This window comes from Triturus cristatus, chromosome 3_1 (assembly GCF_964204655.1).
Source record: "Triturus cristatus chromosome 3_1, aTriCri1.1, whole genome shotgun sequence".
In the NCBI taxonomy this organism is placed as follows: Eukaryota; Metazoa; Chordata; class Amphibia; order Caudata; family Salamandridae; genus Triturus; species Triturus cristatus.
The window spans coordinates 815,626,432-815,914,789 of NC_140583.1; the positions used below are offsets into that span (position 1 = coordinate 815,626,432).

At 45.6% G+C, this 288,358-nt stretch overlaps 2 protein-coding genes across 2 annotated transcripts in view; one reads left to right on the forward strand and one right to left on the reverse strand.

Moving 5' to 3' along the window:
- The first annotated feature begins 33,230 nt into the window (after positions 1–33,230).
- Positions 33,231–203,377, forward strand: C3_1H21orf58 (chromosome 3_1 C21orf58 homolog). Its single transcript, XM_085645157.1, has 9 exons — positions 33,231–33,733; positions 74,734–74,794; positions 91,433–91,506; positions 92,097–92,258; positions 92,571–92,688; positions 137,809–137,948; positions 148,936–149,177; positions 192,614–192,679; positions 199,405–203,377. Exons 1-8 carry the CDS (start codon positions 33,674–33,676, stop codon positions 192,657–192,659), a joined length of 903 nt encoding a protein of 300 aa, XP_085501283.1. The 5' UTR covers positions 33,231–33,673; the 3' UTR covers positions 192,660–192,679; positions 199,405–203,377.
- Positions 203,378–236,299: 32,922 nt separating this feature from the next.
- YBEY (ybeY metalloendoribonuclease) overlaps positions 236,300–288,358 on the reverse strand; it is a 64,311-nt gene continuing 12,252 nt past the window's right edge. Inside the window, exons 2-6 of the mRNA XM_085645159.1 lie at positions 278,891–278,960; positions 277,679–277,922; positions 267,790–267,921; positions 238,702–238,770; positions 236,300–237,895 (exon numbers count right to left, since the gene is read on the reverse strand). Of these exons, the coding sequence (XP_085501285.1) occupies positions 237,809–237,895; positions 238,702–238,770; positions 267,790–267,921; positions 277,679–277,888 (498 nt within the window). The 5' untranslated portion in view covers positions 277,889–277,922; positions 278,891–278,960 and the 3' untranslated portion in view covers positions 236,300–237,808. The remainder of the gene's footprint in view (positions 237,896–238,701; positions 238,771–267,789; positions 267,922–277,678; positions 277,923–278,890; positions 278,961–288,358) is intronic.

A 288,358-nucleotide genomic window follows, 5' to 3' on the forward strand; every position in this document is an offset into this window, starting at 1 on the left:
ACAACTGTTCAGTTATTTAGGAAATCTTCTATAGTCAATGGAAGTCAATGGAAGACAGCTGTGGTTAAACCTTAATTGAAGAAGCCCACCTTTGATCCAGCTGATTGAAATAACTTTCATGTTTTCCTTACTGGTGAAAACTGTTTTTGTACATGTAAACCTACTTCATCCTCACCAGACCAGCTTTTGGGTGGGTGGAAGCACCGAACTAGGTGTTCTCTCTGTTGTTGTCGACATTGGTGGTAGTCTAAGAGATGACGAAACAGGGGCCCTACTGGATACCAACTCAAAAATAGGCATGGAAGCCCGCAGGTATATGAGTCAGCTATATAAAGAGGATATATCACCAGAGAAGGAGAACATAGAGGCCTGGCTGGGGAAGATCGAACTCCCTAATTTAAATGACGACCAAAACAGGGCCTTAATGGCCGAGATAACGGAGGATGAGGTCTGGCTTCAGCTGAGAAAGATGGTCAGAGGAAAGGCGGCCAGCCTAGAGGGTCTACCGGTTGAGATATATTCTAGCCTTCTTGATAGTATAGTATCAGTGCTGAAATGCCTATTCAACTCAAGATTGTTGGAAGTGGAAAAGCCCTGTTGTTTTGGGCGGAAGCTACAGTAACATTGATCCTGAAACCCAATAAAGATCCTTTGGCAGTAGACTCCTATAGGCCAATATCTCTTTTGAACACTGACTATAAGGTTTCTCAGGGATATTGGCCGCTAGGGTTGCTAGGATTATTAAATGGATTATTCATTAAGATCAGAGAGGATTTATCCTTGGGAGGCAGCTCAATGAGCTTATCTTCGGGATGCTTGGGGTTATTGATTTGGCGGAAGCCCATAATTTACCCGCTGCTAAGGCGTTTAATGAAGTTCACTGGCCCTACCTCTGGGAGGTTTTAAAGATCTTTGGGTTCCCAGAGAATATGTACGGGCAGTCCAAAATCTGTACTGTTTGCCTAGAGCCAGGGTATTGGTCAACAGGAAGCTATCAGATTCGTTCAATATTACTCGGGGAACCAGGCAGGGGTGCCCCCTGTCCCCGCTTTTATTTAATCTTTATATTGAGCCGTTTGCTTCCTTGATTAGAATGGACGATACTATCTCTCTGTTTAAGTTCGCAGGTTTAGTGGCAAAATTGGCCTTGTATGCGGACGATCTTATACTATATACAGTTAATCCTGAGGTGGCTATTTCTAATTTATGGCTAAGGCGGAATTCTTTGGGAAGATATCTGGTTATAAGGTAAACAGAGGAAAGACCGAAGTTATGGAATGGATTCAGCCTAGGCAAACCCCGGGGATTAAGTTACAAATGCACTATTTGGGTATTATAATCAAGTAGAAACTAGCGGAAGTGACTAGTGTTAACTGGAAGAAGATAAGTCAGGAGATCGGGAGATTGTTGGTTAGGTGGGCGAATTTACCCCATAACATATATGGCAGGGTTAACCTCATCAAAATTATTGTCCTCCCTAAGATTACGTTTCCAATTAACTCTATACCCTTACCTTTTGACAAAGGAGAGGTAGCTAAATTGCAGGGGAAGATAGGCAGCTTTATCTGGTCCTCAAAGGGATCACGGATATCCTGGAAAAAGATAAGGAGGAGATTGGAGAAGGGGGGGCTGGCTCTTCCTTATCTCATGACATTTTGGTATGCATTTCATTTTAAGAACTTTCGCATGTTGTTAAATAAAGTGGATGGGTCACCATTAGGAATACTTTTTGGGGCTATGCTGAGTGGACTGAGGGAAGGACAGGATCAGTTTTTGTTTAAATCTGGAGACCCGAAGTTTGTTTTAAAAGTGAGGTTGAAGATTTTGTTGGGGGCCTTGAGAATTTGGGTGTTTATTCGGAAAGAACTTGGAGTTCCGTACTATTCTTACAAGGCGCCGATTTGGGATTCACCAGGAACCCCTGAGAGTCTAAAGGATCAGCTTAGTCTTCCCTTGAAAGCTGCAGGGATGTCCCGGTGGGGGATCTCAAGTCGGAGTCATCTTTAGTCAGCTGGGAAACCGTAAGTCAATGCACTAGGGGTCAATTAACCAGATTTAAATACTATCAAGTTTCCTCCTGGTGGGTAAGACAAATGTTTGGGAGGAGGATGAAGAGGATTCATGGCTGGATCAGGCTATAAATACCTGTCCTATTAAAATGGAAGTTTCTTTGTGGCATCGTACTCTGTTAGAGGTGGATGACGATTCGGACACAGACATTTTAAAGCTTTGGGCAGAAGATCTAGTAAATCTAAACATTAGGGAGACTTGGCTTGACTCTTTTGCAATGCTCCGAGCGTTGGTAAAACCAGCCTTCCTTAATCGTAATCATCTCTTCACTATGTACAGTGTATATTGGTCTCCAGCAAGATTCACAGGAACTCAGTATGCATGCCCAAGATGTATGTACCCTCTGGCAGATGATATGCATATGTTTATGACATGTCCCAGGATCACCGACTATTGGATCGAGCTGTGTATGTTTTAGACGGAAGTAACTGGCATCCAAGTGAACGTAAGCCCTATGCTTATATTTTTTGGACTATGCCAGGACTGTCCTACTCGACTTAACACTGTTATTTGAAGGTTTCATTTTTTACACAATCTTATTGGGGAGATGGGAGATTTGCAGGTCCTGGAAATCAGGAGTCCCCCCCTTCCATCTGATTGTATTAAAAATATAATATCTACAAGTCAGTTTGACATAGCCTGTGATCCTAGTAGTCAGGAGAAAGTGTGGATAATGTTGGTCGATTGGAGTCAAAGTCCCAAGGGGTTCAATGATTAAGCCAAATAATCGCTGTCGGTCCCAGTCCCTACTTTGCTACGGGCACACTAGTGAAGGGTTGGAAGAGGAAACAGCTTTTTCTTGGATGGAATGGCCCTATCCCATGCTCTGGTATCTGGCAAATTGGAATAGGGTATCACCAACAAGAGAATTCTCAGAAAGAGGACAAAAAAAAAAGACATTGGTGGTACTTGACCTATCAGCAGCTTTTGACTCCATTCTGTGCTCCAGGCTCCAGGATATAGGGATTGGAAGGTATCACTCTAAAGTAGATTACATCTTACCTGTCCAACTTTTATCAATTAGTGACTTTACCTCCCTTCCAGTCATGACCCAAAGCTCTCAGCTGTGGTGTCCCACAAGGTTCCACTTTGTCTCCTTTACTTTAACATCTACATGCGCCTTTGGCTGAACTCTTGTGCTGTGTGGGTGCAAAATTTCACATGTGTGCAGATGATACAAAGTTGTTTTTAGGCTAAAACTGGAAACATCCTCCTCACCATTCTTGCATGACACTCTTGCACTTGATTTGTTGGTGGATGTCTAAAAACTTTCTGAAATTAAATTCTATGAAAATTGAACTTCTGGCCATTCCCTGTGATGCAGCCAGTGCACAAGAACTTTCATGGCCATCTTCAATGGCCCCATGCCCCCTCTGCAGTACTTATGGTACAGAGTTTAGGCATTCCCTTAGATTTTGTCATCATGCTAATAAACTAGCTAACACTTGCTTCTTCAACTCTGAAGACCATCTGTAACATCATTCCCTGTGTCATCATATAACCATAATCCATGCCATTGTTCAATCTTGCTTTGATTATGGCAACTCCATTTTTATCAGCATGTATGAAAAAACTGTTAAATACTTACAAATCATTCAAAACCTTATTTCCATCTTTTCGGATATTCTTTGAAGACATTTCTTTTTCCCTCATAATCTCTTGCTACACACTGTGCTGCAAACTGAATCCAAGTAAACAGCGCCAACAAACAACATTGTTCCTGTGCTAAACAAATACCCCATAATATTAATAATATTACATAAGATAAGAGTATGATATTGACTTTCATCTCACGAAAATGACAGGCATCTGTATTCCCAAATAAGACACTGGCGATGCACCCAGTGAATAGGGATGCAGGAACCACAGAACTTAGTGTTTAAACTATTGTTCTCTAGCAACGAAACAACCAAAGGTTTAACCTCAGCAGTGCTTAATTTGTGCCGGTGGTTCCGGTGCTCTGCTCCGGTACTTATTTCGTGGGGCTGGGTCTATACCACTTTTCTCCCCTGGCAATAGGCCTGGTAATTATTAAAAATAAATGTATGTTCTACTTCTGTGGTTGCCTGGTGTGTCCTCACAAAAAGGCCCATCCTGGTCCAGGTGTATCATGTCACGGAGACGACTGCGGATTAACATTGAGTTTCGGTTGGGAGCGGCTGGATTATTTTCAATGGTGGAAGAAGCCTTGCGTGACGTTACGGGAGTGGTTTATTTGAGCAACTGGAGTAGCGAGATGTCCCTTCTAACCAAGTGGCAGACGTTGCGGCGGAGGTGGGCCTGCTCAGGGCCGCATCTCTGGCCAGAGCAGAGATATGTATGTTGTTCATAAGCCAATGTACGTCTTGTTTGTTTTTTGCTTCCTACAGAATCACGCTTTTCTATGCATATGCACTATTTGGCTAACAACTGTCTGTTGCTCCATATGTGATGATGATGTAGCTAATTTTTATATAGTGTCAGTATGTATTTTAATGTACTCCACATGTATCTCTGTGTTAGGAAAAATCTTGGAATAAAAGGGCCTGCTGCACAGTTCCTAGTGTGTTCCAGGAGGATCCAGGCAGCAATAAAAATGTCAAGATAACGCTGCACATTGGTGATTAAATGTTATGCTCCTGCTGGAGAGAGAGATCGGAGTTTTGTCTAGTGGTAATTTTGACTGAAGTGCAGAGGGTTAATGTGCCTTCTACAAAGAACATGTACCATGCAGATTACAGAACTGCATTTATATGGATAGGTCAGTGGGTTTCTGTCTGTGTCACAGGGTTTCTTTTGTTACTCGCTGTTCATAAATTACAATCCTAATATAGCACAGACGGCAGACTCAGTTGAATTTTGTGCATTAATAGTTAAAATGTGTGCGGAAGCCCCTTTGAATGGAGGTGAATGTCTGACATATACATAAATAGGTGGCAGTGGGATTTAGTGACTTATAGCCCGATCATATGATAGAACTATTTGTTTGAAGCATGAGAGCCTGATTCTCAATCAAAGCTTAATCCCAATGGTATAACTGACACTTTATTATCTTTTATCAGGAATACCTATTGTGATGCCACAAAACATCGCTATTGTGTTTCTTGGACAGCACAGCCATGATTGATGAGACAGGCCAAGAATTATACAGCCGTCACCCCTCAACTTTACATAATTAATTACTGTATATTTAATAAAGCAGAGGTGTACTGTTTTCGTGCTCTCCCTCAGTATCTGCTTTTCTTCCTCCCCTTCATACCTCACTCTTTCCCTTGTCTCCAATATTCCTCCACTTTCTGCCCTACGTCCGCATTTTGCTGCCTCCCCTCATCAACTGCTTTTCATTTTTCACCTTCTCATCTTTCCCTATCACTCTCCTTTCACATGCTCCTTGCTGTCTGCTCTTCTTCCCTTGCCTTTCTCCTCTTTTCGCTTTTCATTCTCCTCATGATCCTCTCCAATCTTGCACTCCCAATCTCTGCTTTCCCCACTTATCTTCACATTCTTTGTCTACCGTATCTATCTTTGCCTTCAGACCTCTCCTCATTCCCCACTCTCCCTTTCATGTTTTTACTTCTTGTGCATATCTTTATATCCACTCCAGGAATCAGTGTTTGATCTCTGGATCATATATTTAAATCTTGGTGAGGCTACTCAGTCTTTCATCTTTCTGAGGTCAATAAAATGAGTGCCATTGAGCTGGATAACAAAATTTTTTATTTGGTGTCAAGCCCCCCTCTGCCGAATATGTGCTTTACAAACATATATTGTGTGTTAAGAACAAAGAAATGTATTTTAAGATTTTGTTTTGCAATATTAGACTGTAATTATTCCCTCTGTCCCTCCTTCACCCAGTACATTTCATACTCATATCCATTCCCCTGACCTCCTTTCTTTAGCTAGTCCCATCTTTTTCCTTTCCTTTTTTTCTCTTCCTTAGCACCTCCAGCCATGCCTCCTTTACTATGTCCATTTTTGCTTCCTTACATCTTAATTCATACCCCATCCTTCTTCCCTTGGTGCATTTCTTCTTTCTTTCTCCATGCGTTCCTTACTTTCTTTTCTTCCTGCTCCTTCCTTCGTCCCTTCATTAATTTTTTCATTTCTTATCATCGACCCTTCCTTCTGCTTTTCTTTCCTTTCTTCTTTCTATTCATCCATCACACATTATTCACTTCCTTTCTGACTCTATCCCTTCCTCTCTTCCTTTCACATTATTTTCTTATTTAATTCTTCTTTCATCCATTACTCATTTATTTCCTCACTCCAATACTCCCCTTCCTGCCTACATTTGTTGCTGCTTTCTTTAATGTATTCCATCCATTATCCCTTCCTTTCTTTTGAACAGCACAGTAGAAGCACATGCTCTTCAGTTAGCACAGCTGCCTCAAGTCTTCAAATGACCTTTCCTAAAACAGCATTTTGAGATTTACAGACATTCTCTCATTTGAGTTCACTTTTATGTTGTTGTCAAAGGCTTCAAGCCAGAAGGGTACAGAGTTCCTTATAGTGGTGTATTAAGCCACTAAATGTGTGTACTCTAGGTGGTAAGGAGGTGGAGAATACCTCCTTTCGGAATTAGGACCCTCACACACCCAGCAAGCTAGGTGTCATGCTTCATCATATGGGTCTGCTCCTCGTCGGGCCGGCGCTGCAATGCTCGACGGAAACCCATAACGGGGCTCTTTATCGGAGATCTTTTGTTCCTCGCCGTATTGGTGCCGTGGGTGTGTGGGGCCTAGTAGTGTGTAGATGTAGGAAGTGAATGTAAAACAGGTAAGGGAACCCTTTATGATAAATTTTATTCTGTTTAGGTTCCCACCCTGGTTAAAAAGATTAGAGGGGCGTCGACTATTTTGTTATAAGGTGACGAAAATTCCGCTCAATCCCCAGATGGTCTACATGTTTCTCGCCTCAATAAGTCACAGAAGTGATTAGGTGGCGATTCCTCAGGATCGTGTGAATAAAACAAACTATCTACAGTGAATGGTGTGGTGCAACGCTACCTACCATTTGTTCTACCTTAGGGTGATTACCCTGGAGAATGGGAGTCAACCTAGAGTACAAGGAAGAAATTGTAAACACTATAAAAACATGGTCAAGGTTGGGGGAGAAAGCGATTTCCCCTACTCAGTTCAGTTTGTTGTGTTAAGTTAGCACAATCATAATCCAAGCTTTCCTAATAAAAACAACCAGAGCTCTTGTAGGAGCCATTCATGCTCCATAGAGCACCCCGTATATACATGCATAAAAAAGTGGTGATACGGACCGTGGTGGTGGTGGGTAGTAGTGGGCTCACCTTAGTTCGGTTTATAGTCCTGCCACGTCAGTTGGCAGCAGAGTACAAGACACTCAGTGTAGTGTCTCTATCTATGAAAACATATAAGATCACCATATAAGATCAATTCAATGGCTGAGTGCAAATTTGGATCGTCGCTCACTTCTTGGCACTAGTGAAATGCTCGGAAGGAGCAGAAGGTGAAGGTCAGCGCAAGAAGTGATCTACCATCCTATTTTCTAAACCAAATTCGTCAGCAAGTTAGTGAAGCCCATGGCTGGCCGGTATGTCTGGAATGGGCGCAGCGCGCAGTGTCAGCAACTGGAGGAAGAAGGTGCCGAGCCAGTAGACCTGCACAGCGTGAGGATCCCCCGGGGCGGTCCTGGCTGCATGTAGTGCTGGTGACACATAGCTAGCGGTTTTAGCTTAGAGCAAAAGGTAGAATGCACCCCACGACTGTTCCTAATAACCTCTTACCTCGAGATATTTGCCGGTGTAAACTAAAGACACCCCATAGGATGCGTAGACTCAAAAGCTCCCGTTCTGAGCTGCACCTCCGACCTACCCAGTCCACTGCCGCCCAGAAGGTACATTTTCGCTGCTGGGCCAGTTTAAGTACTTTGCCGCCTAGACAGTGAAGCAGGCAAATCGGCCGTAGCTGGGGAACACCAAAATCACGCGGTAGTAGAGGCGTAATTTTGCTGTACACTAGACCGTGGCGGCCATCTTGAGATGTGTTAATTACAAAGTGAATATACACTGGTAAATAGGGGATCGGCTCTCTCCTAGAACCCATGTCGAAATTTTGCGACCATTACCTACAACCTTTGGTAAAACAGACCCCCTCGTACATCAGGGACACCACTGATATCCTACGAACTATTGGGGAATTGAAAAATGACACTGACATCGACCTCTTGGTAAGCCTAGATGTTGAGCAACTATACACCAATATCCCACAGAGAGAGACGCTGACGGTGATTGAAACTGCACTACCAGAGACTAACTGTGTGGCCCTACACCAATCTCCTTTATAATGCAACGTGCCACGTTAGCACTAACAGAAAACTTCTTTGAGTTTAACAACCAACTCTTCCACCAGTCTCAGGGTTCTTCTATGGGGAGTACCTTTGCTCCTAGCGTGGCATGTCTTTACATGGCGGCTTTCGAGCAGGAGGTCATTAGACATGCCAGCAACCCCTTTGGAGCTAACCTGAGACTGTGGAAGAGATATATAGATGACATACTCATCTTCTGGCAGGGGTACATTCAGACATGCAATTAATTTTGTGATGGATCAACACTAAGAACCAGTACCTAAGGTTCACTCACACCATCTCACCAACTGAAATTGCCTTCTTAGATTTTACTATCAGATTACAGGAGGGCAACTTGACCACCACACTGTTCAAAAAGCCGACTGACAGGAACAGCTTACTGTTATATAGAAGTTACCGCCCTCAGTCCCTGAAAAATAATCTACCCTTCAGCCAATTCCTACGAATCAGGAGGAATTGTAGTTCAGTAGATGACTACAAAACTGAAGCTGAAACATTATCAGACAATCTGCAAAAAAGACAATATCCCAGAAGACAAATCAAATCTTGCATGAAACGAGCAAGAAATAATCATCGAGAAAGCCTCCTAAAGGTACATGAAAAAGAACCTTCGAACACTGTAACATGTGTAACAACATTCACACCCAGATCTAACTTGATCAAGAAAGCTGTGAAAAAGCATTGGGAGATTCTGAACACAGGGACACACTCTATTCCCAAACCTAGATTTGCGTTTAAAAGGACTAGCAACTTAAAAGATATGTTGATACACACGAGACCCAGAAATAAGAACAGCTCTAATCAGAGACAATTGTGGGACCTCCCCCCTGTCATAGGACACTACCCTTGGGGATCCTGCAATGTTTGTCCTCAGACAAGACAAAGTAAGGAACTGGTTCTATCTGACACCTTTACATGGACCATCATGAAACACACAAATTGCAACACATCTCGTTGTGTGTATCTACTGACTTGTCCTTGCGAGAAAAGATACGTTGGAATGACCATGAGAGCAATCAAGACACGAATTACTGAACATAAAAGCAGTATTCGTTGCCTGAAAACAAACACTAAACTATCCACTCATTTTACGGAACTGAGACATCCCCCAGAAAGCCTACGATGGGTAGTCCTTGAGGCACACCAACAAATAACACACTGTACAGGGTTGAGCAAAGGTGGGTGTTTTGTCTGGATTCAGCCAATGGTGGCTTGAATGATGACATCCCATGGAGCGCCATCAATTAACCAACAAATGCTAACTACCCACTCCGTTCCTTGGTTGGGTTGGATACACTGCATATTACTCTAAACATGCTGTGATTCCTTCACCGGGATCCTGTGCAGCGTGCACACCTTTAGCATTCATACACCCATTGATCTTGAAAATTAGGGTTCTTTGAGACTACATACTCCATGATGGCCGCTATGTTTCTGGTCACAATGTCATCATGCCCTTTACCATCTTGTGAGCCCGGTTCTTGAAAGCCTTTTTTGACAACTATTAGGCACTACAAACGGAGGACCCGATTCACAGAACTAACTTAAGACAAAATCCTAAACTTACTACCATTTTCGTATTCACAGAAGGCACTTACTCATTTTGGTATTCACAGAAGACACTTACTCATTTCGGTATTCACAGAAGTTAGGAGTCCTAACTTTAGGACTCCTAAATGCCTTCTGTGAATACCGAAAGTCTTAAAATTTGGATTTTTCTCAGTTTAGGAGTCCTAAAGTTAGGACTCCTAACTTTACTACTACTAAACTGAGAAAAATCCTAATTTTAAGGCTTTCGGTTTTCACAGAAGGCATTTAGGAGTCCTAAAGTTAGGAGTCCTAACTTTACTACTACTAAATTGAGAAAAATCCTAATTTTTAGACTTTCGGTATTCACAGAAGGCATTTAGGAGTCCTAAAGTTAGGAGTCCTAACTATACTACTACTAAACTGAGAAAAATCCTAATTTTAAGACTTTCGGTATTCACAGAAGGCATTTAGGAGTCTTAAAGTTAGGACTCCTAACTTCTGTGAATACCGAAATGAGTAAGTGCCTTCTGTGAATACCAAAATGAGTAAGTGCCTTCTGTGAATACCAAAATGGTAGTAAGTTTAGGATTTTGTCTTAAGTTAGTTCTGTGAATCGGGCCCACATTTTTAAAGCACGCCCCACGGATACGGCGCTCATCGATGTGGCAAGTTTGACGCTCCTACACACTATTACACTGGCCTATACTAGTAGATTCCCCGTTCTTATAACACATCACAAGATGGCCACCATGGGTTATTCTACAGTGACATCACCTTGTTATATACCGCGTATATTCGAAGTGAAATGCATCTCTTATACACACACAGGCTACATTGATATCACGCTTTCACTACTGCGCGAAAATAAAAATGCCTTGGCAGATTCCTGCAACCTTTACACGCTATCTTACTCTATTTACCAGTGTATATTCACTTTGTGATTAACACACCTCAAGATGGCCACCACGGTCTAGTGTACAGCGAAATCACGCCTCCACTACCGCGTGATTTCCCCAGCTGCGGCCGATTTGCCTGCTTCATTGTCTACGCGGCAAAGTACTTAAACTGGTCCCCGCAGCGAAAATGTACCTTCTGGGCGGCTGCAGACTGAGTATGTGCAGCTCAGAACGGGAGCTGGTGAGTATACGCATCCTATGGGGAGGCTCTAGTTGACACCGGAAAATATCTCGAGGTAAGAGGTTATTAGGAACAGTCGTGGGGTGCATTCTACCTTTGTGCTCTGAGCTAAAACCGCTAGCTATGTGTTGCCAGCCCTACATGCGGCCAGGTCCTGCCTGGGGGGTCCTCACGCCATGCAGGTCTACTGGCTCGGCACCTTCTGCCTCCAGTTGCTGACACTGCGCGTTGCGCCCATTCCAGACATACCGGCCAGCCATGGGCTCCACTAACTTGCTGGCGAAAATTGGTTTAGAAAATATGATGGTAGATCACTTCTTGCACTGACCTTCACCTTCTGCTTCCTTCGAGCATTTCACTAGTGCCAAGAAGTGAGCGACGATCCATATTTGCACTCAGCCATTGAATTGATCTTATATGGTGATCTTATATGTTTTCATAAATAGAGACACTATACTGAGTGTCTTGTACTCCGCTGCCAACTGACGTGGCAGGACTATAAACCGAACTAAGGTGAGTCCACTACTACTCACCACCACCACGGTCCATATCACCACTTTTTTATGCATGTATACACGGGGGCTCTATGGAGCATGAATGGCTCCTACAAGAGCTCTAGTTGTTTTTATTAGGAAAGCTGGGATTATGATTGTGCTAACTTAACACAACAAACTGAACTGAGTAGGGGAAATCGCTTTCTCCCCCAACCTTGACCATGTTTTTTTAGTGTGTTTACAATTTCTTCCTTGTACTCTAGGTTGACTGCCATTCTCCAGGGTAATCACCCTAAGGTAGAACAAATGGTAGGTAGCGTTGCACCACACCATTCACTGTAGATAGTTTGTTTTATTCACACGGTCCTGAGGAATCGCCACCTAATCACTTCTGTGACTTATTGAGGCGAGAAACATGTTGACCATCTGGGGGTTGAGCGGAATTTTGACACCTTATAACAAAATAGTCGACGCCCCTCTAATCTTTTTAACCAGGGTGGGAACCTAAACAGAATAAAATTTATCATAAAGGGTTCTCTTACCTGTTTTACATTCACTTCCTACATCTACATACTACTAGGCCCCTCACACCCACGGCACCAATACGGAGAGGAACAAAAGATCTCCGATAAAGAGCCCCTTTATGGGTGCCCGTCGAGCATTGCAGCGCCGGCCCGACGAGCAGCAGACCCATATGATGAAGCATGACACCTAGCTTGCTGGGTGTGTGAGGGTCCTAGTTCCGAAAGGAGGTTTTCCCCACCTCCTTACCACCTAGAGTACACACATTTAGTGGCTTAATACACCACTACATGGAACTCCGTACCCTTCTGGCTTGTGGCTTATGTTTGGGCATGTACGTTGGATCTATATCAAGCCCTCCCTGTACCCTTCTTTGTTGATAGTTGTCAAAGGCTTCCCATATATTACCTTATGTTATGTTATAGTGATTTGCATAGCACACTAATCACCCGAGAGGGTATCCAGGCACTTGTTTGGTTGTGTAGGTGTGAGGTTCTCGAGGTGCTTATGTGAAGAGCCAGATCTTCAGCTTCTTGTCGAACTAAAGAAGTGAGTAGGTGGCTCTGATGTGTTGAGGCTAATGGATGTAGGTGGAGTAAATAAAGGAAGTGGGTGGAGCCACTGGAGGAAGTAAGTGGAGCCGGGGAAGTGGGTGTGGCCTCCTAATAAATGTGAGCATCTGCACTTAATATTTAACAAATCAAGCACGGCACCTTAGCCATTTATATACACTGAAAGCACTCCCAGAGATTTTTAAATGGCCTTTTATGGAGATCTGGGGACAGAAATAGCGCATGAGGAAATTATTACTAAATTATGGTGGAACAAACCAAAGACCTAGTGTAAAATGATGTTTGACTGGTATATAACATTGCAAAAAATATGATGTCTCTTTCCAAACACAGATGGGAATGTTGGAGACAACTGAATGACGAGGTATTTGTACTACATCTTTAGAGGGCATGCCTAAGGAGTACCTAGTTTTGGAAAAAAATATTGAGCCATTGGGCACTGGTCCTCCAATTCCATCTGATCCCATAACAGCTGTGCTGTGTGTTCCACCCAGGATCGGCGGAGAGCTCATGGGCAGGTGCTGGACTGTAATAGTACACATGCTTTTGGCAGCGAAATGGGAAATTGCAGTGAACTGGAAGAATACAAGGGCCCATGACGTGTAGCGAATTGAGCACGCAGTGTGTGAAAATTAATGGCAATGGAAATTACTATATAATACGAACAACGTGATGAACGCAAGAAGCTCAACCCTCTTGAAGCTGGTAATGGACTATTTACAAGAGGAAATACCTCATTTGAATTGTTCTGGAACATTGAGGGCTTTGTGATTTAATTGTTGAATCAGAGGGGAGACTGAGACTAGGCATAGGAAAGAAATAGAACTATGTTGGTAAAGTGCAAATTTTTGTTTTTGGTACTCTTGCCCATCAGAGAGGGGAGGAACAGTTGGGGGAGGGGGAGGATAATTGCTACACAGTGTAATTGGGACTGTAATCTGTAATATGAATATGAAATGTTATGCAAACTAGAAGAATGTAAAAAAATCTCCTGAATTGTGCCCATTTCTCTAGTTTGCCGCCAGAATAGAGTTAAGTATTTTTATATCCCAATTTCACTCTGCAAGCGAATTGGATCATTTTAGTCTTTCACTCATTTTGCAATTTAGCAAGTTGTTTTTCAGTGGGTCTAAATGAATCCTAGCTGTACTACTTAAGATCTCCGCCAGATTTCGATCAGTTCTCTACTTAGCACAATTCACTCATGCAAACTTTGCAGGAGAGGGAAAATCCACTTGAGTACATTGTGTAGCTCTATTATTTATTTTTTGTGTACGACTTCTCATACAGAATTAGCTACATGTATACAAAGTTTGAGCTTTGTGCTACAAATGATTTCTCTAGTGTCCATACATATTTGTCACATAATTGTCTTTTTTTAATTTTCCAGTATTTGCCACACGTTCCGTTAGCTGTCATCCAGTGAGGATTCTCCTGGTGGTAGCGTACAAATATTCCCTCTAAATTTGTTCCATCCTCCTCACACCTGCTCCCACTTATTGGGACACCCTCTATATATATATTCACTGCCTTTTCAGCCACCATTGCCCAATCCATGTCATTGCACCCCTCCCCATATGTTGGTGCATTTTGCGCCCCCCAGTGTTTGGCAATGTTGCGTTTTGCTATTGTCATGCCCAGTGTCACCCAGTCTTGGGCCTTGCGATTGAGGTCTGTGGCTTCCCATATGTCCAGGAGACATTGCTTGGTTTCTGGTGGTACGGGAGCCCCGCTGATTCGTGCTATTGTGCTCATGATTGCTTCCCAGTATGTTGTAATTTCTGGGCATTGCCATATTGTGTGATAGAACGAACCCACTGCACCACATTTCCACAACCAGAGCTGGTTATCAGCCCTCCCTATTTTGGACAAGGTTACCCTAGATAAATAGGTTCTGGGGGCACTTTAAGTTGGACTAATCGTAGTCTTGAGGGTATTGCCACCACTCGCGACGATTCTAGCGCTTCCTGCCAGTCAGTATCATCTACTTCCCCGATGTTGGCCTGCCATTTTTTGTGGAGGTTCTGTGTAGGGTCTGATTGATGATTGTTTATTTTCCGATAGTTTAGAGATATGGCATTTTTATCTATACGTTCCGTTATGAGCCTGTCCTCCAGTGGGGAGGCCCCTGGGAGGGTAGTGTCTGGTTGAATAGTGGTCTTGAGTGCATGTCTAATTTGAACATAGCGAAACAGTTCTGTGGGTGCCATATCATACTTGTCTTGAAGTTGGGCAAATGTAATAACTTTCTCCTTGATCCAGAGGTCACCTACCCTTGAGATTCCTATTAAATCCCATTGCTTTAATCCTTTGCAGCTGCTCAGTCTACCTAATTTTCCGGTCTCCCAGACTGGGGTACATTGTGTCAATGTGTTATCCCAGCCCAGTTTTCTAAGTACTGTGTACCATATTTCAACTGTATGTGCAGTGGGTCCCATGAGTCTGTCCTTCGAGTTTTGTTGTAGAGTGCCCTCATGATCCCTTCCTCTGCCAGGACATGTCTATCCATGCGGAATGCGGGTTCAGTCTGAGGCGAGTGAAGCCATTGGTTGAGCACAATAAGTTGGGAGGCCCAATAGTATATCTGTACGTTTGGGAGTGCAATGCCGCCATCGTATCAACCTCTAACAAGTTTGTTCATGGCTATTCGGGCTGGTTTCCCGTCACAAAGGAGGCTGCGTACTTCTGCTTCTATCGCCCTGAAATACGATGGAGGAACCGGAAATGGGGTATTCTGCAAGGCGTAAAGAAATCTGGGGAGTGCCATCATTATAAAGAGCACAGCTCTTCCTAGTAGAGTCAATGGTAGGGATTGCGAATGCTTGGTATCTCAATGTAATCCTTTTAGGGGTTTTAGGAGGTTTTTACTCATAAAATCGTCTGGGTTCATTGTAATGTGAATCCCCAGGTATTTAAAGCCATCCTCTACCACGCTCACCTCACATCCCCTAGGTATGACTGGCGGGGGCCACTCAATACATAGAGGATAGACTTGTTCCAATTGATAGTGTACCCCCATTGTACCTCCTGTACGTCTCGCAGATATTTAATAGTCTGGGTAACGAACGTCTTGGAGATGCCATTTATAACAGGACATCATCTGCATACAAGGATATCCGGTCCACCCATTCCTCTGTCCACCGGTGCCCACAGATAATAGGGTCTTATCTTATCCTGGCCGCCAATGGTTTCAGTACAAGGGCAAAGAGGAGCGGTGACAGAGGGCAACCCTGTCGTGTTCCACGTCCCAAGGGGAATTCACCCGAGATACTTCCGTTTAATACCACTTGTGCCAGTGGCTTTGAGTATAATAGCCATATCCAAGAGCAGAATTTGGGCCCAAACCCCATATGTTCAAGGACGGCGAAGAGGAATGGCCACTTGACCGTGTCAAAGGCCATACGCGCGTCGAGAGATAGGATGATGGCGTCTTCCTAAATAGTATGTCTACGGCCCATCACGCTGTGTAGGCGTCTTAGATTGAGCGCCGTATTCCTCCCCGGCATAAATCCAGATTGGTTTGGATGCACTAGTTTAGTGAGGTTGGGGGTCAATCTGTTGGCCAACGCTTTGGCCAGGATTTTGGCCTTTGCGTTGAGCAATGATATAAGGCAATAGGATGTGCAGTCTTGGGCTGACTTCCCCGGCTTGCGGATGGCCACTATAGTTGCCATGCATGGTCTTTCGGGAGCTCTCCCTCCTGCAGGCTGGTGTGGTACATAGACAGTAAGTGCGGAATTAATTTTGTTGCTTCTTTTTTATATAGCTCAATGGGGATGCCATTCGTCCCCAGGGCTTTCCCAGACGGTTACAGCTATTATGCTCTTTGTTACCTGATGATTCCTGTCTTACCCAGTATGTGGCCCTACCATTTATATACTTTCTTTACTTTTCTTTACTGCCTTTGTATAACTTATTCTTTCTTATCACGTCACTACGGCACCTTCTTGATCTGCTCGACACGGGTAAGGTACTATCCATCTTAGATGGGGGATGCCCCTCACTATACACTTTGGTGCTTTTCTTTCCACTTTTTTTTCTCATTTCTCTGACTTTTACATTGCTCCGTTATAATATATATTTATCATGGTACATTACAACTATTTCTTTATGTTTTGTTTGTCCGTACAGACTAATTTTATATGTATATTTATTGAGCCTCTTTTACTTAATATTGAGGAACAGTAACTGTATCCAGGATGGCTGCTGGCCACCACCCTACATATGTTCACAGTGCCCTGATGAAGGAATTGGCATAATATCTCTCACCTCCGAAACGTGCGTCGGAGCATTTCTTGTGTTTTTTGTGAATATTTGTATTGTATTTTTGTGTATGATATCATCGTCCCTTGTTTTGTGATTTTTTGTATGCACCTTATTCATTATATGTTTGTATTCTGTTTTGAAGTTTGTAATTATTCACTGCTTATTGGTCTACGTATTGTGATAATGGGGCTCCATAATTATTGATGTACATCCTTATGACCTTTATGATAATTTCAGCTTTTTATGTGTTATTTATATTTATGTCGTATGTTAGATCAGAAATTTAATAAACTTTACTTTCTAGATAATATCATTGGTCTTTGGGATATGTAATTTTGTGGATATACAACCCTTTGAAAATTATATATAGGGAAATTGTACTTGTTGTTGGCTACTTTCCCAGACTGTATGCTTCCTATGGCTGCCCCTTTTTCTTCTGACGGGAAATGAGTCTCTAATTGTAAGCGTGGGAACATGGATATCTCTAGGAAATTCTGTGACTTTCCCTGGTGTTGCCGTGGCCACAAGGGCATAAATCTTTTCGTAGTGAAGTGCCAATGCACCCACTATCTTTTGTGAGTCCATTGTAATCTCTCCGGTATTGAGCCAGAGTTCAGCCACCCACCGATCAGCCCGTTCTCATCTATCTAGCCAGGCAAGGAGCCTGCCGGCTTTATCCCCCACTTCATATATCGTGTGCCACGTGGTTGCTAGCTTGGCTTTTGCCTCCTTCCACATATGTCCTTTATATTCCTGTTTCTTTGTGTTCAGTCAAGTCGTGTTAATTTCGGAGGGATCTTGGGAGAATATGGTTTCTAGTTGGCATACTTCTTGCTCTAGGGCTTCCGCTACCCTTGTTTTTTCTTTCTTGTGACCTGAAATTAGGGAAATTGCTTGCCCCCTAAGGACTGGCTTATATGCCTCCCATAGGATAAGGGGAGAGGATACTGATAGTTCATTTTCTTTAAAATAATGTTGGGTGACCGTGATCAGTCCCTTCCAAATCTTGGGGCTCTTCAGGTATCCCGGGTATATTGGGAATATGAGGCGTTGGACTGGGGCATGCAAAGTGTATTTAATGAGGATAGGGGAGTGGTCCGAGATGCCTCTGGCCAGATGGCTCGCTTCACTAAATCTCCCCGCGCTGTCTGCCAGTGTAATCACGTAATCTATTCTGGAGAGGCTATTGTGTGCGCCCAAATAAAATGTATATTTCCGTGCCTGGGGAAATCGGGAGTGCCAAACGTCCACCAGGCCTAGTGCCTCCTAGTGCTTCCAGGAAATCCGCGAGTCTGGAGTGTGTTCGGTGTTGTTGACTGGGGGGCATCCGATCCACTGAGTCATTTAGTGTAGTATTGAGATCGCCTCGCACTTAGCGCCAGGAACGCTAATGAGTGGAGTGCTGGGGGGATGTATACTGTGACTATGTTAATTGTGCGTCCTTTCCATTGGCATGAAATGGCTGCGAACCGTCCCTGGTCGTCCGTCCATGTTTGTTTAATAATGAGTGGGAATTGTTTTCTAACCAGGATCCCCACCCCTGTAAGCCAGATGTAAACCCCAAGTGCACCGCTAAACAAAAGCCCCACCTGTCAAGGGTCTTACAAGTTGGTCCCATCAGGTGGGTCTCCTGAAGCAGGGCCACCGCTGGTGCCTGGCATTTGAGATACTGTAGGATAAGTCCCCTCTTCAATTTGTCCCTGAGGCCATTTACATTCCATGAAATAAGTGGTAGGTGTTGACCACCCAACAGTGTAGAGTGCCTGTTACGCATTCCCTGGTACCTCTGTGGGGGGAGCATTTCCAATATCCCCTCTTGTCCATCCCCATATCTCTAGTGCATTGGACTGGCAATGTTACAGGAAATTCTACAGCTATCTAGGGGTGCAGAAAACAGCAGAACCAATAAGACTGTACATTAGTCTGATGCTAGTCTCGTGCGGTTCCTGGCGCAATGTCAGGTTTTCGTAGGCGCCTGGATAATGATCGTTGCTTCTCAAGTGTGGCACTATTGTCACAGTCTTGTACTGTTTCCTCTTGTGGGGAAGTCCATTATGTCAGTGACTTGTCACTGCATTCCTCTGTCTTTTGAAAGAGGGGCCTTCACTCGTGAGTTTCCCAGGCCCGCTGCGCCGTTCGTTGAGGCTGTCTCTTTCGTTTCTGATTGTGCCTTTTCCGATGGTTGTCTGCCCTGCGTTGTCCCGGTCATCCAGGGATTTGTGACACGGCGCCATCCGTTGAGCCATTCTTGGGCCTCCTCTGGTGTTGTGAAGAACCATACCTTTCTCTCTGCCTCTACTCTCAGTTTTGCAGGGAATAACATAGAGTATTTAAGTTTGATGTTCCTCAGTTCTTTTTTTATGTCAAAGAAACTGCGCCTTTGCTTTGTTACTGCCCCTGTGTAATCCGGAAAGAAAGTTATTGTGCGGTGTTCGAAGCGCAACAGTGGAGCCGCACGGGCCGTCTGGAGAATGAGGTCACAGTCTCGGAAATTAAAGATGCGGGCCAGTATGGGCTTGGGGGGGGTCCCGGTCTAGGTCTGCGGCCAGGGACGCGGTGGGCCCTCTCCACTGAGAAATAGTGGGATAGACCTCGTGGTTGTAGGTGTTTCTTTATGAGGTCCTCCACAAACAGGTCCATTGTTTTCCCCCCTCCCCCCTCTGGCACACCAATAATTCTGACTTTGTTGCGCCTCGAGCGGCCTTCGTAATCGTCCAGTTTTGCTGCCATAACTTTGCTTTCAGTTTCTAGTTGTTTTACTTGACGCTTGAGAGCAGCAGAGTCTTCCCGAAGGGTCGATGTTGTGGTTTCCACCTCTGTCACTTTCGTGTTCATATGTTTAAGGTCGGCATGAATTAGCAAAATTTCCATGGAAATTGTGATTCTAAGGACATGTGCACCTTATTCAATGTGGCCATAATGTCCTGCAGTGTGACGTCCTTCGCTTCTTGCACTGTACGGTCTGCTGTTTGAGTGGTTGTTGGGTCCGTGCTATAATCTATTGTTGTTGTTTGTACATCTTCCTCATTGCTGTCCTGTTCCTTGCTGCTCAGCCATTGAGTGATGTCACTTGGAATGTTGAGTGTGGGGGACTGGAGGAGTTGGCAGTTGGAGGAGATGGGCTGAGCAGCAGGGAGGCTGCTCCTGGTGGGGCTTTACAGGGACTTTTCTGGGGCCTAGCTGAGGCCTTACATGAGATCTACATGGACTTTATGGCTAACCAATAAACCTACAATCTGTTCTAAGCCACCTGTCTACGAGACATCCTTCATTATTACACTGGCGACGAGGGTGCGACGAGGGTGCGACGAGACATCCTTCATTATTACAGTCCGCCATCCCCGACTGTTCCCTGGTGCATACAAACTTGTCTAATTTCGTTTGGTGCGTGGTACGTGGGCCTCTTCGCCCCGTCATTTTAGGCGTTATTCAATGCCGCACAATTTGAAGTGAATAAGTGGTAGAACTCAAAGCTGCCTACCTGTGTGGTGTGTTACCCCACACAGCCTTTCGGGTTTCCTACTCCTGGTTGGCGATGCACTCGCCTGTGTGTGGCAAAGGATGGTGGCTGAGAGTCTTGTGCCAGGCCCCAGTTGGTGGCCCGTCCTCAGTCCTGGACAGTCGTGTATCTCGCTCCTTTTGGTCAAGTGTAGCGTGGCCGAGGCAGGGCCGGATCTTGTCACTTTATATGGATGTTGCTGGGTGGTCTTCTGCAGTTCCTGCACCCCCCCCCCGAGAGTGTCACCGCGGTGTTGGCTTTTGTCCTTCTTGGTGTTGTATCCAATTGGGGTTTCACTGCAAATGTGCCTGCACTGTGGGCCGGATATATTGAGTGGGGCTCACAGCCCGGTCTTTGTTATGGCCCGCTGATAATCGGCGCTCTCTGAGCCAGCACATCACTTGCTGAGCCCCTCATGACAGGCAATGCTGCAGGGTCACCGCATGCTGACTACGCCCCCCGCTCCACAGCCCGCCAGCACCTAATGCTTGAATGCGGCCGACCATGCAGCATTGGGGGGCCCCCTCTGGTCACGGAACCCCCTGGGAAGTCACGCCGCGAATAATGGGGTCCGCTTCACGGCGGTCTCCGCGCCGGGCTCACCAGTTCTTTGGGCTCCTTCCGCTTTGTGTCGGCCAAGTTGGGGCGAGCTGCACCCGACTCAGGCCCCGACGAGGCTAAATCAGCGCGCGGTATCCCAGCTCCACAGTCAATCGAGGCCCCGGCTCTGCAGCGTCGTCTGGGTCGCACCCGCACGGGCGTTCTAAAGTGGAGAGTGGTTTTTTTTTTGCCGGGTGTCGGGTCCACTCACTAGTTGTTGCGGGGCTCAGTTATTCTGCCGCCGCCACCGACCACATTCGATCTCACCTCTTCATCATTCGAGGCCCCAGCTTCAGTCTGTCGTACAGGCCGCAGTCAATCTCGGCAATATATCTAATTACTCCGCCATCCTTTTCGGGCTGCAGTTAGTTTATTCTCGCCCCGACAGGGTCCGACGCCTTTCCCACCTCTCTTTTGGAATTTTGCCTGCAGATTAGTGCTCGGATTTTAGGGGAATGGTCTGGTGCGATATGGAGCTGCTTTATGCGGCGGCCATTTCCCTTGGCTGCCGGCCACGCCCCCTCCTTCTAGATCTGTTAATTTGATAACTTTGTATTCCCCTGGGGAGAACGCCCTTCCCTTCACCTGTTAAATATGTGGGTGTTACATTAAAAAAACTTCCCCCTGCCTATCACTATCACTAGGGTAAAATTGTGTGCATTTTCTGAGCGAGAAACTACCTTCAAGAAAGAGGCAGAAAGCCATAAATGTTTGTTTGTGGGTATTTACGCATTTCTATAGAGTAGCCCACACTGAAATTCCTCAAAACTTGTCCAGAACCTAAATTCACAACGTTGGAAAAGCTGTTAGGTATTGAATTTCCACATACCCACGTGCAATAAACCATTAGATAATTCCACAAATGCTGTCGTTTTTATGAAAGGAAATTCGTTTTTGCATACCTAAGTGCTTTTCAAATGTGCAAAAATGTTTTTGAAGGTATAGCTTGGAAATAAATCAGAGGCAGCAGTGAGGACGGTGTGTAAAAACAGGGCGGTCTCTCAAAGGGGATGGTCGATGTAATTAAGGGCGTGGCTTAAAACACTTAGGCTAAAAATCTGTGCTTAGCATATTGTGCCGCCTGACTGGTAATTTGCTGCTTCTGTCATTGCTTCCAGATATCTAATACGACAAGTATCATTACACCTACAATAAGTCAGGACTATTGCCTTTGTTAATGGTTGCTAGTTGCATAAGATAAATAGACAACAACTATGGCTTTGTTGTTTATAATATTGAAAATGTCTCAGTTCTTGCAGGACAGATTGTGGCTTAAGGGCCAGAGCTGCCAACTTTCGAGCTCTGAAACAGGTTCGAACCTCAGTGTCGGCTTAACTTTCTGCGATTCACAACATGAATATGTCATTGTGTAATGTAACTAGTACTCATGCAGAGCACTCCAATACCTTTGGGTCAAGTTAGCGCTACATAAAACTGAAACAGAAAAAGTTCTGAAATGACGAGATTGTGAAAGAACTATCAATCAATCAATCAGCATTTGTAAAGCGAAACACTGTCACCCCTAGGGGTATCTGGGCGCTGTGTCTTGTCGAAGAGAGAGTTCTTGAGTCTCTTTGTCAAGTCTGCCAGTGAGGGGGCTGTACGGAGTTGGAGGGGAAGGTCGTTCCAGGTCTTGGCGGTGATGTAGAAGGAGCTGCCACTGCTACAGCTGTGATGGATACAGGGTGTGTGTGTGAGGGCGAGTGAAGAGGAGCGCAGGTGTCTAGAGGGTGGTGGAAGTTCAGTCGATGGTTGATGTAGGCAGGTCCTAGGTCATGGAGGGTTTTATAGGCTTGTGTGAGGATCTTGAACTGGCATCGCTTTAGTATGGGGAGTCAGTGGAGGTCTCTCAAGTGAGGGGCGATGTGGGTTCATTTGGGGAGGTCCAGGATGAGTCTGGTTGCGGCGTTCTGAATGGTCTGGAGTCTTCTGAGGAGATAGGTGGAGATGCCGGTATGGAGGGCATTGCAGTAGTCGTGGCAGCTGGAGGCAGCTGGTGACGAGGGCCTGAGTGATTTTCTTTCTGGTGTTGGTTGGGATCCATCTGCAGATTCTGTGGTGCATGCAAAGTGTGCGGAAGAAGGAGGAGGTGACTGCGTTGAATTGTCGTTTCATGGTCAGTTGGCTGTCGAAGATGATGCCGAGGTTGCGTGCATGGGCAGTCGGTGTGTCTATCACGAGTCTCTTTGAAGTTACATTAAAAGCAGTGAATGGTGGTACTGCTGCAGAGTTAAGAGTTGTTAAGGGCAACAATGGAGGGCCCAATAGGGACCTGTCTCAGCACCTGCTTTTTAGAGCTACCGGTGCTGAGCACCAGCAGGACCCGGCCCACTTAAAGCCTTGTACAAAGCCTTGTATATAGAGAGAGAGTGTGTGTGTGTGTCTGTGTGTGTGCGTGCGGGTGCAGGTAACAGAGGGCCAGTGTGTCAGCAGAAAGGGGAAGGTGCAGGGATGTCAGTGTACGAGAAGAAGCAAGTTGCAGAGATTAAAAGAGTTCTCAAAGGAAGCGATGAGCAGAGGTCACGGAGCAGACGGGCAGTGTGGCCAGAGGCGGCAGTATGTGAACAGAAAGGGTAGGAAGAAGAGACGGCCGGGTATGGGCAGAGAGGGCAGTGGGTGAGAAGAAACGGCAGAAAGAGAGTACAATGTATGAGCATAGGGGAGGTGCATGAACAGAAGGCACAGTCAGTTTTAAGAGTAGACAGAGCAGAGGAAGATGGCAGCAGAAAGGGTAGTTCAGAGTGGGCAGTGAGTATTTGAGTAGAGGGAGCAGGGGGGTCAATAGGTGAGCCGAAGGAGCAGGCAGCAGAGGGCTGTGAGTGACTGCCGCTGCCCGCGTCCCACGCAGGGGGACATCAGCAGGGCAGCTCTCTAGTGGCCACCCGTCGGAGCCTACCCCCCCCCCTGTTCCTCCTCTCTCGAGAGGCCGCGCCTTGGGGAGGGGAGGCCCCAATGGGCATTGCTGGGGGAGGCGGGCCGCTGGGCTGGGCGGGGCCAAGCCCTATTTAAGCCCCCCGCCCCCGTAGATCACCCTCTGCTTCCTGCGTACACTCCTGGCCGCGCGAGATAGCCCACCTCGCCGTTACTTTAGTCGCAGCCTCGGACACCAGCGGTTAACGTCCTTGCCACGCGCTGCGATCCGGGCCCCTCCGTCGTCGTGCGATTTGCAAGAGCAACGAGCAATGGTGAGTCCTGCAAAACCCCTCCCACCCCGGCCCTGTCCCTGGGCAGTACCAGGTTGACGGGGCCCTGTGGCTCGGATGGCCACGGGTGGGGGGGGCTCAAGTGGGGTCCTGCGCCTCGGAAGGCCGCTGCGCTATCGTATTAGGCCAGTTTTGTGGCGGGAAGGAAGAGCGTTGGGGGCTTGCGGGGAAAAGCGCGATTGTGAGCGCTACTAGGCCGCAAGGCCGTCCGAAATGAGGGGATGGGATGTTTGCTTAGTGGGGGTATCGCCCCGGCAGCGCCTGCCACGTGGGGTTTGCTGGAGTCGCTCTACCGGGTTTGCACGTCTGGTAGTCGTGCTCGTGAGGTGGCGTCTCGCGTGCTGCGACCCCCCCCCCGGGCATCCCAGTTCTCGGCTTGGAAACAGCGGTAGTGGTTCCCGTCCCGTGCAAGGGTGGTCGTCCCGTCGCTTAGCATGTGGTTTTCGTGGCGATAACTGTTAGCGGGTTCGAGTGTTAACTGTAAGGTTGGTGGTTCGGATCCACCCGGAGACGGAGGGACGGGTACCTTCGACGGTGAGACTTCCACTCCTCCCCGGCACCGTGCCACTATAAAAGGTGTAATTGGTATAACACCGTCAGGGGTTGGGGGGGGGTGATATTTCGCCCCATGTGTACGGGCTGTCCGAGCCCTTGGTTGGAAGCGTACTGGTCGGTGCGGCTGATTTGGTAGCTTCGAGCCCCGGCATCCTCCCGACATCTTTTGTCTCCGGCCAAAGCACTTAATCTCCCCGTGCCTACGAAAAAGATCAAACCCCGATTGGGTCCTTGTGTTACGTGACTGGCGCTCAGGTAAAGCGCTGTAATGCGGACGGAGCGAGTTCCCGCAATCTCAAACCTGACAACACAAGCTTCGGGCATGAGTATAATGCACAGCATCAGGACGTACCTATGTGGGGGGTCCGCCACGGAGCTATCCCAGCAGTTGTGCGGTGAGAGCCGTTATGCGCGTGCGTGGGTCCTGGGCCTTCCCCCCTCCCACCCCCCACCAGCACTACAATGATAGGAGTTGCTTGGATCGTGGGGATGCTAACCCGGGGCGCTCTCGGGAGCATTGGGCTGCGCGTTCACGGCCAGCGAGTGCGTTGGCGTGGGGGGGATGAGGGGAGCGGGTCAGAATTGTGGGCGGTTCAACCTGCGAGCGGGACGCGGTTGGGGGATATGAGGTTCGGGCCCATAGGTCGCGCCCGGCATTTGCGAGTGCGGAGCCCGCGAGATCGGGACATTAGAGCATGTGAACGTTACACTTAAGCCCCCCGTGCCTCGATGCGTAATGTAAGACGTGATCGCCAGGAGCTATAGCTCAATGGTAAGTCTTGTGCCTGGGGTTATAAAGGACCTCACAGGACAAGGGTTCGAGTCCCGGAAACGCGGTCAAAGTGTCATAAGTAGGCAAAATTTCAAACTCTTCTTTAAGATCGGGGATATCCGAGCATGAGATGTGGTACCAAGCCCCCAGTGCCATTATGTGTGCTTTAAATACGGCGCTCACGCAAAGCGCTCCAAGGCCTTCTGGTCGAATTCACGCGATATAAACATGCAGCATGCCAAGCCCCCCGTGCCGTGATGTGGGATTTAAAAATGGCGCTCACGCAAAGCGCTCCTATACCTTTTGGTCGAATGCGCGCTATATAACATGTAGCATGCAAAGCCCCCCTGTGCCGTGATGTGTGATTTAAATACGGCGCTTACGCAAAGCACCCCAATAGCTTCTGGTCGAATGCGCGCTATATAACTTGCACCATGCTAAGCCCCCAGTGCCGTGATGTGTGACTTAAATACGGCGCTCACGTAAGCGCTCCAATACCTTCTGGTCAAATTCGCGCTATATAAACATGCAGCATGTAGTGGTTGGCTGCCTAGAAGGCCGATGATTGAGGCAGGGATTGCATTGTTCACGTCCTTGCTGCGAAGAGTGGGTGCCGAGTAGATTACAGAGTGCGCGTGACGCACGTGGGTCAGCGGGTTGCTGCTTTCTAAAGAGGCATCCTTTTGTTACTTGCAAAATTTTGATTTAAGGTCCTCAGATGCAACAGCGTGCTTCGAGCGTCATCTGTTAATGCATACACAACGCAGACAGCTTACATTGTTAGAATACTTACTATGTTGCAGAAGGGGTTAATTTGGCTAGAGATCGCCTCGTAGATGCTGATTATCCGATCGGTGGTTCCTTAGCCAGAGGGCCCCCCCTTGTTGAGATTTCTGCATGTGCTGCATCTGTTGGTTGACATACACCCCCAATTTTAGGTCCGAACATGCAACTGTGAGCTACGAGCGTTTGCTGACAAGATCGATGTGGGTTAAGGCATAGGAATACACAGGGTAAACTAGAGCTCTGGGTGGGGGCCACTGCACCGGGCTAACAACGTTTCTCTCTCTCCCAACAGATCGCCGGGGGGACAGCCTGCAAACATAAGGAGCGAGGGATCGCGGGAAAGGCGCAAAGGGGCACAAGTGCAAGCTGTGACCGCAAGGGTCGAGCACCCCGCACATGGATGATATCGGGACCCCGAGTCCACTTTTCTCCCAAGAAACATCGATTGACGAGACGCAGACGAGCGCGCCGCAAGACGGGATGTGGGCAGAATTCATGGCGATCGCTCGTGAGAAGGGGCCGGCGTGGGTGCAGGGTTTTATCGAAGCTCGCAGGCAGGACGACTCAGGCGTGGTTGTCGCATCCCCCCCCTGCCGAGGGTAACCCCGGCCTTTCGGGGGCGGAGCCCTGGAGGTACACCTGGGTACGCAAGCCCACAACCAAAGACATGCCTGAGGCCCCGCCAACAAAGAAACAGCAGGCGGCAGCACCACGTAGCACCATGCCGGCCGTTGTAACATCGGGGGTGCATGACTCCGCCACAGGCATCAAGGAAATGGCGCAAATGGGTAAGGCCATGGACCACATGCTGAGCCTCATGACTGTATTCCAGGGCCGTTTGGACGCTTTATCTGCCCCGCGACAGGTGACCCCAGCGGCGGTGACCGCGGCAGCACAAGCTCCTGTGCTCCAAGTTTGGGCAGGACAGAACGCGGCTTTGGAAACACTTACTGGTGAGCCAGGGGGGGTTTCGGTGCTGACACCCACAGGGAATGCTAGCCCCCCCGCAACTACTACACCGGTTGCACCTACGGGTGGAGCACCGGTTTCCACACCCACCCCACCTGCTAATGGTCCGGCCACCGCTAACGTTGCTCCCGACCCCAGCGCAGGGGGCGGGGCGGCGCCGCCGGCCCAGCCCGCCGTGGGCCCAGGGTCAGCTGTCCCAGTAGGGGAGGGCACAGGGGGGGTTCCTAGACCCCTTGTCACCCAGGCACCATTGGCATCTGGCCGTTGTTCCCTGGCATGGATGGTACCGCAGGCCGCGAAGGAGGGGATATGGAGGCGGGAGTACATAGATATCCTTACACTACTCATGCACGGTTCGGCAGGCATGGACACTAGAAAGATGGGTCGTAAGGAGGAGGAGAAATTCAGATACCAACGCTGGCCGGATAGGACAATTGAGAACTGGACGTCAGCATTCAACGTCTTAGCGGCAGTGGTTGTACAGAAATTCCCAGACCAGAGTGAGGCCCTCATGCAATATGCTACCACAATTCAGGAAGAGGCGAGGCGCTCTGGGGGGTTGGGGTGGTTTTATTATGATCAAGACTTCCGGAAGAGAATGGCCATATGCCCGGACCTGGGGTGGGACCAGAAAGAGATCCAACTATGGGTCCAACACATGTGCCGGTCCACCCAGGAGGGGAGGGATCAGTCGTACAAAGGGCAAGGGGAGTCAGATAACAGGAGAAAGTATCAGTTCCCTAGGTGCCCCTTCAAGCAGTCATTTCGGGGGGGCAGGGGGAGAGGGCAGAGGCAGGGCTCCAAGCGCTTCAATTCAGGCACGTGTCGGCTATACAACGGGGGCAATTGCACCTGGGGCAGGGCATGCAAATTTACACACAGCTGCAGCAAGTGTGGTGCACAACACCCTGCGAACGCCTGCACCTCCAGCCAGGGCGCCCCACAACCCACCCCACACAACAGGACAGATACGCAACGCCAATGAGGCCACAAGGGCCGGTCCCCCCCACCTCAATCGGACCTCACCATCACCCCACGCGCACCCGACCCCGCGCAGCGCCCCGGGCCCTCCAAGGGCCCATCCCCCATCATCATGGATAATTTCATCCCACTCATCAGGCGCTTTCCATTAGTGCAAGACAGGGCCCTGCTAGCTGGAGGGTTCCTCGATGGTTTTAAGATACCATACAAGGGGCCCCTGGTGTCCGGGGTCGCATTGAACTTAAAGTCAGCCAGGGACCTGCCCAAATACCAAAGGAGTTGTCAGCAGGGAGGGTGGCGGGGCCATTCAGCAGCCCTCCCCTCGAACACTTCTTGGTTTCACCGCTGGGGGTGGTACCAAAGAAACAGCAGGGCGCCTATCGGTTGATCCACCATCTATCATACCCCGAGGGCAATTCAGTGAACCACTGGTTAGATGAAGGGGCATGTTCAGTGTCGTACTGCTCACTGGACATGGCCATTGACATGATACGCAGAGCGGGAAAAGGGGCGTGGCTGGCCAAGGCGGACATTGAGTCTGCATTCCGCCTGCTGCCGGTTCACCCCGCAAGCCAGCACCTGCTGGGTTTCAAGTGGGCGGGGCAGTTCTTTTACGACTGCTGCATGCCGATGGGGTGCGCAGTCTCTTGTGCCTACTTCGAAGCCTTCAGCTTGTTCCTTCAGTGGGCATTGGGGGACCTCCATGGGATCACGCAGGTGACCCATTACCGAGACGATTTTTTGTTTTTTGGCCCTGCAGGGACAGGCGAGTGTGCGGCAGGGTTGAGGCGCTTTGAGGAGGTGGCTGAGTTCCTAGGGGTTCCCCTTGCCCCAGGTAAGACCGAGGGGCCGGCGCAGGTCCTGACCTTTTTGGGTGTGGAGCTGGACACGGTTAAAGGTGAATCGAGGCTTCCCGCTAATAAGGTTCAGGGCTTGCAGCAGGACATCCAGGCGCTGCTGGGCAAGGACAAAGTGACCCTAGGGGCTGTCCAGAGCCTGGTGGGCAAGTTGAACTTCGCAGCTAGGGTGATACCAGCTGGCAGGGTATTCTCGCGGAGGCTGGCGGGGGCCACGGCCAATGTACTACAGAAGCACCATTTTGTAAGGTTGAGTTCAGGCTTGAAGGCGGATCTAGCGATGTGGGCGGAATTCCTCATCGATTTCAATGGTACGGTGATTTGGAGGGCCCCGTGGATAGCTAGCCAGGAGCTTTGCCTGTTCTCAGACGCTTCAGGTAGGGAAGGTTTTGGCGTGATCCTGGGCGAAGAGTGGTGTGCGATGAGGTGGCCGAATGCATGGCGAAAAAAGAAAGTAACGAGCAATATTGCAGTGTTGGAACTCTTCCCCATCCTTGTAGCCCTGCACTTATGGCGGGCAACGCTGAGCGACAGGAAAGTGGTTTTCTGGTCGGACAACATGGCGGTGGTGCACGCCATAAACGGCCTTACCGCCTCTTGCCCGCTAGTTCTAAGCCTGCTTAGGGAGTTAGTGAAGGCAGGACTGCGCAACAACATTGAGTTTAGGGCGCGGCACATCGCGGGTGTCAAGAATGTGGCAGCTGACGCTCTTTCTCGCTTTCCGAGAGGCATGGCCGCGGGCAAGGGCGGAGATGACACCATTCCCAGTACCCCTTTGGCGCCTGCTACGGTGGGGGAACGACTGAGGAAGATGGGGGAGAGGTCCCTGGCGCCGGCGACACAGAAGAAGTACAGCTCCCAGCTAGCGACATTTAGAGCAGTAGTGGAGGCGCAGGGGGGGCAAGCCTCGGGGAGCGAGGAACAAGTGGAGAGCTTCGTAGTGTGGGCCAAAGAGAACGGCAAAAGCCACTCATGGACATGTGGTCACCTGGCTGCCATGTGCCACGATACCAGGCTAGATGGGGGTGTCGACCCAACGGGGTCGTTCAAGATCAGGGCGGCCCTGAAGGGCTGGGCCAGGGAGGAGATCAGACAACCGGACACGAGGGCGCCCATTGAATTCGTTGACCTGCAGCACATTCTAGACGCAGTACCCCTGGTTACCCACCCCCCGTTCGAAGCTAGGCTCTTCGCAACGGCATTCTGCCTGGCCTTCTTCGGGGCCTTTAGGGTTAGCGAACTGGTGGCGAAATCCAAGGTCGACGTGTCTGGCGCAGCGCTGGGAATAGCAGATGTCTGTCTCAATGTAGCACTGGAGCTCCGCATCCGGAAATCCAAGACGGACCAGGCGGGGAGGGGAACGACAGTAGTCTTACGGGCACTGGGGGACACCAGGTATTGCCCGGTCCATACAGTCAGAGAGTACCTGGCCATGCGCCCAGCGGCCCCGGGGCCCTTCCTGATACATGCGGATAGGGCCCCCCTCACCAGGTTTCAGTTTGATTGCATCTTGGGGGCCGCCCTTGCCAAGGGGGGTTTATCAGGGAGTGGGCGCAGATTCTCCTCCCACTCTTTCCGAATTGGCGCCGCCACCTCTGCGGCTAAGGCCGGCATGGGTCCTGAGGGCGTTAAGGGTGTGGGGCGCTGGAACTCCGACTGTTTTAAAAGATATGTCCGACCTTGAGGCCGCAGTATTCTGGCAGGTGTGGGGCGAAACATAGGTGCAAGTATATGTACATTTCAGAGTGTTCCTTAACGTGTATACCCCAAGAGGGTTGTGTGCAAATAAATATACGACTGCCTAAAGCTGCTTCATCGTTTCATTTGGCAGGCCACCAGGTATGGTTGATGGGACACTCTTACATCACAAGGCTGGAACGCTGGGCAGCGCACAGGAACTGGTCGGAGAGTTTCGTTAACACACAGTTCGCATAGTTGGGCTCCCCGGGGATGAAATGGAGTGAAGCACGGGGCACAATCGAACAGCGCCTGGCGGCCAGGGGGCCCAGCCGTCGGTCCTCATCTTGCACCTTGGGGGGAATTACCTTGTTGCCAGGGGAAGGGGCCCTGCTTCAGTCCATGCAAGTTGACTTGGCAGCTATCAGTCAGGCACTGGGTTCATGCGAACTGTGGTGGTCGTCCCCCGCAGGATTTGGAGGGGAGCCAGGTCTCCGGCTGCGGTAGATAGGTCGCGCAGGAGGGTCAATAGGTCCATGCAGAAATTCATAGAGCGCAGGGGCATGGGTTTCATCAGACATGCATTGATCCAAGAGAAGGTGGAGGGGTTCTATGAGGCTGATGGGGTGCACCTGTCCAGGGTAGGGATGGACATGTTCTTGCTGGATGTGCAAGAGGCGCTCGCAGGGGCAGGGCATCAGTAACAGCAAAGGAGGGAAAGGGGGGGGGGCTCTGGCAGCGACGGGAGCCTCCCCAGAGCTGTGGCGGAGTTACAGGGCGATCTGGAGGCAGAAGGGTACAGTAAGGGTACCTCTGCGACAGTCGGTACAGTAAGGGTACCCCTGTCCGGCACAGTAAGGGTGCCCGAGCCAAGGTCCGGGAGCCGAAGGAGGTTCTGGGAAGACCACGACGGCGCCCCGTTAGTCCTTCGGGCGGTTGGGGGGCCTGACCAACCGGGGGTGTGCCATAACATGCTCCGCCCCCGTAAAAAGGGGCGGGAGTATTAGACAGATCACGTGATCCAAAGGAGGATCTGAAAAGAATGTGCCGCACTGCCGGGCATCGACCCACCGTGCGTGCTGGCTCGCAAGGTGGGCGGAGCAGCGAGGGGCTGCTTGCCCTGGATCGCCCGTAAGATAACCCACTCTATCGTCATACTTATGTTGTATGAAATAAACCTGCAGCAGTTCTTCACCCATAACGAATGTGTCAGTGTAATCCTTGGGTGACGTCTGTGCATACGTGTTGAGTGGAGCGGATGACGGTGTGGTCACTATGCCGCTGCCCGCGTCCCACGCAGGGGGACATCAGCAGGGCAGCTCTCTAGTGGCCACCCGTCGGAGCCTCCCCCCCCCCTGTTCCACCTCTCTCTCGAGGCCGTGCCTTGGGGAGGGGAGGCCCCAATGGGCATTGCTGGGGGAGGCGGGCCGCTGGGCTGGGCGGGGCCAAGCCCTATTTAAGCCCCCTGCCCCCGTAGATCGCCCTCTGCTTCCTGCATACACTCCTGGCCGCGCGAGATCGCCCACCTCGCCGTTACTTTAGTCGCAGCCTCGGACACCAGCGGTTAACGTCCTTGCCACGCGCTGCGATCCGGGCCCCTCCGTCGTCGTGCGATTTGCAAGAGCAACGAGCAACGGTGAGTCTTGCAAAACCCCTCCCACCCCGGCCCTGTCCCTGGGCAGTACCAGGTTGACGGGGCCCTGTGGGATCGTGATCCAAAGGAGGATCTGAAAAGAATGTGCCGCACTGCCGGGCATCGACCCACCGTGCATGCTGGCTCGCAAGGCGGGCGGAGCAGCGAGGGGCTGCGTGCCCTGGATCGCCCGTATGATAACCCACTCTATCGTCATACTTATGTTGTATGAAATAAACCTGCAGCAGTTCTTCACCCATAACGAATGTGTCAGTGTAATCCTTGGGTGACGTCTGTGCATACGTGTTGAGTGGAGCGGATGACGGTGTGGTCACTATGTACAGCGAGCAGCTCTGCATGAGAAAGGGCAGGGAGCACAGAGGGAGAGGAAGTACATATTTGCACGTGAAGTTAACATCATTGTCCAGTTTAAGTATATCGAACTGTTTACGTTTCACAAACGAATAATCCCGCCTCACTTCTTCCCTACCTGCAATTACCCCCAATTTATATTCACAATTGGGGCGTGTGACCCGGGCCCCAACAATATTAGTGAACCCGGCCGCCCCTGGTCCTCACATCGCATTCCTCTTAATGGCCCAAACATGACCCTTTCTCCATGCCCCTTCATCTAACGATGCCTTCTTCGTTCTAGTAGCCCCTCTTTTAACGCACCCTTCGGTGGCGCTCCCTCTGTCTGACCCGCCTCTTCGCGTGCCGCCAGGCACTCATTCAGCTGCGGCTTTACTAGAGACCTGTGTCAGGTACTGCCGCGTCACGTGACCGCCTCCTGGAGATGAAGTTGTTAGCAGGGCGTGTGGCCGTAGCAACGAGATCAGGCAAAGGACAGGACAGAGACCGGCGTCGGGGACAGCAACATGTTCCTCGGAATTCATGCCCGACATATCGTCTGAAGCGCTTATCGGGGGACCCTGTGAGGAATCCTTGGACACGTAGCGCACGCACTCTGTTGTTTACCTTGTCGCACTTCCTTTAATAAACCAGCAAAAGAAAACCGTGTATAGCCTCACGATTGGGGGAAGAAGGAGAGATCAGATCGGAGACCGGACATCAGCAGTAGGACGTTGGTTACAGGAAATCAGTCACCCGCCAAGACCCAGCCATCAGTCAGTGGCTATCGGACACTAGCCTCTGGCTGCACCACACCAGCCACCAGACACTGCCCAGCAATCACCGGACTCCAGGAACTAGCGATCGGACACCCTACTGCGAGGATGGCAGACCCCTCCCTGGTCGACCAAATGACCAGGCTGAAGCTGAAACTCCTGGAGAAGGTGGGGGCAGCAATGGTGGGAGGACAGAGAAGGGCAAATGGTCTCTGCATTAACCTGTGGTGGGAAAGGGTCAATAAGGGCTCTGTGCAGTGGGGGTAAGGCGGGAGACAACAAGTGAGGGGGGTCTGTGTATGGAGCTAACATGGGTGATGGGCTATGATGGGTCCCTATAAAGGGCTAAGATGGGAGAGGGCAAGTGAGGAGACCCCGCGATACACAGTTGTGTAAGAGGGCCAAAAAAGGGCTCTGCAGCTTGCATGGGTGGACGATGGCGAGTGAGTGGTGACTCAACCAGGCCAAGGAGGGTTATTGCCCCCAGGTGAGAAGTCACTGCGAAGCGCCACGTGTAAAAAGGGCCACCAAGGAGTCCATGTGCCTGTAGAGTGCTGAGAGAGGGAGATAGCACAATGCAAAGAGCTCAGCAAGGAGTCTATGTGAAGTAGTAGAATTGCACAGCTGCGGTGAAGAGTCAGTGTGTTTGGATAAAGTGGGTGAAAATTCGGAGACCACTTTTAACTCTTTATCTAGACCTTTGACCTCTAAGTATATTCTGACGATCTTCAAACCCTCTGTATCCAAGCAAAGCGTCCTGACTTCAAGGGAGAAGCCAGAAAATTAAAATTCTCCCCACTTCGATTCTTACCTAGAATGCGTCAGGTGAGCGAAGCAAGTAATCTTTGCCCAGCCTAGATGAACTCCCCTCATCCCACCTTCCGTCCATCTATCTCGCCATCTTTTAAGACTTTCATGCATCCATCCATCTATCCATCCTTTCATGTTTCCATCCAAGCATCCTTTCACCATTTCCTCCATCATATACCATTTGGTCTATCCATTCTTCCATCAATCATTCTGTCCTTCCACTTCCACTTCCAGTCATTCATCCATCCTCCCATCCATACATCCATTCTTTTTCATCCATCATGTTACCCTCCTTTTATGAATTCACTCATCCATCCAGGCTCCCATTTGTTCATCCATCCATTGAACCAGCCTTTCATTATTCCAGTCATTATTTCATCCACTTATGCAAATATTATTTTCAACTATCAATAGTCCTTTCATACTTGCATGCATCTTTTCATGTGTATTGGCCTTCCTTCTAGTCAGTTTATTTCTTCTTTTTATATGCCATTCATTTCACTCGTCCATCTAGCTCTCTCTCTCGTAGCCAGTATATTGTGGGCGCTAGTGCAAGGAAAAAAATGCCCCCGGCTGGCATTTATTTCTTATAATACAGCAAATTCAGCATTCAGTGGACCTGTTAAGCCTCTTGGCCTCTGTGGCACTGCACCTGCTGCACCTATGAAAGTTATGCCCCTGCAAACTCTTTTTCTTTCTTCCCCTCTTTCTTTCACCTTTTGGGCCTCATTTTCTCTGATTGGATTTGCATCCTGGACCTCGGTTTCAGTTTCCTTTACACTGTGTTTTTGAGAGCATCTGTCTGCAGACAAACAAGGCTCGTGAATTATTATGTGTGAACACCACCCCCGCTGAAGCTGAGAAAGCGGAGGTTCACTATGCCACTGCCTGACTTTCTCGTAACTCGAGGCGTAGGATCCTAACAAATTCTGTATCCAGCACAACTGGAAAGCAAGGAATATGGCCTCTTACTTCCTTTTGGGTAAAAAAAAGACTGAATATCTGTTTTAATGACAAAACTGTGTTCTGTGAATAATGACATATAATGTTGTGATGTGTAAAATTGATTTATATAGCACACTAATCACCTGATGGGGAATACAGGCGCTTCGGTAGGTGTGTAGGTTTTTGATTCCGGGGAATGTGTGCAAGTGAAAGTGAGGTATACCGTAGATGTCAGGTCGGTTGGTGACAGTGTATGTGGCTGTTCAGGTATTCTGGTCCTGTGCTGTGTAGGGCTTTGGATGTGTGCAAGAGAAGTTTGAATTGGTTGCACTAGGGAAGCTTCCTGAGGTGCGGTGTGATGTGGGTGTGGTGTGGTGTGGGAGGTAGAGAATGAGTCTTGTAGAGGTGTTGTAGATGGTCTGGAGTCAATGTACGAGTTGTTGGAAGATTCTGGCATAGAAAGTGTTGCCTTAGTCCAGCCTGCTGGTGATTAGAGCTTGCGTGACGGTCTGCCTGGTGTTCTGATGCATCCATTTGAAGATTTTTCATAGCCTGTGTAGGATGTGGAAGCTGGAGGTGCACATTGTGTTGACTTGAATTGTCACGTTAAGCTTGTTGTCTAGAATGAGCCCTAGATTTTCAGTGTGGTCTGTGAGCTTGGGCGTTGGTCCTAGCTCTGACAGCCACCAGGTGGAGTCCATGGGGAGGTCTTGTTGCCCAAGACCAGTATTTCCGTCTTGTTTGAGTTGAGCTGCAGGCAGTTGGTTCACATCTAGTCTGCTGCAATGGTCATGCGATTGATGAAGTTGGTTCTGGCATTGGTTATTTGGTACATCAGGGAGAGGATGAGTTGGGTGTCATTGGTGTAGGAGATGATGTTGGCGAGTGGTGTCATGAATATGTTGAAAAGGATGGGGCTGAGGGACGATCCCTGTGGGCCTCTTCATGTCATTTTCTTAGTCTCTGATGTGAAGAGTGTCAGCCTGACCCTTTGGGCTCTTCCCGTGAGGAAGGAACAGATCCATTTGAGAGCAGATCCTTGTATGCCAATCTCGTGGAGTCTTCTGATTAGAGTGCTATGGAAAACAGTGTGAAAGGCCGCAGAGAGGTCAGGCAGGATAAAGGCTGCTGTTTCTCCTTGGTCCAGGATGATTCCAATGTCATTGGTGGCCTCGATGAATGCTGTTTCGGTGCTGTGGTTTTTTTTTAATCCCGATTGAGTGTTGTCTAGAAGATGGTGAAGTGCGAGGTGGTTTGGGAGTTGCTCACATATAATGCCAGTGAGTCGAATGGATACGGATATATGCTCAGAACTAAACAAAGCTGGTTCTATGTACGGCACATAATGAGCTCCAGATACTGGCATCTCATCCTCAGGTGCTGATGTCAACATGGGGTTTTATATAGGGTACATTCTGAACTACTTGATACGGGAATCACTGGCAAGTTCCTTTTGTTGGTTGTCTATATAACCTAATCCCCATCTTGATTTTCAAATAACCCCCCCCCCATGTTTTTCCTCCTAGGACATTGAGGGCTTTGATAAACCACCCTTTGAAATAGAAAGTCCATAAATATGATCCATGTTTTGGTCAATGGCACCAAGGGGCTGCCCCATTTTCTGATGAAATTCCTCTTTCCTACAATAAGACCTTGATTCACAAGGGATTTCTGGTACCTGTTTGGTCTGGAGCCCACAAAGTACCAAAGAGCATGGTTGAAGCCCTAATTTATAAGGTTCCTCCAATCACTGATTCCAACATACACTCCATAGTTGGAGCGCTATTTCCCCCTCCGACCCCTGTGCGTCAGTGTTATTGAGTTTGATGTAAAAATCAAAGCTGCAGACCTACTGCAAGAGTAGAAACTTAACACTATATTCAGACTGGCTACCATTATATCCTCTATATACAGAACGTTGGCTGTCATATTTCTTAGCCTAGAATCTTACGCACTGTAGCCACTATGGAACCTACACATCCTGTGAATCGAGAAACAGGTTCACAAACCTTCCACATCTATGCCCAATCGTTTTTGCCTTTATGTTCAGGACTGGGGCCCTCACAACCTTCACTGAAACCCTAACATTCTATTTTGTATACCATGTTAATTAAGCACTCATATACTTTGTAACCAACCTGATGCCAAGTAGCCTCTGAATCCAGGTGTGGGAGTCTCACTCCTTCTATACCCCTACCTGGGAACAACACATCCTCTTTAACCTGTCCTGGTACACTTATTTCCTCTGCATCCAGACATAGAAACCTCATCTTCACAATCACCAGGATTGGAAACGTAACACCCTCTCTAGCCAGCCTGGCACCCTTGCACCCTTTGCATCCAGCCTGACTCTCTAAAACCCTCTGTATCAAACCTGGGATCCTCACACAGCTCTATAGCTTGGGCCCCTTGTAAGCCACTGCATCTAGGCCTTGGACCTTTACTTCCTCTAAATCCAGCTCTGGGATCTTCACCCCTTCTGTGTCCTGGCTTCAAAATCAGGTTTGTAAGCCTTCCACCCTTTGTATCCAACCTGTGATCCTCAACACCCTCTACAATCGGGCCCAAGAGTCTTTGAGCCACTGTGTCCAACCTTCTTGGAGCCTTCCTACCCACATTACCCAGCTTAGGACCTGTGCAACTTTGTACGCAATCCTGAAAATCTAAATCTCACTCCCTCACAATCCAAGTTTCTATGTTTCACACCTTCCTCACAAATTCTGTATCCAGCCGGAGCCTTTCACTATGTGGGCTATATGGTATTCCATGGTCACAAATATCTGGTTACAGAGATCTTCAAATGTATTATCCCAGAATTACATCGAGAAAAATCTTGCAATTCATTTTAAAGTCTGTTAGGAAGAAGAAATCTGGCATGATGTTATGGGATGAAAAAAACAAATGTGGCATTCCACTCTGGATTGTCACGATCCAAACCTGCTTGTACTTTTGCTCTAAACCGAAAGTAAAAAGAGATGGCTGCCCATGGATAGAAGCTGTGAGATGACCCTAACAATGTGTGGGTGTCATGGCTGACTGGAGCGACCCCATAACATTAAAAGAAAGATCTCATTCAAAGACAATCCTTTTTTTAAAACAAAATGTTATTAATTTTTATTAAATAGATCAACAAATATCCTCTGTGGTACATATATAGCAACCATCATAGTCGTTTCAACACTGAATCATATTGCTCAACGATTTCAGTCATAAGCGCCATCCATCAACATTAAACACTTCTGAAAACTGCTGCTTAAGCTTTTAGAGGAGCGTGTAAGTACTGATTGAACGCATTGATTGAACAAATAAACACCCCCCTTTGGAACACCCCATCTATCTTCCCCCTCCCCCCGGATGGCAGGGGCGAGGGAGACAAGGGCAGCAAGCTGATCATGTAAGGGAGGCTGAAGGGGCAGTGGTAGCTCAACAGACTATGGGAGGCACGAGGGAAGTATCAAGGCCACGCCAACAGAGAGGAAAGGGGAGGAGGGTCTGGGGCAACAATCGGACCATGCATGGGAGGCAGAAGGAGATGGCATAGGGAAATGGAGAAATGGGCGGGAAGTGAGGGGAATTATAGATTATGTCTCGCTAGACGTAGTGGAAATGAGAAGTCGCAAGACCTGGCCCGGGCATGGATGGCACTCCTGGAACTGTTCCAGCGCTCGGCTGTGGAGGATGGGGTGATCCGGTGGAGGGTGATGGGACTCCGGTCCCGTGAGAGACCTGTGACGGGCTTCCCCTTATGCTCTTGAGGCTATGTCTGCTGTAGTATGTGGGAGGTGGATCCGACAAGTGGTACGAGAGGCTTTGTTATACACGTAGTTATGGTAGCTACTGGTGAAATGCTTGGGTGGGTGGTTAGGGTGGGGGGATATGTTGGGGGGGTTGCTGGGGGAAGGGGTGGGGGGCATATTGGTTACGTCACACACTGGTAGTGGATTAATCCTGTGGGTGGGCTACCTCACAGCACAGATGCTGATGGGGTGACTGCTGTACCGTTGTGGTTAGTTTGGTGGACTGGTCACTACCCTACGCATTGACTTGGCTGGAGGGCTGGGTAAGGGGATTGACTGTATTATGTTTTGCAACTCAATAAAAGTCTGTTTAAAAAAAATAAATGGGAGGCAGAAGGAGTAGTGGCAGCACAACAGACCATGCAGCGCAGGAAGAGGTGATAAGGAAGGGCATGGACTCTGACAACAGAGAGCAGGGGGAGGGGGGGGGGAAACAAGATGACCATGCAGTGGAGGCAGAAGAGGCAGTGGCAGCACAATGGACCATGGAGGGCAGGAAAGAGGGGATAGGGACATGTAGTCTGATAATGGAGAGCAGGGTGGAGTACGAGCAGGGGCAACAAGCTGGCCATGCAGAGCAAGCAGGAAGGGGCAGTAGCAGCACAACAAACTATCAGGGGCGGTGCGTCCATTAGGGCACTGGGGCATTGCCCCCCCCACCCGCAGCTCCCTCTGCATCTCTGAACTTAAGTAAACTCCCAGTTTACTTAAGTTCAAAGACGCCGAGGGAGAACTGACGATCATGTCCGTCAGCATGACGTAGGACCGCCCACCCCCTTCAGAGTCTGAAGGTGGTGGGCGGTCCTGCGTCATGTTGACTGACATGCATTGTCAGACCAGGGGCAGCAGGCAGCAGCACAAGTACGCATGAGTGGGGAAGGTGAGCGAATTTTCGTGCCGTGCCCAGTCATGCGCACTTGTGCCCGCTCTGGTTGGCGCATGCCCATTAGGAGAGCGAGGGTTGAGCAAAGGCTCAAACCTCGGTCTCCTAATGGGTAGGCGGGCGGAAAGTCACCGTGCCCTGAGTCAATCCTGGTGCTGCTCCAGCACCAGTATTGGCTGAGGACGGAGGGCGGGGTTGCCACTCCAGTGAAGGCACCAAGGGCCCAGAAGATGTGGCGCGGACCGGCGGTCAGGTAAGTTTTCTATCTTTTTATTTTTTATTTTTTTATTCCACCCCCCCCCCCCCCCCCGCGAGTATTAAGATGCAAGCCGCGATTGGTTTTGTGCTAAAACAAAAAATGAATTTTTGCGGGGGTGAACGATTCTGGCTCCCGCTTGGCATTTATTTATGCCTTTATGCACTGAAGTCCTAGAGATAGGGCTCTCTGAATGTGGAGGGCCAACGCTCACCAGGCAGGGGGGTGGGCCGCCTGCCACATAACAAAGAATACCCTTAGGACATGTAGATGTTGGTGAATGTGGGGTAAACCGCGATGACCTATCTTTGAGGCTCATGGTTCCCCGGCCCCTTTAGAGCTGGAGCAATCAGTCCGTTTCTGCCGGAGGAGCCTCACTTGGGGCCACCAGAGGAAACCCTGTCCGGCAGTCCACCTGCCACCGGGCCACCATGATGACAGTCCTCCTTTTGTATTTACGGTGGGGCGATCCTCAGTGGACCTCCCTGTCCCTGCTCAGGATTGCAGTGCGAGGATGGTGGACCTGGGCAGAGAAAACAACGACCATGGTGGCAGGGAGAATACTTCCTGTGTGACTGGGCCATGGAATGTTTTTTATGTTTCTGAAACAAACTCGCTTTGAGAGTTTTCGTTTTAGGAAAACAAAACAGTATGGTAAGCGGTGCCAAAAACAGTGACTTCTGCTTTGAGACTGGCGACGTTCGAATTTAGATACCCTGGACTCAAGTGAGGTAGGGGTGCGTTGAGGATGAGTGGTAATGAAAGTAAGAAAAGAAAAGAAATTCATCCCCTCCCTTTAAATACTGTTTTCTCGGCGAGCATGGCATGATCCATGTCCTTAGCCCAATCTGTCATTAGCGGTATGGTGTCAATTCCCCACCGCCGGGCAATGTTCCGCTTAGCTAATCACCACCCCACTGTGGACCATTCTTGCTCAAGCAGGTATCCGGCCTCGGGGCAGAGATCAGGCCGGCGCGGGAGATATAATTCCGGATATTACGGGAGTGGCGCTACGGAGTTAAACTACCGAGCGGCCATTCCCGTCGGCAGTTAGCCACGCCCCTAATTAATTTTCCTTTTTGAGCTGGTGTGTGATCGTCAAATTTAAAAGGAGTCACTGCGAAGTTTTCTTCTTTCTCCACAAAGTATTCTGAATTATTTCGTTCACGATATTTGCTTGGTAAATTAGAATACTGTTGACTCCCTTTGAAAACTGATGCTTTTGTTCGAGTATTTGCATTTTGGTTACCATAACAGAAAATGGAGTCTATTTCCGTCCCAGCAAAGGTCTCCAGTTTGTTTCTAACTGTTTCCAACACATCAGTCACAGATTAAAGAGGGGTGAAGAAACACGTCGCTCCAGCTCATCTTTTCTGTTTTGAGAATTTTGAAATGACAGGTTCAATTTATTGTTTGAGTTATTGACCACTTTTTTATTAATTTCCCATTTAAGCCTTGGTTTAGTAAGAGATTGTTTTATTTCTTTGCATGTTTGTTCACAAAGGCTGTTTAACTGCTCAATAATAACTGTTCCATGAACGGGGTGTTTATATTCTTCTAAATATTGTCTGTTGGTTACTTCTCTGCTTACGTTTCTGTTTATATCACTTTGAAATGCCATTGGGGATTTGTTATTTGAATTATTTCCCATTTTGTCGTTGATTTCCTTTCTTCACATGTGTTGAACAGAAGGTTGATTTGTTCCTTTGTCTCTAAAGAGGCTTTTAAGGGGATTTTACTGGAGTGATGTTGCGTCCGTAAATAGGCGGCTATGACTCATTTCTTTGAGGCATTTCAGAAAAGACTGTCCCAGGTTCTTTTTCAGACGTTTAACATTCCTGATTGTTTTTTTTTTAACCCTGTGTCCTCCTATTACCAGATTTATAGATACACCAAGGTGCTACTGTGCTCTTTCCCATCCAAAACCCGTGCTCTCACAGCCCAACACGTTTTACTCTGAGCATAAGAGACGCTTGTCTTTGGAGCAGCACGTGTTGTCAGTATAAAAGGTGCACACCTTTTATTCAGGCAATCTGCTGCACATGTGCTGGTTATATTGGGATTTGAAACAAGCGAAGTGGGGGTTATGAGGAGTAACGTTCAGATATGTGATGACTGGGTACAGGTGTGCGCCGTCACTGTTACTTTAAGAGGCAGGTAGCTTTCTGTGGGAAAGGTTGGGACAGAGCAGAAAGAGCTGCTTGCCAGGCCTGGCACACAACAGGTTTGTGTTCCTGTCGACGCACATTTAACAATAGAATGAAAAATAGATGTCACTATGGTACCTGTCGACGCACATTAAACAATAGAGTGAAAAAGAGATGTCTCTATGTTATCGCCAGCCCAAACTATCATCTGGACACGTCACAGGCAGAGGCCGGGGTGAGGAGGGGAGTGTCTTTGGTGCCACCCTGCATGCTGTGGTTGAGGAGAGGCTGCCTGGCAGTGCCCTGAACACGACTCGCTCTTGCTGACAACCTCCCACTCCTCATCCCTTCCATCGCCTCTTGCTGCACTCCCCCCTCCACCATAAAACAGCTACTTCTGACCCAGCCCATGCGTTCAATGGGCACTTTGGGCAGGGGTGGGGATCTCCCCTGAGAGAGTGTGACTACGGAAGACTGAGAGAGAACAAAGAGTGCTAGAGACAGTAGAGAGAAATCAAGAGACAGAGAGTGAAAGAGGGTGCAAAGAAGAGAAAGACAGACCTAAAGAAATATGGATGTAGATAGAGATAAAACGACAGAAAGAGATACAGGCCTAGAAAGAGAGAAAACAGATACTTGGAGATAAAGTCAATGGAAAGAAAAGAGAAAAGAGATACAGAACGCACCTGTAAACCAAAATGTCATGCCTGGTGTGTAATGGTACTAAACTGGATGTAATTGATAACATAAGAGAGAGAATAGATTGATAAAGCAAGAGAGATGAAGCGAAATTGAAAGAAAGATGAAGAGCCAGAATGAGAGGGAGGAGAGAGTGAGAGTGTGTGTGGGAGAGAGAAGCGATGGATTATTACTAGAGAGAACGAGAGAGAGGGGGTGGAACAGAGAGATGGAGCTAAGCAGAGCCAGAATGAGAGACAGGAGAGAGTGAGAGTGTGTGTGGGGTAGAGAGAAGCAATGGATTATTACTAGAGAGAACGAGAGAGAGGAGTGAAACAGAGAGATGGAGCTAAGCAGAGCCTGAATGAGAGAGTGTGGCAGAAATAGAGAGGGGTATAATGAGTATTCCTACTTACAAAACCTGTGTGGCTGTGTTATCTCTACTATAATCAGACACTGGAACAGACCATTGAATGTTGGAATGTAAAATCCTGTCCCGCTTTGTGGTAACTTAAAATTTTGTCTGCTACAGAAATTTATAAATATGAGAGAATGTTAATTTGCTTTGGCAAGTCATGCATTGTAGACTGCACTTAGCCCACATGAAATGAAACGTGGGACTGGAGGCCTGTTTGGCAGTGAATTGGATCTGGAATTTCTGAGTTTGAGTTGCATGGTCAATATTTATGTGTCACTTTCATAGTTATTTAGACTGTGTTTCTGTTTTATACTGTTTCTGCCAATATGTAACCTTTAGCCACAGTTTTGGTTTATTTTGATTGCAGTGGCTCAGTTTATTTGGTGATTCACAATTCCAATCATGGGTAAAACATGGTTTGTTAAACATAGAGGAGATGTACTTGCAAATTGTTGGATTGCGTATTGCATTTCAGGTTTTCAATTTGACCAATCTTTTGACTTCTTACCAACGAAATATGAGTGTCTTCCTGGTCAAGGACCACACTGCTTTTTCTCTTATCTGTCTTGTATCAAGACCCTGCTGGACTAAGGGGTGAAAGAAAGCTTCAATAAGCAGCTACCTATGTTATATGATATCTCTTTATTAATGTAATACCTGCACTTTCACAATTGCTTTATTAACCTTCCTGCTTTCTCAAATTTGCTTGAAAATGCACCATTTGTCCACTCTTTTTTCAAAATGTTCTCGGGGGGGGGAGAAACCCCCCGGAACCCTGCTTAGGTTGTTCGGGCTCACTCGCTACGCTCGCTCACTACGGTGCAGTATGACAATCATTTTACACCCACCACTTTCAAATGTCACCAGCCACCACTGCAAACTATTCAGGGCAGACAGGAGGTAGAGTGGCAGCACAACAGACCATGGATGGCAGGAGGGAAGTGGCAGGGACATGGACTCGAAGACAGATGTCGGGGAGGGGACAGTGGCAGCAAGCTGACCACACACGGCTGGCAGGAAGGGAAGCGTCAGCACAATGGACCACACAAGGCAGGCATGAGGGACAGTGGCAGCACAACTGACCATGGACAGCAGGAGGGAGGGGTCAGGTGTCTGCACATGGCAAGGGAGGGCAGAAAGGATGGGAGCAGGAGCAGCAAGATGACCATGGAGGGCAGGCGTGAGGGGAGCGGAAACATAACACACTATGGAGGGCAGGAGGAGGGTTCGGGACACACACACACAGACACTGTAGGGAAGGTGAGAGAGGTGAGGAGTGGGGGCAGCAAGCTGACCACGCAGGGCAGATGGGAGGGGCAGTGGCACCACAACAGACCACACAGGGCTGCAGTAAGGGAGCAGAGGCATGTACTCAGACAACCGAGGACAGGGGGAGGGGCCAGGGGAAGGGACAACAAACTAACCACAAAGGGCAAGTGTGAGGAGCAGTGGCAGCACATCGGATTGTGCAAGGCAGGAAGGGAGGGCGCATGAGCATGGACTCTGAGAAGAGATGCCAGGGAGGAGGGGGGTAGGGGCAGCAAACTAAGTACAGACAGCAAGCGAGAAGGGCAGTTGCAGCACAAAAGACCACACATGGCAGGAGTGAGAGGGCAGGGCACAGACTCGGACAACAGAGGGTTAGTACAGCCAACTGACCATAGAGGAAAGTCCTGAAGGGGCATAACAACATACCATGGATGGTAGTAGGGAGGGGGGACAGGAGCAGGGGCAGCAAGCTGACCATGAAGGGCAGGCCAGCAGGCACAGTAAGTTGTCCACAGAGGGCTGATTGTATGGGGCAGGGACAGGCAGTGGGTGAACAGAGGGCAGGCAGAAGAGAGGGAGCAATCTGACCACAGAGAGCAGACTAGCATATGCAGGGTCAGCATAATGGACCTTGGAGGGCTGGCAAGAGGGACAGAGGCACACACACTGAGACCGGAGGGCGGGACGGACGTGGGCAGAGGCAGCAAGCTGAGCAGAGAGGGCAGAAGAGAGGGGCCAAGGGCATGCAATCAGAGAACAGGGACAGGCAGGAGGGGGCCAGGGGCACTCAGATGGAGAATAGAAGGCAAGCAGGAAGGGGGCAGGGGCAGCAATCTGACCACAGAGGAACGACTGCGGTTGGTTGGCCATCAGCAGGGGCAGGGCCTGCCCTGCTGGGAATGGCCAAAGGCTGTGCGCAATATAGACATTGGCTGAATATGTTAAAAAATATTCTAGCGATTCACTGGAAAAAAACAAAAGATTAATAGAGGGTATAGTAAAGTATGGTTACATGAGCTACCCTAACATTAAAAAGCTCCAGAAATTCAGTGAAAAAAACAAAGGTTAAAGTACATTTCAGTTAGGTATGGTAATAAGATCTTAACTTACATTAAAAAAAACTAGAAATTTACTGAAAAAACAAAGGTTAAAGTAATTTTATAGTTAGGTGTTGAAATGAGTGAAAAACAAACACTAAAAAAACAAAAAACACAGAAATTCGGCAGTTATATTTCAGTGAGCTAACCATAACTTGCACCCCCGCCATGCACTGCTTTTGATCTCACATATTACATATGACATGTTAAATGACATAATTGATGACATCACTGATGACATCAGTGTTCACATCCTAATCATATACAGCATAGAGTTACTCAGTATACATGTGTGCGTTCATAGAATGGAAATAGCGTAAGTCCGGGGGACAGGTATAATTATGCATTTGAAAAGTTATCTGGTGCACCGTTCACAAATCACTGAAGTTTGGTTTGGAAAAAGTACTTCTATGTTAAACAAGGTAAAAGCGCACCTGATATGCGTTGCAGAGACATTTTGAAAGTAGGTTGTGGCTAGTTCTAAAAAAATCTATGAAAAAGGCCAAAGTTGCTGTTGACAATACATTAACCACCAGTGGATATCTAGACTTGTGCCCATGTATAACCTGTGCATGCTTATTTTCAGAATTTCACTAAAGATTTAGAGGCATTGTAGCTTATTGAATAATGTAGAATGTAGGAGTGTCTCACTTGGAGGTGGTTTATCTCATACATGTGTTGTAAGTAAAGCTCCAAGGCTGTATGCTATTATGCCCATCTCAGGAATGCATGTAGTATATTTTACTAAACCACGGAGCATTGTTCAAAGGGCCTGAAAGAAAGTGTCTTTACTGGTGCAAATGTATACCTGTAAACCTCTTGACTTAAAATTATGTGTCAATTGAAGTCTTTAAAAGGGTAATCCCTTTAAGATCAATAGAAAATTGTCCCCAGGTATAGTGTGTTGAATTACTTCAAGTCCACAAACCCTATAGAATGGTGTCAGAATGATTGTCTGATAGAAGCAGTGATACCATCCATGATCTCATTTGAGATGTCATCAGGGATGTCATCAATACTAGTGTCATTTAACATGTCATGATTGATGTAAATGCCGCCTCACAGATTGTTTGTTACAATTACTTTGCAGAGGGAAACAACTCTCCAATTAGTAACAATGTGTCTTCAATGTGATTTTACTATACTGTACAAGTTTAACTCCTTGCATCTTGGTTTTGATTAAAAATCTTTTGTTAAATATTCATCAAAAATGCCATGGCATAAACTATATATGCTGATGCACAGACAAAATAGGGATTCCTTCCCTCTCGGGAGTCATGGTACATTGGATAGTATCTGTACATCAAAGCAAATGTGCTGGAGCAACACAATCCAAATAAACTTGATTAAAAAAAATAAACATAAATGACCAGCTCTCCATAGTTATACAGAATAATAGTATGTCCTGTTTCCTGGATGCGAATAATCGTTAAAGCTGTAGTAAAACTCATACTCACTTAGTACAACTATGGATCTACATAACAATCAAGCCCCAGTGGGTATTATTTTGCATGAGCCTATAAGAATCGATACTTATCCACAAAGTTCATCTATCGAAAATAAATCAATACATAAACAACTCAGTCAAAACATAACTGCAAATTAATATAATGAACATTGCTCCACTGCTTTAAGAGTTCTTTTTGTACCAAACATTAAGCCCAAGTGGGTAATACTCCATTATATGAGCTCTTTTGGCCATTTCATATAAAAATTCATGGTATTTGTTCAAATCAGTCAGGGATGCTCACCAAGAAGACACATCTAAAACAGCTAAAAATATTTTAAACAAAGAAAACCTTAAAACACAAAACATCATCATTGCAAACAGTGAGATTACATTGCATTCTTGAAATAAACTCTGTATCATCTCTCAAATAAAAATGAAGAGGATTATAATGGAGCCAAAAGTCCTATGAATTCACAGGTGTACATGTAACTCTAAGGTCCCAATTTAAACCTCTGTGTTCCTTACTGTCCAACGCCAGAATATACTTTAACTCAAATATTTGCAGCTCTTTTTTCCTTGTTTCCTCTCTGTACCTTATTGTCTAATCCATCTATCACACTGTATCTCAATCCATTCTCATGTTCATTGTGCACTGCATGAAAGTGTCTAGCTACGGGATAGGAAGTATCTACATTCTTGATAACCTTCAGATGTAATGTAAGGTGGATTTGCAGAGCACTGCTTGTCACCCGTGAGGGTTTCCAGGCACTGAATTCTCATGTGGATAATGTGGTACTACCTACATAGGTCTTAGAATAGAGACATCTCAGTGTATATGCTACATATTCACTTCAACAATTAAAATGTACCCTGATCTTCTTTTTGCCTGTGCTGTTGATGTCTTTTGCACTCTTCCCATTTCTACAGGCTTTATACATGCTAAATTTTACGAAACCTTCCTTAGGTTTCAACCACAATTGCTTGTCCTTTCTGACATCACTTCTGACCAACAGTTCTTTCATAGATCTAGCCCTCCTAAACGCGATAAGGAATTTCATGGATATCACACTCCCAATTATGGGATCACTACTCAGTAAATGCCAATTTTTCCCCAATATAGCTCTCACTATCTTTTTTCTTGCATTTACCTACAACCTACAACTGTCACCTGTAGAATATTTCTTCTTTTTGTTTTTAAACCAAATTTCCTCTCTGTTACACTTCATCTCCTTGTTTTTTGCTGTATCTAATGTCATCTTACTGTAGCCCATGAGTTCACATCTCCTGATCATCTCCCTTTCAATTGTACCATGTTCTTCTTCATTGCCACAAATCTTTTTGGCTCTGAGGAGTTTTCTACTTGGAATACTCTCCTTTAGCACAATTATGTGAAAGCTATTGGTATGTATTGGCATGTAATGTGCTGTTACCAGCACTGGATTACCCGAATAAAATCGGTTGGGGAAACTACAGGATACTGCCTCACCAATGCTGTAAAAGTTCCTAGGGGTGACCCTAACTACTTTTGCAGTACTTCTTGGGTGTTTTATTGTAAACTATTCCACAGTGTCCCTCTCTACCTAAAGCCAACACAGCGGAACCTTTCTTTCTCTGTGTAGAGCTCCCTGTGCCCACCCTGAGGTGTGGCTATGATAATGGGAAAACATCCGTTTTGGTCACTTCAAACCAGTTCTGGGGAAGCTCTCTCTTTCACTGAGTTTGGAGGCAGACTGGCTATGAGGTCAAAGGGAGGCAGACTTAAGTGTGAGGTACATTTGCCAGTGACTGGGTAAGCTTCCTTTGAAACTTAGGAAGGGGACTGGGCACAGCCCTGCTTAGGGAAAAACATCTTCCCATACCCAACCCTTTTGTCCGCTGTCTAGGAGCAGTAAAGATCTCACCATAGGAGAGCCAACAACAGCCAGGTTACACTGAAAACTGGCAGAAAGGCAAATTTGACTCAGGCAGTAAAATGACAACTTTCTAAAAGTACCATTTTCAAAATAGTAATTTAAAACCTGACTTGACTATTAACTTGGATTTTAACTTACTATTAAAATGAGCCATTGAATCCTTTTTCTACATATTCCCAGACTAAAGTTATGCATTAAAAGGTGTTATAAAGTAACATAGTGGTTTTCTGTGAGAGAGCAGCTGTACCACATTGCCAGGGCATATAAAACATAAGTACACATGCCCTAAATTTTAAATACTATTCACTCTGGCAAATGAGCGTGTAGGTCCTCCTTTAGGGGGCAGATATAGGTATTAAAAAAGAAGGTTTAGGTCTGGAAAAATGTTTATTTTGCAAAGTCCAATTAGCAGTTTTAAACCTGCCTACCCAGGCTGCAAGGACAGGCCGTAGACACTGGGGCTCCCTGCCTGGAAGAGTGTGGGTTAACCGTGTTTATGCTATTCTGGGAAGGTACCACAACTTTGCTCCCATCCGGGCAGGCGCAGTGAAAAATGCTGCTTTTACCCGGGCCAGAGCAAAGTTAAAGACCTGTCTTCCACCAGCACCACAATGGGTGTTGGCTGCGGCAGCAGGGGCATTTGGGGCTCCCCCATGGATCCCAACAATTAAAGATGCTATGAGTGCCATGGAGGAACCCGGGCACCCACTAGGTAAAAAAAGGCGGTTACCACCCGAAATTAAAAAAATTATTGGACCCATTGGCCAAGGGAACTTATCTTGCATTGGCCACTCAGCACTCCAGCACATTGAAGGTACTGTGGTACCTTGCAATGTAATTGGCTGGCCTCAACAGTTTCAGAAAATGTTGACTCTGCCATTACAGGACTCAGAGACTTTGTCCACATGTCCTGAAAAGTTTATTTTGAAAAGAGGTATAAGGGGGCATTGTAGGGACACCCTGATGCCCAGGGCCCTCTGCGGGGTGGGGTGCCAAAGGGACTCACCCATCTGGTCCCACAATTAAAAAACTAAATACATTATTCCAGGTGCAGGTTCCTCGGTAGTCTCACGAGACCCAAGCTTCCCTCTCACGATATCATTGTGGCGTGCAAGCTTTCTTTGCTTGTACAGATGATTCTACTGTGGTACCAGTAGAAAAAAACGTGTACGCAACTGCAGAACCATGCCGGCGAAGCATGCAGCTTAGAAACCACAGTACAGAAAAGAAGAACACAATGTTGTTTGGGTCCTCAAGGCCAAAGGACTTGCGTAGCGTGGGTTAGTCATACATGGGGCTTTGGGCGCAGGGCCTGATCATAGACCAGACTCTGCTGCCAACCCCCGCAGGGCATGCACAGTGTGGGTTGCTTGCATGTGGCGGGTATGCTGCATGCAAAAGGTTGGCCATTGGTCCAATTTAGAATATGATTAAAAAAACTGAAATTCACTGAAAAACACCCAACAAAGATTAAAGAGACATTATAGTTATATTAGTGTCCAAGACCTTGATTTATGTTTAAAAAAAAGCCCAGAATTTCACTGAATTAAACAAAGGTTAAAGTGACATTATAGTTAGGTGTTGGTTCAAGAAAAGAATTTACATTTTTAAAAAAAGTACACCATTCATAGTTTATTTATCTAGCTATTACATGTGGCCCCGTCATGCACTGCTTATGACCTCAAACATTACATCACTTATGACAGGTTATTTTTTTTTTAAAGTGACAGAAATGTTGTTTGAGCATAGTGAGAAGGTAGATTATTATTTACGGTGGATGGTAGTCAACCACAAGTAATAATTACACTGTCCCTGTTAGCTCCAGTAAAGGTTTCAGTAATTTAAAACTGACAAAACCCCTGGTAGCTATTGCACAGAGCAGATAGGCTTAACTTAAGAAAATGTGTAAAGCATTTAGAAGAACCAAAACAGTTAAAAAGTTGAATAAACAACACAATATAAATCCCACTACAATTTATAAAAATAGAGAATATTTTAATGACTAATATGAGCCAAAAGTGACAAAATCACAATAAAGTCCTCTTTACAAATGTTAACTGACCCAGCCCTTGGGTGTCTCCTCACATGTCACAACAGCAGGCACAGTTCTTATTCTGTCTTCAAGAGGTCCAGAGGTGTTCTGAAGAGGATACCAGGGGTTCCCCATTTATGTCCACTGCAAGCCTGTCGGTGGGAAAAACGCATGGCCATTGCCTTACTAGTGGGGTAAAGTGTTCCAAGGTGTGACCTCACCCACTACTGCAGCACTTCCTGAGTGTTTTACTATAAACTATCCCACAGTGCTCCTCTCTACCTAAAACCAACATGGCAAAATCTTTCTTCCCCTGTGTAGAGCTCCCTGTGCCCATCCAGATGTGTGGCTATAATAATGGGCAAAACCTACCTTTTGGTCACTTCAAACCAGTTTTGGGGTAGTTTTCCCTTTCACTGAGTTTGGAGACAGGCTTGCTATGAGGGCAAAAGGGAGGCAAGCTTGAGTGTGAGCCACATCTGCCAGTGACAGGGTAGGCTTCCTTCGAAGCTTAGGAATGGGCTGGGCACAGCCCCCAGGCCATCATGCTTAGGGAGAAAAACATCTTCCCACAACCAAGCCTTTAGTGCACTGTCTAGGAGCAAGCAGTAAACATCTCACAACAGGAGAGCCATTAACAGTTAGGTTACGTTGAACACTGGCAGAAAGGCACATTTGGCTCAGACAGCAAAGTGACAACTTTCTAAAAGAGCCATTTTCAAAATAGTAATTTAAAATCCAACTTGACCATTACCGTGGAATTTAAATCTCTATTAATATGAGTTATTTAGCCCCTTTTCTACCTAGTCAATGACTAACGTTATGTGATATAATGTAACACAGTGGTTTTCTGTGAAAGAACCAGCCTTACCACATTGAAAAACGACTTTGGAGATTTCTCACTACCAGGACATATAAAACATAAGTTCACATGCTCTACCTTTTAAATACCATTTACCCTTCCCTATGGGCATGTAGGTTCTACTTTAGGGTGAGTTATAAGTATTAACATGCATTGGCAAAGCTGCTAAGTCTCAACTTTGGTACCTACTGGCTTTGTAAATGTTTTTTAACGATGTGTACAGCATCCCTCGTTCTGTGCAGCATGGTTAAATAAGAATTAGAAAAAGCTTATTACATGACCACCAGCGTAATTTTGCATTCATACGTACCATGCAGGCACACACCTACAAATTGGCACAGGCGTGTTTTTCTTTTTATTTAACCGATCCAGTTGTTTTTCTTTTTATTTAACCGATCCAAGGTAGATCAAATGAAGAAAAACTAGCAAAAGTGTGTGTTTTTCAGTTTTTTAAAACAGATGGGGAAATCAATATGAAGCAACAAGGGGAGGCGAGGGAGGGAGTGTAGCAACATGGGGTGGGGCGGGCATGTTGGTGAAAACACCATAGAGGGCACGGGTGGGAGGCAGAGAAAACCAAACAGGTGACAAATCAATGTGGAGCTGGGGGGAGAAGCACACGAGAGAGAGAGAGAGCGACACATTCGTGTAGAGAAAAGAAGCACAGTATAAAAATAAAGGCTGGAGCTGTGCCCGTTACATTGGATTAATAATTCATACAGCTCCAGGTGCCAGTTCGGCAGCTATTATGCACAAGACATTGTCTGGGATTTAAATTAATTCATGGCTGTCTTCACAGAACTGAAGGGAACATGTCTAAAGGTAGATGTGGAGACACTTTTAGAAAAGAAAAATAGTATTTTTTTGAATTTCTCATACCTCAATGTATTTTTCTTTCTTATTGTGCTGGGTTTTGTAACTCACCCTGGATTTCCCTTATGCATGCCCATGAAGACACAGATGCCTCAGCATCAGTGCCCAACACTTTTGGCTGGGTTTTGAAAGTCTTCGGAGCATGGTGAGTTCATAAGACCCCACTATACATGTGTCTTTGGTTAGCATGGCCTTGAAGGCAGGCCAGTCCAGGCACAGAAGCACAATGATGATGGCAATGGTTTATCACTCTTGGGCATTGAGAAGGTACTATAACTTCTCAGGTGGAGGTTTTGGATACCAAACGCAAGCCCTCTGTTGGACCTGGTCCAGTGTTTCTGCTACTATCAAGCACTGGTGGCTGCAGTTATGGGTGAAGAGGGAGCCTGACTGCATGGTAACAATGACTTCTTGAGAGTTCATGAGTAAATGGATGCTTCCAATTATGAAGCTAGTGCTGTAAGTCTAGTTAATCATTCCCAAGTTGTACCCGCAAGCAAGAGACAAAGGTCTTCTCTGCTGATATCTCAGCCTTTTTCTTTACAGGTTTCATGGGTTGTAGTGGAGAATTGGGTCCTACATGTCTCCATCTGCCCACCTGGGTGCAGATATATAGAGACTGATCTAACTGGGACATTCCACTGCACCCCTGGAGAAGAGATGAACCCCAAACAATTGCTGTGTCGTCCCAGCCTGAGAATCCCAAAGCGATATGAATGACACTCCCCCACAGAGTTAACAAACCTCTAGCTGCCCGTTTGCCTATTTATTCTGCCCAGGGTGAAGCAAAATTGAAGGACCTTTGTAGAGCTTCTGTCGTCCCTCTTTAAAAAAAACTGTGCAGGGATCCATGGTGGAGAAGTGTCTGAGAGTGTACATCTCAATCAAGTACCTAAGAGTGCAAAGGATTTCCACAACTTCTAATTCTAATGTCATGCCCTGAACCTGACACACTATTGGAGGCTTCTCTGGCATGCTCTGAAGGATATGGATCCAGGGCACACCCCATAGGCTGACTGTTCTTTAAGCTGGCAGACTGCACAGAGCTTTAAATAGAGCAGAGCGACAGGCCTGGAAGCACAGATGAGCCCAGAGTGAAGACAGTGAGATAGTACAGAAGGAGTTACAGCTATCAACGAGGACTGCTATTAAAGTGTGACCTAAAATCGGGGTCACTCAGCATTATTAAATTGGACTGTATATGTGTTCGCACAACACACTATGTAATGATGGGAGTAGAAAATAGTCCTGCAGCAATGCACTGCATTTTGGGCTCTCAGTTCAGGTAAAAAAGCACCAACAACTGGCATCAGACTCCATTCAACCATCGCCTAGGTGTACTTCTTAGGAGTGGAGTGGGACGCTGGAACATGTTGAAGGCACAAAAGAGTCCACATAAACTCCAGACCCTAATGTACACTTTTTTGCTACAGATGCACGGTTAAAAAAAATGCTTGTTATATTTGGCCGATTTATGATCTATTTACCCCAGGCCTCCTGCCTTTATCAAGGAACCATGAACAGACGGAAAATACATAGTCTTGACCTGTATCACTATTCCACACACTGGTCATTAGTATTTGTATCAATTTAACCTGGTCTACAGTGGCTGGTAACATGCTGCTATTACCGTTTGAGATCTTTTGAACTCAAAATAAACAATACATTTCTCTTGAAATGGTCTTGGTGTCTTCATTTCTTAGATCCTACCTTCTAAAGAGAACCAACAAGCTTACAAGGTGGAAAGGATGTTTTCAGCTCTGGAACAGGGATTCTGGCTTGTATATTGAGTTGCATTGAACTTCTTGGAAAGTGGCAGACAGCTGTGCAGAGAACATTTTGCCCAAAGTAGCTATGAGGGAATGTGGGAGATTGTCGACAGCCCGCAGAGTCTGATAGGCCGGTAGGGCTGGGATGGAATTGGACTCCATCTTTCTCAGTCCCCAGATGTCTCCATATGTCAGTGTGGCTATGCCCATTCCCCCTACTCAGAGAAACCCACTTCAAACGCATTGATTTTTTACCTCTGAGCAGAACAAGCATGGAACTGGCGCCCTCTGAAAACAGAGTCTGACATTTGATCTTGGTCTTTGAATGCTCAGCAAATGTGACAAGATAAGAACATGATTTACAGTCTTGTTTACAGAAAGGAGCTCCCTTTCTGACGTAATGCACTTAAAAAAATATTTCCGTGCAGAAACCAAAAACCGCTTTGTGTTTAGTGTGAGGATTTTCTCCTGAACAAGCAGCTGCTACAACAGTAATTATGCAAAGTCAGCTCTCATAGGGGGGGAAACTTATTAAGCAGATTTCCGGGCTGCTCGAGGAATGTTAACTAAGCAGCCATATACCAGTGAGGAAAGAAGACAGATGACCTGTAGATGGAGTGCTAGCTAATGAACAATAAAACCGAGATAAGAACAAGATTTACCCACCTGTTTTCAATCTATTGCGCACTCGAAATCGAAAGGCAGGGGGAGCAGCAGTGCGAATGGAGAGCCTTCCCATGCCTCCGAAGACACCTTGCAACAACACAAAGAGGAAGAAAATAGTACCTTCCTGAAACACATGCAGAAATAAAAGAAAAAAATAGAGCGCATAAACAAGCCTAAATGCACACAAGTGAAAGGCTACAAGTAATAGAGCCATGCTCCGTGGGAGGGAGCAACACATGAGAAGGAGGGATATAAAGGGAAGATTAACCACTTGAAAGCGAGGCATTTGAGAGGACACTTGAAGAAAGAAATGTAAAGCAGTGGGTGAGCTGTAAGCTTACAAAGTATATACAACCTGTCTCAAAAAGATAGGCTCAACCTAAAAAGGAAGGTTAAGGTCTGGCAAAATGTTTATTTTGCATGTCGAATTGGCAGTTTTAAAACTGCCTACTTAGGCTGCAAGGGCAGGCCTAGAGACATTCTTTGCATTGTCCCTTTAGTTGTGGTACAATATGTGCTGCAATCCATTAGTGACATTTAACTTTACGGCCCTGGATAGACTTGGGTACCATGTACTAGGGACTAATAGGTAAGTTAAATATGTCAATTAGGAGTGTTGCTAAGTTTGACATGTTTTTGGGGTCAGAGTAAATGCACTGGTACCTGGTTGGCAGTCCCTAGTGTGTAGAGATGAAAAACCAGCAGCATCAGTCCAGAAACAAACAGGGGTGAGAACACAAAAAGAGGCATTTTCCTATAAGTGTTTGCAGAGGGATGGGTGCAGGGCCCGGGCGGATGCCAGGACTAAAGCGTAACTCATGCAACACATGGCTGAAGTTGTACAAGAAAGTGTATGCATGGGGCAGAACACAGTGCTTGCTTGAAGGCTAGGCCCTACAGCTAACCATGGAGGGTTCGGCATGGGGCCTGGTTGAATGCAGTGGACAGTTGGTGTTGGCTGCACTAGGGGTGTTGGCAAAGGCCCAGCTCCGCGGCTTGACCCTGCTGCCATGTGCAACAGGGTTCGGGTGTTTGTTGAAAGATGGGTTCATGGTCTGTTTGAAAGTGCAACCATCAATTTACTTTGTTGTATTACTGCTGCCTTTTGAAAGCCTATAGCACACTGTGAGACTTTTTGAATGATCTAATTATTTTCTTTAACTCTCTTTATTAAGTTTTCAACATATTTAGTGTTCATAAATTTCAAATAAGTCATAATATGCTTGGCACAACCCATCTTCCTCCCCCATTGAATTGTAGATATATGAAAGGCAATGGTCACCAGCCAGTCATACATTGATGTTTGTGGAATCGCCACTCCAAGCACCCCAAACCTTATTATGCTTTTCAGGTCAACCACTTTATTTGTAGACATATTGCTCAGCTTTGGCGCAGTAGTCCATACCATTAGTCCAGACCTTCACAGATGGTGCCTGCTCTGCCTTCTAGTGCCATTGTATGTCTTTTTTGGTAAGAAGGAGGCCCAAAGCCTCCAACAGTCTGGTGCAGCTACTCCTCCAATTCATCCATCACACTCAGCAACATCATTTTAGGTTCCAGTATCACCGAACTCCCCACTACCAATGACAGGACATTGCATGCATTGCGCCAGTACCGGTGCACTACTGGGCAGTTCCATGCTGTGTGGAAAGATTTTCCTATGCCCGCTTTATACCGTAGGCAATGTGAGTCTAGGCCATGTTTCATTTGGCTCCATCATGGGGGGATGTAGTACACCCGATGTAGATATTTGAGTTGCATCGGCCCCAGTCTCATGGAGACACCTAATACTATCGGGCCATCTGGGCCTTTACCCAGTCCTCCTCCTCTAAGGCTCCACCTTCACACTCGCATCACTATCAATGCTGTCACAGGGTCTGTGTTATTATTTACTAGTGTATCTTTGAGATCTCCTTCCTCCCCAAGTGGGCCATTGTGATGTGCGCCTCTTTTGGATTGTGATCTGGTAGGACCTGTAGGCTCGGTGTTGCTCAAGTGCATGTTATATTTGTAGGTAACGATAAAATTGTGACCTATGCATTTCATACATATCCCTGAGATATTGAAATGAGCGTACTGAGCTGCCCTCCCATATGTCACCCGGCTTAAAAATTCCAATTGTCTCAGGTTCTAAGCCTTTTAAAGTCGCTGTGTGTTTCAGCCAGTTTCCAGTCCATTATGGTGTTTCCCCAGTTGACACACTGTGCCATTCAATCCTCCTCAGTGTCTGGTGCCGGCAGGTTAATGATGTTAGGGTCGCTGGGGGAAGGATAGCGTGTTTGAATAACCCATAGGGGAGATCAAATATATTCTGCTGTTCGAGGACCTGAGGTTCTGTGGCAGTTGCTGGATCTGCGCGGTGAGGGGTAAATTCATACCAAGATATTTAAAGTGCTGGTCTGCCCATTGGAGGTTCGTTGACATATGTATATCGCCCTGTGCTCCGGTTAAAGGGATGTATGTTGATTTGGAACAGTTTACTGTAAGACATGATACATCCACATAAACTTTTAGTATTAGCGTACCTCCTTGCTCAGGCTGACGTGGGCGGGCAAACAAGCAAGAGTGGGTTGAGCAGAATTGCAACTATTGTTCTACTGTGCGCAAGCACAGCATGCACATTACTGGCTACATGCACACATACTGCACATCGCTGTAGAATATGATAGCGTCAGTCCAGCCCCCGGTTACTTATGTATTGTAGCCGAGACAGAATATCCCGAGAGCTGAAATAAATCCAGTCTTCTGCACATCAATGGCGTGGTACAGGCTGGCGGAGAGAGCTTATAAACTCCCTACATGTGCACCAGCACTGCCCATGACACACCACCCACGAATAACTGTGACACAAGAAAAGAAAATGATTACATTACTAAAAGAAATGGGCCTCAGCGTCATGAGTGACATGTTTCCGCAAGGACAATTCATAGCATCAACTGACATCTCCCTAAGTACACATCGCACACCCTTGAAGATATTTGCGTACCTCCAATTGCGACTGGCAGTGAAAGAACTCTACCCTAAATTCCCAAATGAGCCACCAACACACTATGCGCTCCAAATTCTTTTAACATCACCAACACGCCAACGCTTAGTCACGCACCTCTATAATGCTGCCCAACGGGAGCAATACCGAGCGCAGGAAAAGACCCTACAGAGATGGGAAGAAACACTTGGTATCCCCGTTTTTAACCCCTTCAGCGTGGCGTGGATTTCCGCGCCACGCTGAAGGTTCCGTGCGCGGGCGGGGCCATGACGGAACGGTTCCGTCATGCGCACAGCGCAACCGACGTGCATGACGAAACCGTTCCGTCATGCGCGTCGAACGGGTTAAAGAAGACTGGGAGTACAGATGCGCCCAGACGCAAATGCTTACGTCCAATTATAATTTGCGCATCATACATTTCAAATTTATACAGCAAGCGTACTATACACCGGTGGAATTACACAAGTACGGTCTAAGAGAAGATGACAGATGTCATAGATGCAAAGCTCAAAGGGCAGATTTTTTGCATATGACATGGGCATGTCCAAGACTTCAACAATACTGGCAAGAGGTGACCACTATTGTCACCACCATGTTGACCGAACAGATACCTAATATACCTTTGGTCTGTCTATTAGAAATATACAAAATCAAGCAGGCCAGACGATGCAAACTCCTAGCAGTAGCATTACTATTAGCCAAAAGACGCATATCTCTGCGATGGGTGAGTAGACTATTACCACAAAGCAAGGACTGGATCACAGACATTACATATTTTAAGGACAGACTGGAAACCTATACGGAAGAAATACCACAGGCCTCTAGACCTAGGGATTTCTGGGACCCCTTGGTGCAGTACCTCAGATCCATGCAAACTGATGAATAAACGCACACTACAGTATATACAAAATGCTTGAAGTGCTAGGTCACCTGCATTGTATATGTTTATTTGATACTAATGTTTGAAATGCAAGATACGGCAGGCTAGGGACACCTGGGATACTAGTCTGTTCCCTACTTTATAAGGGTGCGTCAAGGTCAAACAACCATCGAGTCATGGATGTGTCCAGCAAAGGTCAGGATATGTAAAGAGCGATGTTTCAACATATGAATACAAGTATTTGTAAATTAACAGATGTAAAATAATAATGGTACAAAAGATGTGGAACTCTGTACACTGTGTCTGACCATAAATAAATAAAAATTTTAAAAAACATTTTTTTTAGTATTAGCATCAAACGGGGTGGAGAGGTTTCGGGGTTGTTAATGTAGACTAGGACATTGTATGCTTAGAGCAAGATCCTGTCCTTGTCTACCAGGCCAGTGGAAGCTGCTTAGTTGAGCATTCCCGGAAGCCGCCCACCTGCTGTGCTCCCGCGAGACCCGTATCCTGAGCCCGTCTTTGCGCGTCGGTGATTCGAATATGAGCGAGATTATCCTGATCTGCCACATCGTTATAATATCTTAAATAAAACACCGAGCGTACCCGGCTGACAGAATTTCTGACTGCACGTCTATCTGACGAAAGGAATCCCTTCCTTCATCCCTACTTGTCGAGGACCAACCTTTCCTCCCCCTGCTTCCTGGTGGATCGTCCCCTAGCAGAGCCACGGACACCGTACCGTCCAGTGTCTTCTTCCATTACTAGAAATATGCCACCCCTTTGAAGCAATGACCCATTTGTTTGGTTGGCGCAACTTCCCTTGACTGATAGGTGTGCCTGTCCCACCATTCCTGTTCTCCTTCGCCCTTATGAAGGTGCAGCCCCGGCTGGGGCTTGTACACCGAAACGCTCGTTGGCACTCTCTAGCCTAACTTGGCATTCGCTAGCCTAAAACGTGCTTATTGGCGTTTCTTAGCCCCTTTGGGCTGTTTAAAGTTTATCTCATTGATTATGAACTGTGGAACGACTATCCAATTCCATAATTGTTTTTATTAGTGTGCATTAATTTAATATGTTGTGTGATGTCGTTGCTGAATGAGAGTTAGTATGATTGTGTTGTTTTGAAGGAGTTCGTTGGGACTGTCAGCTATTTGTTATACAGGAATTGTATTATTGTGTTATTCAGCTTGGCTGTTGCTGTCAATATACACTTTTAAATTTTTGATTTTTTTTTTTTGTTATCCCATCTATCTAAAATGATGAAATAAAAAATAAGATAATTAAAAGATTCTTTATCCTTTTTGCTTTTTCCGTCATGGTTTGCCTATAGGTTGTGGTTATTAATTATCCGGACCCTTTTAGGGCCTTGTTCTTCATCGATTTGAGGCAGGTATTTTCTCTTTCTTATGGTAGTTGAGCATGCCGCCTGATTCATTCAGCCAGTGGGTCCATGACCGGGGCAAAGAGAAGTGGTGAGAGCGGGCATCCCTGCCTTATTCCTTGAACAATGGTGAACGCGGGGACAGTTATCCATTCACTTTAACCCATGGTTTGGATTAAGGTATAGCTATATATCGTCTAAAGTGAGGGCCAAATTCATGCATTCTAGGATGCAGAACGTGAAGTCCCATTGTACCTAGTTGAGAGCTTTCTCAAAGTCTATGGTCACCAAAAACCTGTGGTCCTTCATCTCGCCAGACAGAGCAATTGCTGTATGAAGTTGCCTTAAGCAGTGTTGGGTATTGTGTTCCGGCATAAAACCATTTTGATCCGGGTGTACCAGTGTTCTGATTACCTAAAGTAATCTATTTGCCAGAATTTTTGCAAGAAGCTTTGTCTCTAGGTTCAAGAGAGAGATAGGTCTGCACGACATACAGTGATTAGATGTTTTCCTAGGTTTCAGAAACACTGAGATAATAATTTGCCGTAAGTTATATGGTAGCTTGCTGGAATCTAGAGTTCGGTGTACAGTCTCATCAGCAGTGGCATCAAGTGTGATGCATAACAGTTCAAGGGGGTGCCCACTCGGGGGGGGGGGGTAGTTCCTGCAGGAAGTGATTGAACGGATTATGAGTTTCTCTTCAGTCAGTGATTCCTCTAGTCCCTGACGGTCTATATGAGAGAGATAGTTTAGGTATTATTAGATCATTCACAACTGGATGTTTGCTGTCAGTTGGAGTCGGGGATTGCTCTGCATAAAGGCGAGTGTAGTAGGACGCGAATTCTTGAGTTATCAGTATGGGGTCTGTTAATTTATTGTCTATGGATGAAGTTATACTAGCAATGATATGCAGCTCTAGGTCTCTGTTCGTAAGCCAATACAGTAGTTTTCCCTGCCTTGTACCCACCCGTCTTGTAAATCTTATATTGCATTGCTGCATGAGAGAGGATGTAGAGTCCAGCAGTTTCTGCTGGAGTGACAGCCACATCATTTCTCTCTTGTGCTCATCCCTAAGCCCAGTTCCTTCCCACTCAGTGTTGTGGATCACTTTTTCAAACTCTATGAGTTTACTATATTCTCTTTGTTTTGCTGCTATTTGAGAAGAAATTACCTGTCTTCTAAGTACTGCCTTCAGTACTTCCCAAATAACTGGGAGTTCACTGAGCCCTTATTAAGTTAAACATAGTCAGTGATCTGTTTGCTCCCTAAGGAACTTGGCGAAGGAGGCTTCTTGCAACCACTAGGCATTCATGTGGCATAGTCCAGATCGTCAAATCATAGGCGATGTTATTGTTATCATTTTAGGAGCATGGCCAGTTGGGACAGCATGGGGCAGGATTTCCGCCTGTACTACTGTGGTGGTGTGTCCATGATAGGTAGAAAGAAGTAGTCGATCATGGAGGAGAGTCTGTGTGAATGGGAGTAAAATGTATATTCTTTAATGCCAGGGTTGAGTGCGCAGCATACGCCTGTAAGGGCTATGGTGCTGACCCATGCACTTAAGAGAATGGATATGCAAGGCTGGGTGCTGTTTGTATTGAGGGTGGGGCTCATGACGAAGTTGAAATGCCCTCCCACCACTGTTAATCCTGTCGAGGACTGCAGCAGGATGCATGTGAGTGCCTGGAGTGGTGAGGGAGGCCATACACTGATGCAAAATTTCAATATCCGTCTCCTATACTTTCCTCTATTACTGTAAAAATGCCCAGGTCATCACAGTGTGTTTTTGTGACTTGCAGCGTGAAGTTTTGTTAGAGAATAGCAGTCCCTCTGGAGGCATTAGTGTAGCCGGTATTATATATTCTATTATAGCATCCACGGCAAAGGAATAGTCACCTATTGCCCATTAGGTGAGTCTCCTGTAGTTGTATAACAGGTAGTGAGTATCTTTTGAGATACTGAAAGACTGCACTCTTCTTAATTTTGTTGTTCAAGCCATTGACATTCCACAAAAGTATTCACAATGAGTCTTGTGTGTCTGTCAGTGTGTTTGATAATGTTTAAAAAGTAGGCAGAGATGCCTGAGATGGGTGGAAATAGGAGTGGACCTTAAACACATGCAATGGGATTACCCTCCACTGGTGCCTTATTGGGAGGAAGTCACGAAAATAGTAGCAGATGTTCTCTCCAGAGAGGTCCCTTGTACACCATCGCACTGCTTATTAAACTGGTTCCCACCTACTGCCAAAACAAAGGTTACGACCAGGTTTCAAGATCTAGCAACTATCCTAGCAAAACGAGAAATAACGAGGAACTGAAAAGTCCCTAGGGGACCACGAATTGCAGTGTGGTGGAAGGAGCTTGAGAAGCAGGCTGGGTATGAGGGAGAAGTGTTACTTAGAGAAGCGAGGAGGGAAATACGCTCTATTGAGGTAGCACGGGCTTGGGAGACACTAGTAGTCTCCTTGAAGGACCCAGACCCACATTCACGTGACCCAAAGCCAAAGGATTCACTGGTATGGACTCCCTCTCTGCACTGAGAAACTGTGTTACATACCATACACTCGATACCTCACATTGTACATGCTTCATCCCATGTTCCTTATGACACTATGACAGATCGGGAACAGGCGTCCAGCAATGTGATAGTCCTCTATGTATCTGCGTCACATAGCGGGTTTGACTCATGGGGTAGTGGGAGTTGGCAATATATTGGATCTTTGTAATAGGTTTATGATGGATTTTTGTAACTACAAACTGGCCACATGGGCAATGATGATGCAAATGGATATGAGATGTACTGTCGACAAAACCTTTAATAAAAGCTGTTTGAAAAATAAATATTCAGTGATGTCAACAATGATGTCATTTAACATGTCATGAGTGATGTAAAATTCGAGGTCATAAGCAGTGCATGATGGAAGCTCAAGTTATAGTTAGTTGACCAAACCACAACTGGTGTATTTCAGTGATTTTTGTTTTTTAGATGTAAGCTATTGTCTCAATTATTCCAGCGCCTAGCTATAACATCACTTCAACCTTTTTTTCAGTGATTTTTTTTTTAACGTAATTCAAGGTCCTAGCACCTAGCCTAGCTATGTGGCTTCAAACTTTGTTCTTTCCAGTGAATACAAAGCCACTAACATTGCTGTTCTTTCCCCAAAAATATTTTACGTTTTCATTCTATTATTCTTTCTTTTTCTCTTATTTCCTCCAATCATCATATCTAAGATAAACAGACACAGATTTGGTGGCCAGGAGCGTCAAGATGGTGGTTGCACTTTCGAAGTGCTCCGGACCCCTCCGTCATCCGCTCCTTCATCCACTGCCATCGGAGAGTACCTACCCTGCACTCGACTGCCTGGCTGTCCTAAACCCCGAGCCTTACCTGGAAGCGGTGTGGGTGGCATCCAAGTGCCACAGGCAGCCCTTGCTGGGAATCCTGCTTCGCAGCGATCCCAAGATGGCGGCTCAGTCGCGGCGATCTCCAGGCCCACTCTACGGCCTTGAGCTCTGGGATTCCTCCTAGTGTGACCCAGAGAGAGGAGGATCCTGGAGAGTGGTGTTTGCGGTGCCGCTTTCCCCCCATGGCAACGGATTGTGCCCCGCTGGACAGGAGGCGCTGGGGACGGCCTGAGGAGGCCCTGCCCATCATGCATCCTGAGGTGGACCTTGAGCTGCTGAGGTGCTGCGGTGCGCGATCGGCCGTCGACCGGGCGACAGAGAGAGGAGAGAAGAGCGATGCTTTCCCCGGTGCTCCCTTGCTGCTCTGCCCTGGTGAGGGCCTACGCAAGTTGCCGGGTCTAAGATCTGGGCCTGCGGCTGGCGGCCTGGTGTGGCCAGGCGGGTGCGTCGGCCGGGTGCTGAGGCATTGGTGGTGAGCTCTGGTGTCAGGCAGACAGTGGCGGGAGGGGTGCATGATCCCTTCCTTCCCCCCTCCCCCCGCATGCCATCATACGTGAGCCCGGATCAGCGCTGTAGGGGCAGGCACGGGCCCCCCTCCCGGGAGGTGACTGCCCGCCGGGAGTGGGTACAAGGCCTGGTGGCGGACTGCCGCATTGCCCAGCAGAGGGCTGACGAGGTGAGGAGCTGGAGTGTCCGCTTGATCCTGAGTGTTGGGGGTTCGGCTGTCGATCGGGCGGTGGGGGTCCGTATACTTACGCAAACCCCCCCCCTATTGTGTGTCCTGAGGTCCCCGGATGTACCGCTCCTCTGACTGGCAGCAGTGGCTCTAGACTGTAGACATTGACTGAAGCAGCCCTCTGACCCGAAACCCCCCCGGCACACTGGTGGTGTGTGAGGTGCGCCTCGGCTGCTGACTCGAGCAGCGGTGCTGTTCAGGGGGACTGCTTTCTTCTTGTAGGTCACTGCAGACCCAGCAGACGGAGCCTCTTGGGGGAGTATCGGTCACCACATCGGGTGGCGGGATGTGAGGAGTCTTCTCGTTTTCCACCCCACCCACTGGCTGCCCCTCTCCCTGCGCACCTTGAGAGCTGCGCCCTGTCCCTTCTTTTGTGCTGGCCTTGTGTCCCGACTCCAGCGTTGACCCTGGCCCACCTGTGAGACTCCGCACGCCTGAACTTATCCCGGGGACACGGGAGGGCCTACTGGAAGAGAGCATCGGCCGTCCGTCGGACGGCGAGGCGCAGAGCGGCAAGGCCCTCTCCCCTCATCCTCCTCCTCCACTCTTCCTTCTTCCCGCCCGAGCGCCAGAGTCCCGTATGGACCTCCTGCCTTGCTGGGCGACGGCCATAGGTAGAGACAGAGCATCGAAAACCCCCGCCACCCAGACCAAAATGGACCGATTCACTACCACGGACTCTGGGGCTGCTGGGGGAACTGCGGACAAAGACGCCCCCTCCTCTGCGGACCTGTCCACTATCCTCCAGGCTATCCATGCCTCTCAATCTTCAGTGGAGGGCAAGATTGCTGAAGTCCGGGTTGATATGACCCTTATCCGGCAGGATCTTCGCAATGCCACGGCCCGGATTAAAGAAACCGAATCCTGTATATCCACCGTGGAGGACGAGATCCAGCAACTTAAGGATCAGGTCGCCGCGTTCAGTCCCACACCCAGGAGCTTCACCAACGGGCCGAAGATGCCGAAAACAGGTCCCGTCGTAACAACCTTCGCTTGGTGAGATTTCCAGAAGGTGTGGAGCAAGGCCGAGCAGCGGACTTCGTGAAGCGCCGGTTGCGCTCATGGATGCACGAGGGCTCCCTCTCCCCATGGTTTGCGATCAAACGGGCGCACCGCTCACTTGCGCCCAAACCACCACCTGAAGCGCCCCACAGACCGATACTAATGCGGATCCTTAATTTCAAGGATCGAGACTCTGTACTGACCGAAGCCCGTAAGCAGCAACACCTCGGGTATGAAGGCCAGATGATCATGATTTTCCCCGACTATACTCGTGAGGCCCAGGGCCAACGCCGCTCGTTTGGGGAAGTCAAGCAGAAGCTGCGCGCTCTCAACATACAAAACAGGCTCCTCTTCCCGGCTCACCTAAGGGTCGTGTTTCAAAATGGAACCCTCTTCTTTGACTCCCCTGAAGAGGCATGGACATGGGTGACAGAGGAGCGCCCCTTAAGGCTCAATGCCAGGAATCCGTCTCCCATAACTGGTGCTGAAGGTGCCTGCCGAGACATCCCTGCCCCGCGGCCACAGCGCAACCGCTCACGCAGGCGGCGAGGTCAGAGACAGGCCTGTTCAGACTCACCATTGGGCCCCTCTAGTCAACCGATGCCCGGGGCGCTCTCCGGAGACCTCCTTGCCGTGTGGTGATCTGGTTCCTCGGGCCACTCAGATCTTGGGGGCGTCTCACCTCGCTCATCACCGTTGAATCTACCTGACAAAGATCTTTCTCGCAGCCCGACACTTCTCACAGGACCTGCTTGAACCCATCTTCATCTTTCGGATGCAACTAACTCCGCGGCCGGGTGTCGCACTTCTGTTTACTACCACTTCTATCTCCCGATGGACACAGTCATAAACATCCTACTTTAAGGAGGGGGCCTCCACGTTTCCCCATTCCCAAGCGTTTTAGTTTGGTTCTCTCTTGGTTATCCACTGTTAGGGTGACAGATGCTTCCGTTCCTGAAGTATAGGGAGGGCGCTGGTTTGGGTGGGGACTGTTGTCCCCATCTGTTTTTGTTGTTTCATTTGTTTATTGTACCAGCATACATTTCCAGCTACACGACAAGCGCGCAAGGCCCAACATTGTAGAACTGCACCCACTACCTCGCACAAATGCACCATTCTGCCCACACCGGCCTCTCGCACTGGTGTCCTTTCCTTCGCCCGCTTTCCCAACGTCTGACACCTATACAGAGAAGGCGTCGCTTCACATAATGTCTTGGAATGTTAACGGCTTGCTGGATAAGGTCAAGCGCACAGCGGTCCTGCGTTATGCCCAGCGTCACACTATAGACATACTGCTGCTCCAAGAGCCCCAGCTGGTAGGCAACCATTGCCCTTTCCTGGCACGCTATGGTTATGGCGGAGTCTGGCACTCCGGCTTTAACCGGGGATCATGAGGGGTGGCTATCCTGGTGCGACGTGGTCTTCCACTCGTGGTGAGGAAAGCAACCCATGATCCTACGAGCTGCTTTGTCATCTTGGAGGGGAGCCTTGGGGATCGGCTTCTGAACTTGCTCGCTGTGTACTCCCTCCCTCCCTAATTGACCTCCACACTTCAGCATCTCGCTACTCTGGTTGCCGCCCTGCCCCTGGGGATGACCATCATTGCGGGAGACTTTAACGCAGTTATGGACCCTGATCTTGTCACTGCTAAGGCCCCTTCCGCCTCCAGAGTCACTCAATCTAACCTCCTGTCGAATTGGGCTGCTACTTTAGGTCTCGGGGACGCCTGGAGACTATGGCATCCGACAACTTGACTCTACACCCACAGATCAGCTTCCGATCACACACATGCACGACTCGATTATGTTATCCTGCCGGCCCTGGATTGTCAAGCAATTCAAGATGTCACCATCCTCCCCAGAGGTTTATTGGACCACTCCCCAGTGGCAAAGCGGATGGGCAGCCTCCCTGAATCTTTGCACCCGATCTGGCGGCTGAACGCCTGGTTCCTCCAGGACAAGAACTTAAGGGACCAAGTGGGAGACGAGCTCCGCCATTACTTTACCACTAATCATGGGTCGGTTTCCTCTCCTGGCACCCTATGGTAAGCTGGGAAGGCAACCATCCGGGGATTTGCCAAAGGCCAACTCAAACTTAAGCGTGTGAAGCAGGACTCCTGCCTCACACTCCTGGAGGCCCAGGCTGTCCTAATTGAGGCTCAACCTCCAGAGGAGAGAACTAAAGCCCAAGATAGGAGACCAGCGTTTCTGAGGGACGCGATTAAGCAGACCTCCCTGGAGGCTGCCAAGCTGCTGTGGAGGTCCTCCGTGGCGTGAGTGTATGGGTGGGGAGACAAAAATGGGAATCTCCTTCACCATCTGGCCTCTTACCCGATGGCCAACCGTATCATCCCTAAGGTGACCGGCTCAGGTGGAGCGATCCAGCGAGCCCCCATTGCAGTGGCCCAATGCTTCGCCACCTACTACGCTACTCTTTACTCTGCACACCCTTCCACTCTCTCGCACCTGGAACTCCTCCAGCTCGAACAGTTTTCCCTCCCACGACTCAGTGACTCTGAGGCGGAGGCGCTAGACCTCCCTGTCACCCCAGAGGAGATCAATGAGACCATATCACGTATGGCTGAAGGTAAGACACCAGGGCCAGACGGACTCCTGCAGGAGTTCTATGCGTCCTACCAGGATACGCTGATTCCCCCCCTTCTAGAGGTGTATCAGGAGGCGTCTGATCAAGGCTCATTCCGTCCCGAGACGGATATGGGCACTATAGTGGTGATCCCTAAGTCTCAGCCTCCCTCGAAGCGCTGCCCTGATTACCGCCCCATCTCCCTCATTAACTCGGAGCTCAAAATTTTCGCCTCTGTCCTAGCCAATCGCATATGACCCTACCTGGCCAAACTGGTCCACCCCAAACAGTGCAGATTTATGCCCTCCCGGGGAACGGTGATGGATCAGACCCAGATTTGTTGACTGGGTGTGAGTGTTTGATTGGTTCTGATGCTCCGTCCATCACCATCCCCTTTTGTACCGCTTTGTTCGCCATAAGTTGCTCAGACGTGAGTCCCTTGCTCACTTTGCCACTGGATTCAAGCAAGCCTGGCTGAAGACAGCTGAAATGCCAGAAACCGGTCCTAGGAAGCTTGTTTTCGGTCCAGGGAAGGCATGGCTTGGCAGTTCGGGCTCGACTGTCCCCATGAGGCACAGGGTCAGACTGGTTTGCATATGACCATGTCTGAACTGGGGTGGCAGAGTGGGCTAAAGAACGGTGATGGATCAGACCCAGATTTGTTGACTGGGTGTGAATGTTTGATTGGTTCTGATGCTCCGTCCATCACCATCCCCTTTTGTACCGCTTTGTTCGCCATAAGTTGGCAGGGTATGCTCAGACGTGAGTCCCTTGCTCACTTTGCCACTGGATTCAAGCAAGCCTGGCTGAAGACAGCTGAAATGCCAGAAACCGGTCCTAGGAAGCTTGTTTTCGGTCCAGGGAAGGCATGGCTTGGCAGTTCGGGCTCGACTGTCCCCATGAGGCACAGGGTCAGACTGATTTGCATATGACCATGTCTGAACTGGGGTGGCAGAGTGGGCTAAAGAACGGTGATGGATCAGACCCAGATTTGTTGACTGGGTGTGAATGTTTGATTGGTTCTGATGCTCCGTCCATCACCATCCCCTTTTGTACCGCTTTGTTCGCCATAAGTTGCTCAGACGTGAGTCCCTTGCTCACTTTGCCACTGGATTCAAGCAAGCCTGGCTGAAGACAGCTGAAATGCCAGAAACCGGTCCTAGGAAGCTTGTTTTCGGTCCAGGGAAGGCATGGCTTGGCAGTTCGGGCTCGACTGTCCCCATGAGGCACAGGGTCAGACTGATTTGCATATGACCATGTCTGAACTGGGGTGGCAGAGTGGGCTAAAGAACGGTGATGGATCAGACCCAGATTTGTTGACTGGGTGTGAGTGTTTGATTGGTTCTGATGCTCCGTCCATCACCATCCCCTTTTGTACTGCTCCCGGGGAATCCGGCACTGCCTCAGACGTCTCCACCTCGCTTTAGCGAATCGACAACAGCTGACCCCCTACTTATCTCTCCTTCTCATAGATTTCAAGAAAGCATTCGACACGGTGGATTGGCGATATCTGCAGGTGGTATTGATTGAAATGGGTTTTGGAGCCCCTTTCTGCGGCCTGGTTAAGGCACTCTATTGCAAGCCAAGGACCCAGGTACTAGTCAACGGAGCCCTGTCACACCCCATCAGAAGAGGCATGAGGCAAGGATGCCCCCTCTCGCTCCTCCTATTCGCATTGGCGATGGAGCCCTTTGCCTGTCATGTCCGATCTGACCAGCTCCTCACGGTATGGAGATGGCCCAGATTGGAGGAAGATAAGATTGCCTTCTATGCTTGCTGACGATGTTCTGCTATTCTTAGCAGATCGAGCTCGGTCAGGACCCCGATGCCTCCAGGCGTTGAGTCTTTTAGAATGAACCTACGGCCTTTGATTGAACTCGGCCAAATCCGTTCTGGTCCCCCTTCACCTTTCGAGAGAGTGCTTTGATTGGCAATCGTCGATACCTCTTCGGCGACAGTCCTTCAAGTACTTGGGAATCTGGGTTGCCCTCCTCCCTGACCTTGCTTGGTCACTCAACGTAGTCCCGCTAGTGAAAAGGGTTTGGGCTGACCTCCTCAAGTGGTAAATCCTGCCACTGAACCCTAAGGGCAGAATAGCTCTATTTAAAATGATGATCCTGCCCAGATTCCTTTACATGCTTCAGAATACGGACCTCTCCTTCTCAAGTTCGTGGTTCCGGGAGCTGGACAGCATGGCCACCAAGGTCTTGTGGGGAGGGTGGAGGCCTAGACTGGCCCTCGTCCAGTGCCGGATCCCACCCTTTGATGGCGGCCTGGGATTGACAAATCTCTACCTTTACTATTTAGCGACTTGGCTCCTCACCATGCATGATTGGTTTAATGGTGGCTGGTCTGATCCAGCATACCGCTTGGAGCTACACTCCCTGGGCTTGTCTAACATTCAGGGGATGCTGTATGGGAGCACCATCTCCCAAACTCTACCTGAGGTCACGTGCGGGGTACTTTTGGCCTGACGGGCTTCTCTGCGTCACACCCAATGGTCAGATAAATTGGCCCAACATACCCCATTGTGGTGCAGCACATGGCTCGGGGAGGTTGCCAACCTCTCTGGTTTTAGAACGTGGGATCTCATTGGCGTTTCACTGCTGGGGGATGTCTGGGGTGGGAGCCACATACGCACTTTCCAAGAATTGCAGACTTGCTACTCCCTCTACTCCCTCTACGCTTCCCAGTTTTACCTTTAGCTGCAGATACGCCATGCCCTCCACTCTCACATCTCAGAAGGCACCTCCCTGCCTGAATATAGCCCGCCCGAAGCCCAGGCCATGACCAGTAACCTGGGAAGGGAGGGATCTCCCGTATCTATCGCTCCCTTACCAATAACACCCCCAACACACTATCACAACTCAGGGACAGATGGGAGGGTTGGCTCGGGTCACTGGATGACGCTGATTGAAGGGATGCATTGATGGCTCCCAAAACAGTCACAGCCTCATCAAGGCTTCGCCTAGTTCAAATATACTATCTTCACTCTGCCTATCTTACGCCGCTGCATCTCCACCGAGCTGGGCTCCGACCCGATGCATCCTGTCCCCGCTGCAGCCACCCACAAACTGAATATTATCACATGGTATGGCTTTGCTCCGCAATCACGCGCTACTGGGAGTCAGTAACAAGGGAACTCACTGAGGTTCTGGGCTGGGAGGTTCCCCTTAACCCAATGAATGTCCTTCTGAGTATCACCGAGGGGATGGATGGTTCCAGAGCTGAAAAACTCTTTCTAAACACAGCACTGATGATGGCCAAAAGGGACATTGCGGCCAATTGTCTGAGCTCGGCTGCCCCACCATGACGCGCTGGCGCAGAGCGGTGGATTGGTGCGCCGCACAGGAACGGCCCTTGTATGAGGCCAGAGGTTTGCAGAAGAAATTTCATAGACTGTGGGGCAAATGGGTCGGGGTGGTGGAAGACTAATACTCTTAATGAGTAATCGAGGACTGGAATTGGTGCACCACTGTTTTTGCCTTGTGTATCAGTTCATCTATGCTGGTGTGATGTCTTCTTGTATCTGCCTTGCACAACTAAATGTACGAACAGCTAGTATTGTTATCTCTTGTTGGTCTCTCACAAAATCAATAAAATTGGTTATAAAAAAAGACACAGATCTACAGTACAAATATGCGCAACAAAGAGACATAAGTTTGCCATTTTCAGTATAAACTTTATTGGCTTGACCCACTAGATGCCTTGCATGAATGATCAAATTATTGGTTACCTGCCTCTCTTGACACAGATGTAACATAGTTTTTTTGGATTGGCTGAAACAAATTCTCAGTGAATGTATTTAGTAGCAGATGGTGGTTTTCATTCTCAGTGTAGAAATCTTGGATGTCCCATAACCCTCTGAAAACGTTGATAATTAGCTATCTTTTCTAGTCTCTATCTTAGTCTCCTATGTGCCTAAAGTGGTGTTTTTTTGCCCTTCCTTTGCCTCTTAGCCGGCCTCTGCCACTATGCGCCCTTGTCTATATAACATGTTGTTCGCCCTGACTATGTATGCTCCTTGGGATTTTGGGTCCTAGGAGGATGTGTTCATCCATCCAATCCAATTGCCTTGTCCCATCATAACAGAGCCATGTGCTCTCTTTCCCGTTGCACATCCAGGTGATAATTATCCTTCCAGAGCTCTGTCCAAATCGTTTCACTGCAGGAACATGCCTCCAGGACGTTGAGCTGACGGGTATCCATCTGCTGACATATCTTACCATAAAGACTTGTTCTGCTTCACCCTCCCATAGAGTGATGGTTGAAGGGGCTGTGATCTGTTGGCTGTCTGACACATACACGGGTAAATGGATGGTAGCTAGTTGTAACTGATCAGCATTTATTGTTGTGTCCATGTGAGGCACCTATTACATCAAATCGGAGACATTTGCTATGGCATCACTCCTGCTCAAACTGATCCTCCTCTCTTTTGCAGTTCCCCAGGGTTACCATATGATGGCAGTTAATTTCTTTGCTAATTTTGGTACTATGCTGGCTGTGTGTTGCTGTAGCTGTATCTCTAGTGGTATTTCTATCTGTCATGTTGTCTGTTTCAGTTGTAGGTAGTTTACAGACAGCTGCCGTTCCTACTCCTTACCTACTCCTTGCACCAAAATATTTTACTCTGTGTGTTTAACAATGGTGATGGGTTTTGCATGCCATCAAATTGTATGGTCTTGATAACAATCACTTTATACTGAATTGTAAGTCTTTGTTCTTGAGGACTGTGATTAGGAAGAGAGTTATACCTATATTACTTACCTCTAATTATCTTTACACCACTCTTCCTTGTGACTCTCCCTCCCAAGCAAGGGGGAGTCAATTCATCTGTTACAGATACTGATGGTTCAGTGGTCCCAAATTGATATATGGTAGACTGCCCCTTTTATAAATGCAAGGTGGCTGTATAGTGGCGTGTCAGTGCAAAGGACTGTGAAAAGATAGAGCAGGACTCAATGGAAAAACGAATACCAATTAGCATCTGGGGCATCCTCTGTTGCCCCATCCTGTCCTAGAAGGTTGGCCAAGTGTGTGTCTGAGTGTGTGTCTGATTCCCCTTATCTCAATGATGGGATAATTTACTGTCCTTCCTGCTTTGGGAGTGCTTTGAAATATTTCTTCTGGCCCACCTTTTGTGAATGGCTGCAAAAGATTCTTAAGCCCCTCTGTTTAGGAAAGCTGTGAGAACACTTTCACCTGTTCCTGTAGTCCAGAAAGGCTCTAGAGCAACAACAACCCAAACGCAATGTTGCCAGGCACCATGGACATTGATCTCAGCATCTTTATAATGCTGCTGTCCAGAGCGACCTGTGGCTACTGGGTGACCTGCGTATCGTAAAGGGACAGCTGACCTGGAACTAATACATGTTGGAATGTGCTAGCGTTTTTCCTAAGCCCCATCAGCCTGTCCTCCAACCTCACTAGTCCCTTTTACCTAGTAACCTTCTCTTGCAGGTATATGGTTGGTAGGCATCTTGTTTTGTCCTGAGCCTTGCTTCTACACTCCTGATGCTCAGATGCGGGTGTCCACCTCCTGCTCGATCTAGAGGTGTGTTGCCCCCACACTCCTAGAGCACTGATTCCTGACACTTCATTGGGTCAAAAAAGTGGCTCAAATCCGCTGCTGCTATTTCTTCTTCTCCCACTTACTCTAGGCAGCTCTTTAAATGCCATTGGTGCTTGATTTCCCAGAGCTTTCTGAAAGTGTTAATTATAGTGCTTTTCCTATTGCACAAGACACACAGTTGATGGACGGAATGCAGAGCAAATCAAAACATTCTCCCCCAGTCAAGAGATCTGGGTTAAATCCATCATTCTTTTGCCCACCATGCCACCCCGGTTTAGACCTGGCCATATGCACCTGGACCGGAAACAAGCATCCTAGGACCGGTTGCACAACACTGCTGTTTACAAGGCCTGGCTGTGCTGTTGGGTCTTTCATGGGTCCTGAGTGTCATCTCTAGGTGGAGTGTTCCCATGTGAAGGGAACCACGGAGAGGATCAGGTGTTTTTTCTGCTCATCTGAAAACTCAACGTAAAATGATACATGCATCCTTCTCAAGACGTGTCCTCTACTTATCGCCAACTCCAGTCTGTATTGAACTCCAGATTTGTGGGATGGGCCAAGGTAATCACCATCCCTTAATTCAGTTTGTGTTGCGTGCTTTAAAGGTTCTGTATCCACCTAAATGAATCCAATATTTAACAAGCATGTAGAAGGGAAGGAATGATGTGTGCTAACAGAAACATACACCAGCTGCTGGTGCTTCCTTCCTCCTTCAAAGATAATACTCATAAAGTCCCATTTCCCTTTCTCTACAGAAACTGGAGAATAGGCGAGAGAATGCAGAGGAGAACAATTATTCACCGATGACAACAGCAAGTAAGAGTCTCCTAAAAGCTTTTACATTTTTGTTCACTGATCCTTGGGGCATTAATACGAATCTAGGGATCATGGTGTCTCTGTGATAAAGGGATCAGTAGAAGGTAGCACGCCAGGTGAACATGTATCTGATGTCGTCTTGTCAAAGGAGGTAGTTCAGATAAAGGAGGTGCGCCATAATACTATGTATTTGACAATAATATGTAGCGCACCGTACCTCTATGTTAGAAGGAATTTATATGCAAGTAAACTATGGCTGTTTGCTCAACTAGTTTCTAGGTACTTTAGTGTGACCCCCAAGAATGGTGTGCAAGTTCCTTCCCAAGAAGCTTGAGAGTTGCTTGAGTTACCTGAGCCTGATTCCAGGGAATTGAAGCTTGGGGGGGGAGGGGATGTGACTTAAAGGCTAGAGCGGCTGACCTTGAAGCTGTGGAATGAGGTTCAAGTCTGGCAGGAAGCTCAAACATCCTGTGACTCTGGACAAATCATGTAATCTCCCTGTGCCTAAAAAATGAATGTGTCCGTCTGATACCTTGGGGTCGACTTTGTGCTATATTAAACTGTAAAAAAAAGACTGACCATGTTGTCCTAATGTTAGGAGAGCTTTCATCTTTCACACTGATTTAAACGAGTGGCACACTCATGAAATACCTCCAGCAGAGACATGTTGGCAGGTACTCAGTGGAGACCTGTTGAGTTCACTCTTGTTTCCTTAGATCTCGCAACGCGTTACGGGGAATTCAACATTGAATGAAGTGGGCATTCTTCAGATTTTTAGGTTTTTGTGAGGACCTTAGGATTCTGCCATCAGGCTAGGAAATGCTAGCACATAATAACAGACGATGTAAGTGGAAGAATTAGAAATGTAATTGATAATTTTGATAGAGTAAATATTGATGAGCCTGCAGAGTCCATGATTATGAAGAATCAAAGTCTGATGGGTGGGAATTCGGTTGTGTGGGATTCAGGAATAGTTCCTGTGAAAGCATCCAGGATTAACTAGTGAGGCACACGACTACAGATAAGTGATGTAGAGGGTTGGCTTAATAAACCTTATAACAATTAAAGGCTCAACTTAAAAAATTATGAGACAGTACAAGAGGATACAAAACCATTTAGTCAATCAGGAATTAAAATGAGGTTCTTAGAAAATATTAAAGTATTTTGAGATGTGAGATGTTGAGAGGTTAACACCAGGTGCCTGCAGTGATGGCCTCTGTGGACGCTCAGGCATATTGGGTACTGGTTGACTACACTTCCAAAAGCGATCAGTCACAATATGTTCATATTACCTTGCTTGATGTGCTAGTCCGATAGGGCTTCTTTTGGCCTAAAGCTGCAAATATATTCAAAGGTTTTTATACATCCTGCAACTATGATTTGCTACACATGATTTCACTATTTAAAGTCATAGGTTTCTGTTAGACCTGGCATATCTTGGCATGATTATCCCTGACTTTTTGCCTCTACCACCTTTGCATTTAGATGCTTTGGGTACTTTGACACTGCTGATCAGTGTCAAAGTACAAGAGTTCCCTGTTTAAAATGTAATGGTGATTGGTTGGCCATGATTGGTATGTTTGCCTTACTAGTAAAAGTCCCTAGTGATGTGTACTGTGTGTGCAAGGGCTAGTAATGCAAGGTCGCGCAGAGAAGGGAACTCAGGCCTTCAGTGTAGGGCCTGCGCGCAGAATGCTAAGTTAGCATGTTGTCCTGACAAGTGCAACCACTTTTTAGACCTGACTTTCCCTTTTACATACACATTGGGCACCTTGGTGGTAGATCTAAGGTAACTCCTGGGCAGGGTGCAGTGTAGGTAAAAGGCAGAACATATACTGAGGTGTGTGCTGTCTCCATTTCGTTTTTCACTGCTGAAAGGCCATTCTGCCCATAGGACAGAATGGGGGAGGCTGGGTGTTGTGTTTGTTAGCCTAGTTTCTTGTCAGTTTATAATGGAGAGGTGAAGTTTAGTATGTATGAACTCACAGTGTTATAACACATCTTTCTGTGAAGGTAGTTTTATCGCTGTGTGTTCATAAACCACTGTTTTAGAACTTGGCAGAGTTTTGTGCTCTGAACATTTCTGTGTGTCTCTGAAATGTGGATTGTCTGTCTGGAACTGAAAGGTGAGAGGAGCTGGGAGAGGTCTTGACCCAGGGAGGGGTTGAGATGGCACCAGGCTGCCCTGCATCTGGAGAGTAGGGGGAGGAGAAGACCAGGAGGTGAAAAGGCCTGGGCTGGTGCTATGAACCAATTGACCCATCTCCTGCTGAGTGATTAAGGATCTAGGCCCCCAGTATCAAAGGGAGAGAGGTGACACTGGGAGGGAGACACCCAGAACTGATTTAGGGAGGGGTCAGCGACCCCAGAGCACATACGAACTTCAAAGACATTAAGGAGTATAACCAGGAGAGTTGAAACCCCTGAAAGGGGGAATGAAACAGATATGGATTGAGACTGTAAAGGCTTGGACCCATTCTGTGGTCAAGAGGAACCTCTGCTAAAGAAGGAGCAACTGAAGAGACTGCTGTGGATAGAGCAATCCTTCGTGATCTGGGGCTAGTCTGCAGTTTGCTGTTCTAACCAAGGGAGAGGCTGTTGGGACTGTGCTTTGTGCGCGGGGTCCCCCTGCTTGAAGAAGACTGTGCTTTGTGCTGTATCTTGTAACCCCCAAGGGCCCAAGGTGAGCTGGCTCCCTGTTTGGAAATACAGGATCATAAACGTTTCCGGAGAAGTCCCAAGCAACGCAGTGTGCGTGTGCTTTTGCAGCTTGAGACCCTCAGAAGTTGGGCCGTGTGATCGTGGGCAAGCAGGAGTAAACTAAGTCTCGAACGCGCTGGATGCGTGTCGAAGTGTAGGCGAAGGCGTTGGTGAGGAGCGCCTGGTCGTGGTGTGCACGGGGAGACAAGGTGAGGCTCGGACGCGCAGTGTGCATGTCGCAGTGGCGTAGCTAGGTTGGGGCGGTGGGGGTGGTCCGCCCAAGGCGGCACTATTTTGGGGGAGAACAAAGGCATTCAGATAAGGCTCGGCTTGCTTTCGTGGACATTCGGGGACGGGCAGAGAAGTAATAGGACTCGCCAATGTCCTCTTCTTTTTTGTGCTGGCAGCTGTACCCAATCTCTTCCTATTATTCCCTCTCTGTCTTGCTCCTCACTTACTGAAAACCGTGACTTGAAGAAACGGTTCACAACCTCTCTTTCCTTCTTTCATTTAGTTGCTTCCCTGTGAAACGGATCCAAAAAAGAAAAACACTCTTGCGAGAAATGCCCATTTTCTGACATTTTTCTATTCCAAAGTGCAGCGGGATGGAGAGAAATAGAAGGTTTTAAATATGAAAAATAAATACATAACTAAATAAAGCAAGACAGAGTGGTTGCAAAGTGGCCAGATTGGTTTTATTCAATTAGGAAAAGGTACCCCCTTGAAAATACTATTTTAGGTCAGGGATCAGGGGGAGAAAGGCACTATAAACAAAGACTGATAAGTATCCCTCTTGACCTCTATTTCTTTTGCTTGACAATTGATTTGTTGTGGGTTCACATGAAAAACAGACAATCACTTATGTTTAAGCATTTCAACTCATATGTTTATTTTTTTTGTTTTTTTTATATAAATTGTTTTTATAATATTTCCTTGTTCATATACATTTTTTTTAATTTACATACATTATCTACAGATGTCATCTTATTCCTAAACACACCTTGTACAATGATATATTCAATTACTGTGCTTGTTTCATATTCTCAACAAAGTGCTTGACGATATAAGCTAATACTCATTATAAAAAACCTCTCTCCTATAATTTTAAGAGAAATCCCCACAGCAATCACTCCTCTGTTCATACCACATGCATTTCACTATCATACAACACATTCACACTCCACCCCAGATGTGCACCATCGATGTTGCTGGACTAGCCAGAGTTGGGCTAATTACTCAACCCTTAGATTATGGTGCCAATTCCTAGGGTGTGACACTCTGTCTTGGTCGACGCATGTTTCGGTGGATCTAATTTCTTTTCTTGCCACCTTCTTCAGGACCTTTTTGTTTGCGAGTTTATCGCGGGCAAAAATGAGGGGATTAATGTTCTGTAAAACAATTGGAGAATATCCGCGATTAATTTCATACAATTATGTGTCCCACAGGAGAACGCTAGCTTCATTCTCCAAAAACTACAATTAAAAACCAAGAATTTTCACTTCTGTCAAGTTTGCCAACGTGCCTCTGGCTATGTAGCTCTCTACTAAATTGAAAGTAGTGTATAGTAAGGAATCAAAGAGTAGAAAGAATAGTTAAGAGTGATGTATACTACAGGTAAACGTCATTTTAAACAAGGAGTAATTTATCTCTCTCTATGGACCTGTATCCTCTATTACGAGTCTTACTATGGTCTCCATACTCTATTATGCACAATCATGAGAAAGTAACGGATTTGGAACTACCTGTATTCTGGTATTGCGCACGTAGTGAGAGTTTTCCCCACAAGCGATGTTGCTGGTGACGTTCTTTTCCTTTTTACAATGCAATCAATACTGCAAGAAGATATTATGTGATTATTATTTCATGTACTGTTACTTCTATAGGCCCTCTCCATTCAGCTTGTGAGTATTAGAGCTATTTTGTAAATACCTTAATGAGACCGTATTGCAATCCTAATAGTCAGTTGCACATTTCCTCATGTGTTTTTTCAGATCCTATACTCGAATTTGCTTTTTCCAAGCCTTTCTCGTAGTGCTGGTGGCTCACTAGCCCCTAGGGGCTGCTCATGGAGCTGTGAAAATTTGAATAGTGTTTAAATAACAATAATTAGCCATTTAGATCTTGTTGTTATACATGTTTCTTAATTATGGTTTTCTTGCGATTACCTCCACAGGCGTATTCTAAGGAAACAGCGTGGTATTGGTCTATTCCGTTTGTTTTTTTCGTTTGTTTTTTTCGCCGCGTAGTACGGTGACCCAGTTTACAATATCAATCTCAATCATACTACCAAGCCCCCCAACCTTTTTTAGGGAGAGGTCGTGGACGGAACAGATTCCGCTACACGAAGTCGGACAGGAGAGGATACCAGTCCATGGACCCTCAACCTCCTCAGATGTACATGAGGACGAGAAACCAGCAATACTGGAGGAATTGAAGGGTGGAATTGGAACAAACACTATACCTATTTTTAACATATCATCACATAAGTTGAAACCAGAAGAAACAGCTGTCCTAAGTAGAGGACTATCCTTCGTACCCAATACGAACTGCAACAGGTTTAAACTGATGCAAGACATTTTTTCCTTTTTTAGGAAGATTCGCCTTAAAAAGTTTTTCATGGGTAGAGAGGAAGGTGAGCCAGAAGGCAACCTCTCAGGATGCAAATTAAAATCTACCTTTACACCCACTCTGGAAATGGTGGGTGCAGAAGTATCCATTTTTGAGAGATCTGTCCTTAATGATATGAATAAAATTCTCAAATACAACTATCACAGTAAACCCAATCTGACAGCTGTTGAGAGTAAGGCGCTTATGGAACTTCATAACACACCGGAGTTGACCATAAAACCCTGTGATAAAGGGGGAGGCATAGTGCTCATGGACACTAAGAAATATGAAGAAAAAATCTATCAGATGCTGAATGTGACTGAGCACTATAGACCCATAAGATCAGGAGCAATTACAAAACTGAAAGAAACCATAGACCATGCAACCAGCAAGGCATATGAGGAAGATGCCATATGTGAAAAGGAATACTTGTTCTTAAACAAAACGAATGCAGTAATTCCAGCTCTCTACGGTGTGCCCAAAACACACAAGAACATCCAAGATCCACCTCTACGTCCCATAGTTTCCTCAATCAATTCCTCGACAGAACCATTGTCCAAGTATGTGGACAAGTTCTTATGTCCTCTCACCACCCAATATAAATCCTACATTAAAGATACAGGGGATATTATCAAAAAACTGGAAAATGTACCCTATGACCCCAAGAACGAAATTATGGTCACTCTAGACATCGAAGCACTGTATACAAATATACCGCAACAAGAGGCAATAGAGGCGGTTAAAACACTTTTAGAAAGATCACCAGGAGAAAGACCTAATGAGTTCATAATTGAATGCTTGGAAATAGTGCTAAAAAATAATTATTTTGAGTTCAGAGGGGACCTATATCAACAAACTAAAGGTACCAGCATGGGGGCATCATGTGCCCCTAGTGTGGCCAATATTTATATGGGGGAATACGAACTCAAACACATTTTCAATGAAATTGCCCCCTTCTACGAAAATGTCAGTCAATGGCACAGATTCATCGACGACATTTTCTTTATTTGGTGTGGAGACAAAGAAACTCTCGATATGTTCATCAACTGGCTTAATGCCAGTGATAAAAATCTAAAATTTACTAGTAACATCAGTACCACATCAGTTGAGTTTTTGGACATTACAATACAGGAAGAGGAGGGCAGGATCGCAGTCGGGTTTTTCAGAAAACCCACCTCCAAAAACACAATATTGTCACATACGAGTTACCATCCTAACTGTCAAAAGGACTCTATCCCGTTTGGAGAGTTTCTACGCATTAGGCGTAATTGCTCAAACATTAAGGACTTTGACAAACATGGAGAAGACCTTAAACAAAGACTGCTTGCACGAGGATACCCTAAGCGATTGATAAGAACAGCATACAAAAGGGCACGATATTACAATCGGGATGCCCTATTAGTAGGGAATCCCCGCTCAAAGAATGAAAAGTTGGTATGCGTTGTGAATCACTCGACCTTAAATTTTAAAATAAAAAAGGTCTTGAACAAGAATTGGCACATCTTAAACACTGCGGAGGAATCCGAAACTATCCAAAAACCAATTCTTGCATTCCGCAGAAACCGTAATCTGAAGGACAGCCTCGTGCATACCAGGCCTTTACGACAACAGACTAATTCACAAACTACCCTAGTAGGCCCACAGATCTTGGGAAACCACAAATGTGGCACATGTGTCGCATGTGACAGTGCAATTGTATCTGAATTTTGGCAGTACCAAGGCAAAAGGGGTAAACTGCGAGATTTCACCAACTGTAAAAGCCAGAACTTGGTATACCTCATACTATGTCCCTGCGCCCTAGGCTACGTAGGTGAAACGGGCCGTGAGTTCAGAACACGATACAGTGAGCACAGGTCTGCTATCAGAACCAAAAAACTACTAAGCCCAATGGTACAGCACTGCATGGAGTTCCAACACAACGAAAAAGAACTCAGATGGCTAATACTAGAAAAAGTCAAGCATATTGCAGGCAAAGACATCCAAGATGTCAGGAAGATACGTGAGACCTACTGGATCTATACTTTAGATACAGTTAAAACGGGCCTCAACGAGGAAATTTTGTGGCACACATGATAAGGCCAGTACAGACCTCCCTCTTTGTCCCCTGTATGACTGCCAAAAACCAAAAGAAAGTATCTCGGATAGCACGATCTACTACCCTGCCCACACTACATGAAATTTGACCACACTACTAACAGCACTACTCATAGTGCTTCCATCTATACGGGGTAAATAGAACAACAAAAAAGGAAAAAATCCCCCAAGAGATACACACAACAATGTACATTGGCAAAGTACATGGAGTCTTTTTCAAGCGGGATTAGACAAAAGGGTTTCTTGATCTATCTCCACACCGTTTGGACGACTTGCCACTTGGTATCAGGCACAGGGCCTTTCTAAGAACCATTACAGATGATCGACCCACATGAATAGAGATAGGTTACAAAGAAAAGACTAAATCGCACGTGTGGCAGAGAAGTCAACCACACCTTGTATACTAACTACTTATGCCTGCTCATGGCTAGACAGACCAACAGGCTAAACAGTAAGACAGGCCACGTGCCCAATAAGTGGTAGATCAGTGTTGGATTTCGTAAGTCCTATATATCTTTTTGAGAAATCTAGCATATAGTACAATAGATAATTTAGATCGACTCAATTTTTGGCTACGTTGGGAAATAGCCAAAATAATAGTTATCGACGGCATAAGAAACTGTCATCGAACAAAATACCCACACATGACCCGTTTCCAAAATATGGTGTCATATTGCGAGAATGTATCATTAGTAATAAGAAACACTATTCATTGGACCTGAATATGTTGGACCAACACTAATTAGAGAATAACTCTCGGGGGTACTAGCACGATCAAACAAATTTGGCTGCTGTATAACTGTGTAAGACCCAATCCAAAATGGCGGCTGAATTTTGTCAACAACAGATTACCATTCCCACTATATATTATTCGCCAACCACTGGTGTGGCAACATCCTAGAAACAGGATGACAAATCCCCGGGATTGTCGCAAATAATCTCAATGGCAAAACGGCCATAACAAATGTCTCATTCCACGTAAGAAAGCCCAGTGATTACCTTTCCAAGATGGAACCGATAGTAATGAAGGTATTTGGGGCAGGGCGCATGTTGGCGCGGCAGGAGACCATGTGATTTTACATCACAGCTGCCGGAAATTAGAAAGCCTGCACCGTTTTAAAAGGGAGGAACCTCACTGCTACCGTACTGGAAGCGGAAGTCTGCGATGCGAGTTGCTGAAGGAGATCATGAAATAACCGACAGGTAAAGAACCGAGTCAGAGAGAATATACGTCTAGCATCCTTGAGAGTTAGGTAGATTCAAGCTCGCTTTTGCTGACTGAGTATTCCAGTCAATCGCCGTGCATGTATTGTCAAATTCTAAGTGTAGGAAATTAATATCCAGTAAAGTACGCAGAGTTCATTATTTTATAGCGGAAAGCCTTAAGCGAACGCACAAGAGTGGCAGATATTAGTGAGATAAGAATATTTAAGGGGACCTCTATAACAATCGAGAGGACTAAAATGATAAAGAATAGGAAAAAGGTATTAGCGGTCATGTGAATATAGGCTACAGTCCATCAGTATGTATAAACTAAAAATATCCTGTTATCTAGTAGAGCACCAAAGAAGATAGATATCAGTAAACTGGGTCACCGTACTACGCGGCGAAAAAAACAAACGAAAAAAACAAACGGAATAGACCAATACCACGCTGTTTCCTTAGAATACGCCTGTGGAGGTAATCGCAAGAAAACCATAATTAAGAAACATGTATAACAACAAGATCTAAATGGCTAATTATTGTTATTTAAACACTATTCAAATTTTCACAGCTCCATGAGCAGCCCCTAGGGGCTAGTGAGCCACCAGCACTACGAGAAAGGCTTGGAAAAAGCAAATTCGAGTATAGGATCCGAAAAAACACATGAGGAAATGTGCAACTGACTATTAGGATTGCAATACGGTCTCATTAAGGTATTTACAAAATAGCTCTAATACTCACAAGCTGAATGGAGAGGGCCTATAGAAGTAACAGTACATGAAATAATAATCACATAATATCTTCTTGCAGTATTGATTGCATTGTAAAAAGGAAAAGAACGTCACCAGCAACATCGCTTGTGGGGAAAACTCTCACTACGTGCGCAATACCAGAATACAGGTAGTTCCAAATCCGTTACTTTCTCATGATTGTGCATAATAGAGTATGGAGACCATAGTAAGACTCGTAATAGAGGATACAGGTCCATAGAGAGAGATAAATTACTCCTTGTTTAAAATGACGTTTACCTGTAGTATACATCACTCTTAACTATTCTTTCTACTCTTTGATTCCTTACTATACACTACTTTCAATTTAGTAGACAGCTACATAGCCAGAGGCACGTTGGCAAACTTGACAGAAGTGAAAATTCTTGGTTTTTAATTGTAGTTTTTGGAGAATGAAGCTAGCGTTCTCCTGTGGGACACATAATTGTATGAAATTAATCGCGGATATTCTCCAATTGTTTTACAGAACATTAATCCCCTCATTTTTGCCCGCGATAAACTCGCAAACAAAAAGGTCCTGAAGAAGGTGGCAAGAAAAGAAATTAGATCCACCGAAACGTGCGTCGACCAAGACAGAGTGTCACACCCTAGGAATTGGCACCATAATCTAAGGGTTGAGTAATTAGCCCAGCTCTGGCTAGTCCAGCAACATCGATGGTGCACATCTGGGGTGGAGTGTGAATGTGTTGTATGATAGTGAAATGCATGTGGTATGAACAGAGGAGTGATTGCTGTGGGGATTTCTCTTAAAATTATAGGAGAGAGGTTTTTTATAATGAGTATTAGCTTATATCGTCAAGCACTTTGTTGAGAATATGAAACAAGCACAGTAATTGAATATATCATTGTACAAGGTGTGTTTAGGAATAAGATGACATCTGTAGATAATGTATGTAAATAAAAAAAATGTATATGAACAAGGAAATATTATAAAAACAATTTATATAAAAAAAAAAAAAAAAATAAACATATGAGTTGAAATGCTTAAACATAAGTGATTGTCTGTTTTTCATGTGAACCCACAACAAATCAATTGTCAAGCAAAAGAAATAGAGGTCAAGAGGGATACTTATCAGTCTTTGTTTACAGATTGGTTTTATTTACATCCAAATACATCAGCATCACTTTACAGAGTTTGCCAGTGAAGCGCTACTTTTGTTTTCTCGTCTTTCTTTGAACAGCGTTGTTGTTCCCAGGTGGGAAAATGTACCATTCCTGGAGGTACTGCAGTACCTGGTTGATGGGTGGATTGGAAAACAAAATGTGTACCATGGCTCTGTGTTTATGGATGTGGTCTTTTTAAACCATACTGCTTACGTTTTGTAAGGATATCAGCAATGGACATTGAAACGGTTCCCTTCAGGGCCCTCTAGTCATGTCCTTAACTTTTCAGGTAAAACCTCTCGCTGATTTCTGAATAGTGAGTGAGAGATCGTTAAGGTAACCATGTTGTTTCTGCTTACATTTCACATGCTTTACATAATCTTGCATTCCCTAGGAGTGATTGCTTTTACTTTTTTTTTTAGGGAGCATATTACACTTATCAAGTGCATAATTTGAATTGAGCCACATCCAAGTGTTTATAGAGGGCACAATTAGGTTATAGCTGAAGGCAGTGCGAGTTTCTCTCAGTGGGGAAGTATGGTGTTCAGTGGGGGAGAGGATGTGGCACTATGGCCAGAGCTGTCGAATTTGGAACTGGGGAACCGGGTTCAGCCTTCATGACCAGTCCACCAGACCACTCTACTGAGGGAGCACATTCCCATGCTAGACCTTAGAAGGCCCCACTAGACCTTAGAAGGCTTGATGTCTTAGCACAAGCAGGTGTACCCTAGTGGTGTCAATTGTGGGTTAACCTTGAAGGCCTGTCCGCCACAATCCATACTGAAGTTCATCTCCAGTCTTGCGGGCAGGCCTACAAAGCACCACACCCTAGAGCAACAGTGATCTAGTCGCTGTGACTCTGTCACTGAGGTCACATGAACCTTGAGCAGGTTAGGGCGATGCGAACGGTGTGACCGCACTGGGTACCTATTTTGGGTGGGTGTGTAGTGTTTGCAAGTATATTATGGTTTAAAAAAAACTTGCTGCCTCCTTCCTGGCCTCCAGCAATTTTCAGAAACAATAAAAATGTCCTGATAACTTTGGTGATTAATGTTCTTCCTAGAGAGAGATCGAAGTTTTGTCTAGTGGAAGGGTTGACTCCTGGAAAGGTAGCACAGAGGGTTATTGTGCCTGCTACAAAGAACATGTACCATGCAGATCACAGAGTGCACTGCTGTAATGGGGGGACCATGATGAATGGTCATTTAATGTCAGCTGTAGATGATGGATCCCTGAACAGTGTCATGCATGTGCATGTTTGCATTGTGCTGAGGGGATTACCAGGTAATTATTCACGCAGCTCTCTGATGGATGTCACATGCGGTTTTTCTGAGTCCCCAGATAGATCATACAGTCTGTGTGTTCTTTTTTGTACTGCCAGTCACTGGTGTATTCAACTGTGTAGCCTTGGCCCGTGTCATGTGTGTGCATGTAACTTGCATGATCAAGGTAACTATTAGCGGGGCGATCCTACGTGTCTCTCGGACCTCTTTCAAGTGCTCGCCGTCCTTTTTCCCCAGCAACCCCCCCTCCCCAGGGGCAGCAATCTGAGGGATAGCCCCGGGCACCACAAGCTCTAGCTACGCCTCTGCACACGCAAGCTACATTTCTGAATATAAAAGGAGAGCACACACCTCAAAGCAGAAGGGCGGCCTGTGTCTACTTTTTCCTGCGATGTACGAGTTGACATATATGTGGTTAGGGATGATTCCCCTCTTCCCCCTCTCCCTCTTCACAACAGGTCAGTTCTGTTCAATTGGATTCATCATGCATCCTGAAGAGACAAAGGACAGAAATGAAGAGCAAATCGTGAACATAACATTCAGTGTGTCTTTGATATTTTTAAGTAACTGGGTACAAATTAGTAATATAGTGATAATGGGACAGTGATGTGAAGTACATTTTCTGTTTCTATAGTTTGTGACCTTACAAAACTTAAAGAAGATAGTGAAAATATTCAGCCAGCATATGTAAACATGTTGCAAGAATTGTTAGACATGATCCAATGGGATGGACCATCTTTGTGGAATGTATTAGTAATTTGGCACAGATATGTCACAAACCAACTCTGTCACAGATGTTAAAATGAGTGTGAAACAATGTAACCAATATGGTGGCGCATCAAAGAGCCTCTTTAGAGATGGGCGGTAATGTGGCATCTGCCAAACATTGACGGACGCCCCACGTGTCCACCTTTGTGTTCTCCCCCTCATTTATACCAGTGTTGGGTTAGAGGGGCATGCAGTGTTTCAAATGATGGAGACACATCTGTACTGTTGGAGGCACAAAGGGTGCTGCACAACCGCCGTCTTGTATGGTGTAAGGTAGGCTTTCCCTTGCCATGTTGGGGCAGTGATTTCCTCTTCTGGAACACCATGATATGCATGGTTGTCCTGTACATGAAAAACAAATAATGTCCTCCACATGCTGGGAAAACTTCCTGGCAACTCAGGCACATTAATCTTTTATTTGCAACAAAAACTGCTTTGGATGTTTATGTTTGTAAAATGCTGTATCCCATCTTTTTTTGCCCATGATGTCATCCACAATGAGAAGCAAGCCATATACAAATCATCCCTGGTCCTGATCCAATGACAACAATCCATACTGAACTGCCAGGTGAAGTTTCCCTCGTGAAGGTGTATCAGCAACCCCAAATGAACTTCAGCCTAGTTAGACCTTGTAGTGAAGAGTAGCATCTGTTGTGTGGTACAATGATACAGGACCCATGTCTGGGCATCCCCTTCCCACTTAGGGCACCACACTGAAGAAAACAAAACAGTGGATGGTGAAATGCTTAAATTAATCTCAGTCGCTGATAATTACTCTAGCTGCTCCAGACTACATTGTTTTTTGTCCACTGTTGAGACCTGAGTAGGCCAAGTCTTGGCTTACATGTGTTCGCATCTAAGGAGGAGCAGCCTAGCGGTTCGAGCTGGGCTGTTCCTATTGCAGCAGGACCCTTGCTGATTTGCATGACTGGTCTTCATCTCGAGTCGCATAGTAGGTGAAAAATATTGGACTGTAATGTGGCCAGAGTGACCCATCACTTTGTTGTTTGATGCAGTAGGCGCCTTCATGGGGTTGCACAACACACAAGCTAGACCAGCCAGCACTGTCACTTTTTGCCTAAACTCCTCCAGCCACATTTGTAGAAACAGTTTTGGGTAAAAAAAAAGTCTCCAGAACTGAATACAGAGCACAATTTGATGGTCAGTCTGTGGCTGGGTTGCTGGGGGCTGTGACTGCTGCTTCTGTGCCGCCTGCCAAACTCTAAATGAAACTCAAAGGCTGGCCTCTCTTTATTGACACAGTGAAATTGTTTTATGTTTCTTTTAAATAGGATTGCAACTGAGATCATTTCCACGTCTGAATATATCGGTAAGATATAGAATCCCATGACTTTAAGCCGTGAAAACATTTTGAGAACTTAGCAGTTACATGATGTGGCAGACATGATTTCTTCTTGTACATGTAGGCAAGAAGAAGCACCAGCAAGAATAAACATGTCTTTCGCTTTTGCATTCTAACAAGCCAGTACCTACTGTTGTCCTGGTTTTAAATGACATACTACCAACTAAACCTTCAACAATGATATTGACTTTCAGAAATAAAAGTAACATGAAGCCTGGGAAAAGGCTTGCATTGAATTTGCTCTAGGAATGTGGCATCGTTTTGCATGTTTGAACTATCAGCTGTCCATCTCGTGCAGTATTTTAGATGGGCCTTGGGTGCTATTTTTTTTTTTTATAAAAGACGTATACAAACAGAGAAGGGTCAAAGAACAGCAGTGATGTCTCTATTGTTAGCCCTAGTTTGAGGTAGGTTAGATTAGAAGATTATCAGCCTCATAGGATGGCAGCTCCTGATAACTACCCAAATGTCATTCTACTGACTTTCAGATGATGGGGGGCATTTATAATTTCCTCACTGTGTTTAGACATAGCTTCCCTGCTGACATATCTAGTTCTTGGTTGAGGGCTGCAATCGTCCGTATCTACAAAAGGAGTGATTTGCTGCCTTGTCAATTTACCACATCATATCTCTTTAGGATTTTGGTAAGATTTACACAACACTGATTTACTAATATTTAGGAGGACGGACTTAACAACAAGAAACGATTCCTCAATCATAGGCAGGCTTTGTAGCAGGACTGTCACCAATGATCAGATGTATGCTCCAAGTGAGCATGGATCTTTACTACCTTCATTGCCATGTGTGCTGATTTTGACATTGTAGACAAGTCCACCCTGTACAGTAAGCTACAGAAACTCAACGCTGATTCTGGTTTAATCACTGTTTCCCAACCACGTCATATGGAAACATTGTGACAGATGTGGCTTGACGGGGATGATATATGTATATGGTAGACCTGTATCAATAAAAGCTCAAGCCTACGTTTTATGCTCTGTTCATACTTTCCCTTGCTAATACACCTGATTTACTGCCACAGAATTTGCCTTGTCTGATGTAAGCACATTTCAGTGCAACCAAACAAGGCAAAGCTTCAGTGGTAGTTTACTGAAATGTGAAGCTGGCTGCTGAAGGTTAGTCCTTGGGCGAGGATAGCCTACCCCAAATGTGTCAAGTAGTTTAGCGCTCATCTCACTTGCCATTGAAAAGCATAGGGCATATTTAAAGTTAAAGCTTTTCCACTATGTGGGTTTATCAAAGACCACCAGGGAGTTACAGGGACCCTTTTGTTCCCCATATTTTGCCCATTAGATGCTTAAGGGTGACAGTATAGGCTGTTGGGTCAGAGGAGCATGAGCTAAAGAGAGGTTGGGGAAACATTTGACAGATAAGCCCTTTACATTTGTCTGTCATTCGTCCCATGAGAAGCTAGGAAATCAAGCCCCCAGCTCAGGAAATGAGCCATGTCTAATTTCAGCTCCAGTGCCAGACTTTAGGTGGACATGTATGAATACAAGATTGTGGATATTTACGTATATTATGATAATATGTTTGGCTACACCTGAGATAATAGCACCTGTGTGTCTGTGCGATAAAGCAAAAGGATTTTTTTTCCATGGGCTTTCATGCAAAGGTGCCCTGGCTGTTCCAGAAGCAAGGCTGTAGGAGAGCCAAGTGAACTGCACTAGTAAGGCTGTAGTTGACTAGATGTTCTAGTGGTTACTTCTCGATGGGCTTGAATCGGAATGACTTTTTGGAAGGTTTACTCATAGTTTTTCTGGGGAATTCCTAAAACTGTGGAAATCGTTTTACTTTTTTGGAAGTTGAAATACTTCTATGCATATCGCTTTGGGCGAAAATGACTTATTGAACATAAGTAAGTAAATATATACTATGCAAGGCACAACCCTCCTGCCCTATGTTTTTTATCCTGAAAGCAAAATAGATGGAATGGAACCAGTGGCGTGTCCAAGACTTTCCGTTCAAGGGAACCCAGAAAGAGGTTAAGAAGCCATCTCGCTCAACAAGTTGCATTCAGAGAGTGTGAGCATATGGTCAGTTTTTCTACTGTCAAAAGCAATTTCTGCTTCATTTACGTCTATAAAACGCAGGCCCTCCACAGGAAGGAAAGGGATATCTGGAGAAGGACTTTGTGATGTGATGTAAGGGGCTGGAGTTTCAGTATTCATATTTCATTACTGGGCCAAGTAGCAGCAAAGAGGGAACAGGACATGCAGTGTCAATCCGACCCACCGTCAGGCAAATCTTTATCAGATTCTGCAGTGCAGGCTTTAGATGAACAGATGTATTGCCGGAGGCCAAAAATTATCTTCTGCCATTATCCTTAACTAGTGATCACTGGCTACATAAAACGTCTTTTAGAGTTTCTGGTAATTCACTCAAAATCTGAGATATCCATAATAACAGTAACCCGCTCTTCAGCTTTGTGTGGATGTTAACATATATTTGCCACGCAGCACTGGAAGTTATATTGGAAACTGGCGCATTGATTTTGCGACCTTACGAACCAGGCAGCTTTCTGGAGGCTCAGAAAGTAAATCCTTCAGTGCCATAGGTATAATGGAAGGCAGACCACGGCTTTACCTGTGTATGAGTTGTCTAAGTGGTATTATTGGTGATTTGTTGATATGGGAACAGCCAAAGGCCGCTTTCTATGGTACCTATTTATATAGTCTCTAAATGATGTCACAATTCTTTCCCGGTGCAGGGAGCTATGATGGGCAGGAGGACGCACTACAAAGCGCCTTGCTTCGAAGGAAAGATCTTCTACAGAAACTACGAGTAAGTAATGGTATGCATGCCAAGAGGACATTCGAGTCGAAGACGTGTTTCTTACGTGGAAATAGCAAATATTGTTCTTATTATTATATGCAAGAAAGTGCTTTGACTTTTGGACCTCACGCTCAAGAGAGTTTAATCCATTTTGGAAAGATTTCTCCTTCTTCCTGTCATGCTTTGTCTCTTGCTCTCTTGAGTTTGGTCTCAGACATTAGTTTTTTCAAATCCATGAATGTTTTCTCTCCCACGCCTAGCAGGGATGACACTCTCATACTCAGAAGAGTTACTGTTCTTACTGGTCAGAGAATCTTCCCTCTCATACTTAGAAGAGTCTCTGTCACTCATGAGGGCACTCCCTTTAACACCAGAGAGATTCCTATTTAATACTCAGTAGAGTTGCCTGACTCACACTAAAGTCCTTTCTGTCACGCATGTGGATAGTTTGCACGAAAAAGTGTTTTCCCATGTCACTCTTGAGAGATCTAATATTTAGGATTGCTCATGTCACACTTCCGCAACATTGCAAGTCAGTTAATAATTGAAAAGTCTGAGAATAAGCAAGAGGAAATGGTCTCATTCTTCTTCTTCTATAGGAACAACATATGCTGGAAGAGCTCTCCAGGCCACACACTTGGGAGGGACCCCGGCGGAAAAACTATCGCATGGATCCCGTTGTGCGGGCTCCCCCAATCCAAGTCTATCATACGCCACCACCACCACCGCCTGCAGAGCCCCCCAGAATCATACAGCAGCAAGTGAGTCAATGCTTGGAGAATACCTATGAGGGACAGGAACACGTTTGTGTGTTTGTGAGCATGAAGTTTAGTACTCCATGTTAAGGAAGAGGACTTGTTGTGTAAGCATACAAAAACTAAATGTGTATGTCGATTACCTTTATGTTGACTAAATGTGTGTGTGTCGTAGCCGGTGGCTCTGGTCTGTGAGTGACTGACTTTATGTGAACCTGACTAAACTACTCTTTGAATACATGATAAAGACAAATTAGTGTGGAACCAACAAGAGTGATATTACCCACATCCTGTATGTTGTCCCCTTGTGTCTTGTAGTGGCCACCACAGCAACCAGCCACCATTATCCAACAGCTTCCTCCACAACAGCCACTCATCACACAGATTCCTGCTCCACAAGCATTTCCGCAACAGCGCTCTGGGAGCATCAAAGAAGGTCAGTGCACCGATGTGATATTTTTTTTCTTAGTATCTTAGTACCACTAGTACTCCCATTGTGTACCCTATAAACAACAAGGTAGGTGAGACCTTCAGTGGGCCTGTTGACTCTCCCATATATCACCATCCTTGTTCTACCCTGCTCCAGGAGCATAAGGGACGTGAGTGCTGCAGATGGCCATTCCACTTTTCACATACCACCTGCTCTGGAGGCATTTCTGTGTTTTTTAACTTGCTATTTTTTTTTTTTTTAAATGAACAACATAGACAGTGGCCTTATACAAACATAGTGCTCAGACAGTGGCAGAGAAAGTAGATACACAGTCAGCAATTTCAACCTAACCTACAATTAAAATACCTCAATCTAGCACAGTGCCCAATAAATGGAAGGTAGCAGGTCAACCCCTTTCATAACATTTATAAACTCAGTAATGACATCCCATTTCTATTCATCCATCAGATTGCTTCCCTCCCTCAGATTGGCAATGTTCTCGCATTTCTATGTCTGCATCTTTACTCTGTATCCCTTCCCTCTTCATTCAGTCCTTAAGGCAAGTTGCTGTTAAATAAGACCAGAGCGGACCCTAATTGTATGTCCCTTGGTTGTGATGTCATGGGAAGTAGCATTGCATGCTTCTATCCTATCATTATTATACACCATGCCTTTATGCCAGTCTACAGTGGTGAGTAGAGGGCCTCATCCACAGCATATGACAATCCTTCTCCTGGCAGTAGCAACGCCATGGCAACAGATGCAGGCAGTTCTTTAACATATCACAGAAGTGCCATCACCGACTTTGGCTCGTCTCTTCCATTAGTCATGCTGATATGGCATTACAGATCTGCTACCAGTGTTCCTGAATTCCCGGGTATGCCCTTGCCAGATGCAGGAAATCTGCATTGTCTTGGCGACATGCAGCACACTATGGGCCTTATTTACAAGATTTTGTCGTAGGGCTATGGCAAATTAAAAGGGCAGGTATGTGGCGTATCTCTCATATACAGCACATGCCTATCCTTTACCCCTGCGCTGGCGCACAACAGGCTGCCAACGCAGGCACTGTGGCACTATGGTTCAAGGGTGCCTGCATTGCAGAGATGATTGCTTTGTCCTGGAATGGAAACCTTCCTACACAAAAATCAATCACAAAAGGCTTTCCCTTTTTTAATGAGTGCTGCAGAAAGGGGAGGCGTACGTTTTTGGCGCTGCCTCAGAGTTACGATTCCTCATAAATCTTGGGGCAGTGTCAAAAAGCCATGGGTGCTGCTGGGAACGCATACAGCAATACCCATTGCACGCCCCTTTAGCGGAGAAAACTGCGTTAAAAGAAACGACATTTACAAGGCCGCATTAAGCCACGCAAAGTGGCCTAGTGCTTACTGGTAAATATGGAGCAGACCCCTGCGCCACCAGAGCATCGCAAAATGTGATGCTCCGGTGGCACAGCCTCATTGTAAATAAGGCCCTTTGTGTCCATCTCCAGGCCAAACAGTTTTGATTTGCCCATTATATAATACAGTCTATGCAGGTATTTATAGTGTATCTAGCAGTGTCTATTGTTCAATGGTATATATGTTTGGTTTGTAAGCAACAATATTGCCATTGGGTGGTGGCCAGCACTGTCTCCGGGTCCACGTCCCACTGTCACCTAGTGGAGACATCCTTCAACTCTCTAAGATCATGGTACTGTATAAGCGAGATATGATGTGTCTTGGTGTTGCTAACATCATGATAAGCTCCAGAACACTAAATGCATTGGTTCCTGTGGAAAGAAAAACGTTTCCCCCAAAACTAGCCATACATCTATAATAAAAACGTGTCTAGTGTTGTGGTGTCACACAGCAATTTGAACTGGTAAAGTGTCAAAACATGCCATCTAGGTATAAACAACAAGAAACCGGGGGGGGGGGGGGGTGATATCTAGTCAAGTGGTCGAGTCAGGGGACACTTCAACACCATCTTTCGAGGGCAATGCATTGCCACCCTTGTCTGCACCGCTACTTGTAACACATATGTTGCTGCATGATACCTATAGTATGCAAACTGCGCCTTTGCTATCCAGAAGTCCATCTCTATGTTAGGGATCACATCTCCTTTACTGTATGTCAGTGTCATTATGTCCCAGATCTGCCCCTGCTGTCCGTCCACCCATATCAGTTTCCTTAGTATCACACATATTTTTCCCAAAAATAATCTGGTCAAGGATTTCGGGATGTTAACAAACCAACTGAGCAGTTTGGGCAGGAGCACCATTGTTATAAGAACAACCCTACTGGTTAGCAATAGGGTGCGGTTTATTCACCTGTTAACTGTAACCTGCTTTCTAGAGACTACTGGCCCATAATGACCCCAAAGTACTGTGTTTCCATCTCTGTTTAGTTGCACCCACAAGAAGCACATTGAGTTTTCTTGCCATGGGAATGGATATTCAAAGTCTGGCTTATTGGTATCTGGGGTCGTTGAAATTGTCTTCGATTTATCCCAGTTTATGCTCAAGCCAGACAAACCACCTAACTAAGCAATCAGTTTAACAATGGAGGAGAGGTTGTGGTCCAGCTGCCATACGTGCAACGACATACCATAAGTGTACACTGATATTAAACATCACCAACTTCCCATCTGTAATTTAGGGATTTGTTCATTTCCATTATTTGCTTATAAATAGAGGTTCTCGAGCGCAGAATCTCACAAGAAATAGACTGGGTAAGAAGGTCATCATTGGGCCCTATGGCCCATGTTAGAACCCCAGAAAATAGATCTGGTCTTCCAAATAACCATAGTATAGACCCGGCAACATGTCCTATCCCAGCCATTAATTTCACCAATCCCGAGTTTACTACTGAGGCCCCGAGTTACCTTGAGGACATGAGCCTTATGGCCCTACCCACCACGCAAATCCCCCAGCTTACATCTATAGAGAACACTGAGACAGCTAAAGTTGCAGGAACTAACCTAGACAGCAACAGGGGTACCAGGGAAGGGGCTGTTCCTAAAAAGAAGCAGGGCCTCCAAAATAAAGTAGATCATAGGACTAAAACTTCGAAATCTAAGCAAGCCAGAGGCAAAAGGGAGATAGGTGCTTCCTCCGAGCACACTGGGAAAACATTAGGACCGCCATCTCCCCTTAGAACGAGTAAGTTAACTTCACTACCACAACCTATTAGCAACGCACCATCAGACACCATTTCAGATGACATTACTTTAGAAGATATAGGCACCTTAGTTAGGTCTCTGTTGAGCCCTCTTGAGGCAAGACTGATTAAGATGGAAGCCAGACTAGTTAGTATTGAAAAGGCTACCGTGCAACTCGTAGACTCAAGGAAAACTGTCAACAGTGGGACCAAAATATTTAGCGAGGGATCAGGTTCAAAACTTACCAAAGGCAACTTCCCTCCCACACCAACTACTAATAAATCCCCGCAAATTAATCCCAAACCCCCACAACCTGTACCAATTAACGCTCCGGCACCATTGGTTGTAAATAAGGCCCCCACTCCCCCACTCCCAAAATCAACCCTCCCGCCGAAAGACAATAATACCCAGCCTCCGGCCAAAGCTAAGAGTGACCCTCCTACTACTGGAGAGAAACCTGACATTACTTCTAAACCTAAATTCATAAACCTCCCCCCAGAAGTAGCACCTTACACTCTGGTTCTGGTGGGGGTCCCTGAATTAAATTCTACTACATCTGAATCCACCATCTCACTAATAAATAAAGTAATCAATTGGCTCTCCGTAAACAGACCGCTACCGAGAGGTACTACTAGCGATATAACCATGGCTAGGAGGGCAACGTGGGTGGGCTACACTAAGAAATCCATCGGTGGCGACTGCATTCTGGTCACCTTCAGAGATCCGAATGCAGCCGCATATATTTGCACCCGTGCTGCTGATGGGGATTTTGCGAGCACCATCCAACCATTACCCCTCTCATTCTTTTACCCCTCAAATTTTTACAACCTGGAGGATCACAGGTGGAGGCATCACCAGGAGCTGTTGGAGGGTTGGGAAAATAGACGGAGGAAGAACAACAACTATCCGTCATACAGGGAAAGACCAACAGAGCAGTTCCCTACTTATGGGGGTGAGGCCGGCTGGGAAACTGTTGCAAGAAGGAGGGGGGGAGGCGGTGGACAGAGGAGGGGAATTCCAGGGCCGCATAGAATACACTACCCCGCCCATCTATCCACCCATAACCGCTTTAGTAGCCTTGAGATGGTAGACTGACATGCGGTTGATGAGGGGAGCGCAATTCAAATATCTCACATAAATGGGCTCAAATTTGACCTGGTTGCTGATATTCATCCTTCAGCATTTGGCACAGCTGATCCTGCACATGTCCCAAGTGTCGTGCCCTCCCCTCCCCTCCATGATAATAACCCCAAGGGCACGTCCTTCGTCCTCACAAACCTTCGGCGGCCCCACGAGTGCACCACCACCACTTTGTCTCATATGGGCACGGCCTCCACCCAACCACTAGAAATAATAGTGATTTCATGGAATGTGGCTGGCCTTGCTAGCAAGATAGATTGCACAGAATGGGGTACATATATCAGTTCGAAGGATATAATTCTATTACAAGAAACTTGGGCGCGTGAAGAAATAGCATTTCCGGGTTTTGCCTCCTTCTTCAAAGCAGCTAAATGGGGGGGTAGGGGCAGGCCATCTGGGGGACTAACTACATGGGTAGCCACGGATTTAGGATGCCAAGCTACTTATCTAGAGACCGCTTCTGATGATTTACTGGCTGTCTCACTCGAGTGGCCAGACTCATCGAAGTTGATAGTAATTAATATCTATTCAAGGCCGGTTCCAATGCATAAAGAATCTGGCACAGTGGATGAGCTAGCCAAGCTCCTAGAAGGTATCCCAAGTGAACTGGCTTGCCTGGTAGGAGGCGATTTTAATGCTCAATATGAACCACTGCGGGGCTACGTGATGGTCCTTCTCTGGAAGAAGACTCATATTGGCTCATACCTGAGACGGTGGCACCTTCCCCATGGGCTTGGACTCCACTAGCCCTACAGATAACCGCCCTCACCCTCAATCTTGGTCTAAGGGCATGCAACGGTCGCACTAAATCAGACACGCCAAGTATCCATACTTTTAATAAACCCGGCAGCGAATCCAGATTGGATTACATAATGGTTAAACTGTTCATGTGGTCAGCAATAGTGGACTTTAAAGTTACCCCAAGACTAGACAGTGACCACAACTCCCTGGAATTGACCTACTGTCTACCTGGGAGAGACCCAAGAATCAATGGGTTGGTTAATGATAAAACGGGCCTCCTACTTGAAAATAACCGTAGGAAGGTCAAGTGGGACAAACTGGCCAGCAACCCAGAACGAATATCCTGCCTATATGAAAGGATAATTCCATTACTGGAGGATGCCTTCCAGCTAGGATCTAGGGTTTTAGACGACGTTATGCGAGGAGATTTGCACAAATACATGCAGGCATCCTCACTACCCTAGAGCAGGATCTTTTTTCATCTTCAAGGCAAAGGAATGGCCTTAAACCAAAGACATCTTGGTACAATGCTGCTTGCAGGGAAGCCAAGGCCAACTTGCTACTTGCCATAAAGGAACATCACAACAAAGATGAAATTCGCGCCAGGAGAAGATCCTATAAAATCCTCCTGGAGAATGCAAGGGCAGAATGGGACCACGATTACTGGGAAAATCTCACTAATGCATTAACAACCAGAGATTCCCGTAAATTTTGGCGTGTAGTGGCGAATGGCACGGAGGATTTATCTTCCGCAATAGAGCCCAATATAGCCCCCACGGTATGGCAGACCCATTTTGAAGCCCTGTACGCAGAGGGTGGGGGTGAACAGAACAGAGATGGTCCCACAATTTCATTCTGCCCGATCGGGGTTGCTTTCACTGAAAAAGAAGTGAGGGAAGCCATTAAAGGGTTAGCTGCTGGAAAAGCCCCTGGTCTCGATGGGGTGCCCGGTGACCTGTTTAAGCAGGAACCCGGGATATGGGCACCCTATCTCACACTAATTTTTAATGCCATTGCCGGGGGACTGGAGGTGCCTGATACTTGGAGGGGAGCAGAGGTGGTCCCAATCTTCAAAAAGGGATCCCCCTTGCTCCCCTCCAACTATCGTCCTATCAGTTTAATCGATATATCCCAAAAATTGTTCGGTAGACTGATTTTGAATCGATTGCAGGCCTGGATCGAAGAAATGGAAATCTTGTCCCCTTACCAGGCAGGATTCAGGGAGGGCGTGTCAACCATAGACCAAATCTTCAGGTTAAATCTCCTCTACTGGAGAACAGCCATAATCGAGGGCGGCAGTCTATACACCATCTTTGTAGACTTACGTGCCGCCTTTGATTTGGTTCCCAGAGCGAGGCTATGGAGAGTTATGGAAGAGTTGGACGTACCTACTGACATCCTGACAATCCTGATGAGACTTCACCACAATAACTACGCTCGCGTAAGGTGTGGCAAAGGTGGCAAACTAACCGAAAGGTTCCCCGTTCGCAGAGGCGTGAGACAGGGTTGTGTGCTCGCACCGACCCTGTTCTGCATCTTTGTGAACGGGGTAGTTGCCCACCTAAACAGGATTCACAACTCGGATGCTCCAAAATTAACCGTCAGCAGGGTGCCTGCAATTATGTTTGCAGATGACACCCTGCTGCTGTCTAAATCCCCTATGGGGATCCAGCGCATCTTGGATGGTTTTCTAGATTTTTGTAACGATCGGGGACTGGAAATCAACCCTCAAAAAACTAAGTTCATGATTCTGAACCCCAAGCCCCAGAATCGTGCCCCACCCAGGCTCGGCACAACACAATTGGAACGTGTGCACAATATTGAATATTTGGGGATCACGTTAAACGAACATCTATCGTGGACGTCTCATCAGGCCAAAGCGACCATCAAACTGGCACAGTTGGCGGGTGGCACTTTGCACTTGGCGAACAAATCTTTCTACCGTCCACTGACCCCAATTATTCATATATATAAAACCCAAGCAAGGGCGGGTGTTACATATGAGGGTGAAATCTGGGGTCACACTCATGTCCCAAAGTTACAGTCCACCGAAAACAAATTCCTGAGACAGGTAACTGCACTTCCTCAAAGCACTCCATTACTCCCCCTTAGATTAGACCTGGGAGTAAGACCAATATCAGAGGAGCTAGGTCTTAAACCCCTAACCTTTTGGAGGCGTTTGTGGTGTAGCTCCGATCTCTTAATTTACAGAGAGGAACTTCAGGAATTCTTACAGCTGCGGAACGCCTTGAGGATTCCGTGGCTGACCTATGTCAAGGGTAGGTTTGAGGATCTGGGCTATCCGGAACTATGGACCGATCCTTCCAAATCCTGTGCAAAGATTTCAAAGAAGGCACTCGCAAGAGTATACTACAATTTGATGCTCACAAGAGCCATCAACGAGAGCCGTGAAGGATCCTTGACCCACTTATTCCTGAAAGCAAAAGACTCCTACTGCCTTGAAAGCACTCTTGATGCGATCTCCCCTCTGCTAACGAGGAAATTATTCTTTCAATGGAGATATGGATGCCTTCCTCTAGCTTTTTTCACAGCGTCTTGGTCTCCATGCTCCACCACAGCAACCTGCCCTGTTTGTGCTCATCCGAAAGAAGACGAAGTTCACGCCGTTTTTTTCTGCAAGGGCTACAAGAGGAGCAGGAAACGCTGGTTAGTCCCGCTACTTAGGAATTTGGGCTTCAGATCCTTCCAACCAGCCTATAGGGTTTTAAAGTCAGACCTTTCTCCCATTGTCGTTTTTGCAGTTGCGAAATTCTTAACTTCTATGTGGTTTACCCGTAGCAGCGTCCTGAAAAGACTTGTATAAATTGACTTATTGTTAGATTTTAGCACAGTATACCATACTTCCTTTTTTCCCTTAATGCATTTTAATGTCTTAATTCATTGGATCACATCATGTTTAATACTTTTTTAATTGTCCTTATTTTGCTACGTATCTTTTATGATCTGTGATCGAAATAAAGATTTCTGAAACGAAACGAACGAGCTTATGCGAAATTACACAAATTTCAGGAAAATTATATGAGATTACGCATAATCACATGAAATGCAAATAGTGGTTTTAGTGCAAAATTTTAGCGCAAAATATATCCTTGTGACCATTTTGAATATGAGGGCACACTTTGTGCTAAAAAAAGGGGGCAAAAAACACAAGTACTGCAAACAAGAAGCTTGCATTTTGGTCACTGGTATTTTTTAAGTGCAATAATGTTTGCTTTATGTGTTTTGGCATATTGGTGTAATTTGGGGAATTTTGCATAACAAATGTAACACAGAATTCCCGACATTATATTGGTTTCGCTGCAATTTGACCTGAGCCTACTGTAAACCCCTCTGTGAATGGTTTTCCCACAGGATGCACACCAGTGGCTCCACAGCTAAAGCAAATACAAGTAAAGACAGCTGGCAGCTCTGCCTTATGCCCTTTGTAAACTCTGTTTGGGGCGAGAGCACTCCATTGATCTGCACTCGGTCTCTTGGAGCCATGTATAGTAGAGCGATCCACCCTATCCCACACCTATTTTGCTTAATGTCGTAAACATGAAAGTCCATTCCAGCTAATCAAATCCTTTCTCCTCATCCAATGGGGACCGACTGCCATAAGTGCAGGGTCAGTCTGGTTAAGTAGCTTGAAATATGTACTGAGGTTATTAACATTCAGGTATGAAACTGGCTTGATGCGGTAGAGCCAGTCTAGTCGTTTAAGGCTGCAGTATCAGGGCAATTATTTTGGCTAATATTTTGGTGTCCATATTTATAAGCAAAAGACACACAATTGATGGACGGAATGCAGAACAAATCAAAACATTCACCCCCAGTCAAGAGATCTGGGTTAAATCCATCATTCTTTTGCTCACCATGCCACCCCAGTTTGGACCTGGCCATATGCAAATCAGTCTTGACCCTGTGCCTCATGGGAATGGGCATACCTGGCGCACTTAGGGCGAGAAACCAAAAGACACACAATTGATGGACAGAATCTGGGCATACTTGGCGCACTTAGGGCGAAAAAGCAAAAGACACACAGTTGATGGACGGAACAGGGTCAAGACTGATTTGCATATGGCTGGGTTCAAACTGGAACGGCATGGTGAGCAAAAAAACGATGGATTTAGGCCCAGATCTCTGTACTGGGGTGAATGTATGACATTACTCTGAATTCTGTCCATCAACTGTTGTTTTTGCATATTTATAAGCAGCCATGGGCAATATGAGAAGTTTTTAGTTAGCTCTTCACCTGGTTTTAATATTCTTTAATCATCACTTCACTTAACGTGGGCAACAAAATTTCCCTCCTTGTCAACCATAAGACACTGTACTCTTCATAAATTCCCCTCCCCGTTGGAGACGTACACCCTGCCATAGATTTGATTGCCTTCCTTACCTTAGCCTCGGTGATGGGCCGCATTAACAGGTCCCACCCGTGGTCCTCCAGCTACGTTATTGAGGCTTTCGCTAGGTAGTTATTAATTGCATCCTCATTCGTCTGCACCTGAGGTGTGTAGAGTTTCGTATAATAGCCAGCGAAAATCACTGTGATGGTTGAAGTGCACCGATGTACTCCCCCATTTTCTCCTTCTATTTCTAGTATCTCCTGAGAGGCCTGGGTCAGGCGTATATCACACTAGGTAGTGTTCCGTGGTGTCTCACTCCCCCCATACTGCCAAGCCGTCACATATTTAGTTATAAAGTTAATTCCTCTATCCGCTTCTTCCCGAAAATCAAGAAGTGTCTAATTCAATTTTCCCAATAATTCCTTCTTCAGTGTCCCATGTTCCTTCTTCAGTCTGCCTAGTGTGGTTCGGATAGCCCTAAATCCTCCTGCTTTTTTCACTGCACAATGTGGCCCTGATTTAAGCCTTGAAGCCCTTCCAGACAGTGCATCATTAGGAAAGCACTAGTACAACCAGTGAGTGGTCTGATGGTGTCTGCAGTCTAATCTCATTCTCTCCCACCCATGTTCAAGCATCCCGCACGAGGAGCAAATAGTCTGTGTTGGATTCGGCGTCAATTAGTTTATCTTATTTCTTGGCCTCTACGCTTTAACTCTGTGGACCATGTTTAAGTCCTCCAAAACCATGGTATATAGAGTCCATTCCCATACTTTTATTGATTATCACTTTGCAGTACCTTGAGATGTCTATATTGGGATCATAAGGATTACCTGCTTGCTGTGTAAGATCCCCTGTACAATAAAATTTATGCCATTAGCATCAGTTTCATTTTGGGTAGTCAAAATCCCACATCTTACTTAATCAGCATTATCATAGAACGTAATTTGCATCAGTAATAATTCCTATGTATCCCCCAGCTCCTTGAAAATTGTTCTCTGTTTCAGTTGTCAAATTTGTTTCCTGAACTCTGTCTGGATAGTCTCATAGGCAGTAGACCAGCTGGAAGACAGAAGGTGTACAGTAAGTATATTATATCAGCTAGGTCGATGGCAAGAACAATTAACAGTGGAAACCAAGCCTTACCTGTTTCAGCAGCGAATACTGCTATGATCAGCTGGGAACTGACCTGGAATTCGATCCAGGCACCTGGACGCTGCTGAACACTCAAAGGTACGTTAAATGGGACAAGGACAGCACAACCAACAATGAAGAAAGGGATGAGACTAGGGGAATGGTAAAGGAAAAAACAGCAAACACTGAAGGGACGCCAAAATGGGGGCATACTAAAGTCAGAATTGGAACGCCAATGAACCGCATAACACCTTGCCAAGCATAGGACTGGAATGAGTAAATAGGGCTCTACCTTCCATTACCTGGAAATAACCTCAACCCAGGAAGTATGGACATGAAAATCACTTACAGTGTTCTAATGCAATTTCTCGGGCTCTATCAACCTGTTCTCCAGCACCTCCAGCCAGTGGCGGCTCCTCCTTAAGGCAGAGGAGCGTCGCCCCACTTCTGCTATGGAACAGTAAAAGAAAGGAAAAATAAAATGATAATAACGCGATGTTATTGTCATTTTATTCTTCCTTTTTTGCATTGATACCTCCTTACCCTTTCATCCACCTTCCCCAGCACCCCAGATTCATGCTGGCCGCCACTGCCTCCAGCCCGCGGATCTGTTGTTTTACTTCAGTCCTAAAACGTACCAGTGTCAATGTCTACAGTCTCTCCTCAATGCATCCCCCTCCTATGTCTCATAAGGAGGCAGTGTCTGCTGCAAAGCTTCTCTTTTTTTTGATAATCAATTTTATTGGTTTTGAACAAAAAGTACCAGCCATAATCAAGCACAGTATATTACAGTAGTTATAAGACATCTACACCCTACATAAACCGGGGGATGAGTTTACAATGCATGACCCCTCAGAGTCCCATGTGGTGCACACAGTTCCTAGAATAAAATTAATTTATTCTATCTGCCCCAGCCATTTGCCCCAAACCTTACGGTGTTTATCCGGACACCCTCTGGCCTCGAACATCATCTTCTCTTGTGCTGCACACCAGTCTACACCTCTGCGCCATTTCGCTAAGCCAGGCGATATCGGATTTATCCAATTAGCAGCAATGTCTCGCTTGGCCACCATTATGGCAGTAGTAAGGGATTGTTTGTCGGCTCAGGAGCCATCTAAACCATCTGTAATTCCCAGGAGTATATTTAGGGAGTTGTGTGGGACTTCCCAGTCCAGGACTTCAGTGAGCTCCTTTTCTATGGAATCCCAATATCGTACAATAACAGGGGAGGCCCATACCATGTGAAAAAAGTCTGCTTGGTCGTGATCGCAGCGCGCGCATGATGCAGTTGGTTTCATACCTGCGCTAAACAGGTGCTTGGGTGTTGGGTAGGCAGCGTGTAAATAATATAGTTGGACCAGACGGAGCCTGGCTGAGGTGGTGACTGTTTTGGGTGCCATCAATACGTCTCTCCAATCTTCCTCTTCAAGAGATCCTATCCATTGCGCCCATTGGTTTCTTAACCGGTCTAGTGTGTTTGGAGTGTTATTAGTTAGGGAGCGATAAATACAAGTGACACCTCTCTTTCCCAGGTTACCTGTCATAGTTTTCACCTCAGGGGGACTGTACTCTGGGAGCGATGTGCCATTTGATACATGCATGTGGAGGGCGTGACGTAGCTGCAGATACCTATAGAATTGTGAGGGGTGCAGGGAATAACAGGTTTGCAGGTCTTGGAAAGTGCCCATATCGTCGCTCGTCCACACATCCCCAAACTGTGAGATACCAATGAGGTTCCGTGTCCGAAACCCCTACAATCTGCTGACTTCCCGAAGCCAAGGCCCCTGCCAACGTGGTTATATTGGGTCAACTTATTCATCCATTGGGTATGGCCAGGGAGGTGCGCCTGGCTAGGAGAACCACTTGCGTCACAGTTAGTAAGGTTCTGGGGATAAATCCCTTGTACATCATTGCCTGGATCTTGGGCAGGCGCAGGTCGCTCAGTTCCACTCTAAATGCTGGGTCTGACCAACCACCATTAAACCAGTCATGCAGCATGAGTAAGCGGGTTCCCAGGTAGTAGAGATATAGATCGGTCATGCCCATGCTTCCATCAAAGGATGGAGTCCGGCATTGGGACAGGAGCATGCGAGGTCTCCGCCCGCCCCAAAGGAATTTAGTGGTCAGACTGTCGAGCTCTTTAAACCAGGTTTGTGGAAAGTAAAATGGAGTGTTTAGAATCATGTAGAGCATGAGTACTCACAAACTTTCTGTCGGGGGCCAAAATTACAGTGTGATTTGTGGCCGAGGGCCGCACCGGTAGGAGTGGGGCTCAGTTGGGGGGCGGAGTCAGTGGGAGGGGTGGGGCTAAAGTTAAAAAAAATCAAACCCGTTTCAAAACAGACAATGCGACAATGCTGTATTTTAGAGCACATTATGATAATACATTTGTATCAGCAGACAATAGCAATCTTAATAGGCATTGCATAGCTTCATACACACCTTGACTCCAATTCCATCACAGTCTCTCTCTCTTTCAGTCAGTCAGTCTCTCTGTCAGTCAGTCTCTCTCAGTCAGTCAGTCTCTCTCAGTCAGTCAGTCTCTCTCTCTCTCTGTCAGTCAGTCCCTCTCTGTCAGTCAGTCTCAGTCAGTCAGTCTCTCTCAGTCAGTCAGTGTCTCAGTCAGTCAGTGTCTCAGTCAGTCTCTCTCATTCAGTCAGGCTCTCTCTCTCGCTCGCTCAGTCACTCTCTCTGAGTCAGTCTCTCTCTCTCTGTCAGTCTCTCCCTCTCTCAGTCAGTCGCTCTCTCTCTGTCAGTCTCTTTTTCATCCAGTCTCTCAGTCAGTCAGTCTCTCTCTGTCATTCAGTCTCAGTCAGTCAGTCTCTCTCTCAGTCAGTCAGTCAATCAGTCTCTCAGTAAGTCAGTTTCTCTCTCTTTCTGTCAGTCAGTCTCTCTCCCAGTCAGTCAGTCTCTCTCTCTGTTAGTCTCTCTCTCAGTCAGTCAGTCAGTCTGTCTCGCAGTCAGTCTCTCTCTAGGTCAGCCAGTCTCTCTCTCTCTCTTTCTCTCCCTCTCTCTCTCTCTCTCTGTCAGTCAGTCTCTCTCCCCGTCAGTCGGTAAGTCAGTCAGTCTCTCTCTGTCGGTCTCTCTCTCTCTCAGCCAGTCAGTCTCTCTCTTAGTCACAGTCTCTCTCTCTCCTAGTCAGTCTCAGTCAGTCTCTCAGTCAGTCAGTCTCTCTCTCTCCATTAGTCAGTCAGTCTCTCTCTCTCTCTCTCTCTCTCTCTCAGTCAGTCTCTCTCCTTCTGTCAATTAGTCTCCCTCCCAGTCAGTCAGTCTCTCTCAGTCAGTCAGTGTCTCGCTCTCTTTGTCAGTCTCTCAGTCAGTCTCTCTCTCTATGTCAGTCAGTCTCTCTGACATCTCTCACTCTGTCAGTCAGTCTCTCTCTGTCAGTCAGTCTCCCTGTCAGTCTCTCTGTCAGTCTCTCGCTCTGTCAGTCTCTCACTCTTTCAGCCTCTCTGTCTCTCTCTCTCTCTGTCAGTCTCTCTCTCTCTGTCAGTCAGTTTCTCTTACTCAGTCATTCAGTCTGTCAGTCTCTCTCTAACTCAGTCAGTCAGTCTCTCTCTAACTCAGTCCATCAGTCTCCCTCTACCTCAGTCAGTCAGTCTCTACCTCAGTCAGTCTCTCACTCAGTCAGTCAGTCAGTCTCACTCTCAGTTGGTCAGTCTCTCTCTTATTCAGTCTCTCTCTGTCAGTCAGTTTTTCTCTCAGTCAGTCAGTCAGCCAGTCTCTCTGTCAGTCAGTCTCTCAGTCAGTCAGTCTCTCTCTCTGCCAGTCAGTCAGGCTCTCTCTCTTTCTCTCTCTCAGTCAGTATCTCAGTCAGTCAGTCTCTCTCTCTACTCTCTCTCCACTCCCTCTCTCCACACTCTCTCTCTCTCTCTCTTTCTCTCTCTCTCTCCACTCCCTCTGTCTCTCTACTCTTCCTCTCTCCACTCTCTCTCCACTCTCTCTCTCCACATTCTATCCTCTCTCTCTCTCTCTCTCTGGGGGGCCATGCGTACTGAAAGGTCCGCGGGCCGCCAAGGAAGGCGTGCCCGGGAGCTGGTGGCCCGCTGGCCGTCCTATGAGCACCACAGTACTACACTGAACTCCACATCCATCTGCCTTGACAATATGTATATGTGGAGTTCAGTATATGTATTTTGTCAAGGTACTTACCCATATATAATTAACCCCACAATATTCTAGGAGTGTATATTTAGGGTGCAATATTTTTGCACAATAATATTTCTTTTTAATATTCTGGTACTATATCCTGAGCTTAATTTGCAAAGGAATAAGTGCCGGGGCCCAAAGGTTATTTAAGAAGGCCACTGCCCGCATTATCAGAGGTCGGGGTGCACAATACCAAGGCTTCAAAATTCCACCTCGTGCCTCTTTAATCTACCCCAGACAGTCCCTGCCGCTTTATCTCACTCTTGTAGGTTTTATTTCTATTGCTGCTTCCTCCATCAGCTACTATTTTACGTCTTTTTCTTCCTCCTCTTTCTCTCCTTTTGTGCGTTTCTCTCTTGTTTGCATCAAAATCTGTTAAGGGAAAAGAAGTGTGGGTCCCAAAAATGAATGCCGGTGGGCCCCACCTGCAACCACCGGCTTAAATTAAGCACTAAATTCCTCCCTAAGGAGCGTCTCATCAAACACCGCCAGGAGCCTCCCTGTTCTTGGCTTTCCTGGGCTAAGGTTTCTCCTAACCATACAGACAGTATCCAATGACCCGCAACCATACATAACATTTTTTTTGTTGCAGAATTATATAGCGCAAACTCGACCCAAAGGTATTGGAGCGCTTTACATGAGCACCGGTTACGTTACACAAGGACACAAAAAGAGGGGGCGCCTGTTTACTCATTCCACAGCATGAAGTCTAAGGATTGTTTTACAAGGAACATTTTTTAAAACAAAATGGAAATTAACAGGATTTATTTTTAAAAAAAGTATGTCCCTCCTAATTGCGAGACGTTGCTTATCTGAACATGTTAGTTACCAATTCTATTTCAAATGCCTCCGAAAATGACGCACAGGAAGTGAATGGGGGCTGCGGGTTAATCGCAATACACACAACAAAATAAACAAACAATAGACCATCTCTGACGCCAGCACTGGTGCAGTCACTGGGTGCTGCGAAGGGTTGATGTTATTTTCAGAATTCAAAAGAGCGTGGCACGTCATCACCTTCTACAGCCCATTTGCTGGCAGGCACCACAGGGCGGCCCCTCTCTGTCCTGCCACCTGCTGCACACACCACAGGGGGCGGGCGATCAGGGGCAGCTTCTGGAAGAGTCCAAATGGGAAGGGGGCGGGTGGTCAAAAGAGGGATTTCATTAACAGCAGCAGCCTGGATCTGAGTCCGCGCTGCTGCAACTGGCGGTGTTTGCTGACACTAAAAAACCACAGGTACAATGTCTGCAAAGTCCGCGGGCCACCAAGGAAGGCTTGCCGGGCCGCTGGCGTCCCGCGGGTCGTACTACGAGTACCCGTGATGTAGAGGAATCTGGGGAGTATCATCATTTTAAAGAGGGCAATTCTTCCCAGGGGATTTAGCGGTATTTAGCGGTAAGGTCTGCCACTTCTGGAGGTCATCTCGGGCTTTCTTCATCGGCGGGGTGACGTTGAGTGACCAGGCGAGATCCGGGAGCAAGGCCACCCAGATTCCCAGATACTGGGATGATGAGTGCCTTCTGATAGGTATCCTGGATTGCCAATCACAGCAGGCCCTTGATAAATGGAGAGGGACTAGGATGGATTTGCTAGGGTTTAGTTTCAGACCAGAGATTTGTCCAAAGAGGTGCAGTGTCCAGAGGCAGTGGGGACCGGACTGGGCCGCTTTCGGCCCAAAAAAGCAAGACACCATCTGCTTATAAGGTGATTTTGTCTTCTTCAGAGTTTGGCCATCTCCAACCCTGAATACGATTGTCTGATCGTACAAGACATGCCAAGGGCTCAATCGCCAGGGAGAACAGGAGCAGTGAGAGGGGGTAGCCTTGCCTCGTGCCCCTTTCAATGGAAAATAATTCCCAGAGTGCCCCTTTGACTAACACTCATGCTTGTGGCCGAGAGCATAACACTTTAACCAAGTTACAGAAGTGTTGGCCCATGCCGATCTCAGGACATCTTCTAGATACCGCCAGTCTGCAGAGTCAAACGCCTTTTCAAAATCAATAAGAAGAAACGCTAAATAAGGGGTCAGTGATTGGCGATTTTCTAAGGCTAGGTGGAGACGTCTAAGACAGTGTCTGGTCCCACGAGACGGCATGAATCCACATTGATCGGGGTGGAGCAGTTTGGATTTGGAAAGATGCGGCTTCAGTCGGTGGGCTGGGATTGAGGCGAATATTTTAAACTCTGTGTTTATGAGGGAGATTGGGTGATATTCGGCACAATTTGAGGAGGGGGGTTGCGTTTTGGGGATTACCACTATGGTGGCGGTGTCTGTTTCAGGTAGAAATGAGCCGGTCTCGGACGCTTCAGCGTATATGTCTGTGGTCTTTCCCTCGTGGGGAGTTTCCTCACCCTCTACCTCCCTCCTTCGGACAAGTACTATTCACGCAAGTAAGTTGCTGGTTTGGCGTTCTTTTATTTCTTAGGGTCCATATGTTAACATCACATAGGTAGATAACTCCGCAGGGTCTCCTTGACACTAGATTCCCTCTGGCTGGTTCTGTCACTCGGGCCTCTTCCTGGTTCCCCAGTATCTTCACACAGATGCTCGTGGGTTTAGGCACGTAACGGGAGGGATAAAAGAAAGAAAAGAAACCAGGCTTTAGACTAAAGCATAGTCTGGATAATGCTTTAAAGAAAAAGGGGGTGGAGGGAGAAGGTAGTGCCGCCCGTCACCAGGGCCCTGTTGCCAGTGTTTAGGTGCCTAAGGTGAAGGGATAGTAGGTGACTGTTCGTGGGTGCCCCTCATGCGTCCCCACAGCCCACTAAAGAATCCCGAATACCCGCTCGGCACTTGCCTGCTGCCACGACCCTCCCCCGGGGCCGTGGTGATGGGAGACCCAGTCTCCTTACGTCCTGGGAGAGCAGCGGTCTCAGGGGCAGTGCTCCTCGAGCTGTTGTCGTCCTTCTTCTCCTTCCCGCCGTTCGCTCTCCACTTTTCTTCCCCTTCAACGCTCTGTCCCGGGTTTCCACTCTCCTCGCCGCTCGCCCTCCACTCTTCCTCCTGGTCGCCGTTCGCTCTCCACTCTTCTTCCTGGTCGCCGTTCGCTCTCCACTCTTCTTCCGCCTCGAGTCTCGATTCCTCCACCTCTCGACTTCTCGTCCACTCCAGCCGGTCACTTATAGCGGAAACACCCGCCTCTTCCGGAGAGGCAACTAGTCCACTGCCTGTACTTCCGGGATCGTTGACGGCGGCCATGTTGGGCCGGTCGTCGCCGTTGTTGTGATGGTCAGGGGGTCGCTCTCCATCACAATGTCCAACAGGTGCGGAACAAGTATCTCTCAGTAGGCAGCGTAGTACTCCTGTGGGAGACCATCGGGACCTGTGCAAAGCCACTCTTATGTTGTTTGCCAGTGTCTGCCGCTATGATCTCATACCTCTGTTCTACGGGTCTTTTCCACTAGCTGTGAGGTGGGTGCTAGTTTCAGATGGAGGGGCCCAACACTCACTCCTCCTGCGGCTCACAAAATACGAATGTCTACTACAAAATCACTTATGTTTTGCTTGTCAATCTCTGATGCTATAGTCTCTCACCTCTGGTAGCTGCATCTATTCTACCAGCTGTATAACGTGTATATAGCAGCTCCTCTTCCATCCTAGCTCTGTTGATGTTGTCTATTCCTTTTTTCCCCTCGTCGACCTATGGTTTCCTTTTCTGAGCTCTGCTGCCCTCTTTGTCTACAGATGCTGGCCTGGTGCCTGTCTCCTCCGTTATTCTTAGTTTCCCATGGGGGGTGTCAATGCTTATACATCAGGTCTTTGTGAATCATAACAGTGTTAGCAGCTGGCTTATTCTTTTTATCTCCACAGTTGCCTCTGCAGGGCAAACACTATGTTCAGCCACCAGGGCCCATCCAACATGGCGTAGGCCGCTTGCCTTCCCCACGGTCCCCTCTGATACCTCCTCTGCCTCGGTCGTTCTTGCAAATATATGAGAGTGCTTCGTCTCACATCTTTTCAGATCCTGCCTCTGACAGGGCCATAATACAGCAGATTTTGTTGGATGATGTACGATTCTAACCCTCGGCGTAGTTCTCGTAGTAGCGCTACGCTTAGCTACGCGAAGTGCACTTCGCACTACGTGAGATACGCGTAGCACTACGCGAACTGCGTAGTGCGCTGTTCGTGATGATTTCACAGTGCCAGATGCTTGTCCGCACTGTGCAATCCTTAAAAACGGCATTTTGCACAGTGCGAGCTGTCGTTTTCTGCCGCTCTAGTTGATTTTTGCTCGAGCGGCAGCTTTCTCAACGCGGACTGTTAGTTTCTCATCGTGAGCGGTCGCGAGCATACGCGACCACTCGCAATGAGTAACCTGACCTCCCTGCGTTGAGAATCTCGCCGGGTGGTTTATTTTCCACGCTCGCGATCAGCAACTTGATGTTGCTGATCGCGAACGAGGAAAAAGTCTCGCCAACTTGACGTTGAGGACCGCGAGCGAGAAAAAAATGCCAACTGCGCTACGCTACGCGATTTTGCACTGTGCTACGTGCAATGCACGTAGCGCAAAGTAGCACAAACTACGCAAACTTCGCGAGCGTAGTGTAGATGTCCGCCCAGGGTTACTTTCGAGTCTTTCGGTGGACCAGCCATTTTGGTTGCTGGCTCTCTGGTGGCCCCTCCGTAGGCATTTCTGCCTCATGACTCTGGGTGCATCAAGTATGCCAAATATATAATTCGGCCCTTTGGAGCCCCACACTGTCCCCTTTTACTCTGACGCAAGTGGCACTTTGCAGTGTAAGCAGGACGACAATGGTTCCCGATGGAGTCACGAAGAATTGTGATTGAAGGTTTGATTCTCTCACGCCTTGACTACGGCAACTCACTTTACCTGGGCAGTCCAGTATCGGTCATTAACAAACTCCAAGTCATTCAGAACGCTGCCGCTTGAATATTGTTAGACATTCGTAAAACGGTGTCAGCTCTTGCAGGGCTGAAAAGTCTCCCTTGGCTACCCATAAGTTGTAGAGTACAATTCAAGGTGTTATGCATCACACTTCGGACAAAACATAAAGTGGACCCACATGTTCTCCATGAGCTGGTCGTCTCCCTCCGGACCAACAGGGCTCTCAGGTCTAGCAATCTTGAGTTTCTTGCTGTTCCCAGAGTTAAGAGAGCTAGAAGTGGAGGTCTTTCCTTCACATGTTTACCACCCAAACTCTGGAATGCCTTGTGTATTAGCCTGAGAATGGATGACAACTTTATCAGTTTTAGAAAGAAACTAAAAACGTATCTGTTCCCCTAATCACCTTTAATTAATTTACCCTCACTCCAGCCAGCACTAATAGCGCTGGAAAGCCTTTTGTCAGATAGCCATGTGCTGTATAAAACAGGTGAATCGGATAGAATAGAACAGACAGTGTGTGTGAGCGGACGAGTTAGTCTTTGAGAGAACCACTGTAGGGGAACTGTATTTACACATTTAAAGCTACTAACCCATTAATAGCTACCAACTGGCCTCAGATCATGTGTGGAACCTTCTGCTAGTGCTCTTATTTGATTTCAGAATCAGCTGAAGTTGACAGACATGAAATGGGGCGTCATGGCAGCAGTGTACGTCAACAACTGTTTATAGTAAGGCAGGCATGACTTGGAATGAGAAAAGCAACATTGTTTGTGGATGTAGCTGGCTGTTGTGGACCAGTGTGCTCATGTGTCAATAGCCTAACCCAGATGTGTTCTTTTGATTGAGTGAAAGTGGGATTTAATTTGATAGCAACAATAATGCATTGAACAGTACTATTATATAAACGTGTGATTTTCCCATAACACTTGCATAAATAAAACAAATATACAGGTATCATCATGAGAGCGCAGCCAACACAAAAGAATTCTCCTACCTCACTTCAACGCTTGATGGTTTTCACAACAGTTCGGGCCATGCAGCCATGTGATCTATACCACATGCGAAATCTCATTGATGTCAAGTGTTAAAGTTCAGCCTTTTAGAGCTTTTAAGTTGCCAATCATTCTCATTGATCCAATGTGTAAGCTCTGGCTCCAAACTTTGGTGATGTGGCTGTGTAACAGTTTGACTCAGATGGTCAGCATCCATTGATGGCTGTCGCATAGCCCAGTGCATTCTCCTCTTGTCCTGTGGAACCTGTTTAGTGTTCTTCTGCCCTTGTCATTGATGTATGTCTAGGTCATGTCAAGGTGCTATGTCACCCCATGAAATGATCCTGAACTTTGATGGACTATCTATGAGAGAGAAAATTATTGCAATGTGTATTGATTGCTTCCAAAACCCGTGGCAGGGAATTTTCTAGCACAAATGACACATTAAAAACGGTCTCAGGAAAAGCAGCACATTTCAAGTTTGCGCACACATTAAGAAAACTAAGTTAACCCTTGCGTAACATTGAGAGTCTTGCACAAGCAGAGCCATTTGTCCTACACACTGGCACAGCCAAGTTGAAAACATGTCCATTTAGTTCCTTTTAGGGTTGCAACTGGAAAGAGTAGGTTCAGTTGTCTTTTAGTGAACTCCATTCCAAGATGGCCTTCAAACACAGACCCCATTCCAAGATGTCTATCAAACATTTAGCACTGTCTTCTCTCCTCCTTGGTAATGAATGTCAAGACATCAATGTAGCCCTAGGAAAATTTGAGTCAAAGGTTACAATGGCTTTTGACAAGATCACCCCTAGTAAAACAACCACAATCTACGAGTGATTGAGTCCAGCACCCTGGTATTCGTTCAGCCTAAAGCTGGAGAAAGCTGCTTGCAGGGTTAAGGAGCGAAAATGGAGAAAAACTAAAACTGATGTAGACAGACTGGCCTATAACTCAGCACATAGGCTGTACCTCAAAAACTGTAACACAGCAAGAAGAACGTTACTAGCCAATCGTATTGAGGAGGCAAAGGGCTCATCGAAAGAACTCTTCAGGATTCTTAAGGAATTCACTACCCCCAGAGTAGCAGCTCCCACTTGCCCCTCCTCACAGGAATGTTGCGATAATCTAGCCATGCATTTTAAAAATAAAATAGATACCATATATGACTCTTTTGAGCAGGGATCAGTCAACGGGGAAAGAATCTCTATCACAGTAAATCCCTCTATAGTAAAGATGGAGACTTTCGCACTGATCACTAGGGAGCAGGTGCTACCACTTTTGAAATGTGTCAAGTCAGGCTCCCCGTCTGACATAGCTCCCCCATATGTGCTGTCGGAGTTAGCAACGGAACTAGTGGATCCCATCACGGAAATATGTAATCTATCCCTAGCTACCTCCTCTTTTCCGGCAAGTTGGAAAAAGGCCTTCATTAAACCCCTACAGAAACCAATGGCAGATAGTGCCGACCTACAGAACTATAGACCGATCTCGCTCCTCCCAGGCTGCTCTAAAATCATGGAAACTCTGATTAATCGCCAACTGTCAGATCATCTGGAGCCGCATGACCTCTTGGATCCCTCGCAGTCGGGTTTCTGTGCACAGAGTCCGCTCTGGTAGAGGTAACTGATACCATCAGAATGCTGCTTGACGAAGGGACCCCGGTGGTGCTGGTCCTTCTTGATTTGTCAGCAGCCTTTGACACCATCTCCCACAGAATTCTGTTGGACAGACTGCGAGAGATTGGTGTCACTGGAAGGGCATTAGAGTGGCTGCAGAGCTTCCTATCGGATAGATCGCAATGTGTTCAACTGGACTCATTTGTCTCGCAGACCTTGGCTGTGGATAAGGGGGTTCCTCAGGGCTCTATTTTAAGCCCCATCCTGTTCAACATCTATGTGTCGTCTCTGGCCACCATCATAAAATCCTGTGGGTTCCAAACCATCTCCTATGCCGATGACACTCAGGTGATCATTCCCATAGAGAAGGACCCATGGTGACCAGAGACAGATATAAGAGCTGCATGATGAAAATACCCACATGGATGAAAAACAACTATCTGCAGCTGAATTCCAACAAATCAGAGATCTTATTGTTTGGCAAAGCAGCAGAGACATGGACAGATGAGTGGTGGCCGGAGGAATTAGGATCATCTCCCCTCCCCAAAAAAGGGGTAAAAAACCTAGGTATCCTAATGGACAACAATCTATCCATGGAAGAACAGGTTGAAACCCTATTGGGTAAATGTTTTGGACTGATGCGTATGTTAAGGAAGGTTTTCTCGTGGATTCCTATCTCCGCCAGAAGGGCTCTGATTCAGGCTTTTCTGGTAAGCAGACTGGATTATGGGAATGCTCTCCTGGTGGGGTTGAGGGAAGACCTACTGTCTAGGCTACAAGTCGTGCAAAACACGGCCGCCTGCTTAGCCTTAAACAAACCCCCGCGGACGACATCCTTGCCACTACTAAAAAAGCTTCATTGGTTGCCCATTAGAAAAAGGCCACTTTTCAAACTTCTGTGCCTTGTTTTCAAGGCACTCTATGGACAGGGACCTAAATACCTCTTGGATAAGTTGGAACGGTATATCCCATCGCGACTCTTAAGGTCTAGCAGCCGAAAGCTTCTCCTAGTGCCGAAAATTTAAAAAGTGAAGATAGAGGGCCGTGCCTTTTCCTATCTGGCCCCTAAACATTGGAATTCGCTACCTCTAGAACTGCGCTCCTGCCCCTCGTTAACTATTTTTAAGAAGCACTTAAAAACCTGGCTACTCAACTGATACATCTTTGCTGCAGAAACCCACCTCCCAGGCGCCGAGAGATCCCCTTGGTGATGATTCGTGCGCCATACAAATAAAAATAATAAATAATAATAACAAACACAAATCCAAGATAGCCACCAATCACTGACCCAATTCCACATTATTTGAGTATATCCTTTTCTCACCAGCCCTTCCTGTCAGGTGATTCATGTTCTTCCTAGGTATAAAGGGCGTCTGATTCTTGTGAGCTACACAACTCCCCTAGCTTACTCCTGCTGCTGGAGTGCTTTTGATAGAGATCAGGGTGTGTACAATATTCCCACTACCACGGATAAAGTAATCTCACAGTTACACGCACATGCATACATCATACGCTAGGGCCCATTTCACTAACATACGCTCAAATACTCTATCAGCAATAAACCTGTGGAAGGAAAACACTCCTGAACACCCTGCATCTATATCGAGGTCGATAAGACCTGGTTTTTGTGACTGTCCCTAAGCATAATCTATACAATATATACAACAATAATCAATAATGCAAACCCAATAATTGACAAGAAAGAATATCCAACACCATGTTTAAAATTATATTGCTTTATCTAAAATTAGTCAAAGGAAATCAATCAGAGTAAATCATTTCTCATAGTTACCTATTCTAGCTAAATGTCAGAACGGGTCAGGACAAGTCTCTCGGTAAATGTCTCTCAAGACGAAGTCCCTTCAGCATCAATCCTCAGCAACGCAGATTCGGTACGCGGCAAAGGCAAAATGGCAAGTGGCAAAAGACCCTCTCTAGACTAACATCTTATAGTTTCTAAACAATAGAAAGATACATTGGGAACATAGAAAAAACTATAATGTCCGCCGGGCTTGCTGAGCAGAGCGAGAAGGAAAGGATGTAACATTGCTACATTTGAGAATCTCCGCTCAGGAAAAATACACATAACGAAAACTACGGAACAGGAACCAAGAAAATAAAACATGTATCACAATTATCCTGCTTCTCCTCGGCCATCGAGCCATTCTCTCTAAGGCTCCTTTGTTTCCCAAGGCTGCCAAGGACACTTTCACTTCTCTTGGAGACTTCCCAAAAACTGCTGCTGTCCTCATGGAAAGTTTTTCGACAAGGACCATGGTCAGTTAGCTTCAGGACCATTTCCAGCAGGGGTCTCCCTCGTCACAGTTTTCATATTATAATCACAGCCAGGCTCACTATTCGGCCATCTTTTCTTAGGCCAACATAGGCCTTAATAGACCATCTTAATTAAAGAGACAAAAACAACGTTACTACAGCATAGTGATTAAACAGTGTTAACCCCACTAATACCCTTATGTGTATGCATTTATCTAGCACTTGCAACATGGAAAAGCATTAATTCGGAAAGCGTTTTGTGCTAAAAAATAAACAGCACATAGCAACGTTTAAACATGAAAACACATTTAACGCGCGTGTTATTATCAGTCAGCACATTTATGCAAACCCACATATAATTTTCTCTTGTTAAAACAAACAGATTGATTAATATAAACGCACTTGCACAAGACAAATAATTAATTATTAATTATTAATAAATTAATACAACGAATAGACATGCCAGAGCTTCAAAAAGCCCCAGAATTTTCAAACTGAAAACTCTGCTCCAGCAATCCCCCCTTTGGTGATTTTATCACCAAATAAACCCAAAAAAAAAAAAAAATTTAGTGAAAATTTAGTCCCATTTTAGGAGAAATCGGAAATGTCTTTTCCCCTTTACACAACATTAAACACCAGTCACTCTTTCATCATCCCTTTTTGTCTCTAAGTAAACACTCTCCCTCAATTCTTCTAGTTCAATTTCTTGAGGTTCTCTCTTCAACCTCTTGTTTTTCTTTTCTTTATTCAATTTCTTCCTCCCTCCCCTGTTTTTACAACACACACACACCAATCTTATTATCAATAAAGCAACAATTATACAAGTTAAGGGAAACAGTATTCTACCTATAATAGTACTACCTATCTTTGCAATAAAATCCTTAACAGCTATCATTCTATTAGCTATTTTAGTCCATAAACTCTCAGCTTCAAGTGGTACTAATTCTTCATGCAAATCAGTAATATTTTTGATATAGACCTTTAGGTCTTTGCTTTCATCTGGAATGTAAGTGCAACAATGTTGAACTTTCAGCATTCCACAGACTCCACCCTCCTTGGCCAATAGAATATCAAGGGCAAGTCGATTTTGCATAGACATGGCACGTACGGCACTTAATTCCGTATTCACCAAAAGAAACCCTCCAGCGGTATTTGTCGATAAGCGATCAACCACTGTGGACAGTTTCCGAATTCCATAAGCATTCAAAGAAATTCCCACTGCTGGAATCAAAACCCCAAAAATATCACCCACTATTTCAGACCAAGTTTCTCTCTTAAAACGCATTAGTAAATTAATATGTTCTACATCAGTTACTTTATCTATATGAAAAATCTTTGGAAAAACTAGGCCCACATAACATGTGCCATACCAATGGTCAGGCAACTTGTAATAAGCCTTATTCCCACAAACATAATATACTCCTGGAAAAATTGTATCTTCTCCACCTCTGAAACCCCAACCTGTTGCAATGAAGTATGTATCATGGCACTCACTAGTCCCGACAAAATATGTATCATATTGGGATTTCCTTCTTGTAATACAAAGTTTACCCTTCTGTGGTGCATCTAGAGCTAAAGTTGGACTAGCCCCATTCTTCAACTCTTTTCCCATCTCAATGTCCCAAATTGTCTCACTCACTTTATATTTCCCTGCTTCTTCATGCATGTTCAATCTCCTTTCTTCTACCATATCCAGGAAAGCTTTCTCCTCTCCTTTCAAACTGCAAGTTAAATTATTCTTAAAAATGTAATCTAATGTTAATCCTTTTTCTTCAATAAAAATCTCACCAAGAGTGTTAGCTTCTTTAGCTGGATTCAGCTCTTTGTTCATTGGCAAATGCCCAAAAATACTATCTCTGTTAGACATCTTATAATCTACTTTCCCTAACAAATAAAAAACACTACTTAAAATACTACAGGAAATACCATATGTAGCTGGTAAATGATGATAAGTAACACCCTCTGAAACGGATGCAGGTAATTGCATACAGACGTAGCAATCCCTTACTTCCATTGTCTTCACATATTCATATAACAGTTTCGAAAAAACATTACTAGAAAAGTTATTAATTGACCTATCTTTGTGTATGTAAGTATTACTAATTCTATTTGGAAGTACTTTTTGTGAATTCTTCTCTACATTTGTCACATTCTCTGTATGCATTTCAAACTCTACTTTAAAAGTAACTAATAAAACTAAAACTCCCCATAGAAGCATTAATAATCCAGTACAGCAGCAGCACATCCTACACCACCTCTTAAAGAAGGCACATCTATTTCTATTATCCTCTATGTTAGCCATTTTAGTTTAGCCTCTACTACTCCACTACTGTTTGAACTTTTCAATTTCAATTCTCCAGCAATTCTTCAGCTTTCAGTTTATCCAAATGATCTCTTTGTTCACTTAATCCAAGTGAATCCTTCTTTTACTCAGTTTGGATACTTGTCATTCTTCACTTCAATTTCTTCAACATCAAATTGTATTAGATCTCCAACATCAAAATCTTCAGTACTCGACTCTTCTCCAATGTCAGTCAAGAGTACTTTCAGAATTTCACCAGTATCTTCCTCAACCACTTCTCTCAAGATCCCTTCCGGATTATCTCGCGTCACTGCTTCTTCTTTTCCTCCTTCAGACAGTGCCACATAAGACCATTCCGGTGATCTGTACTTTTGGTTGGGTTTTCTTACTCTTTTTATTTCCACTGGTTCGTTTGACTCCTTTGATTCTTCTCCTTCAGCTTTTGAACTTTGACTCGAAACTTCATTCACTTGTTCAGCTTTCGATGTATTTGCTCTTATTATTTTGTATCTCAGCCTCTTAACTCTGTTGTTAGGCCAACGGTCTCCTCTTAACACCTTTTTCGGCTTTATTTCTTTATTACTTCTTTCTCCAATCCAAGTTCTCTTTCTCAGAACTCGACCCTCTGTTTGTTCATCTTCATCATCTGTTTCAAGTGCCTCTTGTTTCCGTTTTCCAGCAGCTCTCTTCTTTTCCACAGATTTTTTCACCACTATTTGAGACTTCCCTACTCCTGTCCCTCCTCGGGTCTCCGACACGCAATCTTCTTGCTGTCTACTTGTCCCTTCACCTGGCTCATCAAGAATGTTCCCTACACCTCCTCGGGGGTCTTCCGCAATCTGTCCCTCTCTATCTTCTTCTGACCCTACTTCTTCAAGTATAATCTCAAGTGGTTTTTCAATCTCCTCCTCTTCTGATTCAGGAGTAGTCTCTGTGTGATTTCTCTTTTCTTTTCTTTTTCCTTCACTGCTGTTTGAAACTCCGGGCTCTTTTACAGAATTTGATCTCTTCTCTGATACTCGCAGTGGTTCATTCGAAGCTCTTCCTACTTCTTTCCCCACTGATTCTGTATCTTCATCATCGCTGGAATCTGACTCTTCAAAATACTCTTTACCAGTCCCTTCTTTCGGGTTTGGAACTCTCAGAGTATGACTTGCATGTACCCAGTGCTTCACTCCAGCACACTTTACTGCAGTCGTCGTAGTCAGAATAACTTGTCTCGGCCTTCCCCACCTTGGAATCAAGCAATTTCTTCTTCTGTGAACTTTTATCCTCACCCAGTCTCCTGGACTCAGATCATGGGCTTGCTTCTTCTCAAGTGTGGTAGCTTCTTCTCCAACCTGGTGAAACACAGAATGAACTGCGTCAGCCAGGCCTTTACAGTAATCCAAAATCATGTCATCAGTTATTGTCACCAATTTATTGACAGGCACGAATGCATGGCGCATAGCACGTCCCATGATTATCTCGTGCGGACTCAAACCAGTAGTCCTATCTGGAGTAGATCTCATAGTCATCAGAACTAGAGGCAAAACATCTGGCCATTTCATGCCAGTGGCTAAGCACATTTTTCCAATTCTATTCTTGATTGTGCCATTAATCTGCTCAACCACACCAGAAGCCTCTGGTCGGTATGCACAATGTAGCTTCTGCTGTATTTTCAATGCTTCACAAATCAAACCCATGAGCTCATTTTGAAAGTGTCCACCTCTATCAGACTCAACTGTTACTGGAAACCCGTACCTAGGAATCAACTCCCTTAACAGTAACTTTGCCACTGTTAATCCATCATTTCTTCTAGTCAGGTAAGCTTCCACCCACCTTGAAAACAAACAGACTACCACTAGAACATACCTCAGTCTGTTTACTTGGGGCATTTCAATGAAATCAATCTGCATTCTTGTAAAAGGACCTCCTTCTCTGCCTATTGTTCCCAGACTCACCACTGTCTTTTTCCCAGTGTTAAATTGCTGACAAACTAAACACCTCTGACAGATGCTTTCTGCAATTGTCCTGAACTTTGCATTGTACCAGGTCTGCTTGAACGACCTAACCATCGCGTCCCTCCCCAAATGTCCCTGGCCATGATACATCCTTGCCATTGACGACAAAATGGAGTTGGGCATCACTGGTCTGCCATCTCTGTAGACCCAAACATGGTCTGTTTCTCTTGGAGCACATCCTGCCTTAATCCAATCTTTTTTCTCTTCCTCTCCTGCCTCATCTTGCAACTGTTTCACTTCATCCCAGGTCTCTAGGACATTAGTAAACATCACAGAGAGTAAAGACATTTCCCCTTCTCTGTCCCTGTTGATGGACTGATTTGTTTTTGCACAATACTGTGCAACATCGTTAGCATATCTGTTTCCGACCGTTATAAAATCCTCCCCTAGTCCATGGGCAGCACATTTTACAACTGCTAACTCCTTAGGCAGCTGTATCGCCTCAAGCAATTTACCAATCATTTCAGCATTCTTTATTGGAGTTCCACTCGATGTCAAGAAACCTCTTTGTAGCCAAAGTTGGCCAAAATCATGCACCACTCCAAATCCATACTGACTATCAGTCAACACAGTCGTCCTCAAATCTTTCCCAATTTCGCAAGCTTTTGTCAATGCTATCAATTCAGCAACTTGCGCAGACTTCACTCCTTTCAATGGTGATGCTTCCATGACCTCCGAAACTTTGCATACCGCATATGCTGCACATAGCACACCATCATCATTTCTCAGGCATGATCCATCCACAAACAACACATGATCACTCTCATTCAAGGGTAGATCTCTTATGTCTGGTATTGGTTTTGTACAGTACTCAAGCACATCCAAACAGTCATGATCATCTTCCATTTTCACACCCACATTTTCAATGTCTGTGTCAAGAATTCCTGTCATACAAGGGAAACACGCCCTTATGTAAACAGGAGAGCTGTTACATAACTCAAGGAAAACACGCCCTTATGTAAACAGGAGAGCTGTTACATAACTCAAGGGAAACACGCCCTTATGTAAACAGGAGAGCTGTTACATAACTCAAGGGAAACACGCCCTTATGTAAACAGGAGAGCTGTTACATAACTCAAGGAAACACGCCCTTATGTAAACAGGAGAGCTGTTACATAACTCAAGGAAAACACGCCCTATAAAGGGAGGAACCGGGAGGTGCAACGCTGTCGGATATTGTGTTCACACCGACGTACCTGCTTCGTGAAGAGCAGTGTTCCGGAGTGGTGCTCCAGTAAGGCAAGAACGGAGGTAGGTCGAGTCGTTACTCCCTGGGCCGTGTCTTGCCCCATCGTCACCTGTGAAGGACCCGGAAGCTCTACCGGTCAACCATTGAGCTTCGCTTTTTGACTCGGCTGAGTCCAAGCGCAGTGGCGCTTTTGCTGGTTGGAGTCGTAACTCCCAGCCCGACCAGAGACACAGGGACTGCCAGCTGTAACGCACACCAGGAGGTGTTTGCCGCGTTACAGACTCGGAAGTCCACAGGATCGATCGAGCGGCTGCTCTCGGTTCAGTCTTCTTGCTTGTGATTGGGGTATCGGTGACGCATCACCAGGAGGTGACTCCGCGTCCCGGTGCAGTCTGAGGAAGAGGTTGAGCGGCTGCTCCCTTCAGGTAGAGACCCCGGCTGGGTGTTTCCCTGACTCCTCGATTCTCCCCAACACTCTTCGTGCCCCTCACAGCCTACCGATTGGCATTGTCGGCCATTTCATTTCTGCCCTCTGTTGGCATACGCCGGGACCGGCGTATATGCAGAGGACGGTTAGGACCATCCGTGCTGTGGGCTGGTAACGTACTTAGCCTGGAGGATTCCAGTGACTATAACTTGTTTATTCTTTGTATTATATTTGCCTTCATTAAAACAACTAACCCTTCACTAGTGGTTGCGTCCTCATTGTCGTGTCTGTTAAACGATCCTGAGACGTTCAGGGCGTTACAAAATATCCGACCTTAATAACACTAACTGTCTCCCGGTCGATAACAGACATGGCAACACTTGATGATGTGCTGGCTGCTTTAGCGGCCATGCAAGTTGAAGTGGCTGCCTCTAGGCAAGAAACAGCCGATGTAAAAGCCAGACTGGATGCTATCCAATTGGACCCGCTCACGCCCAGCACCTCCCTCACGAATCAGACCCCTGCGGTAGTAGTGGAAATGCCGGTAGCCATCCCCTTGGCGACACCAGAGAGGTACAGTGGGGATCCTAACACAGTGCAGGTATTCCTCACACAAGTGGCGCTACATTTATCGTGCAAACCAAAGGCGTTCCCCACGAGTCAGGCTCGTGTGGCTTTCCTTATATCCTATTTGGCTGGAAACGCGGCACAATGGGCCGTACCTCTGGTGAGCAGGGACGACCCCCTCTTATGTGATTGGGGTGCTTTTCGCGAGGAATTCCTGAAGGTATTCGACAGAAGGGCTGACTCGTACACGGCGGACCGTGAAATGCTTGAGTTGAGACAGGGATCCAACGACCTGGTGCAGTATCTCAACGCGTTCCGAAGGCTGGTTGCGGAAACCAAGTGGCCTGTTGCTAAACAGACGGCGCTCTTCCATCAAGGGCTGTGCGATGAGCTCAAGGACGCCGTGGCTCATATTGACCCTCAACCCAAGACATGTGAGGGCCTTATCAACCTGGTATTACGGCTGGAACATAGGCTAAGTGAAAGAAAGGGGGATCATGGGAGAAAAGGAAAATCCCTTCCATCCTATGTGACGGTGGGAAGTCCTGAAACTTCCACCGCATCCAAGGGAGAACCCATGGACATCGGCGCAATACGAGCGAGCCTCACAGCCACGGAGAAAGAGTCACGCCGTAAACAAGGATTGTGCCTATATTGTGGCAAAAAAGGCCACTACGTACGTGAATGCCCTGCCAAACCGAAGACGTCACGTTATCGGGCCAACCGGTCGGTAACAGCCGTGGTGGACATACCGGCGGAAAACTAGAGGACTCCAAGACCAGAGAAGGGACATCTCGGAGTCACTCATCCATCCCTTCACTTTCCAACTCGGTCACTAAGGGACAACGACACCTGTTTATCACGGTGCACGTGGGAGTGCATGACCAGTGGATACCCGTTGTGGCCATGGTGGATTCAGGGGCCACTGGCATGTTTATGGACCACAACGAGGCATGCAGGCTAGGGCTAGTGCTTCTTCCCAAAGCTGTACCCGAAGACGTCTATGCTGTAGACGGAAGGCGATTGGTGACGGGGCCCATCGGGCAGCACACGGGGGTCCTTCCGATGAGATATGGGTGGAACCATTTGGAACAAATCGATTTTAACATCATCCGAGCGCCCCAATATGGCGTCATATTGGGATTGCCGTGGCTACAGAAACACAACCCCTTTGTGGATTGGCCAACACATCGCATCGAAATGACGTCACCGTATTGCATCCTGCATTGTGGAATAAGAACGGAATCCCTTGACGCAGATGAGAGCGGGAGTCAGACGGTGGCTACAGCGGCAGAAAAAGATGTGGCTCTCCCCCAGGCTTATCACAGTTTTGAGGATGTATTTGATGAGGTGAAGGCGGAAGTGCTACCACCACATAGACAGTTTGACTGCCAGATCGACCTGGTGCCAGGGGCCAGCGTTCCCAGCGGCAGGCTGTATGCCCTGACGGAGCCTGAAAACGTGCATCTCCGGGGGTACCTGGATAAACTCCTCAAGCTAGGATTCATCCGCCCGTCCAAGTCTCCGGCCGCCTCGCCACTCTTCTTCATCCCGAAGGCTAATGGGGAGCTGAGAGCCTGTGTGGACTTTAGGGCATTGAATGCGATAACCATAAAAAATCGGTACCCCTTGCCTCTCATCAGTGTACTTCTGGAACAGGTCAAGAAAGCTCGTATCTACACCAAGTTGGATTTGAAAGGGGCATACCATCTGGTGCGCATGAGGGACGGAGACGAGTGGAAGACCGCCTTTAAGACCAGGTTCGGCCTTTTTGAGTACCTCGTCATGCCGTTCGGTCTGTGCAACGCCCCGGCAGCCTTTCAGTACTTTTTGAATGAGGTATTCAGAGAGGAGTTGGATATCTACGTGGTCGTATATATCGACGACATCCTCATCTATTCGTCCAGTGTGGAGGAGCAAGTACACCACGTCAAAGCTGTGCTCCAAAAGCTGAGGGAAAACATGCTGTTTTGTAAACTCAGCAAGTGTGACTTCCACGTCACATCCGTGGAATTCCTCGGAGTGATGCTGAGTCCAGAGGGACAGGAGATGGCAGAACGAAAGATCAAGGCGGTGAAAGAATGGCCGGTGCCCCAAAGCGTGAAGGACGTCCAAAGTTTCATTGGCTTCGCCAACTTTTACAGGTGGTTCATAGATGGATTTTCAGGAGTGGTGGCCCCAATCACACAGCTACTGAGGAAGTCCAAGGAGTTTGTCTGGTCCCCTGAAGCGAACAAAGCCTTTGAGGCCCTGAAAAGCGCCTTTGGTAAGGCGCCGGTGTTGGCTCACCCCGATCCGGATCTCCCCTACGTGGTGGAAGCGGACGCGTCGGATGTGGCGCTGGGGGCTATCTTGTCCCAACGCAACCACGACACAGGGGTGCTTCATCCCGTTGCGTACATGTCCCGCAAACTCAACGACGCCGAACGCAACTACCATATTGCGGAGAAGGAGCTTCTCGCAATCAAGGACGCCTTCACCGAATGGAGGAATTGGTTGATGGGGGCAAGACATGTGGTATCGGTGTACACGGACCATCGGAACCTACAGTTCATGACTGCCACTAGACACCTTTCTCCCAGGCAGCTGCGGTGGATGATCTTCTTTGCGGGGTTCAACTTCCGCATCACATATCGGCCGGGGACGGAAAACCGAAAGGCGGACGCCCTGTCCCGTCAATCTGCAGTTAAGGAACCATTGCCTGCGACCGAGCGTTCCATCATTTCCCCGAGGATGGTATTGGGGGTTATCCAACCGGATACTTTCCTGAGGGGAATAAAGAGAGGGATCAGGTCATTCGCATGGCGGAGGTGGCTCCTCAGTCACAGAGAATGGCAGCTGAAGGACGGGATACCCCTGAAGGGCAGGTGCCTATTGATACCCACGCCTAGGCTAAGGAAACAAGCATTCATCTGGTGCCATGACTCTCCATGCGCAGGTCATTTGGGCTTTGAAAAAACGGTGGCTAGCATGGGATGGCATTTCTGGTGGCCAACCATGAGAGTGGATGTCAGGAGGTGGGGACAGGAGTGTCCTACGTGTGCTACCATGAAGGCCGACCATGGCCGAACCCAAGGGCTCTTACATCCACTTCCAACCCCGGATAGACCATGGGATAGCATATCACTGGACTTCGTGGTGGGCCTACCGGTAGACCAGGGGATGACGGCAATACTGGTGGTGGTGGATTACTTGACGAAAATGGGGCACTTCATCCCCTGCAAGAGAGTCCCTACGGCCGGGGAATTGGCGTCACTACTCCTAAAGAATGTGGTACGACTGCATGGATTACCTGGAGTGATCGTGTCGGACCGGGGGTCGCAGTTTACTGCGCAATTCTGGAAGACTTGGTGCACTGCGCTGCATGTTAAGACCGCCCTGTCCACCAGCTACCACCCTCAAACGGACGGCCAAACCGAGCGCCTGAACCAAACGCTCAAACAGTATCTGCGATGTTTTGTGGACCAGGGCAGGGAAGAATGGGTCGACTTGCTATGGGTTGCAGAGATAGCCTATAACAACGCCACTCACAGCTCCACACAGTCATCTCCGTTCTATAGCAACTATGGCCAACATCCCAGGTTCTTGCCATTTCTACATCCGTTCAGAGAGGACAGGATTCCCGCCACAGCGGACAGGGTGGCACACATAAAAGACACATTGATGCGCTCAAGGGCTGTCCTAATAGAGGCCAAGAGAAGATACAAGGCTGCGGCAGATAGGAAGAGAAGGCCCGGGCCACTGTACCGCACTGGAGACTACGTCTGGATATCCACAAGAAACATGAGGTTTCGAAAGAACAGTGTGTTCCATCCCAAGTACATGGGCCCCTATCGAATTACCAAGTGTATGGGTCCCGTGAACGTGAAGGTGTGCTTGCCCCAGTCATTGCGGATACACCCTGTCTTTCATGTATCATTGCTCAAACCAGCACCCTCCAAGCCGTCTGGGACACCTCGGCCGGTATGCGTGGAGTCGGAGGTGGAGTATGAAGTGTCGGGCATACGGGCGTCCAAATGGCGCAGGGGGAAGCTGTGGTACCTGGTTGCGTGGAAAGGCTATGGCCCGGAGGAGCATTCATGGGAACCGGCTGAAGGGGTTCATGCTCCGCGCTTGGTCTCCTTGTTCCATCGGCGTTTTCCTGCCAGCGCTGGACCCGTGGGGAGCCGCTGAGAGGGAGGATGTACTGTCAAGAATTCCTGTCATACAAGGGAAACACGCCCTTATGTAAACAGGAGAGCTGTTACATAACTCAAGGAAAACACGCCCTTATGTAAACAGGAGAGCTGTTACATAACTCAAGGGAAACACGCCCTTATGTAAACAGGAGAGCTGTTACATAACTCAAGGGAAACACGCCCTTATGTAAACAGGAGAGCTGTTACATAACTCAAGGAAACACGCCCTTATGTAAACAGGAGAGCTGTTACATAACTCAAGGAAAACACGCCCTATAAAGGGAGGAACCGGGAGGTACAACGCTGTCGGATATTGTGTTCACACCGACGTACCTGCTTCGTGAAGAGCAGTGTTCCGGAGTGGTGCTCCAGTAAGGCAAGAACGGAGGTAGGTCGAGTCGTTACTCCCTGGGCCGTGTCTTGCCCCATCGTCACCTGTGAAGGACCCGGAAGCTCTACCGGTCAACCATTGAGCTTCGCTTTTTGACTCGGCTGAGTCCAAGCGCAGTGGCGCTTTTGCTGGTTGGAGTCGTAACTCCCAGCCCGACCAGAGACACAGGGACTGCCAGCTGTAACGCACACCAGGAGGTGTTTGCCGCGTTACAGACTCGGAAGTCCACAGGATCGATCGAGCGGCTGCTCTCGGTTCAGTCTTCTTGCTTGTGATTGGGGTATCGGTGACGCATCACCAGGAGGTGACTCCGCGTCCCGGTGCAGTCTGAGGAAGAGGTTGAGCGGCTGCTCCCTTCAGGTAGAGACCCCGGCTGGGTGTTTCCCTGACTCCTCGATTCTCCCCAACACTCTTCGTGCCCCTCACAGCCTACCGATTGGCATTGTCGGCCATTTCATTTCTGCCCTCTGTTGGCATACGCCGGGACCGGCGTATATGCAGAGGACGGTTAGGACCATCCGTGCTGTGGGCTGGTAACGTACTTAGCCTGGAGGATTCCAGTGACTATAACTTGTTTATTCTTTGTATTATATTTGCCTTCATTAAAACAACTAACCCTTCACTAGTGGTTGCGTCCTCATTGTCGTGTCTGTTAAACGATCCTGAGACGTTCAGGGCGTTACAGTCTGGCAAAAGCGTCGCTGGATTCACATTCACACATCTCTCGAGAGTCACATTTGATGCTCCCAGTATCACTTTTTCATATTTAGTCAATCGACTATGTGACATGTACTGAGTTCTGCTTCTCGTCAAAAGAATTGCCACATTGTGAGGTACGAATACCCTTACAGGATATCCCATTATGATTCCCTCACTCTGTTCCAGGCTTCTGCATGTTGCAGCCACAGATTTCAGACAACCTGGTAAACCCACAGCTACAGGGTCAAGTGTCGATGAGAAGTACGCAATAGGCCTTCTCAGTAATCCATGTTTCTGAATTAACACTGAAAGTGCACACCCATTTCTTTCACTGCAGTACAGCTCAAATTTTTTCTCATAGTCAGGCATACCCAAAGCTGGAGCCTCACACATTTTACTTTTAAGCTCTTCAAATGCTGCCATTTGTTCTGCATCTAGATCCAATGGATCCGTCATTTCACTTTTTGTCAGTTTAATCAGTGGCTTTGCTATCAAGGAAAAATTAATTATCCACTGACGACAATAACCCACTATACCCAGGAACATTCTCACTTCTCTCTGGGTTTTTGGAGCTTTCATTTCTCTGATTATTCTGATCCTGTCAGTAGTCACTTTTCTCAGACCCTTTTCAATATTGTGTCCAAGATAATGCACTTCTTTCTTGCAAAACTGTAATTTGGCTGGAGATACCTTTAACCCTCCATCTGCCAGATGATTCAGTAAAGCTATGGTATCTACTTCACAAGCTTCACGTGTCTTTGATGCCACCAGTAGGTCATCAATGTACTGCACTAGCACTGAACTCTTAGGCATGATCAAGCTTTCCAACGATTTCTTCAATAACTGATTGAATATCGAAGGACTCTCCGTATATCCCTGTGGGATTCGACACCATGCTAAGATACGCTGGCCAAACCTAAATGCAAAAATCGGCTGGCTATCATGATGCAATGGAATTGAAAAGAACGCATGACACAAATCAATCACTGTATACCACTCAGCATCATGTGGAATTTGATACAGGATCACTGATGGATTTGGCACAATAGGACAACATGCCACCACAATTTGATTAACTTTTCTCAAATCCTGTACGATCCTAAATTTCCCATTGGGCTTTTTTAGTCCCATTATCGGTGAATTACACGGACTACTCAGTAGTTCTCTCAGGACTCCTTGCTGAATCATTTTCTCAATTATAGGAGTTATCCCTTCAATTATTTCTGGTGTCATTTTGTATTGAGGAATGTTAGGATATGTGATTCCCTCTTTTACTGCAATTTTCACTGGATCTACATTATTCATCAATCCCACATCCTCTCCAGTAAAATCCCAAACTGTCCTTTTCACTGTGTCTCTCAGCTCTTGAGGCAAATCCTCCGGATTAAATACAGCAAATGCACCAATTAACTCACTTTCTCTATTTTCTAGAGTCACTCGGTACAAAGCATCTTCATCTGGTGTCTCAAAGGCTATTCCATCCGGTGTACAAAAAATTGTGCAGTTCATCTTGCACAACAAGTCCCTACCCAATAGGTTCACTGGACTCGTGTCACAGACAATGAATCTGTGCATGTCTGAAAATTTCCCTATCTGTACTCTTACAGGTTCAGTAAGACGTGTTTTGATTTGTGTATTGGCTACACCAACTACTTGGATTGCTTCATCCGAGAGAGGAAGATTTCTAACATCTGTTGACCTGACAGTTGATCTTGTCGCACCTGTGTCTACCAAAAAAGTAACACTCTCCTCATTTATTTTCCCATCCACAAATGGTCCTGCCTGGTCTATTTCTAGAGTTGCACCAAGTATGCACTCTTCTTCCTCTCCTCGGCACCGTCAATAATCACCCTCAGACTCACTCCCTTCACTCTTTAACAAGTACTGCTGTACTTTGTTAGAACGTCTTGGTTTGTTTACCTGCTCATCATTGTAGAATCCTGAATCCTGATTATACTTTTGTAACCCTCTATTCTGCGGCAAGGGCGGTTTTGGCTCTTGACTCTGCTGTCTCACAACTTTCTGTTGTTGCTGCTGTTGATTATTTCCTTCGTTCTGCACCTGTTGATTTAAATTTTTATTTTCATTACTCACTAATGGTGGATTAGGACACTCCGATCTCCAATGCCCCAATTGGCCACAGTTGTGACAAGGGAACTTTTTCTTCGCTTCCTCAAGACTTCCTTTTCCTTTCCCTGCATATCTGGGTCTATTCCCTGCATTATTTCCTGGATTATTCGCCTGTTCCACTAACTGTGCTTCCTGTCTCTCCGCAACTTTCACTTGTGCCCACATTGCTTTCTCTTTCAGCTTTCTTTGTTTTGCTTCAATTTAATCACTGAAGTATTTTGCATGTCTCAGGATCTCATCTACTTTCTTACTCTGCCAATCCACTGTGTGCTCACGAATTCTCTCACCAATTTCAGGTCTAAGGCCATATACAAATCTGTATACAAAATGACTCAAATCTTTGTCACCCAGGTGTTCATCTCCACTGAATTGTTTAAATGCCAGTATCAGCCTCTCGTAAAAAGCATGAACTGATTCTTTCGCTTCCTGTTGTGTTCGATCTATCTTTACCCAGTCTGTCTCTTTTGCAGGTACTTTACTCTTCAGGTATACCATCACCTGATCATACTTCCTCATTACCTCTGGATCTGGTGCCCCTGTTCTTGGGTCTCTTGGGTATTCCTCAGTAGGCCAACTCACAACTATTTTACACTCAGTCCACAAGTCTGCTGGAACAATTATATCAAACAGACTATTCAGGTCAACCCACAGCACTTTTGACAATTTCACAAACCTATCTACCTGCCTATACCACTCGACGGGCTTTTCTCTCAATCGAGGGAAATCATTCGTAAATGATAAAATATCCTGTCTGGTCCATGGAACATGTACATATCCTCCTCCAGGTATTTCTCTCATAGGATAATTATCCACTGGTTTCTCCTTTTCTCTCACTGGAAATGCTGAATAAGTTGTTCTATCTTCAGTCTCATCTCTTTTCTTGTACCACCTATCCTTCCACTTTTCAACATCACCCCATCTTCGCAATAATGCTACCATCTCCTTAATCTGTCCTGTTCTACCAGTAGCATTCAAATTTTCAATGTCCTTCTCTGTAAAATCCATCCTGTAAGTTCTTTGTAAAGCTTTCACTTTATCAATGTCAACTCCCTGTTCATTTGCTATTGCTCTTAGCCTGTCATGTGTATTCCTTGCTCTCCAGGTAACACTCTTACACATAAACATTAGTTCACCATCATGATGACTCTTCAGAATCTCTGTTGGAACTGTCCCTGTGACAAGCTCTTCTAGTTCTACACGTAACTTAGCTACATCAATTACTTGTGAATCTTTATCCTTTTTCTGTAGAACCTTCATCCAATCATTCAAATCATCAACTGTTATTTCAGCAGTTTTTCTCACTGGAACCACTCTCTTTTGCGGTTCTAAAATCGGCATCCCTGAACAACTAGCTTCACTAGCATCCAATATTTCACTACATGTGTCATGTCTTGATTGTCTCAGGTCATTTCTTTCTGCTCTTTTGCCTGAATCTCCTGAAGGACCAACTGAATTTGTCAGATTATTCCCAACATATGGAATCACCAGTCCATTCTCACCTGTCCTCTGTTTGTCAAACACAGGCATAACTGGACCTATTGTTACAGGCACCGTAACAGCTTCTAGATTCTTCGTTAACTCCCTAATCTTCTCAGTCAACTCTGTTGTAGTTCTGGCTAATTTTCTGGCATTCTCATCAAGGTAATGATCACTTCTCACTTCAGGTGTTTCATTTTCCATCTCACTAACACAAACTGTATCTCTTATCGGAGAAACAACTGGTGTACTTTTGTCCGGTTCTGGTCTATATGGAGGTGGTCTTTTGTAAATCATGTCATTTAAGACCTCATCCTCATACTCATTAACTCCATATTTTCTTATTTCTGACTCAGGAACCCTTTCTGCTCCTCCTTCAATTGTTCTCATCGGATATAATCCCTCTGACATACTAACATCTCGCCACCTTTTCATTCGATCATGATGAGTCTCACGATCATGTCTCCTCCCAAACATGTACCTATAATACCCTCCAGATCTTTGTTTCTCTCTCTCATGTACTTCCTCTTCCCATTCCACTAAAGCCTCGAACTGTGTAGGTCTCGGTTTCGGGTCAAGACATAGCATCTTTTCCCGTAAATTTCTCAACACGGCCAGATTAAATGAACCATGTTCTGGAAATGCTAGAACACCATCTTCTTTAGTATACCTAACCCAATTCTCCAACCATATACAGGTATGAAACCCATGGCTTGCAGCCATGAAGGATGCAGGTGTTTTCGGTGGAGGTAACAATTCGCCCTCTCTTGTCTTAACATCTTTATCCTTGCTAAACCACTTTTTAACTTTACCAAAAAATGTTTTCTTCTTTTTCTCTTCTTGGTAATACATTTTAGCGTTTACAAAGAACTCTCTACTCTTTCCGTATTATAAATATACAATACGAATTTTCAACCAATTGCAGCGCGACTCACACTAACGCACCAATCCTGGAACGTCTACGTCACTAAATAGCTCTTACAATCCTTGCGCGGCTCACACTAACGCACCAATCCTAGCGCGAGCACTATTCTGATCTACCATCCAATCAGAGCGCGGTCTTTCTGACGTCAACAGTCGCTGCAGTTTGTCTCTTGTCTTCTGTCACTCGTCTACCCCTCTTTTACAAAATCTTTTCAGTAGACTTCGTGTCAAAATTTCTACAAAATCTATTAGTTACAACATAAAAACATCTCCATTGTCTGCTTCGCTAACCACAGAATAGTAAAAGAGAGTCTATTTCATAAGAAACCTTTCATTGACACAGTAGCACTTCTTCTACTCTGCCCTACTATCATACATTCATTAACTGTTTCCTCTAGGACTTGTCCAAAGAGTCTTACAATCAACTAAATGTACAAACATTCACGCACATTCATACAAAGGAAATATAGTACATACACACAGAATCCTGCTTCCCGAGAACAGAAAATCTGCTCCACTACAGAATTATAACACATTAACTAAGCAAGCTTTCTTTGCCCAGTTCTTCAAATAAGCTCAGAGAATACCTATTACTCTTCCCGCGATAAGCTTTAACGGAAATCCTTACGGATCCCTGGGACTTAAGACCAGAGTTTCACAGATAACCTTCACTATCATACACACTCCTTATATACCAGAAATATCTAATAGTAACATACGACGATGTCACTAATTCCGAACCCAGACAATGTGACGCGCAACTTCAATTGTCACACGTTATTCCTTACAATTCCGTCTTTCCCGAGAGCAGCATTTACTTCCCTCTGCCCTACTACGGAACTGCTACAGCTTCCAAGTTCCAGAAGCACTACATATAACTCAACATTACGACTCCAACATATAGTATTAGTACATATACCAACATGAACCAATAATCAATAATCAATAAAAACAATCTTATCTAATCAAGACAATCATCAAAAACCATCAATCTCTGCTACCAGGAAATTGATAGAGATCAGGGTGTGTACAATATTCCCACTACCACGGATAAAGTAATCTCACAGTTACACGCACATGCATACATCATACGCTAGGGCCCATTTCACTAACATACGCTCAAATACTCTATCAGCAATAAACCTGTGGAAGGAAAACACTCCTGAACTCCCTGCATCTATATCGAGGTCGATAAGACCTGGTTTTTGTGACTGTCCCTAAGCATAATCTATACAATATATACAACAATAATCAATAATGCAAACCCAATAATTGACAAGAAAGAATATCCAACACCATGTTTAAAATTATATTGCTTTATCTAAAATTAGTCAAAGGAAATCAATCAGAGTAAATCATTTCTCATAGTTACCTATTCTAGCTAAATGTCAGAACGGGTCAGGACAAGTCTCTCGGTAAATGTCTCTCAAGACGAAGTCCCTTCAGCATCAATCCTCAGCAACGCAGATTCGGTACGCGGCAAAGGCAAAATGGCAAGTGGCAAAAGACCCTCTCTAGACTAACATCTTATAGTTTCTAAACTAAATGGCAAGTATAGCATCTCAAAGATCTCAAGCTGTCTCATGTCAGATGTGAGTAGCCTATGCAGTTCCGATTTTATTGTGCTATGTAATGGGTATTTGTATAGTGCAGACCTGCCAAAAATATGACCAGGTGCCCCCTGCAAATAGAAGTAGGGCGCCTCTTAGTCGCTGCACAGGCAGGAGTGAGCCAAGGCGGGGAGTGATTCAGGAGAGGGGCGGCGCTTGAGATGTCATCTAGATGCACCTCAGTGCTGCACGGTATAAGGCATCCCAAGGTCAGGGGTGGGCTTCTTTTCTCTCCACCGCACACCCTGCCAACATGCCTCAGCAACCACCCACCCACTTCTGGAGGAAGGAGGAATTCATGGAATTTCTTGCAGCAGAAAAAGGGGGCTACCCAAAATTTGAACTGATTTACTGAACTTACATCTTGGAGGGCATTGGGCAGGCAGAAGGTGGGACTGACCTGCTGGTGGTCCTGGACCTTCTTGCCCTACCCGGGGTTGCCTGGAGTTGAATGTTTTGGAGGGTTTTACCTGGTGACAGGTACCCTGGCAGGGACAGAGCGCTATGCAGTGCTCTGATGTCTGTGGAACTGCGGGTATTGCCCATCCCTCGGAGTTATGGAGGGGAAGTTGACACTAAGTTATGCCCCGGATGCCCGTGGTTGATGGCGTGGTTTTGGATATGGAAAAGGGGACTTCTGCCACTTTTGCATTCCAAAGTGTTGTGCTGTAATGGGTGGAAACAACTATGGTATTGCTTGCACAATATTTGAGCTGGTTTTCTGATCTTACGACCTGTATTTTCATAACAATGTCTTTGGCTGATCTTCGGCTTGTGGACTTATAACAATAATGTATGCTTAACTATGGTTATCAATCCTCACTGATGCAATGTGACTATGTGAATAAAAGGCTACGCCCATGGTTATACCACACTAATTGCATTTGCCTATCTCTTTAGAGTCTTTTCAGTGGAGGGCAGCAAGTTGTATGTGTGAGCGCACTATATCCTATTAGTGACGCAAAATTTCCAGAATGTGCATTGCAACAAGGCTCCCAAGATGTGTAGAACGTGTGTTGCTGCATAGCACTGGTCTTTTTGAAACGTGTGTTGCCACACATCTTTGAATTGTCTGGACTGTACATAAATACACCGTTCTGGGCTTCCTGGAATATTTTTTGCTGCATGGCTCTGGGACATAGACCAGTGCCTGTGTGAGTGAGCATTATTATGGGATGGCTGAGGAGTGTTAGGATAGTGATGTTGTATGCGCTGTATCTGTCTTTTATGTGTGTGTTTGCTTGATGTTCGTGTCTCAATGACTTGTCCTCTTGGTACATTAGACTTTAAATATAGTATACACCTTGGTGAAAGGTGTTGGGTCATACATGTTTGTTGAAAGTGATTGCTTGTGCAGTGTGTTGCGTCAAGGGTTTAATAGTTTGGTGTAGGGTGGTTGCAAATAGCAATCACCCGGGTGATGGTGAAAAGAGAACCAATCACTATGAAGGGACAGGAAGTCGAATAGGAGACAGGAAAGGAGTCGGTGAGAATGAAACTGAAGATGGTGGGAAACAAGTGTGACGCAGGCTGGGGACAGCGGAGGCAAGGACAGGGGCTAAGGGAGCCAAACAGATATCTTGCAGGGGGTGGGAAAAGGGTAAAAGTGAGCCACACTCAATTATCATTGCCTTGTTATTGTGCAGTCTCTACCCAAACCCTAAAACAGCAGACAGCAGACAATCACCAATTTATAAAATTTTGATCCGCACTCAAATGCAAAACACAAGTCCATCCAATTTGTATATTTTTAAAGTGTTCTTTATTTTTATATTCTTCCTTCTAGTAGCCTTCCTAATAGCCAACGCGTTTCGTCCTGTTTAGGGACTTCTTCAGGGCTACAACATAAATAATAACTATTGTTAAAAACCATTAGCCATAAAAACTTTTTTTTCCTTTTTTTTATAAATACAGTCAGGTTTATAGTTACATATCGATACATTTTTTAATTCCTAAAGGTTCATAGATCTATTCCACCAGGCACATAATCCATCATAGCAGTATTAAAAAAGATACCACGTATATCAGTATGGAAATCAGACAGTATGGGAAACTCATAGAGTACTGTCTAACGATTAATAAACAAGCCATACTGAAACAAAGCAGATTCCATTTTTTCGTTTTGTTACATTAAAATCATATGCTCGTGCATCTTTCTCACCACATGCTATTCTACCAGTGAGAGCATTAATAATGTCAATCATTGCTATGAGAGCTTTAGTTCTTTACAAATATAGCAACTGAATATCTTCTAACTATACCCTCTCCGGTGGAATTAAGTAACACGAGTGTTGTGATGGGCCATTCCTTTTTCCTGGCAGATGTACTCAAGGGGTAACCATACTCTTTTCCAGGGACAGAGGGCAACTGGTGTATTTGTCTGACCTATATCATCTTTTCACAGCCCTCCAGTTACATTCACCTCCTCCAAAGGAGGAAATCTTTTTTCCATGATGGCTTTTTGTGTTTGTCTTGTGTTTCTTTGTATCTCACTAATGAAGACTGTTCCCTTTATCTCATTGTGCTGTGTGCATTGCTTATGCTGATGGGTAGCCTCAGTATTACTGATTGATATACTCATGGAAAATCATGGATGTTCACTGTATTTTCTTTCAATGTTTTTGGTAACAAGAAGCCCTCTTTTCCGTACTATTCATTGAAGAATATCTTAATTATCTGACCTGTGTGCTGATTTCTGACACTGGTTGTTTTCTCAATCAATAATTGATGTGTTCCTACGTCTTACATTACTGGAGACTTTGAGGATGATGGTTTTGGTTTCCAGTGTTTCTGCCCAATAAATAAGTTCCTGGCGAATTCAATTGCTTTCCTATTTGTTAACAGATATGGTTGAGATGATGTTAATGCAGAACGCCCAGATGCACCAGATTATAATGCAGAACATGATGTTGAAAGCTTTACCACCAATGGCTTTCTCGCCGGCTGCTGCTCCGGGGTCACCTTCCCCCCAGCACACTCAGCAGGTATGAGGTTAGACTGCAGGGGCAGCTGTGAGTGTGCTTGAGCAGGATATCATTCAGATTTTCAAGCAAAGTGTATTAGAAAAGTGATTCTGATGGATACATCTTGCTGCAAATTCTTCACCTTGTGAATAGTCACTCCAGGCTTCAGACTGTTCTGGGAAACGTTTTCCCCAGTAATGTCTTCCCAGCGTTTCTAGGTGGCATCACATACTGTAACATCTTCCCTATATGTGATGGCATCGGAGCATATTAGGCGCTGCTGTGCGCTCTGACGTCAATTCCTGTTCTCCCTCACCTCATCAAAGATTCCGGAGCTCTCTCTTACTGTATGACTGACACATTCCTCAGCTTTCGAGCATCGTCGGCTGCTATGGCATTTAAGTGGTGGCAAGCGTAGGGGGGAACGGGGGAGTGGATGGGCAGCACAGCATGGGGGCACTGCAGGGGGGAAACGGGGGGGGATTAATTACAAAAAATAATGCTTATCTGCAATCTCCAGCGTTGGTGCTCTTCTGGCCTCTGCTCTTCGGCCTCAACGTCCGACATGCCACAGGGTCCCCTATGCCAATTCAGATGCTGCTCTCATGCTGGCATTATGCAGCATGAGAGCAGAGCCATGATTGGTGTGAGCGCCCTAGTTAGGCACCCACTAAAGGTCTATGACCCTCTGCTTGTTCTCCACCCTGCTGGAAAGCACAGCTCGGGTGGAGAGATCGAAGTGCTCATGAGTGTTTGGCCGGCCTTTCATAGCCGGCCAAACTGTCATGCACACTTGAAGCAAGCAGTCCTGCGGCTGTGTCAATGTGCCGAAATGGGCAGCCCCGCCCTCGGCTCAGCTGCAGGAAGTAAGGGAGAAGGGAGGAAAAATAAAATGATAATAAACTTTATTATTATCATTTTATTTGTCATTTTTCACTGTTCAAAAGCAGTTGGGTGACGCTCCTCCTCCTTAATAATTAATTAGACAGGGAGATCACCGAACAGGAAGTTCAGGAAGCAATCAAAGAGATGACAAGGGGTAAGGTGCCCAACCTGGATGGGTTTCCAATAGAATTTTACGAGGGCTGGTCAATGGATCTCGTGTCTAGACTAGCAGCGCTTTTCAGTGACTCTCTGCAGCGTGGACAACTCCTGCCCTTGTTGCTGGAAACTGCGGTTGTGTCACTCCATAAGAAAGATAAGGACCATCTTCTTCTTAATTCTTACTGCCCCCTGTCTTTGCTAGATGCACACTACAAAATCTTCAGTAAAATCTTGGTGACTTGGTTGCTCTCTCATATGTGTATCTTAATTTATCTGGATCAAACAAACTTCCTTCCAGAGCGTAGCACTATGCCAAACATCTTACAATTATTCCTAGCATTAGAGTACCTCCCCCTGAGGTATTAGTTCTCTCGATGGACATTAGCAAGGCATTTGACTCGCGCTGTTGGAACTTCCCATATACAACTATGCTTAACATGGACATGGGTCTACCCTTCGCCAAGTGGACAAAGTTTCTTTACACTGGCCCTTTGGCAAGGATCCATACTGGTGCTCTCATATCAGATGCTTTCGTGGTTGAGGGGGTACTCAGCAGGGTTGCCCCCTTTACCCTTACATTTTTTGTGTTGGCCTTGAAGCCCTTTGCCAGCATGGTTTTCCGGGAGTTCCATTATCAGGCCCTGAGCATTGCCTGTTACTTCATATATTTCTCTCTATATGTGTCAGGTGTGTGTCCTCAGGGTTGGAGTGATGCTGAGATTGGGTCCACCCCCTGATCTACCCAAGACCAGAATGCCGTTAAAGCCATCGTCTAAAGGAGGATCAAGTGAGGGAAGGATAGGAAGGGGACTGCAGGGAAAAAGGACCTGAAATGACAAAGCACATCGGATATAACACTCTCTTTCCCCTAGACTCTCACCCTCTCGTCAGAAACCAGTAACATTAATATACCTGCAGTGCAAAGTATAAACACAGGACAGAAGATTCTTCTCTTCTATGACCCCAAACTAACGTTGCCTCTCGGAGTGACAGTCTACCTGTGATGCAGAGAAACACGGTTTAGTAAAATCCTATCGCTACCTTGACTGGCCAATACATAGTTTACAGGAACCACAGTACCTTGGTTTATGGTGTGCGATTGTACTCTGGTCGTTGGTTTGGTGAGGCGTTGCTGACTCCTCCGATGGAAGGCACAAGAAATCCGTGAAGTGAGTGGGAAAACCGTCCTCCGCACGAGCCGCAAGACGCAGGCTCACCAACGGAGGACACGTGAAGGGAGAGTGTAGAAGGGTAAAAGCAAGAAAACCGTCCCCCGCACGAGCCGCAAGACGCTAGCTCACCAACGAGGGCGCGGTATCTGTGGTGAGGCCGGTTAAGGAAAGAACCGGAAACAAAACGTCCTCCGCACGGGCCGCCAGACGCGTGCTCACCAACGGAGGACCCAGGTAATAATTCAGGAGCACCGCTCCCCTTGTAGCTCCCAAACACGTCCTCCGCACGAGCCGCAAGACGCAGGCTCACCAATGGAGGACACAGAACGTTGGGACCAGGGACAAAACGTCCTCCGCATTAGCCGCAATACGCGTGATCTCCAACGGAGGACCAAGATAATACTCCTCAACTGAGGACATGATAGATGGAATCTGGGTGCACAACGAGTTAACGGCCCCTGCCGGTGTGCTGAGCTCCGGGGACCGGGGATTGGTAACAAGGGTATCAGAGCGAGGTCCCTGAGCGTCAGCAAAGCTCAGCTTGGATATCTCGCAACTCACCCTCCGGGGACGATGTACGGCAATCCAGCTGGAAGCTGCTCCGTACGCAGTGTTCGGCAAGCTTCTGACTTCCGGGTCAGAATATCCGACGCCGGGGAAGGGATCTTGGCGGTCTTTATCGTCTCTCCTCCCTCGTTACGTCGCAGGGCTTCCTGGGTGATGTAGTCCGTCAAAACTCCCGCAACTCGCGTGAGGCGCGAAACGGAATCATGACAGTACATCCCCCCTCACCGGGAGCACCTCAAGGGCCCAGGCTTCAGTGGGAACTCCTCATGGAACAAGGTCACCAGCCGTGGCGCATGGACACCCGACGACGGTACCCAAGAGTCCTCCTCCAGGCCATACCCCTTCCACGCCACTAGGTATTGCAGCCCGCGGCCCCAAAAGCGGGAGTCCACCACGCGAGCCACCTCGTATTCCATCTCCCCCTGCACCAACAGAGGTGGAGGCAACCTCCGTAGTGCAGAGCGTGACGGCTTCAGCAGGGACACATGGAACACGGGGTGAGTCCAGAGATGCGTAGGCAGCTTCAGCTTCATCGCCACCGGGCTCACGCACTTCACAATAGGATAAGGTCCAAGGAACCGAGGATTGAACACACTATGCCTCCGAAACCGAATGTTCCGGGTTGACAACCAGACCAGATCCCCCACCTTGTAGAGGGGCCCCTGACGCCTGTGCTTGTCTGCCGAGGTTTTGTATGCGGACTTGGCGGCCTCCAGGGCTATGCGAGCAGCCCCCAACGTCTCCTTGATGTGTGCCACTCTGTTCGCCGCCTCAGGGATCTTATCCCCCCCGCTGGTTGTAGGAAAGGGAGAAACCGTGGGTGCCTCCCATAGTTGCAATAGAACGGGGAAACCCAAGTGGAGCTATGAGCGGCGTTGTTATACGCGATATCCGCAATCCATAGATAGTCCACCCAGTTGTTCCGGCTATGGTCCACATAGCAGTGTAGGTATTGCTTCAGTGTTTGGTTGAGGCGCTCCATCTGCCCATCGGTTTGCGGGTGGAAGCTTGTTGACAGGGCAGCAGTGGCATGGAGAGACGAACACCACGCCTTCCAGAACTGTGCGGTGAACTGGGAACCCTGGTCCGACACTATAACTGCTGGCAACCCATGCAGTCGTACCACATGCTCCATCAGCATCTGTGCTGTTTTCCCCACCGTGGGTACCTGGGGACACGCCACAAAGTGCTCCATCTTGGTCAGGTAGTCTACGACCACAAGAATCGCGGTGTACCCCTTGTTTCGGGGGAGACCCACCACGAAGTCCAGTGATATGCGCTCCCACGGGCAAGAAGGGGTAGGCAATGGCCTGAGCAGACCAGGAGGTTTCCGACGGTCTGTCTTGGCTGCTTCGCATACCGCGCACTTCGCCACCCACTCTGCGATGTCAGCCCGCAGTGAGGGCCACCAACACTGCCTGGCTATCTTTTCCGCTGTCTTCTCCACCCCCATGTGCCCCGCACTCGGGGATTCATGGCACCACCGGTACACCTGTCGCCTTAAGGCAATCGTAGGAAGCAGTAGTCTTCCGTTGTTCAACGGGTAGCCGTCCTTCAGGCTCCATTCCCCATGGTTCCTGAGCCATGTTTTCCATCCAGCGTTTTTCACCCCCTCACGAATCCCCCTCAAGAACGCGTCTGGCTGTATAATACACACTGCCTTGGCGGGATGAATGATTGCTTCTTCCGTCGTCTCTATAGGAATGAGGGTGGACGTCTGGCGTGTCAGGGCGTCGGCCTTTCTATTGTCCACTCCGGGTCTGTAGGTAATTACGAAGTGGAATTCCGAAAAGAAGAGCATCCACCTGAGTTGTCTGGGAGAGAGGTGTCTGGCTGCTGTCATGAACTGCAGATTTCTGTGGTCCGTGTACACAGTGACCACGTGTCTGGCCCCCATGAGGAAGTGCCTCCATTCAGTGAAAGCCGCCTTGATAGCCAGGAGTTCTTTTTCTGCCACATGGTAGTTTAGTTCGGCCTCATTCAGTTTCCTGGACATGTAGGCGATGGGATGCAGCTGTCCGGTGACTTCGTTCCTTTGGGACAGGATGGCTCCCACTGCCACGTTGGACGCATCGGCTTCCACTACATAGGGTTTATCCGGATCGGGGTGTGCTAATATAGATGCAGACACAAAGGCCTCCTTCAAATCCTGAAATGCCCCCTGGGCTTCTGCAGTCCAGACGAACGGTTGCGACTTCCGTAGCAGATGCGTGATAGGGGCAACGACCTGGGAGAACCTCCGGATAAAACGCCTATAAAAATTGGCGAAGCCGATGAAGCACTGGATGTCCCTGACGTTCTGTGGTTCTGGCCAGTCGCGAACAGCACACACCTTGCGCTCAGCCATTTCTTGTCCTTGAGGACTGAGCATAACCCCCAGGAACTCCACTGATGTTACGTGGAAGTCGCATTTGCTCAGTTTGCAGAATAGGTTATGGTCTTGCAGGAGACCAAGCACGGTCTTCACATGGTGTGTTTCTGAGTCTGAATAAATGAGTATATCATCTATATATACCACTACGTAGTGGTCCAACAATTCCCTCAACACGTCGTTGAGAAAGTATTGGAACGCCGCAGGGGCATTACAGAGCCCGAACGGCATAACCAAATACTCAAACAACCCGTATCGGGTCTTGAAAGCGGTCTTCCACTCATCTCCCCTCCTCATCCTCACCAGATGGTAAGCCCCCTTCAGATCTAGCTTTGTGTAGACCTTGGCACTCTTCGCTTGTTCCAGCAAAACGCTTATCAGGGGCAGGGGGTATCGGTTCTTTACCGTTACAGCGTTGAGTGCCCTGAAGTCCACACAAGCCCGAAGTTGGGGATGAAGAAAAGAGGGGAGGCCGCAGGGGATTTGGAGGGTCTGATGAATCCTATCTCCAGGAGTTTATGTAGGTACTGCCTTAGATGGGTGTTCTCTGGCTCAGTCAGAGCATAAAGGCGCCCGCTTGGTACCACGGCCCCCGGGACGAGGTCGATTTGGCAGTCATACTGTCGGTGGGGGGGCAGTGCCTCGGCATGGACCTCATCAAACACCCCCTTATATTCCGAGTAGACAGGAGGTAGCAGCACCTCTTTTTCAGCGGCTGTGGCAATGTGCGTTTGAGTGGCCAAAGCAGAAACCGGTTGGGCCAGTTCCCTCCGATAGTGCTGCTCACACATAGGTGAATTCAATGTGACGGTGCCTGCTCCCCAGTCTATCTCCGGATTGTGCTTTCTTAACCAGGGTATGCCCAGAATCACCCCATAATGAGGAGCCTTGATCACACTCAGTTGGAGGGTTTCCGTGTGATTCCCTACTCTCATTTCTACGTCCCCTGTGTGATACCCTACTGGACCCGTATCCACTCTCCTCCCGTCTACGGCATAGACTTCCTCCTGGATCCTACGGGTGACCAGGGGAACCCCTATCCGGTGTGCTTCGTCTAGGTCAATGAACAGGCCTGTAGCCCCTGAATCTACCATGGCGTGCATCGGTACCCACTCATGTCCTACCTTTAAGGAACCCTCGAGATACAAATGAGTAGGACCGGTTGTCGCCTGGCAGGACAGTGAAGGGATAGCCATCCGACTCCAAGGGACCCCTTCGTCATCCCGGGAGTCCTCTAGTTTTCCTGCGGTGTATCAAGCGCGGCAGAGGTCGCCCTGTTGGCCCGAAACCTGTTTAGCTTGGGTTTGTTTGGGCATTCACGGACATAATGCCCTTTCTTACCGCAATAGAGGCAAAGCCCCTGCTTGTGGCGTGCGTCCTTTTCTGCCCCCGACAGGGAGGCCCTAATGGCTCCTATGTCCATAGGTTCGGGCGTAGGAGCCGTCCCCTTCTCTGGGGACTTTGTGTGCCCAACCGCAGGTGTGGGTTTCCCTTTTCCTCGGTGGTCCCACTTGCGTTCGCGCAGTCTATGGTCGAGGCGTAAAGCCAGGTTTATCAAGTCTTCACAAGACGCGGGTTGGGGGTCTATCTGAGCTATGATATCCTTCATGTCTTCCTGCAACCCCTGGTGAAACAGAGAAGCCTGCTTGGACTCGGGCCATTTGGTCTCTGTTACTAACTGCCTAAATGAGTTTAGGTAGGTAAGAAGGTCTTGGCTACCTTGCCTTAATTCCAATAGTTCCCGGTCGGCGGTGTACGAGTCGGCCCGTCGATCGCACACCTTGATAAATTCTGCCTTGAAGGCCTCCCAATCATGAATGAGTGGGTCATCACGATGTACAAGGGGCACCACCCACTGTGCTGCATCCCCCGACAAATACGAAACTAGAAAGGCCACCTTGGCCTGCTTTGTGGGAAACGCCCGGGGTTTGCATGAAAAATGCATCATCACCTGCGTGAGGAAGACCTGTATCATTCTGGATTCGCCCTTGAATCTCTCTGGGTTGGCCAAAGGGATGGACACCGGCAGCTCCACTACCACCGTACTAGGAGGAGGAGCCCCTGCATTGAAGGGATTCCTGTGCATGCCATCCATACGAGTACGGAGATCCGCGGCTTCTTGCCGGGACGCCGCAAGCTCGACCTGCACAGCCGCCAGGACTGTCAGGACGTCCTCAAGGGTGGCCATCACTCACGCTACCCGACCGGGAGACACTATGTCGTGGGTCGGATATTCTGTCAGGTGTGTGTCCTCAGGGTCGGAGTGATGCTGAGATTGGGTCCACCCCCTGATCTACCCAAGACCAGAATGCCGTAAAAGCCGTGGTCTAAAGGAGGATCAAGTGAGGGAAGGATAGGAAGGGGACTGCAGGGAAAAAGGACCTGAAATGACAAAGCACATCGGATATAACACTCTCTTTCCCCTAGACTCTCACCCTCTCGTCAGAAACCAGTAACATTAATATACCTGCAGTGCAAAATATAAACACAGGACAGAAGATTCATCTCTTCTATGACCCCAAACTAACGTTGCCTCTCGGAGTGACAGTCTACCTGTGATGCAGAGAAACACGGTTTAGTAAAATCCTATCGCTACCTTGACTGGCCAATACATAGTTTACAGGAGCCACAGTACCTTGGTTTATGGTGTGCGATTGTACTCTGGTCGTTGGTTTGGTGAGGCGTTGCTGACTCCTCCGACGGAAGGCAAAAGGAATCCGTGAAGTGAGTGGAAAAACCGTCCTCCGCACCAGCCGCAAGACGCAGGCTCACCAACGGAGGACACGTGAAGGGAGAGTGTAGAAGGGTAAAAGCAAGAAAACCGTGCCCCGCACGAGCCGCAAGACGCTAGCTCACCAATGAGGGCGCGGTATCTGTGGTGAGGCCGGTTAAGGAAAGAACCGGAAACAAAACGTCCTCCGCACACGCCGCCAGGCGCGTGCTCACCAACGGAGGACCCAGGTAATAATTCAGGAGCACCGCTCCCCTCGTAGCTCCTAAACACGTCCTCCGCACGAGCCGCAAGACGCAGGCTCACCAACGGAGGACACGGAATGTTGGGACCAGGGACAAAACGTCCTCCGCACGAGCCGCAATACGCGTGCTCTCCAACGGAGGACCAAGATAATACTCCTCAACTGAGGACGTGATAGATGGAATCCGGGTGCACAACGAGTTAACGGCCCCTGCCGGTGTGCTGAGCTCCGGGGACCGGGGATTGGTAACAAGGGTATCAGAGCGAGGTCACTGAGCGTCAGCAAAGCTCAGCTTGGATATCTCACAACTCACCCTCCGGGGACGATGTACGGCAATCCAGCTGGAAGCTGCTCCGTACGCAGTGTTCGGCAAGCTTCTGACTTCCGGGTCAGAATATCCGACGCCGGGGAAGGGATCTTGGCGGTCTTTATCGTCTCTCCTCCCTCGTTGCGTCGCAGGGCTTCCTGGGTGATGTAGTCCGTCAAACCTCCCGCAACTCGCGTGAGGCGCGAAACGGAATCGTGACAATATGCAGATGACATGTTGAGGTCCCTTAGGGGGAAGGACATTGACCTCATGGGTGCAGTACTGGCATTATCAGATTTCAGGACTCACTCTAGACTTGCGGTTAGTTGTGACAAGTCATGCGTCTACCGCTTGAGGGGAGATGGCTGTGAGCGAGGTCCTATCCCTTTTGCGCCGACATTGCGGTGGGAGCGAGATACATTGCGGTACCTTGGAGTGGCTGTTTACCGCTACCCAGACTTTCTGTATGAAGGAAACTTCGGGCGGGTGTTGATTGTACAGCATCACTCATATTGCCATGCCTACTTTACTGTTTGTGGCACTCCTGTTGGAAATGTCCCAAAGATTCTTTCAGGACCTCGATGGACTGCTGCTCTTGCTTTGATGGGGCACTTCACGTCATTGGGTTGCTCTCTGGAAGTTGTGTTTGTCTGTGGCTGAGGGTGGCCCAGAAGCTCCCCACTTTATACTACTTGGAGGCACAACTACAGTGGGTGGTGTTCTGGTGGGCCTTTCTCTGGGAGGGTGTGGGGACTACCGAGTGTGGTTCTCCTTCCAGTGATTGCCTTCTGGGATCGTACTGAGACCAAAGCCTGCTTCTAGAGTACCGACCTTGAATATCCAGATTAGGACTGCACGCTATGTTTGGGCCCGTGCTTTACAGTGGACTCATACGCCGACCACGTACTCTTGTGAGCTTCGTCTTTAGGCGATTAGGCCTTGGAGTGGCCCAGGGGACTGGCCGGGTCTCCGTGAGTGTGCGGCTGCCCGGATTGATGTCTTGGGTGATCTTTTTTTGGGAGGTGGGATTGTGTCCATTGTCAGAGCTCCAGGAGTCTTATGATATCCCTATATCCCGGCGGGCCTCTTCCTACTCCATGGCGCCCTCATATGCAAGATACAGGGGTGTGGTGCCGGGGTTGCACAACCTCCGGGACATGACTGCCTGTGCCATCTCTTATCTCGGGTCAAACGAAGGCAGTCACATTGTTTTATGGAGCTTTATTGGAGGGGGTGTAGCAGACACTCACGATCCTCCGGTTATGCTGGAAGATGTCTTTCGTGATGCTTTCTCAGATTCCTCTTGCAGAAAGATACTGGAAACTAGTTTCAGGATGTCTACAAATGCCCACTTCAAATTGATCCAATTCTTTTACTTACATCGGGCCTATTTGACCCCCAGACATATCCATGCCATATTCCCGGACACGACCTAGGAATGCCCCCGCTGCACTGATGAAGATGGTGTTTGTTTCCACATGGTTTGGTCTTGCAAGCTTTTAACAACCTATTGGACGACAGTCCTCCACATGGAGCGGGGGGGACCTCGAATAGAGAATTTGCTTTTGGTCCCTCACTGTGCTTGCTGGGCCTGCATAAACACTTGGCGGGCAAGAAGATTACTGATAGGTTTCTGGTTCTGGACTTCATACTTGCTATCAGGCAATTGACAATGAATTGGAGGTCTTCTCAGGGTCCTGATGTCTACTGTTGGTGGCTGGAGTTTATGAAGTGGGCAAACTGCGAGGGAGGTGATTTGCAGAGAGGACAACTGCGTGGGGGTTGGGGCGTGGGGTGGAGAAGGTTGAAGGGTGCCTATACTACCAGCAATGGAAGCCATTTTACCTGCCTGCGTGTAGTGGCACTTGCTTCTCTTTGCCCCCCCTGCTCTCCTTACCCACCCCTGCTGTGAGTGAGAATCACTGAGATGTGTGAATGATGCGTGTACGGGGGTTGGTCTGACCAGGCTGCTCTTATTATTTACATGTTTCTCTCTTGTGGGCTCTCCCGACCCTCTAATTCGGGGGTATCTCCCTTCCGCTGGGTATGTTGTAGCTGTTCTTGCTGTTCACTGTACCTTTTTCTATACTATAACAAGTTATCCGATTTTCACTGCCTTGTCTCTGCATTCAGCCTGCCGCCTACTATGTTCTTCCATGCATTGATTTGTTTAGATGTGTTGCAAAATTTAATACAAATATTTGCAAACAAAACCAAACTGGTGCTGCTTAAATGTAGTGATGGGACGCTTCATGTACAGCATGGAGCTCCTTCTGTGGTCCTACAGTTATAGGGCCTCCTCTTAACCAAACACGATTCCTATTTCACAGTGCTAGGGCTTCTCCTTTGCAACAATAGATTCTCCTTATGAAGTACCAGCGGACCTTCTTTGCAGGAGAGGTGCTTCTGCTTCCAGAATCATATTAGGTCCTGTCCTGTTTATTGCCAGGGCCTATCATGTGGTTATAAGGCTATTTGATGGGTAGCATTAGGGTCTCTCCAGTCCACTAATATGCCTTGGAATGACCAGTCCTCTAAAGCCCTTTTCTGATATTTATCTTGTATTTCTTAGGATGCCAACTATGCAGCTCCAGTAGTAGTGAGAGCAGAGAAACCACGGCCGTTATCTGTTCACCACCACCACCACTACACCCCTCCTGGGGCTCCACCAGGTCATGCTGCAATGCCTTCCTTTGGTGGCTACCCCATGTGGCCTTCAATGATGGCTTCAAATCCTATGGTACAGACTGGAGGATTCCCACCCAACATACATCACATGACAGGACCCACCACCACGATTCCAGCAATGCACACGTGAGTACCCTGCAGGAGATACAAAACTATACAGTGAGCTTTCACATCGAGCACAGAATATGGTCATGAGGTCCATACAGCTATACTGTCTGGCACTGCAAGTAGGAGTATAGTATCAGAGAGGGAAGTATGTTACAATAACCCCAACCTCTACATCACCTCCCAATACTCTTCCTCCAACTACTCATCAACTGACATTGTTTCAGCAGAAGCCTCTCTTTTTGCTAGAGAAAGGTGTTGGGTGAGAGGCAGCTGTGCTAGTCCATCTTCTGGTTTGACGTCTCACATGGATTTGTAGAAGCCTTCAGTTTACCCAGTGGCGAAACGAAACTTGAGGGGGCCCCCCTGCAAAGCACATGGAGGGGCCCCACCTCCCCCGGCGGCGCGGCGCAGCCCACCATCTACCACTTTGCTCTAGCGTATTTTGATTTGAAACCTCCAACATTTAAATGAAATGCCTCTATATTGTCTTTCTCTAAGTTCTAATGAGAAAGTGGGAAACACTCTTAACATACAAGCTACGCCATTTGTAACAATACTGTCAAAAGCAGATTATTTAACTGAGGCAGCAATCAGAACAATGCCAAGGAGCGATCCTATTGTCTCAGGAACTGCCTATGGCTGAAGAACAAAGAACAACTATGAAGGGTCTGAAATAGAATTGACAATACCTTGAAACTTTGAAAGGCCAACCCAAACCTGCAATTCCATAAAAACTCGACTGACAATATACATGAGAAGTACACGCGCTATAACTCAGTATCCTGTGAAAGTCAAGAGAAATAGACTGGTGAATTATATGCATGCCACACACTAGCGACGGTCAAGGATTGTGCATGATAATAACGTGAACTGTGGAAGCTTCAATTTCTACAATCAATGTCTTTATTAGTAAGCACTGCAAAACAGGCAGGCAAACAAGGCTGAGGAAGAAAACTGTTTGGATGCTTCAGAACATTGATGCAGATGTTTGTCTGTTTTAATTTAGCATTTCTGTAGTGTAAACAATGCTAAATACAAGATTTAAGGTACACGTATTACAGACAAGTGCAAGCAACACCATAAATAACACTGCATGTAGAATAAAAACAAACCATATCAGCAAGTACCTAATGACAATTTTACAATTTACAATTTAGTAAGAGTATAGACACGCCTGCTAAATTACAGATTCACCATTGCCTCCAAATGGCTCTATCATCACGTGTGACACCGCCAGCCAGGCCTGGATTTTAAGCCAACAGCGCCTTGCATTCTGGGAGTTGTGCTGTGACCATCTAAGTAAGGGGTTAAACATTCCAGCATGCAAAGTGTTGTTGGATAAAAGCTACGAATGGACACGACATGGTGCCAATGTCACTTGGCAGCTATGTTTTATACAAGCACAAGGGTATGTTTAATTTCCTCAACACAAGCTGCAGAAGTCTGGCATCAAATAGCAAACACGTTGTGCGGAGAACCCAGAAACGTGCTGTGTTTAGCCCATGTGTATGGACCTGAGGTGTCATTCTCTAAGAGACCCAGTGGTAAAAGCCCACAGTTGTCTCTAATGCATGTTAGTGCCAGGCAGTGGTCGAAGTGGGGGGAAAAAAGTAGGGGAACTGTGGGAGGAGAATCAGAGGGCGGGAATAACCAATGGATTGGGTCAGTGGGCGGAGTGAGAGGTGTGGCAGAAAGAGCAAAATATCTCAATTTTTAGTATTCCTTTCCATTTCACTAACCAGTTACAGCTTATTACATTATTTAATTTAACCAATAGATACACATGTTTATTTAAATATGTGTTATTGACATTAGAATCCATTCACAAAGTGGGATACGTTTCCAATCACAGAATGTCCCAAATATCCTTCAAAGTGGAATCGCAAGCCATTTGTCTCCCAGCCATGGAGTTTCTGTCATCAGCACTTCTCCTCCCTTTTTCCACAAGAGCAGTTCAAACATGAATGGCAAAATATCCTGGTTTGCAAATGTTTTTCACATAACTACGGCTTTGCCATATTTGCCACATAATACATCATCTGCTGCATAATCTGACGGTTTTAACTAATAAATTGTTTATAGCTCAAACACATCAAAAGTTACTAAAAAATGTGACTTGTGCTGCTGTGAAGTGGAAGGCCCTTTGCAAAGGTTGACTGGTCACCTTTCTCTTTGCTGCAGTTGTATGTTCCACTAGTACTAATAAGGAAAAATCTTTGCAGAGACTGTTAGCATGTGTAAAAAATTTAAAATAATAAAGTATCAGAACATTTACAGCACCACTAATACCAGTGTAGGGTGTCAGAGCACTTTACATCACACATATTACACAGAGACAATCATTCATATGTGTGTAAATCACTATGTAGGAAATGTTACATAAGACAAAGGACTACAAGGTGTAGGAGTCACATGACAACCATACTAGTAGGCAGCATAGTTTAATAGTGATTGGTCTGCAGAAACACAAACTCAGAATTAAAAACATAATACCATGGTTGGGGGTTCTCTTTAATAATCAGAATTGATTTCTACTCAAATGAACCTTTTTTTGCAACATTAGGATAATCGAAGACTGGGGAAAAAAACATAACGCTCTTATTTATACCTTGGAGTTTGCATGCAGCTCTTACACGACAGTTAATAGCTCACGGTTCTATGTTAGGATTTTAACTTATTAACTGCAAGTAACAATAGGGTCTCTCTGACAAAAGCAGTAACCCACTGACCTATTTACATTATGTGCACTTTGTGATCTGCATGGCACATGTTCTTAGTAGCATGCACATTACACCTCTGCCATTCCTTTTCATGAGTCAAACCTTCCACTAGACAAAACACCACCTCTCTCTACTAAGAACATTAATCCCTGGAATTATCAAGACATTTTTATTTTTGCCCAAAAATGTTGGAGGCCAGGAAGGAGGCAGCAAGTGCTTTTAAAACCATATTATACTTACAAACACGAGGCCCCCACCTGCAGTTAGCGCCCGGTGCGGTCGCACTGCCCTGGAGCCACCCTGCTCAAGGGTCCTGTGATCTCAGTGACAGAGTCACTGCCACTCTTTGGTGTGCTGCTTCATAGGTCTGTCCCCAAGACTGGAGGTGAACTTCATGGATAGTGGTGGACAGGCCTTCAAGGTTAATCAACTCTTGCCACCGCTAGGGTCCACCTGCTGGTGCTAAGACACCAGGGCTTTTAAGATTTTGCGGCACCTTGTAAGGTCTAGCACGGGAATGTGCTCCCTCAGGAGAGTGGTCTGGGAGCCTGGTCATTAAGGCTGAACCTGGTTCACCAGTTCCACTTCAACAGCTCTGACCATAGCGCCACATCCTCTCCCCCACTGAACACCATACTGCCCAACTGAGAGAAACTTGCACTGCACTGATCCGCTGTAAACATCTGGATGTGACTCAATTCTAATTACGCACTTGACAAGAGCAATATGCTGCCTAAAAAAAATTTACATCCTAGAAAAATCAAAACTCATAGGGAATGCAAGATTAAGTAAAGCATGTGAAATGTAAGCAGTGAGTGCTTTCGCATGAAAAGGTAAGGCCATGAATACAAGGCCCGGAAAGGACCCGTTTCAGTGCCCATTGCTTATATCCTTTCAAAACATAGGCAGTATGGTTTAAAAAGACCACATTCGTAAACACACATTTTGTTTTCCAATTCACCCATCCAGCAGGTATTTCAGTACCTCCATGCAAGGTGCACTTTCCCACACAGGGAAAACAATGTTGTTCAAAGAGGGGAGAAAACAAAAGTATCACTTCACTGGCAAACATTGTAAAGTGGCGCTAATGTGTTTAGGTGTAAATAAATCAATCTGGCCACCTTGCAACCACCCTGTCTTGCTTTAATTAGTTATTTATTTTTTACATGTGGATGTTTTATTTCTCTCCACCCCGAGGCTGCACTGGTGTCAGAAAAAGACAACGTTTCCAACAAAAATGTTTTCTTTTTTGGATCCATTTCACAGGGGAGCAAATAAACGAAAGGAGGAAAGAGAAGGTAATACCTGTTTCCTGAAGTCTTGGTTTTCACTAACTGAGGAGCGAGACAGAAAGAGAGGGAAGACTCGGAGGCTTAGAGGCCGTCACCGGGGCATGAGCTCACAGTTTAATTTATGGGGGCTTGGGGAGGCCGTGCGCGCAGGCGCACCATTTTATAAGAGGTTTGCTTGCAGGCGCAGCCGCCCTCCGCTGAGAGTGAGGGGGCCCCTGGAGCGTGCCCCCCCCCCCGCACCGCGGGGGGCTGCGGGGGCCTGTGTTACGCCCCTGAGTTCACCCTCTATGTCTATCATAGGGACTATTTAAATGCTTTATCAATGTGGATTCAGCTCTTAGCTGGCTTCTCACAAACCCAGCTAAGTGTATGTGTGAGGTTTCATACAAGACTTGATACAAACAAGTCACTGCTCCTCATCAGCGTCTGCCAATTGGAGCGCGTCTCTGGCAAAGGAATATGGTGGGCAGAGTACGCTCTGTTTTGTTAGCATCCATTAAAAACTGTGTTGTTGATAACACACCCCAAGATAATTATTCCTCCCCAGAAGCTGTGTCCTGAGGTTGAATTATTTAGATTTCTATGTTGCGGATGCATCAGTTGAATTTACTCCAGCAGTGAATTTACTCCAGCAGCTACGCCACTCTTCATATGCCACCCTACATCTCAACTGGCGACTGAAACAATGTAGCCTCCATTTATCAGCATGTGATAGTTGTGATAAGCCGAGGAGCTATGGAATGGCGTTGAGGGGGCATAGAAGGCAGCAAGAGGCAAACCATGGTAACTCAGAAGTGCTGTGGAATTTGGAGGGGCTGCTGTGGTGTTCACAAAGAATACGAAAAGAGCTCAGCTACTTGAGCTTGAGCTCAGCCTTGACATTTTTTAAAAGGAGATGAAGATCCGAGATTGGAAGGTGCAGCGATGGAGTAGGGGAGAAAATGGGACCCTAGAACCCAAAGTTTTTTAAGAACCAAATAAGACCCACCACTTAGTATCCAGCATTTGAAAATTGCGAGGGCTCGGGTGAATTAAATGGTTGCATTTTAGTCACCTACAGGTGAACTACCACATGGTTAAACTGCAGTAATGTCCTGATGCTTCCCCATTTGGTAGCTCGCTTGTAGGTACTGCTGGAGAGAATGACATGAGCACAAAATGCTTTATCGGGCCTGATCAGAGGATGTGTTGAAAGGATATGCTTGGGAGAGCTAAGGCGCTCTAGATGCAGCTGGTGATTTTATTCCCACAAAGAAGCCAGCAGCGTGTAGCACTCCCTCCTCACACTACCCATCCATTCCTCCTTCATTTTCTACCTGACATCTGAACCACTGAAACATCTTAATAGGAGGAAAAGTAGGGAAGTTGCAGAGGTGGCTGGTGTGTTATTTCATTTTGGAAGTCTGCAGCTCTCCCACACCATCCTGTAATCAACAGTTGATATCTTCTCTTCTACAATACTTGCAGTAGTTTTTGGGGGGCGCCAGAGAGCCTGGCCACAAGATGGCCACCACCTGGTGAGACTCAGGGGAACAGGGCGCTTATTTAGCGTTTATCTGGGGCCATCGTGAGGTTCAGAGGTAGCAGAGGAAAGGGAGGCTGCCTCTATTGCAAGTGAAGACGGATGAGGCAGTTAGTGGAGCATGTGGAGCCCAGAGGATGGCACGACTGATGTCTTGAGTATCGCAGGCTGTTACCCGGTGGAGTTGGGAGCTAGACCGCCTGCGAGGACCTGCAGGACTCCAGGGACAATACAGCGCGGCTGGCCGAAATAGAGGCAGTTGCCGTGGAAGGAGGAGGCCCACTGAGGAGGCAGAGCCCACTGAGGCAGCGGGCAATTTGCCGAGTGACACCTGGGAGCGGCGACGATGTGCTCTGTGAAGAATTGCTGTGGGCACTGGGCCTAGAAGGCGTTGCGACCGGCGTTGTAGGAGCCAGGACTGTGCCTGGAGGAGGGCAGAGCTGGGCCGCCTGTGGGGCCTTGTGGTGCGCAGTGCATAGTGCGGTGCTGCTGGGCTCCACAGGGGCTGCCGTTGTGTGCTGCGGGGGCCCTGATGGTGAGTGGAGACTGGGGCCCGTTTGCGCGCTGACCGGGAATGACAGTGAGCTGTTTGCTATCAGTGGAGACATGTGGTGACTGCTGTGTGGGCCTGGCCATGGCTGGTGAGGGCGGATCCTTTGTGGATGGCTCCCTCTGAAGCCCATTGATGAGTGGGGACTGCTTGTAAGTGTCACTGGTGTGGCGGGCTGCCTGGAGATGCTGAGGAGTTAGGGGCCTAAGTGCTGGGTCCACAGAGGACTGGTTTTCTTGGCTTGCAAGTGGTGTGTTCTCCCCCTGGGCCCTGAATTCGATCTAATGTGGGTAGAGACCCTGGGCTGGAGAGAAATATTTACTGGAGCCCAAGGTGGCACATAATGATGTTGGAAGACAGTTGAGGCCTGAAAGTCTACATCCTGAGGGAGCTTGGTATGGAGAGACAGGCGGGTTCACTCTGGAGTGCCTACTAGCTGGGGAGAGAGCCAGCCACGGTGTGAAGACTGCCCCCAGGCATGGATTTTGGTGACCCTTCAAGGGCTGGTGCGGATTTCGGCCCACTGCTTGGGCTTTGCTCCTGTGGGTAGTTGGTTGTCTCCTGGATGGCCTTCTTACACTGTACCAATATGGGTAAAACGGATGCCAGACAGACTAAATTGCCTTTCGAGCAGCATAGACCCCCTCGGGGAACTGAGATCATGAGGGAAGAGTTGCAAGCGGACTCTGCAGCGGGAGTAGATCCTTTGCCGGAGCCTGACATAAGGGCCATGTTTAGAGACCTCAACCTTTCCGTTACAGCCTTTGACAACAAAATAGACTCTCTATCTGATAGACTTGACCGCCTGAAGAAGGCGTCCACTCAGGAGGAGCAAATCGGCCAACTGGAACAACCCACGTCCACAGTAGAAGATGATGGCAACAATACGAGAGAGAAGCTGCTTTACATGTAGAAAATACTGGAACTTATTCACAATAAAAATGCAGAGTTAGAGGCCAGATCGAGGAGAAATAACATTAGAATGATGGGGTTTCTGGAGTCTACGGCTATGCAGCAAAATGAGGACTATGTGGAGGAGATGCTGCGGTCTCTGTTTGGGGAGTCGCTGTCCACAGTGTGCATAGCTGAGCGGGCATACAGATCACTGGGATCGAGGCCTCCTCCTGGAGCCCCTTCACGCCTCATCATTGCCCAGCTCCTGAATTATAGGGATAGGGACATGATCCTCAGGCTTGCCAGACAGCATCACTTTATGCCCTATCAAGGGAATACTATATCTTTTATTCCAGATTTCACGCCCCAGACAATGCTGAAACTGGCCGCACAAGTGATAATGACTAAATATAATAGTTGAAATGTTCATGATCTGTGGCGATTCTGGGGCACATCACGCTCCACCGGACGGATGTGGTGGGAGATTCTCCTTATGGTACTGGTCTAGGGGATCTCCCGGATGCATCCTACAATGGGGAGCTTCTGATTGGCTTCTACTCAATGGCTGTGAAATTTTTACCTGTTCCCGTCACCCAGTCTTCATTGGCTGGGAAGCACTGGGTGACTGGTGTTCCCCCTCAGGATGATTCCCTTATTGTTCCAGCTTATTAGCCTTCAGGGGCTATGGCTGGAGTGGGTGGTTAATACTCAGCCTGAATGGGGGGCTGTAGTGGGCGGGGGGAGAGGCTGTTGAGGAAGTTTCACATGTTGCTTTTTTCCCTTGATCTTTGTCCTTCTTCCTTGCTCTGCTATTCTTCTTGGCTGCATTATAAGGTTTCAGTCTGGGTGGGAGGGTTGTATGGCGCTTGTGATACAGGGGCATCACTTCGAAAATTATTACCTGGAACACATAAGGCATAAATGATAGAGGCAAGGCAAGGCTGGTTTTGGCATACTTGAGGTGGCATGGCGCAGATATTTGCTTCCTTCAGGAGGTGCACTTGACCAAGCACACTACTGTGCACCTGCGGGTGGGATGGATTGGTGAGGAGTATGTGGCGTTACTCTAATTATGCGAGAGGGGTTGCTATTCTTATAAGAAAGGGACTGCACTGGCATACGCAAATTGCTAAATATGACCAACAGGTGAGATTTGTGATGGTGGCAGGTTCATTGGAGGGGCGCCCTCTTAGGCTTGTGTCTATGTATGATCCAAGAACATTCTCGGATCACTCCCCATTACTACTTGAGCTCACAATACCAGAATGCGCTGGTCATGCTTTCACTTGGTGGCTCCCTCCTGAAGCCTTGAGAGAACAGTTATTTCGCAAGGCTATTCAAGCTGCACTGGTTGACTTTTTTAGCCAGAATTTGGGTACTATGGAATCCTCGTCGGTGCTTTGGGGAAACTGCAAATCGGTGATAAGGGGAAAATGCAAAGCTAAGCAGGCTGGAATTTTAATGGAGCTCTGTGGCGACTTACAATGATTAGAGGACAATATACGTGCCCTTGGGGATGAATATTTTACTACTTGGTGCCCGGAGGTGTTGTGTACCATACGCAGTAAAATTGATGACTTTGAGGAGGGCATGCTGCGTGAGACACACTACCTGGGCAGGGAGGCGAGGATGAGTAAATATGGGGAGGGGAAAAGAGCAGGCAAGATACTTGCTGGCCTACCACGGAAGCCTTGGGGTAATGATTATATGGCTGAGCTATTAGGTAAGAGGCAGTGCAGAAGGAAATGGTGGCGTTTTAAACTTCTCTGTATAGTACCGCATAGAGTCGTTCCCCCCGCTCCAGATCGCTCATCATTTTTTGACTCGATTCAGCTACTGTGGCACAAAGGGAACATCACTGTTTTCTTGATGATCCTTTTACGGCGGAAGAAGTCATTCAGGTCATCAAGGAACTTCCGGCATATAAAGCTGTAGCCCTGGATGGCCTGTTGGCTGCGTTCTATAAGGAGTATGCTTCCCTTTTCACTGCTCTTTTCCTAAACATGTATAGTGAGACTTTAGAGAAGGGCGAATTACCCCGTTGCTTAGAGAAGCATTAATTGTCACCATCTTGAAAACGGATAAGGACCCACAGCGATGTGAGTCGTATAGGCTCTTGTACATGATCAATGTGGATAATAAAATCTTTGCCAAACTAATTGCATTGCGGCTCCTTCCGCTACTTCCCACTTGTGAGGACGAGCAGAGCCAAAACATGGGCAACATCATTACCCCTATTGGGGAAACAGAGAGCGTTCTAGTTCTCCGATGAAAAGCGGCGTATGAACGACCACGCCCCTTTTCACGGAGGAAGTGCCAGGAGAGACGCGAGCACAGAGGAAGGGCTGGATCGGAGCAGCGAGGGCAAGGACGTGAAGCAAAAGACGAGGGGAGCAGACGACCAAGGATGCGCAGCTCGAACAGAAGAACCGGAAGAAGGGGCGGCTTGGCTTGCGGGGAAGACCGGAGCAGAGGATCCCAAGAAAGGACTGAGCCACAACATTGCCTGCGGTACCAGTGAACCCAAGAGTGAGAGCACTGCCACAGTCCCATTCACCACGACCCAGGAGGCGGGTCGTGGTTCAAGGCAAGTACCTCCACCTAAAATGTACTTTTGGTGGGGGTCCGCAACATAGGAGGCACTCTGGTGACGTATGACCTGGAAGAGTTACAGGGGAAAGACTTTGTCACTCTGCACAGTCTTTTTTACCCTACCTACACACAAAACCCCTGTTTTTTGGTGATGGTAGCATGTAAACCTTCTTTTTAATGGGAAGCCCATAACTCATCATTTGTTTTTGGATCTTTGTTTCTTTTTCCTCTGTTGCCACGTATGAGGAGCGCCACTTCCTGAAGAAGACAAGGAGTAAGAGCCCCGTGTGCAGTCAAGAAACCCTTGAGACTGGTGCCATTTGATAACTTTGGTTCTTTTTGTGTAATAAACGGAATACCCCTACAAAAACAGGCTGTCTCCTACCTCTGCTTGTTCTGTTCCTCTCAACCATAACCCCTACTCCACCATAGTGTGCCCAGATAAATTGGGTTTTGTTTCGAGCAGAGCCACCACGCATAATTTGCACAGCTTTTTTGCAATCCTCCAGGAGATAGAGCCCTCGATTGAAGCTGCAGCAATTTTCTTTGATACCACCAAGGCTTTTGGTTCTCTCAAGTGGCTGTATTTGTTAGCCTTGTTGGAGCGATTAGGATGCAGCCCCAAGTTTCTCCGACTGATTGGTCTTCTGTACGCGAACCCTACAGCACAACTTTGAATCAATGGAGTGGTTGTCCCCCAGTTCGAGTTTCTAGGGGAACGCGACAGGGGTGCCTGCTCTCCCCTTTACTTTTTGCCATCACCATGGAGCCTTTGGCTGCACGGCTAAGACAGCATCATGCTCAGCATGGTCTCGCCTTCACCAACGCATTGTGTTAGTCTCCATGTATGCTGACAATGTCACTCTTTATGTCAAGCATCCGGCTAGAAATTTGGACCCACTGATCAGGGAGTTCACTCGCTTAGGGGAGCTTTCTGGAATCTCTATTAATTGGGCCAAGTCAGTGGTGTTTCCGCTTACAGAGGCAACCAAGGAGTTCTCCTTGGAGTTTCCCCTCTGCTGGGCGGCAGAACCAATTAAATATTTGGGCATCTGGCTAAATCGGGATGTGAATGTTTTATAGCAGTCCAATTATGGACACTTGATGTGGCTGGAGAACAGGGTGGCCGTATGGTCACGCCTCCCACTGTCCATGGCGGGGCGGCTGATGATTGCCAAAATTATTATTCTGCCTAATTTTATTTATTTATTTATTAATCTCCCACTCCCACTCAAGGGTAATTTTAGGCAGGAAATGAGGTTGTGCTTTTTGACATTGGCATAGGCTGGCAAGTAGCCCAGAATAGCATGGGAGATTATTACCCTACCTGTTGAGCAAGGTGATCTCGGCGCACCAGATCTAGATCTATATTACAGATGCGTACAGGCGCAATTCGCGTTTTATTGGTTGTATTTCACTCAATTCATGGCGCACACCGTGCTGGAATTTAACAACGCTGCACCTCATCCCCTTCATATAGCATTATACAGACCGCAGACTAGGCTTCGAGTGACTTTTGCTTCGATAAATTGCACTGTTTGGGCTTGGCAAACAGTGCAATTTATCTGTGTCAACTCGCTCGCTTGGATGTCCTGTTTGCCCCCTCGGTGCAGTTGGCTAGACACCCCGCACTTCGCTTCACCCAGGATGCAGGCGCATGTGATCATCTCAGGAGACTCCAGCTTACCACTATGGATGCAGCTTTTCCTGATAGGTTATTCATATCCCCACACCGGGCCTTAGAGGAGGGTGAGACAACATTGCTGGATCGGTTCACGTATCATCAGCTTAGGGCTTCATTGCACGCCTTTTATCCTTCGTTTCCAGCGGTGCCCCCCACATTGCAGGCACTTGAGACCTTTCTTGGGAATCCTTCCCCACCCAAGATAATTACTGGACTATATTCTGAGAAGCAGCGCACGGCCCCTGTTTGGGTTCATAAAGCTCGCCTGGATTGGGAGGCCGTGCTTGGGGAGTCTATCCCGGAAGATAAGTGGAATTTTTGCTGCATACAAGCAAGAGCGTTATCACCCAATTACAGTTTGAGGCTGATTCAATTTTTGCATAGTCTGTATCGTACGCTGGAGTGGCTGTGCAGGCGGGGGCAGGTGGAGGAGGCGCATTGTATCCGATGCTCAGCTCCCTGCGCAGATATTCTCCATTTATCATGGGAAAGCCTGGTTTTTAAGCGATATTGAGAGGCCATTATGGATGCTATAGATGTGATGATGGAGTTGCATTTAGAACACACTCTTCTTATGGCCCTACTGGGATATGTTAAGGATGTCCCCCCGGAGATCCGTAAGCTAGTTGCGCTGCTGTTGCTACTAGGTAAGCCGAGAATAGTGATGTGTTGGGGTTGCTGTTCTAGTCCCCGTCTGGATGACTGGTTAAAAGATGCCGTGTACTGTCAGAGCCATTGTGGCTTACTGGGATTTAATACCTCCTTTATCCTGTTCCAGGGACGCCTGGAAACCATTTCAAGCCTATATGTGCTTCTGTGAATCATGCCAAAATACAGCTATTTAGATTCAATATGTGGAGCAGGATGGCTGGCGAGTAGCGATTACTGCATTTGGACATAAGATAACTTTCCTGTTAGCTGTTGCCATGCAAAGGCAAGCCCGTCTACGCCCGTCCACGCCTGGACCGCGCCCAGCGCCAGAACCCCTGGACCCCGCCGGAGCCAGCCAACCCGTCAGAGATACGACGACGCCACCCTGCACGCACTCAACACCGGCCGACAGCCAGCCTGCTACCAAGCCAACCCGAAACGCACCCACGGAGCATTCACCTGCCATGCCTGCAACTTCACCTGTACCCGATCCTGCACCGCACCCACCAAGCCAGGCTCCAGCAACGACCACCTCAAGTGCATCTTGCTCAACACCCGCTCCATCCACAGGCACGGCGTCGAACTCTGGAACCTTCTCGACACAACATCACCAGACGTCGTCTTCCTCACAGAAACATGGATGAACGCCTCCTCAGCTCCCGACATCGCCATAGCCATCCCGGATGGCTACAAGATCGCCCGGAAGGACCGCGTCAACCAAGCCGGAGGAGGCATCGCCATCGTCCACAGAAACACCATCCGAATCATGACCAACTCCGACGACACCCTCACCGCCGCCGAACACCTTCACTTCCAGATACACACCGACCCCAAGACCACCCTCAGAGGCACCCTCGTCTACAGACCCCCGGGACCACGCACACAATTCAGCGAAGCCATCGCAGACTTCCTCAGCCCGCACGCCCTTACCTCCTCAGACTACATCCTCCTAGGAGACCTCAACTTCCACCTGGAGAACAACAATGACAGCAACACCGCCACCCTGCTGGACAACCTCGCCAACCTCGGACTCAAGCAACTGGTGAACATCCCCCACCCACATCGCCAGCCACACGCTTGACCCCATCTTCTCCTCCAGCAAGCACATCTCCTTCAGCCACTCCACCGGACTGCACTGGACAGACCACAGCTGCGTCCACTTCAACTTCAGGAGAACCACGACCCACAACCACCCTCTACAGGTTCCCCGCAGAAGCTGGAGCAAGATCACCGCCGACCAGCTCACCACCTCCCTCAGCCAGAACCCCCCCCACCGACACGACGGACCCCAATAAAGCAGCCCGCAACCTCACACAGTGGCTCACCAACTGCGCCGATGACCTCGCACCACTGAAGAACCCCCCCAGCAGACACGGCAGCAAAAAAGCCTCCTGGTTCACCAACGACCTCAAAAACTCCAAGAAAACCTGCCATACCCTTGAGAAAGCCTGGCGCCACGACCAGACTACAGAAAACATGACAGCCCTCAAGAACGCCACCCGCAAACACCACCAACTGATCCCCACCACCAAAAGGACCACATTCAAAGAACGACTGGACAACAACTCCCACAACAGCAAGGAACTCTTCAGCATCGTCAAAGAGCTCTCCAGCCCCAGCGCCTGCAACAACGACATCACACCCTCGCAGGACCTCTGCGACTCACTCGCCTCGTTCTTTCACCGCAAGATTGCCGACATACACAACAGTTTCGGCGCACAGACCGCGCACCCTACCACCGATCCGGCGCCCCCCACCACCACCCTCCGCACCTGGACAATGGTCAGCACCGAAGATACCACCCACACGATGAACACTATCCACTCCGGCTCCCCAACCGACCCCTGACCACACCACATCTTCAACAAAGCCGACTCCATCATCGCACCCCAACTCCGGAACATCATCAACAGCTCCTTCACATCCGCCACCTTCCCAGAGAGCTGGAAACACGCCGAGCTCAGCGCCCTCCTGAAGAAACCCACCGCGGACCCCACGGACTTCAAGAACTTCCGCACCATCTCGCTCCTCCCCTTTCCGGCCAAAGTCATCGAGAAGATCGTCAACAAACATCTCTCCGCCTTCCTCGAGACCAACGGATCCCTCGACCCCTCGCAGTCCGGCTTCCGAGCAAACCACAGCACCGAGACCGCCCTCATCGCAGCCACCGACGACATCAGGTCCCTGCTCGACAACGGGGAAACAGCTGCCCTCATCCTCCTGGACCTCTGGACAGCCTTCGACACCGTATGCCACCGCACCCTGATACAGCGCCTCAGCAACATCGGAATCCAAGGAAAGGCCTTGGAATGGATCATCTCGTTCCTCGCCGGCAGAACCCAGAGAGTCCGCCTTCCCCCGTTCCGGTCCGTGGCCACCGAAGTCATCTGCGGCGTCCCGCAAGGATCCTCGCTCAGCCCCACCCTCTTCAACGTCTACATGAGCCCCCACGCAGCCATCGCACGCCAACACAACCTCAACATCATCTCCTACGCCGACGACACCCAGCTGATCCTCTCCCTCACCAACGACCCCTCCACAGCCAGAGCCAACCTCCAGGAAGGAATGAAAGACGTCGCGGAATGGATGAAGCTCAGCCGGCCGAAACTGAACTCAGATAAGACGGAAGTCCTCATCCTGGGAACATCCCCCTCCGCCTGGGACGACTCCTGGTGGCCCCCTGCCCTGGGCTCCGCTCCAAAGCCAACGGACCATGCTCGCAACCTGGGCTTCATCCTGGACTCCTCCCTCACGATGACCAAGCAAGTCAACGCCGTCTCGTCATCCTGCTTCAACACCCTGCGCATGCTCCAAAAGATCTTCCGGTGGATCCCCACCGACACCAGGAAGACGGTCACCCAGGCCCTCGTCACCAGCCGACTGGACTACGGAAACACCCTCTACGCTGGAACCACAGCCAAACTACAGAAAAGACTCCAGCGCATACAGAACGCCTCTGCACGACTTATCCTGGACACCCCCCGCTTCAGCCACATCTCTCCCCAGCCGAGAGACCTGCACTGGCTCCCCATCAGCAAGAGGATCACGTTCAGACTCCTCACCCACGCACACAAGGCTCTCCACGGCATGGGACCCACATACCTCAACAACCGCCTCACATTCTACACACCCACCCGCCACCTCCGCTCCGCCAGCCTCGCCCTCGCCACCGTCCCGCGCATCCGCAAGACCACCGCCGGAGGAAGATCCTCCTCCTACCTGGCGGCCAAGACATGGAACTCCCTTCCCTCCCACCTACGACTGACCCAGAACCATCTCTCCTTCAGGAAACAGCTTAAGACCTGGCTCTTTGAGCAGTAGCGGATCCCCTCCCCCCAGCGCTTTGAGACCCTACGGGTGAGTGGCGCGCTTTACAAATTCATTGATTGATTTATTGATTGAATAGTCCTGCTGCCTGACCCTCCCTGGTTGAGATTTTCAGATGCTTTTATGCTAGCATGTCAGATTTTCTTCTCCTCCTTTCTTTCTCTTTGGCCCATGTCCGCATTTCACAATTGTTCTTTTCTCTAGCTTAGGGGCTTATTTGCACTGTGTAGGCATCCCAAGCCTATGTAAGATGTACTTGAGTTGCATTGTCTTGGAGCTTTTACGGGATATGACTTGGTTCACTCCTGATGTATGCACGTCTATGCCTTGGTTTGCCAACTTGTATGAACCTTGGATCGTTGTGTTATATAACCAATAAACAGATTTATTTTTCAAAACAATACTTGCAGTAGTTCCACGAGCAGTAATTCTAAATGTTATGTGCGTGTTGACGGAGAATGCTTTAGGCTAGAAGTTCCGCTGAGGGTTTGAGTCCTTGGGATTAGACTAACAGATGATTTCTGAAGTAGTCAGTGCTCTCTAAACGTTCAGACACTTGCTGGGCTTGGGAAGAACAAAACATAATTTGAGAGTCATCCTTTGTTAAGATAGTGCTTAAGAAGTTCATAGCCTGCTCTGTTATAACACCTGAGCAAAAACGAAAATTGGCTGTTATTGGAAGAAGACACTGATAAATTATGTTTTATGAGTTCAGAGCACTACATTATCTTGCATGGTTTCTGCCTAGCTGTTTCACTACTATCAAAGGTTTTAGACATTATTTTGTTTAAAATTGGGGAAGCCTTGAGAAATCAATTGTTTCGATCTCCAATATGATTTTTCACTGAGTTTAGGTTTTAGGTTTTTAGACCTTTCCAGCCAGCAACTCACATCTCTATAAAGTGGAGTTGAGACATTGTTTGAGCCAACAAGGAAATAATTTTCCTCTGATTTCATGCAACACATCCTGATGCTTTTGACAGAGCAATTGGCCATCTGTGTCCATGGTGATGTTTAGAACCACTGTCCAAAACACAATACTTTGGGTATTTTAGGGTGCTACACCAAGCGTTGGATGACTTTTCTGTTCTGAAGAAGACCCTAGTATCTTTTGGCAATTGGATCGAAACAAAGACCGTCATCTAAACTGCAAACACTGGCCACTGTTCGGACCATGGACTAGATATCTCAATTTTATCTACCAATTCCCGAAATACTTTACAGCCAGGCTTTATGATTATTAAAGAGCTGATCACTGTTTATTATCATTTCCCATGTTTTCCACATTTTGGGTGCTTTACCATAATTTATTCACATTGGCAACTCATATCTTGGTAGATGCGTTAGATAATTGAATGTACCATGAGTTTAATGGTCCAGTCTTTATTTTATAGTTTTAGTTTAATTAACAAATGGAGCGATTTCAACGTTATCTCATACTATATGGTTACATACTTCCTGTCATTGAAGAGACCCCCCCATTCTTTGCAGAAAACTAGCAATTGAATCTTTAGTTGGCAGATGTTTACAATCTTTGAATAGATTCTTTGGGACTGGGAATATTGTAGAACTGTTTTTTATTCAACAACATCCTATTAGTTTTCAGACATTGAGAAATTAGCAGCATGGACTCTCCAACATGGCATAATGGAGACACTTCCAACAGTAAGTCTGACCGTTCACCCCCTCCTCCCACAGGAGAACTCACAGGGTATGACAGCAGTATTTACTGAAAATCAATGTTTGGGTAGATGACACCATTTCTAGCACTTGTAATGTCAGGCAGATGATTAGCAGTGGGCAGTACAATATGTGCTTGTTTATGATGTAAGCTAACACAAGGAGCTGATGGACGAGCACTGGAACTTTTCAGACACCCACGCCCAGTCACAGATCTGGGTTGAATCCATCATCATTCTTTAGCTCACTTTGCCACCCCTGTTCAGACCCAGCCATCTGCAAATCAGTCTTGACCCTGTTCCTTATGGGAACAGTCCAGTTTTTGATGAAAGGCACAGAGATCTCAATTACTTGGGACATCTATATTCAAAGTCCATTCCTTGTAAGCACTGTACCAAGGGTGCCCACATCACATCATACTTGTGCCCCATGTCAAGCAGCCCCCTGGTCAGTATCTCAATTGCCAGTAGCATCCAAAGTTTCTCCGCCTATTCGGGCATTGATGGTATATGAGTTGATTTGCAGAACATGCTCACTGACTATCCCCCCTGAGTCATATTCGTGATCAGTCTCCAGTTTTTAATCTCAGGTTGCTTTTGTTGATCACTATCATCACTGGGCCAGGTTGCAAAGGATAGCCAATTACCCCCCCCCCCCATACGACTAACAATTTCCTTCCGAAAGAGTCTGAGCTCGGGACACGTCCACCATACATGTATCATACCCCCACTTGACAAAATCCCCGCAAGCAAAGGCCAGCAACATTTTCAGACATATATTTAACCTTTGCCGCATGATATAATATCCCATTATTATCTTGTATAAAACTTTTCTATTTTGTAGACTTTAGCAGAGTGAGGGGATATCCGTCCACAGTTTCTGCCATTGAGCTAGGTAAATTTGTAGACCGAAGGCTTTCTGCTATTGCTTCATACAAGACCACCCTGGCTTTTCCCCTACAGTCGACTAGATTGCATATATATTTGATATGAGATTGCATATATATTTGATATGAGACCCTTAGGGCCATTTAGCAAAATGTTTTCCTCAGATCGCCAGTGGTCTAAATGCTACAACTTTGTTGTCAGGGGGTAAGGCCCAATGTTGCAGATGAAAATAATGGAGGCGGTCTACTTCCTTTCATTTTAATTCTTGCCGGCACTGAGGGAAGGATTTAATGTCCGCCCCCTGAAACAGGATCTGTAGCATCCTACACCCCCCATCTGTCCAGCGTTTGAAACCCCCCTTGACGATGCACATTGTGTAAATCCATATTACTCATCAACATGTTATCGATCACACAGCTCTTCTGAATTGACTATTGAAACTTGCTGGGGTCACCATAAAGGTCCTAATGTGGTGTGCCTCTTTTCTGTCTTAATGCACCAAGTACCAAAACATTAGTCCTCCTGGATACACTCTATAGAACTGTAGTACGACAACCACAGAGGCTCCAGTCTCTCCTCTCTCCAACATTAACCTTGAATGTCTGTCGCAGTCACCACCAAATCTACAACTAGGTGTATGTTGATGCACCAGGCAGTATGACAATGTAATTTCTCGCTTCGTTGAGGACATTTATGCCTGCACAAAACACGGCAGACTGACCTTAAACAAGGATCACGCTGAGACCCTACTTGTGCTTTTCTTCCCAGCTTCCTCTGTCTACCATAGGTTCTTCCCTCACCATGACCAAGACACAGAGTCTAAGTGTACTTGAACGAGAAGATCCCTTCCATAGCCAGATTAGTGAGATTGCTAAAACTTGCATTTGCCAGCTGCAGCTTGCTTATAACATCAGATTGTGACGGAAAATAGGCCCAGGCACCAAAATAAAAGTGGCCACCATTAGTGAATTGGGAAGCTAAAAATGTGGCCCAAGTTTGCTAATGGTGGTTTTTTTGAACTGGGCAAGACACAGTGTGTAAGTATTTTGAAAGTTTTGGAAGACTGCATGGATTTGACATTGTTGATGGCAATATTTCTTTCAATGCCTGGAAAATAAACAGTCAGTCTGTGGAAATATGGATTTCTCTGATCAGTTATGTCCCCTATCTTGGACCCCAACGGTTTCATGTATGAATCACAAGTACATGTATGTTCCCTCCAGTTCCAGTTATGAAGACGCAAACACATGTGCGTCCACCGTCAACACGTCCTCTTTCAGATCCGCCATGAATAGGCCGGATATTCCATTCCTAAGTATGAAAGGCCACCGGCTTTATATGGTTCACTTATGCCATTTTACAGTCCAGACAAGTAGGCCCTGATTCTGCCATCAAGCTTTTCTTGCCTTCTGCCTCTGAAAGCTCCAGTCTGAGCCTGCATCTGTGACCATGAACTTTGTCTCATTTCCTGCGCGGCTCACGGTGCCTGACATCAGCCTGTTGCCTGCCAAAAACTGTATTTCACCTTCGAAATTATCTGCTCCGCTCCCTGCCCAATGCATTCCTGTCTAGTAGTTTAAGTAAACATTCTTCCAGCTACCGAGAAGAGGCCCGGCTACTCTGTCTTTATGCAAGTAATTCATAGCCCTATTATTATGGAAGACTTCTGCCCTCGCATCTAGTGTAGACACTTAGACGCTTGTACACGCACTAACAGTCAGTATAGTCAGTATAGAATAAGATTCTACTCTAAGAGACCTCTCTTTTGGATAACATAGTTCTTTAAACATAGGATGTTAGATATGATTTGGGATTAGGTTGACTTGACCCTCCAGACATCTGTCGCCACATGTAGAGTTAAATGTCAAATCCCCTTCGCCCCCTAGTTGCACGTCAATCATACGTCATGCTGCTGCTCGCGCATTTCTGCCAAGTATTTCTGCTGACATTGCAAAATTCCTTCATGGAACCACCCTATTATGACATCATACCTGATGACGTTCTTTAGTTACACCCAGTTACGCCCACTTTTGCTACGCATGTATGTTTTATCTTTACTATCAATTGTTACGCCTCCTGCATTTGCTTCACTGTAATGCCTATTGTATAAAAGTGATTACTTATCAATAAAGTATGTACTTCACTTCCTGAACCTCCGTGGTGATGGAACCTGGAGTCCACGATTCGAATCGTCCATTGGAATAAAGCCCATTCTGAACCTCTAATATCACGGATTTTGCCTCTTATTTTACTGAGCTATTTTTATTATTTTTCTGTATCAAATTAAGTCCCGGTAATTAAATTATTTACCACATGAATGGCGCCCGAATAGGGACACTTTCTCATCTCACGCGCCGGCGGTGTGTTGCAGGCCCGGTCTCCTGCCACAGCTGGACGGACAACAACGCGTACCAGCAGGATTTCCTGTATCTCCCTCCGGTCAAGCGGGGGCGACTGAGGCTGCGATCAACACCCAGACGAGGCGGTGAGAAGTGCGAAGTATCCCGACCAGAGCCTAGCTGAGAGAGCAAGATCCGAGGTATACAGAGGCCCACCAAGTTCCGAAGTTCCGAAGTTCCGAGGTTTCCGATGTTCCGAAGTTTCCGAAGTTTTCGAGTCCAGTCCAGTCCAGTTCAGTTCAGTTCCGTTCCGAGGCCTTCCGTTCCGAGCTACCGGGTGAGTACCATTACTGGGGAGGCGTTCTGACGTGCACATAGGTTGTGCCGGTCCAGACGGGTTTGGGTACACAAATCCGGTCTGCACTGTTTTAGCAGTGTATCTGTACTGTTTAGCAGTATATCTAGTATATCAAGTATATAAATTCAGAATAATTCAGTTAATGCTGAGGATTATGTTTAGTGATTAAGTTTTCTCAGATCGTCATCATCATTGTTGCTCATTTGAACGTTAAATGTTAAATGTGTTAATACGTCCTGCATATTGTGGTGTGAATGACTGTTCATTATTGTGTTTATTGTATTAAGTTTGTTCAAGATCAAGTATCAGATCAGTTCTCAATATGCCGCTCTTTTCGAAACTAAGACAGATCACAACTAGAAAAGGGGTACTCGAAGAAGCTGTTCCTATTCCCCCTAGGGACACTCCAGGGTACTTCATGTATCATAAACACGGCTTAGACGCTATATTATTTCTTGATTTATGGGTAGACTACACCAAGGAATTACCAGAAAGTCAGAGGTGGCCCGCAGCTGGGACCTGGGATGCAGAGTGCATCATGAAAGTAGAGGAAGAGTTATGGAAAAGGAAAGCCAGACAGTCACAGAAAGACGCCGTTGAGTTATGGCGTAAAGAATCTCATAGACGTACAGAAAAAGCACTCAGACAAGAGGAGAAAAATAAGGAGAATTCAAATAAAGTCCGAGAAAATCTATTAATTGAAGAAGGTACACGAGTGAAATCAGAACAAGTAGACAGACAAAGAAATGCCCTTATGAATGGTATGTATCCCCTTCTGGCCGAGGGATTACCTAAGGCTACTCCGGAGATACCAAAAGACTTGCCACCCCATTGTTCCCAATAAAAATGCATCCTAAGGGGCATCCTAGAACAGCAGAAGATGTTTTTCTTTCCTCATATTTAGATGACGCAGCTCCCGAGTATGCTAACTCCGCCCCACATAGACCGTCTGCCGGGGAGGTTCAACGCCAAGATCCTGTATCTGTATCCCTACAGCATCAAATCCTGACACAAGTTCCGGCAAGCACATCTGTTTCCACATCTGTTCCTACAGCTGCCTCTACAGCTGTGTCCACACCTATAGTTGCTGTATCGCGTTCAACGAATCCTTTCACGCCCGATACCCCAGACGGGGCTACCGGAGGTGCTACCAACATTTTTTCTACGCCACCCAGAATAAATAAACTTACTTTTCAAGAATCAGCGCATCCACGTACGCCCAAACTCATAAATTCCCGCACGCTTAAGGAACTTCTTGTAGATTGTAGATATGACCCTGTGCCCGGCAAAGAGGACGAAATGATCCTGGCATCATTACGTATCAGACGAGCTGCGGTGTATTTAGGGAAGCTACCAGGAATGACTATGCATCTAGATAATATATATCATTTTGTCCAAACAGGGCGAGATTCTGAATGTATTAACAGAGCTATGGAATACCAGAAAGTGGAGATACAGGGGGAACTGTTACGTTTCCTCATAAACTGTGTGATCAGAAATCAAGACCGACCGGGGGTAGATCCGGAAATAATGCAAACTCTTACCAGATGGAGCCAGAATATATCAGAGGGGAGACATGATAGGCAAAAATGTATAATAGCCATGTGCCGAAAGATCCGTAAAGAAATAGAACGCCTACACGAAGAGAGATTAGCGGTAGACCAGTTTGAACAAAACGAGGAGGAGGAAGGATCCGGACTGCCCACAGGACAGTCAGAGACCATAGCCTATGTAGGTAGAGGAAGATCTTGTAATAGTACTAGATGTTTCACTGACCCGATACGTCCGATATGTCCGGATAATAACAGAAATTTCCAAACACCTATAATAAATATAAGGTCCCCCGAGCATTCGTTCCAAGCCGCTGACATATTACTCCGAGAACGAAGGGGTTATCATTTACTCGATTCTATGGATGAACAAGAATTAGCCAGGTCAGCCGTTCATTGGGTTGACAGTCCCGGAAAATATGGTGATGATACAGTAGCACACACATTTTTGAACCTCACCCCAGATGAACAGCGTTTAGCTGGGATTTATATGATTCAACAACTTCTTATACTATATAAAAGCCAACATTCAGATCCTGGTCCTTTACCTGATATATTGACTGAATTACTCACGAATAGATGGAGAGGTTCAGGTACTAAGTTAATTAGAGATATACTAGAATCAAGAAAGCAGTACATTCTTTTTGTATGCCCAGAACATGTCTCACTGCCCATCAAGGAAAGAACGACGTATTACATGGACAGACAGAATCCCTTACGAGAAGTACACCCAATAAAGGGCGAGGACAATCAGTTTAAACGTGTATTTGTATATACGCCTATATCGAAAATAGAATTGTTAGAAATGAAGAAAGTGGTACCCAGTCATGACAAAGACCCAGCGGGTTTTCACCGAGAAATTAAAGACATGTTACTCATGGGAGAGTATACCTATCCCGACATTATGACAATATTAAAGGTATTAATGCCTGCTGGCATTTATGAAAAACTCAAGGAAAAAGAGTGGGAGGTGGGAGACCAAAAGATAGACTGGACAGCATTAGAAAATGAAGAAAAGGCCCGAGGTCCAGGTTCGGGGCTTGGGGATAAAACTAAAGCACTACCAGGTTTACTAGTACAGGTACTGCCACGTTTATTAACTACGAAAAAGGAAGACTGGGGTGCAATCTCAGCCTGTAAACAAAAGCAAGATGAAGACACTAGTGATTTCTATGCCCGATTCGAAAAATGTTTTGGTATAAATAGTGGCATAAAAGCAAGTAGCGAATCATACCCACATCTGTTTGTGACAAAATTAGTTGAAAATTCCTTGCCCCAAGTGAAGAATAGAGTATTAAAATTCGAGAGTACCTGGCAAGGTAATACCCCATCACAAATGTTACAAATGTTACAGTACCATTACAATAGAATTAGAGAGGAACAAGAACATGAACAGAGACGCATGAAAGACACAAAAATGAAAATGCTAGTCTCCCAGACAGTTCCAGCTGAAGGTCATAAAAAGGGTACGACACAGTCCGGTGATTCAGCAGGACCTGTAAAAGGGACATGCAACTATTGCAAACAACCAGGTCATTACATACACGATTGCCCAGTCCTGAAGCGTAATATCGCCACAGGTAAAACACAAGAAAGACCACGGCCACCTAGACAGGATCAGAATGAACAAGGTGTCCCCTTCTAAGCTGCAATTCTGTGTCCAGCGAGTTGTTTACCTTGGTCACTCGCTGTCCAAGGAGGGAAGGCAGCTTACACCCGACCGCATTCAGCTAATAGCTAACATGCCAATACCCAAGACACAAAAGGAGGTGCGGGCGTTCATAGGCCTCACTTCATATTGTAGGCAGTGGATCCCTCAGTATGCATTTCTAGCAAAACCACTCATTCAATTGACAACACAGGAGGCAGCCACATCGACTGTTCTCCCTTGGACTCAGGAACATGCACAAGCTTTTGAAAGCCTAAAGAAATCCTTATGCCAAGCACCTGTTCTAGCAACACCATGCTACAATAAACAGTTTACACTCTTTGTTACAGAACGCGAAGGTACTGCCTTGTCAGTACTCACACAGGAACAAGCAGGATCACACAAACCATGTGCTTATTTTTCTAGTACATTAGATCCCGTAGCTCAGGCTTTGCCTGCATGCCTAAAATCAGTGGCAGCAACAGCTTTAGCAATCAGACAAAGCGATGCCATAGTATTAGGACATCCATTGACAGTACAAGTACCACATGCAGTAGAGGTTCTCTTGAACCGCACACAAACACAACACTTGACTATAGCACGACTCACTGGTTACGAATTAACATTGTTCCAGCCACATATAGAAATCAGACGTTGTAGTACATTGAATCCTGCCACACTGTTACCTGTAAATGGAACAGACCCACTTGCACATGATTGTATTGAAGTTATTACAATCACGACGAAACCCAGACAAGACTTGACAGATGTCCCATTGTCAGACCCAGACCTGACATTGTATGTAGATGGTTCATGTATGAGAACAGGTACAGGAGAGTTAGTGGCCGCTTATGCAGTCACAACAGACACTGAAATCATTGAAACAAATTGTATAAATACCTTGTCCGCTCAAGCAGCAGAGCTCATCGCTCTGACACAAGCCTGTATTCAAGCCACAAATAAAAAAGTCAACATATACACTGATTCACGTTATGCATTCGGAGTTGTACATGACTTCGGCGTGCTGTGGCGAGAGAGAGGTTATTTAACTTCTCACGGTGCCCACATTCAGCACGGACCCCTCATTCATGCCTTATTAGATGCAATACATCTACCCACTGCAATATCAATTATGAAATGTAAAGCTCATACGAAAGTTACTGATATCATTTCTCAAGGCAATGATCTAGCTGACAGAACAGCTAAACAGACTGCTCAAACTCAAACATCCGACATGACAAAGACAATAGTCCCGACACCAACACATTGCATGATGGTTAAGGATCCCGCTCTTGACGTAATTGACATACAGACACATGCTACTCCAGACGAAATAAAGAAATGGACTGAATTAGGAGGGATCCAAACGGATCAAGGATGGATGACGAAGGAAAAATCTGTGTGGTTCCTTCCTGATTCAATGGTCCAAGTCGTTATTAACACTGTACATAGTCCAGCACATCTAGGAGAAAAAGCTATGCTAGACAGCATCCAACACATTTGGTTCAACAAACATTTACGAGCAGCAGCTAAACAAAAAGTCCGTACCTGTATGATCTGTTGTCAGTTTAACCCAGGAAAAAGCATTCCCGTAGAACAGGGTGGATTTCAGCCTCCTGATCACCCTTTTGAAGTCCTCCAGATGGATTATATCCAGATGGAACGACGTCGAGGATTCAAATATGTCCTCGTAGTTGTCTGTGCTCTTTCCCGTTGGACAGAGGCATACCCAGTTTCAGATTACACTGCCCCGACTACTGCCAAACAGTTAGTTCGAGAATTCTTCCCACGGTACGGTTTACCACGTGTTGTCTACTCAGATAACGGCCAGCCGTTCTCATCCAAACTAATGAAACACGTTTCACTTTTGTTAGGTTATCAGTGGAAGTTTCACTGTGTCCGACACCCCGAGGCAGCAGGTCTCGTGGAAAGACATAATCAGACCCTGAAAATTAGATTGTCCAAAATTTGTAGAGAGAAAGGTGTCGACTGGGTAGTAGCTTTACCCGTTGCACTCTTTTACATGAGAATGGTAGCACACTCTCGAACAGGGCTATCCCCTTATGAGGTGATCTTCGGTAGACCACCAAATATGTGGGGGACGCCTATACCACGCAAAATAACTGATATTGACTGTAATATGCTGACAGATTACTTGGCTTCCTTGATGTCTGCACTACAATCTTGTCGTTCACAGGTAGCTGCAGCTTTTCCCGACAACACTGAGGTGAAACCCCATGACGTAATTCCAGGAGATTTGGTCTTAGTGAGGAACTTTGATCGGAAGTCTCAGCTGGATCCTAGGTGGAGGTCGCCTCAGTTCGTATTGCTAACGACGAGGACAGCCGTAAAGATCGAAGGTCGAAAAGGCTGGATACATTCAAGTCATATCAAGAAATTTCATGGACTGTCGTCAGACGTAAACGACACACCTTGCGTGTCTTCCTCGATTGACTCAAAACTTCCTTTGGTTGAACTGAGTAACCACGAACAGTACAAACTAAAACTTAGGTCTAACCAGTGAGGCAATTTGATTGTTTAAGTCCTCTCCAAGGTGAATCGGTCGAATTTGTCTCTGACATGTATCACTTAGACCTGTATAGAGAAAGAAACAGAAGGATAAAACTGAAACGACAGGCGTACTGTAAATCACTGCGTAGTCATTGCACAGTGACGTTATTAATTTTGTTTTTCTTAAGTCTTTTAATAATTACTGCAAGTATATTGTTGCACATATATTATCCTATTTCTAGACATGTTTATAAGGTTACTGCTGAACATTCTTTTAGTGAATTACCTCTGCATGAGTTGTCTTATAGATTTGCGCTGCGCAATAACACGTTTATTAGTATGTTACATCATTCTCATCAGGTTAGCAATGCTACAAATTGTTGGATATGTGGCCGACTCCCTCCCTATCAGAATTATAAAGGAATTCTACCTCTCTTTCCATACCCGTTCACACACAACGGCTCCTGTGGAGCATGGTTTAGTTTAATAAATTCCCTAGATTCGAATTCTGCAGTTTATCAAGACAACTGGGTATGGGGAAATTTGAACTTAGTTTTACTTAAAGTCTGCTACCCTAACAAGGAGGGACTTCCCAAAAGAACAGGAACCGATCTAGAAAACGAAGTGTATGGATTAGGTAATTTTACGCTTAATCTTATGATCCTAAATGTCGAATACGAAGCTACTCCAATTTTGCCCGCCATGTCAGTATTTCCAGTAAAAGGTGAATTATGTGTAAGAAAGAATGGTTCCATACATATGGGCCATAGTAGATGCACCACTATAATAGAATTTAGTGATCAAGGCAAGTCTACATTTAGAGCTTCCCGCCATTCCTACTTCATATGTGGTCAGACAGCATACATACGTTTGCCACTAGATTGGGATGGTACCTGTTACATCGGATTCCTTTTGCCACCTGTTTTTCTAGCTCCTCCTGATTATCACAGAAATACTCATTTAGTACACAATAGAGAAAGGAGAGATCTCCCAATAGTCGATTACACTGAAACAGCATGGGAAAAATACACAGATTTCAATAAAGGTCTCTTTCCCTATATAGGTACCGTTACTAATAGTAAGCTGATACGTAGATTAACTAGAACCCTTGAAGCAGTAGTGAACGAAACTATTTCCGCCTTAGGCAATTTAACAGAAGAGCAGTCCGCTATGCTAGACAGCATCCAACACATTTGGTTCAACAAACATTTACGAGCAGCAGCTAAACAAAAAGTCCGTACCTGTATGATCTGTTGTCAGTTTAACCCAGGAAAAAGCATTCCCGTAGAACAGGGTGGATTTCAGCCTCCTGATCACCCTTTTGAAGTCCTCCAGATGGATTATATCCAGATGGAACGATGTCGAGGATTCAAATATGTTCTCGTAGTTGTCTGTGCTCTTTCCCGTTAGACAGAGGCATACCCGGTTTCAGATTACACTGCCCCGACTACTGCCAAACAGTTAGTTCGAGAATTCTTCCCACGGTACGGTTTACCACGTGTTGTCTACTCAGATAACGGCCAGCCGTTCTCATCCGAACTAATGAAACACGTTTCACTTTTGTTAGGTTATCAGTGGAAGTTTCACTGTGTCCGACACCCCGAGGCAGCAGGTCTCATGGAAAGACATAATCAGACCCTGAAAATTAGATTGTCCAAAATTTGTAGAGAGAAAGGTGTCGACTGGGTAGTAGCGTTACCAGTTGCACTCTTTTACATGAGAATGGTAGCACACTCTCGAACAGGGCTATCCCCGTATGAGGTGATCTTTGGCAGACCACCAAATATGTGGGGGACGCCTATACCATGCAAAATAACTGATATTGACTGTAATATGCTGACAGATTACTTGGCTTCCTTGATGTCTGCACTACAATCTTGTCGTTCACAGGTAGCTGCAGCTTTTCCCGACAACACTGAGGTGAAACCCCATGACGTAATTCCAGGAGATTTGGTCTTAGTGAGGAACTTTGATCGGAAGTCTCAGCTGGATCCTAGGTGGAGGTCGCCTCAGCTCGTATTGCTAACGACGAGGACAGCCGTAAAGATCGAAGGTCGAAAAGGCTGGATACATTCAAGTCATATCAAGAAATTTCATGGACTGTCGTCAGACGTAAACGACACACCTTGCGTGTCTTCCTCGATTGACTCAAAACTTCCTTTGGTTGAACTGAGTAACCACGAACAGTACAAACTAAAACTTAGGTCTAACCAGTCAGGCAATTTGATTGTTTAAGTCCTCTCCAAGGTGAATCGGTCGAATTTGTCTCTGACATGTATCACTTAGACCTGTATAGAGAAAGAAACAGAAGGATAAAACTGAAACGACAGGCGTACTGTAAATCACTGCGTAGTCATTGCACAGTGACGTTATTAATTTTGTTTTTCTTAAGTCTTTTAATAATTACTGCAAGTATACTGTTGCACATATATTATCCTATTTCTAGACATGTTTATAAGGTTACTGCTGAACATTCTTTTAGTGAATTACCTCTGCATGAGTTGTCTTATAGATTTGCGCTGCGCAATAACACGTTTATTAGTATGTTACATCATTCCCATCAGGTTAGCAATGCTACTAATTGTTGGATATGTGGCCGACTCCCTCCCTATCAGAATTATAAAGGAATTTTACCTCTCTTTCCATACCCGTTCACACACAACGGCTCCTGTGGAGCATGGTTTAGTTTAATCAATTCCCTAGATTCGAATTCTGCAGTTTATCAAGACAACTGGGTATGGGGAAATTTGAACTTAGTTTTACTTAAAGTCTGCTACCCTAACAAGGAGGGACTTCCCAAAAGAACAGGAACCGATCTAGAAAACGAAGTGTATGGATTAGGTAATTTTACGCTTAATCTTATGATCCTAAATGTCGAATCCGAAGCTACTCCAATTTTGCCCGCCATGTCAGTATTTCCAGTAGAAGGTGAATTATGTGTAAGAAAGAATGGTTCCATACATATGGGCCATAGTAGATGCACCACTGTAATAGAATTTAGTGATCAAGGCAAGTCGACATTTAGAGCTTCCCGCCATTCCTATTTTATATGTGGTCGGACGGCATATATACGTCTGCCTCTAGATTGGGATGGTACCTGCTACATCGGATTCCTTTTGCCACCTGTTTTCCTAGCTCCTCCTGATTATCACAGAAATACTCATTTAGTACACAATAGAGAAAGGAGAGATCTCCCAATAGTCGATTACACTGAAACAGCATGGGAAAAATACACAGATTTCAATAAAGGTCTCTTTCCCTATATAGGTACCGTTACTAATAGTAAGCTGATACGTAGATTAACTAGAACCCTTGAAGCATTAGTGAACGAAACTATTTCCGCCTTAGGCAATTTAACAGAAGAGCAGTCTGCTATGCGGATTGTTGTGCTTCAAAATCGTCTTGTCCTTGACGTCATCCTGGCCGATAGGGGCGGAGCTTGTAGGGTCATCGGATCAAGTTGTTGCATTTTCATACCAGAAAATTCGCCATCTGTATATAAAGCCATAACTCGCCTTCATAAGATTGTAAGCCAGATACATCAGAATCCAGGCACCTGGACTTGGTCCGGTTGGTTTTGGAGTGTATTATCTACCTTTGGATGGAAGGTCCTATCCTTCCTAGGTATTGGCTTTCTCATACTATTCAGTTGCTGTCTATGTCTACAATGTGGACCAGCGATCTGTGGTCTGTGTGCCACATCGTGTATTCCACCACCAAGATTTCATTCATCCCAGAAGAAAAAAGAAGAACAAATGATGCTATATGAACAGATCAACGGATTGATGAAGATTGATATCTCTTAACGGGCAAGTGGGGGACAAGGAGGGAATGTGGAAATATGGATTTCTCTGATCAGTTATGTCCCCTATCTTGGACCCCAACGGTTTCATGTATGAATCACAAGTACATGTATGTTCCCTCCAGTTCCAGTTATGAAGACGCAAACACATGTGCGTCCACCGTCAACACGTCCTCTTTCAGATCCGCCATGAATAGGCCGGATATTCCATTCCTAAGTATGAAAGGCCACCGGCTTTATATGGTTCACTTATGCCATTTTACAGTCCAGACAAGTAGGCCCTGATTCTGCCATCAAGCTTTTCTTGCCTTCTGCCTCTGAAAGCTCCAGTCTGAGCCTGCATCTGTGACCATGAACTTTGTCTCATTTCCTGCGCGGCTCACGGTGCCTGACATCAGCCTGTTGCCTGCCAAAAACTGTATTTCACCTTCGAAATTATCTGCTCCGCTCCCTGCCCAATGCATTCCTGTCTAGTAGTTTAAGTAAACATTCTTCCAGCTACCGAGCAGAGGCCCGGCTTCTCTGTCTTTATGCAAGTAATTCATAGCCCTATTATTATGGAAGACTTCTGCCCTCGCATCTAGTGTAGACACTTAGACGCTTGTACACGCACTAACAGTCAGTATAGTCAGTATAGAATAAGATTCTACTCTAAGAGACCTCTCTTTTGGATAACATAGTTCTTTAAACATAGGATGTTAGATATGATTTGGGATTAGGTTGACTTGACCCTCCAGACATCTGTCGCCACATGTAGAGTTAAATGTCAAATCCCCTTCGCCCCCTAGTTGCACGTCAATCATACGTCATGCTGCTGCGCGCGCATTTCTGCCAAGTATTTCTGCTGACATTGCAAAATTCCTTCATGGAACCACCCTATTATGACATCATACCTGATGACGTTCTTTAGTTACACCCAGTTACGCCCACTTTTGCTACGCATGTATGTTTTATCTTTACTATCAATTGTTACGCCTCCTGCATTTGCTTCACTGTAATGCCTATTGTATAAAAGTGATTACTTATCAATAAAGTATGTACTTCACTTCCTGAACCTCCGTGGTGATGGAACCCGGAGTCCACGATTCGAATCGTCCATTGGAATAAAGCCCATTCTGAACCTCTAATATCACGGATTTTGCCTCTTATTTTACTGAGCTATTTTTATTATTTTTCTGTATCAAATTAAGTCCCGGTAATTAAATTATTTACCACATGACAGTCAGAATAAGCTTTATTCGATAATTAAAAAAGAATCACAAAAGCACAAAGCAGCAAATATAAAACTTTCTATGTAATTAAACCAGAAAACAATTTGAAGGAATCGCAAAACAAATATTAAAAGTAAAATAGTCAGCCATCCAAACATAAAAGTTAAAAAACCATACTTTTTCTAGCAGCAATAGATTTTAAAATAAACGTGGCAGTAAAAAAACATATATCTATCTCATTTAAAGTGAACAACAGGTTCAAAGCAGATTTCAAAGTTCGAGACCCGTATTTTTTAAAAAGTGGTTTCAGATAGACAATGCGCAAATGCGTATATAAATCACATGTAAGGAGAAAATGAACAACACTCTGTTTAGTGACTCCATCACATGGACAAGGAACAGTGGGGTATTTTTTTATAGAAGGAAAGGCCACCAAATTGTGGACAATACCTAATCTCAATCGGGTCAATACGAACCAATGCGAGGTTCTGGTAACCTTAGATAGGTATTGTTGGAACCCTATAATATGCTCCTGTGAATAATAAAAAGCCACAGTTGCTAACTGCATATTCTTAAGATGACGACGTTGAGCATTTTCCCTCAAAAAGATTTGTTTGAATTCTGACTTAGGGAAATCAGACGCATAATTCGGATTTTCCAAAATATTCGCCTGGAAAAAATCCTTAAAAGTAGAAACCACGTATTTTAACCAGGGGATTTGTAGGCATTTGTCCAGACAGAGGCAGTCCTTTATAATGCTTCTATTAAACCCAGTCTCTTTCTTCATCCAGATCGATCTCCATAGCATTAGGGGCCTCAGCCCTATCAGATCAGTCAAATAGTTCAGCCCCACCTCATTATGAATTAATACGGTAGGGGCGGATGAAGGTAAGCATAATAACTTTTTTAGAAAAACATTTTCCTCAACCTGTAGCTCTCCATGAGGGCAATAGCCCCAGACCCCTGCTCCATAGAGCGCAACCTAAACACATTTATTTCTATAAATGTGTAACATATCAAATATGCGACGATCCCCCAATTTAATTGCAAATTTAAAAACGCCATAGGCGCATTTGGCCATTTTGGCCTTAGCATTTAAAATCTCTTCATACCACATGCCGTTACTCGAAAACATGATGCCAATGTAACAAAACGTATTCACTAAAGAAATTTTATGGTTCTCAATATGGAAAGATCTCAAATTCCTTATTTTACGTCCACACGGTAAAATAAAAGTCTTAGAGTTGTTGAGTTTTAATTTCCTTTCTTTTATAAAATCAGAGAACCTATTCATTAGTTTTGTAAACCAATGGGAGTTCTTGAGAGGAGTACCGTGTCATCAGCATAAAGCAGCACAGGTACTTCCTGTCCCTCAATTTGCGGGGCGTCACATTTAACCTTTTTAAGATCGGCTTCTATGGCATTAATAAATAGAGAAAAAAGAAGGGGTGCCAACACACAGCCTTGCCTAATGCCAAGGCTCACCGTGATTTGGCTTGTACATTCTCCTGCTTGGCCATAGCGTATTCTTGCAGATAACTTAGCAGAGAGTCGTGCCAGAAAGAAAATAATAGCCTGGGGGGCACCTAGGTCCAAAAGGGTTGACCATAGTAGACCATGATCTACCAGGTCAAACGCGCTACTAAGATCAGCAAAGCAGAGAAAAAGAGAGCCCTGCTTTGCTCGCGTATACTTCCCAATAATAGGATCTAGATTTATACATTGTTCCAGGGTCCCCCGACCTTTCCTGAACCCATATTGGGATTGAGCCAAAATCCCATTATCCTCCGCCCATTCTTCTAATCTAGACAGTAGGACCCGGCTCATAGTCTTTAATGATGAGTCTAAAAGAGATATAGGGCGATAGTTCTTGGCTTCAGATCTAAGGCCCTTTTTATAAATTGGAATTATTATAGACTCCCCCTAAGTCGGCGGAATCTTTTCCTCTACGGCCGCATTAAAAACATTAGGTAAAACGGCCCCATATTGTTATGTCAGCTTTATAAAGGTCGATTGGCACTCCATCTGGGCCAGGGGCCTTTCCACCTTTACTGCATCTTAAAGCAATTACTACTTCAGAAGGTGTAATATTAAGGGGAATAATAGGCCACTCAACAGTAGATAAGCTATACATGCAAGAAATATCGCTACAATTAAAAATAGATGAAAAATGAAGGACCCAGCTTTCCTTACTGACTTGAGAGGTAATTATAGGCGCATCATCGTTCCTTAAAAAAGGACTATTGACAGTATCCGAGAAGAGCTCACTGTTAGATAGCTCCACCGCGGCTGTCAATTTATCCCACGCTTCAGCCTGAAGTTCACGTTTCCTAGAGTTTAGCTGTTCCTTGTAGGCTATTCTAAGATTGGTAATAATAGACCTATTCCGAGGACTGCGCGAAAGAGCTTTCTTTAACTTCTGTAGGGCCTTGGTACAAGCTTTGTCGAACCATCCACTATTCTGTTTGTCGCTTTACATTAGAGGTGGTCAAAACTTTATTGATATTTTCGTTAATTTTACTGAAACATTGTAAGATACCTAAGTGACCAACGTTGGCATCTAGACACATGCTTATCTCGGGTAAACAGAGAGTGACAATTCTGTTCAAGTACGTGTCTGAGTTAGTAACAGTCCACTTAATCCTGTGACCATTAGGTCTGCTTAAAACAACATCATTTACAATGATTTCAGTCACCTGCTTCTTGTTGCCCCATATGGACAGACATGAAATAATACAATTATGATCACTGACGGATAGGTCCAGAATCACCGGGGATCCACAGAAGACATTAATATTCACAGAGATAACCAACTGATCAATTACAGTGCTAGCACCCCTACCAGTAAATGTAGGAACAACATTGCCCTGGTCATCTTTTACACTCAGTAATACTTCTAAGTCATATTTAGCCATGGCAGAGTTCAACATCTCTCCATAAGAGTTATGTGGGAAATGAACCTCCGCCTCATCGCTGTCAGTAGTATACCCACAAGCCTCGGTTAGGGATAGAGAACAGAGAGGGGTATTGAAATCACCCGCCCAAATAAAATCAAAATTAATAAAATTGTCGGAGCACAATTTGTCAAGGGCACCCTTTAGTTCCTTGACCGCAAGTGATCGTGTCCGATTAAATAAATTTTTATAATAATTAATAATCAAGACATTGTGGCCATTCTCGTGCTGTTACCATAACACTTGAGAGTGGTGTCCAATCATTTCATATGCCTTAACGACCACAGGCAGTTTAATTGACAATAATATTAGAAGACCACCCTTTGCACGACCCGACAGAGATTCCTGGGCTGGGAGATTAAAGGAAACAAACCCATCAAGATTGATTTGTTCCTTGCACCAGGTCTCCTGCATACAAAATAAATCACAGCAAGCAACGAACTCCCTCCAACCCAGAATATCCACCTTGCGTTGCCACCCGGCAATATTCCAGGTGGCTAAGTAATAACCTAAACAGGTGGGAGTTGCTTGGGGGTCAGAACAATCATATGGTATCTGGGACAATTGTCCTGAAGGCATAAATACATTCTCAATAAAAGTAGGACTTATTGGCAAACTGGGGCACATATCTTCAACTACGTCCGATGGTATAGCCACCACTCCCCGGGCGGGTAAATCAATATAAATGGCGGCATTCTCTAAGGAATTCCCCTCTGTCATCGTGACAGGTTTACCAATACACCCATCCGGGGACATAATGTTATTCATATCATTTAACTCTCCAGGGGGGGTTTCATCTTGTAAAGCAATGAACCGTCAATCACAGTCTTCCAAACCCGACAGACCTTCAAAACGGTTGAACAAAGGAATTCCCACGCCCAACCTTTCAGCAGGAATACCAGGTATAAACGAACGCGGGGGACTCCTATTATATTGCAAAGGCGGATAAAAGAATGTAAGTGGTAAAGAACTAATATGAGAGGCCAAACTATTTACGGGCCAAGCGCAAATATGCTCCACGGCCCTTCTGTCTCTAAAATGTAGGACAATACAGTCTCCCTTTACCAATTTAGCTTGGGGACCTACCCAATCCACCCGACGTGCAAAGATGATTTCTGCTGAAACTGACACTGGTAATGGCCTATGTTAGTTTAGCCAGTGAATGCATTTATGTTTTAGGTCCAAATACTCCTCCCGCTTCCTATCAATTAGTGCTGGAACTCCCGTGAGGACAACAACATAAGGGGTCGATTTGGGCGGGAGATTTAAAAATTGCCTTCGGTCTACTGGGCCAGAGGATTGAAAACCCTGTTGTCCTGTGGGTTTAGTAGTAACTACATTACCTCCAGACCCATGACCATTCCCGCCCTTCTCTCCAGATAAATTAGGTTGCACCCTAGTGGCCGTTAAACTAGAAGATACAACCGGGGATGTTGAAATTACTTGTAGAGGAGGGGCTACCCCTGCGATAACCTGCAGTCCCTCTTGATTATAAGATGTTGATCTCGACACACTCTTGTTGTGTGCATTTCCGTTAATGGCACTACCCCGTAGATCATGTCTAGTTTGAGATGAAGCAAAGGCCAATTCAAGACAAGATAGCCTATTTTCAATGCAATCTAGCCTGTCTTGGATCGGTGAAACAGATTGTTTTAACATCGATTCCAGTCTAGGCCAAAAGTCATCACCCAGTTTAATAGGCATATTATCTGCCGGAGCCGAGAGGGTAGGCGGATCTTCATGTAAATCCTTCCCTTGGCCTCGATTTGCAGGGGCTACTAAATTATTTTTAGGGGGGCCAAGTTTGCGACTTTTAGGCAACGTTCCTTTATCATTTTCCATCCCCCTTCTCCTTTTAGAACTTATACCCTTCGGGGCAGTGGCAGAAGATAACTTAAATGAACCCTGCTTAATAACAGAAGTAGATCTAGTTCGGACTGGGGACGATGGGATAGAGGAAACTAGAGGATTTGAACAAATAGATCGGCATGGGATCTTACTACTAGACAAGCCTTCTCCTCAGAGATTGGGTAACACCTTTGCCTGATTTCCAGCATTTTCTCCAGCGGGGACGAAGAACTCCTACTGCCTATCATAGTACCATCAAGTGTACCCAATATAATTGTGTGAGAGGGAGGAGGAGATTTGGCATGTATAATAGAGCCCAATGAAGAGCGTTTATCGGCAACTGTATCCAACGACAATCTCCTTTCCGTGAGTTCAATTTCATGGGCTAGTAAGGATGAAGCTCTTATAATGAATTTATCTAAAGTCCCTGCAACTGAACCCTTAAAAGGGGACTTGTTAACAGAATTCATACTTACAATGCAATATAACAAATAAGCCACTGGCAGGGACTATCGCACAATATATCACACATGTATCTTCCCCTGAAGAAAACGTTAGAGACAGAGCCTGTCCCGTCCTCTACCGTCCTCGAACGGCCACAAACGGTCCCGCCCTTGTCCCGGGCTTCTCCCGGCGCGCGACCGCGCGCGACCGCGCTGCGGGTGTATTAGTTCAATAAATACAGCCTCAGGCAGCGGGGGCGGGAAGAGGACACAGCTGATCGAGATTACGGGGCTGCTGGTCCTCGCAGTACCGTCCACCAAATCCTCCCGCTATCAGTACACAGCAGATTCCAAAGTCACCTCCAGAGCGTGTGTTCACATAGAGATAAACAGCCAGGATTTGCAACACACTGCACTCCCTCTGCGAACGGCTCCCGCGAAGCGGGGGCCGTGAGGTGTTATAAGCCTCAGGCAGCAGGGGCGGGAAGAGGACACATTTGATCGAGATTACGGGGCTGCTGGTCCTCGCAGTCCCGTCCACCAAATCCTCCCGCTATCAGTACACAGCAGATTCCAAAGTCACCTCCAGAGCGTGTGTTCACAAAGAAATAAACAGCCAGGATTTGCAACACACTGGACTCCCTCTGCGAACGGCACCGACACTCAAAAAGTATTTCAACCTTGTACTCTCTCCGCCCACTTAACGGTGTTCTGCAGCTCCGAACACAGCCACTCCAAAAAATCAACCTCAAAAACCGGTCCAGCAGAGCATAAAACAGGCCTACAAACAGCCACAAAACCAGCCCACGCATCACCTTTGGGCATTGCCCGATTGCCCTATAGGCCAGTCTGACCCTGATAATATCGCCTGCTTTCTCTCCACCACACACACAAAGCTTGGCTCACTAGAGAAATCATGCTGTCATCACAAGACTACATCAATGCCCTTTACTCTAGAATCCCCTCATTACTGTTTATAGAAATCTGTACAAAAACTGGGCTGCTAGGGTCATTCTTAACCTTACGTCCTGAGACCATATACTGCCAACCCTCATATTCAGCCACTGTATCCATGGTTCAGATCGCATCAATTTCATAACTACATCATCCATGATGAACTTTGGGAAAAGGGCCCCTTGTACTAAGCTCTAATGTCTAAAGATATCACTCAGCTGGGCCACTCAGATCCAGAAGGCCAAATCTTATCTTCACTCCCACAAAAAAAAACAAGCTTGGTAGTGGAGGAATTTCTGTGCTGACCCAAAAGCTGAATTCTTTAACAACCTGGATCACAGACACTGAATATCTCTCCACCTTCATGAAAGGACTATGACCGTACTATTTTACAGCTCTTCAATCTGGAACCATAACAGCCATTCATCACTTCCATAAATTGATTACCCCTTAACTGTCTCCTAAGTTCCTTCAAGACAAAATAAGGTAATTGGCCACTTGGATCCCACCTGCTTTGAAGAAACTATCCACCAGTTTGAAACTATCTATATGAAACCTATACATACATAACTAACATACATCTGTGTCCACTCCCAAAAACATTTGTACAGGTGATGAGACTAAACATTGAGACACTGGGAAGCAGTAGACTCCCTGGGTTGGTGCACAAAGTATACAAAAGGCAGATACATGTTGATGGGACTACCCTTTCAGCTGCCTTCCCAGTGGGAGATCTTGCTGGAACGATACGTCACAGATGGGTATGGGAATGGGGACAGAGAAACCCTTGATTACCAGAATTCAGATTTACAAAACTGGTTCTTTAGTTTTTTGCTGTTCTATTCACACAGAAGTTCAATTTCTTATGAATGAATGCAGAAAGAAATGCAGTGAAATCCCCCAAAATACGGAAAATGGTTTTCCTTTACCTGATACGAATTCAAGTTTGACATCTTCCATGCATTTTAAACTAAAAGGCAGATATCTTAAACTGATGCATCTCAGCAAAGTAACCCACTACATTTGTGAAACACTTCATCACTGCCGCTGCCTTGATGTAGCAATTACAAAGACGATCACTACAAATTGCAACTACATTGGTTACGGTAAGGAAAATTATCTTTACAGCATGTGCTCCAATAAGCCAATGCTGTGCACATTCCTGCTAAATGTTGCAGGTTCCTTTTGTTCAAGGTAGGGATTTTGGTTTTGAGGAGACTTGTGATACTTCCCCTGAAACAATACATCAAGACATAGACTCCACCTAAGATTGTTTTTGTCCACCATTGGGTTTGAACATGGTTCAACTGCTCCATTATCAATGTGCAACAATAACAAACTCCGATACTGGAGGACCAGGACACCGGTGTATCATAACCGTAATGATATAATGTCTTTACAGATGCTTCGGGCCGGTTGTGGTGAAGATTGCATGAAAATGATATGTGGTATGGAGAACACACCAATTCAATGTTGCCCCTCATGCAACAGTAGGTTTCCATGGTCAGACCAACATCTAATCTGTAACCTCTTTCTTGCACGGCATGCAACAACTCATGTTCAAAGAAAACCCTTCAGTATCAAAAATACAGAAGCTGAGCTCATAGTTAAGCAAGGCAGAGGTAGGACTCTACTGAGCCCACTCCTGCCTCAGCCACTGAAGAAGTCGAAAGGGTTGACTCTGACATTGAGTGGGTAGGGTCTTACAGTATACCAGAGATACTTTAGGAGCAGAGCCCTATTTATGTATGCTCCCATAACTCCAACTCCAGGGATCAAGAATCTACAGGCCCTCCACACTCATACTCAGGACAAAGACTACATCTCTGGTTTCAGTCCCCGACACTGAGGACTGGATGCAAAATCCTCGGCCTTGAGCAAACACTGAGGATCGTCCCTCTGAAAATTAACCTTAAAAATAGCATTGAGGATTTTCTCTCTGGGAATCAACCTAGGAAACAGCTTTGAACTCACAGCAAGGAAAGGTCCCTAGTGCACCGTGCCTTGCAAACTTAGCTTTCCCCAAAGGCCAGGCACTTGCTCCACCCAGAGTGGTCGAGATTGTAGGTAAGTGGGTTTCTGTTGCCCACTATTTGCCTGATTTCTAATGCACTTTGACTAAATGTGCACTGGGTTCCTGCTAATCAAGTTCCCAGTGCCTGTGTTTTTTCCCAAAACTGTACCATTGTTTCCACAATTTGCACACCTCTGGCACACATATAGAATCCTTGTAAAAGGTACCAATGGTACCAAGGTCCTTGTGACCAGAGAGGGTCACTAAGGGCTGCAGCATGTATGTGCCACCCTCAGACACTCCTTGCCAAGGACATACACACTGCCATTGCAGACTGTGTGTCTGGTGCAGCTAAAACTGATGAGTCAACATGGCATACCTCCCCGTGTGCCATGCCTACAAAACACTGCCCGTGGCACAGCTAAGTCACCCCTCCAGCAGGTTTTACAGCCCTAAGGCAGGGTACACTATAACCCAGGTGAGGGCATAGCTAAATGAGCAGTATGTCCCTACAGTGTCTAAGTCCACTCTCAGACATTGTAAGTGCAGTGTAGCCATATTCAGTAAATGGTCTGGAGGGGGGTGGCTTTACTGAATGCTAGGAAATAGGTATCAAACATCTCAGCATATTAATCCCACAATGATGCTGCCTGTGTTGGATTTATTGTAAAATGCAATCAGAGGGTACCACAGGGATGCCCCCTGAAAATGTACCCAACCGCTAGTGTGTAGTTGACTGGTCTGCACCAGCCTGCCACTCTGAGACATGTTTCTGACCCCCTGAGGTGGGAACCTTGTTCTCTCGAGGGTCAGAAACAAAGCCTGCTGTGGGTGGACTGCTTATCACCTACCCCCAAGCAGAAACAGCATTCAGGGCAGTGAGCCTCAAAGACTTCCTGCCCTTTGTTATTCTAGCCAGGGTCTCTCCAGCTATGGGAGATGCCTTCCCGTGCTCCCTAACCAAGCCCAACTTTTGGCTGAAAGCTCAGCAGGAAAATTTGTCAGCTCTACCAGCCAGGACCACCCCTAAGGTGTCCCAGGCTGAAGTGACCCCCTCCTCAGAAATTCCTCCATGTTAGATGGAAGTATACTAGCTAATAGGATAAGGGGATTTCCCCTCCCCAAAGGGAGGAGAAATACAAAGGGTGTAGTCACCCAAAAGGTACATAGCCCATTGACTACTACCTGCCAGTACCTATAACTCTAAATTGAGCATTTAAGGGCACCCCTGAACCTTCTTCCTTAGTTCCATAGCGACCTAATAAAGAAGAAAGACCCTAAACTGTGCAGCAGTGATGACTCCAGACGACAACTGACTTGGCCCCAGCCCCACAGGCTTGTCTGCAGCTTTGAGACCCAGATCCAAGAAGACGACTCGTCCTGCAGGCCAAGCAACCTCTAAATTCCTCAGAGGTCTGCCTGCCTTCCCTAAAGATCAAGGACTCCTGAGGACAGCGGCCCTGTCCACAAAGAAACCAACACCAAGGACTCCTTTGCCCTTTGGAACTGCAAGACCTGCCCGCTCTGCACCCAACACCCACAGCCCGAGTCTGAGTGGCCCACCGCGCCAGTGAAGTCTCCCTAGCGATCCTGACCTCGAATCCATCTGTGGCTGACCTCTCCTGGACTCGCCAAAGAAACCTGCAGTCTCAGCCCGCAGGCCAACAGTGCCTCTGCGTCCAATGTCATCTCAACTTACCTGTCGAGTTTTTGGTCACCTTCGTCCAGCCTCCTGGTCCGAGTCTGCAGCTTCTATGTGAAACCTAGTTTCCCCATTCACTTTCATTGTGCTCCTGAAGCTGTATTTGCACCCTGCAACCGGCAGCCCCAGTGCCATTGGTGGTGTATGCTTGGTGCTGCCTGTGGCTCCACCTTTGCTTGTCTAAATCATCAGGACCTGTGTCCTGAAACCATGGGTACTCACCTACAAACCATGCCTCTCCAAACACCTCCAGTCTCCGTAGACTAACATTGGGCCCTCTACAGCAACTTTGACCTCTGCGTCCGGCTGCCCCATGCCGTGCAACCTTGGTGTCCACTTGAACCTTGCCCTGTGTTGGTTCAAACCTTCGAAGACGTGGGTAGTAAGTCATGTTCTTATCTGATAATGTGTATAACTGTTTTCCTTCCATAAGATTGCATTGTATTTCTTACTATTTGCACTGTGTCTATTTTCAACATTGTTAAGTTACTGCTACTGATGATTGACACCACAGAGTATTTTGAGTACTACTGTAAAGTATTCCTATTGCTATTTGAAACACATTCCTACTGAACTTGAAAGTATTGTTAAGTATATACTAAATTGGTACTGACCTGTGACTGAGTTCTCCTTGGTTCTAAAATAAAAGTAACAAAGTAAACATTTTTATACAAACATTGAACTTGGAGTTAGTCATTGAGTGTGTGCCTCATTTCTGTATGTGTATAACAAATGCTTAACACAGCCCTCTGATAAGCCTACCTGCTCAACCACACTGCCACAAAAGTGAGTAAGATATTTTCTACTTCAGCCTTTATAAAGCCTCTGGGGATCCACTGGACTCTGTGCACACCATACCTCGCTTTGGTATAGTATATACAGAGCCAGCTTCCTACAGAAATCATTCAATGCTGAAAGTCACCCTTGATACTGGGAGACTCTCAAAGCTAAGGTACCAAGCCTTGAAATCAAGAGGACACTGACCAGCCCTTGAGGTCGAAGTCAATACCAAGTTCACCCTCGACTCCATCCACAAACCAATACTAGGCAAATTACAATTTACATTGACCTAGTTACTGGGCCTATTGTCACCCAACTCCATTCCACCACAAAGTCACCCTCTCCCTACAGGGTATTGGGTGCCATCTTGGTGTCCCTTGATCCTTCAGAGTGAAGCAGGCTGCCTGTTAGTGTTAGATATGTATGTCTGTTCACCTACCATTCATTCTCTAGCATTTAGCCAAGCCCCTACCCCTATAAAATGTAAACCACCGTTTAGGGAGATTGGCCACTTTAATCCTTGTAACTGAGGCTTCACATTTCCAGTCCCCGGCTTACTTTTAGCTATTCTAATGCATTCTGCAAGTCATAAGTTTGTTTAATTTCTGTTGAACCAATCGGATTAACTGCCCGGAAAAGGATTTCTGATATGAAAATTGGAAATGAGGTGTCTGATATAGCGCCAATTTTTCACACTATCGGTAATAGTTTTTTAAAGGATTTGGGTAATTGGTTCCCCCACATATCCAATAGAAGTATCCTAATGTAAATAGCCACCCCTCTGTATCTTTCTAGGTGGTACACACAACCCGTGAACCAGAGTATCTAGCAGCAGGACCTGAAACTCTTTATTTTATCATCATCACACACCTGCACCAAATGACGTGTGTGCCGGCTTGTTTTTCCTGCAAAAAGAAGAATTGGTGGACAGAATGCAGAACAATGTCATGCATTCACCCCAGTACAGAGATCTGGGCCTAAATCTATCGTTTTTTTCTCACCATGCCATTCCAGTTTGGACCCAGCCATATGCAAATCAGTCTTGACACGGCATCCAATGGGAACAGTCCAGCCCGAACTGCCAGGCCAGGTCCTCCCTGGACTGGAAACAACGATCCTAGAACCGGTTTCCGGGTTTCACCCCTCATCAGCCAGGATAGCTTGACTCCAGTGGTATGGAGAGCATTTCTCCAGGGCTGACAGCATTTCTACAGGGCTTGTCACACTATAGGAGAATAGCTGAAGGAAGCACATAAAATACAAAGTTAATGACATATGAAAGGTACATGGGCAGCTGGGGAACCTTAAACCCTAGTGCAAACCATAAACATGATTAGAGGGAGAGCTGCTGTGGCTAATTCTGTCTGGGATGGATGCAATACAATTTATGGAAGTCAATATTGGCTTCATGAATGATGTAGCTTGAAATCTACTAATGGTGATCATTGACTAAGTAGTCAAGGCTCAGATATGGTGTGCTAAATGGGATTCTTGAGAGGTGGGAGCTTAACTTTCTTTCTTCTCTTTCTCTTTTTTCCAAGTTTCACAACGGAGGAGCAGCACCCCAGTGCTCCCATGGGTCTGTGACCCTTTGATGCTCGCAACAGGTAATGCATTTCATTTTGAGCAGGTTTGTAAAGATGTTTGGTAGAAAAAAATGCCTCCTCAATAATATCCTTTTACACTCTGCTGTCCCAGTGCTGGGATTTGCACAATAGAACTCTCTTTGGGGTCGCATTGGAATTCTACACTCACTTTGATTCCTATATTGAGATACTATTTCTAACCCTGAAATAAGTGAGGTCTCTAAGCTCTTTACCCAGCCTGTTTACTCAGGAAGAGACATCTAAGCCTTTCACTGTGTGCTCTTTCCAAGGGTTCCTAAACTCATGTATCTTGTGTTCTCCTCCAGAGCAAGGGCTTCATCCTCCAATAGAAAATACCTCCAAATGCAATATACCTGTGCTTTCCTTAAGTTGTTATCCCCAGGCACCAATACGTTCCTTTAGGCGGAGATATCCTAGCCACTCACCTCTGTCTTTCCCATTAGGAAGGGCAAAGATATTTAAGACCCTCAATTATGTGCTTGTCTAAAAGAATGGTCTCCAATCCTTCTCCACCTCCCTGTGCTCAGTTAGCAGAATGATCTTGAAGCTCCTTGCCCGTGATCTTTATGAGGAAAGGCCTCTAACCTCTGCCCACACCCCTGTACTCCTCTTAAGAAATGGTCTCCAAGCTCTCCACCAATATTCCTGCCGAGGAAGCATCTCCAAGGTCCTCATGCTGTGCTCCTCCCACGGAAGGGTCTTCAAGCCCCTTTTCTTTATGCTCGCCTGGGAAGGACTGGGACATTTTGATGATCATTTTGCAAAAAGCATATGCGAATCCTAGAGAAAATGTGCCTTTTTGGAAGGATTCTCATCTGCTTACCATACTTGAAACAAGCACTGGCAAAGTCAAAAGGTCTGGCGTTGGCTGCTAATATTCTGCCAATTCTGTTTTTTTTGTCATGGTATTTGCAAAATGTAATTGTTTTGGAATATGGCCGACCCCTCATCAATCTAAAAGAAAACGTACATTACCTTAGTATTCCCTAGCATTGAAGGGAACGTCTTTGTCTGTGGATGTGTTCCTTGTGAAAGGGCAGCATGGTGTAACACGTAGTGAAGTCAGCCAATGGCTTAAATGGGCCTGTGCTTTGGCCCTTAATGCGTGCTGGAGTAGGTGGATGAAAAATGTGAATGACACCAAACACAAACTAATGAAAGGAAGAAAGGAAGGAAGGAAAGAAATAGAAAGGAAAACAGAAAACAAAAGAAAAAAGGGAAATCGAAAGAAAGAAGGTAAGCAAAGTAAGTAAAAGAAGAAAAAGGGAAGGCATGAAAGGATGAAAGGAAGTGAAAGAAGGCAAGAAAGAAAAAAGGAAGATGAAAGAAGGCAAGAAAGGAAGAAGAAAAGAGAAAGGAGAAAGAAGGAAAGGAAATTAAGGTAAGTGAAAGAAGGAAATAGAAACAAGGAAAGCAAAAGAATGATAAAGAAAGCCACAGAAGGAAAGAGAGAAACACAAAAAGTAAAAAGAGTATAACTTGATACAGAACAGTTTCAAATGGATACAATGTGGTATGCTAGGAAATAGCAGCAGTCAGAAAAGCAAGACACTCAAAAAGGAATTTACAATAGCACTGGCAGGAGATGGGCTCTAATAAAGATGGGAAGTGTCTTGTGTTGCATCAGAAGTGCACTACATTCACATCAGGCGCTAAACACCATGGCAACACTAAAGTAAATATAAAGTAAATGCACAAACACTGGCACTGAAGGGAACTAGCTGGTGTGCGAATGTGCTCTTTGTGAAAGAGCAAAATGCAATCACTCAAAGTGAACTTAACCAGTGGCTTATGTATGCTGACCCACTGCCCTATTCTGTATGCTGTAGTGGGTGGAAGCAAAATATGAATGACACAACAGACCAGTGGATGAAGAGAGGTGGCAGAAAGCTCCTATTTGTAAGAATATGATGAATATATTAGTAAAATCAAAAGGTCCTGGCTAACGCCAGACCTAAAAAGAGAACTGCAGGTGAAGAACATGTTACTTACCTTCAGTAACTCATTATCTGGTAGAGACAATATCTAGCTGCAGATTCCTTACCTTTGAATTTCCCAGGCATCAGACTAGATCTGGAAACGTTTGCTTGAGCAGTACCTCTGCCTGCTGTTGGTTGGCTTTGTTCAGTTCTGCGCCGCATCTTTGGAGCACGAAGTGATGTCGCAGTCACCTATATAGGCACCACCCAGGCATGCGGACATCAGTTACCTTTCATGGCTTTCCACAGAGCCATGAATTCAACTGACTAGTGTGTGTTGAAACTAGGGCCTTGTAAGGGGAACAACCCTAGCACTAGAAATATTTCTTCAGAGCAGGGAGGCATGGGTGGGTCTGTAAGGAATCTGCAGATAGATATTGCCGCTACCAGATAACGCGCCAAAGGTAAGTAACTTGTTAATCTGATAGAGACTTCTAGCTGCAGATTCCTTACCTTTTGAATAGATACCCAAGTCATACCATCCTGGTGGTGGGCTGCGTACAAATTGACTATACTAAGAAGTCCTGCAGGACCAAATAGGTGAAATGCTGTTCCTTGCGGACCTGGCTATCCAGGCAGTAGTGTTTAGCAAACATGTGCAGGGACGTTGCTGCCCGGCAGATGTCCAGTAATGGAACCCCATGAGCTAACGCAGTGGTCGGAGCTATTTCCCTGGTGGTTGGCTCTTAAACCCTCAGGAGGCTGCTTTTTAGCCAGGGCATAGCAGACCTTGATACAGAGAATAACCCAATGCGTTATGGTCCATTTCTGAACTGCCCGACTTTTTCTCACTCCTACATAACCCACAAAGAGTTGGTCGTCAGCCCAAAACTCTTTTGTTCGGTCAAGGTAGAACAACAATACTCTTTTTGGGTTCAGGTGGTGGAGTCGCTCCTCGTCTTTAGTGGATGTGGAGGAGCATGAAAGATAGGTAGGGTTACAAATTGTCCCAAATAGAATGAGGTCACCACATTAGGTAGGAAAGAGACCCAGGTGCGAAGCACAGCCTTGTCCAGCAATACCGTAAGAAAGGGAGGCTTGGATGATAAAGCCCACAGCTCACTCACCCTGCGGGCTGATGATATTGCCACTAGAAAAACTATCTTGTTGGTAAGCAGCCGGAGGGGACGATTGTGTAGCGGCTCAAAGGAGCACACAAGAGGTAAGTGAGAATCAGGTTCAGATCCCACTGAGGCATGATGAAGGCCAAAGGGGGAAACATATATACAAACTCTTGCAGAAACATATGTACAATAGGGTACTTTAGCAAAGAGGGCTGGTCAGGCGGCAGCAGGAAAGTGGACAGAGCAGAGAGATAACCCTTAAGAGTGCCCAGAGCAGAGCCCTGCTGGGTAAGGGTAATAATGAAGAGAAGAATATCAGAAAGAGAGGCAGAAAGAGGGTCAATAGACTTTTTTCTACAATATTTTACCAACTGCAGGTGTATACCGTTTTGGCAGAGGGCCCCCTGGCTGCCAAGATAACTTAACAGACTTTGCGAGGAAGGTCAAAAGCTATCAGCTGTCGCCGCTCAACCTCCACGCAAGATGGCAGAGTTGACAGGTTTAGGCGGAGGACCCTCCCATGCTGCGGCAACAGAAGATCCTCCCGCAGGGGCAGCCTGATCGGAGAATCAATGTTCATTTGAAGACGCTCGGAATACCAAACTCCTAGTACCCAGTCCAGAGCCACAAGAATGACTTGGATCTGGTCATTCTTGAATTTCTTGAGAACTCTGAGCAGAAGCGGTATGGGCGTAAAAGCGCACAAGTGGCCTGAGCTCCACTCACACGAAAAGTGTATCCGAGCGATAGCACACAATACTGCTGACATTGCGCGTTCTCTTCGGAGGCAAACAGATCTAACCAAGGCTCTTCCCACTGCTAAAAAGAGTCCTTGTGCCATCTCCGAATGGAGACACCACTCTTGATCCGATAGGCATTGACAGCGGAGTTTGTTTTGCGAAGTGTGCGCAGGATGGTGGCTAGGATATTGTTAACGCGATGGCACACCCCTTCTATAGCCACGAAAGGGGCAAAAGGCAGACTGGGACTGAGGTGTCACTGAGAGGCAAAAGGACTTGACCGCAGCACGCGAGTCCTTGAAGTGCTCCAGCACGAGTCTGTCTTGTCTCCAAAGAGATGAGTCCCATCGAAGGGCATGTCCATGAGGTTGGACTGGAAACCCCCCGAAAAGCCAAATGTTCGAAGCCAGGCATAGCGCAATGAGGCTACCACTCTGCCCAGCGAGTCAGTCGTATCCAGACCACACCTAATAAACTTTGCTACATCCCACCCATCTTTCACTGCTTGGGAGAGGATGGCACGGGCCTGCTCCAGGACCTGTAACAGCACTTGCGCAACCGTTTTCCATATTGTATGGGAGAAATATTTTAAAAGGCACGTGGTGTTCACCAACTGCAATTCCAGGTGTGTCCAGTCTATTGGATTCCCTGTTTGGGGGAGCGGCAGGGAAGGTGCCATGGGAAGATGAGGCATGGATTACCCAGCTTCCAGGGGTGGGGTGTTGGCTGAGAAAACTAGGATCACCCCGGATAGAGCATTGGTGGTGGGCAATTGTCCTGTTCACAGGAGCCCCTGTGCGAATATAGCACGTAACAACACATGCTTTTACCACTCGGTACATAACAATGCGGTCGTTACAACGACCGCGTTGTTACCGTGCGTGCCTTTACATCGCAAGACGTTTGAACGACTTGCGCTAGGTGGCGCGCTGAATTTAGGAATAGTATAAATTACTATTCCTACACCAGTTAGCACAACAGCAGGGAAGGTGTTGAATTTAAAATCCAACACATTCCCTGGTGTTGCACGCCACCTAGCACAAGTCGTTGAAACATCTTGCAATGTAAAGGCACACGTGGTAAAAACGCGGTCGAGTAACGACCGCATTTTTATGTACCTGCGTGGTATTGTCATCATTGTAAACGCTGTTTTCCCCCTGTGCTAGGCTGGGACCAAGTCTTAGAAGGACATCAGTCAGTGCTCTGTTAAAGGGCAATAGAGGTTCATATGAGGAAGCCCCAGACCGAAGCACTTTGGTCAAGAGGTTAGTCTTGACCACCACAGAGGGAAGCTTGCCCTCTTCACCACCGTTGCATGAGACGCTCCCTCCTCTGTAGCCACGGTAGGTGTAGGGAACAAATCAGTATCTGGAGAGGTGTCCAGTCCACTGGCCTCTTCTAGTTCGTCATACCAGTCCAAAGTTTCAACAATGGTGTACAACTGGTGTTCTAAAGGGTCCAGTGACCCCTCCCACTCTTCCCCGATGGCTGTATGCTCCACAGAAGGCTCAGGCAACGACCTAGAGTCATCAATGGGCTCTGTCAATGCCAGACTCAGCATTGATCAATGCCGTTCTGACTCCTAGTCATTGGGGATAAGAATGGGGCTGGTGCCACCGGTAGGCGCCAGTGGCATTGTGATCATCAACATCAGGACCGGCGCCAGAGAAGGTCGTGTTGACACGACCAGCGCCGATCTGGATCGGATCCATGAGACCCCATTGGAGCAGTCAGCATGGAACTTGATGGGGTCTCCCCTTGACCCTGTGTGTCCGAAGACGCTCTGGAGGAGGCCGCCCGCTCAAATCCTCAGCGCATGGCCTTGTAAAACTCCTTTATTTGAGTGGGGGTTGCTCCGGCTCTTGGAAACGAGGGTAGGCGTGGAGTTGGACCTGGCAACGGCTCCGCAGACCAGTGCCTGGAACGCTGATGTTCCACACTCGTCTCTCCAGCTTTCGATGGACGAGGTGAAGTCGAAGTCCATTTAGACCTCTTCTTCTTTCTGTGCCTCTTCCCCGAGTGCCCGAGGACATTGAGTGCAAGAAGATGACTTAGGGCTTTTGGATCAGTCCTGCGACTTTATCAATTAGAAGCTGGACCTCCTAGGAGTTGCGCCAGATGGTGTTGGGGTCTGGGCTGGAAGCAACTTTAGGGACCGTTCTCTCAAAGTGTTCGGCGCCATGACCCGGCAGTCTGAACTCGACTGAGTCGTGAGGCCTGGCAGTCCAAGCACAACTCGAAACACCATAAGCAAACAAGGTGTGGGTCAGTAACCTACATGGCACAACGACAGGCGCCACACAGCTTAAACCCTACCTTCCTGGAGGACACACAAGAAAAAATATTCGACAAAAAGCTGAGACAGAGGAGTAGCTCTTCTCCAGCTCAGTGCTAAGAAAGAAAAGAACTGAAGCTCCCATGTCTGGATGGCGCCTATATAGGTGACCGCGACATCACTTCTGGTGCCGTCGACACTGCATGGAACTGAACAAAGCCACTGTATGGTGCGCAGGGGTACTGTTCACGCAAATGTTTCTGTATCCAGTCTGGCGCATTGGAAATTCAAAGGTAAGGAATCTGCAGCTAGATATCTCTATCAGATATGCCACTGCAATTATATTTCTCTTGGTTTGCAGCTCTTGCTCTTGGCTCTCTGTCTGTAGTTGCCTGGCCTCTTTACTAAGGGCCTCTGCAGTGCTCCCTGGCACCTGCTGTCAAGGGTTCTGCAGGTTTGTATTAAGCAGCTTCAAAAGCCACCCCAGCAGCAACCTCTGCAGAAGTGATTTGCCACAGTCTCCAGTGGAAACAACTATTATTAAAGCCCAGTGGGGGTAGGTGGTTCAGTGGATCTCTACTGTGCCTATAGCTTTCATTCTAGTACTTTCATCCCACCGTTTACCCCAGCCAGAGAATGACAGTAACATTTTTCTGTTCTCTTCTAGGTTTGAATTTGAGACTCAACACAAGTGGCACGGTGATGGTACTCTTTAGTGACATTCTCCACAAAGGCTCTGTTGACAGACGATGCAAGATTTGACAGAAAAACAAAAGCTAATTTATTTGTACATTAAAATTTAAGGGGCAGAGTCTTGTGCCAGTGTATGGCAAGTCTGTCATCGCAGAGCCGGCTGTGGAGTTGGAGAAGGACAATGCCTCCAGCTGTCCAGTGTCTCTACGAAGCTATAACAGACAAGAACATACCGGCATATAGAGTTGTGGATGCCTCACTTCTACTCTGCTGTATTGGCGACTAACTACACAGATCCTTAATGCTCTCCAAATTGACAACTGCATTCTCTCAAGTGACGTTTTCTGGTGCCTAATGTAGTAAATCTATATTTGTTTTAATCCAGGTACTTTTCCCGGATTACTCCAGTTCTACACTTTCTGTAAAGAAATGGATAGTCCTCCAATAAATATGATAGCTAATGGCAAACCCTAGTTTTCACTGTCATAAACTTGACTGGCATGCCTTTTCATGTGAGGAACATCAATATCTGTTTTCAGACTAAGAAAACAATTTCTGAGGACAGCATGTCTCATAGTTTGTTGTAAATACCAACATCATATTTCGGTACGTGTGTTGTCCAGGACTCTACACACACTTCCCTATCATTCTGGCCTTGGCATGCAGAACTGGGCACTTGCATTATTATTCTGAACCAGCCCCCAGTGGACATATTCATCCACATTCAAGTAATGTTACTTTCAGAACTGAGCACATCTTTATTACAACAGGAATGTGATATCCGAAATTGACGAGTGCATACTTTCTGTTCTGACTACTTACTGCAGGCAAAGGCTGGACAGATACATTCTCGTCGCTCTAGGTCAGGCCTACAGAAATGTTCACATACATGCTTGTCATTCATGACAGGGGCTCAAGCTGAACGTGTCTTTCCGGAGATGGACTCTGTACAAGCTTATACTGTTTCACTCCTTCCCAAAGCGATGGCCATTGCACACTCACTCCTGCTCCCACAGCACAAACATGTGGCTCAATATAATTTTGACACGGGCACTATAGAATTCTCTGTTCTGCATGTTATTTTACCAGCAACTGCAGTAAATACAGACTTGCATGTGCAAAGCAATGGGTCTCGCATTGGTAAAATTTAGAACTATTAGTGTTGCAAATGATAATGTTTTTTTGGGGGTGAAATATCCCAGCAGTAGCCTAAGTCTTGAAATAAAATCCTCGAGGAAAGAAAAGGGTGCAGTACCACAGGCTGTTACTGGGTGTACCTGTGGAGTTGTAAAGGGACCTCTATTCGCCAGATAACGTACTGCACTCACAATTAATAAAATGAAATGATTAGAAGCAACGCTTGGGAAGCACGGCAAAAGATAATGCTGCAAAATGTAAAAGAGGTTTTTTGCAGTTAAAGTGCCTTAAAGTATTTCCTGTGAGGATCTTTTTAAATCCTTATTGTCTTGTGCCAAAAGTAACAATCCACCCGTTTTGCCTGGAGTAGGTGTTTGGATTGCATTTTTTGTCTTTAAAATCAGTTAGCTGCATGATGAGACCGTAAAGTACCCTGAATAGGGGTAAGCATGACAGTGGAACGCGCCCATGGTGCGTAGCAGTATGGAAATTACTTGTGCTAGGTATTGGGACAGTAGGAAAAACAAAACAGGAGTAAACCCGTTAACCCAGTTGAGACCGGGCAAATATGATAACAGAAGAACAATGTCTCAACTGGTCAATCATGTAGAAAAGACCATTAGAAAATTGCATAACAAACAGGACAAGGGAGACCAAGAAGAGATTAAAGGTTGTTATTTGTAGATAGAAGTACAGAAATACAACTAAATTACAGTAACCATAACAACCATGTGAACACTGGGAGTGAAGTGTTGAGTGAAAACGGCGCAGTGGCACAAAGGTGCAGGAGCAACGTGAGGCGGCGCAGGATAAATGAACAATGAGGGTCAGGCACAATATTTACAAAACATTGATCATTGCAACATCATTTTCATGATTAGGGCATGACCTTTTTCACAGCCGCAAATAACGTTGTGGAGTCGACGGCGTTTCGAACTCGTTAACTTGAGTTCATCATCAGGACTAAGGTTACATATGCATCAATAGGTACTTCTAAAAGGTAAGAGGAAAAGGAAAGGTATTGGGACAGTGGCACCCATGTGTATAATGTTGTGTGAGCCACTGCACCAAAGAAAAAGATGGCGGGGGTTATTATTGAATATCAAGTGCAGTGTGCCGTGCTTGTTTTAAAAACATATTTAAAAATAGAGTTGGGCCTGCTGGCCAAAATAAAAGCAAGTCACGCGTTTTGCCATAAAGATCAAGCGAGGCATGCCGTACTGCATAAAAAAATAGGAGTTAAAAAAATTATTTTGTCAAGCCACACTATATGAAAGGCGCACGGTCACCATTGTTCAACATCAAATGGTGAATGGCAGTCTGCTTACAAAAGTTTGTCGAGCCGCGCTTGAGAAAACTAAGAACACGTGGCGGCCAAAGTTAAAGGTGAAGCACAGCGTTACATGCTGCTTTGCTCCAATAAAGTAATTTTAAAAATTGTGCTAACTAAGAACATATGTAACAGGGGCAGTCTTTATGAGAGGGTACTACAGGAGAAAAGGCGGCACTAAGGGGGAACTAGCAAAGATATTAACCAAAGAAACAAAAGCATTTGGTAAAGACAGTCAAAGGAACCAATAAAAAACATGGGCGGAGCTTAAAGCTCATATCCTGAATACAGCATGTCTCAAAGTGACAGCACAAGTGCTGCCTTGGCGAGACCTAAAAAACTACCACAAGAAGACTATAATTATTCATTTATTTGTGTTTGTGTAGTGAAGCTTTTGATGTACAACAATATAAACTATAGGAATGGTTAGTGGGTAATGTTGCTGCAGATTATCTCACTGAGAACAATATCCCACAGATAAAAAATAAAAAAATACTGTTACTGAGATGTTCTTATGTTTTCAAGACTTGTTTGGATTGAGCTGCAATGTTCTGAAATGTTATTTATGATCCTTGTCTTTTCCTCATTTTCATGACTACACTGTCAGTGAGTCTAAATATCTGTTGCTCCAGAGAAAAAATATCTGGGGTTTGAAAGCAACTTGTGCACTGAGGGTATGGCAATTTTGGCTGTGGTTAGGAGAAGCTGCAGAAACCTACGGCAATACCTTTCAACTCAAAGCATCAGTAATCCAGAGATTTTTACCAGGGAACAATTAGTGGAGTCAGTCCTCCTGTTCAAGCATGGCACTGACCTGCATCGTAAAGGCAGTTAAGGTAAAACTGCAGACCAGACCTGCAGTGGCTGGGCATGCTGCTAGAATGAAAAAGCTAACGTCCCTTTTTGTGACACTGCACCAGAAAGTTTGATAACACAGGAGTCTGCTAACACTGACATTGCATAAAGGTTTCGAGTCGCACATCGCCTGTTGACGCCTATGGTTGATTCTGCTACGTAAAAGTCAAACAGAACAGTATCAAATATAAGTTACTTGTTCATCTGCTTGCTTTTAAATCAGAGCTGCAAAGTAGTATGATAAAACGTATTCATACATTGGCGTCTAAAATTACTTTCGGCACAGTTCAAATTATAATAAACATTATTTTGTGATAGTGGATGGACGAACATAGAAAGAGCAGCTGCAAACAATTGTGGATAAAGTTTGTAATATGTGTGAAAATGCAAAGATAACAGAATGACTTTTATGTTTCACAGGGATTAAACATGACGTGAAGTTCATCAGAATGACTCACAGATGTAACATATTGATGCTATACGCACTAGGACCCTTGTGGTTCTGGGACAGACTCCGAACAGGAACTATGTGATATGCGGGCAGGTGTTAGGATGTTGTTATGGGAAGCATGATGTAATGAGCAGTGTGCGAGTGAATGCTGGAGAATAAAGTGATGCTTAACCGCAGCTCCCATGTAGAGTAATCTATTTGCATGCTCCAGGGCTTGGGAAGACGCTATAACTGACAAGTGAAAGAAGTGCTAATAGTAAGTTTCACAGACTGATGCAACATCATACTGAAGAGCAAAAGAAAAGCGCTTGAAGCGAAGTTCAATGGAATGCCGAATGTCGATTATGAAAGGTAAATCTTCAACCAAGTATGACAACAGGTTGGTGAAACACTGGATGAGTTTGATGAAAGACTTGATGCACTCATTAAACAATGCAAGTTCTGTGGCTTCACTGGCGAAGAAGCCATGCGCTTCAGAGTCATCGATGGCTGCCTTTCAGATTCTTTTAGAAGGCACATGTTGAGAAAATACACAGTCTATAGAAAATTCTAATGGCTAAGAGGGCAGAAGAACGAGCAGACCAACAAGCTGCTGACATGGAAGCAGGGTCAGCACACAATGAATCAGCATTGACCGTGAAAAGCAAGCACAAGCATAAAAAAGCTGCACATAAGTCGACTTCTTCAAGGAGATCGAAGCTATGTTCCCAATGTGGGTTTTTGTTTCCCTGTGAAGGTAAATGTCCAGCCCTAGGTCAAGTCTGCAAAGGTTGTATGAAAGAGAACCATTTCATAACTGTGTGCTGAGTCATGGAAAAATCAAGTGTGTCACAACGGAAAGAAAAGATGGACACGGGACCGTTTCAGAAGCACTCTCGCCACGCCCACAAAACCAAAAAGCAACATCAGCTACGACAAGTAGAAACCAAGCTTAATCAATCATTGTCAAGTTCGTCATACAGAAGTTTTTCAACTGCACTGTTAAGTACTAGCGAAGAAGATGGGTGTGAGCTGATGATATCTACCAAAGGAAGGTGTGCACATGTGGGGTTAGCTGTTTGTGAAGAAGATCACAGTTCAAAGACAACTCATCAAACAAAGCAACAAACTTTCTTTGGACACTGTCCCAAAATCACATTGAAAGTGAACGGTCACCCGATAACCTTCATCATAGACAGTGGTGAGTCGATTAATATCATGCCAGTGTAAAAGGTAAACAGCCTATCCCTTGTAGCATGCCTCACTCTGTCAGACACAAAGCCTCTAAACCATTACAGAGGCAAGGGTCGCTCACAAGAACTATGTGACGCAAAAAGACGTCAGTGCAAGCCACCATTCAATTCCTAAAATGGGCCTCGTCTAGTGCATGCTTGTTCAGTTTTCCACCGCTGCTGAAATGGGGTTTGATATCCTTTAACTATAACCTCTGTTATCAGTCTGGGATCACAAGCTAATTCATGTTGCTACTCCATGGCCTAGAAAAACTCAAGAAAATGAAAAAACACCATCATATCATATCAATGAAGACATTCCCCCTGATGCTCAGCGGCACTATAGAAATGCTTTCCATCTACAGGAAGCTGTAGAGAAAAAGTTGGAAACACTTTTAAAACATGACATCATTAAACGCTCCACAGGCCCCACGCTTTGTGGTTCGGCCATAGTAGTTGTAACAAAAAAGGACAGTAGAGAAGCGGTGCACATTTGTGTTGATATGCACCAAACTAACAAAGCAATTAAGAGGGACCAGCATCGTGGTCCACACATAGCGGACATGATCATGCAATTGAAAGATGCCAAAATCTCTTCCCATCTTGACCTGAATAGAGGAGACCATCAACTGGCTGGAGGAGAGCTGCAGGTGTATTACTATTTAATTGACTCATGTTGGTTTGTTCAGATATAAGAAACTGAGTTTTAGAGTATCTTCAGCTGCTGAGATATTTCAGGTTGTTATTTGCTGAATAATCCAACCTGTTATGCATGCTTTCAATCACAGTGACGACATACTGGGTTATAGGAAAACACAAAAGAACACAAAATAAACCCTCACTCAAGTGTGCCAGTTACTAGCTCATGCAGGTCTCACTCTGAATGCAGCGAAGTGTGAGTTTCACAAAACCAAAATCTATTTTTTTTGTTGCATATTCTCTGATGGGCAAATGAATCCAGACCCCAGCAAGGTACAGTTGCCCCAAACCTGCCCCCCCTGGATCTTACCATGCTGCAATCCTTTCTGGCTATGGCCAGCTTTTGCTCAAGATACATTTACAACTTTGTACAGTAAGTGCCCCTTGAAGAGATTTTAAAAAGAGAAATGTCCGGTTTCAATGGTCTCCTGAATGTGACCAGAGTTACAAACAAATAAAACGTGATTTAGAATACAACTGAAATGGCCTACTTTGATCACAAGTTACATATCAAAATAACAGTTGATGCGAGCCCGGTGGGGCTGGGGGCGATTCTAGCTTAACACACAGACCACCTGAATATTCAGAGACACATTGTGGCCTATACCAGTAGAAGCCGGTCTGAAACAGAATGTACCTATTCTCAGCTGGAGAAGGAGAGGCTGCCTGTGGTTTGGGACTGTGAACATTGCCATATATTCCTCTATTGTAAACTATTCACCATCATCACGGATCACCTTGCGTTGCTCACTATCTTTGGAAACCCAAAGGCTAAGACATCCCCTTGCATCAAGAGGTGGGGGTTGAGACTGCAAGAGTACAACTATGAGATGGTATACGAACCTGCGACGGATCAAACCCAGCAGATTACTTTTCACGAGTGCCGCTACATTGTCACAGTTCGAAATCCAGGACGGACGAGGAATATTTCAATTTTATTGTGGAGTCCAGCACACCAGCTGCTCTGTCTGTGAAACAAATCATTGCTGCCACGAACACAGACAAAGACATGACCCTTATCAAAGAACTAATTACAACACAATCATGGAGAAAAAGTACCCGGCCCCTTGCAGATGATGCTGAATTCCAAAAGTAAAAAAATGTTCAGGAAGAGTTAGCAGTTGTCCAAGAAGGTCTAAGGTTAAGAGGCTCAAGGATCGTCATACCTGAGAGCCTAAGGCAGTTGGTCATTGAGCTTGTCCATGAAGGACATTGTGTTATTGGAGCCACCAAAACAGACTTAAGAGATTGAGTGTGGTTCCCTACACTAGATGAGCGAGTCGAGAAAGAGCTGAAAGCATGCCACAATTGCAATTGTGTGTCCCACAAGGTGACGCAGCACCCAATGTCAATGTCTGACCTTCCTGCCCATGCCTAGGAGAGAATTGCAGTTGACTTCTTTGAGCTTCTAGGAAATGGACAACATCTCATGGTAGTCATGAACGAATATTCACGTTCTCGTTTGGTGGAAACCCTGTCTTCGACAACCCATGACAAAATCATAGACTGGCCCAATGGCACCTTTGCAACCTGGGTTATCCCTGAAATCCTCAAATCTGATAATGGCCCATTCAAAGAATTTCTTGTGTGACTCAACGTCAAACAGCAAAAGAGTACACCCCCTGGACCCAAGCCAATGGTGCAGTTGAACGATTCATGGTGGACCCTGAACAAGAACTACGTGATATGCGGGGAGGTGTTACGGTTTGGCTATTGGAAGTATAATATAATGTGCAGCATGAGAGTGAATGCTGGCGAATAAAATAATGCTGAAAAGCAGCTCCCGTGTTGCATAATCTATTTGCATGCTCCAGGGCTGGGGCCTGGGGCCCATTATTACCTAATGGGGGAATAGATCGGATTTGCATTTGACTAGTCAGCACGAGTCCAGCAAAGCATTTAAACTGGAAGACCCTGTGCAGAAGCACTCAAAAGAGAATGTGACTCTCAAGGGTGAGCCCTGAAAGCCTTGCCTCGCTCTTCCAGGAGTAGAGTGAAGAAGCAACCAATCACATACGCTCTGGGGCAAAACCTAATTTGGCGCCCCCGCCCTCCATCCGCCTTTTGGTAAATAATTCTCCCACCCTCTGCTTGTTTTGATTGTCAGACTTTCTTACAACTGTCTTTCTCCAACAGTTTATACTGCAGAGCTGCAGGATCCGTGCTGGCAGTATATTGAAACTGGTTTAATCACAGACACTTTTCTTTAAAGCCAAGTCGGAAGGAGATTACTACATGACCTGAATGCTGACTGCCCTATGCACCGCTCAGCGTGTCAGCACCCATCGGCGCCCCTAAGCATGTCAGTGCCCTGAGCCTGGACTCAGCTTGCCCGTGCTAAAGGCCTGACCTTCGTGCATTCCGTATATGCAGTGACACTGCAATCATGCTGTGGGGAATACCAAATTGATATGGGTGGGCGAAGAATTCGCCCTGAGAGAAATTATTGGAGATGGGCAAAGAATTCTGCTACGCCGGCGGAGTTTGTAGAGTTTAGCCCACTCCGAAAAACTTCGCAAAGTGACAAGGAGCAGAGTGTTTTTTCTCAAGCCGCTCGCCAACATTAAGTTGGCGAGCGCTTGTGTGAAAAAATAACACACTAGACCTCCTCCTTCTCATCACGGGCGGTCCCGGCACGTCGTGACCACTCGATTTGAGAAATCTGCCATTCATGTTGAGGAAGCTGCCGCTCGAGTAGAATGTCTGCTTGAGCGGCAAAAAGCAGCAGCATCCTCTGGCACGACACGTAAAATCAGCGTGGGACAAACACCTGGTGCTAAAATTCAGTGCGAGCTGTCGGAACTCCACGGAGCACGGCAGAGTTTTTCAGGCACTTTGCAGATTTCCGCAGTGTAAAACTCTGCAAACTCCGCCCAGGCTTATAAATTATATAACAAGAAAAGGCAAATTATTTGGGGCAATGCGGCATATCCTGTGATAGTATTACTTCACTATTTTCTCATTTTTGCACTTGTTAACCTTGTGTGGGCATAGGTTGCTACTCATTAGTACCAGTTTAATAGCCAAATATAACAATATAAGCAACAGAAAGGTGACCAATCAAGCTTTGCAAATGGCCTTGCACTACGCAACAACACGTCACTGCGTTTTTAGTAATTTTGAACCATTTGAGCTAGAACCAAACTATTTTTATTTTGCTAAAAGCAGCAGATTTTGCAGAAGATGAATTATGTGGCAAATACGAAAAACACTGCAGCGCACAATCGTGTAATTCCAGTGGCCCTGGCTGTATGTTAGCAGCTAGAATCACCAGTGTGTGTCCTTCGGCATCTGGGAACCAGATGATGTGCTTGGCTAAAGGTTCTCTGGCAGTTCTTGAGCCATTTGACCGCACACACAGAATCCCAATCCTAAACCTGACAATGTTTTCACAGAATTTCAACCCGACGATTATTAATGTAACTGAAGTACAATAAACTACTAGGCATTTTAACATAGACAAAAATAAATAAACTATTTTTTTTTAAATAGAGAAGTATCTTTCTTTCTACATTATATTAAAGGTAAGTGATTCAACTGCTAGCTGAAACTAAATATTCTGTCCCACACAGTTTTCGAAAGGAAAGCCTTCTCTGCTTGGCGGAAAGTCAAAGCCTGAAAGGTAGGTGCTTGCCTCTGGGAGCTTGCAGTCGCATGCGCCTTCTCTCGTGCCAGAAAAACAGCAATACTTGTCACAAGGATTGCGCAATTGTCCTTCCTTGACTTCAATAGACCCCAGGTGATAGGCCCGACATTAAAGCAGGATATTCCGGCTGGCACTGTAGTGGGAAGGGTCACTTTTCAGAAGTACTTGTGCACTTTTCCCCAGAAAGTCTTCTACAGTTACTGAATTTTGCATTTTATCTTTTGGTCAAGCAAGTTTGTCTGAAAGTTTTTTAATTGACATCTAACAATATTTTACAGCCTTGTGATAGTGAAATATAGGTCAATGAAATAGACATGCCATGAAACATTCACTTCTACCAAGACCTCTTTCCTTCCACAAGAGCCTCTCACTCCCCTAACCTGCAAAGTATTTGACTGAACACCCTGTAGCACAGAGCCACAATGTAACTTGACAATAAACCATCTAAATTGTGTGAACATGCCTAAAGTTTCCGCCTTCCTAGATGCCTACTTTTCGTATTGAATCACATGAACAGGTTCAAAGGCATTAGCCTATTAGTGCGTGGCGAGGACACCGGGAGAGATTCTGCTTATGCACAGAACTATATGCAGGAAACCAGGACCTCAGTGAATTGCGGTGTACCAAAAACTCACCTCAGTACCCAGAATCCCCTATCCGACTAGCATCAGTGTCTCATTCGTTCTCCGTATCATCTCGAAGCTACAAATGATTAGACAACCCAGAACAAGCGACTTAGAGTACTCTCAGGAATGGTGGGAATCAGAAACACCTTTTCATTACTATTCTCCAATCAGTCCACAACAAGAGTAATCAGAGACACAGTAAAGTTTAAAATGTTTATTTTTAACTACGTGCCCTAAGATGCAGTACTTTGGCTAACATAAGCAGACAATTGATTAAAAATAAAACCATCAGCATTGTTACAATACCATATAAAATGAAGGGAGGAATCATGTTATAAATGATAGTGGATTATAGTCACCCTCCCTTCACAACAAAGCTAGTATTATGAAACTAATAGAAGGTCTCTAGGTTTGAATGGGGGACCCCATACCGTAAATATCAGCTTAGGTGTATCGCATCACAGGATCAGCTCTGCTCTGTGTCTGGAAAAGGTCTTCTCCAAAGTGTCTGAATCATGCATGCAAAATGCAGTATTAAAGGCACTCGAGTTTCAGATATTTGCAGCTGTGTGCGTGTTATGGCTAGAGCGTGGGCTGATCAACATGAATTCAAAAGCATACAATGTTATTTGACCTTGACGGCTTCTGCACACAGTGTTCAGACTAAGGTCGCGGTGTACGTCTAGGGATGTGAACAGCAGACCGTTCTCATGTGAAGAAAAAGCAAGCAAGCAGTTTTTCTTATAATAACAGCTACCTGCAGTGTCGTGTGCAAAAGCAGCAAAAGTGGCAAGATGGCGTTTTAAATCTAAGACACTTATGCTAACATAGCAATGTGTGTACATGGAACTCCGTCTCCACTACACCTAGATGCCTACTTTTTGTATTGAATCACATGAACAGGTTCAAAGGCCTTAGACTATTAGTGCGTGGTGAGGACACCACAGCCCAGCACCAACAGAACAAATCCAAAATCGTTGTCCAGATAGATACAAACTTTGCACATCAGTGCAACTTAATTAAAATGTATAACTCTGAATATCTGCCCCTATATGCGGAATTCTGGCCAACCATAAAAAATGAATGAGATGCCAAGCTAAAGACAACAGTGTGTACTTCTGAATATTTAAATTAGAATTAAGCTTAACTAATCAACTCGGCTACAAAAGTGTATTTAGTTTTTTCATTTTATAAAGAATAGTACTCAATTGGGCCAGAAAGGCAGCAGCCTCTTTACAGTAAAAGCTTATGCCATCATTTTAAGACAGTACATTTCCCTGGGTGCCCACAGAGCAGCGTAGTGTCAGCTGGTGAGTTAATTTTGCCATTCTGCAGCGAATAAGAACTCTAAAACAACAGATGTGCCTTCTGTTGATACTTTTCTCTTCCAAAATGTAGTTTTAAAAGACTTATTTGTCACTTGACCTCTTCTGATCGTTCTGCCTCTTCCAATCTATTTTGTGGAGAAATGTATTGACAAGGCGTTTTCTCGCCTCATGAATTATTCCTCTTCACCCCTCATATTCACAATGCATGTTCTTTTTGTTGCATCTCCCTCAAACACTGACGCCATTTCCTGATTAATGTGTGTACTGTTTCCCTTCTGGATACTCCGGTCACTTTTAAGTTCAAGGGCATAGGAGATGTTGCAGTCTACAACACAGAAAGTCCATTTATCCTTACCAGACTGGTAAACATATACAGGGATTATTGAGCCTGCTTCTCTCACTTTGTAGCTACAACAAGACAGGTAGAAGCCCCACTCTAGATGAAGAAGCAGGGAAGGAGAATGTGCATGGCTCTCCTAGTTTGAAGACATGACCCAGGAGACATGACTCTATTCCAGCAAGTAGAAGAACTCTACCTGGAGATACCATTACGTCTGAAAGGATCAGGCGTTTGTACATGTTTCCAGGCTCTCTCCTTCAAGTATTTTGCTAGCAAATAAAAGCTCTTCCTTTAATATTTTTTCCAACAACGGTCACTATAGAGTTCAACATCAATGTTGCTATTCCTCAAGTGTACAAGTCAGGTACTTTCCCACCTCTGCAACCAAATATCCTGCCCCGCCTGTGGCCCCTTTAGAAACAGGAATCTAAAAACCACTCCATGGATGTTATCCTCTCTAGAGCCTCAGCAAAACCCTTTCATTTAAAGCAAGACCAGAAATATTGAGTACTGCATAAAAATTCTCTATTTGAAAGACACCATCCTACAGATTAAGTGATTGTATCCCAAGTTTGTTAAGGAATAGCCAACATTTACCTCCAGAAAAGGAAGTTTTGTGTGGCCTCAATTTCAGCAGTCAGGAATTCTGACTCTGTAAGGGTGCAATGCACAGGTTGTACGATATTCATGAAGCAATTCTCAAATATTTTACATAGATTTTAAAGGAAGGTTGTGCGATAGCAGAACAGCTAAATTATACTGCCAGTGCTGTAATATGCTCATGGACACTGCAATGAGGTTTGCATAAAATAAGCCCTTCGGCTCGTTAAACTAATTTGAAACCCAATATAAAGTCATGAACCTTACTTCCTTTATATCGTCCCTCATCGGATTCCGTAAGATGAGACCCGAAGCAGACACTCTTCAAAGTGCAGACTTTTAACCATGAGCACCCCAAACCAGACTTCTGAGATCAAGCAGAAGGTTCTGACATATTCTAGTCTCGAGTACCTTGATGCAGCAGGTGCAGAAGGTGGATATACTACCGCACACCAGGCGCGCAACACCCATTGGACTCAAAGGGCTTCAGCCCGCCCCCTCGTGTGTGTCAGCCCGGGCTGAGACAGCTTCCCGGGGACACACACAGCCGCACCCGAGCACTTCACAGGTCTTTAAAAGACATTTGCATGTTAATGAGGCCTCTGCTGTTGTTTCACCCCTTATAAGAGCCCCTGCAGCTCCACTCTGCCTATTGCTGAAAGATTCACCCCCCCCGAAATTTTTTCTTAGCCCCCCCTGAAATTTGGCTTTAGTTGCGCCTCTGCCGGCGCACACACAATCAGATCATTCCCCAGTTCAGTTGATATTTCGTAGCCCTGCTCCCCCATCATCTTTTCGTACCTGTAGACAAGGGGGCACTAAATTGTATGAAGCAATGTTCTGGGATGAGGTCTGGGAGGTCATACTGGAATACCACAGACTGAATGAGCACACTGTGGAACATTGCTCAACATTATGGGAGACCTTTAACGTATACACTCAAGGTATTTCCCAAAAGGATCTGGGGTGCTTAAATCAATCCGCAACCATATTTCTTGTCTGGAAAGGGAGCTACTGCAACTAGAAGCTAGCTATGCTGCCACTAAGAATGTGACATTTCTGTCCCGCCTACAGAGAAGAAGCAGAACGAGAGGTCCCGTAATTGGGATGGGAGCAAGAGTGCAGACATTTGAGGAGGGAGGGAGACAGGCCAGGTAAAACCCTTGCCTGGATCGCTAGAAGTGAAAGCTCATCCAGTCAAGTCACAAGTCTTAACTGGGAAGGTGAGGGTATCACAACCAACTCAGACTATCCTGGAAAAATGTCAGACATATTATAAATGCCTATACATACCTAAGGTCCATAGGGCAGGCTCAAGATTATCAGAATATTTGGATAAAGTGGCACTGGCTTGGCTAGATGGTGGGGTGCGCAAGATCCTAAACCCCCCTATAAATTTAGATGACATTAAACTAGCCAATATGAGCCTCCCTCGTGGTAAATCCATGGGAAGAGATGGGCTACCAGCCGAATTTACAAAAGATATAGAGATATCCTTGCGCTGAGACTCTTGGACATGTATAGCGAGGCGACTGTTAACGAGCGACTCCCCCCACCAGGACCATGGAGGCAGTGATTACGGTAATATTGAAACCGCACAGGGAACCTCCTGAATGTTCCTCCTATAGACCTTGGTCTTTACATAACAAAGATTAAAAAACAAATGCCAAAATCTTGGTGTATTGTTTGCAATCTCCAATGTAATCTCTAGTACTACCAGATCAATCTGGTTTATACCACAGAGATCCACTGCATTCAATCTTAGAACATTAATGACTGTCCTTCATAGAGTGAAACCACAACTCCCGTCAGTCGCAGTCCTCCTTGACGCAGGGAAAGCATTTGATTCGCTTGAGTGGCCATTTATGATGTAAGCACTTCACAGAATGGGACTGGGAAGTTACTTCCTCTCCTTAATTAAATGGTTATATACTACCCCAATAGCTAGAGTCCAGGTGAACAAATCTCAATTCCCAGGTATTTAAAATCGTCAGGGGTAGGCGTCCGGCTGCCCCATTTCTCTACTACTACATTTTGAGCTTGACATGGTTACCTTGGCTTGCTGTGTGAGGGAACTGCATGTGCTCCGTGGATTGTGCCTCAGAAGTTGTTCAATGATAAAATCGTTGTATACTTTATGTCCAGAGGGCTATCTGTCTCCCATTATTCCAGATGTGATCTGATTTCGGGGACATTCAGGGCCTCAGATCAACTGAACCAAATCTGAATTTTTTTTACCAACCAAGTTTACTACGCCCCCTGGTTCTGGATTATCTCTTGCACTGACGTCCCGAGGGGATGCGTTACATAGGTGGGTGGATTATGATGATTTGATTCGGGCCAACTTCGGCATTGGTACTTAAAAAAACAACATGGGGGCGTGGCCAAGATGGCTAGCGGGTACAACGCATTTCTCTCGTCTCCCCGCTCCTATGCGCCCAAACTGGCCCACATCTCAGCAAAATCCCCTCTAATTGCCATCAGGGGGAATTCACGCTGGACCCATCCGCATCCCAGAGCTGTGGAGACTCACTGTGGGGACCCGTCCTGGAGAAGAGAGAGTGCCGCTGCCCGCGTCCCAAGCAGTGGGACATCAGCAGGGCAGCATGTTAGTGGCCGCCCGTCGGAGCCTTCCCCCTTGCTGCCTCGCGCGCGAGGCCTACGCCCACTAAGGTATAACCCCCTATAGTTTGGAGCTGGAGGCGGGCCATTGGGGGCGGGGGGCGCGGCTTGCCCCCCTACTTAGGAGGCCCTCTCGCCCAGTTCCTCCTCTGTTTCCTGCGCGCCGCTCCAGCCTGGACACGCGATTTCCCACCCTTTCCGCTTACCCCACGTGTCAGGCACAGCGCGTTATTGGAATGTTTTAATGTTTTCTTTTGCGTTGCAGGCAGAGTTACAGGGCGATCTGGATGCAGACGGGTACAGTAAGGGTACCTCTGCGACAGGCGGTACAGTAAGGGTACCCCTGTCCGGCACAGTAAGGGTGCCCGAGCCAAGGTCCAGGAGCTGAAGGGGGTTCTGGGAAGACCGCGACGGCGCCCCGTTAGTCCTTCGGGCGGTTGGGGGGCCTGACCAACCGGGGGTGTGCCACAACACGCTCCGCCCCTGTCGGAAGGGGCGGGAGTAGGAGACAGATCACGTGACCCAGTGGATGATCTGTAAATAATTATGTGCCACACTGCCGGGCATCGACCCACCGTGTGTGCTGGCTCACCAGGCGGGCGGAGCAGCAAGGGGCTGCCTGCCCTGGATCGCCCGTAAGATAACCCAATTTTATTATCATACTGTGTTGTATGAAATAAACCTGCAGCAGTTCTTCACCCACAAATAAAGTGTCAGTGTAATCTTTGGGTGACGTCTGTGTATGCGTGTTGACTGAAGCGGATGACGGTGTGGTCACTATTCCGAGGAGCAGAGCAGCCGAGAGCGGAAAATGGCAGCCGGAGCGGCATAGACCTGGTGAGGCTGTTCTGGGTCCCGTTCGGCACCCGAAACAAGCTGCAGAATTGCGTTACCCACCGGAGATGGGCTATGCCCCGAAAGGAGTGGGGGAGAGACGATCGTGAGTCGAGACTCCCGTGAGCGTCACAAACCGACGGCGCTTTGTCCGGCATCCCACCGCCCAGGGTAGCGAGGTGAGTGGCGGACGGGCCGAGCCAGCGGCAAGGCCCGGATCAGAATAGGAGGGTCGGGCAGTACGAGGAGCAGCCGCAGGGATTTGGGGACATCAGGGGCCCGGCGCAGCCTACCCCTTTCCTGAGCATCACCGCAAGAGACACAGACTGGCAGGGAAGGCAACAGCGGCACCGGCAGAGCTGAGGGCCCAGGGCAGAGAGAGGGCCCGATAGCGCGAGGCAATACCTGGCTGCGAGAGCCCATACACACATGCTCAAGGCGGAGTGCCACGGGGGCAGCAGCAACAGGCCATATAGAGACCGTGCACTGGATGCTTGTACCCCAGGGATCTAACGCGGGGACTCAGTGCTGCAATCAAGTCTTGCAGGACGTACGTGGTGCTGCAGACCAAGCACAGACCCCCCGGGGAGAGGCATAGACTCCCCGAGAGGGCGGAAACATCGAGAGGCACCGGCGAGGGACCCGAGAGCACAGTGGGCCTCCAGGTGGGAATAAAAGGAGGCACTGGGACACTTGGATACCCCGTTGCACAGCTCTACAAGGCGCGAAGAGTCGGAGGGCGAGCATAAGTTGGGGATTGGTGCCCAGTGGGAGAGGCAGGGGCCCTCTTTGCGAGGTCAGACCCCGGAGACTCTTCTAAGACGCCTTGCAGAGAAGGAGGAAGCGGCGTAGTGCCACCTCGACAGCCGGGGGCACAAGGCGGCGCACAACCGGAGAGGCACGCAGACAGGCCCAGGGGCCTTCAGAGTCGGCGAGCAGGGCCGGGCCTCCGTCCAGTAGCCGGGCACGAAGGCTGAGGGAGAGAGCAGGCATATACCGGGAGGAACGCGGGGAGGAGGCCCCTGCAGCTTTGGTGAGAACTGCGTCCGACAAGGGACTCTTAATGCGGGCCCCCATCCCACTAGAGACAACGTCAACAGTGATTTTAGCCTAGGCACTCTGGCAGACAAATACCTCCTAGGGCCAGGAGACACATCACTCCACGATCTGGAGAAGCGGAGGGAGCCGAGAAGCCATGTCTACGGTGCAGAGCTAGTAAGACAGAAATCTTAAGGAGATGTTGGCCAAGCTTCCCTCATCTAGCGGCAGGGATGGGAGACTTTCCACTACTACGCACACGGGGCAGGACACTGACACCCATGACGGCCGGGTCACTCGCGCCTGTCTGGAAACGCTCTTTGGCACACTGAGGGACGACCTAAAGGCAATGAAAGGAGACATTGCGAGGGAGATGAAAGAGGTGAGAAGGGACATCGACGCAGTGGGCGAACGAGTGGCCTCCATTGAAGACCAGGAACAAGCGCGGGAGGAGGAAATAGAACAAGGACTTGGAAAACCGCTCTCGCCGGAATAACATTTGAGTTAAGGGAGTACCACCTAAGGAGGAAGGGTCGGACATAACGCAATACCTGCAAGGTCTCTTCCGGAGCATGCTGGATGTCCAGCCTGACTTAAATATTAAGATCAACAGAGCTCACCAAGTCGGCCTCCCGTGCCGCGTGCCTGCATCCCCGCCAGATATATACCTTCCGAATTTCCAACGCAAAGAGCGCATCCTACGAGCTGCCAGGGACAAACAAACCAGACGCTACCAAGACCACCCCATCACTCTATACCAGGATCTGGCCCTGATAACCCTTCAGAAGCGGAGGGAGTTTCGAGTGGCTACAACATATCTCCGGACCCAGGGTATACCGTATTCATGGGGGCACACATTTCGATTAATTTTCAAGTGGCAGGGCAAGCTCCACCAACTTCGGTCACTGCAGGACAGTTGTTGGGTGCTGGGCATTGAAGTCCCCCAGCAGAAGAAAGCGGAGTTCAAACAGAGAGCGTCCCCCGGAGGGAAATGGCAAAAAGTCACCGGCAAGCGCAGCACAGACCGTGCGCTGAGACCCAACCCAACTACTATGGCGCAAGAAAGACAGTCGGTGCTGGAGACGTTGTCGAGAGGGACATCCCCACATGCGGATATCCAGGATGAGTGAGGGGCAGCCACGGGACATAGGTCCGTTCCCGATGGTGCAGGAGAGATCAGCAACAGCTCTGGACTCGTTGATCATGGAGAAGACTCCTCATGAAGTCACAGAGAGGTTGAGAGACATATAAGTGGGAATAGCGGGCTGGGTGGGCGTCAGGGCTCTTTTAAGGGAGCGGGGAGGCAATGGGGGGATCCCTTTTTTTCCCTCTAGGTCCACATCAAGTCCCAGACACTTTGGACTGCCAAGGACACAGGACTTTGATCTACGGGTCCTGGACTATATTGGGTTTTGTTGGGGTTCCAGTTGGGGTTAGGGAAAATGTGAAAGGCCTCAATAACCCGGTTAAGAGAAAGGCGATCCTCTCCTATCTGGAGAACTCGGGAGCGGAGGTGTGCCTATTGCAGGAAACCAACCTACTCTCAAGGGATTGGCACCGGCTGCGGTCGCGAGCCTTTCCACAACAGTTCTTCTCCTCATCTCCGGACAAAAAGGCTGGGGTGGTGATCCTGATGTCTAAACACTTTTGAGGTGAGGTGAGGGACAAAATTGCAGAAATTAGAGGGAGACTTATAGCCTATACGTTACAGCTTGGTGGCCATACCTGGGTAGTGGGTTCGGTGTACTCACCTAACTTGGGTCAGGAACGTTTCCTACAGACAGCTTATTCAGAGGTCATAAAGAGGCAGGAACGTTTGACAATGGTGGAGGCCGACTTCAATATAGTGATGGACGCAGCCACAGATAGATCAGGGAGCCGCTATACACATACGGGAAGTTTGACATAAGAGGGAGTTAGATGGTTCCAGACCATGGGATTGGTGGATTGCTGGAGGGACAAACACCCCCAAACCTCACAATACACATTTTACTCACATGCCCATGGCACCTATGCCCGCCCAGATCACATAATAGGTACGACGGAATTTAATAAATTGGTAGAAGACGCTGACATCATCCCTGCAGCGATTTCAGATCATGACACAGTGGTGATATCCGTGCAGGTAGCGCCGCGGCGCAAGTTACTAGGGGCCTGGAGACTGAGGGAGACTATGCTACGTAAAGAACCAGTGACGAAGCAGCTCACCAAGTGTATTAAAGAATACCTGGAAGTGAACGATACGCCAGATATCTCTGACGCCACGCTGTGGGAAGCATTGAAGGCGGTAGTAAGGGGCAAAGTGATAGCCATAATAGCAGCAGAGAACAGGGAGCGTAAAGATAAGCAGGTCCAACTGGGGGCACAGGTAAAAGAACTGGAAAGGGTCCATAGACGGACGGGTGCGCCAAGGGTATGGAGGCAAATGAAGGCAGCGAAGGCGCAATTGGCAGGACTGGATCTCGACAGAGCGAAATATGCAGCAGTGAGATTAAAGTACTCCTACTACATAGGCGGGAATAAGACAGGGCGAATGCTAGCAAATAAACTAGAGGGTCAGGAACCAAAAATCTAGGATCCACGTCATCAAGACTAGCACAGGAGAAGAATTAACGGGTGCCGAGGATATTGCGCAGGCATTCAGGGACTTCTCGGCTACCCTATATGAAGGGGAAGTTAGATCGGAGCAGCTTATGACATCGTACCTAGGTGGGCGTGCATAACCCAGATATCTAAAGATAGGGCAGATCTGTTAGATTCCCCCATAAAACTGGAAGAAGTGAATGGGGCGATCTCGCGGCTTAAACTTCTTAAATCACCGTGGGCAGATGGGTTTTCGGCATGTTTTTACAAGAACTTCTATAGTGAATAATAACTTCCTAGGCAATCACATAAAGATGAATATCACAATAAATGTATTTATAAAAAACAGAAAACAGGAATTATCTAATAAAGCACAGTGTACCACTTAATGATTGTAAATAAGCTTTTTTCCTTTATTATAAAGAGGAGCTAGTATTTTGTATAAAAAACGTTTAAACCATTTATAGTCACAAGTTAAAAAAAGGAACACATTTTTTCAACACAACAAATGAATAAATGTAATTTTCTTTGGTTATTTCCTAAGTTGTTGAAATCATACACCATATAATTTGAGTATAATAACCAAAAAGGGAATAAAATACATGTACAATAAAACGATATAAATCAACAATTCATTAAAATATAATGCGGCAATGGATCATCTTCGACGCGCGTTTCGGCGCACTAGCGCCTTCGTCAGGAAAGCCACACAATTTTCTAATAATTGAGGAATAAACAGTTGTGTTTTATGAGGAATTCTATTAAAATTATGGATAATCACTTATAATTAGCGTAATTATTTGCCGATCATCCTTGGCGTATACGATTTTATAGAAGGAACCGGTGAGGCGGCGAGAAAGACCAATAATGTCTAACTACAGTGTCACTGAATTTGACATGGATTCATAATAATCTTTTCTTGAATTGATAAAAGAGGAATGTTTATTCTTTTCTTCGAATAAGTTCTAAAGATGAAAGACCATCGTAGGGAAAAGGCGCGCCTCAACGTACTCTTCTGTTCCTAAACGACTTCCTCGAAACGTACAAGAACTTCTGCCATGTCTTGGCACATATACTGACAAGGCTCTTTAATTCATTCGGCGGGCCGAGTTCGATCCCTTCTGAGATGCTGTCGGCATCCATCGTGGTGCTTCCTAAACCCGGAAAGGATAAAATGTTATGTGGTTCATATCGTCCGGTGTCCCTCCTTAATGTGGACTTAAAACTGTTCACAGGCATATTAGCGGCGAGACTCGGCCCACTAATGTCCGCGATTATAGAGCCGGACCAAGCCGGCTTTGTCCAGACTAGGCAAAGCAGGGACAATACTAAGCGGGCTCTCCACCTCATAGACAAAGCCCACCACACAAGTATGAATGCCCTCCTCTTGGCGGTGGGCGCGGAGAAGGCGTTCGACCGAGTTGACTGGGGGTATTTAGAACGTACTTTGTCCCACTTCGGCATCAGTAGCCGTTTTCGCTCATGGATGGCCGGTTGCTACAACTCCCCTACGGCCACAATCTGGGTTAATGGGGTCTCTTCCCTCCATTCAACGGGGTACCAGACAAGGGTGCCCATTGTCGCCCCTCTTGTTCGCCCTCTACAAAGAACCGTTGGCTCAAAAAGTGCGAGACAACCCAGACATCGAAGGTATCCAATGTGGGGGAGAACAACATGTAATAAGCCTCAATGCCAACGACAATTTAGATTTCCTCTTCCCGCACGGGAAATCACTCCCATTTTTATTTACAAGAACTGGATTCCTTTGGGAGGGTCTCGGGATTTAAGGTTAACATTGGGCAGTCTCAGATCCTCCCTTTGGCTGGAACGTCCCCAGACCCGTCGACAAGGCGCTGCGGCGATTCGGAGATCCAAATGGCGGAGAGTATGCCATACTTGGGACTTGAACTGGCCCCGACAATAGCACAGACGGTCAGGATTAACTATACAAAACTTTCCAAACAGATTGGGAAGGATTTCAAATAGTTGGAGGTACCACCACCTGTCCTCATTGGCCCATGTGGTGGCAATCAAAATGACAATCCTGCCCAAGGCACTCTACTTATTTCAAACGTTGCCGGTTTCGCAGCCTAAAGACACCCTCACTAAATTACAGGCAGACATATGCCATTTTGTCTGGGCAGGGGCACGTCCTCGGATGCGCAGAGAATTGGGATGCCTGAGAGTGGAGAAGGGGGGCCTGGAACCTCTTAGACTACTTCCGGTGAGCCCAGCTGCGATATCTAGTGGACTGGAGCAGGGAAGAGTCCGAAAAGAGATGGTTATTTCAGGACAGAGCGCTAGCGGGGTTGACCTTATGGAAGATTCCATTTTTAAAAAGGGCGGACAGGCCGCAGAGTTTATGGATGTCTCCCGTAACAAGGCCAGTTATGAAGGCATGGGACAAGGTGGCTACTAAAATATCCCTCATGACATTCCCCTCCCCGCTGACACCAATATTAGATCATCAGGAGTTTACTCCGGGTCTAGATAGCAGAGCATTCGTGGAATGGCACAAGATACCATGCAAGGCGGTGGGTCATTTATTTGATCTAGACGGCATAGTACCATTTGCACGGCTGTGACTAGATCACGCACTGCCTGAAACGGAGCGTTTCTGCTATACGCAAATAAGGCACTGGTTGCTTCAGCCTGAAGTTCAACCGCAGGTACGGTGAAAATTAACGGGATATGAAAAATGGTTGTTCACTAAAATAGATGACAAGAAATTAGTCTCAGAGTTGTATGACATGATCCGCCAACAGCCCCCCACACTTCCCACCTCTAGCCAGAAGCGTTGGGCATTAGAACTAGGGCGGGAATTGTCGCAAAAGGAATGGGGTGAGATAGATTTCAGGGCTAAGCACACTACAAGAAATACAGCTAGCAAAGAAACAGCCATTAAAATAGTTACATATTGGTACCTTACTCCTGTACGCCTCAACAAAGGGAACCCGGAACGCAGCCCCACCTGTTGGTGCGGTTGTGAAGCGGGGGGTACCCTATTGCACTTACTGTGGGACTGTCCAGTGCTAGCATCATATTGGCCACAGATCCTGGACGAGATAGACGTGAGGTTCGAGACGCAGATTCCACGATTCCCGTCATATATAATCCAGGGATTGCCTAATGCACTGATGTTCCCGATGAAATCGCGATGAGGGAAACAGATGGGATTGGCATTAGGGGCTGCGCTCCAGAATATCGCACTGAGTAACTCAGAAAGTCCCTACATTCCTGGGTTGGCTTCACAAGATTTGGCATATTATGGGGATGGAAAGGATTCATGCCTCCCTCACAAACTCCGAAGACACATTCAAAGATGTGTGGAAACCGTTCCTCCAACTGTTGTCCACGGAATTCCACGAAATCACCTGCCCGAGATATCTCTGCCTCCTTAGGATAACCAATACCGGGGAACATCCTGAGACACGCCCAGTAACCCACGATTAGGCAGAAGCCATGAGAACTAACCACTTAATTGCTACAGAAGGAAGAGTACCAGAGGGGGAGGGGGGACATGAGGTGGGGGATGGGTTGAAGTTCAGGGTCATTGTACTTTTTTTTCTTATGTCAATGATCGCTAAGTATATGCCACGTACGATCCGATAAAACATGACGCAGATGGCAATGATCTGTAAATGCAGTTTTGGCTACGGAATAATGTGAACCTGTGTGATGTGTAATGTTACAATTGCTGGTATTACCAAATAAAAACAGAGTTAAACCTAAATAAAAACCAACATGCATAGAGCACTAGATCCAGCTTCTGCTCTCTCTAATAGGGAGAATCTCTCTGATGAAGAGGATAATCTTACCAAGATTTTTACACACATTTGCAAAACTGCCACTACACCTTTTTCAGCAAATTTGACAGACCCATGAGGCTCATTTGGTGTGGAGGGTAACCCAGGATGTGATGGGATGTGTTGACTATATTATTGCACTGTAGGAGGCTGGCGCTGCCGGAGTTTTTTTTATATATTATTTAGTTGCGCAAGCTCATTGTATAAAATATTGGCTGCAATGCAGGAGGTACTAATGCAAGTCTGCTCAAAGCGCACTATAACTGAAACACAGACCCTACTGAGGCAGCTAGCTGCTCCCCCATGTGTGGCTCGACAAGATGTGGATGTTCTTGGGAATCCATATCGCCTGTGGTGAGAATTGGCTACAGGGATGAAACTTGCTATGCCTTACTCACCAGGGTTGCCTCTTGCGCTGCTCCCGCCCACTTGAGAGAAGTCCATTAAGGCCTTACTGGGGCATATGGGGCTGTTGACATTGAGGGAGCTCTTTCAGGATAGTGAATTTATTTTGAACAGGAACTTTTGTGCCTGCCCATTTGACACCTTTCTGTTAACTCCACTGTGATTTGCAGCTAAACATGGGTTTCCTGCAGAGTTGCCTGAGATGACTCTCCTTACTTCTTATATGGGTCGGGCTGATATGGGACATTCTATTAGCTACCTATATGGAACTTACACAGTGGGCATGATGAACACACTTTCTAGTGCTAGACGAAAATTGGAGGATTCCCTGGGGTATGACCTTACCGATAAAACTGGGTATACTGCGGTGCACAGGGTAAGAACACGCCACTCCATTATAAACACAAGCTGATACACTTTAAATACTTGCACCAGTGTTTTTAGTGTGGCAGCCATCCTGGAAGTTACTATCGATCCCTAGCCTCAGATGGCACTGATGGGGGGACACACTGATGGGGGGACACCGCGGAGTTCCCCTCGGCCCTGGTGACTTGCTACTATCCTGTTCGTATTGGCTAACAGAGAGGTTGCCCTGCTCTGGATGCAGAAGAGGGCTCCGATGATAAAACAGTGGCTCTTCGATAGGGAGCATTGCCAGGATAAGACAGAGAAGTACTCTGAGAACACATCCTTCAACCTGTCCTAGAGACGTCTGGGGCCCACTTCAGACCTAACTCGGCACTATGGACAGTCCCCTCCTCTCCTGTCCACCAAGCTCTGTACTGCTAAACATAGCTTATGGAGTGATTTAGGAATATGAACTGTGCGCAGAACACTAACTGAATGCTTGGAGGGTGGTCCACCTATGGAATCATCTCAATTACCCTCCTACTACGTGTTGCTGTACGATAGCTCTGTATTGCAACTATTGTTGGGTTAATGTGCAAAATCTAATTAATAAAATTTGGAGGAAAATAAGATGTTTTTTGGAAGCCTGTGTTTTGCTTCCTGTGGGTTTTGCTTTAAGCAGATCTGGGCTGTAGTGGTTCTATATGCTAAGTTCAGTCTGATATAGTTTGTTAAATGTTGAAGTGTCGCATGAAAGCAATGCAAACATAACAAAAAATATTAGATGGCTTTGCTTAGATGGCTATGAAGTTCCAAAGAGCACTGCATAAGACAGTTAAGTACGATACTAGCACATTTGCATGAGGGAGGGAATGGCCTAAAATTCCAATTCACCAAGAAAAAATTAAACTCGTACATACCCACACATTTCTTTCCTACTTAGACTGTTTCTTTAAATCCATTATTCAATACAGATACACAATATAATACCGAATTACAATAATTGAGAATAGTATCGACTCACAAAGTACATAACGAAAATACTTATATCAGTCTATTTAATTCATCAGTGTTATTTACACACATTAAATACTGAAAATTGGCCTCAAACCGAAAGACCACTTTATGTTATTTAGAAAGTCCATCAAACAATAAAAACAAAGTCCCTGTTGTGCAAAAGAATTCCTCGCCACATTGGAGGTGGCAGTTTGATATTATGGGGTTTGTGAGTTTTCCACTTAATCCTCTCATGCTTGTACCTCACTGTCATCTTGTGAGATTTAAGAGTTCTTGTGATTTTATCGCTCAAGTATATCAGATGAACCTGAAGAAGGTGATACACATACTAGTGGAAATCCATTGAAACGTGTCGTTTTTAAACATTCACTGTTGCTTGCCAAGGAAGGAGGAATATTCACAACCCAACTGATGATCACATCTAACTTCTATTAACTTAATCTACCACAAATAAACACATAAATGCATGTAATAGTTTTTCTTGATAGCACAAGGCACATCCCTATAACCAATAATAATCAATCAAAGACCAATAACCACTGGATCATTCACTCACTTTGAGCTCTGAATAGCATGCTGCGTGCCATAAAGCACTTCAGTGGCCTCATCAGGGTAAGTGTTCAATAACTGCAATGAATTAAACAAGCGATACATGGCGTTTACGAGGCATTTGAAATGAAGTACTTCCAATGTACATGTTCCAATGCTAACTTGTTTTGTAAGTATGTTTCCTTTGGCCAATTAAAAATTAACCACTGCAAATGTTGTTAATAAAGTGAATCAATATGGCATTACATTTTGTATCAGTAAGCCCATTTCAGCCAATGATGCCAACTTTAAGATTGCCAGAGAGAGGTCCGTATACCAGGTAAACAGTTTACATCTAAGCCTCTCACGATAGGAAATGATCTGTCCAAATTTGCTTTCCGTAACTATGCAAAGCCTAGTGTCTCATCGCATATAGGGGTCTTGGTGGCTGCTGTAGAAGCTTGATGCTTCGTCTTGCAGGAAACCAATTAGGGAAAAACCTATCATTTACCTAGAAAAACACATATTGGAGCCAATGTATTTCTTAATAGGAACTTAGGGTGGCATATTTGGCATTATGTAACATATTACAATTAAATTATAGGGGACAGTCTTGGCGGCATGAAGAGGTGGATGGTAGCACCTAACCATAAGTTGACAATGTATTTACCAGCCCTCATTTATACATTTATCCAGCCGAGATATCCAGAGGCAAATCTGCACCAACTTTCAGGAAGGAAACTATATTGAGATTAAGGTGACCAGGATATACTGCAGTTTGCAAGGTACTTGGAGGCACCAAATTACTGAGCCAAGAAAGAGCTAATTTACTCATATGTTAGTAAGTATGTCCAAGGGGCTAACCATTTTTAGGCACCCAACAACAATGCTACCAAAGGCTGGGTCTGCTGAAAAAGAAGTCTGTCTAGTTTTGATTCCATCTTATGCCTTCCTCTTCAACTAGCACCTTTTTTTATTCATTCTTTCTTCCTTGTCACCTTTTTCGTCTTTCTCTAATTCCTGCTTTTGCCCTTTTCCCCGGGTCACATTTAGATGATCAAAAAAACCGTCCAGGTGCACAGAAACGAATCTCACTTTCAATGCCTGCCATCTGCACAAATTAAGCTCTACCTCACTGGCAGAACCATTTAGAAAGCATGAGATCGAAAACAGAAAAATGAACGTGGGATGTTAGTGAAATGACAATGTAAAAGGGGTCACTAAAGTTAATCTGTGACACTGTACCATGCAAACCCTGAAGATGTCATTGCTGAGTGCTACATCAGTGACAAACATGGTCTTCGTATCTTTCAGAATCTAAAGGTGCCTTGGCCATTGAAAGACCATTCCACACCTCTCCACTGCCACATTTCCACTTACCTCTGAAGCTCTTGCCCAGGTCCATGAGGAGTCATGACCTCCCCTTACTGTACACATACATACGCTCTGTTAAGGAGTCAGAGGAGACAAGGCTTGAGTGATTCAGCTTCGTACAATGAGAGGGGCAATGGGAGGGGGCAGGTGACGACACACAGACGAGTATCAGATACATTTGCAGGCACTGCTATGTTGATAATTGCAGACTCACCTTACCTCATAATCTTGGATCCTGCATTGTGCATGCTAGCGCTTGGTTTGCGCTGGTGGTCCCCGGTGAGAGCCACCAGCAGTCATTTTTGGGGACCGGCACTTATTTTTCTTGATCGGACATTTGATAAGAACACAGGAAGGGGGGGGGGAACAGGATAAAAAACTGCCACAAAGTGAGAAAGCAGGAACCTGGAAGCGTAAGAAAAAGGGGAACGGGATGTCTGCTAGTGTAGGGGCTGGAGGTGGATTGAAGACTGTGTAGCCTAGGTATTTGGAGCGTTGACATTTAATGGCGCAGCTCGAATATAACTCTTTATTCTGCTTGCCGTCACCCGCATGTTGTTACAACGTGGTTGTTACAACGCATACCATCACCCCGCAAGGCGCTGGATGTTGGAATGGTATAATTTACTATTCCAACTCCTGTCTGTGCGGACAGTAGGGAAGGTGTTGGATTTTAAATCCAACACCTTCTCCCCCTCCGTAAGTCGTTGTAACGCCTTGCGAGGTATGGTATGCGTTTTTACAACGTGGTTGTTTTAACGGCCGCATTGTAACAACATGCGGGGTGACGTATTCCTAATAAGGGCTGTTTATCGAGCTTTGGGCGGCAGCACTCATTTTTCTACAAACTAAGCCCTTAAGCTCGCAAAAAAGTGGCTGCGCCCTACACATGCATAGTGTTTCAAGACCTGCTTTGTCTTACTCAGCATCCCTCAAGTGTTCCACATCACAGGAAGTCCAGCAACCACATTAAATAACATGAACTCTTCTCAAATGGAGCGCTACACAGCTGTGACTGCGCCAGTTCTGACAACACTTTCTACGATCCGAAAATGTACGTCACCTGTCTGCTATCCCAGCTGCCTCATGCCCGGCCGTTTCCTCGCTTAGTCCCCATTATAGATGACCAGTTTTCTTGGTGTTGACATTAACGGCCAAAGATACACTCCGTTTCATTAACCTCACTATTCAGCAAAGTTTTCACTCTAACCTGCACTACTGCAAATACAACCGCTTTTCCGAGATTTGCCGTCACACTGTGGTCAATCAAAAACCAGGATTTGTGACAGTCCTGGCAGCAAGCACTTTTGTGCCTCTGCAGTCATTGCTGTAAATGATATTTCTTTATAATGTCTGTACTCAATTACTGCACCATTCCTATCTAAACGTTTTCTATACCACTTCAATGACAAGCAGAGCTCTTTAACATACAAAGGGTGTTATTTTGAGTTTGCGGGTGGGGATACGCCATCAAAGCGGGGCAGGTATCCGGTCTGCGGTATTAGAAGTGCCACAGGCTATAATGCACTTGTAATGTGGCTGATGGGACATCTGTCATGGTTGTGATGGAGTATTGTGTATGCCAAACTCTAAAAGAGGCCCAAAACCACCTTCTGTATAAGGATTTTAGGGTGTATATGGCTTAATTTTCGAAGACAGAGAGATGTTGCAACAAGTTATCAGGATCCAATTCATACAGTGCTGTTGCAGGCATTAACCCCAAGTCCTCCTTGCCCTTGTTTCGTTCATCACTAATGTGGTGAATCCACCTGGCAAGACAGAAAAAAAACCAATAAAAATACGAGAAGTAAAATCTCCTTCCCCATAAGCTGGAGTCTATATGGACAACACTTGCACAGCATTCCTCCTGTTCTTTTTTCTGTCTTGCCTGTGACATGGAGACAAGGAGATGGCAGACCATGCGGGGCTTGGTCGGTCGGCGTGATCCAGTTCCTTCCTTCCTTCCTTTTCAGCAGGGCTGAAGAGGGAAGTGGTGAATGAACTCCAGAGGAGCAGAAAGTGTGTGAGAAAGAAGGGAGAGCAGGCTACAGACGCATAAAGAGGGACCACCTGTGTATGCAGAAGACACGCTAAGAAGAGGAAGATAGCCTGGGTAGAGAGGAGTAGAGATGAGCAGAGTTCTGTGGCAAAGAGTGTCGTGGGGGCAGTGTCAGAGTACAGTGTCGTGGAAAAAGGGTGGAGCGGGTTGGAGTTGACGGAGGTAGTAGGTGAATTGCAGGCATACTAAGTTCTGGTACTGTCTTGCTACATATTTAGCATGCATTTTGAAAAGTACCCCTACTGTTCTTTTCAAAGTATGGCAGAACTTATAGTAATGCTCCACTAAAACAATAGTAACAATGCTTAGTTGTTTTAAAACTGTCTCATAATAGAATGGCATTGCCTACTGAGAAGAGCTGCAACTGTCCAACTGAAAGTACAGCGATCCTATTGAGAAGTGCAGATTCAGCCCACTAAATACACATTCGCCATGCTGACAAGTGCTCTTACCGACACATTTAAAACAGAGCACTGTGAAAAAGTCTTCCATTATCCCAAGTAAAATATGACTGCTTAGCTAAGAACTGGAACTACTGAACATTGGTCCACTAGCAGTTCTGTTGAGATGAGCTAGTCCTGTCTGATTAAAAGTGTGGCAGCCCTGCTTCAGTGTGCCCTACTAGTAATTCACGCCTATTCTCGTGACACTCATGAGGTGGCAAATATCATTAAATGCACTGTAACGAAAGACCGAGTTTAAAACTCACTGCGCCACATAACAGACAATAAGGTGGGTACTTGACTACTGCACTGTTTAACAGGATTTTATTACTATGTCAAAAGATGGCGCTTAAGGATTGCAAACTGTCCGTGAAGACAATAGCAAATTTACAATATTACAAACATATCCGATCACTTGTTCACTTTATAATTGAAACTCGCTTCTGGTTGGATAAAAAAACACATTGTCAGACTCATGACTTTGGCGGTTGCGTTAATTAGAAAGATTGTAAAATATCATTGACCAGACCTAAACTGGCAAGAGAGCATCCTGTTACCTCAAATGTCTTTGAATCTGCATACCAAAACCAGATTTTGTCATACAATTGCTACTGTTAACAATAGTAGCAATGTTTTTGTAATGTTGCTAACTGATGAAACAAGACCAGATCCTAATATTTTCAAAATAAAAATGTCCTACAGTCATGCACATCAACGAAATACGATACAGACATTGCATTAGAATAAAAATCATTGGCAGCAGTGGGATGTGAACCCATGCCTCCGGGGAGACTGGTGCCTTAATCCTGCAGTTTAGACCACTTGGCCACACTCCCTTCCTTGGGACAAGTCTCTAAAGCTAAAATATAGACTGCAGTGTAACCCCTCCGCCATTTTCTGAAATGGCGGTTCTATAATGATGTGTTTTAATCATCATACAAGCAGATTATTTACATTTTTATTTTTGTTTCAGGTTTTCCGTTGATTTAAATTCGTAAACATGAGCGAAGCAGGTGGTAGCAGAGGATCTTTACCTCCTGATACAATGTTGCTAACTACAAATTCTGAAAATTCTTTCAACAAAGAAAAATGTGCCATATGCCAAACTAATCTGAAAGAAAAGCTAACATCAAGTGCGGCTGGACAGAAGAGAGATTGAGATGCTGCAGAAATACAGCAAGACGAAGTTCACAAAAGACTGAAACTGATGGGTGAAGAAGATCAAATATCTTATCATTGTAACAAGTGCTACAAGTTGTATACAATGGAAAAACGCCTGGAAAAAAATTGTCAAAAAATAGCAGAAACCAGTGAATCGCAACAAGCATCTGAGCCTTCGGAGAAAGCGACGACAACCAAACCCAGTGCCCATTCACTTAGAAGATTGATGGCTACCCCTCATCCACCTCCAACAACTGATCAGAAAGCAGAAGATCTTCAATGCGTTATCTATGGTTTAGCCAGAACAAGGGCCAAAGGGATTGACAAAAGAAAGTACAGAGTATGAGAGTCTCAAAGGGCAAACATGTTTTTATCTGTCGCTAGCTTCTTCCAAGATTAAGTTTTCAGCTGAGTTGCTGACCTGAACAGCGAGGTGAATGTATTTGCAGTAGACTTGTATGCCCACCTGAACTGCATGCGTGCATACATTCGAAAATATGAATGAACAGTGAGCTCCCAGCAGCAACGTAACCGCCATCCTTCAGTTAAGGTTGCACTCTTTGAAAAAGCAAATTAAGTTTGACAGCCACTCTTGAGTGCTGGGTATGGGTTCACACTCAGTGACATCAGAGAAATAATGGTCAACATTGATGAAACTGAATTCATCCATAATAATGAAATTTAGATTTTTCTGGTGAGAATGTACAATGACTGAATTCGTTTTTGTCAGTCTAACAAAAAGAATGAGCCACTTACGGTATTCTCAGCTAATTTGACTCCTGAAGTTCTTGCTGCCAAAATAAGATCACAGGATGCAGGAAAATCAGCAGAAATCATTTTAAGAAACATCCTGAAAGATTTAGATTTTGTACTTCATGACAAATTGTGTGATGTCCCAGAGCTCCGCAAATCATGGGAGTCAACTAGAGTGCCTGATGTTGTCTTAACATTTTTTTACATCATTGTTTAATATCAGCAAAGCAAAACTGTTCCAAACTTTAGTTCTTGAGTTTGGAACAGAAGCCAATGAAATTGATGATGGCTTTGAAGATATAAGCGAAGAAGTGGAAGAAACCCTTTAAACCGACAGGCTTAGGCTGTGCAAATGTGCTGCCTTTTCCAAATAATGTTTTATGAATTACATCACGGCAAAAAGAAAACTCCGCTACACATGACGACTGCCCACGCAATTTATGACCAGTGCAAAAGTAGAGAGCTGATCACTTCAATGAATAGAATTGGTGTATCAACAAGTTATAATGACAGTACGGAGTAGGAACTTGTTAGCAGCTTATGCTGTAAAATCTGGAGAATCTGACAGAACACCACTCTCAAGCCACTTTACCAGGAAATGATTAACAATTGTTGCTATTGATAATTTTGATGATAGCTATTCTTTGTCTTGAACATCCAGCACATATGATGCTGCCATGTTGCTTGTTCAAGAATGTAACATTGAAGTAGCTGCTGGAAAACAAGCTATATTAGCTGGTGGCATAAACAAATGAAGCTGCAAACTTATAACCGAACTGCCTTGCCAACATGTGCAAAATCACTACAAGCCATTAACACGTCCCAGTCTACCAGAAAGTTTCAAAGTGGCTGAGGACATGGATCTTTTTCTACCTGATGCTTTGCCGTCTGCAAAGCTGATTTAATTAAATTTATCATATCGCTTATTCAGTGCGGCAAGATGAAGAAATATATATCATGCTCTAATCTCCCAGAATCCTGTCCCACTGAAGAAGGTTGGTTTTTTACCAGTAGTACCATCTCCAGTCACAAACGACGCAACAGTATACACAGCTCTAAAAAAGTTCCATAATGTGCATGCTCAGCTTCAAGACCTGCCTATCCTGCCAATTTTCTGCGATGATGGTGTTTAATGTATTGTTGCTGACATTTTTGTAAGCAATCCAGTAGAATTTGATGATCTTTATCCAATGATGGGCGTTTTTCACATGACAAAAGTTGCTTTGCGGTGTGCAGGAAGTTATCTCAGTAGATGTGGCATAGATGATGCACTTATTGAAGCTGAAATCTTTGGAAGCAAAACAGTCCAGTCAGTAGTGAGCAGAACTCATTATGTTAGTTCATTACAAGGTATGCTCAGCATATCTGAGGCTATAGAAACATTGCCTTGGAATGCTTTCTGGAAAAAGAATGTCAATTTAGGTGTTCATATCTTATCTACTATGTAAACAAGGCACAGGGTGCACTTCATTCAAAAGACATAATGCAAAGCCAGGCAATGTTCAGTACACTCAGTTTAAAATCAGAAAACCAAGTTCGTAGAGTTTTTCAAAGAATGTGAAGAAAAATCAGATCTTAGCAGGTACTGGGGAAATGTTTTACACGTGATAGCTTTAGTGAAAAAATTGGTACATGCTGATCTGGAAGGTGATTGGGAGCTGCACGTGAAGACTGTAGAGTCACGGATTACTGTGTTTTGCATATTTGATTGCATAAACTCCCTGAGACATGGGCTCTGGTATTTGGATATAGTGAAGAAGCTAGAGATGGAAAACCCATACCTCTACAAAAAATGTATCAAAAGACATTTTGTAGTGAAAGACAGAGAGAGAAGGTTCACTGATGTGGCTCCAGATATGAAACTGGAACAAACAATCTAGAGAGCACAGAAAAGCTTAAGAAAATTGTTGGTCAGACACATAAAAGTGAATATGTTTCTCAATGGCAGCTAGTGACCCATGAAGTCCTTTCTATTTGCAGTGTTTTCAGAAAGATGACAAATTCAAAAATAATTGACCATCATGAAACTGTTCCTCACCACGAACTTGTGGAAAAGAAAGAGGAATGTTTCAATAAACATGTTGACAGCCATCTTCATTTCATGCAGTAGCAAGGAACCCCCCCTTTGAAATTACTGAGCCTGTGCAACTACACAACTTCGTGACCAAACAATATGTGAACAACGATATAAAGAAACGTCTTCTAGATGTCCTGGAACATGAAAAACAATCCTCAGAACTGAAGCAGGAGAGATTTGTATTGAAAAAGAAAAAACTTTATGACAAACTTCCATGCTATAATTGTCATAGTAAGAGTTTCATCCGACCAGTCACTACAAAGCAGGTTACAAAACAAAACTACTTTTGCAAGCACAGAGAGATGGATGTAGCAAAAGAAAGGGGTGACTTTATCAAGGACTTTCTGTTGCATGATCTTTCTCCAACAAACACAATATTTGATGGAAATGCTGCAACCAAACCAGTAAAGCACAAACTCATACAAGGGCTTGAAAAAAACCTTTCACCTAAAGAATTTCAATTCGAAAAGGTGTCCTCATTGAAAACTGCTGTTGTTGTGGACTATATGTCACAATTGCGAATCGTCAGGATTTCATCCATGCAAAACTTCGGAGAGGTCATTCAGACTGTTCTACAGATATCAAAATCAGTATGCACTTTGCAAGAACTACACATTGTCTTTGAAAGTTATCTTGAACAATCTGTTAAAGAATGTGAGCAAATCCGACGAATGTCTACAAGTGGAACAATTGACCTTGCCTGCATCAAAAATGAGATACCTATACATGTGCAACTTGATAAATTCTGGTCATCAACATCGAACAAGATGAACTTGGAGATGTTAACTTGCCAAAACATTGCTGATGCTTCAGTGAACACTGAATTTCCAATTATTGCAAGTGAAATGATTGTCAATAAGGAGTTGGTGCCTGCAGAGACATATTCGAAAGGTACGGGCCATATTGTTCAAGAACTTAACAGTAATTTGGAGAAAGCTGAACTTCGTGTTGTGCACATGTTGAGTGGGCTGTTCGAAAGGGTTCCAATCGACTCATTCTACTGTCAAATGATACAGGTGTCATTATTGTGCTACTTAGGTTTGTTGCACTGTTCATACGTCAAGGATTGTCAGAGTTAATGATACATTATGGAACAGGCGAGAAAAGACACTTAATCCAGCTTCATATTCTGTACAACAAACTTGACCCAGAGTTGCCCAGTGTTCTTATCAAGGCACATATTCTTACGGGTTATGACACTATGATCAAAACTGGAACAAAGCTTGGAGCTTTAACTGTTGAAACTATGAAGTTTCTAAAAGGATTTGCTGAGACAGACCAATAATGTGATTTTAAAGACGTAGAAAAAAACCTTGTGCATGTGTTAAAAACAGGTTCGGACTCTGACACATTTGACGATCTTCGGTAAAGTGAGTTCAAGAGATCAGTCCAGCTAACTGACCTTCCACCGACGTCATATTCTGTTCGTGGACACATTAAAAGAGCATTCTCCTTTATCACAAGATGTGTAAATGTTTTGGATCTTGCATGTGTAGAGAAAGATCCATGTGAATTTGCTTGGGAAGATATTGATGGGGGCTAAAACTTACAAATTTCTAAAGCCTCTACCCACAGAATTTACACATACATGTACTTGCAAAACCTGTGCTACAAAAAGATGTCCCTGCCTATATGGTCTTCTCAAATGTTCAACTTCTGCAAATGTACCACGAGCGATTGCTGAAACAAATAAATAAAGTGAACTATGAAAATGTGTCTAAAACAGGAGTGATAAAAATATTTTCCGTGTTCAGATCATAACCATTGTTTTGAGTATAAATAAAAGGATTAAAAACCATTATTATTTCTTTCATTTCTATATATGTCTCTTCTTCGTCTGTTATAGCTGCCATTTTGGCAAATGGCAGAAGGGTAGCTCTGAGGAGTTATTTTCTGTCGCTATAAGACTACTTGACCCCAAAACCTATGTTTTTACACCAAAATGAAGTATATAGGTATCATGGTTACTGAAATATGACATCATCACTGCAATACATCCACAATTCTTAAAAATGCTGTCCAGAAAAAATTGTCCTGGGTCAGCAATCTACCCAAGCTAAATTGCTTCTCTAATGATCTAAAAACACAAATCAAAAATTAAAATCTCTGGACAACAATTGTTTCTTTATGGAGTTTTATCAGGGAGCCGGGATTATAAAAGAGATTAGGATATGAAAGCCAAGTCTCAGGCGAAGCCTAGGTCCTGACTATTTGGACACTCACACAAAATTTGTGGTTGGAGGCAGACTTCAGTATCTTTTGCAAGCTTTGGAGGCATCTACTTCTGACGAGTGGATGCTGCAGATCATCAGAGAGGGTTACAGAATGGAGTTTGTGACTACTCTAGGGGATTCACGGGTGAGGCAGACTTCTTGGCTAGTGAAGGACGGAAAAGCCTGTTTGTCTCAAGGTATGGAGTCACTTCTGCAGAAAGATGCCATCTTCATGGTTCTTCCTTTGGAGACGGGAAAGGTGGACTAATCGATTATCTTTTTAGTCGCAAAACTGACAGGTGGCTTTCGGAATGTGCTGGATCTGAAATCCCTCAAAAAATGTGTACGGACTCTGCCATTCAAAATGGAGATCTTACAGCGAGTAATTCCTTTGGTGGTCAGGGGTCATTTCATGTGCATGCTGGATTTACAGGTTGCATACTATCACATACTGATTCACCTACATAACCAGAAGTACTTGAGGTTCTGTATCAGGAGAGACTGTTTTAGTAGGGTAGCCGTGGGATTCCCGCAGCAACTGGAAAGATGCACTTTGGCTGTCAAAGCAGACAATACGGTTGCATTGGCATATCTGAACAATCAGGTGGGTACCAGGTTGGATGTCAAGAGGGCAATTTTGATATATGTTGACAGGTCAAAACCCTTTAGCTGGTGTGTGTTTCTTTTGGGACTTCTAACAAAAGGGGACAAGGTGTCATTGTCATCCATCAGTTGTTGGATTAAACAAGTGCTCTCTTTGGCGTGCTCTTTTTTGCGGACTTCTCCTCCGAGGGGTGTGCAAGGTCATTCGACAAGAGTGGTCTTGGCTATGTGGGCAGAATTGAATAGAGTTTTGATTGCTGAAATTTGTCAGGCGACCCCTTGGGCTGCACAAAATAGCTTTGTACAGCATTACAGATTACAGAATGTGTTACATGACAGCACTCATTTTGGGTGGAAGTGCTGCATTCAGTGTCACCCTAATGGGAAAATATATTTTGTAATAAATTACTGTTGGGTGTTGCAGTCAATAGTAGTCTGTGTGGATTTATGCTTTGTGTGTTTTACGTTCAGAGAGATGCTTTGGTATTCCTCACTACTGATGAACGGGACGAGGGAGGACTGGGGGTAATGTCTAAATAATAACCGTAATCTTCATTACTCCTGGTTCTGTTGTCCTTGTCCCATTCATCACACACCTCCCTCACTCCTTCCCGGATGGGTGGTTTTCATTTGTAGGGAGGCTTGGTAGTTTGGGAGGAATGCTGGGCGTTGGCAAATAAATAAGAAAAAGCATACAAAATGTAATTCCTTTGTTTATGTAATACGAAATTGATCTGATCAGATATGAAGGATGTTTTGGACTATAAAGAACAACAAACAGGAAGTGCTAACTATAGTTTAATGTATTACTCATCTGTAGTTATGGTGGGCTTCCTCCTTAACACGTGACATTCAACTTTGTCTTGTATGGTTTTATTTTTGGTTCACTATTTCGATTTATGTCACCCAGACATTAACTTTTTAGACTGATGTTGTATTGTCCAACTAAAGAAAAAAATGCTATAAAGAAATAATATTCATCAACACAATTATTTCTCTTTTGCAGTATACAGATCTCCGTAAACAATGAAAAATTCCATTATCACTGAACAACTCCATGGTTCTTCCTCTTTCATTATCTGCTTCATGCTGGGAATGACAAAAGCATGGACCACAAATGAGCCACATCTTCAGCTCACCATCAGTGCACTGAAAGAGGAATTACAGCAGGTGACGAAGAACACACACTCAGTGTGGAAATGGATTTCACTTCCTAGGTAACTGATTTGGAGCAGGGCATAGGCGTATTGCCAAATGATGATGGCATGAATGGGATCTATGTAGTCCCCACTCTACAAGTGATCCCTCCAAGATATGCTGGCAGAATGCTCCTCCTTCCCAGTTGTGTAGTGCCCACTTTCTTCTTGGTTCCTGTACACATTCTGGGTCCAGGAGGTGACACTTTCAGGGTAAAGGGAGACTTGCGTAGTGTCAGGGTCAAACCGTGCAAGCTCTGCGTCTTCCCTGGGGGCCAGAGGGATGAATGTGGTACATTTGTACAATGTAATTATCTATGGTGTCTACAATATACTATATGTGCAGGAAGATTTTTGTAGGAGAGTTTTTTATTTGTGGATTAAACAAGTTAGCTTGCCAGGTTTTTCTGATCCACAATGTTTCTGTATAATAGCTTACTATTTGTGTGGGATTTCTGGCCCATTTCTCCTCAGATCCATTTTCAACTGCTCTGCAAATGATGTGACCATGGAGTGTGGCTTAGTTCTTTTGGATATTTTTTCATATGAACTGTTACCTTCTTTCGCAGGAGCTTGGCCTTCGGTACCCGTTTCTGGATCATCCTTTGAATGAATATCTATTTCCTCTCATGAATGCTAAAACATTAAACTTTCTATCGATTCTATCTTAGCTGTTGAACCAGGATTGTTGCAACCTTTACTTCAATATTAACTAAGTAAGTTGGTTTTGTGGTTGCATTTCAAATGTCTTACCATGCTTTCAGCATAAACATTTCTTATCTGCCCCAGAGGACCATAATGTTGATCCATCTGGGGCGGGTGAGGAGGTCTGCAGATGGCCTATAGGGTCTCATTTCATCCTTGAAGCTGGTATTGAACACCGATTCCCTCGTAGATGAAGATGGATTTCATGCTTTAGATTATACTATTGCAGTAGCGTCATAGTGCTTGTAAAAGATTGGAGGTTTTCCGAGTTTAAGGACCCAGGATAGAAGATCTGAGAACCATGAGTTTAGAAATGTTTGTGAGCTTCTGAATATAGCAATCTCCTCAAGGTGGAACTGAATTATTGCTGAATGTTGAGTCCAATGGTATTTAGAACTGGTTCTTAGTAAGTGGTTTAAGGTTTGAGCCAGTGAGTCTGTTCAGTTCTTCAAGGATCAGCTTTTCCTTGTGGTACATCTAGTATTGAGAAAAGAAAACAAGTATAGTGTTAATTCCTCAAACAAGGAAGGTTATATTTGATTTTTAAAATTAATCGTCAAATATAGCAAATTATCAAGAAGCACACCAGAGCAGGATTAATGATTAATTAATTACAGCAACATTTTAGATGTGTCCAAAGAAAATTTGGCTGACCTAAGAATTCCCAACCGTGGTTTAGTGAGGATCACCCTTCGATCTTTCTGCAGAGCTTAAAATGCACAGCGTTTAACATGCTGGCTACTTAAAAGGCAAAACCTATCACACATGCTTCCTTTAATAAGACAGGCATCTTTCAATATTGTCTAACTAATCTCCATCATAAAATCCCAGTTCTACCCTTTTCATGATACCTAGATAAAATATCTGCATGGGATAAGTCCATACATTATAATATATTTAGCATGCCCCCAGCGTGGATGTCCAGGTGGTATCTAAGACAAGTGGGAGGAGCCCACCTGATAGCTAATAAGGCCATCAGTTTTCTGAAGGCCCCCAGACCACTTATGAGAGAAGGATGGGCAGCCTTGCAGTCAGTAACCAAAAAAACACCAGGGGAGCTCCAAAAAGTGGTTGTGAAAATTAAGCCTCGGAGGTGTTTTACTTGCTTCAACACTAATATCTGTCACCAACCCATTACCCTCTGAAGAACAACCCCTTAAACACCCAGCCAAAGTAAAGCAAGCCATTCTAAAATAGTTGACCATTCCACTGTATAAGTCTAGTGAAAATGCACAAAGGTGGTTATGGGAGGGGGGTATTGAACAAACTGATTTTCACTCTACCTGATCCAGCTCTGCTTCTGAGCTGTGAGTGTATCCATGTAAGTGGCAGAGTCCATGGGCTGCAACCACCTGCCACAATAACACAGGAAGAGGTATAGGTTAGCAGATTGAAGACACTTTATTCACATCTAGGCGATAGGACATAATGCTTCAAAAATAGAGTTTTTCCCGAAAAGACGAGAGCCAATGTGAAGAAAATTTTTCCTTTTATTATTAATAGAATGTCCTGTTATTAACATGGTTCCAGAAAATGTGCAGGTGTCCTAGAATTTCAAGTATTGAAGAAAATGTCAGAAGCCTCAAAGTGGATGGGTCTACTAGTTCAGAGATTTCACCTGAGAATTCCTCTTTTATCACATACCAGCTCAGTCTTATTTCTTTTGGTACTTTGGAAAGATGGATAGCCTTTACCACCAAAGAACCTTTGCATGTTTCCTTTGAAATTTAACATCTTTAAGGAAACTAAATATTTTACATTACTGCTCTTTCTTGGCTCGTTTCATCTATCCTTTTCAACTTGCCATTTAAACGTCTACTAAAATGTAACTTTCTCTGACTTGGACTTTTATTGATTTAATGTAAAATGTCCAGTGACTAATCAATGTATTCAAAAAGATAACGTAGTTCTTCTCTACCTGCTAGAAATTTACCGGCTAATTTTTACTGTTGGCAGTAATGTTTAAGAGATGGCTGTATCAGAAGTTCTTAAATGTATTAAAGAGAAAGAGTACGTCTTAAGATTGCCAAGTATGATTTTGCTAGACTGTGTTCTGCGGTTTAAACCTTTTATAATGGCACTTACATGACTAAAACTAGGGTCCGTACAAGTTCCTTTGAGTGTGCAATAGGATGCATCTGGATTTGATTACTTGTTACTTGAAAGCTTCTACCCCAATCACAATGTTAGTGTGTCTCAGTCACAAATGTAATAAAATGCAGGACTCTGCTCAGTAAAGGGTTATCACTGATGTTTAAACCATGATATGCGACTGTTGCAATGCCACTTCTACACTTCAAACACTGGAGTAGCTTCTCATAGCAGTGATGGCTTTTCCTCTAATGATTTCTCAGTTCTCTGACACTACAGATCTCCCCACTCCCTTTTTTGGTATTGGCCACTGCACAAGACCAGATAAAACAAGCACTGGATTTGTCATTATCAACTAGGTCAGCCTGACCTCTCGAATTAATCCAGGAGAAATCAATGTGCATACCGAGTCTTATTCTTTTTTTAATAAAAAAAAAAAAGAAAATTGTGCCACCTCTGCAAGTGTTTAAGGGCCAGACGTAGATAATCCATAAATATCGAATTCTTAATATCGAATTTTACCGATTCGGTATTTACCGAATTATCACCTACATTAGGAATGGCTAAATACCGGTCGGTAACCCTGAAATTTACCGAATTTTGGGGTTACCGACCGGTATTTAGCCACCTACATCGGACCCCAAATGTTGTGATCTTTCACTAATCAACCACAGGGCATTGAGCATATGAAATATGTTAATTATTCAATTAAACAAACCAGCATAACCAGCTCTATGCTGCTTACCTCAATACCCTTAAGACCACTACCCCCTCCCCACCCCCCCCAGTTTGTCTATGTCAGTGCCACTGCTTTCCATGATGACTTGCACACAACAGTGAGGTAACCACCTCAAGCTTCTCTGTGGCTCAAGCAACAGCGCATTAACCTCTATAACACATATTCAGTTGGCTTTAATGATAAACCCCTGCACACTCATAATGTGGTCATGGATGGCAACAGCAATGGGGCCTAGTGGACTCCTGGAGACACCAACACCCGATGGATCAGTCTCCATGAACTACACGTTCGCCTAGACTTATTTCTCTCCACTCCTGATATCCATAGTTTAATTACTGAAATAGAACACCTGTCCTGCACTATCTCGGACCATTACCCGGGTACTTCTCCACTTGAAGTGGGCACGCCTCAGACCCTTCATCCATACATGGAAACTCAAGCCTGAATCCTATGAGTACGAGGCCTTCCGCGAGACGATTAGGACCAGAATTACTCATTACTGGGCTGACAATCCTGGTGCTGTGGCCAACTCCCAACTTGAATGGGATGCCTTTAAAGTTGTGCTGAGGGGCCATTGCATTGCTGAGTCCAAAGGGATCTGACAATCTCTCCTAAAAGATATAGAGAAGGCTGAGACCAGCCTGCATGGGATCGAAACCAGGCTACCGGAAGCTCCCGAGCTGAAGCGTGAACTGGTGGCAGCAAGGGAGGAGGTGGCAGCATAAGTAGAGAGGCTCCGATGTTTCAATTATCGGATGTACACCGCCAGGACCCACGCCGAGCAGGATAAATCGGGTGCCCTCCTGGCGTGGCTGGCCAACCCCGACACGTGTGGCTCCCCGTCCTGGAATTGGAGGATGAGGAGGGCTCCAGAGTACACACCCCAGAGAAGATTAACAATGTATTTGCAGGATATTATTCGCCCCTTTTATGCGAGCCCTATTGCCAACCATCAGCAGGAAGTGCGCGCTTGGCTGACTGGCCTCCAGATCCCGTGGATAACGGAGGAGGAGGCGGCAGATGCCCTGGGGGGGGGGAGACATAACCTCCCACGAGGTGCTCGGTACTATTAAACAGATGGCACAGAACATAACACCGGCACAGATGGGTTCTCGGCAGAGTTTTACTCCACATATTCTATGGAGCTAGTCCCTCACTTGTTTACGCTCTACAGGGTGGCCCACCATAGCTGCTGCCTACCAGATACAACCAGAGAAGCCATCATAGTCCCTGTACTTAAACCAAATAAACTAGCCCATGACAAAATGGCATACCGCCAGCTGTCAATGTTAAATATAGATTCTAAAATCCCAAGCCGAATACTAGCTACTCGGCTCTTGCAGTTTATGACCACTCTAGTACATAAAGACCAGGCTGGATTCATTCCTTTCCGCAATACGGCACGGAATATACAATGCCTCTTATCTGTCCTAGAAGCAAACAGCGAAGCCCCAGAAACGGCGGCGATCCTGGCGGTGAACATAGAAAAAGCCTTTGGTAGTGTGGAATGATCCTACTTGTATGAAGTTATGGAGCGCATGGGGCTGGGGGTGGGTTTTATTCAATGGACCAATCTCCTATATACTAGGCCCACAGCTCGAGTGAGAATTAGGAGGCTTATATCACAAAGGTGGCCGGTAGAGCGCGGCACCAGACAGAGTTGCCCGCTCTCCCCTCTTCTTTTCGCCCTGGCTGCAGAGCCACTTGCAATTGCAGCAAGAACAGGGCAGCTCTACAAAGGGCTGCAAGTCCAAAATACGTACCACCTCATAGCGCTCTACGCTGATGACCTGCTGCTATTCCTAGAGGGGATGGAGGAGGACCTGACTGGAGCCCGCACGCTGCTAGAGAGGTTCGGCTTCATGTCAGGACTAAACGTGAGCTGCGTGAAGTCTCGGCTTTATCCGGTGACCCCTGCAGGGCGTCCTTTGGTGGACTTGGCGAGACTCCGCTGAGAGCCCGACTCCCTCCCATACTTGGGAGCACATATATACCATTCCTGGCCCGATATCTACGAAGGCAACATAAGGAGAGTCCTGCGAGGGCTGAGCGCATCCATGGATTTCTGGTGAACGCAGCTCTCTGTGGCTGGCAGGATTGCTCTGCTCAAGATGGTAGCGCTTCCTCGCCTGTTGTACTATTTTAACACACTATCCCTATTGCTTAATTCTCAAATCCGTGCCTTCATCTGGAACTCGGGACGCTGTAGGATCGCCCTCACGATATTGCAGTGCCCGATGAGGGAGGACGGTCTGGCAGCCTCGGACTTTGAGGCCTACTACATTGCAGCCCAGCTGCAGTGGCTGGTGCGAACTGTGGCCGGGGGGGCATCAGCGAGCTGAGGCCCAGAAAGCGACCGTGCCCTCGGTGGGCGACCTGACCAGAGTGTTTCTTAGAGTACGCAGACTATCCCGAACTGACCACCAGGAGCTCAAGGTGCAGAGGAAATGCTGGTCACGGGGACAGCAGAGAATTGGGGTGAGGGTACCGTACTCGCCAGACATCCCGATGGACATGCTAAAAGCCCTCCCACATGGAGGCAACTGGCGGGATCCAGACGTGTGGATGGAGGCTGGTGCGATCAAAATGGGCAACCTGTACAGGGTTAATGAGTTGCTGCCGTTCGAGGAGTTCCGAACGGAGTTCGACCTGCCTCAGGGACACTTCTTGTTACACAGCGCTGTCACGACGGCCATCCGCAGGCACTGGAGGACGGGATCCATAGAGCCCCATAGCTGCTATTATATGGCCCTATCGGCGGGAGTCATCAAGGCAACATCCTGTCTATACAGAGTGCTTTGGGCAGATGGACTACGTCCACTAGAGACACTCCGACTCCAGTGGGAAGAAGACTTAGATACCCCAATCCCTAAGAAGGACAGGGACAATGTCTTGGGCGGAATACCTAACATATCCCGAAACGCGCGTTTCAAACTGATAAACTACTATGTTTTCCACGGAGCCTAGCTGACCTGAGTGAATACATCGATACTTCCAGGTAGAAGAGGCGGCCTGCCCACGATGCGGTGAAGCGCAAGCCCATATTATGCACATGTTTTGGTCCTGCTCCCATCTGAGAGAATACTGGGAAGGGGTGGTACAGCTGGTGAGCGAGGCAATTGATAAGGAGGTCCCCTGCTTACCGGCGCGTTGCTTACTGGAAGGGTTTCCCCATTCAGCTAAAACTAAAGTTACTAGTAAATTTCAGGCAACGTGCAAAATAACTAGAAACTGGAAAACCGCGAGAGGCCCTACCCTACGTAGTGACAACCCCAGAATGCAGTGACTGAGTATACCAGTTATGAAATGGTGCAAATCAATAAATCAATCAGTTATTGTTTTCTACAGCGCACTACTCACCCATTAGGGTCTCAAGGCGCTAAGGGGAGGATGTGGGCAGCTCCGTTGGGCTCATTCGAAGAGCCGTGTCTTGAGGTCTTTCCTGAATTGGTACAGTGTCGGGCTTTGCCAGAGTTAGAGAGGGAGATCGTTCCAGGTCTTGGCTGCAAGGTAGGAGAAGGACCTTCCACCTGATCTTGTCCTGTGTCATGATTGCAGAGAAAGCGGACGGATTGCCGAGATCGGATCCAACATGGCGGCTCGCTATCGCGCATGCTCGACAGCGTCAGGCAAGTAGAAAAGCCTGCCGTCCGGTAGTCTCGAGGCTTCGCGTTCCAGTGTTGCCCCGCAGGCTGTTTCTTGCAACTTTCGGCTTTGTACTCGGATTTTGAACTCCCTACGCCTCACGGCGTTTGCATCTCTGACCTCCGTTTTTTGTTCGGTGTTTGTTGTAACTTAGCTGTTTACCTTCTGTACAGCTCTTTGTTCAGAGCTCTGTTTTTTCCCGGGACATCCTTTGTTTATTGTACGTGAAGTTTCCTACACGCTTGGTACTTTGCAGTACCTCTGGCTCCCTTCGGTTGGGGCTTTCGCGAGTTGTGGTGTGCTCCGCCCGCCTTGCCGGATTTTGTCCCGTGGGCCGGCCGGGCTTAACTACTCTCGCCTCCAGTCCTTGGACCTTTTGCAGACTGGCAAAATCCTTTGCTCCTATCAGTTTACTCCCTTGCTTCTTCCTACGTTGTCACCCCTGAAACAGGTCTTCATCAATGCTCCGTGTATTGAATGGGCTAGGTGAAGAACTCCACCTCTGGACCTGATGTGACCCTGATTCACCGATGGACTCCTCCAGTTTGAATGGACGGTAACATTGCACTGGGTATCAGGGGTATATAGTTGATCTCTTTCTCTGCGCTATCTAATTTCTGCTCCTGTTTTTAGGAACCTTATTCTTAGTAGACGATGGGAGACTCCTCAAAGCCTCTGCGCTTTCCTCAACCCTGTTAACCCTGTGCCTTTCCTGTCTACTTCTTCAGAAAACACTACAACAGTCGTCACTGTTCGGGAGCTAGGTATCCACTACTAGTAGACATTCCATATTCTATTTAGGTGGGTTGGGGGGCTTAAGTAATCACCCTGTCTTTTGTACTCACTCTGTATCTGTACTCTCCTAGATACACGGTTCCACTGACACGCAGATGAGGTGAAGACAGCAGCTCCAGGGATTGTTACCCCTCTTTCCTTGTTTTGTTTCCCTTCTTTCCCCTATTGCCTGTGTACTCTAGGGTTCGATAGAGGCACTAGGTGGTGGTGGAAGGTTGGGACCTTTGCGACAGCCTCTTGGAACTCTGTGGCGCTCCTGCAGAATCTTCTCCCGGTAAGATCTTTACACCTGTAGAAGCGTGTGACGGTGGCTAGGGAGAGGTTGGCTGAGCGGAGGTTTCTCTTGCGGGCGTGGAAGGAGAGGCGGTCGTTAAGGTCCGATGTGGAGGGCCTTGTAGGCATGCATGAGCAACTTGAAAGTTATTCTTCTTTCAATAGGGAGCCAATGGATGTCGCAGAGGTGTTGGGTGATGAGGTTGTGTTGCAGGGATTCTGCTCATGCACAGAACTATGCGCAGGAAACCAGGACCTCAGTGAATTGCGGTGTACCAAAAACTCACTTCAGTACCCAGAACCCCTATCCAACTAGCATCAGTATCTCATTCATTCTCTGTATCATCTCGAAGCTACCAATGATTAGACAACCCAGAACAAGCGACTTAGAGTACTCTCAGGAATGGTGGGAATCAGAAATACCTGTTCGTTATTATTCTCATATCAGTCCACAACAAGAGTAATCCAAGACACAGTAAAGTTTAAAATGTTTATTTTATAAACTACGTGTCCTAAGATGCAGTACTTTGGCTAACATAAGCAGACAAATGATTAAGAATAAAACCATCAGCATTGTTATAATACCATAGAAAATGAAGGGAGAAATCATATTACAAATGATAGTGGGAATACAACCACCCTCCCTTCAATAGTAAGCTAGTATTATTAAACTAATAGAAGGTCTCTAGGTTTGAATGGGAAACCCCATACCGTAAATATCAGCTTAGGTGAATCACATCACAGGATCAGCTTTGCTCTGTGTCTGGAAAAGGTCTTCTTCAAAGTGTGTATCTTATGCATGCAAACTGCAATATTAAAGGCGCTCGAGTTTCAGATATTTGTGCATGTTATGGCTATAGCGTGGGCCGATCAACATGAATTCAAAAGCATACATTGTTTGTTGGCCCTGACTTATGCTGTACACAATGTTCAGACCAAGGTGGCGGTGCACGTCTAGGGATGTGAACAACAGACCGTTCTCATGTGAAGAAAAAGCAAGCAAGCAGTTTTCATATAATAACATCTATCTACAGTGTCGTGTGCAAAAGCAGCATAAGTGGCAAGATGGCGTTTTAATTTCTAAGACGCTTATGCTAACATAGCAATGTGTGGACCTGTAGTTCCGCCTCCACTACAGTTGTGCCGTGGGATATTGAGGATTAGTCTGGCTACAGCGTTCTGGAGTTTGCAGAGGAGTTTTTTGTTGATTCCGGCATAGAGGGCATTGCCGCAGTCCAGTCTGCTGGTGAAGAGGGCTTGAGTGACAGTTTTCCTGGCGTCGGAACGGATCCACTTGAATGTTTTACGTTATATGCGTAGGGTGTTGAAGCATGCGGTGGAGACGGCATTGATCTGGCGATTCATAGTGAGCAATAAGTCCAGTATGATGCTGAGGTTACGTGCATGGTCTGTCGCAGTAGGTGGGTTTCCGAGGGCGGGGGTCACCAGGTGTCATTCCATGCAGAGGGGGTGGAGCTGAGGACGAGGACTTCTGTTTACTCCGAGTTGAGTTTCAGGCAGATGTTCTTCATCCAGGTTGCTACGGCTTTCATCCCTTCTTGAATGTTGTGCCTGGTGATGTCGGGTTCCTTGGTGAGGGACAGTATGAGCTGGGTGTCATTGGTGTAGGAGACAATGTTGAGCCTGTTGAAGAGGGTGGGGGTGAGGGAGGATCCTTGGGGTACCCCGCATCTGATGTCTGTCGGCTTTGAGAGGAAGGACAGGAGTCTTATTCTCTGTGTTCCGCCTGTAACAAATGAGCGTAACCAGTTTAGGGCCTTTTCTTGGATGCCAGCACCATGGGGTCTGGTGGCTAGTGTGCGGTGGGAGATGGTGTTGAAGGCTGCTGGTAGGCCCAGGAGGATGAGGGCTGCCGTTTAGCCTTGGTGGAGGAGGGCGCTTATGTCTTCTGTGGCGGTCTCTGGAGGGCGGTCTCAGTGCTGTGGTTACTGGGGAATCCAGATTGAGAGGTGTCTAGGACGTTGTTGGCTTCGATGAAGTGTGCCAGCCGGGTGTTGACGGACTTTTCGATGATAAAAACTGCTTGGTAGGTGGTTCTATAGGGTATTGGCGCTCATGGTGAATACGCAGGTAGGTATACTCTAGTACTGAGTGAGGATTGCGGTGCATAAGGGTAGGGAGAGACACCCTCCTCCCCAACGTGTGGATATCACTGGTAAAACAGAACAGCAGTCCCCTGCACACGCTAACAGTATATCAATTATAACAATAACAGTGTAACAAAAGCTTGAGTCTTTGCTGGAACATGTGCTTCAGTTTATTCACAACAGCCTTAGCCAACACGTGTTTCGTTGTGCGCAGCGACTTTTTCAGGGCTAAGAAACAAACAATAGTACGGAATTGGGAATGAAAGGTATGCAACAATAGCATCCAATATCAGTTTCCCATTGTGACAGACTAACTTTGAAGGATCGTCCACTAGAAACAGGGGTACCCCAATTAGGATAATAAGGAGAGCGAAGGGGAAAATAAGCTCATCAACAACTCAAGAAAAATATGCTCTACCTAAACATATATCAATGGATCAGGAAGATCTCTCTGATTAAATAAACAAATTTGCCACCATAAAGAGAGGAACACACACTCATAGAAGGCATCAGGCAGTTGATAAAGAAGATTTATGATATTTTTATTATTGTTTTTTTTATATAAATCATATAAGATAACGAATTCAATCAGTGGGTTAACACATAGCTCCTAAACAGAAAATGAATGCGCATATGATAATTGATAATACACAATACACATAGTAATCAAAAAGTACTTTGAAGGATCGACTCATGTTGCCTACTCGAGCCTGTAGAAACCCATGCTGTCTTAAATGTGTCATGCTTGTCGCGTTGGTATCAGTCGTAGTAGGGGTTGTTTGGCATAATCACATTTTTAACATTGCCCCACTCAAAAAATGTAGTCTGCTGTACTGTTTTGTTTAAAAGATCATTTGCCAAGGGATCAGACATGCTCTAATTAAAGCGTCAGTGCCCTGGTCTTGCCAATAGCGTGTTCCCCCAACAGGCTTGAGCCCAATATTATCTTTCCAATACTCATAATCCTGCAGTGATAGTTGTGAAATAAATTAATCAGAATAAATTACCTTTGTTTGACTGAGCGTGTTTTTCCTACGGTGGGGGAAGGCTTAAGCTGATAAAAATATGAAACAGGATCTGTACTAACATGACTGAAAAAATAAGAAAACCTTTTCAAATAAGTATCCAAACTACCCACAGGTGGTGTCGAACAGTGTTCCCACTGTGTATAATTAAAAACAGCATGTGGGGTATTAGCTGTGTAAAAACGGATGGGAGTAATGTTGATAACAAAACATTTTACAATAATTTGCAGAATTCAAATATAAATATTCATTTTCAAATACTGAGTATGATTCTAATTCAGACAGCATATTAGGAACAGTCACAACATCCCATTCATCTGAAATGGAACCTGAGGTAATGATGTCATCCATAGCAACGTTAATTACATACAGAATCTGCAATGTTTCTGTGTGACCAAAAATATCATAGGGAACTTTATCCCATACAATACCATACCATCATGGACAGGGAATGCAGTAATGGTCATGGTCATAATCCGCTTTATTCGATTGTCTTGAAAGAAACCATAAAATCATATCATACAAAATAATTTCATAAGGATAAAATAATGGACAAATAAATGTTCGAAAAAGTGGACTGTGAAACGTTGTTACTGCGCGATCAAATTTTTTCTTAACTGCATCACAATGTAGTGTTCACGAGACAAGCCTCTCCGGACCTTATATGAAAACGAATGCGGAGTAAGTACATCATCTACCAGTTCTAGAGCAATACAATTAGGGAGAGAGTGTCCATTTAACAGGAGAAAGAAGACTGTATCAAATCCAATCCAAAGGATGAGAAGAAATAGTGAAAGAAAACAATAGGACCAAGGAGGAATCCGATATGTCTTTGTCAGCTAAAGGAATAGTCCACGCACACCACACAAGGAGGTATGTGAAGAGTCTGAAGAAAAATCATCAATGTTGATGAAATAACTGGAGGCAGTCTGAGTAAAACCAGGGACCTCTTCACGCGAAGGAGAGCAGTAGATGCCTCCAAAGACAGTTGATAATATGCAACGTCACTGCAAGGAGCCGCAGTAGAAAAGGCAAAGCCACTTTAGAAACACAACTTGTGTTTTCATAATCAATGTGCATGATCGAAAGCTCAACATCTGGAGATCCCAGCCAAGGAGTAGCACGATCAGGACTACCTATTGCATGTAGGGGGTATTTCCTGCTGGGTACGAAGAGGTGACAATTAACTACCCAGATACACTCATTGCCTACTTCAGAGAACTGACCAGATGGTGTAACTTGATTAAATCAATCAAAACTTGACGTTTTTGTTTACAATCAGCAATTGGTGGCAAAATCACAGTTTGAGTAACTTCAATGGCAAGGACAGGCACCGGTGCATAAAAGGACAGGCCAAACTCTTTATCTGCAATCCTCTCTTGGACTAGATCTGCAACTTTAGAAAACCAGCCAGAAACTCCTGGCTGTACTTTAACTTTGTCAGTGGAAGACTGTTTAGAATTTAAATTTGAGTGTTCGTCTTAGAAGTCTTGTAATACCTGTAAGACAGTGAAACGTTCATTGATATCAAAGGGTGCACTCTCTGCCAGCGCGCCAGTTATCAAGATCTAGCACAAACGTTGGAATCCCAAACAAAAATTCATACGGGGAATGACCACCCAACATTTGTCTAGGTGGATTATTTAAAGCTCTCTGTACACCATACAGGTGATGAATTCAACTACGACTTGAACCTAATACTGTAGCTGTAAAGGACTGCATTGAGTTGCAGTTCTTCTGTTCCACTATTGAATTTACCTCAGGATGATAGAGGGTGGAATAATGCACAACACCCAGGGTACCCATATTATCCCGGTATGCCTTAGAGGTGAAAGCCAGGTCCTGGTCCAAGTGGAATGTTGCCACTGCATATGTACCGATAAAGACTTGCAAATCTTTAATAACATTTAGGCGTCAGCCGATTGCTGTGGCCACACCCATAGAAATCGAGTTCAAGAATCTAGGGTCACTAAGATATATTTGTAGGCACCATATGTATGAGTGGTCCGCAGTGATCTAAATAGACACATTGTAATGGCTTATTTGAAACTACAAGTGGTGTCTGCAGTGGGCGTGCAACATTTTCTAGTCTGCTGATAAAGACCCTGCCACTAGTTTTGTTTCTGTAACAAAGAAACAATAGCTGGCACACCTGCATGGGCAGACACCAAACCCTCACGAGCTGCTATTATTAACTCTAAACTGTGCTCCCGGTTGGGTATCACCCAAGCACCCACCCTGGGAATGCAGGCAAAGGCAACATTTTGAGGACTCAAAAGATAGGAGTTTTTGGCTGAGTAGCCTCTGGGTAAGGGCTCGCCACTAGCCTAGGCAGTGACTGCAGCCATTATGTCATCATCTAGTCTCGTATGTGAATGAGTAATCACAGCCACTAACACAGTCTGAACAGCCGCTGTGGCAGATTAATCAGCCACCAAATTCTCTGCAACGTGTACACTAACATACTAATGACTCAATGTGTGATTCACGAGTCCGTGGCAAACCATCTTTCAGAGCCGCCACTTTCCCCCAAAGAGGGTTTTGCTCAATAGCATTTCCTTTAGAATCTCTGAATCCATTGAAATGCAAATTGGGTAAATTAATGTTAAAGGCCTGGATGCAGTAATAGGAATTGCACACTATAAGTGTGGGGAATTCTGAATCTGTATTCTACAAAGCCAGAAACAAAGCTTTCAATTCAACAAGCTGAGCTGTACAGTCGCCAAGAGTTTCTGTATATGTCCATGGTGCCTGAAAAACTCCATTCTTCATGACACCGTTGATTGCAGCACACACAGTTGAGTACTTGTACAGTATAGATTATGAAGGCATACACTAGACATGGTTTATTACTGTTTATACTGGAGATATACCTGTGTTCTCAAATTAGGGTTGAAAATATAGTCTACATCAGTAGTTGTCAAGGAAAAGGTGCACTGGATCGATCTTGGATGTAAGGCTTTTGCATTTGGAACGCTGGCCTTGGTGACAGCCGCTAGGGCCGGAACAGAAGACACCACAATTATACGTCTCTCCTGTACCATTGGACATTCCTTCAGTACAGTTGTCTGAACTGCAGTCAAAATGTTTTAAGTGGAAGCAAAGTGTATTTCACATTGGAATAAAAATGTGATTTATATGCAATAAGCACTGTTTCTCATTTATTAAATAAAACATATGTATAACCACTAGAACGCGCAATTACGCAGATCACCAAATTAGTAGAGTTAACACATGTATGTAAATGTTTAGATTCAAGCATTTTAGCCTGGAAATTCTAGAGAATACAATTATGTTCAACGGTCCAATCTTTATCAGAAAATGTAGGACTAATTAAATTTTTACAACAGTCTTACCTGTTGTGCATAATCTGGTATATATGTTCAACCAAAATTCAGAAATCCTAAAAGCGACTGAAGCATTTTTAAGGTATTTAGTGATTGCAATAGAGCACATTTCTCTAAGAAATGTGGTGCCAAACTTTTGCCTCATTCGATAACTCATATCCTAAAACAGGACACTGAGAAAGGCAATTTAAGATTTTTTTAAATTAAATTTATAGCCATATTTAACGAATCTTAGAATAATTTGATACACTCTGGCTAAATGCATGTTTAAATCATCGTCCATGATGTAAATGTGATCAACCTAAGACAATGCTTTAGAGTCAATTTCTTGTAAGATGGACATCACTCGGGCAACAAACAGACCTGGACTGTTCTCCTTTCAGCCCTATGGGAGTCAACAGAATCGTTGTTGTGCTCCCAACGTGGAGAAAGGAGCCACATTCCACCATTCTGAGGCTACACTGAGGCAGAAAAAAAACATTGGAAATGTCCAATGTAGGTATGTATTTTTTTTACGAACTATATTTTTTATCAAGCCCGTGCTGTAGGAACTCTGTACAACAAAATTCAGTGTGAAACTGTTTAGAAGACTATAGGATAAAAATTATCATTTTTTACCACTGGAAATAATGGATTATTCATTGTGTGGACACAAGGCTCAATCACACTTTGATATTCTAATTTTAATAGGATATTGTGGGCTGGACCTTATAGGTATAACGTGATATGGTGATTCTTTATCCCAACTCGCTTGATTGCGATATAAAGCTGCTGATCTGGAGTTCTAACCTGTATATATTCATCAGTGAGTCTTACCACCAGAAAACCTTGAAGAGTCTGGCGAACTTTCGGGACCTCGCCCACGTCTAATTCCGAAGTAGAGTTCTGAGAATTTGTAGCATTTTTTGTGGAAATTCCCACCAACTTTTTCTTTTAAAATTGTGCTTTTTGTTATGGAAGTTTATCTTCCTTTTTTATACTGACGCCAGAGGAGCACTGTGAGTCAGTCTTTGGGTTCACATATTCCTGGCCTTGACCCACCACTCTGTACGCTTGTCTGTAAAGTCCTCCACAGAACGAGAAGGACGCGTATCGGAATGCTGATACTGATCAGTATTTTTAATTTTTATTATGGTCATGTAAATTGTACCGCTTTTCGGAAGACTCCAGTTGCGGAGATTCAGTCTGCATTTAGTTCTTCATGTTTATCCCAGCATTTTTTAGAAGACTCAGGTGTCTGCTTGGCATTATTGGCTTCTAGCTTGCCTCTAACTTGTGGAATATTTGCCATGGTTTCCAAACTACCTTGAACTTAAAGCAGTATAGGTTTCAGAAAGATAAGTGTATGGACAGGCCTATCAACTCCCCTTTTCACAGAGTTTAAAATGGCGAGACGGGTCAGTTGGCTAGGGAGCTCGAAAAAAAACATCTTTAGGAGGCGACTGTGTAGTGTTATCATTCGGGTCACCAGATCTGGTCCAAGCAATACTTGAGAGGGCGGGTAACTGGTTCGTAGAGAAAACAGGGATTAGTATCCTATCTCTTGGTTACTTCTATAAACCACCTGGTCTTATACCATACACACAAGGGGACGCCTTAGGGGGTGGGCGGCGACAGCATAGATATGCCATCCCTGTGAATAATCACTTTGAGGTTTTCAACCCCATTGATGACAATGATTGACTACCCATGTTGGACGGAGGATCAGTTATGGATATAAGTACTGTAAGGGATAATGTGGAGGAACAATACTGAAGGACAGCCTAGAAGTCCAGGAGATCCGCGATCCCACACCCTCTAATATGTTAATTGCAAAGGTATTCCCCGAGAAATGTCCTACTGGCAGCTTTTATATGGGGCAAACGCACAATAGTAGCACCGATCCCAAAGCACCCATTGCAGCCCACTTGAATATTGATAACGAACCAACCCATGGACCCCAGGATAGCAGCCACATTGTTGAACCAATTATAAGTAATCTACATTTGACTACAAATATTGACGATTTATTCAATAACACTCATAGTAAAGCTAAGATTACGTCCTCGTTGCAACATCACGTAAGATCACGCCCGATTGACCCAACCAGTGCTAATGATTCCTCTTATTGTATAGATATCCATGGGTGTGTACCCGCAAACATAAATAAGGTAAATAATAAAAGTATTGTTTAACAACAATACTATCATGGAACCTGGTGGGTATCCACTCTAAACTCCAAGACCCAGATTAGTTTTGCTATATAGGGAAAAATTATATCTGTGTCTTTCAAGAGACCTGGGCTGTAGGGAGGGTACATATAAATGGATATACCACTTATAATGTGGAAGCTAACCCGTCCAAGTTAACGGGTAGGGCTAGTGGTTGGCAGCTAATTCTTGTAAAAAATTCCTTAGCTTGCAAGTATGAGCATTTACCAATTAATTCCCAAGATATTATGGGGATCCAGCTTGTCTTTCTGACCGGCTTAATCTTGACTGTGTTTAATGTTTATGCCAGGTCAGAACCAGCTAGCAGCGAATCTCCTGTACTCTCGCTGCTAAATGATTTGGTTGGAGTATACCAAACTAACTCCAAAATTATAGTCGCAGGGGATTTTAATGCTGCATTTGAACCATCTATCCTACTGAGTGCTCTGCTCGAGAAAGAGGATGAGCTTTGGGGTGTCCCTAATCTGGTTGCTGGCGAACAAGGCCAACGCCTAACAAATGTTTCCTTGCAGATTGCTTCTTTAATCACAGGAAGGAGCTTGAGGGCATGTAACGGGAGAACAGGATCTGATTTAGGGAGGAAGGCTACCTTCAAAAGGGGTGCCTACACTAGTATTATTGACTACATATTCGTAGATGTTAGGGTTTGGTCTCTGGTAGAAGATATGAGTATTGAACAACGGGATGACAGCGATCACAATCCTTTACTATTAACAATGACGGCTACGAACCTCGATAGGAATTTCCCTAGTCAGTTATATACTAGAATATATAAGCCCTTCGTTTTGTTTTTAACTAACTTGTGCAGTGGCGTGGGAACCACACAACAACCAGAATTAACGCATATAGTGACGGTGCATCACACATTTTTTGAAGTCTTAAAAACTGTTTTTAGTAGAAATAGCTCTGGCAGATGCCCCCTTGCGTAGGGGAAAATAAGTGGTTTAACAACGAATGCAAGAGAGCCAAGAAGGCTCTGCAATTTGCAGTTAGAGAACGCTCTGGAACCAAAGTAATTTTCGCCTGCAACAGTTATAAAGCAGCGATAAACAAAGCCAAGCGAGTCGCTGCCGACAAAAACTGGCAAGATTTGGTCCCAGCTGCTCAAAGCAGGGCCATTTTTGGCATATTGTTTCAAAGGGGAGCACAGAGAATGTTCCCACTCTTAGCTATCATTTTCAGCCGGAGGCTTGGGTGAACCATTTTTCCAAACTCTACTCTAGATTAGAGGACCAGGGCAATTCAGACACCAACAGGGCTGAACTCAGCCCAGCTACCATCGCCCTTGTGGCGAATGCAAACAACCCAGCACTGGCTTTTACCCTAGAGGACACCCTGCCAGCGATTAGCAGATTAAAGGCAGGCAAAGCCCATAGCCCTGATTCGATACCGGGCGATTTATATAAATCAGAACCAATGATATGGGCTCTGTACATAAATCTCTTGTCTAATTGTATTGCGGTTGGTGGGGACATCCCAGAAACCTGGAGGGGATCGGTGATAATTACCATCTATAAAAAGTGTGATGCTGCTATCCCCTCCAATTACAGACCCATTAGCTTGATAGACAACCTAGGCAAGTCTTAGATAAACTACAATGCTGGATGGATGACCACATGATATTGTCTACTTACCAGGCGGCCTTTCGATCCAAAGTAAACACGAGTGACCAAGCTTTCAGATTCATTTTATTAACCTGGAAATATGTGCTACTCAGGAAACAGAAGCTTTATGTAGTATTCTTGTATCTGCGAGCAGCATTTGATCTAGTACCACGCTGTGAGAAGTTGGCCTGATGTATGATGTCACTAGTTCTAGTGTACACCTTATATCAGTCCAAATACCCTTATGGTGATTGGTTGTAAAGTCAACCTTATAGACCAGCTATCCTAGTGGTAGCATGGACAAGAGCAGTCTTAGGCTAAACTCTGAATGGCATGTGAAGCCAGCTGTGATACCATATATAATCCCTTGAATACCAAATGAAAGGACACCACAACAGATATATATATAAAATAAAGTGTATTTATTCTAGTCAAACCCTCAGCACTCTTTATGAGATTAGAGGTAAGTACAACACAGTCTTATTTAAGCATACATTAAGTCACACAGGTAAGTAATACAGTTAGGCCCTAGGGGCCACGCAAACCATATACTAAGTAAGTGGTATAAGGACCACTGTCACGGAAATAGGATAGGCCTAGGCCTAGGGAATCGCTGGGGCTACACTACACTAGCAACAGTTAGGAAGTGGGAAGCCCACGGGATTCAGGTGCAGAGTGGAAACACTCACGCGTAATGCGTAAAAGTCGATAGAAATAGTAGTTGTTAGCAATTAACAGTTTAAGGACACTTCTAAAGCAGCTAGAGAGTCGAGACTCGGAAACTAGACCCTAGGATAGTCACTACCCTTGTGAGCACCGAAGTACCCAAGTTACCTAGCCCACGGGCTGCGGGTGCATAGGTGTGAACTTGCGTTGGGTTTCGTCGTGGACTTCTATGGATGCCTGAAGGAAAGTTGCTGACAGGCAGTCAGTGAAGAGTGTCCGGTGGATCCCAAGGCTGGGATCAAGAAGAGAGGAGACCTGCAAGCAGAAGGGACAGAGTCAAGGTCACTAGCCAGTGACCACGTGGAACCAGGAAGGAACCAGGCGATGTCGTGAAGATTGCAGGTGAAGGTGAAGCTTGTCGCTGCAGCCACGAGGACCAGGGAACGTCGAGGACGACCAGGACCAGGAGGCGAGCTGTCCCACAAAGGCTCTTGCTGTCGGCGGCGTCGAAGTTGGACTAGGAGTCACCAAGCCTTGGCAAGCGGAACCCACGAAGAACGGAGGACTTGCTTCTGGTGCAGACCAGGAAGGTCTGGGGTGCTTCTCTTTTGCAAAGAAGCGGGAGCCAGTCTGGAGGAGCCAAACCAGCAGTGAAGATTTCAGGGTGCGTCGTCACAAAGGCCACTAGCCAACGGGCAAGCAACCGGACAGACGCGGCAAGCAGGAAAATGCAGAAGGGCCCCACGCAGGACTCGTGGAGTGTGGGGGGCTGATCTTCGGTGCAGATGGTGCTTGGGGTTGGGGCTTCTCAATCCCCGGTGCACAACTTCGAGGGTGCCTCAGAAGCTGCGCTTGAAGATACTAGCCACTTTTCCCAGGTAGCCGGTCCCACGTCTCTCGTCGCCTCCACGGATCTCAGCTCGGCTGTGGATGTGGATCAGGGTCGGAGAAGTCTGGAAGTCAAGGCTCTGGTCGGGCTCTGCAGTCGGTCCCTCGTAGAACTTCAGCAAAGCAAAGGGTAGTCTCTTGATGGTGCCCGTTTGCACAGGGTAGCCACTCCTTGGCCACAAGGGAGATTGTTCAGTCTTCTTCTTTCGTCGAATGTCGAAGGTCCAGAGTTTCTGTTCAAGTTGCAGGTTCAGGATAATCTAATCTCCTGGGGCCCAGCTACCACTCTTATACTAATCTGGGGGGCTGGGTTACCTGCTAGGTCACGCCTTATGGGTGGGACCTGGGAGGGGGGTGGTTACTCCCCCTTCCCTTTGTCCAGTTTCGCGCCAGGACTGGGGCTGGAGTGCCCCAGCACCGGTTTGAACTGGACTATGCATGGGACACCTTGTGTGCCCCAGGCATGTCTAATTCCTTTCAGCCCTCCCTGCCCCAATACACTAAAGTCTGTCTGTGGAGGTGCTAGCACCTCCCCAAGCAGGAAACCTATTGTCCAAGCCTCCCTTGCCGGGATCACTCCCAGCAGCAGGAGGTCAGACTTGTGTCTGTGGCAGCAGCATCCATTTTGTGATGCTGAGGCTTTGGTTAGAGTTAAACAGCAAAGTAGGGTTTTAACATGTCTCTCCCTCTAGAAGGGGGGAATAATATCCTCATCACCAGAAATGGTATGGGGGTATTATTCCAAAGTGTTAGACACCTTACACGACATGTTTTGATAAAGCCAAACCATAGTTACCATAACCGTTTAAGATTATAAGGCACTTTAAGAGTATATGGTAGGCTATATCATAGAACAGCTATAAGGACATGGTTCCGAAAGCTGCAGACAGGCTCAGCTCATGCTAGAGCACCATCTCACATGTTACCAAGCACTCTGCCTCCAGGATTGTTAAGGCCTGCCATAGGAGTGGCTGATAGGTACACATGTGTCTATATATAAGGTAGGTATAGGAATACTACACCTAAGCAAGGGGTGATTACACGACCTTGCCCCAGCTGAGTGATCAGCCAGTTGTGTCTGATTGGAAGGCCAGACCAGGGGTGGCATAATACATGCTGCAGCCCCTGGGAGGCCTAGGGTACACCTATGCCCTGGGTACCTAGGGTACACTGTACAGGGTCCAATAAGGTGATCCTTACCAATTGGTTATGTACCTAGGGTACATGGAGTCCATTTTAAAGAGAGAGCAGACAGCCTGAGACCCTGAATGGCAGGATCTCAGGCCAACTAAGTCGAAAAACCAGCTAGACACTAGGCAAAAAGTTGGGGGTAACCATAGTCAGATATCCACCTTCCTACACACGCGACTTGCTCTGGAAGATCATGCTCGACCTAGGTGCTCCTGCGGATTTGGTAGCAGTGATAGCCCGCCTTCACATGGATAAATATGCCCAGGTTAGGTGGGGGAATAATGGCTAACTATCAGAGAAGATACAGATACAGCGAGGCTTGCGACAGGGGTGCGTTCTTGCCCCCACGCTGTTTTCCCTGTTTATAAATGATGTGGCGATTCGCCTAATGGCTTGTAGGAATGATGCACCCTCCCTGAATGGCGAGAAAGTCCATATTCTGCTCTTTGCAGATGACTCCCTACTCATATCTAAAACACCCATGGGCCTGCAAATACTTCTGGAGGGATTTCTAGAATTTTGTAAGGACAGGAGATTAGAATTTAACACCTCTTAGACTAAATACATGGTGTTTGGAAAAGTACGGGGTGGTCTACAGGAGATTAAAATTACGCATGAACCCCTTGAACGAGTAAACATTTTTGACTACCTAGGAATAGGACTGAATGAATTACTTAAATGGTAATATCAGTTAAACAAGACTTATCTAACTCTATGCCAAAGATCCAAATCCATACTAAGATTTCATAAACAATCTTACACCCAACCCCTCTCCCCAGCTCTGGAAATTTACCGTGCAAAAGCCCAAAGTGGAGCCCTGTACGGGGCTGAGATCTGGGGCTACACTACTGTTAACAAGCTAACGACTTGTAAAAACATCTTTGTTAGGTCCCTTATTTCTGCACCTATCACAACTTCTCTAATTCCCCTTTTTTTTTACGTCGAGTTGAAGAAAATTGGTGATTCGGCTGCTCTGAAACCCTTAACCTACTGGTTGCGCTTATGGATAACCCCCCAAATTACTGACTATCGAGACTCTCTATGGGAGGTTATGATGATCAATGGTGCATCAAAACTACCATGGTTTAAGCATATCGCAGATTGGTGCAAGCTAATGAACATGATGGATTTGTGGGAACATCCGGATAGGGCTACAAGAGAGGATCTATTGAGATTAAAAGTCAGATACTGGGAGGTGGTGGGAGATCACTACACTAATAATTTGTCTAGTGGTCAGTTATCATCCACATTTTTAGTAATAAAATCATGTCCGCAATTCGAACCTTTTTTGGACCAAATTTCGCCCCCCCTCGCAAAAAGCTTATACGTTAGATTCAGATATGGCAATTTGCTCCTAAAATTTCCTAGAAAGGAAGAGGTTGGCTTACTACTAGATTCATGTCCTGCCTGCACTAATGTCAAGGAAACAGAAGAACATGTTTTATTTTTTGGTCCTAGGTACCATCTGTCACGCAGGAGGTGGCTAAGAACAATCTGCCTCAATTTAGAAGCTAGGCAGCATCAGATTGCGTATAGAATCTTAAAAGCGGATGTATCTGAGCCGATAGTTTTTGCTGTTAGCCGTTTTCTATTTGCCTTCTGGACAATCCAACAGAAGCTTTTATTACAGATTGCACCGTAATATAAACAGTTTTCATGTCAAATATGCACTTTATGTATTGTGGATTACAGGATTGCTCCCCCTTTATTTTTTTGGGTTTTGCACGCTGTACGGTTTATAGTAGGAAGCATGCCTTACAGCTGTTATTCAATGAATTTTGATGCATGCTTGGCTGGTCATTTTTATGTCCCTCCTTTTAATAGCAATTGGATATGGATTTGTTTTTACATTCTTTTTAAATTGTAAATGGACATGTTTAATCTTTTGTATACTTTGATGATTTTGTGCAAATAACCGAATAAAGTTATTTGATGATGAGATTTCAGAAATTATTTTAGGCAGCTCGCATTCCTGATCTACAGCAGGAACTGAACTAAAGATAGCCGTTGACGTGTAGCCAAAGAAGCTGCCTCCCTTCAAATATTACTTAAAATAATTGAGGACACTGTGGAAAAGTTGCCAATTAGTTCCATCCCCAAATCTAGGGTAGGGGTTGCTCCATGCTTATTCTGAATCTGTTTAAGAACTTCAGGAAAAACAGCAATTGATGAAGAGTGTAGATGCAAGCAAATACAGTACCACACGTATTACACTCCTCAACTCGGGGAAGCATACTAAGTGAGAGACACATAGTAAGAATTCTAACTTTATCTTTGGGTACTATATGGGGGAAAACTGCCTGAAGCGGATTTGTTTTTTGTGCTATCGAAAATGCAATCTCATTACATTTAGCTGGGATCTTACCCATAATAGCATTAATGGTAACCGGACTAATTGCAGGCACTATTAACTGTGCTGGTCCAGAATGAGGAACCCTTGCTGGGGCAGTATTTAGTGCACACATTTTGTACTGCATCAGACGTTGATGCAGCCTTATCAAATGATTTTAGAGCTTAAGTGTATCTGGCTGTGTTAAGTTATTTGCATGCGTAAATGGAGTAAAACATGCTAAGACCACCCAGGTCACCCCATCGTTACTGAAAGGGTCCAGTCTTTCAGTCCGATGGGTATGTGGGGGGGCACCTTGGAAACAATTGTGACGTTCCTGGAATGTTAACGGTATTTCTAAATAGTCATACAGTCTATATGCACCTGGAACAGCAGCCTCAGTATATGTGTGAAATGTCAGTGAATTTGCATCAATTGCAGGAAATGTAACTCAGAAATAAACAATTTCACATCTATACGCTTCATGAGCCTAAACCACGAAGGTAAAATCTCCACGGCCATTGGCGAGCACATATCTAAATGAATAGTTACTGCTGGTCCACAATTAACAGCAATATTCACTGTTTGCCCTGCTATATTAATGAATGGAATTCAAAGAAAGACCAAGCTTGATCAACCTACAAAAATAAATAGGTGCTACCTATTAAACCTGATGAGGATAAACACTTATTACCATGGATGTCTCTGTATAAAGGTAATAAAGGACCCTTGGGCAAACTCAATAAAATACTCAGGAGACCAATTAAATGGCGTCATGTTACACGGTTCCTATGGGTTTAGTAGGACTGTGGATTGGGTCAACAAAACTTCATAATATAGGGAGTAAGTCTTATATTATCAGTAAATGTTGGACCGGCTATTTCACAATACCGCATCTAAACTCCTAAACCTCTAGAGTTATAGATGCTATGTGCAACCTCGAACATGACCACCCATATTCCAAAGGAATTAGTGGAAACCGATCTAACCCTTTTGTTTATGACTTTTGCATGCCCAAGGTTTCACAATGAGAAGAGACAATAATACATGTTCAAATGTTTATTGAAAAGATAGAATCCTTGCAGATAAAACATGAACCGCTATTATTAGCAGGTGAGACACATCATTCTTATAAGCATTATTACTATGGTGAAAAAAATGAATAATTAGACCATGTTGATTATTCCTACTACTAGTTCTATCTATTACTAATACCCCTTTCGCTAGCGAGAGCATGGTGGAGTACCCTGCCCAGACCCAGTTGGAATGTTCTAACTCCATAACGTGGTGTGATTTCTCAGGAAGCAGGCCTCAGTTAATTAACAAATGCACTCCGTCTAAGTATGCAAGCCTGTACACATCTGCCTGCGCAGCTATCTTCCTTCTTAGAATGTGTGTCGGGGCCTGCAGAGTTGCATCTCATTCACAGCTCTCCATAGCATCCATGGTAACTCCGGTGTGACGTGCCTCTCGCCTGAATTCAAAATGGACGCTGTTTAGAGAATAAAACACCGACCATATCTCATTCTGCATGAGATAAAGAAAAATAGCTTTACTTAGTGTGGAAGAAAGAGCAATCTCCTATGAGCACAAAGCAGAGCAAGGACATCATGTTCTAGTATGTGCCCCTGGAACTAACAGTGCAGACTATAATAAATGCGTATGTATCATTTTGTTGTGTTAGTAAAAAAAACATGGTCAAACCACCATCATGGAAAGATGCTAAGTAAAAAAGGAAAACTAAAATGAAGACAAAATGTAATCCCATAACAAGTTAAATGAAGACACAGCATTAACATCCAGTGTGAGTCTCTACACTTAGCAATGTATGTGAATACTAGAATTCTTATACCATATACACCGTATAAACTAGATGTACGGCGCTTAAGAATGCTCCTTGACTTGGGCAAGTGTTGGCAAAATAGAGAATGATGATTATGGAATCTCCCTGGAGTGATTTGCTGATGGAAGGAGGAAGAGCACTGTCTTCATAGAAGGTAGGAATGATAGATTTCAATATATTAGAGATCCATCTGTGTCTGGATCGAAGGAGGTCCATTTTGTAGTGAGGCAATTGGGAATGGGTCGAGGTAAGTGGCGAGAGATGTGCCAGAGATGCTGATCTGATATTTTCGATTTTCTGGGAGAAAAAGAGGTTGATAGTGTTGCATTTTTCAACTGAGGCAGGGACTGTGGATACTGGGAGAGGATAGATCCAATGTTTGATGGCCTTGAAGAGGACTTGGCTTTTCTATTTTGCTTCACTGATGACAGTCTAGTAATAACTGGCTTTCATTGTGAAGATGAGGGATTGGAAAATACAGCAGCATGCTTCGAGCTGGGTAAGATCATTCTGAAGTTATGATCTCCATTATTTTTTTCTTGCTCCGTATGGTGCTATTTTTGTGTTAAGATAGTGCAGACAGCTTTGACTTGGGGAATTGGGTTTTTAGTGCGCATTGCACTCAACATGAGTTCTCATAGTTGCATTGTAGCCATCAAGGAGAGTACTGACACATGTGGATGGCAGGAAGTGTATGGGATGGATGTCTTTGACGGAGCAAAAAGTTATTCTGTCTCTTTTTGGTAGTCTTTTATACTCGGGTCGTAGTGTGTTGATGGCGAAAGGGAGGACATGGTGGTCGGTCCAGTCTAGTCTGGCAGTGGATATTAGCAACAGTTAATAGGATGAAGCCTAATGTTTTGCCGTTGAGGTGTTTTCAGACGTGTCTAGGAGGCTTCCATGACGTATTCGTTTTGGAGTTGCAAGGAAGATGGGTGAGTGCAGGGGGGGGGGGTTGAAGCTCATGAGGAATGTGGAGTAGGTATGTTGGACCAAGGCAGATGTAACGAGGTCTGAGATTTCTTCTATGAAGTGATTGTTGAGTCCAGGTGATCTAAAGATCAGATGAAAGGAAGCAGAAGAGGGAAGTGGCAAGAAAACAAATTGAATGACTTAGGAGTGGTAAGAGGCTGCAGGGCCAGGATGTGTTGTGTATGACTGCAAGTACCCTTCCTGTTTTGAGTGAGCGACCCATGCGTAGGATGCTGTAACCATTGGGAGGAGAAAGTCCATGGTGAGCGCGTAGTGGGTGTGAAGCTGGTTTCAGTGATGAAAAGTGCATTTAAGTTGTGATGAGTGGGAATGTCAATGATGTCTGGAGCATGTAAGACTAACACAGTGTACATTGGCGAGCATCAGTAGAATATGCTGTGTTGTGAGGGAAGTGCGTATTGAGTGTGTATTCTAGTGAGCAGTATGTGGATGAAGTTAGATGTACAAGTGAGTGACTGTGTATGTGTTGTCTGCGTCTGAATTTGGGTATGGGATGATGTTATGTGTACAAGGTAAATCATTAGCATGATGGTGCCTCTTCATCACATCAAACCCAGACGGTTGCAGAGAAATTAGCAGATTCTTTATGTGTCTGGTACTCAAGAGTTTAAGTTATGATCTTAGCTCGTCTAAGGTGAATCTGGTGTTTATTCAGGAAGCCAAAAAACAGCTTTACTAGAAAGCAAAATAGGATATATTATGGGAATTAGACATATTCGTACTCTCATATCTTGTTAAATATGATTTTGTTAGTCATTGCAATCAAGTCATGTAAAGCATATTTAAAGCCTTTACAACCTCAGAGGAATATTCCAGATCAATTATATGAGTTGCTAAGTGAAGTGTTTTGAAGGTCACTTTGAAAGAAAATCTGAGGTCAGTGGTTCCTATACTTTTTAGAACCACAATCCACTTTTTAGAACGACAAACGTTCGCGATTCACACACTTTAATGGACACGAGGAGGGGCAGTTTTTGAATAGAACTAAAGCATCGTGTGGTAGAGCACTGTCATTTACAGACAGCAAATTTGCTATTGAGGTGGCCACTAACATTGCACAGATATACGGTTTTGCTGATATAACTATATAGCGTATAAATGATAATGTGTGGAAATCAGATTTCTGTGAATATTTATTATTTGTGCATCACCAAGTAAAGTGTCTTGATTTGCTTTGTTCATTTACAGGTATTAACAATATTGTGTGTTGCAAAAAAAAATGTATCACATTTTCTTTTGGTCCAGCAACATTTTCACATATTTCACTTTAAAAACTCACTTTGCAGTCGGAGTAAACACCAATCCCATAATCAGCAATTTACCAGAAGACAAATAGTCTGTCATTTGATCTCGGATAAACACAGAATTTAAAGGCATGTTTATTTATAGCTCGGACTTTCGCGACCCACCCAAAATCGGCCGGTGACTCACCAGTAGGTCGTGACCCACAGTTTGTCACCAATCAGGAAACCTCTTCCCACTGGAGATAATGTATTAAATATGGTAGCCTAGACGTCTTTTGTTTTCATGGGATCCTTTTCTGCTAGAAAATCAGTTAAGCAAATTGGCGAACAAAAATAAAACTGAACTGGAAGGAGCTAGAAGAGCAACAATGGTGAAGCTGGAGAGTATGCAGAGCCATCTATTCTGAAGTGTCTAAGTATAGTGCCTGAGGCCTTGATTTAGTTTGGTGGCTGGTTTACTCTATCACAAATATGATGGATATCCCGTCTGCCTTACTACAAGTGTATTATATCGTATGGCTCATATAATAAGGTGGATGGGATATCTGTCACGGTTGAGACACTGTAACACATCCAACACACTCTAAATCAGGTTCTCAAAAAGTGCTCCTGTAATGTTCAACAAGAGAATTTCCCAGTAGTGTGACCAGTGGGGGAAGTAGTTAAAAAAAAAATGAGTTGATGAGGTACCTTTCCTTACTGGTGGATGGGACCACATGGCAAGAAAGGAGGATTAGTAGACTGCGATGAAAGAGCTTAAAAACACCGCAAGTTCCTTCATCTTAGAGAAGGATGCTGGAAAATATTTAATACGGGGACATTTGAGACCATAAAAAACAAGGACATAGGAGATCATGGAATCATAAAAACAAGTTACTTACGTGAACACTGTGGTTCTCCAGTATAGTTTATAGATTCACATGCTTGAATCTTCCCTGTCGCCATGGTGGGAGTCCCACGGTAATAGTAAAATAGCAGTACAGACCTCCATAGGAAAGGAGACTTCAATTTAGTAACCTTTCAAACTCACTTTATAACATCCAAAGTTCAGCCAATCAGAGTAGAGACCACCGAGTGTCCTTCCTTTACAAGACCACCATACCTCAGATTTCGAGCACGAGTGTATATAAAACTCAGAGGTATAAAATGGTGAGCCTAATCGGGAAGGAGGGAGGGTCGCATGTGAATCTAAACAAGATATCAATAATGCAGAACTACAGTGTACAGATAAGTAACTTGTTTTTTCTACAGTATTATACCTTTTATAGATTCACATGCTTGGATCTTACTAGTAAGCAGTACACCAAAACGAAGAAGAGAAATGTGGTGGGTAGACGAACTATCCCATCAAGATGTTAAATTACAGACTGTAAACCAAATACAAGATGCAGAAGATCGGGTATATATTTTGCAAAGGTAAAAAGAACAGTAAAAAACAATACAAAGGAAAAGGAGGCTAAAGGCCGCCTGCCTTAAGCAAAGAGGCGTTGTAGTACAGCTTGTCCAACCGCTATATCTGCCTTCTTCTAACCATCAAGGCAGTAATGCTGCGTAAATGTGTGAGCGTTCGCCCACGTTGCTGCCATGCAGATATCAGGTAGAGATACTCCTGCAAACAGGGCTGAGGATGTAGCAACCTTCCTCGCTGAGTGCACTTGCATCTTTGCAGGCAGTGGACAGCCAGCCTTTTCGTGACAGAAAGATATTGATGAATTGACCCAAAAAGCAATACTATTCTGTATCAAGGCTTGTCCTTTTCGGGGTGCAGAGAAAGATACCATTAGTTCTTTGCGGATAAAACTTTAAACAGGGTTCGATGTCCAGTAAATGCAAAGCTTTTTCCGTCGCTGAGGATGGATTGGGAAAGAACGTAGCTAAAACTCCAGGTTTTTTTAGATGATAAGTTGAAGGCACTTTAGGTATGAATGAAGGATTGGTACGTAGGATTACCCTGTCCTGCAGAAATGGAAGATAAGGCTCTTTCATGGAGAATGCCTGGATCTCGCTGATATGTCTTGCTGATTTGATGGTCAAGAGAAATGTAACCCTCCAGGAAAGGATCTTCTACTCACATTTGTAAATAGCCTCGAACGGAGGCCGCATGTGCTGCGACAGCACTGTATTCAGTTGCCAAAGAATTGGAGGAGGTTTAACAGGCGGATAAGATCTAAAAAAGTCCCTTCATAAACTCTTTGATAAGTCTATTGGGCCACAGTGAGGATTGATCCGAAGGTTGTCTATATCTGGAAATGGAAGCAAGATGGACTTTTATGGAAGAATGGAAAAGTCCTGCCTTGGCTAGATGCAGGAGATAAGGCAACACTTGCTCAGGTGTGGAAGAAAAGGAGTGCAATGACCGAGCAGAACACCATGCACAGAATCATCTTCATTTTGCTATGTAACACTTCAACGTGGTGAGGAGCCAAGCCAATAAATGAAGAATGAATTTGTGGATGAAACACTTGGCCTTGTACATGCAGAGAAGATTTTCTTTTGGTGGAAAGGGAAGGACACTCAGTGGTCTCTAATCTCATTGGCTGAACTCTGGATGTTATAAAATGAGGTTGAAAGGTTACTAAATTGATGTTTCTTTTCCTATGAGGTCTATACTAATGTTTCAGTACTGCTATTTTACTATTACTGTGGGACTCCCACCATGAACGGGGAAGATTCAAGCATGTGAATCTATAAAAGATACAATACTGGAAAAAATCAATGATTACTAAGCGATGGGAGAGTATGTAACAAAACCCAGTGTTTTACCGGGTAGATGACCATGCAAAAGAAAACAGGATTTATAGCAGAGAAGGAGATGGGAGAACATGCAGCACAAAATATGGTTATTACAGAGACTGTAGCCATAAAAGAAAAACTTATTAAAAATGTAATTAAGCACAAGGTACACAAATAGAGTTATTGCTGGAAAATGGGGCAACATGCCAAAGATAATGGGAGATTGAGAAGCATAGGAAACAATCAGGATTAATACAGAGAGATGGAAAAACGTCATAACAGCATTAGCGCAGTGGGATGGGATAGAGTGGATGAAACACAATTGTGAGATTACTTAACAGGATTATCACCAGGAGATAGTAGAGTAAGGCAAAAAACAGTTATCTCTGAAGACATTTATACACTAGTGTGGACACAAACACACATCGACTACTACAGAGATAGGTGGCAAAAATGAAAGAGATGTTATTATTCAAGACTCATGACCCCCTGCAAGCACAAAGGTAGTAAAAAAGAGAGGAACATTTGCTAGAAAGATACATAATTTACTATACAGGACAAAGGTATCAGTGATAATTGAAGAATTAGGACGCAAATTCTGGGCTTGAGAAGCATAGACTTAGCCTCTAGTCACTTTGAGAACTTACTGTTAAGACGTCATAGAAGTCTTCATTCTGGTCCACGCACTGTTGATGAATATATTCCACACCAAGAAAAATATCCCCCAGGTTGTACTCGTCCCTGAAGGCAGGCTGGGGCAACTCACCAGCTTTCAAATTCTGCAATCATAGAAATGGGCTGTTAAAATATTGCCAACTAAGCTGAGAGGAAAGGAGCCAGTTTAGCAATTTCTTGAAGCCAGCTCAGCCCATGGAGCAGGACAAGTGTAGCAAATCAGAAAAGAGTCATCTCAACACACTGGACTGAGGCCAACTCAGCCCAATGGAGCAGAGCCAGCTTGAAGTACCAGAAAAATCACACGGTAATTTCTCATTACAAAGTACCACTATCCTTGTTTTCCGCACAAGGCGATGGGCCTTTTCCACCGTGTAATGACCAAAGAGGAGACTTACATAAACAAATCAAATGCAAATAAATATTTGAGGCAATAATGAGAGTTATGAGTAGTTTTAAAGGGATTTATTTTCCAATCAAAATTTAAGTTTCTCTGACTCTTCATTCATTAGTCACATATCAATTAGGTTACAGAATTGAAAATAGGAAAAAATAGACTCAATACAGAGCATATTATAGTTTGCATACAAAACGCTCCATAAAGGAAAAAGTCCCTATTCTATAAATAAATGTGGCATAAATGCAAGAATGAGCTTAGCATGAAACTAAATCAACAATTAATAACTGCAAAATCTCCCATAAAGAGAAATAAGCATAGGACAAATAAGGCTTTACAAAGCCAGTTAGTCAAAGCATAAAGCTTGGGGTTTTTAGCAAAAAGTCCACATCTAAATCTGCCCTTGCTCTCGTTTCTCCTTCTGAGCCTGGCTGCTGTCTCCCCAGAGGCTCCCAAAGCCCCTCCTTTCTCTCACTGCAGAACTCAAAAAAAGCTGTGCGATTCTGCATGCATCCTGCTAAAAAGAAATAAGCAAAAACCCACACCCCTAAGCTAGGAACGAGTATATATTTCAGCAAAACATGTGACTTTTGGTCTTCGTACTTCATCCAATTGAAGTGCAGAAAAACATTGACACCCCGCACATCATCAATCAGGCGAGTTCTTGTGACACATTTGAATTTTGCTCTAAATGATTTCATCTCCTAGCTTCCTGCTAAAGAAACAATTTATTTCAACTAAACAGAAACCTTTTACTCCAACAATAAAGTACTATTTAGGCGGAAACTGTGAACACATTTTATAATAATACAGAAGAAAATGTGTGCTTTGCAGTTTCACTCTACCTTATGAAATGAATGAGGCTTCGTTTACACAACTGGATACTGATAAAAGCAAGCTACAAGCCGCAAATTAAAAGAAACTTCTTTCTTTCACTGTAGGAACATGAAAATGCAGACATTCAATTCTTACCTGAAGGATGATGCTGAAGCTTCCTAAAACAAACTTAATCACGAGCTGTGTGTTTTAGCTTTCTCTACACTTTAAAATGCGTGTTAATTCAGCACAAATATATATGCTGCTTAGAAAGTTCAAAACACATTTTCCAAATTAAATGTACATTTTCTAAAGAGGTCAAATATAAACTAAACACATTTAAATCAACCATGAAGATTCCACGCGCCGATGGGGACATAGCTGCTGCATTTGAAACTTTCTATAAGACTCTCTACTCGGCTGATAGCCTGGATCCGGCCATGGCCAGGGACTATGTGCAAGCGGCACCGGTGACCCCGCTAGTAGCCTCGATTGCTGCCAATTTGGATGCGGACATAAGCCCTGATGAGGTTTTAAGGGCTATCCAGGGCCTTTCGGTTGGCAAAGCGCCGGGGGAAGACGGCCTCACTATCGATTTTTATAAAACCTTTGTGCCGGATCTCGTTCCCCTTCTGGTGAGGCTGTTCAACGCCTTCAGTGAATCTGGGGAACTTACTCCGTCGATGTCAATGGCGGAGGTAGTGGTCATTCCCAAGGACGAGTGTTCCTCATATCGTCCTATCTCCCTGCTCAACGTGGACCTGAAAATCTTCACCAGTATTTTGGCTGCCAGACTCGCTCCCCACATGCAGGGCATGGTGGACCCCGACCAGTCGGGATTCATCCCGGACCGCAACTGCGGGGATTGGACGCGTATACTCTGTCATTTATTGGATAAAATGCAGCAAACCCAGATCCGGTTGCAGCTTCTTTCGGTGGACGCCGAAAAGGCTTTTGACAGGGTTCACTGGACTTATTTACAACAGGTCCTCTGTCGCTTTGGGCTCTTTGACAGGTTCCGGAGATGGGTGAATTGCGTCTATCATGGCCCCAAGCACGTATTCGAGTCAACGGGGTGGTTTCTCATCCTTTCCAGGTAGGATGCGGCACGTGGCAGGGGTTGTCCCCTCTCTCCTTTTTGCGCTCTACATGGAGCCTTTTGCCGAAAGGGTTCGCCAACTCCCTTCGGTAACTGGGATCTGGATGGGGGGCAGGGAACATAAGATCTCCTTATACGCAGATGACGTACTCCTGTTCTTGACGCACCCGTTACTCTCTCTTACCCCTCTGCTGATGGAGGTGGAGGCTTTCAGTGCAGCATCCGGTTTTAAAATTAACTTGAAAAAATCCAGGCTTTGAGTCTTACCCTTCCTGCGGCGTATCGGCACCAACTATCTCTTCATTTCCTGTTTTCTTGGGCGACTGTGGATATTACCTTTCTGGGGTTATGGGGTTTCTCTACCACCGCGAAGAATGCTCAGGTGAACTACACGGAGACTGTGAGCAAACTGCGCCTCAAACTGAACAGTTGGAAAAAATATACCCTTTCCTGGTTGGGTAAGATTGCCGCCGTCAAAATGACGATTCTGCCCTGTTTGCTCTACATCATGCAGACACTCCCCCTAAATCCCGCCACCCACAACACTGGCTCTAATGCAGCAACTCATTACTAGCTTCATCTGGGGGGGTAAGAAGCCGCGTATGGCGCAACATCTCACTGACTTGTCGCAGGATGAGGGCGGCCTTGGTATCCCACATCTCAGGCGCTACTATGAGATAGCGCAATTGCGATGGATGGTTGAGTGGTACCAGCTAGAGTCAGAAAAACATTGGTGTTTTATGGATAGAGGGGTCGCCGGAATCCACATATGGAAGGTTCCCTGGCTACCCAGACGTCATCGGCCGCTGGGTGCATATTTCTCCCCGGTTTTGCAAGCCACTATGCAGGTGTGGGATAGGGTCCAAGAGAAGTGTCAGTTGTCCTCATCTGTCTCGCTCTTGACCTCCTTTATTGGGAACCCGTATTTTCCACCGGCCTCCGTGGGCAACGCCTACTTCAAATGGCAAGAAGCAAACTGTAAGCGCGTAGGCGACCTCTTCGACAAGCAGGGAATCCTGGATTTCCCCAGACTTGTGTCTCACTGTGGGATCCCCAAGGACACATACTGGCAGTATCTGGCACTGCGCCACTGGGTCACACAACCACACATGCATCCGCATGCTGGTCGGCTCCTCACAAAATTTGAAATCTGGTACATCACACGCACATCCAATAAACGCCTTCTGTCGGATATTTATGGCTTCCTCAATTAGGCAAGAAATCAGGCCAAATCCCCAGCGCAGCGTAGGTGGGAGGCGGAATGAAGTCGGGAGTTCTCCCATAAGGAGTGGGCGGACATCTTTCACAGGGCTTGGGCATCCTCATGCAGCACTTCAGGACTAAAATTGCACACTATTGGTATTATACACCGGTGAGGGTCGCCAAATGGAAGCCCCGTAGCAATAACCTCTGCTGGCGCAACTGCGGGGAGGAGGGTACATTGTCCCATATCCTATGGCATTGCCCTAGAATACAGGCATTTTGGGACACTATTCTACCCCTAGTAGACCAAATATACGAGACTGAACTCCCCCAATTTACTAGCTTCATCTTGCTGGGATTACACAGCCCTCTCACATACCCCCTCAGGTCTTGCAGGGGTAGGGCAATCACCTTGGCACTAGGGGCAGCCAAGCAGGTCCTCCTGACGAGGTGGGGCACGACTGACATCCCGACCAAGCTTGAATGGCTACACAAAATGTGGGAGATTGTGGGGATGGAGCGGATCACAGCTGGAATCAACCACAAACTGCCTAAATTTGATAAGACCTGGGGGCCCACGGTGGCTTACTTATCGTCTGAATTTATAGAACTTACCTGCCCTCGCTATTTAAGGGTCCTGCGATTCCCTTCGACCCATATAAAGGATCCACCGCCACCCCGAAGGTCACTTAGCCCTGGACCCCACCACATCATTCCATACGCCATGGGTGGATACCTGTCCTCTCTCCTCTAGTTTCTCCTGCTATTCCTTTACTTTCTCTCATCTTCTCTCTATTTCCCCATCTCATTCTTGAATAAAGTTTACTTTTGAAGAAATACGTTCCCCGCCGGCCGGTGGCTGTAGGTGGGCATAATGTATTTTTCTTGATTACAGCGTACTTAATAAAAAGATTTAAACCATAAATCAACCATTAATTATTTGTGCATGGTTTTACATGATTCATTAGACTGAAAACATCTGAGCAGCATGTCAGCTAAGACATGTTTTCACTTCTCCAGCACTAAATGTCTGCGTGCCACTTTTTAAATGCAGTTTTATGTCTGAATCTCAAAGCAGCTTTTGTCTCAAATAATGCTTAAATCTATAGGTGATATTTACGCGCTCACACCCCACGGAGCAGAGCAAGCGTAGCAAATCAGAAAGGAGTCGTCTTAACACACTGGATCGGGGCCAACACAGCCCATTGGAGCAGAGCAAGCTCATACTACCAGATCAAAACCAGCTAGGCCTATAGGACAGTCTCCTAATTGGTGGATATTTTAAAATATGCAACTATGGTTAAACTTTGAATGGATTTTTACACTGGCACGTCTCACATGAGTGGATTTAATGCATGCAGAATTCCAACCTCGTATTTTTTCACCTTCTTGATATTCTGTCTTTAATAGATTAATTAATTTTAATCCGCACATTAATGCTAGATGTGCAGCCACCACCTCTGTCTAACAAATCCATTGCATCCACTTTTCAAGTAAAATTGTTGGCAGTTAGGAAGGCCTTCATTTCGGTCAGAGGGTACAGGATACAGGATGCTGGCCCATGGTGCATTAGCTGATAACCCCTTAAACACAAAACAGATTTAATCTTATGTTCTAAGCAATAGCACTCTGGCATCCATTCTGGAGATGCAGGATGGAAATACGCCTGGTTGTCCCACTTTCCTATGCAATAAACTATTCAGTAAGATAGCCATCTTTTTATATTTTTTTCTGGCCTGGTGCACCGCACTTAGCCTTTTTCCATAAGGATAACTTGCAGTCATTATGGCTTTGACCATATTCCCAGGAGCAGTAGCATGAAAGAACAGTTTTATGATACAGGAGACTGGGATCTAGCTGTAGGTCCCTCAGCCTGACCCACAACAAACGCCTCTCTACTGAATCAAAAGTCTGTGTTGTGTCAGATCAAAGGATTCATATTTTAAATGTTCACCCTTTACCGTGATATATTTATAGATCACTGATCAACAATCAAAAACTAGGCTTTAAAGCCGGTCTGATTATCACAAACCCCCCAGTCATCCAACTAGTGCTGAATCCATTTGAAATCTTTTTTTTCAATACATCTAAAAGACAGATTGTCACAGTGGAGATTCCTTTGTCCCTCTACTTCAGAGCAGTGATAACTCCGATCCAGGCGTTTACCATCTCAAAAAAGTTCAGACTGATGAAGAGCCCTAGGATGCCCAAACGTCATGAGACTATTACCATCTGGAGGATACTAAAGACAGCAAGGCAAGAGAGAGAAAAATAAAAAGAGAGAGAGAAAGAAACAAGGAGTATGACAGATCAAGAAAGAGCGAGTAAGCAAGTTGGAGAGACAAAGAGAAAGAGAGAGGTGTTGCCCTTGGGCATTTAACTGGCAACAGGGAAAATGGGCACTAACCCGATGCATACCCTTCACTTAGGTACACGAACAGGAGCAGAAACACAACCTAAAAAACACACAAGCAGGGGGAGCAACTATTGGGCTTCTATGCAATTCTGACAGAGTACCATAGCAAACTACTTGTAAGGCTAATGTAAAGTTCTGCAGAGACTATTTCCTGTGTGCAATCCTATCATGTGTGGGCTGTTGTTTCCGCACCCAGATTTCCCGGTGTGGGAAAAATTGACCCCTATTTACTGTACATAAAGTATGTCCTGTAAAATCACCTTGGTAATGGCTACAGTGCAGTCTGCCCATTCCCTGGTCCCCACCCGACCCCATACTAAAGTGTTTGGGAAGCCTGATATGTTCCCTGTGCCAAGCAACATCCTCTACTATCCTTGAATTATCCTCCCTTCCCACTCCCAGTTGTGCAGCATTCCCCTCACACACATTTACTCAGAGCAGGTCTATGACCTTGGGTCAAAAGTCAGGACACAGGATTGTGTTAATAGCTTGTTTTTAAAATTAAATTGTCCAGTTAGTCCGAATTAAATTAGTTTTATAAGGTAGAAAAGCCCCCTCATTGTTCCTTGGCTTGGTTGAACTCAGAAAAAAATGTATTCCCTCAAACGAAATGAACACAGGTCCTCCTGTGTATCACACCAATCTATCTCCTTTTGACCTTACATTTTCGTGTATGTTACGTCCGATTACTATCCATGCAGGACTCTGGCTGCAGGAACCAGATTTGTATAATAATTCCCCCTTTTGTGGAGTTGAACTTGTAACATGGGTGAATATTTGTGGTTAGAAACAGCAATTTCGGCCCACTGGAATCTCTGCACATATTTACTCCTAACTTGTAATTGGGCTTAGGTGATAATATACAAATAGGACTTACCCTCATATCAATGCAAGAAGAGGAAGAGAGGTGAGATAGTAATGGTGATTTTGAGGCAAATATGTGGTAAATAAAAAACATTTTTGTTAAATCCTACAGAGAGCAAGAGGTATAAGAGACGTCTCAAGCCTCATTGAGAGAATGGCAGACTAGGATGGAGTATTTAAGGCAGCTTGTAAATCTAGATCCTGTAGCGTGGCATTCGTCGGTGTAGTAAAAACTTCTATTCAGAGTTTCCTATCTCTGAATGAGGCTTATCCTTCTTATTCATTACAGACTAATGGTGTAAGGACGGGTTAGGAGCGTGGTTCTGTGACTCAGCCGCAGTTAAAAGATGTACTTGGGTGATTGCTTCACATTCAGAAGGATGTTTGAAGGAATCTCTCTTGGAGTGAAAGAGTCATTCCCCTGCATCCGCAGGCACCGCAAAAAAGTTGACTGGTCTGCTGATCCTAAGCTCCTCCGAACACCGAACGGTTCTGCAACACAGGTGGTGGTTTTCCACAGCTCCCAAGTCCTGCCCTGCCCTCTCACCAAGTTTGAGGGGTTGCAATAGTTGAATTCCTGTGCACCGCGTCAACTTGCAGTTGCAAAGGCTTGTTGACTTCCTCCCAAGAAGATCTTCGGGCTCCAAGTAGCTCCAACCTCGAACATCTCCTGTCACCAGAATCATCAGCCACACTGCATCGTGCGCATCGTGGCCTGCATCTTTTGGTGAGCTGCTTGAGGTTCTCTCGCGACTCCAGTGCCTCCGGCCTGTGGGTCCTTTGAGGGTCACCTTTGCTTCTCTTGGGCTCCCCTGATTGCTTGGGGCCTGCCCCGACTCCCCTGCTTGTGGTGAATCTCCTGGACCTTGCTGGTTCCGACGTTGCTCCTTCTTCAGCTCCTATGTTGGTTGTATTTGCCAAGGCTTGTTGGTGCTCCCACTGGACACCAACCCCTCACCACTGGACATCCTTCGTGGGACAGCTCGAGCACGGCTCCTGGTCTTCCTCAGCGTTGCCTGGTCCTCACAGCTGCAGAGTCAAGGTCCTTGTCAACTCTCATGCAACTCCCTACATCGGGGGGCTTTCGTCTTCCAGAACTCCTGGTCACTCTTGAGTGACATAGACTCTGTCCGCTCTGCTTGCAAGTACACCTCTCAACCAGAATCCACATTTGGAATCCAACGGACACTTTCTCCTCCTTCAGCAGCGGCACTTTCCTGAAGTCCTCCACTGGGTTCGACAGCAGTTTCCGACACCACTTTACACCTATGCACACGGCTTCCCTGGTGTAGGTAACGTGGGTACTATGCTATCTACGGGGGGTGCGGCTCTCCAATCTTCTGTCTTCTACAGGGTTTCTTCAGGGTCCTCTGGAAAGGGTCCTTAATCTTTAAAAATCTAACCGCGACTTACACGTAGACTTGTATGGAGCACGCAGTTGTGTTCCCACACTGCACACACTCTCCGTGGGGTTCGTAGTCACTCACCTTGGGTAGTTCCTTGGGTCCCCAGCACTCCTACGAAGTCTCGACATTGTCTTGACCCGAGTCGTGATTCTTATACCACTTTCTTAGTATATGCTTTGGTCCCCCCTGGGGTCCACTGTGTATTACGTGCTATTTACTGTGTTTCTTTGCAAAGTATTATGTGCATTGTGCATATCTCCGGGTAGGAGATATTTGTATTTGTTAGAGCGTATTAAATAATAAATACATATTTTTATAAATACATTGTGTGGTTATTTTTCACTTAATCTAAACTATAAGATTGTATTCTGGTAAAACAAGTTGCTTTACACTCCTTCTGGACTAAGCCTGAAGGCTGCTCTCCACTGCTACCACTTAGAGAGTTTTCTAAGTTTGTCTAAGACCTCTTAAATCACCATAAAAGATGTTTGGACTGGAGCAAGGTGCCCACTTACATAAGTGGACATCATATACCAGGCTAGCTTCTCAAAATGTATAATATGCTTACATTTAGGGACTTTCAGCCAACTCTGTTCATCCACTGGTCTTTTACTATAATTCACGTTTTGCTTATACCCACTACAGCATATAGAATGGGACAGCCTACTTAAGCCACTGGTTAACTACACTTTGAGTAACTGCATTTTGCTCTCTCACAAGGAGCACATCTGTGCACAAACTAGTTCCCTTCAATGCAAGTGTTTTTGTTTTTACTTTATAATTACTTTAGTTTGGCATTTGTGTTTAAAGCCTGATGAGATAGCACGCACTTCTGATGTACATTCCAAATATATCGGATCCCATCTCTTGCCAATGCTGTTGTAAATTCCATTTGGAGGATTTTACTTTTCTGGCTGCTGCCATTTCATTTGAAACTGTTCTGTATAAGGTTATCCTCTTTTTACCTTTTTTTTTTCTCTCTTTCTTTGCTATTTTCCTCCTTCTTTCTTTACTTGTCTTTTCTGCTTTTTTTGCCTTCTTTCTCTCTGTACTTCTCTCTTTTTCTCTTTCCTTCTTTCTTACTTTCTCTGTCCATCTCTTTGTTTCTTTTCTTCATCTTGCCTTCTTTCACTATTGCCTTTTTTCCTTCCTTCTCTTTCTCTCTCTTCCCTTCTCTCCTTCCTTCTTTCTCAATACTTCTTTCTTGCCTGCCTTCTTTCTTTTTCAAAAGCAAGGGTCAGCTTATTCCAAAACAATAACGTTTTTCAAAAAACACGACAAACAAAACAAAACAATAATTGCCAGACCTATTGGCTTTACCAAATCTTGTTTTTTTATGGCAGGCATCTTCACCTACCATGTACCCCAATGCAGATTGCAACCTTTGCACATAATCCCAGCTGAACATGCACCACAAGCAAATTCTGTAAATCAGCTGCCTGCCACCCTGTAGGATTCAGATAATTTTTAAATGGTTTGATGATAAGGCCCTTCAAAAGTTCTAATCTGAGTAAACACATTTGGAAATGCAGCACTTAATTGCTGAAATCGTGAAAAGCAGATGTTTATTGTCAAAAGAATAGCTTCATTCTTGTGGTATCTGACTGTAACCCATATTGCAACTAAATGAGAGGAATGGAATGACAAGCAGCAGGGTTACCTCCTTAAAGGGGAAGGAGAGGACATCTGTCGGATGGTTCTTGCCCCTGTAGGCATGGTTAATAAGCTGCATTCTCCTGTTGTCAACACAAATGACTCCCAGGTCAAAGTTTTGTATCTCCAAAATGCGGCGAAGGACTTCTACATTTTGACGCAATGGAACTCTCTTGAGGGGAATCACTCTCTGCAGATTCCGCAGCACCAGGCTCATCTCAACAAGAACATGCTGAGCAAGAGTGAGAACCCTGGGTGAGAAAAGAAAAAACATGGTAATCAGGGCACAGAGTTGCTAACAAGAAACACCTGAGCAGGCTTAAACAGGACTATGTGTGAATCGAGGGACTGTGAAAAGAGGTGGAGAGATAGGGAAAGGCTGAAACCTAGAGAGACAAAAATTGAAATGCTAAGATGGAGCAGCAAACAAAGAATACATTCTTGGAAAACCAATTTAAATGTATTGATCCTCCACTCAAACAACATGTCAAGACGGAAAAATGAAACTGAGAAATGCTTTTCTCGTTTATTAACTTGATCACTTATCACTCAACTAAACTTAGATCTCCTGTTTTAGAGTTATTTACAGAAGCAACATATATTATGCAGTGCTCCAATAAAACGTAAGTCCTTGCAAGGTCATTCATAATGCTGTCATTTGGATTAAGCAAATATAAATGCATACAAGCAGCGATAGGACCTCATACAATGTCTTGCAGTTGCTGAAGACAAAAGCTCTTCAACAACCATAAATAATCTGATAAAGGATCACGCTGTACCACTATTCTTTTTAGATCATATGATGTGGGAATCTAAAATGCTTTTAGGAACAGAAAAAAGAATTTGCCCTTTGTTTGCAGCAGACAGTTTATGAGATGAATAAAAGATTAAGACATGGGTCTCGTCATTCCAAACCAGTGAGCTGTACCCTACAAACTTACCTCTGTGATCAATATTCTGAAGAAAAATATCAGCTTGTTCAAGAAATTGGAAGTTAACGACTACTGGATGCAGGGAGTTTGGTACTTTGTTCACATTTAACATTTAGCTATTGATCTTTCCAGTATATGTTCTACTGCTGATCTTTCTGTGCAAGCTGGTACTTTCCTATTTAGAACTTTGGTAAAGAAAGCGAAGCTTCTTTTGGTAAACACTTTCATGGACCTGAAAGATGATGTTATCTCAAAGTATATGCACACACAACGAATAGTGACCTCACCTTTAGCCAGCTAATCAAAATCCTAGTCACAGGACAAAAGACCAATGACGATTGCTGGTCCAATGCGATTCTGAAATGAGAAGAACACAGTATGAGGATGATTATGCTATTTTTGTTGGCATTGTTATCCTCATGCCATTTTTTGATAACAGACAATATAAAAGACAATAGCATTGTTTGAAAAACTGCCAGGAGACCAATGGGTCAAGCAACTTCATGAAGTTACAAGACCCATGCAGTCCTTCGCTCAACGTTTTGAATAGGTATTTTGATTACCTATTTGTTTCAAAGCATATATACTTCCATTTGCCATAACAATTTCGTATTTAATTTTCAGGTGATGATATTATGGTAGAACAAACTTACCTGTATGTCACAGTGCCTGGCATGCCACTGACTGCACTTCTAATATTATAACGAAAAGGGAAAGATCAAAGGAAAGAGAATAATAAGATTCCCTTATACAACATGAACAATACTCTCAAATTCCTGTCACCGTCTGGGAATACAAGGATAACACCAGGTATGGCAGAACATGAAGAGGTCCCTAAGCTTGTTTAAATGGAACTGAGAGTTTTGAAGATCTTGAGTACTATACAGGCAATGCAACATGTTAGCAGGACATTAAGGGCCAGATGTACGACCCACCAATTTAAGACTCGCAAATTGCGTCACATTTGCGACTCGCAAATTGGGATGTACAACTGTGTCTTAGACACTGTTTGGGATTCCTAATGGGGTCGCAAATTGCATGCCTCATTAATAATAATTAGGCAGGCGCAATTTGCTACCCCCATTAGGAATGGCTAGCACTCACCGGGATGATGGTCTCCTGGGGTCAGTAGACCACCATGTCTGTGACTACTTTTAAATAAAGCAGGTTTTGTTTTTTAAATGCAGCCCGTTTTCCTTAAAGGATAACGGGATGCATTAAAAAAAAAATTCAAGTTTCATTTTTTTAAGGCAGGTTGTGGTCCCTGTGACCACTGCCTGCCCTTAAAAAATATTTTTTGACCCATTCAAAAATGGGAAGGGGTCTCCTGGGGACCCCTTCCGTTTGCAAATGGTTTACCACCTACTTGAAGTAGGTGGTAAATTGCAAGTGTTTTGCAACTGCAATTCCAGGCGCAAAACATCCATACATACAAATGCAAGTCGCTAATAGGAAGGGACACCCTTGGCACGCCCCTTCCTAATAGCGAGTCGCAAACCTCAATTAGCAAATTGGTAAAATTTATGATTTGCAAAATGAGGTTTTTACATGGCCATGCCCTAAATTGCGTTCGCAAACGGGCCGATTGCCCGTTTGTGACCACAATTTAGGGTCGTTATTCTGGCCGTTAATGCCTTTATCTGCAAACTTACAAAGTTGCAAGTTATTAATGGAGAGTGACTGAGATTGGTATTTTGATGAGTAGTTCTCAGTAGGAATTAGGGCAATGTACTGACTTCTCAAACTCTACTGCCCTCTCAAAGGTGCGATTGATACATTGCTGTTTATTCCTCAGCTCAGTCACTTTTATCAGATGTTATGAGACATCATTCGCTGTGCGAAGCACGTATAGCCTTTTGAAAGTAATCTTGAAATGTGACAGACATTTTTTCAGTAGGCCATTTACAGGCAGATTGAAAGTGACAGGCTTTTCTTCAGATAGCCAGCCTTTTGAGATTATTGAGGCATACAGTTGGATTGAATAGATTTATTTAAATGTACTTGTAGAAGGACCCTTAGTAAATATTTTCCGATAAAAACTGCAAATTAAAATAGTTTAATCTCTGGCACTAATTCATGTATATGTTGATCAAAGATATTGATATTTTGCCATACATTTCTGACCTGAATGAAAGGAATTGAGTCTGAAGTGACTGGCTTAACAAAGGATGCTAATCACTTAGAGCACTTAGGTGATCCTTTATGAAAAAAGTGTTGGTGATATTTGTGAATATAATTTTGATAAAATGTGTACGAAAGACAGAAATCCCGTACCACCTTATATATATTGGTATGCTGGTCAAGCATGCCCTTCAGTGGTCTTAACCACATTTTTATGTTTAATTAACTGTGGGTTTCCCTCTTGGACTACTTTAATTGTTGATCTTCCTCCATAAAAACATACGTTCCTTCTTTTCCTTTTGATGAACAGGCATATTGGATTGCTTAGTCTGTTGTTTTCTAATCTTACAGACATGAAGAAGTTTTGTTATTGCTAGGACGAAAGCTGTTGCCTCTTCTATATTGCATCACTATGTGACATCAGATGAAGATGCAATAAAAATATCTGGCTGCAATCAGTTTAAGAATGATGTGATGGTTTTTGTGAAAACAGGACATAAATACAATTTGAAACTGAAGGAAGACTTGGCGCCTGACTTAGATCTCGGTGGACTGGTTACTCTGTCACAACGGTGAAGGATATCCCGTCCGTCAAAATATAAATCCCATTATATCAAATAGGAGTTATATTTCGGCGGACAGGATATCTGTCACTGTTGTGAAGGATTAACCCGTCCACTGAGTTCTAAATCAGGCCCTTAGAAGGGTGAAAGAAAGTGGACTAAAACTAACTGTGGGGCACTGAGGTTTATTGAAAGAGAGGTGTGACGCCCAGAGAGAGTTAAAAGGTAGAGCAATGGTGTATGTATAAATAGACAGGTAAAAAGGGAGTGTTTAGGTAAAGGAATGAGACATGGGACAGAAAGGTGCGGCAGAGAAAGAAATGTATTGGGTGGTATAGAGAAGTGACAGCTAGTCACAGAGTGTAGTATGTAGAGAAGTAAGTTAGAGAGAAGGGCAAGGATTTAGTCTCTGGTCAGGTAAAGAGAGTTAACTTACAACAAGAGAGGAAGAGGGAGAGTTGAAGGAGGGAAATGCGAGTAGAGGTGGGAGTTAGAGAAGCAAAACAAACAGGAGCTCGGAGTAAGTTAATGGGAGGCAGACAGAAAGTAGAGAGGGAAAGAAGGGATAGCAAGACAGGGAAATGGTCAAATATCAGCTTTAAATAGATTTTAGTAATTCAACCATTTTTCTCCAAACTTCAGCATGTGAGTTTTGAAAAGTATGCATTTTAATATTGCATGATCTGCTCTCTTTCATTCTGGGAACCGCTCCTTATTAAAGCCAACCATGGACTGCTGTGCCTTTAAAATTAGGGCACACTGATCCCATTCTTCTCCCTTCCATCTCAGTTAAATAGTTTACACTGAATGGGCTGAGAAGCTGAATAGAAACTAAAAGTATTTGATAAAGTAAAGAGTGTTCAATGAACCCTATGCAGGTGTAGGAGCCGTCTCCCACCAAGTAGAAAGAACTACAAGCATAATAAACACTGTAGTTTTACATTCAGCACACTTACCATTGTTTCCGTTTTGAAAGTGGCAGTCTACTGAACGCATTCTCAACAATCTAAAATATCCCAAGCATCAATAGATCAAGTCTATATCACAACACGCCTGAGAGGCAGGGCTTTGCAATCAGACCATTTCAAAGAATAAGACATGAACTACCAAAATGGCCATGGAATCGCTCAGCATCCGGAAACTTTCTCGTGGATTAACAATACCCCATAACAGATGTTTTTCAAATAAGCTTTCCTCAACTAAGCAATAACCTCTCTTGCTTCACAAAAGAGATTTGTCAATTTAAGAGATAATGTGAACGAATCATTAAACGTAGTAACAGCAATCCCCACTGGTTCAATATACCTTCGGTTAATGCAACTATGCACAGTGGCTGCCTTTTCAAGAAACAACTTCCTAAAATATCCTCCTGATCAGGCTGTAGGAGAAATGATGGGAGTTAATTTATATTAGAGAAGAGTCAATGACTGACAGCAGCAGGAACACATAGGAAAAGTAGCACATCCATCTGAACAAACAGCCAGCATGGGACAAGTGACAGACTTCCAACTTACAATTAGGTTTCAGTTGACGAAATATGTACAGCCTGATCACAGCAAAGGAAAGTCAATCACCACAAATGAAGAGACCAAACTGCACTCCGAAAAACTAAAGCCAGAAGGTGAGAAAAGCCAGATGGCGTCGGGAGCAGCAGCAGCAGCCAGCGGGAGGAGCCGGACGCGGTCTGTGGTGGGAGAGAGGTGGCGCGCGCGACGGCAAAAGTGAATGAGGTTGGCAAGTGGTGTGCGATGTGCGCGCACCATGATGAGAGAGGAAAGCCAGATGGCGCCTCTGCTCGTCATTGTGCGTGTAACCACACGCTCTAGGCCAGCCAAAAAGCTGTGGTAGCACTTTTAAAGGCCCACAGACTAAATGCCTCGCCAGGCCAGCGCATGCGCTGGCTCAGGCGAGACCTAAAAACGATGAGGAATTTTCAAGGGACAGCCAATGTAACAAAGACCTTGAAATGGCCAGAGAGGAATTGTCCAAAAACAACTCTGAACTAAATTCAATAGGAAAAACACACTGATTGAGAGCGTGGATGCAAGTCAAAAGGATCTAGGGACTGTCTTGGTGCAAATTGATGGGGGAACAGAAAGAAAATGATAGACATGCTTCCAGAAAACATAAGGCAACAGAAGCAAAGTATTCATTAAGCAGTAGGGAATCGATGAGTAGGCGCAAAGTACGTTTATGCCAATTATTTGTCATATGATCTGAGTGTGAATACGTTTGAGGGAAAGAAAATGACCTTGAACATGGTGTAGCAGTGGCATGGATGGAAAGTGGGTTGCTAAGGAGCACAGCTGTTGATGAAAGTCAGTGGAAAGTGATATGCAAAATGGATGAACGTTTATTAAGTGCCAAAGAAATCAGTCAATGCATTGCAGAGAGCGAGGTCCCTGCAGTTGGATTAACAAGCAGTTTTTAGAGTGTGTTTTAAGTGGTCAAGGCGAGAGACTGATAACCTCAATTGGGAGTCCTGCTTACAAAGTTAACTCTTGAAGAGCAGAAACTATGCGAACATGCAGAAAGGTGAAATAAACCCACTGAGGGCACTCAATACAGAAAGATTTTAAGATAAAACTTAATCGGTGCCATCTGTGCTGCATTCATTATAACAGTGTGAGTGTGCCCTTAACTCCTGTGATGTTTCTTTATAAAGTGAGGTAGAACTGGCCCTCAACTTTTTTGTCCAATGAAGAATTGTCAGGGGACCCCCATTATACGGCTCTACTAAATGACTACAACACAAAATAGATCGTTTTAATATAAGGAAATATCTGCCACAGTTCTTCAGATGTGTGTTTTGTAGATAGGTATTCAAAAAAAAGTCACTGACAATGGCATATGGTTCCTAACTTTAAAAAAATGTAAGCATTTTTTGCAGAAAAGTGGAATTGAACACATTGAAGAATCACTTGATCTTGAGTGGATGCAGTAAGACAGAAACAGGAGGAAAGGGTAGTATTTTGTACGGTTTGAATTAAGAAGATGGAAGCAATGAAAGAGCAAGAAGATCAATAAAACCGAGTATTGTGTTACCTGGAAATGACTGAAAGGGTTAAAGTGGGCCAGCGAGTATCAAGAAAAGTTGTGGGATGTGAGAAATTAGGCTAGCACAAGAGGTCGAATGGGCGCTGTTCCCATGAGATTTTGTGACTACCTGACAGAGGAATACTTCCTATGTTAAACAAGGAGTGGGGGAGTGGGATGGAGAGATGTTATAAATATGCTTTCTGATTTCCATGTGGCCCATATTTTATATCACGTATACACATTAGTTTCATTTGTAAACAACTGAACTTCACTCACAGTTCTCCCAGGTTTCTGCTTGGTGCGCAGGCTGTAGCAATGGCATTTGAACGTTCATGTGGGCACTGGGTCCGCAGTTGTGGGGCATTCAGGATTGGCTTTATTTCTTTGCAGATGCTATCTGATCAGCCTTTGCTGATCCTGCTATCTTGGTTACTATCTCAATGCGTGCTAGCCCTATTATTTCCATACATAGGACAAATCGAAAGACCAACCCTTCATGGATAGTGTTGCATAGTAATTTTAGACAGAATCTGACAGCTCCATTGGCCACTCCACACACAATAATATCAGTTCGTTTGTGCTTTGTATTCTTTACAACTGTAGCTTTGCAGTGAACCACAGACTGGAAATTGGTGATATTATTGTCAGTTAGAACCTAGATCTATGAGTACTCATGGAAACGTGGTTAAAATTCTCACAATGTTATAAACCTCCTGCTCCCTACAATTTTTATTCTATTATCCAATGCAATTGCGTTAGTAGAACAGGGCGAAGAATTGCAGTACTTTAGAACAATGCAATTCAGTGTAAAGACTGATTTGTTCTTATCTTGTCAGTGGCTAGAACTCAACTTGCAACAGAACTCTCCCATTAGACTAAATGTCATCTTTCGTCTTTCTGGTGATGATGCAACATTGTTCATGGAATGCTTGGGGTACATGACCAGCCAGTCTATTCCCAGGGTTGAAGGGGATGGTCGAGTAACATTGGTCTAGGCAATTGCGATCTCCACTGGGGTGAAAATAAAGACACAACAGTCAGTGATTTTTCATGACAGCCACATACCCACACAACCCAAAGGTTCCACATCGGACCGGAGTATGCCTAAAGCGTCTTGCTTACAGTTGATTACCTGTTGATTTGTCTGATCACCATCCTATACATTTTTCTTTGTTATTCTCACACACTGTAACCCATAGCCAACCAAACATGGTACTAAAAGACTTTCATGACACCAAAACTATTAACATCTACAACTCTGCTACACTAACAGTGAATATATTACCACTATTAGAGATTATACCAACGTGTCAAAATTGTAATTAAAAGATTGTATATCTAAACTGCTGAATGACTTAGCCTCGCTAATGAACAAAAGGAATACACATTTTTTGGTTCTGAAAAGATCTGATTGAAGAAAGCAAATTGTTAAGACTGCTGGAGAAGAATTGGAGACAGGCCTATTCCCCAACCTGGCACAGCTGACAAGCAACCGGGACACTCTACAAAAGAAAGATCTTCATTGCCAAGGCGACTCATTCAAATCTCTAATTAACACAGCTAATAGCCGCCACATAGAACTATTTGAATCAGTCAGAGTTGTGAATAATACTCCTACTCCCATCAGATTTGAAGGCCCATCAGCTGATACAGCAGAATTTGCTAATTTCTTCAATCACAAGGTCAAATAAACTGAGCAACCTACGCCTGTCCTCCCGGACTCACAGTTGAAAAAGAAATCTACTTGCAAATCCATGGTTACTTGGCAACACTTTGACTTTGTTTTGGATGATGATTTAGATAAAAAATGATCCCGAAAAGTAAATTCTCTATTTCACGGATCTCTTACCATGGAATATTGCAAACAACTTGGCTTGCCACCTGTTACCTCATAAGGCCACTTTAATAAATCTTTCACTGAGACAATGAGAACACTGTGTTTGCGCTAAGATTGGCCAAGTCTCCGACACAAACATTAGATATCCTTCTAACGTGTGGTGCTGGTCGCAAACTGATCTCTCTCCTCTACAAAGCCATGAAACGGGATCCGCGCCCCCGATGCCGCCATCCAGGGCTGCCTGGGAGAAGGATTTAGGCACCCAGTTGGAGGAGAAACAATGGGCATACATAGGCACTCTCACACACACTGTCTCCTGCAAAGCCAGATTTAAACTGACACACTTCAATTTCCTACATCGCACCTACTCAACCCCGGTAGGATTACATCGCATTTCACGTGACAGGGACAATAGATGCCCGAGATGCACCATGGCAGGAGCGGGCTTTCTGCATTTGGCATGGGACTGCTAAGTAGTCAGGCAGTTCTGGACAGGGGTGGTCCGTAAGATAAGTGATGCCACGGGCCTCCAGTTGGAACTAGAACCAGTGAGCTGCCTACTTGCATCCGTGAGGAAGCCCAAGAAAAGGAAAATTCCATATAAATTGTTGCAATTAATGCTGGTGCTGGCTAGGCGCAGGGTGGCCATAACATGGATGGGACAGAGAGGCCCGGAATTGCCAGTCTGGCTTCAGGATGTGCGGGAGTGGTCTCTGGCCGAAGATGCACATATGAAACTTATCCGTAGGGACGAGAAACTACAGGCTGACCTGATGTACTGGCGGGAAATGTGTACTTCAAGGTTGACGGAGGGGAAGAACACCGCCCACACTACGCTAGAGAGTGGGGGAAGCGGGTCGGATGGGGAAAATCAGCCTGATGATAATGGAGGGCGAGAAACTTGATTCTAGTAGTCAGCGACCTGTGCATGTTTGGTATATCTCATGCCTGTATCTCACAATGTTACACTTATGGATGAATATGTACCTCTATCATGACTTGCTATCTCTAATGCTACTACCTGTACTGATTATCACCAACTACATCGAAGATATGCCCCTACATGCTGTATCGTTGTTGATATATTTTTGTTGTCAAAAAATGAAAAATAAAGTTTAAAAAAAGAGAAAAAAGATTGGCCAAGTCACCCCACTTCTCAAAAACCCTTTGCAGATGTGAGTGACCTCAATAATCTTCGCCCTGTTTCAGGTGTTCTTTTCACGCAAATCTTATTGAAAGCTGTGTTGCAACACACTTACTCAACACGTTCTTAATAATGTCTTCAATGAGCGCCAGACAGGGTTCTGTCCAGTTTGCAGCACAGAAACCGCCATTCTCTAAGTACACCACATTAATGATTCAGGCCACTCCTGTCTCCTTGTCCTTCTCAACCTATTAGCTGTCATGATACAATGAAATCACTATATTCTCACTGAAACCCTAAAAAAAACGTGGACATTGATAGAGTGGTCCTGAAGTAGTTCACCTCTTACTTAACAAATGGGTCTAAGTGGATAGATATTGACCCCTGCCTTAGAACTTCTGTTGATTTAAATTTGGGGCTTGATTTTTGGCTCTATTCAGGCTCTCACACCTTTTTATTTGTATGTAAAACCACTTGGGGGTTATACTTAATCATTCTGTTATCCTAAATCATCATTATGCATCCGATACACTGATATATCTCAAGAGCTCCTTGCCCAATGATGTGCTTTGCCTCATTCATACTCGAAAATTTGTTCAGGCTGGATGACTGCTTATCATTTAAAACTAAATCAATCAAAGACTAACATTCTTCTCATCTAATCTTCTAGTCACCACTACCAGTTCAATCATGGATCAACTCAAGTAATGCCCTTGGCTATAAACCTATTATAATTGGCTGAACTAAATCCTTGGGTGTCATTCTAGGTAAAAGACTCATTTCTTAGACACAAAGCAACACAATGGCCACAAACACACATTTCCAACAGCATTTACTTATCAGGATTGGTTGATTCACCCTGGAACCAGATCTTGAGACTCTTGTTCAATCACTAAGGCTGCCGAGAACGCTGATGCTGTGTTCTCCCAGAAGTCTTTTTCTAGCTAGTGAATAGTTTATTGTTGCGTATTATAAAACTGATAGTGAGGTTCTCGTTGAAAGAAGATGCCGGGGTGGGAGAGCAACTTGAAGGAATAGCTGACTGTACCCG

Coding starts and splice junctions, on each gene's coding strand:
- C3_1H21orf58 (XM_085645157.1), top strand. CDS start 33,674: ATGGCAGACCCCTCCCTGGTCGACCAAATGACCAGGCTGAAGCTGAAA. Junction 74,795..91,432: donor TTCACCGATGACAACAGCAA/GTAAGAGTCTCC, acceptor TTCCCGGTGCAG/GGAGCTATGATGGGCAGGAG. Junction 92,259..92,570: donor CCAGAATCATACAGCAGCAA/GTGAGTCAATGC, acceptor TGTGTCTTGTAG/TGGCCACCACAGCAACCAGC.